At 31.7% G+C, this 288358-nt stretch overlaps 13 protein-coding genes across 20 annotated transcripts; 6 read left to right on the top strand and 7 right to left on the bottom strand.

Moving 5' to 3' along the window:
• Window positions 1-41540: 41540 nt before the first annotated feature.
• LOC124530728 (cuticle protein 19-like) lies at window positions 41541-45298 on the bottom strand. Its single transcript, XM_047104986.1, has 4 exons — window positions 45146-45298; window positions 43686-43782; window positions 41920-42159; window positions 41541-41697 (listed from the first exon to the last, which is right to left on the bottom strand). The coding sequence occupies exons 1-4, from the start codon at window positions 45272-45274 to the stop codon at window positions 41615-41617; spliced, it is 549 nt and encodes a 182-aa protein (XP_046960942.1). The 5' UTR covers window positions 45275-45298; the 3' UTR covers window positions 41541-41614.
• A 4577-nt stretch (window positions 45299-49875) lies between these two features.
• LOC124530729 (cuticle protein 19-like) lies at window positions 49876-55083 on the bottom strand. The gene is made up of 4 exons (XM_047104987.1): window positions 54947-55083; window positions 52902-53066; window positions 50224-50320; window positions 49876-50077 (listed from the first exon to the last, which is right to left on the bottom strand). The coding sequence occupies exons 1-4, from the start codon at window positions 54956-54958 to the stop codon at window positions 49935-49937; spliced, it is 417 nt and encodes a 138-aa protein (XP_046960943.1). The 5' UTR covers window positions 54959-55083; the 3' UTR covers window positions 49876-49934.
• A 4784-nt stretch (window positions 55084-59867) lies between these two features.
• LOC124530437 lies at window positions 59868-60900 on the bottom strand. Its single transcript, XM_047104607.1, has 2 exons — window positions 60785-60900; window positions 59868-60264 (listed from the first exon to the last, which is right to left on the bottom strand). The coding sequence occupies exons 1-2, from the start codon at window positions 60898-60900 to the stop codon at window positions 59868-59870; spliced, it is 513 nt and encodes a 170-aa protein (XP_046960563.1).
• Window positions 60901-62180: 1280 nt separating this feature from the next.
• Window positions 62181-65324, bottom strand: LOC124530434 (larval cuticle protein 16/17-like). The gene is made up of 4 exons (XM_047104601.1): window positions 65102-65324; window positions 63561-63672; window positions 63084-63258; window positions 62181-62352 (listed from the first exon to the last, which is right to left on the bottom strand). Exons 1-4 carry the CDS (start codon window positions 65117-65119, stop codon window positions 62181-62183), a joined length of 477 nt encoding a protein of 158 aa, XP_046960557.1. The 5' UTR covers window positions 65120-65324.
• A 3941-nt stretch (window positions 65325-69265) lies between these two features.
• On the bottom strand, window positions 69266-73815 carry LOC124530338 (cuticle protein 8-like). Its single transcript, XM_047104474.1, has 5 exons — window positions 73658-73815; window positions 72567-72695; window positions 71691-71787; window positions 71291-71403; window positions 69266-69811 (listed from the first exon to the last, which is right to left on the bottom strand). The coding sequence occupies exons 1-5, from the start codon at window positions 73661-73663 to the stop codon at window positions 69743-69745; spliced, it is 414 nt and encodes a 137-aa protein (XP_046960430.1). The 5' UTR covers window positions 73664-73815; the 3' UTR covers window positions 69266-69742.
• Window positions 73816-80928: 7113 nt separating this feature from the next.
• LOC124530335 (mechanosensory protein 2-like) lies at window positions 80929-89911 on the top strand. Of its 5 annotated transcripts, none has more exons than XM_047104471.1 (8): window positions 80930-80959; window positions 81567-81608; window positions 81938-82038; window positions 82300-82455; window positions 87393-87490; window positions 87576-87737; window positions 89159-89324; window positions 89662-89911. In XM_047104471.1, exons 1-8 carry the CDS (start codon window positions 80953-80955, stop codon window positions 89794-89796), a joined length of 867 nt encoding a protein of 288 aa, XP_046960427.1. In that variant the 5' UTR covers window positions 80930-80952; the 3' UTR covers window positions 89797-89911. The 5 variants fall into 5 exon arrangements, with proteins under 5 accessions (XP_046960428.1, XP_046960427.1, XP_046960426.1 ...); XM_047104468.1 differs by lacking the exon at window positions 80930-80959 and adding an exon at window positions 80973-81166; XM_047104469.1 differs by lacking the exon at window positions 80930-80959 and adding an exon at window positions 80988-81488.
• Window positions 89912-90062: 151 nt separating this feature from the next.
• Window positions 90063-94376, top strand: LOC124530339 (band 7 protein AGAP004871-like). The gene is made up of 4 exons (XM_047104475.1): window positions 90063-90597; window positions 91070-91164; window positions 92850-93005; window positions 93514-94376. The coding sequence occupies exons 1-4, from the start codon at window positions 90555-90557 to the stop codon at window positions 93613-93615; spliced, it is 396 nt and encodes a 131-aa protein (XP_046960431.1). The 5' UTR covers window positions 90063-90554; the 3' UTR covers window positions 93616-94376.
• On the top strand, window positions 93865-96218 carry LOC124530433 (stomatin-2-like). Its single transcript, XM_047104599.1, has 4 exons — window positions 93865-93908; window positions 94483-94668; window positions 95304-95469; window positions 95996-96218. The coding sequence occupies exons 1-4, from the start codon at window positions 93865-93867 to the stop codon at window positions 96089-96091; spliced, it is 492 nt and encodes a 163-aa protein (XP_046960555.1). The 3' UTR covers window positions 96092-96218.
• On the top strand, window positions 96006-98235 carry LOC124530336 (stomatin-like). Its single transcript, XM_047104473.1, has 5 exons — window positions 96006-96143; window positions 96758-96849; window positions 96931-97086; window positions 97158-97255; window positions 97864-98235. The coding sequence occupies exons 2-5, from the start codon at window positions 96784-96786 to the stop codon at window positions 98036-98038; spliced, it is 495 nt and encodes a 164-aa protein (XP_046960429.1). The 5' UTR covers window positions 96006-96143; window positions 96758-96783; the 3' UTR covers window positions 98039-98235.
• Window positions 98236-99787: 1552 nt separating this feature from the next.
• Window positions 99788-101171, bottom strand: LOC124530515 (cuticle protein 19-like). Its single transcript, XM_047104698.1, has 4 exons — window positions 101011-101171; window positions 100481-100711; window positions 100219-100392; window positions 99788-99990 (listed from the first exon to the last, which is right to left on the bottom strand). The coding sequence occupies exons 1-4, from the start codon at window positions 101026-101028 to the stop codon at window positions 99898-99900; spliced, it is 516 nt and encodes a 171-aa protein (XP_046960654.1). The 5' UTR covers window positions 101029-101171; the 3' UTR covers window positions 99788-99897.
• A 2091-nt stretch (window positions 101172-103262) lies between these two features.
• LOC124530228 lies at window positions 103263-107651 on the top strand. Of its 3 annotated transcripts, none has more exons than XM_047104279.1 (6): window positions 103263-103896; window positions 104013-104174; window positions 104258-104724; window positions 105244-105391; window positions 105695-105815; window positions 106641-107651. In XM_047104279.1, exons 1-6 carry the CDS (start codon window positions 103687-103689, stop codon window positions 107270-107272), a joined length of 1740 nt encoding a protein of 579 aa, XP_046960235.1. In that variant the 5' UTR covers window positions 103263-103686; the 3' UTR covers window positions 107273-107651. The 3 variants fall into 3 exon arrangements, with proteins under 3 accessions (XP_046960235.1, XP_046960237.1, XP_046960236.1); XM_047104280.1 differs by having other exon boundaries at window positions 103660-103900; XM_047104281.1 differs by lacking the exon at window positions 105695-105815 and having other exon boundaries at window positions 103273-103896; window positions 106641-106844.
• A 1292-nt stretch (window positions 107652-108943) lies between these two features.
• LOC124530230 (39S ribosomal protein L47, mitochondrial) lies at window positions 108944-110013 on the bottom strand. Its single transcript, XM_047104282.1, has one exon. The coding sequence runs from the start codon at window positions 109875-109877 to the stop codon at window positions 109104-109106; it is 774 nt and encodes a 257-aa protein (XP_046960238.1). The 5' UTR covers window positions 109878-110013; the 3' UTR covers window positions 108944-109103.
• A 747-nt stretch (window positions 110014-110760) lies between these two features.
• On the top strand, window positions 110761-234652 carry LOC124530165 (bifunctional heparan sulfate N-deacetylase/N-sulfotransferase). 2 transcript variants are annotated; one of them, XM_047104161.1, is made up of 15 exons: window positions 110761-111001; window positions 171884-172460; window positions 175945-176139; window positions 187379-187631; window positions 188038-188200; window positions 194365-194571; window positions 203115-203292; window positions 203669-203914; window positions 207656-207818; window positions 212407-212589; window positions 216509-216729; window positions 222937-223092; window positions 227753-227869; window positions 231170-231349; window positions 232641-234652. In XM_047104161.1, exons 2-15 carry the CDS (start codon window positions 172252-172254, stop codon window positions 232861-232863), a joined length of 2694 nt encoding a protein of 897 aa, XP_046960117.1. In that variant the 5' UTR covers window positions 110761-111001; window positions 171884-172251; the 3' UTR covers window positions 232864-234652. The 2 variants fall into 2 exon arrangements, with proteins under 2 accessions (XP_046960117.1, XP_046960116.1); XM_047104160.1 differs by lacking the exon at window positions 110761-111001 and adding an exon at window positions 163276-163542.
• Window positions 234653-288358: the final 53706 nt, after the last annotated feature.

Raw genomic sequence — 288358 nt, 5'->3', positions numbered from 1 at the left:
TAAAATGTAACAAACAACATATGTACCTACATAAGCATTAAGATATGAGTCTACAAAGGATAAAATTCAATAATCTCTGCTGATCGGGATATTTTCACAACAACTTCAACAATCCCTAAACTTACTAAAAATTCTCGTAAATCACTTGGTCTTAATCATTAATTAATGAAAAGCGCATATTAATATTTCGAGTTTATCGCGTACACACGCAATGGGAGGACTTTTATATGTAGTGATATATTCAGAAGCGAATGTTTGGACGGTTCATTACGCCGATAATTAATCACTTACATAATTAAGCTGATAAAACATAGAGTTACTTTTCCGAGTTTGAAACTGACGTCTATTAAGCCGCAAGCAAGTACTAAGTTAAATATATTAATATAGTAATTGCAAGAATAAATATTATTGTATTGCCGATTCGCGGTAGAAAATTTAAAATAAATCTAATCACTAATCTAGGAGTGTAACTATTCAAAAGTGTCTGTATTTGCTTTCTTTATTCAAGTATATATCTCAAGAAAAAGTATGGTAGGTATATATTTATATCTGTGCCATAATTTTAAAATAATTCTAAATATTCTTCGCGCTCTTATTGCAAACACTTAAATAAAAAAAAATAAAAAGACCGTGACTGATAAATAGGTTCGGCAGATTCATCGGCCGAGCGGCGGGTGCTTCAGAAAGTACCATTCTAGAGACATCAGCCTCAAGACATCTATACATAAACGCGACATCAGAGTCGCCGAGGCCGTGCTCTCTCTGATCAAGCGCGGACCAGGACCCGCTGGATTGTAGTAATACGAATTACACATATACTGCTATATATTTTTATTATAAAATAAAAAAATAAAAATTATCAGTGTAGGCCACGTCTCCCAAGAAGACGACAAGAATGATTTCCAGCGAAGATCTGCTGATGTTTAGTATAAAATATAAAACGCCAAAATGTAATTTAATATAAAATGTAAAAAAAGGCACGGGCATCTGCGAGCCTGTGGATATTGTAAATTAAATAAAAATAAAAATAAAGCAATACGTCAAATTCAATTTATCACAATAAAAAGAAATGAAAAGGTCATAAATGTGTCATTTATGACCTTGCTATTGATTTGCAATTATTCGTAATGATATTACGTATAAAAACAGTGGCCTATCAAGAATGTAATTAAATACATTCACACGTGTCTACACATCGAAATCACCTTTCCCTTGACTTTTAAATATAAATAATAAAATGCAGCAAACTTTGTAATTGTTAATTGAATTGCCAAGCTTATTGCAGCAGATTGTTTATAATCGCACATCTATCGAGTAATGACCAATCCAATGTTGAAACGAATCAAAACAAAACTATTATAAAGAAATATGACACATGCTTGTTCTTTTAAATTTATGGCTAGATGGGTGTTTGATTATTATTGTATACGGCTTGCGAACTTTCTTCCAATTTTGCATAGGAATACAAGAAATGAATTGCCTATAACTATTATTTAAAGTTTTAACTAAGTCGCATTAATGATAATAAACGTATACAATACGCAAAATATCATGCATTCATGTTTATGTAAATTATAATATTAGGATTAGTCTCGCAATTTCCATCAAAAAATCATAAAAATCTCAATCAAAATAAATAAAGTCGAGTATGTCCCTTTTTACAATTTTTTTTAAAGTATAAACTAAAAATAAGATGACAAGGAATGTCTAAATTAATGTATTTATACATTAATATAATAATTTGTTTGTACATAATCACACACAAACGGAAAATAAACCCTTTATAAAGCGAGAGCATCGAAATAATTAAAAAATAAATAATAATAATCTATCTCGAAGTCCTTAGTTCACAGACCAAATTTTTACTTTTTCTTCTTAATCTTTTGCTAAATTTACATAACTTTATTTACTAACTGAATTAAATACCATGACAATTAATAGAAGGTTTAAAAATCAATTTGAAAATTAAAATAAAATGAAATTAAAATTTTATTTAAAAATAGAATACCAAACCAAAAGTTATTACTGCTTATAGAATACGTGTAAACATCTACAGCTTTTATTTGATGACGTTTATTACTTGTGAATAATCATTGAACACTGCTTTCGAATAGCGCATTTAAATATTACATCCAGTTTGGATATAATACAGTTTATATTGATTACGAAACAGGAAAGGGTCGATAGCAATGTAAGCAAGCTTTCATTTTGTCAATGGAATTTGATATTGTTTACGGAACTGTCTGCTGTTTTATAAACAAGATTTAATTAAATGAAGACTGATGTGAAACAAATTTTAAATTAATTTTATGATAAATATTTCTCACTTTAATAAATATACAAGCGGAAATTAAACAAAAATCTGCACATTGTAATATTTTTAAATAATAAATAATTATATTACAATTTCTTACAAAGTTCATTCTGCCAATTGAATAGAAAGAAGGCTAGGACAATAATAGGTCATCGGTAATGATGAAAAAGTAACTGTCTCTAAATATTTATAGTATATATTTTGTACACGGTGTTATTGTTATCACTGTAATATTAATTTTAATTGCACTAGTGATATTATTACAGGGAATTTTAACAATTGTCTTATGGAAGACCGGAATATTTTAGAAAAAAATATCTTTGTTTGAATATTGCAATTATGTTCATTAGACTCACACAGAAGTGTGGTGTGGTGAATAAACTTCAACCCTTTATTTTAACAGAAAAGGAGTTTTTTAAGGAGGAGGAGGAGAATATATGTTGTTTGAACTCGTACGAGTATTTTCAAACGAATTATCGAATACGTATTTCGATAGTGTAATAACATTTTTAATTACGACGAGTACATAAAGATAGAAGGAATAATTTTATGCGTTAAATGAAAAAATAGCTATTTAGGAATATTATATTTTGTGTTAAAACAAACCTTTCAAGTTATTATTTTGCACACCCTGAAATCGTTCTAATAATTAAAATTAAAAATCTGACTCACTCAGATTTTAAATTAAAAATTTACGATTACAATACAGTACAGCACAACTTAAATTATAGTATCGGCAATATATGTAAAAGCGATCACATCCGAATTTAATGCACCTCCAAATTCTTTATCTATTTACTATGTGAAATTGATAACTAAGCAAACGTCATAAGTTGTAATGTCATATAACCATATATATTAAACTCATGATATTCAACGAATAAGAGTAATATTCTCGTAACGAAAATTCCTTTTGTCTAAAGTAAGAAAACATGTTGAATAAAACAGAAAAGAATAGTGATAATCTATTATGTAAATCGTATTACGGATAAAACACAATTAAACGGTATTTAAAAATAATTAATACCGATATAGAATTACGAATTATCTAAGTGCATGATCCGCATACAATTCATCACTGTCTATAATAATTATGTATTGTATGTATTATACAGTCGAACGATGTTTCCTCGCAGCTTGTTAACTTATAAGGTAAAAAAATTCACATAATAATTACCTTTACCAGTTTTAAGCGTCATAGGACATGACACCTATATTTCCGATATACATTTTTTATAATAATTGCATTCATTTTATAACACTTTAGTCTGAGTCAAATTGAGTGTTCACTAGAATATAACATAGATTTCAAACTGTAAGCTGTAAGAGCTGAGTCCGAGTTATCACGAATAAAGCTGAACAGATAGATTAGATTCTTAGGTATTCTATTTTTAGTCCAAGATTTTTAGATAAAAATAGCGGACCGATTTTTGGTGCTAAAATTCCTGGACTATTTAGACAGAATTAAAAAGGACGCATTCGGTAATAAATGATTATCAAACTGTAACGCAGGTGTCGAATCTCACCACTGACTCCTTCTTTTGTCTGGTATTTATAAAGATTACGAAACAGTTCAATAAAATACGTTTCCAATAAATACGTTTTGCTCGTTTTAAGCATCATTATAATTAAGTTCAGTGGCTGTCATATTCTACGTCCCAGTTCCAGATAGGATTCCTTTGACGCCCGTAAAGCCTAGTTCCAGGAAAAAACAAATCATGACACTTTAGGTCGACAACGGCTACGATTGAATTTGACAAATAATTATAGTATTAAGAAGCTACATGCATCAATGTAACGGTAAAGCGGCTTTTAACGTTTCACGCGTTTAATACGAAGAAAGTTCCATCAGCGTAACACTGCATACAATTAAGCAACCATAGACAAAAATGAAAAATAACATGAAATGTTATTTTATGAGTTTCAAGTAGAAATTTACATTAATTATAACTGAATATTTTAAAATAAGATAAGGTCGAAGATATTGCTGTCAACGGTATACATTTAAATTAAATTATTCATTGTACAGGCAACACTGAAAAAGAGAGCTGGTAATAAAATAAATAATTATATAATATTGATAATTAACCAAGGAAAAAGTTTTGATAATCGTTACTATATTAACCTTATACCTATTAATATATTCATATAATACCTATTAACCTGCTACCTGTCAATATACCATCTTAATACGATCTATTTGATTTTAATTTTGTCATTAAATATACCGCGTCCTTATATTGGAAATGATACAGGAAATATACCAAAACAAAAAATACAATATATTATACGTGTAATAAATTTGAATACAAAATAACCGAAAAATATTTTTTGCAAGTGATAAATATCATTATGTGGGAATAATTGAAGCATCCGTCCGAAGTGACTATGTTTTTTCCAAGGTCACACATGGGCCACTGAACATGGCATTCAAACGATGTGTAAACACGTCACGACCTTGTAAAGTTGTCTGCAGGATTTATCACTCTTTGATTCTTTTGTTTCGTTTAATTAACACCCGCTTGAGTTACAATGTACACTTTAGCTGCGGAATTATAAATTAAAAAAACATATCCGTAAATCAGTGCCTGTCAGATAAATATCGAATGAAAAATAAACAATAGCAATACGAGCTATAATTAAAACTTGGTTTAGAATTGTTTTTAAAATTATAACAATCGTATTAAAATTATTAATATTTGGTAGATTGATAAAGAAAATCAATACTTTTCTTGCATTCAATTACACCGATTGAAATGCAGTAGAGCTATTCTGTGAGATAAAACTTTCTCGCTTCGTATCTCACTTGTCAGGTGGTGAAAACCGACTTTTAATGGCGGGCTGGTTTGATTCGTCTATTCTATGGACGCTGTGTACAATATTTTTAAAAACAATGTTATTATTATGTTATATTATTTTCTGATTATTGACTGCTTCCGTCCGTTTAAGGACTTGAGCGTCGCTGTACGTCCCTGCTAGCCATCATGTAGACTGGCCCATGAGAATATTCCACTAGCCCACGTGACCATCCGACATTAATGGTTTACATCGAGATGGATCTGTGTCCACTATTGCACCATGATTAGCTGAATAAATAGAATGAACAAAACCTAGTAAAACCTTTAAAATATATAATTTTTAGGTTCTCCTAAGACTGTTCGAAGTCAAGACAAGAAATAATATTATTTAATTATAAAATTAGACCTCCGTCCGTACAAATGTTTTAAGGAGTATAATTTAAAGTTAGTACTTATAAAATAATTATACCATACAATTGGTTTTAAAGGCGAGCCATAAATACTTAATATGTTGATATTAAATTACTCAAGATTCGCTTTGTTTTGCAAAATTGAGCCTTTTGGTAAGGTTTCATGCAGATGGTAGCCTGTCTAGGTACCGCCCCTTTGCTATTTTATCGCTAAGCATCATTACTCAGTATTACTGTTCCGGTTACTGAGTAAGCGAGCATGCATTATTAGGCACAAGGAATATAAAATGATACACTATGACGTCATGTTAATCTTATCTGTCAATATCTGTACGTCCATGTAACTTCTTAAATTTAAGCTGATTTATTTGACTTTAGAATTTATATTATTTAAAAACTATAAATTACAAACAACGCAAACATAACTAAAACGTCCTATGAAACAAAAATAATAGTTATAATTAAAAATATTGGTCAAACTTTACTGAAATTTAATTATCTGACAAATAAACGTGCTTTGTAAACAAAACAATATTAATAATAATTATTGTTTACCTAATTCAGGGAACAGAATGTATTATTTCTATTCTATTTTAAAATAGAAATTGTACGGGCCTTTTGTGAGGTTTGTAAACCGAAGCAATTTACAATAAATCACTTTCTTTATCTTGTTATATTTCTCAATTTGAAATATTGAAAAACATTATACAGCGCGCGAGGTACACTAATCTTTTACTAAACCTACAATTCGATTTTATTCGCTATTCGTAAATTTATTTATTAGATTAAATTTTACTAACAATTATATTCACGGTTGTTTTTCTTTTTGGTCTTAAACCCATTTGCAAAACCATAATGCTTAAATTCTGTAGGTTATGAGATTCAACGCTATAAAACCTGAAGATGTTCTGAATACGTTTTGACTATTAAAGCGCATCCTTTAAAGCGATAAAAAAACTGTAGATACATAATGCAAGTAAGCAGCTGTCAGTCAAGTGAGAGATGTAAGATTTCGACGCGGAAACCGCGGGCAATAAGATACAATGGTTGCACCTTTTGTGTTTTCCTTAAATCATTTTAGTGCATTATTGATCGAGCATTTTGATAATCAATTATTCATTTATCGAATTCAAGCCTGATACTACTAATATCCTCTTAGAACGATCGATATGCAGTATATAAACCTTTCGTGGGTAAGAATATATATATGTATATGTCATTATGTTAATTTTCTAAAAAAAAACTACTATGAAAAATAATAGATCTAAAATAGTATGCTATTACATTATGTTGTTGGATTCGTGCATGTAGATTTAGACATGTAGGGTCTATGTTAAATGGTTTATAAATAAAAATATATAGTTGCATTATAAAACAAAGTTTACACTCCGCACACCCGCAAGCTTGACATGGTTTTTTTCTGAGATCAATCGTAATCTATAAACCTAATATCAATTACGCTGTCATCGTGAATCAATCCGTTAGTGAAATACGCATGTAAACCCTTTTGGTAGTTATTTATCGCATTCACAAACAAACATTTAACCAGACGCAGCAGGGGACTTTATTTTATACTATGTAGTGATTGGCTGAGATGGCCCAGTGGATAGAACGCGTGCATCTTAACCGATGATTGCGAGTTCAAAACCTGCATGTGTCTAATTTCATTGAAAATCTGCCACATGTGCATTCCAACGCGGGTTGCATTGGAACAGCGTGGTGGAATATGTTCCAAACCCTCTCCTTAATAGAAGAGGAGACCTTATCCCAGCAGGGGGAAATTTACAGGCTGTTACTTTACTTTATTGATTAAAAGTTAAGTAATATAACATTTTTAAAGAATGTAAAACGATAACGTCAGCCTAGTCAAACGAGGCGCTACAATTAAAACAATCAAAACATTAATTACACAAAAACAAAGGAAATTAAACGATGAACGTATTGTACAATTCGAAGCATATAATTTGTTTTACATATCTGATGCATAAATATAGAAAAAATATTTTGTATCAAACAAATATAATTAATAAGTTTTGAAATATTAAAGATTTTGGTAAATTCATTCAAAATTAGTTCCTCCCTCTCGTCACGTCTTTCTAATTCGTCCTTATCTGTACCAATTAAATGATCTGTATTTGTTTATATAACTAATAAATGCGCATGCGCTTATATGCAGAAGTAATGAAGAAATTGAATATTTTCATATAATATGCATTATAAATGAAACATTCATCAAATAGACGACGGCTAATGGGAACAGTAAGAAATTTTTACAATTGCTTACATTTCCGAAGGAATTAAGTTTTTATGACCCTTATGATTATTTATTTATTAGTTACATTAGCTTAATCACCCTTTAAAATATTCGACTATTGGTTAATATATGATGAGTGGCTAGCTATGCTAGTTCGTACAGAGTTCTAACTCCAAAAGAAAATAAAAATGAATGACGCTTTTTTAACATTTGAATTTCGAACCTTTTTTTTTACTTATAATATTCTTTATTGATTCATTGAAACACTACACAGAGTAGAAAAAGTCACTGAATGTTATATCTTTGACTATTTATATATAGATGTACTATAAAGTCCATCCCAACTAATACTAGGCAATACTAGGTTATAAAACTTGTCACTACACACTTCCTTGTAAGTGTAATTTAAACCGTATTAACATCAAAGAGTTATTCATAAAATGTGAATAAACGTTTGAATTGTAAAGCTATCTGGATCATGATTGCAAATTACCCGCAATCTGTCTTACTTAATATTCTGTGCCGTAACTCCATGTTTGATTTGATGCCTAGTTGAAATATAGTATGCTTAAAGTGACACGTGTAAATGTCAATGCGATTTGGAAAAACATGTGTCCGTTTTTCGTCGAAAACATGCAGGAAGTTTTCCTTCAACGCCGATCACGAGATGAATTATAAACACAAATTTAGGAGATTAAAATTAAAAAGCGTTTGAACAGATTGAAGTGTACATCCAATGTGGTTATATGAGCTCTTAAAATTTGCTTACTTTGCCGGTGAAGGAGGAGCCTGAATCGTCGGCGAAATTCATAGATGTAAAAAGAGCCAAGTGTCATATACCATAGCGGACTTTTTTGATCTTCTTTAGGCGTATAATACTGTAGTACATTACTTTAATCTATCTTGTAGAATTTAGCCAGCGTATGCAATATAAACGCAAAAAATGTATTGATTTACGACGTCACATTAGACACTTCTAAAATTATCCGAATTTTCTACTAACTGTCAATATATATATATTATTAAACAAAAACCTTCCTCTCGAATCACACTATCTATTAAAAAAAACCGCATCAAAATCCTTTGCCTAATTTTAAAGATTTAAGATTTAATTTATAGGGAAGTTCAGAAAGCGATTTTGTTTTATACTATGTAGTGATGATAATAATAACGAAGTAGGCGGACAAGAAAATGGGCCACTAACGGTAAGTGGTAACCATAACCTTTGTCCTTCAATGGCGTTTTAAAAATACCACCAAGTTTGTGATTAAAATATTATGTTTGTTATGTCGGAAGTGACACTGGCTCACTCAATCTTTAAAACCTCCGTGGTCGAGTGGTGTGTACACCGGTTTTCATGGGTACGCCACTCCGAGGTCCCGGGTTCGATTCCCGGCCGAGTCAATGTCGATTATCATTAGTTTTCTATGTTGTCTTGGGTCTGGGTGTTTGTGGTACCGTCGTTACTTCTGATTTTCCATAACACAAGTGCTTTAGCTACTTACATTGAAATCAGAGTAATGTATGTGATGTTGTCTCATATTTAAAAAAAAAACGAAACAACAATATTGAGTAAGTGCTGCTGTTTGGCGGAAGAATATTTAATAACAAAGCCTTATCATCCAGTGTTTATCTCTGAACTTTTAATACTCAACTCGTATTGCTGAAGTATAATATTTAACTGCTAAATCTATATTAATATCATACGTGTGAAAGTAACTTAGTTTGTCTGTCTGTCTGTCGCTCATTCATGACCAAAGTAATGAACCAAATTTCATGAAATTTGGTGTGAAACAAACTTGAACTTCAAAGAAGGACATAGGCTAGGTTTTTGCCTAATATACCAACCCCACAAAACGCCGCAGGCGACAACTAGTAATCTATATACTGACAGCAATAATTACGTTTTACATGTAATGTTTGACCTTTAAACCGTATGTCACCAAATTAAAGCCAATTTTGTAATGCCATAATGAGAAAAAGCGAGTACAAAACGCCTACAAGCATTAGATAACTGCGTACAATTGAGGCGACGCCAAATAAAGTAGACAAGGCTGGGGTCAGATGCATCAGGCCTTGTTCGTCTATAATTGCAACTAAACCATGCAGTCTTCATACTATTACTAAACGGATATGCTAATAATATCCTTAGTGATGTACCGACATGCCAAAAAAGGTTCTTTAAATTGAATTAGTAGCACATAAATCTTTAATCTCCCTTAATAGGCAACTGTATTGGAACATCTTATGTAATTTATATGAAAACAATTCAGTTGTCAGCCTTGACAGCCATGTGTGACAACATTACAGATAAAATAGATTATATGTCATGTCCTTAAAATATAAAGGACGTTACTGATCTTGGTACGGCATGTGGGAAAAAATCTGCATACACAAAATATCTATTATATAATATTTTTGTCTGAATTTGCTAATTATGTTGTTTATTAATTTATAACTAAAAAAAAATTACTGACACGACAATCTCATTATTCAGATTTCAAATTTAATTAATAACGACACAAGTTTGTTATTAAAAGTTTTAATTTTTATAACATTTTTAAGGTTACTTAACATAACATTATATTATAATAGTTATAATTCATATATTGTTTTAATTATTGTAATATTATTTTTTTATTGTATCGTATTTGACAACTATCGTCTTATTTTTTGTATATTTAGAGATATATCGATATTTCCCCAAAATTATTTCCCCTAAACCGTAGCATTGGTAAGGTTTTGAATCATTAAATAAAATTGATTACACTTTTAAAAATACAGGAAAAACATATTTTTATTTCGTTATCATCCTTCTTCTTAAATAAATTCAGAGACGTCTTTTATTTCTACTGTTTGCAGAAATACAACATTATCATTTTAATTGTAACACATCGAAGAATAATTTAATAATTATAGATAGACATTAAGTCAGAGGTTCTGATGGAATACACAATAAACAATATTTATTAGTTATATGTATTAAAATTGTTTACAATATATTTTCTTGTACTTACATTTTTACTAGTAGACAATGGAACATGTCCTCATAATATTGATAACATCTGTATAAACTGCATACATTTGAAGTAATGAATATAATACATTCGAATGATATTAATTTTACTAAACTCGTTACAATCGCCTTACTCAAGTACGATGTTGGATCCAACCCTTTTACTGCATAATATTTTTCACAGACTTTCTTATCAGTAACAATACAATATAGTTAAATATCTTAAAGTAATTTAGTGTTATAATAGATATAAGCGTTACTGTTTATTCTTGACCTTGAATCAAATACACTCTACTTTGAATAAATAAGAATGAATGTTTGTCTAATATGTAAGCTAAGTATGGTTTAATCAAGCACGAGATTTTTCTTCGATCTATGTTTGTCCTTCAAAACGAACATTTTACCCATTCAATAATGGTATCCCCACATGCCTAGACGGCTAGATAAAATAATTTTTCAATCTGTTACGAACAGAAATTGTACAATATTTACAAACAAAAGTTCTCATTTGTCACTTCTAGGTGTGATGAAGATAACTCCCACGCTGTTAAACTTGCTGAATGTTATCCAAACATTACCTACATTACTCGAATCATTAAAGTATTCTTTTAGCGCCCTCCCACCTCGGCACAGAGATCGTACATCATTAAGACACCATGTGTACATGACCGATTAAATATGACCTTTGAAGATGATATGTTTCCGTGTAACATAAACTTGGATTCAAGAACTAAAAGACTGACATTAATTGGTCGTTCATTGAACGTCTGTTACAAGATTTATTCGTAATGCTCTTTACTTGACCTAGCGTTGACATAGCTGTCATCGCTTAACTTACGAAAGAGGTTTCATAGGCTGTTATGATTAAATTAAATTAAATGATTACGTTACATAAATTTTGTTGTAGGTAGATCGTGGGCTAATTATATATTCACAATGTGCTTCAATTTTTTTAAAGATAAAATATGACTTTAAATTATTCTACTTCTCGATATTATTGATCAATTAAACTGAAACGTAGAATACAGGTAATAACGATGTATAAACAACAACATCCTGTAAATTCCCACTGCTGGGCTAAAGGCCTCCTCTCCCTTTGAGGAGAAGGTTTGGAACATATTCCACCACGCTGTTCCAATGCGGGTTGATGGAATACACATGTGGCAGATTTCTATGAAATTTGTCACATGCAGGTTTCCTCACGATGTTTTCCTTCACCGCTGAGCACGAGATGAATTATAAAGACAAATTAAGCACATGAAGCAGCGGTGCTTGATTGGGTTCGAACCCATAATCATCGGTTAAGATGCACGCGTTCTAACCCCTGGGCCATCTCGACTACATAATATAACGATGTATAAAAGATGACTTTAATAGCAAGACAGCTATCTTTTCTTGACAAATAACATATATGAACACATTCTTATATGTTATTACATATAATAATGTAAGTACTATAACTTAAAGAAGGATACATAAGTGTATATATTCTATATATTTAAATAAGATTAGTAAAGTAAAAGGTTATATAATATTGTTAATCATTTTTATTTTTTAACTTATAGTATTATTATTTTTAAAGAAAGAGATTCATTGTCGGATCCTACCAATTATACGTATAATGAATAGAACACCTTCAGCACGATTTCTGATCATCACGATTGTATTACTGTCTTTTAATCGAGATCAAATCTAGAATCATGATTTTAAAAATTTGAAAAAGATAAATCTTATGAGACAATAAATTCTTTTATCGTCTATTGAAAGTACAAGTAAGACTAAATACGTTTAAAGAAATGATCACGAAGAATTCTATGTCCAACTAAGAGACATCTGTCAGATTATGAGACAGCTTTGTCTTATTATAGTCACGACGCTCAAACGTGTTCAAGCCTTTACAGAAACATCGAGGAAGAGATCTCAAACATAACTTTAATTAAATATAGTTATTATATCGCCTAACACTTTACGCATTCTTCTTTCACGTGCCATTATGACGTATAAAATTAAGGTCGGGCTATAATAAAACAATTTTTTTTCCAAAGAATAACATCACTTTCACGTCAACGTGATCTTCAAACGAACAGTCATGTCGCAATTTACAAACATAGAAAAGCCACGGCCAAATGCCATCAAGATAGCTTTCAATATATGATATATCAGTACGTCTTGATATTATAAATACGAGCATCACGAATATATGTGCAACCTTCGTGTTAACAAGCGTGCGTTTCGGGGGCTCATTGTATGTTAATATATAAAAGCTAAGGGCGGGATTATTATTCATTACTGTGTAATCGATTAAAACATTCGAATTGAAATATTATTTCGATTTAATTGATTCAATAAATGCGTATGAACCTGTGTGACAACCGTGATTTATAGAACGGGTATGCAGAATCCTTTGAAATTGTCGCCTTATAGGTATCACTACATTACGTCGCATGTTGCATACCGATTATAATTATATACATTTATCTAATAGTCATTTCATACCTATTAAATAAAATCTTACATAACCTTAAACAATTAAAAAAGAACTATATTATGAGTCATATGATTGAACTCAATGTTTTTAGTTTAAAAATATATCCGAAAATATTTTTATCTTTGCCTTTTCGTAAATTCAAATCGTTTATAAAAAATACATTGGTAAAAAAGGCAAATTACTCGATACAAGATTTTATAGATGATAAAAAAGAGTACAGTTAATACCTGTTGACTTCCAAATATATCCTATATTAATTTAAATAATTGTATTTAACTAACATGACTTTGTACTTATTAAATGTTGAAAAAGAGTAAGTACTGAGTTTCTTGCCGGTTTTTTTCGGTAGAATCTACTTTGCGAGCCGATGGTAGCTTTACTTATTTGTAAAATGACGATTCAAAAATGCTCTTAAAAGATTGATTGATCCTTACTGATCCATAGTAATATTATAAATTTGAAAGTAACTCTTTCTGTTTGTCTGTCTCATTTTCACGCCCGAACTATTGGACTGATTTTAATCTAATTTGGAACACAAATAGTCTAGAGCCTGGGAAAGGACTTAGGCTATTGTAAACAAAGAGGTCTTACATCAACTTTAAAATGTAACTTAATTCGTAAATACCATATATTCATATTTTCTACGCGAGCCAAGCCACGGGCAACAGCTAGTATACACTAAAGAGAGTAAGGAGCATATCATAATACATATCAGCAATGTACAGACTACATTTTAACTTAATAAAAAAAAATATAAGTTATTTTAATTCTAAAATTTTATAAACAAAACTATTGTGAAACGATGTTTAAAACCAGTCTAGCCGCACCTTTACAGAAGCCGCTCCGGTCTCCTCCCATTTAATGCTGCGTCGTTTATTTGAGGACACGCTGTCACGGCGGTGATCCTACACCCACCGGTATCATTACTTGCATTCACAATTGACATTTAACTCAAGTAGCTATATTGATTTGGAATTATTTAACCGTAACATACTGGTACACAAGCATTATATATATTATAATACTATTAATCGCCAGCGGCTACACTCGCGTTTTAGGGTGCTGGTTATCGTGTGTTAGGTAAATAACGAAAAAAATATTAATGATTTCATGAGAAAATGTGATACTCATAACATTGGTACAAGGAACAAACACAAACTTGTTACTCCTGTTACTCGACTGCGTAGAGTCAGTAACTCCTTTGTGGGACAATGTATACGGTTTTACAACAGGATCCCAGAAAGCGTTCAAAATGCCTCTGTTGCCGAATTAAAAAAATTTATTAAGGAACGCTTGTGTGCAAAAGGGATAAAATTTATGAGTTTATGATCGATAGCACACCTTGGGAATGAAACGATCGCCTCCTGGCTATTTCATCTCATATTAAATTGTTTATTTATATAATACATAAGAGAAACAAAAAAAAAAAACCCGCTGAGTTTCTTTCGCCGGTTCTTCTCAGGTCAGGGTATTTTCTTTTCCGAACCGTTGGTAGTGTTTCAATTGACCATCAATAAGAAAGTGTAATGCTTCTATATTGAATAAAGTTATTTGAGTTTGAGTTTGAGTTTGAAAGCCTATGTCCTTTCTTGGAGTTTGCTTCATACCAAATTTCATCAAAATATTTTCAGCCTTTTGATCGTAAAAGAGCAAGAGACAGATAGAGTAACAGTTTAATAGATAATATTATCTAGGAGATGAAAAAAAAGAATTAAAAAATAATAACAATACTAGACTAAAGAATACTCACTTTACGAGTTCTTTTAGTCTATCTACTCTATATAGTATCTAATCTTTATTGAGTGCGATTCGATCTACAACAACATCATCCTACCATCATCTTTAGAGTAAATAATAAATTATTTTTATGGAGATCAATCGGATGTTTATTATGACGGATGTAAATGACGATAATTTTCGAAATATGATGTGATCAATTATATCAATAAATAAATAAATAATTAAATAAATATGAGACAACATCACATACATTACTCTGATCCCAATGTAAGTAGTTGAAGCACTTGTGTTATGGAAAATCAGAAGTAACGACGGAACCACAAACACCCAGACCCAGGACAACATAGAAAACTAATGGTAATCTACATTGACTCGGCCGGGAATCGAACCCGGGACCTCAGAGTGGCGTACCCATGAAAACCGGTGTACACAACATCGTTGAAAAATTAAATGTTAAAAATGACAAAAAAAATATTTAATCATATATAATATAATTATATTGAAGTACCATTTTATTATTATATCTTTACTAAAAAATGGTCGAAAGCTTTATATACAAATATAAAATTTAACTTCTTTTTTATCATTGTAATATTATCATCATTATAATTCTTGTATAATTTAATGCACGTTGTCATTAATAAAAAAATTATGATGATATTGATTTAATGTAAATGATTTACATATATAATAAAATATAATTTACTAATAATATTTATTTAATTGTGAAGCTAATTACAAGCTAATTACGATTATTTCATATTATAGACAAACGCAAAACTGGAAAAGAAACTTATCAAGCCATCAATCTTTTATGATAAGTATTTGTCATTAACTTAATCATAAAGGTTACACTCGCTACAATGTTGCAAATATCTTGCGAAGGATATATTTAAAACTAGTACAATATTAATATTAATAAGATTTCTTGAAGCAAATCATACATAATACGGAAAATTTATAGATGTTAATAACAATAATACATACATACATGTGATACTATAACGTACATTATTACAATAAACTCGGGTAAGTCTTAATTGCAAAACTATACAATGATTGAAAACTTTAAACATGTAAAAAGTAAAGTAACAGACTGTAAATTTCTCACTGCTGGACTAAGGCCTCTTCTCCAATTAAGGAGAGGGTTTGGAACATATTTCACCACGCTGTTCCAATTCGGGTTGGTGGAATGCACATGTGGCAGAATTTCGATGAAATTAGACCCATGCAGGTTTCCTCACAATGTTTTCCTTCACCGCTGAGATGAATTATAAACACAAATTAAGCACATATATATAGTGGTGCTTGCCTGGGTTTCAACCCGAAATCATCGGTTAAGATGCACGCGTTCTAACCACTGGGCCATTTCAACTCTATGCTTGATGCTAAGAGCATATGACATGTGGTAAAAGTAAAATGTTTTTTGTAAGTAAACTTTAATAAGTCCTTTTTGGAGACGAGTATGTCTTTTTTCAAAAATATATTTGACTATAAATAAAAATAAGAGAATCGATAAACATGCGAAATTTGTCATATCGTTCTGACTTTTCACGCCCGAGCTATGTGGTGAGTTTCGAATTTCTTCCTATTATTATTTATCACCTTTACAGGTCAAAATAACAAGCAGGATTTACCATTTCTGTCGTCTTTATTTATGGCTAATAGATTGTAATAATCATAAAACGTATTCTAGTGTGTTAAAATGGCATTCACCGAAAGGCGATTGTAAACATTTCAAAAGTAAAATACGAAGTTAATTCTTACAGAATCATACTGTCTATAAAAAATAAAGTACAGTCAGAGTAAAAAAACCTTCATCAGTTTCAAATTCATTCCATTATCAAGTCTTTAAATCTTAGTACCTTTTGAATCTAAACATCAACTCATTGCGACGCAATATGTTATTCTCAATCGGTAATGCAGATTATCGCTCATATTGCACACGAAAATAGACATTAAGGTAACGAACCCTGTCTCACCTCTACTGTACATCACAGTCTCAAGGTTGCTATAATATCTAATCATCCTAAAAATAAAAACTCTATTACTCAAATATTAACACTGTGCTAAAAAAGTTAATTTTAAATAGATATTAAGTTGTTCCAATTCTTTTTTTATTTTCTCTTATAATATTTAAATCATTACAAATTTTACAGATTAATCTCTCAATTTTCAAGTTTAGTTTTCATTTTAATCTAAAACATAATTTAAATTCATGTTCTTACCAGAATACCTGTTAAGATATCAATTAAAATATTAAGCGCCAAAAAGAGCCACATAATATTAAGCTACTTCTCAAAAGGCGCTTCGCCTATTTAGGAAAATATATGATATAATATATAATATATAATATTCATCATGCTAGTCAGTTGCTGATTGGCAGATATTATGATGTATGCCAGAATCTCTTTCGTCATGTTGGAAGTGCCAATTGTTCAGATTAAATCTAAAATAAAAAAACTTACTGACTACAAAAAAGTAGTTATGCATAAACATCTAGGCTTTTTCTTTTAAATAGAACCACGAATAACAGAATCCAGTAGTACCTAAATAAATAATTTTTAATATCATATTTAAATTTCTTAATATATTTTTATATTAAGAAATTTAAATGATGAAATGCTATGTATAATCTAAGTTTTGCAAATAAAGACTGATAAAAAGAAAGACAGAGTTATCTGAAAGTAAATGAAAATAGAAATCGGATTTCACGAAGAATTTACAGAACAATTCCTATAATACACATTGTACGTATACAACACACAGTATACGAATATGTGATACAGGCTGATCCATTCCTGTCAAAGGGGAATTGAACGGTTTATATTGGGCAGAGATTGGTTTAACATCACACGCTTCCTACAGCATGAACAATAGCTCATATCATTTACATGATCACTTACCTAAGGTAGAAGTTTGATTAGACTGAGATCAACATCAACCGCCTACGTTTATCAATATACCTATTCCTTAACCAGGTTATCTCTAACAAGGATCAGATACTTCGCATTTAGGGGAAAACTTCCAGTACTTAAAAAAACACTGAAATCTCTAATAAGATCAAGAAACCAAAATTGATTTATTTAGGTAGGACATATTGGGACCGTGAAGATTGCATACGAAAACAAACGAAAACGAAGAGACGAAGAGGTTTACTGGCTGAAAGGCTGGGCTAGGACACAAAAGGCGTCTTGGACACCAGACATACTATATAACCACAAATATCATGTGAGGAAAACGCGCAACTCGCTTATCCAGCGTGAACAAAAACAAGGACGTTTTGAGAAGCCCAAACGAGTTGTGTAACGCCGTGACCACATGCCAAATTTGAGGTAAGAACAGGAACACACGCGTGTCGGTTGTAAACAAAGCACGTAACTCGTTGTAGTCGTTGGTCACGATCTCGCTCAAGATTCTCAGCGCTAATTCGCTCATCAGATCTTGTCATCCGATTGGACTCCGCTTATCCACAAACTTGCGCTCAATATAAAGTACGAAGTTGGTAAGATCTCGAGATTGGCCCTCGTAATTCGATGACATATGCGCTCATAAGTGCAACTTATCAAACTAAAAATAGTAATTAAATAAATTACTGCTTTTTATGTTGATTAATTATAAATCTATAATATGATTAATTATAAAATTAAGTTATGCAAATGATTTGCTCAGATATTTATTATAATCTGTGATTTTGTTACTAAAAATATATCTCTTATCGTATCAGATCTTTGAAATCACAAAATATTCGTAGTTAATTACATTAATTTATGTGTTATCTAAAATTAGTAGAGTCCCGTCGCGATTGAAAATCAAAAATATCCAAAATTGAAACGTGAATAATTGAAATATATTAATTAATTCTGTCTAGATGATTGAGACCAATTAATATGTTGATAAAAGATCTGTTATCAAGGTAGGCATGTTCTAGATATTGATGCGAGTCACCTAATTACAAATATCCTATTTACATTTGAAATACGAACAAATTTAAATGACGGGTAATATGTAAAATGACTTCACCAATTACAACAACATAAAATTAAAGCCGTTTACTAACTACATACATATTTTACTTCAATGAGCATTATTTGACATTCTTCAGTTTCTCCTCTGAAAAATTTACCCATTTAGGCATAACTGATGTTTAAAATGTGATCTAAAATTTACCTAAATTATTTAATTTTGTCTTTATCTCCTATAAAGTTAATAACATTAAATGCTTAAATATATACAAATATGCACTAAAACTAGTAATTACTGTATAAATCTTGCCCGCGTGGAATGGTGGCAAGATTGCTAGCATCTCCCCGTTGAATCGCAATTCCGATCCTCTGGGCAAAAACGGAGCAGCCCTCCTGTCACCGGTGGAGGCAATGAGGCGAGATGTTATACTTTTTGCACCACTACTTCAATAGCCAAGCGTTTCGAAAGCAAATGGAACAAAAAAGTAATTTGATATAAAACACGAATATTTAGTTCTTTTTTTGGCTTCATCTTTTTTCGCAGCGGCACCTAAATGGGTCAATTTGGTTCAAAAAGAACCGTGTGAACAATGTGTTCATACAACCTTAATTATTACGTCTCGTATATGTATATGTATATTATGAATTATTTTTATTCTAAGTCATTTTTATCATCACTAATACAATCCACCTTTATTTTTCAATTACACACATCAAACAGTGTAGTGTAAACATAAAGATTTTTTTAACCACAATACATGTACACATCTATAATCTCGATCCACTTCAAACTTTTTGGTGCGGCTGATATTTTTTTTATTTAATAACTTTTTATTTGTGGAACCAAGTTAGTTAAAAGAGTATAAATAAAAGTTGCAATACATATAAAATAAAGCAAGTAACTGTAAATGGGCTCGTTAGATAGGAAATCAACTGTCATTACATTCGATCTTTGAGAAAACGGAGCTGTTGAGTTAATAACAGTTTCACAAATATCATGCCTCTTAACGCATTACACAATTATCTCCTAAGTCTTGGAATACATACACGTCATTTCAAGTATAATCTCAAACCTTTTATCGTCTTAGAAATATTATTTACCTTTATATTGATCTTTGAATTATAATAGTCACAGATCACTATCGCAAATTTTTAATATCAATTGATGAAAAACGTTCTTCCTTTAACATATAATTTACATATTGTCACACACAAAGCAACTTTAATAATCTAGCAAAGATAATTTAAGTGTTAAGTCTGTTTAATATTGACCAGTGAATACTTTTTTGATAAATGAAATAATTGATTCGATTAAAATAAGACGGAAATAATGATTGATTAACTCAGAATTGCATGTTCTAAATCTAATTAAAATAATTTATCAACACAAACTGTATATAACATAATTATTCTTAATGGTTTTTGTTAAGGATCCAAACTTTTTCGTTACATTAAAAAATATTTTTTATGGCATAGTTTAGCGGACGACGTTATGAGCCACATGATGGTAAGTGATTACCACCGCTCGTAGAAAACGGCGCTTTAAGAAACATTAACCAATTCTTACATCGTTAATGCTCCTAAGGGAACTAAGATGTTATGTCCCTTGTGCCTGTAGCTACACTGACTCACCAACCGGAACACAACAATACCGAGTACTGTTGTCTAATGGTAAAATAAATTATGAGTGGTACCTACCCTGACCGGCTTGCAGAAAGGCCTATCACCAAGTAAATCTGATTCCTAAAGATCCTCAGATATTTTAATAGTATACAAAATGAATCAAATATCATCATAGCCATAGAATTCTCGTTAATTTTAAAGTCTTTTTCAATGTTGTCTGACTTAGAGAATACGTACGTTTCGAAACAGATGCTTCTGAGGTTAATTTCGCCACGAAGAAGCAAATGGAAGCATATCGTCGGTGTTGTAAGCATCGTGACTTATTATGAGTTGGTACGTAGCCCGTATAATCGGAGGGCAATACTTTCGTGAGCCTTCATAATTTTATCGATAGTGATGAACATGCTAATTGAAGATTGGCCTATAATATTGTAATACAGCCTTTGAATATTATAATTGAAGTTTACGGTTTGAATTTATGCGTATTGGCACATACATCGTTTTAGTTTATATCGATTTCTTTAAGTAGAGTTCTAATTATTCTGGCTGTAAAAATAACGGTGTTTTTCTATTTCGTTTTCACGTCTAGACCGATTTCAATTATATTTGGTATGGCGTTAGCTTGAACCATGACGGAGTTCATGGATCAAGATCATGAACATTATATAATCGTACCAATACTCAGCGAAAGTTTAAAGCAGATTTTTTAAAAAATGTTGATAATTTGTAAAAAAATAAGTGAATTTCATATTCATAGTTTGAATAGATATTATCATAATGTAGCGTATTTTGTTGGTGATTACAAAATAATATAAGTAAAATTTTGAAAAAATATTTACATATTATTTTGTAGTTACAGTAATTAGGGCTAAGATAGATAAAAAGATAATTTGCAATACTAATATAATTCTATCCTTACTACAAAATACTTTTTAGGCCTCATAATCGCTACTGCACCTAGGCCGTGATCAAAATTTAGAGGAAAATCATGTTAATTTAATGCCAAAACAGACTAATGTAAAACCAAATTTTCTGTTACATTGTAAGCCTTAGATTTTAAGGTAAGGAATATAGATATTGAATTTTATTGTAATTTATTTTACTAAAATTCAAGGATAATTTCGTAAAGTAATCCACTAGGCTAAGCTCACTTTAAATGATAATATTTGGAGCTTATTTCGTCATGCTGTTCCAACTCTGATACATAATATGAAACATATGTCTTAAATTGTCATCTTTCACATGCAAGTTTCTTTGATAGACACAAATATATACAAATATAAAGTAGTGCTTCTTCGGTTACGATTCAAAAATATTCAAATCACTGGACCATCTTCCATAAACAATAACGCGAAAATCAGCTTAAGTAAACTGAACGTAAAAACGTTGGCATAAGGAATCTATAACATTATCGCTGCTCGTGAGGAAGCAATCTTGGCACTCACGTCGTGTGATCACGATGCAAGAAACATCGTGTCAATAATTGAATATGAGTAAACTGCATCTTCATCTGAGCATTATTTTTTGTAACGTTTAGAAACAAATTCTGTCAAATGTAGATTAAATATTATCCTAAGAAATACTTAGGATAATATTTAATCTACATTTGACAGAATTTGTTTGGTAATAATTCACAAGAACTAACCTGACATAAGAAATCAAATGTACAAAACCGAGACGTTTACTATAAATACTAATAATTGCACGTACTAGATAAATATACTAACTACCGTACCCGTACACAAAATTATTATTTTGAACGCACCCGTAAACATCAAACATGGCCGCCAGATGAAATGTCATTTCATTAAATTTCCTGGGTTTAATATCTCGATTATACGAAATATTCAAAAATAATTATTTTTAATTACTATAATTGTGGATAGGTTTCGATTGAGTCTATCGTATACCTGCTCAAATTATTAGTATAGATATTGTAGCGGAAGCTAAAACCCACTAAAAAGGTTTTGCATGTAAGGCCATATATAAGATATAGCTCATCAAATTTATTGTGTCACTTTTAAGTGTTTTTAATCGACTTTAAAAAGTAGGAAGTTACATTATACACGACGTGCAATCGACGCACTTAGGCTTTTTTGTTAACTGTATATACGAATTAACCGAAAACGACTTGGCTCTACTATTGAGGTAGGTCGCAAGGCTGTAGCAAATATACACGTATAACTTGACCTTGTTTATAAGACATTATTATTATTATTTATATTTTTGTATATTATAAATGACTTTTTTTATTTAGTGATGTATGTATTCGACTTTGATTCGATTGAAATCGATTCATTCGATTCTGATATTAATGTTATAGTTAATCTGCATTACTGTTCAAGTATTGCAGTTCCAGTCATTTCCTTATAAGTACAGTTCTAATTATTTAGTACATTACCAAATTTAAACGATTTCCGTAAATAAAAATACACTTTACAGCTTGTACTTCGTATATAATACTATACAATGTCACAAAAACATGATCTAAATAACACGTGAGGCGTACTTTAAGATATCGCATATTAGCATTGAATGGTCGCCGGATAGTTTGGTCGATACGTTGTTAAAATAAATTATTACCGTCAAAAAGTTAAACTGCTACTTTAATACCTACTGGTATAAGGTATGTAGATTTCAAATGGTATTTTTTTTTTTTCGAAACCTACAAGACGAATTATAAGCACAAGTAAAGCACAAGAAAGTTCAGAAATGCAAAGGTAAAAATTAATAGTTTTTTTTTTTAATATACTAGTGAAGTATTTTTGCTACTCAAAACATAGCCGAAACCACAAAGTTTTCATAGATTTAAAAGAAGAAAAAAAAGCCATTAACTAAAAGCAATTGATATACATCTTATTTGATACAAATTATGCCAATGATACGTTGGACAAAAAACCGATACTACGACGCTTAAAAGCGAGTAATATATTATTACACACATGAGAAGGGAAACCGGTTTCTTATATTATTGCTTGAAATTTATTTTGTTCATTTTAGAGAGATTATATTACAAGCCCAAGGGATCATATCTCAGTTCTATAGTGAGAAGTGAAGTCGATAGTGGAAGAGAAGACCTATTTCGAAGGATATACTGTATTTTTTATCTGTATTCAAAAAAAGATCCAAAGCAATTACTAGCGATTAAATTAATAGTCTAGATTCAATGCCATTTTTATTGCCCCTTTAATCTTGCATTTATTAATACATCTTGTATATTAATGGTTTAAACGATAATGTTTGAATTTATTGGGTGGCAACTGTTTAACATTAATTGGATGATGTCAGGGTCTAAAGAAGATCGGCCTTGATAAAGACTGCCATCAATCTTCATAATGTTCCTGCTATAAATTATATTTCCAATTAATATGGCTTTTATAAGAACATGTTGTTCGGAAAATACGAGATTGTTTATTAGTAACACATATCTTATTCATTTTATATAGAAGGCAACACATCTGCAACCTTCCCAGTATTACAGATCTCAAGTGAACCTCTCGTATGCAATTATTATATTAAAAAAAAAAAAATCTATTTCTAATTTATTAATGTTACCTTGGTCTAACATTGTATGCAACATATACTACATTACAGTTTCATTAACAAGCTATATTAATCTAATAAGACTACTATTAAGACCGTAGTCGTATCGTTACTTTGAATGTATAATACATTGTTCTGTTGGTAAGCTAATGAAACTCTGTAAAGTAGTAAAGTAAAGTAACAGCCTGTAAATTTTCACTGCTGGGATAAGGCCTCCTCTTCCATGAAGAAGAGGGTTTGGAACATATTCCACCACGCTGTTCCAATGCGGGTTGGTGGAATGCACATGTGGCAGAATATCGATGAAATTAGACACATGCAGGTTTCCTCACGATGTTTTCCTTCACAACCGAGCTCGAGATGAATTATAACACAAATTAAGCACATATATATATATAGTGGTGCTTGCCTGGATTTGAACCCGAAATCATCTGTTAAGATGCACGCGTTCTAACCACTGGGCTATCTCAGCTCTCTGAATGGAACTCTGACCTTAAAGTAATAATAAAACAAAAATAGATCAAAACTCCAGCAGACATTAACATTATAAGCCCACACAAATATATTATTGCTGTTACACTATAGTAAGAACGGTTTTCGAATCAAAATAATGTTAATCCTTACTGCTTGTACTCCTTCTTGTTGTATGTATTTTTCATGAATAACACGACTAAATGAATTTTAATGAAAACTAAAAATAATATAGCTTATACATCAGAAAAACACATAGGCTATAATTTACAAAGATATTGATTGAATTATACAAAAAAAAATTAATATGTTTGGTATGCTAATAAAACAAAAATATTTTTTTATAATTATTCAATTATACACATAGTAAAAAACATAAAGCTACGTAGGTCCTTAGAATTGTAAGACAAAAGAAAAGCCAATCTAAAAAAAAAAATAATTTAAAATTTCGATAACCTGTGAAATAACTGATCACAGATTACGCTGTGCTAACGAAAACAAAATAAACGTAACATAAGTGATAACAAAATAACATATGAATAATTCTTCCATTTTAATTACCGGCACAATTGCGCGTCGTACAAGTATTTAGAATCAAGGTTGCTCAACAAAAAGTCACATGAAAATGACAGCAAAAAACACAGACGATTCTATGTACAGTCGACATGAAATATGTTTGAAGAGTAAATGTAGTAATTACGGGCTCATGATTCATTCGCAGCCGTATTATTTTATATTGAGTTTTTTTAGACGACGTATCGATGAAAATGACCGCCTACTTTGATTTTTTTAAGTAACTACTCGCATTCGGAGACCATTATTTTTTATATACATTCAAAAATGATTCAAACACATAGGTACATCTAATATATATTAAAAAACCTTTAGTTTCCAACTTCTTCTATTTGACTCGTTACAGTGAGACAATAAATGTTTAAAAATATATTATACATTTTCTAATTATCAACTTTCGAAAATAGGAAATATATAAAAAAAAATAATAAAATATTATTTTTTGCAGATTACATAAGTATAGGTAAATATTTTTCATGATATGTTAAAAAGGCCGTCGATTTTAAATTTGAAGAACTAAAAGTGATTAGAGTAGGTATTTATGATTAAATAAATTATAATCGAAGACACGATTATAATATTTACAAACTTTACTTAAATACTACACAGCTGACATAACGAGATCATAAGCCATTAACATCCAAGGTTACAAAATAAAAAACAAATAAATTCACAGACTGGTTGCTTCAACGATGCAAATATTCGTCTGTTATTTCAAATTATTTCTCCGTTCCATTTACCATTAAAACAAAACCTTGAAGTGATAGCGCACATACTCATAACTTTATTAAAACTAAAACGCCTCGTCTTATTGCTGCCACTGGTGACAGGAAGTATAAATGCTGCCAAGAAGTTAGGTTGAATTAGGATTCAACAAGGAAATGCTGCTAAAATTATTGCCACCGTTCCACGCGGTCATGATTTGCATAGTTAGTATTTTTAATTTAGTATATCTATAAATATTTTATGCAAATAATAGTCTGGTACCTAAATATCGCCTGGGATGACAGGTATGTTAAATCATTTTAAACAACTTTATAACTAATCTCAAACATAATTTTGTTTATATTTTTCATACTCTCAGAAAACGTAAGAGAAGAGAAATTGTGGCAATGTGTCTCGCTTTATTCTTATAAACTATATATTAATCGTCATATGACCTTCTTTGTCTTTTTAAACTGATTTATAAAAAACAAAAAGTACACTAAATAATTAATTTTGCGCCAACATTTGCACATTCGTGGTTGAGATCCTCTTTAAACTGTAGGTTTTTTTAATTTTTTGCTATGTATTTATATACGTTTTATAATCGAGTTTAAAAAAACTCTTGTAAAAAGTTAAACTAATATAAATATTTTATGATATTATATCATTAAAATATTTTTGTCAATACATAGCTGGGCTTCGACTAAGATTTGAAAGATTTGAAATGCTTGCCGAGAGTATATACTCTTGCCCATAGGATAGACTTAGTATTCAGGTGGCTTTGTGTACATAGAATAAAAAAGATGCTTCCGCCACGCCACTGGTTTCAATTCAATCTTCATCGATAAAAAAGTGATTCCAATGAATTTTTTTATGTATGTTACGTATATATTTATACTTGTAAAATTATAAAATTTGAAATATTTTAAGTTAAATTCAACACAGATAAAATATAAATCTCATATAGAAATCTAAACGAACAATTGAATGCTGACTGTACTTTATTCATGAAGCATTATGTTTATGAGTATACGGGTCATTGTTAATCATCATTCGCTCGTCCTTATCCTATTTACCTAAAGTAGGCTGTGATTAGTAACAAAATTAATTCGAAGCAAGAAAATTTTTCACTGGACAACGGTTAATCTCTTAGGGAGCGTTAAGAGTCCCGTTTTATTTTCCCACGTTACATTTTCCTCGTCTGGTTTAATAGATACATCATACACATAAACACACATACACACACACATGCGCGCACGCTCACGCACACATACAAACACATACACACATACATTAAGGAGCGCGCGCGCACGCGCACATGTGTCAGGATTAAATGAGACACGTGCAGTTTAAGCTACGACATTTCCTTCGCCTTACGTTACGAGACAAATTATTGAAAGCAAATGAAGCATATGGAAAGTTAGTGGTGATAGTGATTCACGTGTTGAAGTCTCTGGGCCGTTGTCTTGTATAACGATATTTTGCCTCTATTATCTGATAATTCTTAATTCACTTGCAAGTTTCTACGCTTCGTCTAACGTTGTAAAATTTGACACATGAGTAGCATGATAGGGCGGACAAAGGTTAATAGTGAGAAACCACGCGAGCTAAGTTGTGTGAGAAAACAATTTAAGTGAAAATTGTTATCAAAGTAACTTAAATATCAAACTGTTTTTAGAGTTTTATTATGAAATTAAATAAGAACCTACTACACACTTTAGGAATAAACAAAAAATATAACTTATAAGAAAAATAAAAAAAATTAACATGATATGATGAATGGAATATGAAACTGATATTAACAGAAAAAATATTACCTCTTATTATTATGAATACTTATTAATTGAATATGTATAATAAGTGATACTCGTCCGAGCAAGCGACAAAGGTAGTCTGTGTATGTATATATTTTTATATAGCACACAAACTCGTGTCCCACACTCAGAGGATGAGAGTGTAACTACAGGCATAAGGGACATTATGTCTTAGCTCCCAAGGTTAGTTGCACAGTGGCAATAAAGGGCATGGTTACATTTTCTTAAAATGCCCCTGTGACGACCATGTCTTTTGAAATTCTGCCTTTTTATATCAAATACAAAAATTTAGAAAACGAACTGTTAGACCAATATCCGTAGAAACTCCATAAGCTGTTTTTACGTAATCAAAATGGTCAAAACATGTCGATATTTTTTATCCAAGTACGTAATTATTGTGCGAGATGTAAAAGAATCACGAACGAATTATTGTAAGTAAAATAACAAACACACGCAAACACAAATTCATGTAACGCTGCAATTACAATATCTTCCTACAATAAATTAAAAATATATACAAGTATATCATGTGCAACCATATACATGTACTATATAAATATCCAGTTTTAAGTATCTTTCAAAAATATTTCACAAGTATTTGACAATAATTTATTACAGTAACCTTTTCGAATCGTGTCTGAAATTACCAAGTTCTGTTTTTGTTATGGATATTTTTATAGATAAAACACATTCAATTTCCTGTCATATCCAATATAAACACAGATAATTATATGTCACTAGGATAATTGCCTAATAAGGCAATAAACATAAAACGTTACAATTTTTGTAACTTCTATATTTGCTTATCAGTATTATACGCAATATTTAAGTGCTCTTAGAACGAGCAGGACGATGTCCGCACAAAAACAGCTCTGAAGGCCAACAGTAACGAATTGTCGAGATATGTAAATGTATATGACGTACGTACTTCATCACAATCTGATAAAAGGTTTGAGATGATTAATCAGTGAGCTTGCAACGATCGTGAAATAATAAACGCGTTCGTAATATTAATGATATCATTACATGAACGAAATATACTCACGTGCGTGTTACTGATTTAATTCAAGCTCTAAATTTAAAATGTTTCATAAATTTACCTTCATTTATATATTTTAATAAAAAACACTTCTTTCACACCATAAGTAATCATGCGTTTCCACTGACCATATACCCCCCGGTATTGCGGATGTCCATGGGCGGTGGTAATCACTTCCCATCAGGTGAGCTTCTTACTCGTGTGCTCCTTACAACATAATAAAAGCGCTATAATTTTAATTGATATCAAACAACACCTCCACAACGGACAAAATATACTAACAAACTAACAATACAGTCTTTTAACAATGCATTTTCAATAAAAAATATGATTATTTTTTTTGAAAATAATCGTTACCGTCTAAATTTTATAAAGAGAAATGCCTAATGGCTTTCAATAATTAAGCGAATTATATTAATTAACCACACTATCTTGTCTATTGCAAACACCTCGGTAGTTTTGTAACTTCATGCGTGACACCGAGCTGATTGTAAACATGTATACAAACACACGAAGCATGAAAATTTTTATTGATAATTTTTCGTAACATTTAAAAATGTAATTCATAAATATTTTATAAGTAGCGAATCGGAAAATAATGAACTTTGTGTTTATTTTATTCCTTTATGAATTATTATATTTATGCTCGTATTTATACACCCAATATATTATAATAATTTCAGTAATATATTTCATGCGTAAGTCATTTTATTTTTTATACTTGAAATTCTATAATTGGAAATAAAACCAATAGAATATAATATAATGTAATAGTATCACGATGCTTCAATCGTTTAGTTTGTCTATTGTAGATTGTACACACATAAGCTGCTACACACACAAACATAAAAACGTCAGAAGCCTGAGCAATTGAAATAAGCGCTCTTAACACAATGTTTTTCCACTTCGTAGCTGATATAATAAAGTTCACTCACCCACACGATGTTTATTTCGAAATGTCATCGATTCAACTTTTTGTCTCCAATAACAAGTTACGAGATCAAGGGGATAATTTATTTTAGAGGTTGAGTTTTTTGTACGCATAATTGAAGTTCCTTGCCTAATAAATGTTCTTACAATCCTTCCTGCTCTTTGAAATATACGTCTATTTATATTAGATCATTGATTTCATTTACATAGATATTATAAAATACCAAAATCATTTTTCTAGAATATTTCCTGTCTGATGGCGTGCTAAATTATTATCAGTTTACCTGTTCTGAGTGGAGATGGTGCAGTTGATATAACCTAACCTAACAAAAGTTCTCTATATCCAACTTGTGTTTAAAATACATTAGAAATAATTGTGTATTGTGAGAAAGCCTATATGCGTCTGTTTAATTACACTGTACAAATAAAATATTCTCTACCAGACTGTGATAGTAGTTTACTGTTTAGTAAAGGAGATTGAAGGCTTCTTATGGAAGGAAAGCAAACTTCTTCATTGCAACTGGATGTTTTGTATTAACTTACATTTGTTAGTTCATAAAACCGAGCGATTAACTGAACTTAGTACTCGTATTGAGCACTTATAATAAAATTAGAGTATCTTTTTGTAATTTTAAAATAACTGTGATCCACCAATGATCCACCTCGTTTCAGCTTTTTCTCGTTTTGTTTATTACGTACTAGGTGTGCCCGCGACGCGCATCGTACGCTTTTGAATTCATCAAAAAAAATATTGTTGTAGCCTAAGCTACTCTTTATTACATCAACTCCGCTGAAAGTCCCGTCGAAATCGATCCAGGCATTCCAGAACTCAGCCGGAATAAACAGACAAAAGATACACAGAAAATTGTAAAAAAAATATTTTGGGATATATATACTGATGCATTTACTAAGAAGCATTTATTTTAATAATGCGAAAAGCACACCAATTTTATTGTATGTGTAGATTACCCAAACTCCCGCCACAGGCTACACAGCCACTGCATAGTTCCCGCCAAAACTTTAAGATAGCACAACCCAACTCAAGGACTTTTCTCAACTCTGAATGGTCGTGAAGTATGATGCTTATAATAGTAACTTAATCAGTAATATATACTCGATAATATACGTATCAATATCAAGTTCCATTTAAAATGTAAGCAATGAACTATTCCGCTATTTCCTCCAATAAATAATTTTGTTTCAATCCTATCGTGCAGAGTATATATATTTTCTTCAAATATTCCATTCCTCTGAGTTTGTTTATCTCCCAATAATTTCCTGTGCGACTAAAAAGTAAAAAGTCTAAACGTGACAGCACACTTGATATACTACATACAGGTTGTCATATGTCAGGCAAAAAAATATGTCTTTTCTTTTAGTTCAAGTTTGCTTCATAACAAATTTCATCAAATTTGGTTCAGCGATTTGGTCGTGAAAGAACGATAGACAGACAGACAAAGCTAATTCCACATTTTTAATATTAATTATGAATTCTTTTAGGGAGAGTTCAAGTAGAAATTATTCATAAAATTTTATTTTTATTATGTAAAGCTTACAATTTACTCACAAACATTTGTATAAAATCGATTCGTTATGAATATATTACATAAACGCTTTTAACGTTATTATTCTTGACACAATAGCAGAACCTTTACTACATTTCAGTAAACTATAATTACTTAATAAATAACAGTGAAGGTAGGTCTAAGCAGGATGTGATGGTAAGCTCCCAATCCGTTCGTCTGACGATCGAGCTCACGGTCGACTTCAACACGAGCCTGAATCCTTCAGTAGTGCCTCAGATTAAATAAGTCGAATTATGATATAGCTTATGCACTAATTAAACACTTTCAACTCTATAGACAAGTGATTTAAAAATAGAACAACTTCAAGTTAATTTAAAAGTGTAAAACATTCATGGTTTTTTAATAAAAAGTTTTTATATTTTCTGTCTTAAATTGTGTAAATAGATTGAAGTATGATCAAAATACGATTTTATTTTATTTTCACAAGCAATTATTACGTATTATAGGAAACAGAGTATATTACGAAAAAAAAATGGCTACAATCATTTATGAAATCAAATATAAATTTACATGCACGCTGTACTCATTTTTATTTATTTTTTTCTTAAAATTCTGTCTCATCCGGCACATATTTCATCTTCCTTGGTTTTATACGAAAAGTCTTGATGTAAATGCCAACCACAGTATTACAAATATATAGATCTGAATAAGCATTTATTTTTATTATAAAATATAGCCTCCATTAAAATGAATATAAACAAAAAATATTATTAGCCGTATACTTCCGCCTCTGAACATTTAGGAATAATATTATAAAATGATAAATGTATCAGATCGCAATCGGTCTTATTTAGATTACCATTTAATAACAGATTACTCTAGTTGTTATTAACCTCGCAATATCAAATGTAAAAAGTCTATACAAAAGCTCGTCTGCCAAGCTCGGCTCAGGGCCGGACGGCCCACGAACTACAAGAATGCTATACTTCACGACCTCAAAACAAGTATAATGACTTATCCACAGGAGGATATTTTCGAATAAAAGTGATTTATCAATAACGTGTCAATAACCTTATTATCAGGAAATAAAATTTTATTTTAAAATATAAAATACGTTACAATACACTGAACGAATTATCATGTAAATATTATTTATTAAGAGTTATTATATACAAAGAATATAATAATTTATTTATTAGATCTTCCTCTTCTTTTTATGATGTGCCGATATGTCAAATTACGAACTACTAAGCCAATTAAAATAAAACTTATACCATAGAAGCGGCCGGCTTCGTGTTGACAAGTGCATAATATTAAAGTTACTTAAGTAAATGCATTTCGTAGTTTCATCCGCTTTACTTGACAAGCGGTCATTTAATGTTCTGATATAACATAAGAGAATTACTTGGAGTTAATTATGTTAAAATATTCAAATGATGTACTACACAACAGTTACAAAAAAAACTAACCTTTAATTCGAATAGGGTAAGAAATGTATTTGACGACTTCCGCGGTCGAGTAGTGTGAACACCAGCTTTCATGGGTACGCCACACTGTGATCCCGGGTTCGATTCCCGTCCGAGGTTATTAGTCTTCTATATTATGTTGGGATAGGATATTTCATGCTGTCGAATAATAATAATAATTATTAGTTATTATTCATAATACCCCCCTTCTTTTAAAATCGTTATCAATTCCAAAATATTACACTCTGCTAAAAAAAACCATGCATATGTATTAAATCTCACAATTAAAAATTCACGATTATTTTATGACAAATCCATATACAGTATCATTTTATTGGAGAATACTCTCTAATTAAGGACAAAATTGATAATGAGTCTTTTACTGTCTTGATGTATACATAAATGACCAAATAACCGACTAAACTTAGAGTACTGTCATCCTGCTTTGCCTTAAAAATGCCACAAATATACACATTAGGTATATCGCAGTTTTTATGACTACATATTATATTTAACTTCATAAAAACAACATTGTAATGATAAATAAGTCTCATAACAAGACCTATTATGCGCTAATCTGGTTTCATTCCTTACATGCAATATTAAACAGCATAATATGCGTAATTTAACCAATTAAGGCAAAAACGTATCATGTTTTGAGCTTTATGATTTAACTAAAAGGGATAACTACGAGGTTTTGTTTACAATTGTCACGTGACGTCACTAACTTGTATTTTGTATATCTATCTGTATGTTATATATGTAAAATGTCTTTCAGACGTCACGAGACCTTACACTACGCATAGATATTATCTGACCAAGATTTATTGTTAACAGCATTTTTTAAAATAAGTATGAACACACTTTGATTAGAAATTATTTTACATAGAAGTCAATACCGATTAATCGATTAATTCTTGTTACTATCAGTTTTATTTATTGATTATTTCGCTGACATTTTATTAACGGCTCAAAAGCGAAACATAAAAATAAAACATGTCAATGAAACTGGAATGGAGCCGTAATAGTTTTAATAAAAACTGAATGTAAACTGGAAGAAACGAAACTATAATTGAATAGATTTTTGTTACTTCCAATTCGATTGAAAGTTTCTTCAAGCGGTAAAAATATAATTCGATTTAGTAGTTACATTTTAGCATCTTAAGTTTTCATTCGATAAAAATACTTAATTTAATTTATTTTTAATAATATTTGTTGACATCTGATAAGTAATGAAATAGTACATTACCTACAATAATATCGACTTAAACAATTCGCCTAATAAAACTATTCCACTAAAAACTATTCTATTAATAACAATTTTGCCTTCTTCTGCTTCTGCCTTACATTTCTTACATTTTTTATCAAACATACCTTGACTTACTGTTCTTAAGAAAATAAACTGAGCCAGATCGGAGAAGGATACTTAGTAATATTTCTTGAATATTTTTTGTCTAATTTTATGATTGCTTAAATTTTTCAATATCATAAAAAACTATGGCAGTTGAATTTTAAAAATTTCATACAAAATCCATTAAAGCTCATGCGAGGTACACGTGACGGAAGTAAAACCTATTTGCATCAATAAACCTTCCATTTAGAACAGGTGCATTCAAATTCGACCTTAAAATCTTGCACTCATTGATTCCAAAGTATCAATTCAAATTATTAAACGATATCTTCCATAAAATCTGACTTAATCTGTTTCATCTAAATATCTACATCGACATAAAAAATACTTAATAGCTAAAGTATTTAATACATAAGCACTTAATTGATTTTCATACAGGATATTAAAATTAACACGAAATGAACTATAAATGTATAAATTTCCTGCTAAACTGGTATCCAGCTCTTTTTGTGGAATCCACATTCCGAACCTTTTGTAGATTCACGTTGAACTCACATTACAGACTTATTCATGGGCTATTCAAAATTATTGAAAGATACTTAATATACTCATGTATAAATATTGTATGCAAATACAAGTGATGGAACTGATTTACTCTTGCTCACTCTAGTATCATAACAGATCTACTTATTATCTGTCGGAGACGATCATTAATCCAGTCTCTAAACGTAGCACGGTGCAGACACTTACTTTTTGCGCCGCGCGTGCGCAAAAGCCAAGTGTCTTTACCAATATGGAGATTGATGGAGAAAAGCCCGGCGGGGCAAAGGATATAGGTGTACTAAAATAAAATTATAATTAACTTTTCTTTTATTTACTCGACTACCTAAATCTGACGAAAATACAATGTTGATAGCAAACATGCGATATATCCTCGTCAGTTGACTTTTAGCATCATTGTTCGGATGGCAAAACCCGAAACCGAAAGGAATACCAAAAACACTCAGAGGAATCGAAGACCCAATTTCCGTAACAACTATAACTGCATATTTTGATTATGAAATATCAACACTCCTAGCCAAATGTCAAACCAGTTGATTTAGGGAAAAAACACTTCCTGTATTATTACGCCATTCGATAGTGTCACTAATTCTGGGAATTAATAATCAGACAAACTGAACATAAATGTTTTATTTTAATTTAAAGACATTACATATTACCGGTAGCTGGTTCGAAATTATGATCATTTCATTCCGTCATGTTCCAAATTCAATTTTATATTTATATAAAACAAATGAAGTTAGAAAACTATATCTTTTGTTTAGGTACGAAGTAATGAGCATAAAATTCCGTACGAGTCAAGTCAGGAACAGCTAATCTTACATCAAATCTGTCTTTACGAATATCTGCGCGTGCCCTTACCGTCGCGTCGGAAGCGTTACACTTAAAAGTCAAGGCCGTTACTTATACTGGACCAATGTTAACTTGTGTTATTTAAATATCATGACAGACATAGCGACGATGTTGAGACGCCTTTCGAAAAGCGATTTTTTTTTCACAGAAGGACATTGATACATCGTTAAAAGATTTGAGATTGACATTACTAAATCAAAAGCAACTCGTGTTTCAGAATGAGGCTACTCTAACATTTTGACGAGTTTTAAGAGATACTAAACTGAAACGACCGCTTATTAAAACCGTTTCGTTAAACTAATTAGAAAACGGAGTTAAAGAATGATTATAATAAAAAATATGGTAATTTTAAAATACCATATTCTTAAGCAACTTAAAGTAATTTTATCTGTTTTTAACACCGCCAATCTTTTTCCATAACTCTTTAAATTTTATATTGCTTATGAAACTGTATTTTAAAATATAAAAAAAAAGTCTATAGACAAATTGATAGCAAATAAACATCAGATTGTCCATAAAATTATGTCATTTGTTACTATCTTTAAATCTGTATCAGAATATATGTATATCTGACAAAGTTTCATGGATTGAATGATTGCAAAAACAAGCTTCTTGTTGTAGAAATGTCATGAATTTTCTTGTAAATTAATGATCTACATTTTAATTGATACCCACGATTTGGTGTGTTTGGTGTGACAGTTATGGTGATAGTTATACTAATTAATATTATACAACATCATCGAGTAATGAATTACAAAAAGTAAATGAATAAATCTGATGTATATAAAACTTCTCCAATGTAAGTATATAAATCCTGTATTTACTTTTATGGTTTAATGATCTAATGGTGTCGAAGTCCATTAATTTCAAACAGATACCTCATCTCAATTTATATAAGTCAGATAGATAATACGAGTATAATAACAATTGACAGTCAATATAAAATCAATGTAATGCAAGAACAATGTAACTGTGATCTATTTGTCAGTCAAAATAAATTGCACATGAAACACATTTAAGTTATTGGTCTAAAAGAGTTTTTAATAAAAATAGTTCCAAACATATAAAAAAGTTTAAGAATTTTTTTGAAAATTTACTTTTAAGTAACTGTATACAACAAAATAAAATGTTGCAATATTTTAGCTTCAATACTCACTCACGCTTTAATAAATATTTATGACCTTAAATTCCATAAAAGTCTATTGAAATACGATTGAAACATCTCATAATTACAAGTATTATAGGCGTTAAATTGATTATTGTTTGAATCGCCATTAGATTGTTACAAAATGCTTTCGCAAGCTATGTTTAAATAAATAAAATATAACGCAAACTCACAAGAGAGCTGTAAAGATATGTATTACAGTAGAACGTGCTAGTTAACAAAATTTAACAACTTATAAACGGTTTACTAAATCCTATAACAGAAATTGTTAGTTCAGCTGAGTTACCCTGTTGTTAAAATTTACCGGATTAGAATGTACGCTAGTGTGACCGTTCTATGTAATATTTCACGAGAAAGATGTGAGTAAGACGAACTGGCGATTGATGTCGTTGTAACGTGTCGAAAAGGTCTTTATGTTCTCATACTTTTTAATGTCACTCAACCAGTATTGCCAGCGGCCTAGCTCAACACTTAACTCCTTTACAACAATGTGATGTAATTAGTTATGACCAAATATATAATAATCGACAATGTAAATACGCTTACGACACGGATTAACAACTAAATTGTTAGCTTTTATCTACGATGTGAGTAAAGAGTACGTTATGGATAATTAATGAATTAAATTCATTTATCTGTCAATACCAGAGCAACAGATGTCTGTCTACGATACTGTTTGATGCAATATAATTTTAAAGTTTAGGCAACAATTATGTCTTGCTTAAGTTGCACTAAAACGCAGCCTTAATTCATGGTTAATGCTATACGAAAGATATTTTGCGGTTGGTTAATAACCTTTTATAATTTTACTTAAAAACATATTTTAATTGTTTATATTATTTTATAAAATTTAACTTTTTATTATTAATAATATATTAATATTATAGAATAAGAAATTTATAAAATCCAATTTAACTTTATATTTACGAATTTTTCGATGCATAAAAAAACAGAAGAATTTTTATATTTAAGCGTTACATTACCAAAATATGCTTTAAATATTTATTAAATGAATTTTATTATTATTAATATGTTCGTGATTTAGATTTTTGTTATCTATTAAGTAATAAAGATGTATCTTGATGTCGTAAGCTTTTAAATAATTGAAGTGACTTACTGTTGATTAACCAATTTCATTCACAATGGCTATTGTCAAATTGCATCTAACCAGGCTGGCTAATAATTACTGGCATTTACGCATACGAGTTGCACAAAGCCCTACTACCAAATAGACGTAAGTTTCGGAATCTCCAGCGTTTTGAGCTAGTTACATGACCTTACGATTCCCAGGTATGTCCTGACTGTCATATAACATATCACGACATCCGGTAGGTTGTAGTTATGACGCGAATGACTACTGGTCATTCTGTAAAATAAAAATTCAATTAAAAAGGCTAATTTATAAACGAAGTATATTTATCGTGGAAAAAATAGAGATGAGCATTTAACTCGTTCCGGTACGATCCTGCCAGTCACGATTTATTAAATGTCAAATTCCTGTGAGCACACGACTTCATGATCTCGATAGCAGATAGGATTGATGCGAATTCATTGCGATAAATCACAGAATACTTGATTATTATGTCGTATTATTACAATTTCATCGGTTTCTATTAATATATCAAAAATTTATTCCTTAAATAAAATTATGCTTACAACGCAAGGCCCTTCTCATCTCTTTTTGGAGAAGTTCTGGAACTGTTTCTCCATTCTGTTCCATTTTAACACATACGCGGTAGAGTTTCGAAGGAGTATTGAATTTTACGTACAAATTAAACACATGTCAATATATTAGTACTTTTTCGGTTTGAGTCCGCAATCTTAGCAATCTTTTTTTTCACATGTTCTAGCCACTGAAGCGCACCAACTATTCCCTTCTATATATATTTTTAAATAAGTGAAATTATAGAAACTATTATTCAAATTCAGCGTTCGTAATTCGGTGACCTCCATGGTCGAGTGGTGTGTACACCGGTTTTCATGGGTACGGCACTCTGAAGTCCCGGGTTCGATTCCCGGCTGAGTCGATGTAGATTATCATTAGTTGTCTATGTTGCCTCGGGTCTGGGTGTTTGTGGTACTATCGTTACTTCTGATTTTCCATAACACAAGTGCTTTATCTACTTACATTGAGTCTATATATATTTATTTATTAATTATTTAATTCAAAATATGCATGATATTATATACCGCATTCATCTTTAACGCAACGTACTAAGCGAATCAGAGTAAGAAAACCTTCGTCAGGTTTCAAATTCATTCCTTTATCAAGTCTCAAACTCTTTACCTTTTGAATCTAAACATCAAATCATTGCGACGTAATATGTCATTCTCAATCAGTAAAGCAGATTATCGCTCACACTGAGCACACGAAAATAGATCTTAAGGTGACGAATCTTTTTTTCCCGACTGTACGTCATGCAACTTCGAAGCTTACGAAATATTTTATTTAGGTACGCTTTTGAATAACGACTAAATGAAAATTCTAATATCAGCAGAATTACGGTTTTTTTTTTTCTATTTTACTTTTACGCTAAGTTAAACCGAACCTAACGAAAATAATCGATCATTTAGTTATTAATAGTAACATCATTTATTTACATAATAATTATTAATATTTAGTCCAAAATTATATACAAAAATGAATTAAATATATAATAAAGTTACTGACCGCTTTTAATAATGCCAATAATGCTAGTACCAAATCCTCGTTGAATCGCAATTCCGATCCTCTAGGCAACGAACCAGTCCTGTTATCACCAGCGGAAGCAATAAGGCGAGGTGTTATACTTTTAATGAAGTTTTTTACACCACGACTCCAAGGTGTTCCGACAGCAAATGGGACAAAAAATAATTTGATACGAATATTTGGATCATTAAAATTTCATATGGAGTCAATGTCTGTGGATAGTGATGACCACCTACCAACAGGTGGCCCCTTTTGCGCGTACGCCTACCGAAGCCATAAAAAAGGTAACTTTTTTATCTGGTGTTTAATCTGAATATTATTATTACTATAACTATGAGTAAAAAATATTTACATATTCTCTTAAATTATTACGTTACTTTATTACCACAATGGTATCTATTTCACCCCCTTAGAAGTAGACTATCCAGAAACGCTTGAATGCGTATGCACTTTTAGTCAACATCCCAAAATGTTTGTGTTATGTTTTATGTTTAACATTTACAAAATTCCTTCCTTAGTGGGTGTCTTCACAATAAAACGACACCACTCATCATGGTCCAGGTACAGGGCCCTTTCAGATATTAGCCGAAACAAACAGACAAAAATTTATAAAAAAAAAATCGATATACATATACCCAGTATAAATATGCATGCATAGTAAACAGCGCTTATTTTACAAACAGACATTTCAATTTTAATATTATAAGTAGATATCGATATGATAACAGATCGAATCTCCTACGTATAAAAAGAGAGCAAAACCTTTTAACGCAGTTTTTACTTCACTGTTAATTTAAGCGCCTACTAACCATATAAATAAAGAATATTACTACTATATTCCTCTATGTATCTTAAACCAAATTTTAATAAAAGATAAAATCATTCATTTACAGTAGTTTAAATACTATAGTCATCCCACAAAGCCAAACAAAAATTATTTTTTGAAACAAGATATTTGGCACGCCTACGCTATTTATGAAGCAAAGTTTTGAAATTAAGAATTACATATTATTTTTATGTTTTTAGTGCATTCAATATTGTAAGAAAAATATTTCGAACATTTTCTTAATGCAATCAATATGTTAATATGCATATAAATAATAAAATAAAATCTTTAAAGAACTAATTATAACGGATCATACTGAATTTATTTACTTTATTTTATTATTATAAACCACAAGTCACATCTAACATCTTATAATCTTTTGTTTTAAAGAATACAACAATGCTGGAGAGTCACATCGACCTTGTTTGGTGTACATAGGTCTAGTATATGTCCGCGTATTCGCTGGTGTGCGTTGTTTGAGGTCAGACTTCGACTAGCGGCAACAAGCACTGGTCCCTCTACCCGTAATTTGGGCGTTTTGATACACAGGGAACACTCTCATCATGCCTAAAGGAATATATACGAGAGCATAGATTATACTCTGTCCAGTTAAAATTATTCTAATAACTAAATAGTTTTGTTGCTTGACTAATTTCAGTGCGTTACAATTTTAGCCGTTTTTTTCATTTCATGTGCAAGCTGATTGTTCCTGTTATAATATGGTAGGTCGGGTCATGCATGTTTTTTAATTTGATTGATTACGCCAATAGTTTTACTAATGATCAATCCAACGTTATAAAATATATATTTTTATATTTATGATGATGATATGAAGTGATTGATTGTATTTGTGTATAATTTTATTACAATTAAATTCCTTCCAGAAATCACGATTAGTGTAAAGGTTTTTAACCACGTCAGGGAGAGTCGTGAGTACAATTTTAAAACAGCGTGACTTTTATACAAACACTCTGTAGAAGCAGTTTTCTTTGGCGGTTTTTGCGAACCAATACAACCTGGGAACCTTCGAGAAAATCCAATAAATTTCCTAAAGTCTGACAAATCACCTGTAAGTCCCTAGGTGTTGCAGATGTCCATGGACTGTGGTCACTCTCTGTCAGGTGAGCCTCCTGGTCGTTAGCCACCAACATTAACTCCTCTCGGCACATTAACGGGTCCATCATCAGATGGCCCAACTATCGGACTACGCGCTCCATTGATCAAATCAAATAAGGTACGCTTCCCCAGTTTTATGTTACACAATGCCGTCCCATTCCATTGACATATAAACATAAAATACATTGTATCAATATGAGTAACCACTTACATAGCCATTAATCCATTGAATATTTTTAATTACATTTTTTGTAAAAATAACTAATCATAAATAAAACATTTTTCATATCATTGTTTTGTATAAAAAGCAAGATATATTTATTTTTATATCACATATACATTCTTATAAGCTATAAAAGCATTATATCACAATAACATTTCAGCGTTTGTAAAAGTGGTTGGAAGGTCCATCTAGTTCGAAGCCGTCGTACTCTGGAAATTGGCCACCAACCTTGGAGTACACTGTAAAACAAAATACATTATACAAAACAATAGGAAACAATAGTGTTACGGCATGTTATCTGACACTAATTGGATATTATATCTCCTTGTCGTGTGACTAAATTTTTTATACCTGTGTTTTTATGCCTTTGAGATTGTACTTTTAGTTTTTATGAAATATATTAGAAAATTTTAAATGAAGTTTCAAAACTTCATGAATCATATGTTTTGAATAATACTCACAGAAAGGTGTTGGCGATGCATAGATTTGTTGCGGCACGTAATGACTCGGTATTTGAACAGGTACTGGCACAGGTTTTGGAACGTATTGCACAACGTTGGGTTGTACGGGGCGATGTACTTTTGGTTGAGGGTGTACACTGGGCCCTACTTTTGACACTACTGCGTTAAATCCATGAACAGGATCCGCTGTATAGTCCACAGTGCGTATAGAACCGTCGGGCTCTACTAAAGAATATTGACCTGCAATTCGGAAATTATGACTTTATAAATATTTATAACTATATGTGATACATCAAACAGAACGAAATATTATACGTATAATGAAAAGTAAAGTAACAGCGAGTAAATTTCCTTTTGTTGGGCTAAGGCCTCCTCTCCCATTTGGGAGAGGTTTTGGGTTGATGGAATGCACATCTGGCAAAATTTCGATGAAATTAGACACATGCAGGTTTCATCACGATGTTTTCCTTTACCACGCGGGATAAATTATAAACACAAATTTAACACATATACATATATAGTGATGCTTGCCTGGGTTTGAACTCGAAATCATCGGTTAAGATGCGCGCGTTCTAACCACTGGCCTATCTCAGCACTTATACGGTTACATTGTATGAATTTTACAAATTTATCTTTAATATCTGCATATATTATTTCAATTCTCTATATGCTTTATAATTGTCAGTAATAAATCTTTAAGTGCGATAAATAATCGAAAGATATATTCCGAAGCATAATTTAATACATGAGATTATAATTATCAATTAAACTTTACTCCTTTATTGTACTCGTGCAGACAATGGTACTCATTACTGTTGATTATGGAAAATGATAATGGTGTAACGAATTTTCTCAATCCCATGGTTTACAGTCATTAGTGGATGTTTCCACTAACGAAACGCTAATGATGGTATAATTTTCAAACAATACGCGTTGTTTAGAAATTGAAACATGTTAGTACATACGGAGAAAAATTTTAGCGTGTTTTGCAATTGTGATTTATGATCTTTTGTAAAAGTGTTACGTAAACATTTTAAATGTAATTAAGTTTTAATGAAAAGTAATTAGTTTGTCTCGTATATTACTTGTTTGTATCTTTTTCAAAAACTACTCAATTGACTCTTTTTTTAAAGACCCACAGAGTTAGTTTAAAATACACATATTTTTCAAATCAAACCAAATCAAAATATACTTTATTCAAGTAGACTTATACTATAATAAATTTAATATGCGAATGCGTAACCGTGGAAGAAAATTACTGTTCGCACTCATCTACTACGTGGGCTAAGAAAGCTGATTTACTCGCAGTATAATCAATGGCAGTATTATTATAGCGATGAAGTTAGCTTATTACTTCACTTTATTTTTAATGTAAGCTGGTTTGGTAGAGTGAAAACATTGAAAGTGATTGCAGTTTGTAATTCAAAATCAAATCAACTAAAAAAAGGAACATAATGATCTATCCACCTATGTTTACAATTTTACATCTCACAGGAAACAAAACACTGTCGCATGTTTTAAATTGATTAAAACGTATTGTAATACGATTAAAATATTGTTGTCTCTCTCTCTCTATAATAGTCCAAATTTGTGAATTACATTTTTAAATAATGAAACAAAGATTACTCAAATGTTTTAGCTAATTTCCTTACATGTAAATTCGAAAGTACCCTATTTGTAGGCGGTAAGTTTTAAAATAAACTTTTAGTACAATCAATCAATTTAAAATTCAAGAATAATTATATTTTAATTATAATGATCATTACCTTTAACGACCCCGCCGTCTCGCGTTTCATGCTGAGATTTGATGTCACCGGTCGAATGGTCGGCTACTCCGTAGTTGAATGCATATCGAGGGTGATCCTAAGCATTGAAATCAAGGACTTATAATAAAATATCCATTACATACTAATAACTGCTGCGACACTTGAATGTATACATACATAAATACTTAAATGTTTTTTAGAATAAACTTATTTCATATCGAAATGTTTTCCTTCAAAGCAAGAGCTAGATAAATTAATAAACACATCAAGTATTATTTATAGTTATCACAATTAAGCGATGCGTATCCGAATATAGCGTATCCGTAGCGATTTTCGTTTTCAATGAAAGTACATATCATGGAAACAAATGTTACATAAATATAATAATAAAATATATAATAAATAGAAATTAAATTGATCATTTAAACCTTAACATGTATTATTTTGTAACAATAAAAATTAACATAATTATGAAAATTTTTGAGTGTAAAATAATAATTACGAATTTGACAGCGCTAGATTATTTTAACACATTGTATTCGCATATGACTACTAATTATATTAAACTATGACTAAATACAAAAGATTTGTATATTTACGCAGCTGAGAGAAAATGCTTTGGTGCAGTTTGTTCAGCACGTTTTGAAATGCCAAGTCATAAGTAATAACAATAGCCAAACAATGTAACACTTATTTAAAACTTTAATAACAAATATTTATTTCGAAAAAATTAAAGAACCTTAAAATCACCTGTTTAAGCGCTTAAAATAATAAATATTATTGTGTTGAATAACATTAACTAATTATTAAATTCTTTGTTGTTTAAATATTCACAATAAGTATTTATCGTTTATTTTCTTCTCAGTTCAATCCAAGCTTTATTTACTTTTTTTTATTGCATACTTACTCATAATTTGACTGATTACGTCATGTACTGAGTCTACTGTATTTAATTATTATTCTTAAAATATCGGTTAAATAACCCTTTAAAGAATATTTTTGATCATTCTATTCTATTTGTATTTTTATTATGAAGATAAAAATGTCGATTCAAAATTTAATCACGTTTCCACAATGCTAGGTATGTGAGACGAACGAGTTTTTTTTTTATTACATTACATAAATTTCCAAAGTCTTTATGTATTACTGTAATTTTACTAACCTTCTAATCAATTCATTGTAATAACTTCAATTACTAGTTTGGAAAGAAATAATCAATTTAATAACTCTTTTTCTAAGACCTGAGAAAATGTGGTAAAAGAAAATTTATTCTATTGAATATCTAAGTTATATATTTTACAAATATAAATATTATTTTATAAGGGGGCCACCTTATTGATTTCAAAAAGTAATGATTTGTTTTGTCCGCCTGAAAACCAGACCTTTACAGTTTATTCAAATTTCGTATTCATTCGAAATTAACTAGCTGCATATACTCTATTAATCAAACCAAACCTTACATCATAGTATTCGTATCCCGGTTCGTAAACGGGACTGAAAACTGGATTAATTTTCGGTCTCGCCTGAGCACACGCGATCACAAACGCAAACATTACACAAAAACACCGACACATATTAGAAGCAAACATCCTAACGACCGTATCACAGTAAGTTTCTTCCCTGAATAACACAATAGAGGGTTCACAGGCCTTTATAAGTGGCCTTAGCGAAGACAGCCTTGAAGCTGGCCGAATCTGAAGATAAGTTTCCTTATGCTCCTGCGTCTAATTGAGAAAACTTTCGCACGCTACAATGACGTCGTATGTAAATTGGATTGCAACACTTTCATGGGAGCCGTGTACTCGTTCGTACAGGTGTTAGATTTTTATTGTATGAATAGGTCTATGGTCTTTTCAATTTCATTTGTATTATAAATATACCTCGAGTCATTTGAAAATAGAATGATGTATTTATGTCTTTTTATCGGTAGGGCTTTGTGCCCATCTGGGTAGAAACCTACTTATCAGATATTCTACCGTCAAACCACAATACTGGTGATGATCACTTACCATCAGAGGTCCTATATGCTCGTCTGCCAATAAATACGACAAGGTGACAGGATACTAATACTTTAATGCATCTATATAGTACAAAACCATAAAATATTTTTTGCTGAAAAATAAAATATAAAATGAATAATGTTGGATCGTTGTATTTAAAAATGTTTTAGTGCACGATATAGTATATAGTCACGACCATTGCAAATTCCAAATAGGAAATAAAAACTAAATAAAAATTGAAAGATTTTCGAATTAGAAATTGATTGGACGAAGTTGACAAAGTACGTAAAACAAAGTATTATCTTCAACTCACTATTTTAATGTTTAAAACAAATTTTTTGAATATAACTTCTGATTTAGCAAAATTTATTTAACTAAATCGAATAATAGATAATTTCATTGTAATAGAGGCCTTAATTTCACCAGAGTTAAACGCTTCTACGCTCCTAGTAATCCTATTTACGTGTGAACGAAAACAATCCGTGATTACTGAGTAATCACTCCTTGCTTAATGATACGCCTATATATAGGACATAGTAATTGCTTTAGAAAATTAGGAAATAATGTTCTGCTTTGTGTGGATTCCTGCGTTTTTGTTTATCACTGCAAAGATATATTTTACTATGTTTCCGAACGAGAATCGGTGTAAAATCGCACAACCACAATGTGGAACCATCTTTCGCCGGCGTTTTTTCCGAACCGATACGACATGGGAACCTTCAAGAAAAGAGCGTACTCTTTCCTTAAAGGCCGGAAACGCACCAGTTAGCCCATCAGGTGAGCTGCTCGTTTACCACCTACCACGTTAAAAAAAGAGAAAAAAAAATCGTCCGGAAATATAGCAAATACCGACTAAATCTATTCTCTGGGGATTGTGCAGGAATAATTATAGCGCAAGTATGTACGCTAACTAAGCAAGTGCACTTGACTATGTATTCTTTCTCTGTCATAATCCATTGGATTTGCAAATAAAATACTACCAAAATAATACCAACCACTGTGCGTACTGTGCTATCCGAGGAAATAATACATTGCGTATTCCGATTTTATTTTTATTTCGACAAAGAATTTATTTATTCTTATTCTTATTAATGAAGTCGTTTTGATGATAGAACTTATAATTTTCGTGCTTTTGGTATTCGCATAATTATTTAGTAATGGTACGGGAGCGAATTCCCCCCTCTACGATGCAGCTGACGATTTTTTTTCAGCTCAGTATAATGTCAAATATTCATGGAAAACGTTTGAGCTGGCGTACTATTACTTAATTATTTATTAATTTTTACCACTTCTGCAACCTCCCAATTCCACAACCACCGCGGATGCGCCAGCTGACGCTTGGTTCAGTTATAAGTATTTCGAGATAAATAGAAAAAGAAGGCAAACAATCGGTGTAAAATCACTGCCGAAAATGCAACGCTACCTCCCGGACTATAAACATACATAGATCGGAGTTTAAGCAGCGTAAATAACATTTTTTCGAGGTTTTTAATCGCAATCACGGATTAAAATCCTCTTTTACTTACCATATATTTATATGCTTAAGCTATGCATATTTTGTAATAATTCTAGTCTGGTTCTGGTTAATTTCTTAATTAAAAACGTTTATGTATGTGCTTCACTAATATTGGAACCCTGTGGTGCTATAATATAAAATATAATCGAAAACCCTCAGGGACGCATATGGTTTATCACAGTTAATAAAAAATAAAACGACATATGAACTATTTTTAAAAACCAACCCTACTCAATTGACATTGTTTTCAACCGACTTCAAAAAGGAGGAGGTTATCAATTCGTCTGTATTTTTTTTTTATTTGTCACCTCATAACTTTTCACTGGGTTCAAAATAAAAACTTTAACAATAGAAACACCGCTGAGAGCTGACACCGACTCCAAATATAGCAATAATTATAACTACATTATATAATCGTAAATCAACTTTTACGTAGTCTAATATTTTTCATTTCATTTTACTTAGGACGACTTTAAAATATGTTGAATACGCAATTACTTTTATTACTTTTTAGTGCATGTTGATTTGTTTTAAAATAGTGTTTTGTTTGAAGTCGGTTTTTCTTACTGTTAAAGTTTTAATTTTCGAACATCTACTTAAACAATACAATCATAGTATAAATAATTATAATGTAAACTTACCTCCAGATTCCAAAAGCGCTAATCAAAGTCAGCTTAACTAATTTGACTTATGTACGTAAATGATACGGTCAAACAATTGATAAAATAAATATCACTTTAATTGACTTTTCAAAAACTAAAATTTATTAAAAATGTATTTTGTTTTTAAAAAATTCTTATCGTCATACCTAACTTAGACCGTTTTTAAAATAGCTGATAATAAGTATTACCTACAGGTATAAGAGGCAAACGGCTGATATATTGATTAAAAAACAAAAATGATTGCAGTATAAAATCTAGATCACACTCTTACAAATTCAAAATAGTTAAGTAGACCTGGAAAATAATAATTGTAATGTCTATGTCATTTACCTTCAAGGCAATACAGTACATACTGTACCACTAAATTCATACTCTATTGTTATATTATTTTTACGTTTGTAATCAATAATTGCAAATCGTGTGAACTTTTTCATAAACAATACATACATTTGTATGATAATGAGTTACGATTATGTATTGAAGGACAAGTTTGACCTGTGATGCGATTTAACCGCCCTTTGCATACGGAAGATCGAAACTGCTTTAATAACGCGATGAGGAACAACATCTTGAAATTGGACTTAAGGTAGTTCGAAGTATTTACTAAAAGTAAGACTTCTAACCAGTGGCGTAACTAGGTAAGGAAGGGTGCATAAAATAAGAATCGGTCCCCTTCTTTCCAATCCCTCTTTAACTAATAATTACTCTTTACAATTATAGACACCAAATAAGAAATATTGTGCGCCTGGTCGTGTTTTTCTCCCTTCAGAAGCTTAAGGTTTAGTTTAGAGGGCCCCCTGAACTCCGGGGCCCTGGTGCACTGCACCACCTGCCCTACGATAGCTACCCCACTGCTTCTAACTTCACCTTCTTTACTTAACCATCAATGCCACGACTTCCTTGGATGGTGAAGATCGGATCGGATCAAAAATGTTTTATTCAGTATAACAGTTAACAAATGGAACAATTAACAGATGGACTGTTGCTATTTGTTGTGCTTTGTAATAGTCTATTAAAAGTCATAACATATATCAAAATATAATGACCCCAAAATATATGTAATACAAAACAAATATACTTTGGTAGTATAATCGTAATAATTTCTGTCATATTTATATACAGATTCACTAAAGTATTTTCTTAGTGCTCTCTATTATGTGCCTCAATGAATGTTGTATATCGTAAGGTTCTAAAACTTATCATATTATAATTGTAATAACATAAAGTAACAGCCTGTGAGCCCACTGCTGGTCTAAGGCCTCCTCTCCCTTTTAGAAAAAGGTTACAATCATATTCGCGATGCGGTTTCCAATCCAACTTGATGGATTCACTTGTGGCAGAATCTCGTTGAAATTACACATGCAGGTTTCCTCACGAAATTTTCCTTCACCATCGAGCCGAGGTCTGAGTTTGAGAGTCTGAGAGTCTGAGTTTGAACCCGCAATCATCGGTTATTTTATGCTTATGGTATTATTCGATTATTAATAATTATTGAGAAACATAACAGTCCTAATACTATTGAGTATATTTAAGTTACAATATAAAATATAAACTGTTCTCGAGTGGATCATATAAAAAATAGAAGATACTAAATATAAATACAAATATTTAGAGTTATCTATCTTAACAATTAACAATTTATAAATAGCTTTGAAATGTGAATAAAAAAGAAAAACATGTTTTAAAAGTAGTTATATATTTTAATAATCAATTAAATAATAAAGTAACAACAAATTAGATAAATATACTAATATTATTTTTAATAACAAACAAAATAATTAATTATAATCGTATCAACAATAATCAGGTACTTTGTATAACATAACTTAAATACATAAATAACAAACACTTACGAAGAACGATATAAGAGATCGTTGGATAAATGATCCCATAAAATATATAAAACCAAACGCACATTGGAGATTTTAATAGCGCATTTTTATCTTAATCGATATTTAGATACGTATCCTTTTAAAAGCCAACACGAACAACATATTTATAATGGATACAAGCTTAAAACCAAAAAAATCTACAATATGCGTACCACCCAAATCCAAGTTTTAAGTATAGTTTAGTGAATGTGATGAAGACGTGCGGCCTCGTGAGCGGATATAGGGGAAGTCTTATGGACGACCGCATTGAATCCGCTGTGTTTGTCAGCCGTGTAATCCACAGTGCGAATTGAACCGTCGGGCTCTACGACTGAGTATTGCCCTGTGGAAATTTACATGAAAAAATTAGTATGGGCAAGCCATTTGTTGATACCGATGGTTTGAACCCAGGAAATATTTTTGAAAATAAAAAATAAACAAGTTCTTTCTTTAAAAAAGACTTACGCTAAAATATAATAAAATAAATACCTTTAACGACGTCGCCGTCTCGACTTTCATGGTGAGTTTTAATATCGCCAGTGTGAAAATCGTTCACTCCATATTTGAATACATACTTCGGGTATGCCTAAAAACAAAATTACCTCTTTTATTCGAAAAAAAAAAATCAAATGTCAATAAGGTGTGGTTGTGTGGTAATGGTTCCTAATAAGAAAATAATGAACATCCAATCAATCTCCTCCGTGTCTTCTCCATCCTACGTGACATTGGCGAAATAATCTGTGCCTTGTCGGCACAATACAAGCCATTAAACCAAAAATTGAATTGAATTGAAGAATGATCGTATATCTTGAGCCAAGTATATTTTGTTGAAATGTTTGATATAAAACATTCCATTATTTATTATTCGACAAAATATATCAGTTTTAATAATTTGGTTGAAACTTAAACGAACTCAATAAAGGAGTATTATTGCAAAAACTCCTAGATTCTAGATGTATAATAATCAAAAAACTTGAATTAGTTTAATATGTAAAAACGATTCTGCAAATCTTTATTTAATAAAATACGACAACGTCAGAGTATGGAAAGAAAAAGAGAAGTTGTTTTTCGTAAGAACCATTTTTCCTTTCTTACAAATAAAATTATATTATACGATTAAAGTATCGATAACAGTAAAAAAGTGAAAACGCTTTAATCAAAGCACTTGTATAACATACTCGTTACTGCCTTCCTTCGTATGTCCAGTATTAAGTTATAAAAAGATAGCGTTTAATTTAAAAAAGAATATTAAGCGATTAGGATTTTAGCACAATTATAAACGTAATAAAAAAAACAATTGTAACATTCTGGTAAATTTCCCACTGCTGGGTCTCCTCTCCCAAGGAGAGGGTTTGGAATATATGCCACCACACTGCTCCAATGCGGATTGGTGGATATTAATGTAATGACGAGAAATCACACACAAACAATTAAAGCGTTTGTAATTATATTAGATATTTTTTTTGTAATAAATATAATATCTATGGAAAAACAAGTAAACAAAAATACATGGACTGAGGTGGTATGAAACACCACTTCAGGTAGTTACAATACAATTAAGTTTAAAATAAAGAGGTACACGCACAATCTAAGTGAAATATAACAGCTTCAAAACGGTTTACTCAAACGCTACATATAAAAAAAAACATTGAACTCAATTTTATCTTAAAACCTTACACTACATAAAGAAAGTTATGTAAAAAAATGTCACAATATATTACAACAAAACAATAAAATTAAAAATAACATATAATAGACATCTTTCACCCAAAGTAAGTACATTGGAATGGGACTGTCAACGTGATAGAACTAAACGCTAGCCCGGAAGTACAGTCTTGTTTGTTGGTTCCTGTTTACGGACTTTATTTACCTCCTATACATGCAGCGAAACGCTACTGAGCCATAATTACCTATTGTTTAAATTTACGATCTAACAATGACTGTCTCGTAAATAATCAAATAACATTCGTCACGGTAATATCTAGGCCACTGCCACACTGTATAAAACGCCGTGCGATTTATAAACTGCGGATTTAAACCGCGAGACAATGATAGTGCGATAATCATTTTCGAAAGTACAAATTTTAAATATTCCCATCAATGTTTCGTATTCATTGTGTTATTATTTAGAAGTTATTTCTGTATAATTCTATTTTATTGATAACAATAATACTGTTTTTAATACTATTACTCCCTACTGATTTAGCCACTTGTTTTATATATAACCTTTGTCTAGATGAGAACCTCCGATACGAAAGTTCTTTTAAAACAATATTTCAATGGTTGTTTTCTCTACGTTATTACATGTCTATAGCATAAATTTAGTTGAATTTACAGTTTATTGGTAACGAATCTTAAAAGGCTATTAGATGTTGGCAATTAATTATAAATCAAGACACGTATCTCTTTACGACATATCTGTACTTTTGGATCTAATCAAGTTTTGCCGTTTTAAAAAAGGCTGTGAAAACTCATTAGTTTTAGGTGGCTTAAAAATAAATAAGCAGTATTAATAGATGATGTTTTCATCGACTCATCCATGTGTAATGTTAAAAAGTCACAAGAAGAAAAGTTTTCAAAAAGGCAAATGTCATCGATACATGTACATGTACAAAATCAAATATTCTGCGTTAGTTTCGCTCGGAATTAAAATGTCCGCATATTTAAATAACTGTTAGAACTAGCGCGCACTGGTAACTTTTGTCACGGTGACTGTTTCGTCACTCTTGTCGAGTCCATGAATGTGTATGGAAGTGCGCGCACATTACGACGTGACATTTGTGTCTGCATCTGTACATATTCACGGACTTGACAAGAGTGACGAAACAGTCACCGTGACAAAAGTTACCAGTGCGCGCTAGTTCTTACGCGTCATAATGCGCTTTCTTTTTTACGTAAAATATTCGTTTAAGCAATTACTCGATATCTTATTGGACATCTTATTGCTTACTTTAAATTTAAACTAATTACATTCAGCGATATAATACGGAAACGAACTCAAAGTATATAGAAAACGTGGATCTTCACTGAATATCACAGATAAAATTCTGTAAGAAATTTATTCTATAATCTGAATGAAGTTCTACAAAATGCTTATCAGCGTAAACCCCAGTTTTCTTAACAGTAAATAAGTTCGAATTTTTTTACACATTCCGAAAGTTACTTACGTAATAATCCACATGCTCATCTTCAGGTATCTGATGATGCAGGTCATAAGCAAGTTTAGGTTGGGCGTGAATGAGGGTCGACGACGGTTGGTATTCCAAAGGTCTCAGGTATGTAAACACGCGTCCATACACACATACTATTAAAGCTGAAGCTAAAATCACACTCTGAAAAAAAAATAACATTAATGTAAACGTAAACACTATCGAAATTTTAATTCGTAGTGTACATAAGAAGAGAAAACAGTACATTAAAGTCATTTCTTACGTAATCTAGTCCATGTTCGAAAATGATTCGGTTTCTTTTGTTTACTACTTAGTTCTCGATAGCTACTTGAAAATGATGGAACTTTATCACAGTGAGTATCCTAATTTAAATTAGATATAATCAATAAAAAAAACAGCTCCTACGAGTGAAATTAATAGCAAACAACCTCACAGAAATTCCAACAATTCGCACTCGAGATAAACAGGCAAATAATACCTTAGGGCGGAATAGAAACTCACGTTTCTTTCTATATTCGGGCCTAATAATACGGTATACTGCTTTATATTTGTAAGAATAGTTTAATGTATGATAATACAATAATCAACTAAATTATTTCCTAAAAAGCACATGAGTGCAACCGTGTAAAATTTGACATTACGTATCATCATCCTCCTGCCCTTTTCCCAATTTTATTTGGGATCGGCGCAGCGTGTCTTCTCCTTCCATACTTCTCTGTCAGACGTCATCTCACAAGTAACATTCTTTCTAACCATATCGTTTTCACACAATCCATCCATCGTTTCCTTGGTCGTCCTCTACCTCTATATCCATCCACATTCATGCTCAAGGCCTTCCTCACAATATGTCCCTCATTCCTCCGCATTACATGCCCATACCATGATAGCCGCCTTCCACATAACTTCTCGGCTATCGGTGTCACTTTCAAACTTCCTCTTATGTACTCATTCATTACGTATGTCTCTAAAAATTGTATGTACATACTCATTATGTATTGTTTTGAAAGTGACATAAGAAAAGTAATGTAAACATTGAACTATCAGAATCAAAGAACCTCTGAATAATTCACATACATTGTATGAATTAATTCTTCTCTAAAAACATAATAGCCCATTATTATATAACACTACACGCTTCGTCATTATTCGTTGACAATGCGCTGCACAGTTGATGTGTTTCAAAGAAATCGAGGTGTTATTTTACGAATTATTCCCAAGAACTTTCAATAATTGTCATAATTGTTACACAATGATTATTGTTGTTTAAATCATGACGATATAAAGCTGCGTCTATATGAAAGAAATTTTGATAATTTTCATTATATCTAAAACTTTTTTTCTGTATGTATTAAAATGCTTAATTGCAAACATAAATTATTTCAATGGAAATTCAGAATTATTCTTTCAAATATAGTACTATTACAAAGGTATCAAAAGTGAAACTTATGGAATCAAGAACGTCATACAACGATGAATTATGTTTAGTTATTCGCGAAGTTAGACAAGTTATATAAGTTTGACAAAGTTCTTTGTAGATAACGCCAATATGTATATATTGTAGAGACGTATTTGAAATGAAACGATACTAAAGACTATCAAAAAAAGATGATGGAATTCGCTTTTCCTCTTATCGAATACATTCGTCTAAAGTCGCTCATGTGTACATATATTTACATCTCTTACAATTGGACAGATAATTCAATTTAAAAATACAAAACTGTTATATAATATGCATATCGGAAATACAATTAAAATAAATAATATTTTCTTTATTACGCGTATATCGATACGTATCTCATGACCACAGATTAATTTCTTAACAGAAGCTTTTTTTTATCCTTATTGAAAATTATATAATAATATATAAATAACTCAATCATATATAAATAGCTTTGATTATTATTTAATTTGTGGTTAAATAGTATTTTTAAGCAAACTATCATCATTTATTTTTAAATACACATCCACTTCTATAAATATTTTTATTCTATCATAATTAATCGTTACTGTTTCAATCGTTTAAATTTAAAAGTCAATCTTACCTTAACTGCCATTATTAATAATTTCTATTGGGACCTCTTTAGTGAATTCACAAAATTATATTGAAATAATAATAAAATCCACTCGAGTCGAAGGCTTGTTAACGTGTGTATTGAGTGAAACTTAACGTAGATTATATATGAAAGTAGATAGAGCGGGTGGTGGGTGAACCATTGAAAAATACATACTCGTTGTTTGTTTACAAAAATGTCATCACAACTTACCTACGATTATCTTCGGACTAAACAAGATCTAAGAATATTAAAAAACATATATACATACATTTATACATACAGAACACAAAATTTAATGGTATTATTTACTGTAATTACACATTGCTTATTAATTTTAATATATGCAAACATTTGTTCTGTATTTTATATAAATGATTTAACCACCGAACCTTATCACATTATTTTATTCTTATAAATAATTTTATATTTAGGGTGAATTTAAAATTATATAATAAAATATACATATATATATATATATATATATATATATATATATCAGTAACTAACGTTGCTAATTAAATATGCCTTTTTATATTATTATATATTTATTATAATATTATACTAATGACAGGTATAAATTTAATGTTATTGTAAATTTACATTACATTTAAATGTATTTTATATCTATAACCGACAAAAGTCCCTAATAAGTTCATGGTCAATTTGTGTAGTATATACGTAATTAAATTTGTAATGTATAATATTATACAGTAAATGCGTGTAAGGTTTGACGAGCGAATTGTAGGCTCTATCAGTCATTTGAATAACTATGTATATTTATCTCCTAAGTAATAAAGCTTAGATCTTTTAAATTATTTAATTAATTTTTCTACGAGACAGAGAACTTCAACAGCTTAACCGAAAAAAACTAAACCGTTTTTCTTTTTCTTTTTATGATTGTTCTGCAATAAAGTTATATATCCTTAGCTCACCTTACCCATTATTGTAATTGTAAAGAAGGGAAGAGTAACGCATAGCTTATATAAAGTAAAAGTAACAGCCTCTGTAAATCTTCCACTGCTGGAAGGCCTCCTCTTCCATTGAGGAGAAGGTTTGGAACATATTTCACCACGCTATTCCAATGCGGGTTGATGGAATGCACATGTAGCAGAATTTCGGATTAGACACATGCAAGTTTCTTCACGATGTTTTCCTTCACCGCCGAGTACGAGATGAATTATAAACACAAATTAAGCACATATATAATGGTGCTTGTCTGGGCTTGAACTCATAATCATCAGTTAAGATGTACGCGTTCTAACCACTGGGCCATCTTAGCTCATATAAAGTATCTTATGCCAAATTAAAAAAAACGACATATTTAAATTTATATATAAATACATCTAAGATAAATATCACAAATATATCAATAAAATTTATTCAAGAAGAAAATGAAGTTGTATTGCAATAATACGCTCTGGTTATATCATGATCCGCTTATAAAATACTAATAACACAAACAATGTGAACACAGAATCTTAACGCAAGAAATTGTAACGCACTTATCTATTCTGCCTGTTACACGTCGATTACTGGAGCGATCTTCATTTATTATATTGCTGCCTCTTTCTATTATCATAGTCGAAAGCAAGACAAAGCTGTTTAAATGTGTGCACATGGTTGAATAATCAATTACAGATGCAGTATTTCGTAAAAAACATGAACACCAACTTCCTTCCGGGCCGATACGGTGTACATCGTAAGAATGGAGCATTCATTAAAAGTAGGTAAAGAGGTTGCGTAATAAAAAAATAAATATGATTTTTATTTTGATCACCTTCAAACGACCAAAATAATTTTATAATAAACAATAATTGCCGATATCTTTACAAAAGTATGGCGTTCCCTTAATATTTTATTAATAGTATAAATGTGAAAGTAACTCTGTCTGACTCTTTCATGACCAAAGCACTGAAATGAATTCGATAAAATTTGTTTTGAAGCAAACTTGAATACTAAGAAAGGACAAAGGCTACTTTTTTGCCTGACACATGACAACCGTAATCACAATCATATAAATAACTTTGTTGGGTGAAAACTGACAACTCCAGAAACGCATATATGTATATACAAATATATAGTCGTCCTGAAAGTTTTTTTTTTTTTTTCGTATAACGCTTAAGTATTATGAGTTAAATTGTGATGTGCATCATTTGGTTTATAAAAAAACTATAAACCGGTTTCTATAAAATAAAAAATAAAAATAATAAAATGTTCAAAAACTGAAATTGGAGAAAGACTTCTTAAAAATGTTTTTTTGTCTCTTCGAATATTTTTTAGAAGAAGACACTACATCTTTGTATCTACATACAATGTTCCCATTGTCACATAATTAAGCTGACCAAGGAAAGTGTGGTGACATTGCGCCCACTTACGTAAAAATGTTCGCATATTAGTGTCATATTGTTATAGGATTTTCTGTTTACAACGACGTGTGTAATACATGAAAGGCGAACAGAAAAAATATTCCCAACCAATATTTATTACCAATATTTATTTATTATTAAAGAGCAGTTTTAATAAATTCGTATCATGTGCTATTTCTGAAAGGCATTGTCGTAAAACTCCAAACACCAAGTTTTATATCCACTTGAAATTATCAAGTAATAAAACAACATAAGTACTTTTGATTCGTCATCTTACAGTTTTAAATTTAATGTTAAACTACCTCCTTTTCGGAAAGTAGATATGGCTGAGATTACTTGTCTTATACAACTTGATTATTAAATAATTTATTTTACGTTAGAACATAAATATGCGCACCATAAAATATAATAGATATATACATATAGATTCGATGTAGGTATATTTTTTTAATTAACTTATATTATGTACAAGGGACATTATCTCGGCACCAAGAATACTTAGAAAGTGACTTCTATGATACGAAATACTGGTGCAACGTTAGTTATTTTGATTTTGACCGGAATTTTTATTTCCTCAATATAGGGGATATTGAACAGAACAGATATAAGTTTTCAATTTTGCCATAGGTATTATTTTATATAATAAAATTACATTGCAAATCAATTATACAAAAAAAATGTAAAACAAGGTACTCTTTATTTTCATCATTCGATCTTGATGAAAATTTACACTCATTTATTTATTTATTTTATGTATTTAATTCATACATAAAATAATATCTAAAAAACGATCAAGTGGATCACTTTCTCTACCGATAAACATAATCGTTTATAAATGAAATAGATCAGCTCGAGTAACTATTACCATAAGTAAACAATTGGAATAGCAAAATACAAATCGAATCTTACTTAACTTCTGACTAATATGCTACGCAAAGCACGCCTTGGAACACTTAGTGTCGGCTCATATGCTGCATTTTCTCATGCATAGGGCTGCCAATTTTCTATAACACTTGGTTATTAATAAAATAATACAAAAATAATGCGATTATTCAGCTTATTTAGTATTATTTATACTGTAATAAATTCACGTCTAAACGAGCACCAACTCATCGATTTTTCCGCAAAATTATTCTGCATTAATAATTAATTAATCTTATTGTATTTCTGGGTTTCCCTTTCCCATTCTTAAACTGAGTGGGTGATTATAATTACAAACAATGTTTTAGACAAGAGACCAAACATTTTGTGTTCCGTGGTTAGCAGCATATTATTATATTGTTACTTTATAAGGAATTGTTTTACACTATTGTAATAGGCTATTTGACAATGCGAAAAATAAATTGTGAATTATTGTAATCAGTGTACATTATGAGTTTAAAAATGGTTATTTACTAACGAAAGTTGAAAATAAGACTTAATTTATTCAAAAATCCATTTTTAAAAATGCACTTTTACAAAAAAACCGTTTGTCACGTGACACAAAACGCTCCTGATTGGCCGGGCTTATGCTGAAGTCACTTTCTTGTAAACTTTGCTTTTCTAGTATATGTACCACAGATTAAAATACAGGAAAGTGACGTCACCGACCCCATTGCAGCGCCACATTGTCCAAGTAGCGTTTTTGCGCGCTATTTAAATATGGACTTTTTAATATGATATTTTTCGGCAAATATGTACTGGAAATAAAAAAACACAACTTTTACTGGGTTCCTTAACTTCTACTAAATAATATAAAATGGATTTTAAAAACCAGTGAAATAGCCTATTGCGAAAATATCCAATATTGGGCGTTTAATATAATCTATTAAACAGCTCGTTGCAATGATAATGAATTATAAATATAATAAAAGAGGCTGTAACACAGATAAAATCATAATCTATCATTTCGAATTTATTTAGCTTAACAATCGTTAAATTAAGTTTGTGCAAATACTTTACAACAACTTTTAATTTTATCAAACATTCAAAATTCAAATTCAAAAGCTTCATTGGTATTTAGCTACTGATTACTCAGTATTAAAACGAAATAATATTTAATAAATAATACTTTAAAAAATAATTTTATAATATATATGTATTTAAGGTGGATTAAAAATAAATGGAAATGGATGAATGGAAAACTTATGAGATAATAGTTATATTTGAAGGCGGCACCCCTACCAACATCTCTCTTGGTGACTAAAATACCGGAATGTATTTAGTTGCTTATTTTGGAATGTCTTCCGTATTCTAAGAAAAAAATTAATTAATATTGTTTTATTTATTAATGAAGTAAATCGGGTTTTTCGGCGAAAGCTCAATCACAAATTGAAAAAAAAAATGTTCTGAAATTATTTAATCGAATAATTTTTTCGACTAAACATTTGCTATAAAAATATGTTTTAAAGTAAAAATATTTAGATATCAATCACCATACATAAGTTACATTAAAGATTTAAACACTACATGAAATAATTAAAAAAAAAATCGTGTAATCTTTTAAGTATACTTTATTAAAATTTTTAACCAACAATTAAAAAATACTAATTAGACAGCACAATTTAAAAACGACTATAAGATGCATAGGGCTTATATTTAGATACATTTCTTATTTTGCGTCTGTTTTTGTCGATGTATACGCGAACTTTTTCTTTATTAAACTTGTCAGATGGCCTTAGAACATTCTCTAAGAAAATCTCATATTCATCATTTGGTTTTTGGTGGTTATTCTTTTTCGTTTTAATATTGCTATTTAAAACGTCATATGGTACAGGATTGTAAGTACTATTTTTATAATAATTCTTAGCCAACATTGAATTGGCTTTACTCAAAAAATCTTCCGGTGTTAATAAATCAGTTGAGGTTTCAAGATTGTCAATGTTCGATATTACTCGATCTTGTTGCTTTTCAGATTGTTTAACATTTCCTTCTAAGACTTTAATAGTTTTTAGTTCCACGCTAGAAATAATTAGTTATTAAAATCAAATCTTCTTACAGACACTTGGGGCTTGTTACTTTACAATATGAAATGATCGCTAACGCTACTACTGTGTACTCATTTCCACCAATTTACATACGTATGTAAATAAAACAATTAAATTATCATTTACCCCGTATGAAAACCGACAAATTCAAAATACACGCTTTTCCTTATCTTACATTCAAGTCCTACTATCGAGTTATAATAGTTATTTATCTTTTATTAATTGTTCTAAACGAGAATTAAATATATACTTAGAGCAAGTTAACAATCATGGTAATATGTGTAATATATGTGGCTTGTGATTTAAAAAAAGTGCATGCATCTCGTGTGGGACACGTAACACATGATCAAAGAGAAACCCATTTTCCGTATTCGTTGCGTCAGTGACGTTTAATGTATTTTGACACAAATTCGATCTTAGAACGAATTTGTTTCCAAAAACGTTACTCTTATTGCACTTAAGAAAGCTTACTTCAACAATAAATTATTACATACCTGTAACTAGAATCGTCAGCAAAATATTTAACGTGTACTGGGTTGCCATCTTTGTCCTTGTAACTATACGTTCCTAATACGGACCCATTAGGAAACTGTTTTTCATTTTTATACATTTGTGGGATAATTTCCTTAAGAGGGACACCTATATTGTGGGATAGTTATCATTAATAAAATTTGAAAAAGTATGTATAATGACAGGCTCATTTGTCTAGTGGATATTTATAGAGCCGGCATCCAAAAAGAGGTCAAACTGCGAGTCGAACTATTAAAATGCTGTTGGGTATTTCCGTCGTATAAATTATCAGCAGCAGCCCGTATTCTGGAAACTGATATTGGTTACATTCCCATATCGAACGCACGTAAAGCCTTTCCGTGAAATATTTTCGATCATGCCGAACTCGTTGTCGCATCGGATTACGACAATGCACTGTGTTTGCGTATACATTTGTGCTCTATAATTTTTTTCCGCGGAAAACTCAAATCGCTTAAATCAACATAATAGTAAAATTTAAAAAACCTTCTGTCCGTGTAAAGAATAATGATTGGCATAGAACAGCTTGCAATCACGTCCTTATGAGTTAAGCAATCTTATATTGTCTAAAGCAAATTCTATACAACTATTCTACTGCAAAAAAATCATATAAAACAACATACCGATTGAAATATCTGTGTAAATAAATAAGCATAGCAATATATTTAAGAAAATGATCATAGTTTTGTTTTAAATGGCGGTCTCAATATAGGCTATTTAGTAATTGCCACCCAAGCTTGTTTCGTAAAGGGAATACAAACTTCCTACGTAACAATTAATTGTATCTTCAATATTCTCATATCAATGTTTGTCATGACATAACGTCAACAATGCCAGAAAAATACTTCCTGTTGTTTTTTCTTTTACCTTATTTAGAACAAGCATGAGTCAATGATCATACAGCCCAGGTCTCTATTTTTAATCTGTATGTATTTAGCATATCTAAAAGCCATATTAATAAAATAATTTATTATACAGCTTCGATATAAAAATATTGTAACTACATTTGCAAAGATACTTCACCTAAACGAAAATTGGAATTCTGATTATTGATCTCTTTTATTTATTTATATATACCCAAAAACAGATAGTAGGATGTTTAATCCCAATCCTGGTCCAACAACTAAAAATCACTTGCACTATTGTAATTCAATTAGTATTATGTGCCGATATAAGTAATCAAATAGATTAATACATTTTTAAGTATTTTTTTTTAACCAAAGAGACTAAAATGACATAGAAATATATTTTATCAATATTTAACGTTTGAATGTGCCTGTGCCATAATTCTAAGCACTGTACAACATAACCGTTTAATAAAAATAAAAATCAATGTTCTTAATTATTATTTTTAATTTTTAGTTAATCAAGAATAGTAAAACGTGGTGGTTCGAGAACATTCGATGGTGCTTTCAAAGATTTCGTCTTATTTTTTTTAACTTTCCTCGGCCTGCTCCACGAGACCGATGATTCCGTTGTTATATCGGCTGCTATTTGTACATATTTTTCAGTGACGGGTCCATCGTTTGATACTCTGTGAAATAAATAGCAATAAACTTAAAAAATGCTCCACTGTAACAGCAGGGTATGTGCTCCTTTTGACAATACAGCTTGGAATTTTTAGATCACATTGCTGCATTGCAGGTTTTGGAAACACATGTGAGTATTTTATCTGTAGCATGAAGAGTTACTCTCGATTTTCATTCACCGTCGAGAACTAGATCGCCACCTCTGCTAATATAATAATAGGATAATGACGTTGCTATGAAATATATAATATTTATTATTTCGTCATGCTATAGCGGTGATATAAATTTGCAATTTAATGACACCAAAATATATTCCCAAATACTCACACCCATACGAATACATAGCGTATGGCCTATATTATCACTGTTTATTGTGACGTATATTATCAGTTGTCCTTATACCAATAAAAAAAACAGTATAGCAACCTCATTGGCGGGTGTCAGACAATATTTATCCGCAAACATACGCATGGTTAAATTTCAAATATTATGAAATACATAATATACAAATTAATACAATTTTTAATATTTATCAGATTCGTATAGATATTTATTAGTTGGTAAAAGGTTACATGTCCTTCTTAAGTATATTAAAACTTGAATCTACATATTAAATATTTTTGTATCGTTAAAAAAAATAAAAATAAAATACAAGAGTTAGCCAAAAAGGTTGTTATCATCTTCTCCGTTACTACTGGGTAGTACGACAGCTGTATTAATTATTAAAAAAAAATACCTGTATCCATTCTCGTCAGCTACGTAATCAAATCGTCGTGATCTGCCGCGTGGGTCAATGTACCCGTAGCTCCCCACGACGGTACCATTGGGATATCTTTCCTCAGTCCTAAACTGAATGTTTCCAGTCTCTGGATCCAATACATCATAACCGAATGAGTACGTCCCTGGTACACCTGATTTAGACAAATATTTCAACGATTACTCATAAATACAAAGAAAAACAAGCAGTCACGACTAGCAACCACAAGTACTAGCATTAACCGGGCAATATATCCCCGGATATATATGTATATTTTATATATATATCGACAAATACAAATGAAGTCTGGTTTATACACGGCACAGACACAAGAGCAACGATTTATACAAGAGAGAAATACTAAGAAATTCCTAACATTGAACTGACACATGACAAGCAATACCCTAAAACGTAGTAAGAAATAATCAAACAAAAGTCATCGAAGAAGTTACTCACCGTCGACGTCTGAGTAGTAATAGCTAGGATTCTGCGCTGCTGAACTCAATCTCGGCTTCCTCGGGGCGGCTCCAAGTTCATTCGTACACGATATCGCTATTAACACCATAACCTGAAATATATACAAAGTTATTCATTATTTTTGTGATTCCATTAAATTACATTCCAAAGATATTAGTCTTATTGAAACTGTATTAATAACGTATAAAAATATTTCGCACATTTATGAAATCAATTTTATATTCCTAAAATAAAATGATTTTCTAGTTCGCAATTTTCGTTATCAGTGATATAATTGAAATTATCTTAACAAAATTATGTGAGTAGTAGCTCCTATTACCTACTAAAATAATAAAAATATTAATTATCCTTTACATAACAAAAGCTCCAACATTCCTGAAAATTAAGTTTCTATGTCCCTTGTGTTACACAATCTCGCTCACTTCAAACCGAAACACATCTGACTTACTCATCGAAATTGCGCATAGCCTTATGAGGATTCCATAAGTCCGTTAAACCATAAATATTTAAAAAAAAAACACATTTTAATAAATTATTTTTGAGATAAAATATCTCATTTTACCGAAATGCAATAATTACTTGTTTTTTAGTTTTAATTATCCGCGTTCTAAGAACGATTAATCTCATGTCAAAATTGTACTAATTATATTTATTTATTACATATCATTAATATTACGCATATGTTAACTATATCTCTCTAGTCGATTTGCTTAGTAGTGTACGCGATTATAATTCTTATTAGGAGTGTGTTGAGTATCAAACCAGCTTGTATAATTATGTTAATCTGTTGAAGCGCTGTATTAAAGTATAAATGCTCTTGTTTTTTGTTTGTACCTTGTAATTAAAATACAAATGAAACTCTAAGTATAAATCTATTAACTAAATTTAAGGCAAGTTTCTTATAGCTAAAACGGTTTTTCCACATAACTTAGTAGGGTTATGTTCAACACATATACAATGTAAAATATTCTTTCAAATTAGATACCAATCAAAATATCAATATAAATATATTATGATGTAAATAAAAAATATATATTTAATATAAATTTACTTGACTTTTATTCTATCAGACTATTAGAGAGATACATCACAGCTTACGATAAACTTTCCTATTCTCCTGTTGAAAAATATGAGCAAATTGCATAAACGATAATTCATGAAGATTATTTTACGATGCTCGTAATAATATTATAATCTCGATTTGCGTTCCATTCATAAAAAAGAACAGAACTGTATTATTTATTTCTTAATCAATAGCGAAACTCTTATAACAATTAAAATTATCAAATGTGTTTTTTTATTTTCTTTAAATCTATATGAGTATTTAGAAATAGTAAAAGTTACTCGCAAAATATTAAAACAGTGATTTCTTAAAAGCAAATCTCATGAAAACATAGCGAATATTAATTAAAAATTTCTGCAAAAATTGATTCTATAATCGAATTAAAAAAAAATTAATACATTTTTCTTATTTAAAAAAAAAATTAAAAAGATAATATAACATTGAAATATATTCTGACCTTTAAAATGAAATCCATTTTCGTTCCACACTATAATATCTCAAATTTCTCTCATAGAGGAAGTGTATGTGTAACCTCACGATACGATGCCTTAAACATGTTTAAACTTTTGTCAGCTCCTTTTAGTGGTTTTTAGCCGGCAAAAACAAGCCAGTTGTCTTTGTGGGTGAAGGCGATTCCGTCCATATCCGCTTACACTGATGTCATTCCATTAGGCACAGGATAAGGAACAACATATATGAGGTGATAAGCTCTTTAAGGTCGTTAACGGTAGCTTTGACGATAACACGATTACTCAGTTCGAATTTGCGAATTCTACGATTTATGGTCAGTCGAGTCTTTGTTAACGGAGTTTTAATTGCTTCTCTACATGTAACCTTAATGAATCGAACTCCGTTATTTTTATAAATATATGAGCGATATTTGTCTCTGCTCTAAACTAGGTTGTAGGTTCATTTTATTCGATCTCTTAAACTTTAATTAAAAAATATTCAACGATCGATCCAACGGCAATATAATCTGAGCAATCTATCTTTATTCGGAAAATTAAAATATTTCCTTAAAAATATTTAGCAAATGTAATTTATCAATGTCGTTTACAAGAGTATGTTTGTTAGTATAAATTTTTGCATGGACCATTAAGGCCAGCCTTGTTATGATAATTATTTTAGATAAATTACAAAAAGAACATAAACTAGAAGTCTAAATAAACGAATAAATAAATCTAAATAAGTAGATAAAAAGAGGATTTTAAAATAGTTTTTATGTAAAATAAATTTATTTTATTAAAGGAACTTTGAAAAAGAATGATATATTACGGTTATTTAAACTTTCTCCTCCATTACTCATATTTCTGTCATCATGTTCAAAAAGAGCAAATTGAAAAATAGCCAAGTTCATATTATTTCACGAAAAAGGCTTCGAGATTAAAACAACGATGTACATCAAACGACTGTTATGGATTCCAGACGCCTTTGTGAGAGCCGACAGTGTTTTCGCGACGCCCACATTTTGCCACGAGCTTTTTACGTTATCTTGATAGATTGTACTTCCGAAAATGTTATAGGATATATTTGTTATACTGATATGGCTTTATGAATTAATTTTGTAAATAATCAATGATTTTATTAAAAAAAAAGGTCTTTTCAACAATGTATTTGTTTATTAAATTTGTGTTAAAAACTTGCTTTAGTTTTTTTGTAATTGTTTTTTTATTCTTGTTAAATATTAGAATAGTAATAAATATCTTATTAGAACGAGAAAGGTATATATTTTATATAGCACTGTACATTGTTATACATAATATGTCATGTGATCCTAGTGTTTCTTTAATGTTTTTGAGGACATTTTAACTTTTGAACCCTTCAATATTTTTTTTAGAACCCTTCAATATTTTTTTTTAACCCTTCAATATTTTATTTTATATATTTTTAAGTAATTGTTATACAAACAACAAAAAGATATACATAATGTATATTATTTGTTGCCATAATTGAAATGAAACTTTTTTAGACACAATGTTATGCATCTTATCAGTAAACGACTGTCATTTTTGAAGAGATGCAAGCTCCTTAATTCTAGCTCATGAGAAAACTCATGAGTATGACATACGTTTTCATACTATCCGAGGCATGGTGGTCTGTACAAATATAATAAAATTTCCAAGCTTCAAATTGAACAAAAAAACTTTGACAAAAAACGCAATCACATTTGATGTAATTCGTTGAATTTTAAACAAGATAAAATAACCGCAGCCTTATCACGTCGATAAAAAACCAGACCAGACCAGAACACACTTAACACTGAATTACACTTTGAGGACTATGTATACATATATATATGTAACAAATATGTGCCAAACTTCGTGAGTTTTGTGAAATCATAGAAGCTTATTACTTCCAAAAAATGACGTCATTAAAACACAACAATGTTTTGTAATAATGACTCAATTGGCAAGTACAATAATTCAAGGGCTCTTATGAAATGCATTCAAAATACCCAAATGACTCAATATATACTTCACAACCTATATAAATGCTTCTTATGCATTTATTCAAATATCTTGTTAGTAATAAATCCCAAATGAACTGATACGATTTATGAAATATCAAAATACTCTGAAAAACAGAAAATACATCTTAAAAATATACATCACTTACATTTTTAAAATAGAAAGTACAAACAAATCATGGTATTTTCTTTTCCATTTGTAATTTATAGTAAAGGAAGATCCTTTAATTGTATTGTCCTAAATACTACTAAACTAATATACACAAAACTTACAGAAGATGCAGCGTTTATCGTAGAATTTTAGTATGACAGACATGACAAGCAATCGCCTTCCAACGCTTTTGGTGGTATATTAAAAAATGATATGTAAATAAGTATGATATTTGCGTATCTGTACCAATACCAGCGGGCAAGAATACCCCTATTAGAGGGGTAAACGATTTTCGGGCAACATAACCTTAATCTTAAAAATAAGATCTAAGCGGTACCTACCATTAAAAATTCGGGTGCATGAAACACAATACCTAAAAAACCCGTTCACTATACAGGCCATAAAGTTGTGGAATGCCCTACCGATAGAAATAAAAAAGCTCATTAAATTTTAGTTTTTAAAAAAGCCATTACAAACTATTACCTGAGTAATTATTTAGACGACGCTAATTAATTTCCTTTATATAACATTTTACTATCTTAAATGTATATTATTGCATAATAGATACATATGTACTTACATGTAGTAGTAAGTATTAGTGCTTAAATATTTATATGTAAGTTTTTGATAGCACCGCTTACGCCGATGGTTTAAAAAATATTTTGTAATAATCTAAGTTGTGTACGACACAGCTGCACCATGTAGCATCGGCAAAATTCGTAAATTATAATATAGGCTGTAGTTCAGAGAGTAAGAATAATAACGATAGCGGGCGAAGCACCAGTTTGCCATACATAATACATGCATTTAAATATTATAAGGTAATGTTTAAGTATTTATTATTTTGTATATTATTTAATATATCCAGAAGTATGTAAACATTTTGATATACATTTCTTAAAGAACGTAAACGGTTTTATAAGCCATAACTTTAGAGATTAAAGCAAATATTATTTTATAGTCGTAATATAATTTAAAGATACGATCACAGTACATTCCTCCTATGGCAATATGCAATAAAACAGCACCAACACATAAGAAGGCGCTTGTTCCCATGTCGACGTAAATCGTTTCCATATTTGTGTCATTTACGACGAGTAAAAATGTAAAATGACCAAATATATTTTCTCTTAATAAGAATTTGATAAAATACCTTCCAATATAAATGGTCTATAGCAATAAAACTGCTATGTTGGTCTAGCGGTCGACTTCAAGAACTTGATTTGTGTTGGTTCATTAATCTATTTGGATATTCCGTCTAGAAATTCTCTGTAATCGCTTGATGTTTCCGTGTAGTTGGGGAAGTTATTTTAATGTATCGAAAAGCACATATTACCGTTCGTCAGTACCGTCGTTCTAGAATAAGTGAATAGACGAAGGTGCCAAGTAATATTCAAAATGTACTTCAAAACAATTATGTAACTAACCAAATGAACTACATATGTGTTTTAACCTTTGCATCATCTAAATATTGTGAAAACCATTTAAGATTCCACCACAAGAAAACGGTAAGTATACTTCATAAAATGAATACTTAGAAGTATATTATTATTTCACGAACTAAAGTAGTAATTGAAACCAATTTTAATATATTTAATAAAACATTTAAGATATAATGTGATGTGCATATGTAGATGGAATTACCAAATATATTAAATAGAGATTATATTAAAAAATCAGCTCGCTGTGCACAAACACCGTCTTCAGTGCGCGCAATTTTTTCCATACTCTCTTTTCCCGAGCTTTTGCGAAGTATGTCATTCGAAATGACAGATACACAATTACACAGATAATAATAATGTATTCAAAATATAAATCTAAAATTTATTAATATGTTTTTATAGATCTGTGTACACTAAATATCATATTAGATTTTTTTAAATTAAATTCAAACTTTTTCTTTGTTGTAGATTAATCCAATTTATTACAAGTAATTTTAATGAGACATCTAAATTAAATTGATTAGTCTAAATATTATAATCATATGAATAAAATAACATGTATATTATATATTTTATTCTTTTATTAAAATAAAATTAATTTATATAGTTGTACTTCAGATGCTATGAATAGGAAGGCACTTACATCGAATTAATCAATACAATAAAGTCGAATAACTTAAAATATAATAAGTAAATCAAAATACTTTTGGATGTCGCTCGAAATACTTAAATGTACATTCTTATGTGGTCTTGTGAATAACATTCAAAAGTTAAAACATCTATAAACTAGCCGTTACACAATTTTCTATTGTAACGATCTTAAAACAAAAGCTTTCATTTTTCATTTTCTTTCCTTTGAGATAGACAAAGGCCTGCAACCATACAGCCTAGACAGAAAAAAAAATATTTCAACGTTTTAAATGTTATCCATACTGATGAAACCACAAACAATCCTTTTCGCTTTATATCTAGGTATAACTATTTAAACTACAACTTTGCGAGGGTTGGAAGACTAAGGAGTACCGTTGTTTTTATTTATCAGTGGTGTCCATAAGAAGACAGGACAAGTGTAGGTGCATGTGCGTAATGAGCAACAGGAGCCGCTACCTGTGAAGATAAGAAATATAACAAATTAAAACATTGATAATTGATAAATAATAGACAATTGCAATGTTGTTTCCAAAACGACGTTTTCTAAACTGTCTTAACAAAAGTTAAGAAAACATGTTGTCGATAGACCGAAGGTTGGAATTACAAAAGTATTGTAAAATCTTTTGTTGTCAATAATGTTCTAATTTCCCCTCCAAATGTTTTAATCACTTTCTAAATTGTATTATAGTATGAAATCTATTTTGAAAAAAAAATCAATCAACTTTAATGATATAATATCAATAAAATGCAAATAACTATTATATTTTTAATTTTAGCGATATTATCAAGCTGAAATGGAATAGTTTTTTTTTTTTTTATTTGAATAATTTCAATTATTTTTTTAAATTAATATGGAATTGGATTTCGAAATATTACTTGTTATTATTTGCTTAAAGTTTTATTATATAAGTGTTACATAAAAATATTTACATTAATAACAAAATCTTAATGTAAGAGTTAAAATGTGCCAATTAGACAATAACCGAGTGGGCGGGTAATCAACTAATTTCCAGTTTATGCTCAATAGTCCCGTAGCGGAAATCGAAAATATTGTTAGCTAAGTTCACATTATCAGGCTATCGCGTTTCCATATATGACAAATACCGTTAGATTTGCGAAAGGACCGGTAACAGCGACGATATTTACATTGTGCAATATTTATTCCAAGACGCGAGATAAACCAAAGCTAGTTCTGAGCTTTGGTTTATTTTTCTTACATATTCTAGTCTCATATGTTGATATTCCCATATATGTTTCATGTTCTAGGCTCAGTAAATAGGACGTCAGTTTTGAATTTTGAATTACAGGCACAAAATGTTTTTTTTTTTTTTGGAACGATGTTCTTTAACGCGACGTACAATAGAGTCAACTGGCATAAAACGTTACGTAAGCAAATAGCGTTATGTCCAGGCGACCTTTTGTTTTCTTTCTATCTTTCTATCTATCTATTATATTGTTAACTAGCTGTACTCGTGACTTTGTGTGTCTATATTTAAGATAAAAATATATTATTATTCAGTTCACAAAGTTTAGTATTTAACTAGCCTACGTTACTGCATATAAAGGCAACCATTTGAAATTTCTGTTAAAATCAATCCAACCGTATCAGAGATTAGCCACAGCAAACAGACGGACATACAAAAATTGTAATTTTTTTTTTACATATATGTATGTACCGCGTACAAACTGACATTCCAATTTTACTGTATGTACATAATTATATGTTAATAATTCTTATGCTCATATAATTACAGTTATCTATATTTATTTATTTTTTTCACAAAAGATGACATATTTGTCGTTTTCTATTCAATTTTATATCTATTGTTGATATTACATTAACAACCTGTGAATTTCCCATTGCTGCCTTCAACCTGCAAACATCGGCTAAGGTGCACGCGTTCCCTATTATTAATATATATTGTTGGAACTAACCGGGTGTACTGCATGACCCGACTTGTGTACAACTGCATTGAAGCCGGTGTGGTCATCCGCTGAATAGTTGACTGTACGTGTTGTACCATCGGGCTCAACTAAGGAGTAGCTACCTGTAAGAAAGATACACGTGATTAATTAAAAAATAGCAGTGCTCTAGTAAATATATGTGAAATCAGGTCCATAAAATACATTGCAAAGATACTGTTGATTCAAATTAATAGAAAAAAACAACGTTAATGAAGCTAGTAGCTTTATAAATTTATAAAAGAATATATTCAAAACATCGAAAAATACTTTATAAGTAATTTTAAACGAGGTTACATTACATTTGATCTTAAGAATAAGTACTATATGTATGTATAAGTATGTATATATGATTTAAAATGAATCTTATTACCTTTTACAACATCGCCATCTCTTTCTTCTTGCTGTGATTTAACGTCACCAGTGTGGGGATCCTTGACTCCGTAATTGAAAGCGTACTTTGGATAGGCCTATAAGATCACATCATTGAGACTAAGGTAAATTGTTTGGAATAAAAAACCTTATGAAACTTCAATATTGGCTCCATGCATTTTTTTGGTATATTTGCAATATAATTAAACTTTATACTGCCATAAATACAAATACGATTATTTGGTCAATTTATTTTCTTCATGTATATATTTATTTTATTCCATGAACCCCTATTTGCTTTTGTATAATAAATAGTACTTTATTTGTAGTAATCAATATAGCCTAGAAACTTATCCGGTACATAATTATTATTCAATGTAATTTCTGTCATTGTTATTTTTTCGGAGACCACTTGTACGTTTTAGAAGTAAGACAAAATATAAATATATCATGGTGTTGACCTGACCGAATTAAACAATACAGGATGTAAAGCTTTCAATGCGTATGTGCAAATACTGGTGCAGCTGTTATTTCCTTACTCTCATAATCTGGTGGATTATACCTGATAATAAAATCTTAGCTTTTTTGCATTTACTTCTGTGGCATAAGAATATTTAGACTACCAGCTTCCTATCAAGCCTGTACTCGAAATTTCTTAAAAAAACTACTAACTCTTTAATAACTCTATACTCTGAGTGTAACAAGTTTGCAATTGTACTAAAGAGGAGATAAACTAAATACGTACTCATCCATTGTTATTTTTGTTGCAAACACTAAACAGCCGTGTAGAATTATTAAGGCTAAGCCATTACACATTTAGTATTTGTATTGCAATTACGCGATGTATTACAAAAATTTAATAAAGCCGTTAACTCACTACAGGCTCAGCGATAGCGACAGGTGCATGGACGATTGGGGCATGAAAGACTGGCGCATGCGCATACAGTCCACCGTACTCAATTGGCACCGCCAATGCGACGCTAACACAGGATAACAGCGCTAATATCTGTAAAATGCAAAATAAGTAATGTTCTCAGTTGCTTCCAAATAAATGTCCATGTTCCAAATAATTGACGACCTCCGTGGAAGAGTAGTGTGTACACCAGTTTTCATGGGTACGCCACTCCGAGGTCCCATGTTCGATTCCCGGCCAAGTTGATGTAGAAAATTCATTGGTTTTCTATGTTGTCTTGGGTCTGGGTGTTTGTGGTACCGTCGTTACTTCTAATTTTTCATAACACAAGTACTTGAGCTACTTACTTTGGAATCAGAGTAATGTTTGCGATGTTGTCTATTATTTAAAAAAAAAATGTTTCTACAATAACTCAACTCTGATCATTCCTACGATTTTCAAAAAAAGCTTGTTTGCAGTTGTACCCCACTTGGTATGTAGCTATGTATGTAGACAAAAAATACTTTTACTTGTTTTAATTGATGGTATTCACAGTTTTGCAAAGTAAGTATCTCAAGTATCATAGGTTACATGAATGTCATAAAAATGGTATATGGCGAACAGTATCGATTTTGACTGAATAATTTAATAAATGAGGTAAAAAGCTTTGGTTATGAAACAGTATCTAACTAAACGTGGATATGACCCTACTGATATAATGTACATATAAAAAATAATATGTGTAATTTATTATAGTTCATCAAAAAGTTTTCAATGGACCGATTCAATTCATTCGTATTTGTACAGACGGGGTAAGAAAAAGTTCGTCACCTTAAGATCTGTTTTCGTGTGCTTATCTGAAAACTGACGAAGGTTTTCTTACTCTGACTGTTCAAAAAATAGTAACTTTAAATTTATTTATATTGAAAAACACTTCACTGATTTACACAAACTTAAATCATAAAATTTATGTTTAATTATTTACATTTTTATTAGCACACTATAAAGTATTAGGACCTGCTTTTTGAGATTTTTTTTGTGGTTCTAAATACTAATATATTGTTTGAACAACTTACCCACATATTGTTACTTGTAATACAACACACTACACACGATAGTTCGTCCTGCTTGACAGAGCAATGAATGTCCTACGCTTATAAGCTAAGGGCCCCTCCATAACCCCCTAACACAGGTACTACTCCCGCGCTAGAATATTCGTAAAGTATAGTAGAATTTTTATTACAAAAAATGCTGTATTTTATTGCACGGAGCAAAATAATTTTAAGCTCGATTAGAATTTTATGCTAGTGTATATTTTTACTGTTGAAAACATTTGAGATATTCCGATACTGTAGTTTTTATTTGATAAAAATATTTAATAATCTAAAAAATATGTTAATAAATAAATTTTCTGTATACATGAAATTCCTTTGTTTTCTATTAATGTTTATAACAAACAATTTTTATTGAACAAATAACTTGCTCCAGGAATATTTTATTAAGATATATTTTATTGGTAAATGGTATAATCAATTATTTAGAAAATCAATTATTTCTCTTCAATTTCACCAGCAAAAAGCTTCATTCTATTTTATCCTTATATACATACCACCATATACTCATACCTTATGTGGTTTGTTCTGAGTTTAAAGTTAAAATCTGTTTGTGAATACGATCGAGTCGATTTTCTTTAACATTTATATCATATAAGCAGGGTAGTATATTTTATAATGTAGAAAGATCTGTTCACTGACTAAAATGGAGCCATATACGATTAACTGCACGTAAAACATAAAAAAAGGTAACAATAGTATCTTACTTGTATTTTTTTCTACTTTCCTACTAACCATCCCATGCATTAAATCTTGTAAACACGAGCATGACTCAATACTAATAAAAGCCAATAATTTATGAATGAATGTGGGATTCCGCCTTCATCGTGAAATTGAGCTTTAACTCCAGTGCATACGCAAAATAATTACCCAATTGGACGAATTTCACCCATCAGCAATATACAATACAATTACATTGTCACGTTAATTAATAAACATATTATATTTTAAATATATATTATGATTTAATTGTACAAGCTTTCATAAATTCTGAAAAAAATTGTGGTTTTAATTTTCTATAGAAAACTGTAATATACGAGTGTTATTATATAAACACTAAAAGCAATAAAACAAAATAAGCTATACAACATTCCTGTGTGATGAAATTGGTTCAACGTTAGTGCATTTGAGCGTGGTGCAACCTAAATTTAAAGCCAGATCAAAGTCTTAGGCTTACTCCACATGCTTTATCACCGACATCAAAACGGATGTATAAATAAAATCAAATAACTGTATTTATAAGATACATCAATAATAATAATTTTACCTAAAGCGCAGCAAATAATGTATTTTCACTTTTTTATTAACATTTCAAACAAACAAAGTTTTAGACGGAGAGTTCAAAATATTTGATACAAGATATATTTTTTATAAATTTATTTCTAAATAATCCAACACACCGACGCAATAAAAACCTCACGAATCACGAAACTATTTTTGTTATATAATCTCATTTGTTTTTAGGACTACCATCACAGCATATTTACAAATAATACAGTCCACATTTATAGATAAACTACTGCATATCATACTAAAAATAAAATAAATAAACGTATTATTCATTTTTGTTTTGAAGATCACTTTCGTAAAAAATACTTGAAAGCTTTAGCTCACCGCTCCTAACCTATCCTCTGCCTACCACCTGTCGCCTGTTAGAAGTGTCACAATGGTTTATTTTAATAAAAATATTTAAAAACATATAGTCAAGTAACCATGTATCTCAACGAAAATAAATACTGCAAGTAAAATACTCATGTTGAAATAAAGCTTACGCGAAGGTCTTACAGTATAAGCTGCATAAACGTATGAATGTTTATTTATTTACTCAAAATAAACATATACATTAAGCACATTCAACAGTCACTATTTTTAATGTTGTCTTAAATTTTCGCGATTATTACACATTTAAATAAAACTAGTTATAACGGATTTTAATCGCGTATATTAATTATTTTGGACGAGACGGTTAGACAGTCTACCCGTGACCACGAACGCTGTAAAGTGCTCGAAACGTCGGGATGTCCAAAATTAAAATCCGTAATAATTTTAAAACTATATACATAAGTCTTAATAAACATTTTAGTCGTTTTCATCCGCGACTTAATGTTCTCTGCGCGGTGTCAATTTTCAACCATTCATAAAGCGAAACAGCTGTCTTATAAATTGCTTTCACTAAACGACGTAGGTTCCCTTGTGAAAAATTTAAATATAATATACGTGATATGTTTCCCATAACGTGTATAATCATTGAAATAATACAACATATATTACACATATGGTGTGTTTAAAATAATGATTAATAATATTAATGGGTCGATGAGCTACAGCTGAAGATTGAAAGGATCCAAGCCAATTAAGGCACCTCCATAAAATTATATATTGGCAAAAATAATTGTCAAAGCAAGGGTTAGCGTCAAATGTTAAGTCTCTATCATACAATTAATGCATATTATGCAGTCTGTCATTTGCGATATTTTTATAAAATACTAGCAATACCCGCCCGCTTCGCTGGGCAATAGTCGCAGAAAATAAATTTTTAATTTTTCATTTTGCAAGTAATTACTGATCATCAACAATGTACAAATAATAAAGAAACAAATCAAGAAACATGCGAGATCTAATCAAATACTTAAAAAATATTTCATTTAATATTCATCATCTCGATCTCGAAGTTTTGATTGGTTGTATTGAATAATTGTTTAATCGTTCGTTCCCTTAGTTTAAATATTAACAATTAATTTTTGAAACAGCCTACGACGCTTCAGAATATGGTTAGTTTGATTATCTCTAATCGTTATACGATATGCATAGAAATCCATACAACTAACTCTCTTCGATGTCACAGAGCCTGTCGTGAATTAGTTTGATATAGTCCAAGACGATATCCATCTTCTGCTCGCAGAAACAGAATCGGATAATCGTAATAATCGTCATACGATCGATGTATTTCAACAACACCTTTTGTATGGGAGTATAGAAAAGTGTCGTTTTTCGACTTTTTCAGGAAATTTTAAATTATTTTTTTTGGAATTTTTCTCTCCGTAAGAACCATCCTTGTACTTCAAGGAATATTTAAAAAAAAGAATTAGCGAAATCGGTCCAACCGTTCTCGAGTTTTGCGCTTAGCAACACATTTAGCGACTCATTTTTATATTATAGATTACGTACAGGATATTCGTGATTCGAAACATTCTTGGGATCGAATGATGAAATATTACGTCATTTTGTAAAAGGTTCTATATATAATTAGGCGCACCTGTGTTAGGGACAGGACGTAATATGTTATATAACTAACGATTTAGTTCTTTCGGACATATTTCTGATCAGTTATATAATCAAAAGTGCAACATATTATATTTCAAAACTTCAATCTTGCTGCACTTTGAAATTTCGCAATAAGATATTATTCAAACATTGACATAACCTAAATATCTTATATAAATACACTGTCGAAAGTTACGAAAATCAAGCAATTGTTTTTTTAATCATTGATATTATTATTTATGTTCCTGCACCTCTATCAGATCTTAACTAGACTGAGGTCGAGTTTAGGTGTCCTGAACGAATCCCAGACTCCTTGTTGTCACTAAAACCACCTAGTATAGTCATCGTGATTTTTGACGTCAAAGGTAATTTGCATATTTTTTAAGCCTCATTTGCAAGTTAAATTGAACCTTGAGAAATTCTCATAGTATTGATAACAAACCCAATTATTTCTAGGCTCCTCTATGGTAGAGATGTCAATATGCCAACTTATTGGAATTTGATATATCCTAATTAGCAGATTTTATCCAACCTGATTTCATTGAAACCTACAGACGTATCTACCTAAACATACAGACATTTTTTAATTTTTTTTATGGAATAGGTTTGCATACGAGCATATGGACCACCTGATGGTAAGTGGTCACCATCGCCCATAGACAATGACGCTGTAAAAATATATTAACTATTCCTTACATCGTCAATGCGCCACCAACCTTGGGAACTAAGATGCTATGTCCCTTATGCCTGTATTTACACTGGCTCACTCACCCTTCAAACCGGAACACAACAATACTGTGTACTGTTGTTTAGCGGTAGAATATGTGATGAGTGGGTGGTACCTACCCAGGCGGACTTCCAAAAAGCCCTACAATTTATAAAACAATGTACATATAGCATATATTTTACGAAAATTACTTTTACTTTTTAATTTTTATCATGATAGGTAAAATTTACGAAATTTTTACCTATCATGATAAAAATCTCATTCAGATTTTAATAAAAGTTTTTGCTTGAATCTACAACATTACGAGATCATTAAGCTAATAAAAATAAAGTCATTATAAAGTCTCAATTAGTATCTCTGTTGACATGACCAAGCCCCTGAGATTATTTTTGCAATACAACTTTCTCTATTTAGGTTTACTAAGATTTGACCCAGTTACCGATACCATATGATATACTTTATCGAAAACCTTTTTATACTCTTGGTTCGGTAACAAAAAACCTATACCACTATTAATGTAGGACTTGTAAGAAATCTGCACTATGCCACTCGAGTTCCAAGTCTATGACAAGTATTTTCTAATCGAATACTTTATCACGGTTATCGAACAAAGTATTTTTAGTCCATGAGAACTGATCGTTATTTTTATCATGTTAAAAACTAATTGCTTTATAAAAATATTAGACGCATTACGAACGCTATATCGGTAATGTAACCTTAATAAATTATGTTAAAGATATTTTATAATTAAATAAATTTGACCTCGTTGATCACCCATATGTTACATACATATATAATTAGCAATTTTGTTTTTATTTTAAAAATAAATTAGGATTTCGAATCTATATCGTTCTTTTTTTATGGAATAGGTTGGCGGTTGGAGGTAACCGTCACCCATAGACAATGACGCTGTAATTACATCGTCAATGCACTAGCAATCTTGGGAACTAAGTTGCTATGTCCCTTATGTCTGTAGTTACACTGGCTCACTCACCCTTGAAACCAGAACACAACAATACCGCAGTTGTTTAGGGGGGTTAGCACAAAGCCCTATCACCAAAAATAATCATCGTTCTGATCTGGGAATTATGATGCATGAAAAGTAATTTGTAATCATCTTCAACTCACGGGCAAATTTCATGTGACTTACTCTCTTTATAGAATCCTATTATCAAATATACTCTTAAGACTATAATAATACCATGAACTTTCCATTTCTGAGCAAAAGCTTTACTTCTTGTTAATGAGAAAGGACAGTTCAGCCGCGTATGGTCTGTACATATAGATTTAACAGAATTTCGTCTAAGACACGCAAATTTCCTCTAGAAGTTTTTGCTTAGAAACGGGTGTGAAATTTTAAACTCAAATTATGCTAGTGAAAGTTCAGTTGTATGCTCAGATTCGTATCTCGTTCATCGATAAAGATCCAGATTTTCTATCCACTGAGCTATCTTAGATCTAATAAATTAATAGACATAAAACAAGGTTTACCAAAACTGGTTGTAATAACAACGCCTACTTTCAATTTTGTGAACTGTTCATATGTTTAACCACCTGGTAAAAAATTTAATGATTCTCATATTAAAAAATCAGTCCGTACAATACTCAAAATTTGCCGTTGTTTCCTAGTCAGGAAGAGTCCTTCTTTGTAAGAACATCGTTCTAATATTCTAAAGATGCTCAGAAGAACCTATTTCAATAAAGATCTTGGTTTTATTATGATTTTATTTATTACGAATGAAATGTTTTCACTTTAGCATTTCATAGAATGATTCGTGATATAAATCAAAAGTACTTAGTCATACAGTTACTGTTGATTTGTTGTTTGATTCAGCCTCTGATCTTTTGGGTCAAATGATAGTCCAAACGTAAAGATCAACAAGTTTATATGTAAATACATAAATACAACTTGCTCAGACTGGTTTCTGTACTTAATGTTCTTGGATTGTACTACCTAGTAATTATATGTGTCAGTTGTCTATCAACACGAATGTTATTCCTTATATACTGAATTATTATTGAATTAAATAAAACAAATAGTTGAGGGCGATACGTGTTTACCATACGGCTTAGTAGACGCCGGCAACGTCCAGTACCAGTTGCGGGTGGAAACCAGTGTGAGCCAAGATTAGCAGATTGGACAAAAACCTGTGGTCCCCAATAGTAGGCTTGGAAACAGTGTTGGCAATACCACTTGATTCGTTGGATGGCAAGAAATGTTGGAGAACGCAAGTAGGCTGATGAAGATGCTTAGCGGACATGTTTCGTGGAAAGCCAAAAAATGATGACGTAGTTTGAAAAAAAACACACTTAAAAATTTATGGAAAATTCACTCATAAACATCACATTACTGCAGATTTGTTTACGTTTCTGTAGATATGATGATTGATATTAATAAATATTTAGATATAAATTGCATTAAAATTAACAAATTATATAAATCTGCCAAAATAAACGAGCTAGAATAAACACAAGCAGGTGGCCCGTACTATTACACAAATTAAATGATTGTAACACGTTTTATTGATGCAAGTTATAATAATGCAGCGGTCCAAATAAAGAACACATTAATCGCTTAAATTATCTTATATTTGGCCGACAAGAGCGCATGCACGTTCTTATAAACAAAGGCTCATCGCAATTCGGCCATCTGTTTCGGTTTTCGCGTGATGTGATGAGCGAAACGTACGGTAGCGGGAAATATCGTAATCATACTTTTATACATCATAAGATAATTATAAAATTAAAATTCATACCGAATTTTAAACTTTGTACAAACTAATAATCTGAGTGGTTCCATGTTTAATTATTCGATCACTAAAATTACTTTCATTCGATTAAAGATCCCGAGATCCTGTATTTAATTAAACGCTGGTTAGATTAGATTTTTCTGTCAAGAAATTTTCAACATCAGAAGAACTCTATTAGATCGTAAATCGAAGCTACAATTACTATTTCTGCAATAATATCGTTCGAAGTCTAATTATCTTAAAATAATTGTATTTGAATAATAAGGTATAATTTACAATTTCCATTACAAGACCTAATCAAGAAAAGAAAAGCTGCAATTAATTGTCAGGCCACATAATCGAGCGTTGCGCCAACCATATCTGTTAAATATGATTAACTTTTAAAACACTCTAATATTAATAGTGAAGTTATTATCTAAACATCCTCATATACAATGTATTATGGTAAATGTTCCCAAAGTGCTGTAGCCAACAATACCCTGCACCGCGAGCCACTGTGCGCCCGTTCGTCCATCGACATGGGAAGTGCGTTATTTATTTATTTTTACCGTCAACCTGACTATCCACGTTCAACGTAGTACCAATATAGACACCGGTTAGATCACACTGCAAACACTTAGATTGATTGATTCAGAAATCGTTCAATGCGCGTCAATTTGCGCCTCTAATTCCTCATGGATTTCGGTTGTCATGACAAGGATTCAGGCGAAGTGGAGTGCTACTTCGAAATACGTAAATATCTGTAATCGAAACTTATCCAAAGACATGTTATTATATTAGATTTCGAAACATTCGCATTGTATTTGATATTTTTAGTTGGTATCGTGTTGTTTTTGGGTCGCGTAAACATGCGCTCATCGGACAGTAAGTTAGTCCGAATGTCAGCGCAGTCAGTGTTTGTTGGCCGAATTAAACGTGTTATTAGAAAATTGGTATCATTTAACGAATCTTGTTCATAATGTGTTGATAGCTTAAATTATATATAATCTTGAATAATTCACGATGCATACGGAACTAAGGTCTGTAAGCACTAGACGTGATAACGTACCCAGCCGTAAGTAGAAAATGATAAGCTTAAAAATTAAAATGTTAGCTTGTAATTTAAATTAATTTGTAAATTTGAATATTTTAGATTGTGATACGGGTACGACTTGCGCTATCACGATACAAATGCGTAAGTATTTTAATATCGAAAGGAAATTTCGTGGTTAATCAAACACGAGTAATTGTAATATCGCTTCGTAATCGGTTAAAAGTAATAAGCAAGTTTATGTAAATATCGTTTAAATGCTGCCAAAATAAACCACTTATATGCGATTAACAGCCATTGTAAATATTGCACCTTAGCATTTTATTAAATATATTGAATTATTTAAATCACTATATTTTTTATTAATTAATTAACAGTGTTTTATTCAATATTTTATATATCGAATGCATATTAAAATATTCTTTCCTTATTTTTAATTAAAAAAAATAATAATGTTAAAATTTTCTTTTCAGCAAATCCGCATGCTGTTGGATGCGTTGAAAAATTTGCGACATTCTTTTCATTTCTACTTGTCATTATTACATTTCCGTTTTCGTTATTCGAATGTTTTAAGGTAAATGTCATTTTAATTTATTTTTTCTAGAACAAAATGAAATTATTTTTAAAATGCAACTATAACATAAGAAATATACTTCTCTTTATATTGGTCTCGTGAAATATCAAACATTTGTGTTATTTCCATACACATTGGTGTAACTACGAACTAATTGTCCAATCCTAGTATATGAAACCTTTTTGGAGAACATTCAGAAAATTATACAGATTAACAGTTAATAGATTAAATAATTATTAATAAAACCTTCATACTTCTCAGGTCGTCCAAGAGTTTGAACGAGCAGTGATTTTCCGCCTCGGCCGATTACGTAAAGGTGGCGTGAGAGGGCCTGGACTTTTCTTCATATTACCCTGTGTCGATACTTACAGAAAAGTTGATTTAAGGACAGTGTCATTCGATGTACCACCTCAAGAGGTATGAACCAATTTCAAATCAATTAGTAGTACTCAATGTTTTATTAACTTTTCCTCAGAATTAACGAACAAGGTCTTTTATATACTTACTTTTATTTATTATATTATTTTTTATAAACTAGTCGTACACAGCTCGGTCGCATCTTAGGTTCGATTGTTTGACACATGATGTCAGGCAAAAAAGTTACCCAATGTCCTTCCTTGAACTTCAAGTTTGCTTGATACAAATTTTCATAACATTCAGGTTCAGTGGTTTGGTAGAGAAAGAGCGACAGACAGACAGATAGTGAGAGGTAGAGGCGCGATGGCATAGCGGTTAGAACGCGTGCATCTTAACCGACGATTGCGGGTTCCAACCCAGGCAAGCACCTATGAATATTCATGAGTTTATTTGTGTTTATAATTCTTTTCGTGCTCGGTGGTGAAGACGAACATCGCGAGGAAACCTGCATCTGGCAAATTTCATAGAAATTCTAGCACATGTGTATTCCACCAATACGCGTTGAAACATCGTGGTGGAATATGCTCCAAACCTTCTCCTCAAAGGGAGAGGAGGCCTTTGCCCAGAAGGGGAGAATTTACAGGACGGTGTTGTTGTTGTATATAGAGGTAGACGGGTAAACGAGTCACTTCTTAATACCCTTCCTTATGGTCTCCTTATGGTCCCTTATGGGCCTATGGTCTATACCAATAATTGCTTATCATAAGTAATCCTTGAGAATTTATTTTTATACTGGCTCACTCATCCTAAAAAAAAAACAATTAATTACTTTTACGGCATAGTGTTATAAGTTACTTTGCAAATATTCTTAAATTGTTTTTATTTCGAACACTCGAAAAACAAACTGATTACATCAAACCTATATATTGCTGTATAAACCAGTCTAATTACGAGCAGAACGTACAACTTACGAGCTGATCTCATGGCTAAAAGCGTGTTGACTGTGCGTGGAGTTTTAAGATTTCTTGCAGTTCTTTTCTTGTTGCAGATTTAAAGACCATTTTCCATCAAATTACGTATGTGCTAGTCACCGATTATGATATTTTCATTTGACATTATCGGTGTCTTCTCAAACGATTTTTATTATATATATCACTATGCCCATGATTACCATATTGTAACGGTATTGGCTCCTTAGTTTTAGTGAAAATATACAACCCATCATCTGTCTCAATAAACGAACTATCTAACGCAAAAATGTTTAATAAAATCGAAGTGCTAGTACGAAACGAATGCGTCTGATAGTTATATCAGACGCGATGTTTGTTTAAACACTTCGGTCGCTAAAATAAGCTGCCCTGCGCGGTTTTACTTATGTTAAATATTACGGTTCAACCTCCGTTGGAATTACCTAATCTTCTCTTTAATAATATAGGATGTCCTAACAAAAAAAGCGTTTAAAATTCTCTGGAAGAACCCTCAAAAAACGCATTGAAATATTCTTGATGTATAATAAGTATCTAATTGACATGAATTTAACTACTTCATTCTTTTAAAGATATTTATAATGACGCTAATCCATAACAAAACTACAATATACTAATATTAAAAGTACACGCATACCCGTAAGTTTTCCCTTATTTTCAACCAACTAAAACAAAATAAATCTAATATTTGTAATTAATACGTACAATATGCAATTTGAAACATTTAGGAAGTTCAACAACCTTTAATCCGGGTGACAATAATCGACATCGAAATATTTTTACAAAAAAGAAATCTTTGAATAATTTAAATATTCGTGTTCCTAATAAGCCAATCTCAATTCTCAATACTAAATATACGGCGACGGAGCTTAAGTATAGCTACGATGCATATAACAAAGAACACATGGCTACAAACAAAGACGATTCGGAGTTGGCATTGGTATTGAAAACAGTTAACCCGAATGCCTGCCATTCAGCTGGTTTGCGTCTAATTGATGTTCCTATAAACCATCAATCAAAGTTTTACGATGCACAAACAATTGTGTCTTGTACTGGTTGTCTAAACCGTTCTACCTCATAACCGTTTCATTATTGAGCCAGCTGTTTTACGCGGTATCGCCCACGTTATGTTTCAGCTCACCTATTTAATTATTACGATGAATGATAACATTAATCAAAATTAATTTGTTTTTTTTTTAATATACAAATAGGTTTTTTAATGTGCATTGATTTTTTCAATTAATTATGGATTAAATGTAAACGTGACTTATATTTGAATTACAAAATGAAAATGTGATTAACATATTTTATCTATAGTTATATTAAGTACTGTGCTAAAATTATTATTTTTTATTAAAACTTTTAGCCCAGTATCTGGTATAATTATATTTTAATATTAAATATACATTGGAGTCGAAATGGCCCAGTGGTTAGAACGCGTGCATCTTAACCCATGATTGCGGGTTCATACCCAGGCGAGCACCGCTGATTCATGTGCTTAATTTGTCTTTATAATTCATCTCGTGCTCAGCGGTGAAGGAAAACATCGTGAGGAAATCTGCATGTGACAAATCTCATAGAAATTCTGCCACATGTGTATTCCACCAACCCGCATTGTAACAGTGTGGTGGAATATATTCCAAACCTTCTCCTCAAAGGGAGAGGAGGCCTTTAGCCCAGCAGTGGGAATTTACAGGCTGTTATTGTTGTTGTTGTATACTAATACGATATAATACGATCCCAAATGCTAATCTGCCTCATGTATATGGTACCACTCACTCCACTGCTTCACTGTAGAACATAAATCACTATGTTGATACGATCCAGGCGATAAAACACATACAAATTGGTCACATGTGGTCACCACCGTCAAATATTATGTACTAAATACATAGCTAATATGTCACCAACTTAAAATCAGTTCTATCTAATCTTTAATTACTCTTAGCCGTCAAACTAGAATATAATAAGACCAGGAAGTAAAACCAGAACAAGTATCATCATGTCATCTGTAACTGATGAGAATTGTATACCGAGGTGGGTTTCCATAAAGCCTTTATACCTAAAGTAAGGACAAAGTACCACCAAATATCCTACTATTGGATAACGGACCCTTAAGAAGAAGGTTTGGAGATTATATTCTACATGAAGATTTAATAAATACTAGCGATCCGTCCCGGCTACGCATGGGTGCAATGCTGACACTAAATATACTACAGAATTTCTTACATCGTTCACAGTTTATCATTCGTTAGCAACATTTCTGTGCTACATGTCCTTGTATTACAGACAAAAACTTTTCTCTAATAAAAAAATCGCATCAAACAACAACAACAACAACAATAACAACAGCCTGTAAATTCCCACTGCTGGGCTAAAGGCCTCCTCTCCGTTTGAGGAGAAGGTTTGGAACATTTTCCACCACGCTGTTCCAATGCGGGTTGGTGGAATACAAATGTGGCAGAATTTCTATGAAATTTGTCACATGCAGGTTCCCTCACGATGTTTTCCTTCACCGCTGAGTACGAGAAAGACAAATTAAGCACATGAATCAGCGGTGCTTACTTGGGTTTGAACCCGCAATCATCGGTTAAGATGCACGCGTTCTAACCACTGGGCCATCTCGACTCTCGCATCAAAACTCGTTGTGTAATTTTAAAGATCTAAGCATACATAGGGATAGACAGCGGTGAGCGAGTTTGTTTTATACTACGTAGTAATGTTTACCTTTCCACATGTCAGTGGTCCCAGTCCTCCTATCCACTGAGCTATTGTATCTTCATAAAGTCAAATTTCAAGCTATTTCTTAAAATTATAAAATGTTTGGTTTATTCTAAATTTATTTAAGCTAATTTAAGCTAAAAGTGATATTATAGTCTACACAATAAATGCTTATCGTAACGTTTACTATATTTAGATCTATGTCTAAATAAAAACATTACGATCCGACTAAATTCAACATGTTCTTGATAAAAACAGTCGATACATACATTTATTTTCTTGTATTTATTTTTGCTGCAATTTAAATAGTTTATTTATTTACTTTTTCGACTTACGTTTACTTGTACCTTATTTTTAATCACATAAAGCCTACACATATTATATACATTCCGAACATTTGAATTATAATAACTATAATTAAAATAAATATTTGGGTTATTAACACTTCTCTTTGTTTATTATATTTATATGTTTCTGTTCTCTGACTAATCGTTGTGTTGAACTATTATATTTATATGTTAGGTTTTGTACAGTACTGCGATCGTTGATGATCAAGTTTAATCATACGAATGACTGAATTAAATTTTCTAAATTTGGACGAATTTAGCCTTTATTTTTGTTTGAGCTTTATCTTTGCTTATTTCTATTAGATAATATATGGTATATATCACCAATAAATTAGACAATATTTCATTCTCATTGCTAATGTCGTTGGCAAAGTTCATGAATACTTCATGAACTTTGCCAACGGACTAAGAATGGAGCCTTGGGCTATGCCATTAGTTACGTTAACACCATTACTCAAAGTTGACCTTTTTTATACTTTAACTTACCTATCTCTCAAGAGGTAAAAAAGTAAGGCCATTACAGTATCTATTCCTTTATACTTTTAGTTGCAATTTTATCAAACAATATTTTATACTATTAAGTATAAAAATTAAAACTTTGCTTTTATCTATAAATATGATTGTATGGATTATTTTAAACATAAGAACCTAAGCTCAGATAGTTGAAATAAGACACCTGTGGTACTTTTTTTGAGACTGAATGCAGAATGCTACGTTGAAAATATATGTAAAACTTGTTAATTTTATATGACTCTATTACATTGCCAACTTTGTAGTTAGCTTCTAGCTTCTTGTTAAGCATCGTTAAAGGCCTATATATTGAGACTAATGAATCAAATTTTGAATACTGAGGGATTATATATATGTATATGTATATATAATACACCCAAGTTTTTTTACAAGAATGATCATTAACTGTATTAATAAAAACAAATACTTTCAGGTCCTCACAAGAGATTCAGTTACTGTAGCGGTAGATGCAGTTGTTTACTATAGAATAAAGGAACCATTAAACGCAGTAGTTCGTGTTGCAGATTATAGGTTGGTAATGTTTCTTTGACAGAACCTGGGTCTTATGATTATTTCATAGCAGTACCTGATTTAATTATGTCCATTGATTCCTTAGTGCTTCTACTCGTCTCCTCGCTGCGACAACACTGCGCAATGTACTGGGTATGCGTGACTTAGCCCAGCTGTTATCAGATCGTGAAGCCATAAGTCATATGATGCAAGCCAACTTGGACGTAGCGACTGATCCCTGGGGAGTTGAAGTGGAAAGAGTTGAGATGTAATGTATACAATCACTCTAAGGTTTTTGAGGCATATTTATTTTTTAACAAACTACTATCTATACTTATCGATATACCATTCTTCAACGGAAAATAAAGGCTTTTCCAAGATTACGGATATGTACAGCCTGTTATTTTATATCTATAGAGTAAGACGTCTAGGCGTATGCTGTAATAATTTTAATCTGCAGTTAATTTTACATTCGTGACGACTTCCGTGATCGAGTGTTGTGTACACCGGTTTTCATGGGTACGCCACTCCGAGGTCCCGGGTTCGATTCCCGGCCGAGTCGATGTAGTGTTTTTGGTACCGTCGTTATTTCTGATTTTCCATAACACAAGTGTTTTAGCTACTTACATTGGGCAATAAATACAATCTTTATAAATAATTGAGCTGGTAGATATTAAAACGCTCAGGTAAGTGTATACTCTTGGTCTTTGTATTACATATAAAAAGATGATAAAAACAGAGATGGAACCGAAATATTGTTATTCAATGGTATAATAATGCTTGCTAGTTTTGAGTAAATTTAATCAAGCCGTTCCAAGAAAATTCACGCTGTAAAATCAAAAATCTATTTATTCATTCTTTGCTTACAGCAAAGATGTTCGACTCCCAGTACAACTGTACTGGGAGTCGAACCGAAATATTGTTATGCAATGGTATAATAATGCTTGCTAGTTTTGAGTAAATTTAATCAAGCCGTTCCAAGAAAATTCACGCTGTAAAATCAAAAATCTATTTATTCATTCTTTGCTTACAGCAAAGATGTTCGACTCCCAGTACAACTGTACTGGGAGTCGAACCGAAATATTGTTATGCAATGGTATAATAATGCTTGCTAGTTTTGAGTAAATTTAATCAAGCCGTTCCAAGAAAATTCACGCTGTAAAATCAAAAATCTATTTATTCATTCTTTGCTTACAGCAAAGATGTTCGACTCCCAGTACAACTGTACTGGGAGTCGAACCGAAATATTGTTATGCAATGGTATAATAATGCTTGCTAGTTTTGAGTAAATTTAATCAAGCCGTTCCAAGAAAATTCACGCTGTAAAATCAAAAATCTATTTATTCATTCTTTGCTTACAGCAAAGATGTTCGACTCCCAGTACAACTGTACTGGGAGTCGAACCGAAATATTGTTATGCAATGGTATAATAATGCTTGCTAGTTTTGAGTAAATTTAATCAAGCCGTTCCAAGAAAATTCACGCTGTAAAATCAAAAATCTATTTATTCATTCTTTGCTTACAGCAAAGATGTTCGACTCCCAGTACAACTGTACTGGGAGTCGAACCGAAATATTGTTATGCAATGGTATAATAATGCTTGCTAGTTTTGAGTAAATTTAATCAAGCCGTTCCAAGAAAATTCACGCTGTAAAATCAAAAATCTATTTATTCATTCTTTGCTTACAGCAAAGATGTTCGACTCCCAGTACAGTTGCAAAGAGCAATGGCAGCTGAAGCAGAAGCTGACAGAGAAGCCAGAGCTAAAATAATTGCGGCTGAGGGCGAAATTAAAGCCTCCAAGGCTCTAAGAGAAGCATCCCTAGTTATGATAGACAACCCTACTGCTCTTCAAGTAAGCAACAACATTTGAAGTAGCTATAATAATGAATACGTGTCAGGCATATTATCATCCCAGAAATGAGTTCATATTTACATTTCATTTTTTAAAATAAATAATTTACTTCTACTCTTTGAAAAAAAAATGTACACTTTTTTTCTTCACTTTTTACTTTTTTTTATTGAGATGTTGTTTTGTTTTTATTTAGGAAAAGAGGTCATAATCCATTCGATTTATTCGTTACCGATATATGAGGTACATATCTGCGTAATTGTAAATAGTTGAAAATTGTAATTTTTAGATCTTCGGATCTGTTCGTCCAATTATTAAAGTATATCATAATTTGTTGCAGTTAAGATACCTACAATCTCTCAACACAATATCGGCTGAGAAGAGCTCAACAATTATCTTTCCGTTCCCGATGGATTTCCTCAAGTGTTTCTTAAGCGGCTCAGGGCCCAGCGTACCCCCTCCTTTACCAGTATAAAGATATAATTTATATCGCTATCGCGTTCACCATTATTTATTTAAAAAATATCTACTTCATTTCAAAGACGCAAGTACTATAAACTTAGTTGTTATTAAATTAGACTTAATTTAATTATCTTTTATTTATTAACCAACACATAAATAGTTTCACAATACTTTATCAGTATGAAGTATTCATTTGTATTACAACTGAATTATATTTAACAATCGATTCAAACTTCCGGTAACAATGATAACGTTATGGAGGAAAATGTACATGATATAAACGAATAAAATAATTTAGAAATACATTTTAAATTTGATATAAAATATTTTAAAAATAATAATTACAATTGAATTCATAACAAAAATGCAATTAGTCCGATCAAAAGTAATAGATAATTATGTACTGTTATTTGTCATGTAAGTAAAAAAATATATACAAATTCAAATCATGAACGAAGCTTGATGAATATACAAAAAAATAAGCAATACGTAAGTTAGTTATATGGAAGATGATTCCCAAAAGCATGTAATAGCTGGCCACAACGTTAGCTTTTTCTCTGCCTCACTTTATCATCTATATTTCAGCTTTGACATAATTCCTTATCTTCTATCAAAGCATATGTCTAATGTCATTAATTTCTTGAATCAGTTTTTAATCATTTTGTAATTGTAATATTAACAATAGCTTATTATTTGTCAAATCACAAATAAATTATATAAAATTAAAACCTATATTCTTCATGTATATTATTTTTTAAGACATATATCATAATGGAAGATGGATTGAAAATTGAAACAACGGAATCCTACAACGGTAAATAAAATTATTTTCAACTAGCAGTCGCCCGTGGCTTCGCTTGCGTTTTAGGGGTATCATGTGTCAGGCAAAAAAGTAGCCTATGTCCATCCTTGGAGAGAGAAAGAACGACAGATAAACAGACATTTATAATATTAGTTTAAATATCAACAGCTGTGAGATTTGTTTTATTCTATATATAATAATGTTTCGTAAATAAGAAGCCCAATTTCAACGTAATTTTAGGGGCTACAACGATTATATAAGTAAAATATATCATAACGCATCAATTAGTATCATTATACTGGAATCTGAGCATCTTAAGTCCGTATATGTTGGCACATGTTGTTGTATATGTTTACATATAACCACATGTCTAAATCAGACATCATCATCATCAATCATTTCGGAGACGAAAACAGTTATGCGCCATAGCCGGTAAGCTACTATCAGTCTGATTCTTTTTCAATTTTTTTTTTTTTTTTTACAGAAATCAAACAGGAATCTTTGAAAGAGAAAATAATACGTTTTATCACAATATTAATAATAATTCTGTTCCCATTCTCTTTACTACTTTGCTTTCGGGTAAGATATCACAAACTTTATTTTTTGCTTATAATTCAACCAATAGCAATAATGATTATAATACCTCCCTAGTAAACTAGTAAAAGTAAAAGTCTGTAAATTTCCCACTGCTGGGATAAGGCCTCCTCTTTCATTAAGTAGAGAGTTTGGAACATATTCCAATGCGGATTGGTGGAATGCACACGTGGCAGAATTTCGATGAAATTAGACACATGCAGGTTTCCTCACGATGTTTTCCTTCACCACCGAGCACGAGATGAATTATTATAAATACAAATTAAGTTTTTTTGTTTAATTTCTATTTTATGTCGGTCTTCAGGTGTTATGCATAAAAAATAGTCTATGTCTTCTTTTATAGTTTAAGATTGCTTAGTACCAAATTTCATTCGTTTCAATTCAGCGAAAGCGTTGATTGTGTGTTAACCGTGAAAGTACAACAGACAAACAAACAGAATTTAAAAATAATTAATATAATAGGTTTACTTTCATTGAGTCTTGCATTACAGCCTGTATAAGTTTAAAATTTACAAGAAAGTAAAAATGAACTAGTAACCATTGCATTTGCTGGTTAATATAATATATTCAATTCAATTCTTAGTTTAAGAGCTTTTAGTTGTGCCGACAGGGCACAGATTACTTCGCCAATGTCACGTAGCATGGAGAAGACGAATGAGATTAATCGGTACGGTTGAGATAATTAACACAATTGAATTTAAAAGCCAAGAATAGTAGTAGTAATTTCCTTTTTAATCCTTAACCTGGAACAACACGATATAATATGTTATTTCATTTGTTCTGGCCTTCTTTGCATTGCAAGGTTCCGGAAACTCATTCTCTCTCTTAGAATAATCTTCCGTATTTTTTGTTACTCAAAGTCAAATAAATGGTACTGTCGTTTCCCTCTCCATATCATGATCATGAGTCATCCTCTTCTAACCTTCGATGGACGAGAATCGCACTCCGTTTCTTATCCATTTTGTTTGCTTATTTTAATTATAATTAGAATAATACTTGACTTTTATGGCTGTACTTGTATTGGTATAGAGTACATCGATCTTACAGACCAATACGTGGGTATAGGAAGGTTAAATATTAAACAAAATATTGAAAACCGTACTGCAATACAACAAAATGGCTTTTGAACAATTAATACATTATTACGTCTCAAATGAATACACAAAATGAAATTAAAAGTTTGTATGTATATGTTATTTGTACGTAATTTTATACACGCATTTGAATAAAAAAAATGTTATTGTAGTCTAAGTTACTCCTTATTATATTAGTTATCTGCCAGTTAATGTTAAAGTCCCGTCTAAATCGGTCCAGCCGTTTCTGAAATTAGCCGGAACAAACAGACAAAAATTGTAAAAAAATGTTATTTTGACATTTAGTAAAAAAGGTCACCTTTAATATTACAAACAGACACTCCAATATTATTATATGTATAGATGTACCTTGTATTATTACATCAATTAAATTTATAAGTCTTGCTTAACTAGGTATTTATTAATTATAACAAAGTTCTACAGCGTAGACTCTTCTCATACAAAATCAAAGACAATAAGGACAGATAATTTTACCAATTTGTAACTATTTACATATATTAAATCGTAATCATTGCAACTGCGACATAAATTGTTACTAAACTTGAATTGTATACATTGGGATGAAATTTCTAATAGGTTGTGAAACAGTATAAAAGAGCAGTAATATTGCGCTTCGGACGAGTAAGAAGTGTCTCTCCCGCCGGACCCGGCATCATTTGGATAATTCCGTGTACTGATGCAGTTGTAATAATTGATCTTCGAACTCAATCATTTAATGTGCTGCCCCAAGAGGTATTTATAGCATAACGTATTCATTTTAGTATCTCTTAAATGTATAATAGGTAGGCGAACTGGCAAACGGTCTGTCGATAAGTGATCATCACAATTAGACATCGGTACTGTTAAAAAAAATCACCATTTCTTATATTCTAGTGGCACGAACCTTGGATACTATTAAGCTATATCTCTTGTGCCTGTAATGACACTGGCACACTCAACTTTAAAAAGTTTTTTTTTTTTAATTTGAATATAGAACACCATATAACCAATATAAAACAAGCCAGTCCTTATCCCATTTTTGGACGAAAGTATGTTTTCTTCTTGAAGAGAAGATTTTTAACGGTCACGAAGCTAAAAAAAGTTTGACTTGGAAGATAACACGTGTGGCATAATTAATTCCAGCATTAATCCATTCTCCTTACCCCAAGCACCGGCCGCAAATAAAACCCATGCGTGTTTCTTACTATTGAGTCATCTCGACATTATCGTACGTGCTATAATAAAATATTTAAAATTTCAGATTCTTACAAAAGATTTGGTAACCGTAACAGTAGATGCTGTTGTTTATTTTCACGTTTTGAAACCGTTGAACTGCTTGTTAAACGTGCAGTCTCACAAGTAAATGTAACATTAATTTATTTGCTATAAGAAATTACGATATTAAAAATTAAACTATTTATCTATAACTGTCCCGCCACAGGTTTATTATCAAATGACGACCGTAAAAAAGATAAAATAAAAATTAAAAGCATTCTGCTCTAAACTAGTTGTTAGATATATTTGTATGGGCTATATTATTAAATACAAATTTAAAGAATTTCAATCTTGATTGCTTGGTTTTCATTTGTTTTTTTCTTTCACCGAGCACGATATGCCTTCAAACAGAGATCCTCCTCCGCCTCTGAACGTGATAAGGTCAAAACTGCTGGACGGATTTTTATACCGTTTTCGCCCATACTTTTTGGGTAAATCGACTGATGTTTGACGATAATGTTGATTTGGGACGATTATTTTGGGAAAAATCATGCTGACTGATATTATATTTATGCATAAAGAAATATGCTACTTGATTGTAGGCAGAGTAGGTATACAGAGTCCAAGCCCATCTGGGTTGGTAAAAACTATTTATCGTATATTGTACCGTCAAATATAACAATATGGAGTATCATTATATTCCAAACCAAAAATCTTAGTTCCCAATGGTGGCGCATTGGTGATATGAAAAATGATTACTATTACTTGCGTTATCCATCTGTGTAGGCATAGACTGGTTGTCATGCACCAGTCGTTGGCCCATTAGCCACGTGGCTATATCGCAGAAAAAGTAAACGTTATTCTATCGACGCCAAGCCTAGTAAAGTAATTATTGAATTATAAATAACACACCCAACAGGCACCTTAGTAGTGCTTGCTCGGATTTGATTAAGTTACTATTTCATAGGATTAGTAAACAGTAAATATTACAGATCATTGTGGTTTTTTAATGCAGTTTAATATCCAATTATAATTACAGACATGCAACTGAATTATTGGCCGTGACAATTTTAAGAAATATTTTGGGTCAATATACGTTGACAGATCTGTTGACAAACCGTGAATCAATCAGTCAAGCGGTTCGTAAAGAAATAGATAATGGAACAGTAGAGTGGGGCGTCGAAGTGGAACGAGTAGAAATGTAATAATTTCACAGCCTTAATAGTTTTACTTAACCTTGATTTCATACTGTAATCAAAATTAAATATTAGTATTAACTAATGTTTAACTAATGTCGAAATTTGATATTTATACAAATCTGGCCAAACGGCTAGATTTATAAAAAGCAACTTTACCCATGTCACTTCCTAATTTTTTTAAAAAAGTCGCCTGTTTCCTTCCCCCGCCATCCTAATTATTTTTGAACCAAATTTCACCTTAATTAGATAACAAACAACAAAGTATACGTTTGATGAAAACATTATCAAAAATGCAAGTCATCCATGATATTTAAAAAGAAATTATTGATGAAGCGCATCAATAGCTCTCCAACAAAAAGAAGAGATAATCGATTGATAAATAGAAGGAAAAAAGATACTGATCCTTTTCGCCTTATTAGTTTCATCCCGACAATTAATTAATTTAAAAGTATTAGAACCACTTATACAATATCACTTATATGATCATATCTTATCATATTTAAATTCGAAATTACTTATGTATTACATTTACATAGTATTTCCCAAATAATCTCTAAAAAAGTGTAGGAATGAAAAATATTCTATTTTAAATATCCATATAATTTGTATGTTTATATGTACCGAATCGTCGATACAGAAAAGATGTAATCTTACCATACGAATTGCAAAAAGCATTGGCTGCGGAAGCCGAGGGCACGCGTATCGCTAAAGCAAAAATCATAGAAGCTGAAGGTGAAATAAAAGCAGCAGAAAACCTTAGAGATGCCTCGAAGATTATTATGCAAAAGCCTCAAACTATACTTGTATGGAAATTTTATTACATGTAGCTTGTGGTAGATAATAACCCTATTTTGTCATCTAGGTTGATTTCTACTAATTAGATGAAATGAGACACCATCACAACTTTATATATTTATAGTGGGAATAAGCTTTTATATTTTGTATCACGGATATATGACAATGCATGAGATGTATAAAATCGTGTTTAACATATTTTATTTCTAAATGATTCTTTGGTTAAGTCCAAAAATAAAATACAATGAAGTGTACAAAAATATATTTAAATAAATTTGACTTAAAATTAGAGTAAGTTTTAGATTTATACGTAACATCTACTGGCTGGCGATAAAATAAAGACAATTCATCAGATATATCACACCACTGTGATTGGTTGAATATTGTAGCCTATCGCCTATTGTGTTTTGGTTGGTGTGCTATTCCTTATTTCATGTTCCTTATTCCTTATTTTTTTTGATTATGTAATGGGCTTCATAGGTGTTAAGTTTATGTAAATTATGTTTACGATCTAATAGTATTGATACTTTTCAGTTAAGATATTTGCAATCGCTCAACTATATCGCCTCACAGCAGAAAACGACAATACTTTTTCCTTTTCCTATCGACATTCCTGATCATCAAAAGTAAATAAAATATTAAAAAATATTTGTTGGATTTTTGGCACGAACATAAAAGATCGGTAACTTAAATCCTCTTTAATAGTAGTTTTAATAAATTATAAATATGACGTCATATTCTAAGACAGTTTGCTGTCGTTGTCAATTTAATTGTATCTAAGAACATCAGCTCTAAGTGAACAAATATTATTGTATTACATAAAAGTACATAATATAGTTCAACTCAAAATATAAAATTGAAAAAAGACATGAAAAAGAAAGACAAAGCTAGAAAAACCGATCATTTTAATCAATCGCCGTCCCCATCACACAGCGTCTCTCCTAACTTCGACGATCATATAGTTTCAAACGATGGTGTACCAAAACGGATCCCACGAATGCAAGAAGCCCAAGGTCATTAGTTTATAACTGAACTTTAAATCATAATTCTTTCCGTCTTTGCGACACACACGACACACAAAGGACTTTATTTAATAATAGGATGATATTAGGTATATAATATTCATCAAACGTGTAAGATATATACAACGTATATTTTATGTAAAACAAAAATCTAAGCAATATTTTTATTTTTACAGAACGGACATCATACTATAAATTAATTTCACATTTAAAATTTAAGTAATTTTATATAATATTCATTGCATTTATTTTACAAATAATTACGTGTTTTCAGAAGATGACAAGCTCATTGAAAAAGTTATGATTCTAATATCAATTATTTTGGTAATACTGTTTTTCCCTCTATCTCTCTTCTGTATTTTTGTGGTTGGTTTATTACTAATTTATAATTGAGTAAACTTTATTGAAGTTAATAAAACGTTACTAACAAATTAAATCGTTTTCCAGGTTGTCCGTCAATTTGAAAGAGCAATAATTTTGCGCAATGGCAAAGTACATAAAAATCGCTCATATGGTCCAGGCCTTATCTTCTATTTACCTTGTGTTGATACTGTCAAATTCATAGATTTGCGAACATTTGTTTATGCTGTTCCACCGCAAGAAGTGATTTGTTTCTTCTTATATTAATTTTTCTGAAATTTTATTCTGTAATTAAATTTCTTTTTTACTTCCAGGCCCTTACTAAGGATTCCCTAACTGTATCCGTGGACGCCGTTGTATTTTACAAAATAATAGATCCCGTTCTAGCTGTTTTAAGTGTAACCGATTACAAGTAAATCAGTTTTTACAATGTTTTGGTTATATAGACTTCCATGTAGAATTACACTGGGAATGCAACCTTTTTTAAAGTTTTAATGCATTACTTAGTGTTTTAAGTGTTAAGCCGTGTTTAAAGTATGTACTAATATATCGCACTCTCAAAAGTAAAGGAAAAAATCGTGACGTAACCTAAAAACGTTGAACATGTATATCGCCTAATTAACACAAATACAGCAAAGAAATTACGCTGGGTATAATATACCAAGAAGGTTTTATTTTACAAAAATGGTATATTAACAGATTCATTATTTTGTTTTATTATACAATATAAAATTATAGACACCATCAGTTATATTATAAACCGATAGTGTAACATGACGAAAACATGTGATCGGAGCATTTAAACTGGAAAAATACGTTAGTTTTGTTTTAGATCAGGTTAAATAAGTATATTACTATTATTTTATGTTGAAACTGGCACGTTATATTGTTAATTTAATGAACAAAATATTTTGTTACTTTTGAATGTCATTATCTCGTCAGACTCTTTTTCATACAGTTGATGAAATACTCTTTTGCACATTTGGCCTAAATAATTCTAAAAAGGTAATTCAAATTTAGACTGTCAACCCACTACCTAGCTGCAACTACACTTCGTAATGCACTTGGAACAAGAAAGTTATCTGAAGTGTTGGCAAACAGACCAGCCGTGAGTCACCAAGTGTTTGAACTCATGAAAAATATGATCAGAGACTGGGGAATCCAGGTCGTCAGAGTTGAAATGTACTTTGTATAATAACTTACAGTTTAGACACATTATAATTCATAAGTACCAGTAGTAATTGCTTAAATACTTAAGTAAATTGCCTTTCCCTTCATAACTAAAATAACAAACGTAGCCTTAGAATAAAAATTTAATAAAACAAGCATACTTACATAACACACTTAAAATAGAATATTCGTGGCCCTAAAAATAATATATGTTTGTTTTAAATTTTTATATATAGTTTATATAGTTCTAAAATGTATGTTTCACATTTTCGTATTTCATAAAGAACAGGTCTTACTTGCACAATCCATAATTATTATATTTTGTGCAAATTCGCCTGGGTAGTAGGTATCACTTAACAAGCAAATACAGGCCTAAGGGATATAAAATCTTAGTTGTTAAGAATGGCGGCACATCAGCTATTTAAATAATGGTTGATATTTCTTACGGCAACATCCCTTAACACCAGGTCGCATATTCAACGTCCACCTACCTTAAAAAAATCATAATGTAGCAAGTAACTAATGCTTTTCAAAGAAAGTTTAATAATTCAGTAAAGACATTCGTCTGCCCATTCAATTGCAAAAAGCGATGGCGGTAGAAGCTGAATCGACGAGATTGGCAAATGCTAAAATAATTGTTGCAAAGGCCGAAATCGAATCGACGAAGAACCTTGAACTAGCTACGGGTATTCTAATGGACAATCCGATATGCATGCAGGTTTGTGTAACAAAAAAGTAAACTATTATTACAAACAACGACGGTTATTGATGTATTGTCTTAGAAGAGAGGCAGGGAATATATTGATAAATAAAAAAACAACGATAGATTCGATCAAACATGAAAAGGTTACGTTTTATTACTCTTCACGTATGGTCCATTATAAAGGTTTGAGAATGTTTAGTTTCCCAAAGAACTACACTCAGACACATTAAATTTAATCAGACTAATTTTCACCTGCGGCTTTGCTCGATTCTTAAGAAAATATGTGGATAATATGTATTCGTTAATAATGCTGATCAACTGATTTGATCATGATGATTGATGATGATATAAACAAGCATAATGTTAGTACATTTATACATAATTGTATACATTAAATTTGATATTAGTAAAAACAAGGTTGAATACACCAAATGATAGTGGTAAAAATGTGATCATTATTTTCAATATTAGAAAAGTCTGCACTTAGGAAACCAAAAAATAATGAACCAACTCTACCAATCAACGTATTGGAGCATCTTGGTGGAATAACTTACAGGACCTTTTCTCAAGTGGGCATAAGACCTTTGCCCAATAATGGCATGTAATAATGACAAATATAACGAAATTATTTTTAGAAACAATGTATTATTTTATTTTACTAAAATCAGTTTTTATATCATGTCTTGCTAATGCACGACGATTAAATATAACTAAAAGTTGTTCGTAATGTTAGTTATCATAAAAACTAAATTATAATTATAATTTAAAATAATAATTGTTGATAATTAAAATAGGAAATTTAATAGGCGTGTATTATAGTTTCGTATTTAAATAATAACCAGAATCCTTCCGTTTCGTTTGAAAATCTTGACTTGTAAATTAGAATAATTGGAAGTTTCCTGCGTTTTCTTCATTTTCATTGTAATTTCAGCTCAGATATTTGCAGTCACTGAACACTATTGCCGGCGAGAAAACACACACGATTGTTTTTCCTTTCTCCGTGGACACTTTTAAGAAGATATTTAATAAATGACGTACATGCTTTATGAAATTAAATAAAAATAAATTCAGTATATTTATATAATATTGTTTTTATTTAGCCAACATTTACAGCAAAATAAATATTAAAACAAAATCTAGTGCTACTCTAACGAATTGTAATTATTATACAGTTTAAATGACTAATATTCTCCTGAGTCGTCTTCGTTTTGATGCTGTTGAGTATAATGAGCTGGTGCGTTCGGTTGACCACCGGGCTTCTTATGTACAACGGCCTACAAAGAAACATGAATATACATAAACATAACCAAAAAGATTTTTTCAATCACGAGAAAACATGAAGGTCATAACTAAAAGTTTAAAGTATTTCATATTCATATAGTCTTTTTATAATGAAATAGACACATTAACCAGAAGCAGCTTAATAAATTTATATATATAATAAATTTATGTATACACGGTATATTCTCCTTAATTTATGTATCTCTGTAATTCAAATATACCTGGAAACCATTCTTAGGGTCGGCAGTATATCGTACGAGACGAATAGAACCATCAGGCTCAACCAGAGAGTATTCGCCATGTACGACATCTCCGTCGCGATATTCCTTGTGGTCTTGTTGATTTCCACTGTGAGGATCTTGAACTCCGTAAGCGAAGTGATAATCGGGTTTAGCCTGTTACATAATAATCAATTAAAACACATGCACATAATGTTTATTTTTTTATATGATTCTAAATATTAATGTATGAAAAGATACTTACTTTATAGTCAACTGTTTTCAAACGGTCATATTTAGCCGTTTCGGGATTAATTTTTCCAGCTTTGTGGTCATATCCGTAATCCGCATGTTGTTGGGCAGGAACACCGTGTGCTGGGGCGACTTGAACCTCGGTTATCTTTCCACTGACTGGACCGCTAAAACGATTATATGAGAAACCCCCTGGAGCATGACTCGAAGAAGCAACTGTTGATACTAATACCAACGTGAACGTCTGAAAAAAAAAATGATTCAAATTAAAAAAAAATTGCAATTTATTTTTATTCTGTTTAGCAAATAAGAGATTATGTATAGAGTTCATTGATGCTGACATTAACACCAAGAGAAAACACTGATATTCATGGTCATTTGGCTCGAGGTATTTCTCAAAAAATGGCAATGAAAATTTAAAATTAATATTTTTTTGCCTATTATATTTAAAATAGATGCATTCAATTAATTCAAACATTACTAAAATAAATATTATATCTACTGAGTTATATAGATTCCAATAATGAATATTTCATGTATTACCTTAAATATGAATGACATTTTGTTTGTGAATTACCGCTGTTAGGATTGTCTGCACCGTTGCCTGCGGGACTGGTGCCTTCTCAACCGATATTGTGGTTTTATACCCAGAGCGTTATTTAAGAAAGTAAGGGTAATCACGAACTTATTTTGTCGGTTGCGGCAAACTATGAATCAATATTTTTCAATATTTAGCTGAAGGTAGGCCGTTTGATTACAATAAACACCTTATTGCGTATAGAAGCATTTTGAATAGGCTTATTTTCGTCATTCCTTCGACCACATGAAATTTAATACAGATTTACTTACAGATTTTATTTTTATGTTTAATGTTTACATTATAATTTTTTAAAGGACAGAGTATGTAATAATCCTTCGTAATGAACGATCTATAAATATGTACATACATATTACACGTGAACCTTGTGAAACCTAAGTTCTTAAATTTTAAGGTTGATTTAACAAGTTACACTTTAGTACATTATTTTTATGAAGAAAAACTTCTGTATTAATTTTTCTCTATTAGCTATATTGCCATTTTTTTTTCTTACGATTTTATATAATTATGTATGTATCAATTGCAAACTGGTATGTGGGTTAACTGATGTTGAATGTCATCAATGCTCTGAGACATTAATCGCTGCACGAAGTATATACAAAAAATAACTCTCCTTTCAGGGACCTCTTTGTGAGGATAATGATTAGGATAGAATCCCGCATTTTACCCTGTCAAACATGCTGTGTGTGCTGTGGTCCACTATAGAGTTACTCGAATTCTCTTAGTACTTTATTAAGCCAATATTACAAAATGTTATTTTTAGTTAATTTTGTGAGAATTTTAAAGAACGACCTTTAGTATGAATTCGTTCATGTTCGAATACGAATTTCCACCAACGTCTTTTCTGGTCATTTTATTTCGGAAAGCCTAGAAAATGGGCATGTTTTTGAAATAATCTGCACACCAAGTTCGATTATGAATGTTTTTGTGCTTAAGGCAGTTTTGAAAAATCAAAAAAATATTGAAATAATTTCGTTTTTAGCCTCGCATTTTTAAATTTGAACAAATAATGATTATTAAAATATTGAAAAATATCCAGTGTTTAATAGATTTTATAAAACGGAAGAAAAACATGATTTTAATTGATACTTTTTTTAAAATAAATTTTTGAAGTTGCGCTTTTGACAAATTTTGAAAAAAGCTAAAAAACGTGATAAGTGATAACTCAATAATGGTTATAGTTTACACCACACATATGGGGGTTAAAATTATTGCAAATAGTCACCTCTATCACCTCCTAACGAGAATACGTCGAATTACCAATAACCCTGTATATAACACCCACCCAGGCTCAGCACAGTAGGAAATATGTATTAAGAAAGTCCATTTGTAGATATATTTTTTTAATTGGATTTTATTTCTACACGAGTAACAAATTTCAAATAAAATTATAAATTTATTATTAATCATTATCGTTTCTCACTACAAATATATGAAAGTAATATTTAATAAATTAACAATGAATACAAACTGCAAGAAAAGTGGAGGGAGGCCCAATTTTATACCAACGCCTAGCATCGATATCTTGTGTATGTTATTATACACTGTAATAATACTGGCTCAGTCATCCTTCAAACCAGAACATAAAAATACAGCTGGCCTTTTTTCTTTTTTTTTATGGAAAGTTCCACCGCCCATGGACACCAACAATAACAGAAAAGTAGCAGATGCGTTATCGGCCTTTATAAAATGATAAGACTTTTTCCCTGAAGGTGCTCAAATCGTATTGGTTCCTAAAAACCCTTTGCAAAAGCTGGTCCCACAGAGTGGTTGTGCGATTTATACAATGGCTTAATATTATCACACTGTTGTTTTTAACTAAATATCCAGGCGCTGGTTGGCGATAACTTTTATTCATATACAGTGCTAGATACTTAATTGAAAAATGATTTAATTGGTCAAATATGAATTAAGTGTTACTACATTGCAGCAATCTACTGGATTAAATTACTGGACTAAAGTAAATAAATCAAATTTCCTTTTATTTTTATAAGTTTTTTTTATTCTTTTTTTATATCTAGGAGTTTAGTAATCTGACTATGTCACTCACATACAAGCAAAATGCAATATCAAAATCACACCCAGTTCTAGTTAACTTCAAACTGGACCGACACATTCCGCGTGTATTCCTACAATCGATAACAAGTATCATTCATGTAGTTATATAATAGGCATTTATGAGTATTTGTTACACATAAGTGTAGAATTTTTGAATTTTTTTGATTATTCCAGTTGATATATCTATCCGTTGCACTACAAGACAAAACGTACGTTTTCACTATTTATGTACTCTATGGTCTTGGTCAGGGAATAAGGATAATCTTTAACGGTTTGACGTTAAACATGATGTCATTTTTTATCTTGCAATTTCCGAATTGGAATTATTAAAAACACATTTGTTTTATCCAAAGTTATTTTATTTAAATAAACTGTACTATTTACTAAGCACTTTTAATAAGAAAGTTACTGTATCTATTTTACCCTGAGTAGTTATTGCTATACTTTGTTTTGTATGTTTATTAAAATTCTGTGTATACAAAAACACTAATAAGTAGTTCAATATGAATTTTTTTTGTATTACTTGAGTGGTTTTGGAAATAAAGCTTATAGTTATCGTAAACATGGCTTCCAAAGAGGATAAGAATAAAGTTCCTGGTTGTTCTCCCGTTAAAAAGAGAAAAGAAGATATAGCCAGTAAACATAAAAATAACTTCGTAAGAGCGTGTAAGCTTGAATCGACAAAAGCCTATCTAAATTATACGGAACGCTTGCAAATGTTGTTTTTGCCGAATTGTTCAACAGATTTGGATTGCAAACATTATTCAAAAAAAGTAAGTATGCAGATGAGACAAACACGAATAACATTAAAAAGAAATTAAATAATAATATTTTATCAATAATAACATAGTACATATTGTTTATTGTGCTAAAAAGAATATTATAATAGAAATTGCAGATACAACAAATTACACCCAGAGTCATCAATTCAATTCAAATGGAAATGTCTGGGAATATGTGGTATGAGGCTCTGGAAATAAGTTATCTATGCATAACACCAAAACAATATCTAACTGCAAATGTTCTTAGAGATATTGTAGAAATCATGCTGGTAAATATTTCTATTTGTATTCTAATACAGACTTATTTTAAAGAGATCTTGTTAATAACATAAAAATTGTCTCATACTTCCAGAATGCGCATGAAGACGTTTCTTCAAAGTACTCCATTACTCACCTCATAAGCAAATGTGAACAAGTGCTAGCATTGCATTTTCGAATGCATCCTCCTTGTGCCTCGCATGATGATATATTGTCCCTTTACAATAGTTTTCTAATGGATCCAATGACCTCAGCGTCTATTAAAAATAACAAGAAACACTCTACAAGGAATGACTTTGGCTGTGATAAAGGAATTATACAATATTGTTTAAATAGATTAGAGTATGAAATAAGTTCAGAAAGCAAAGATGGCCCTCTAGTTAACAAAGATAATATCATTCCGGATAATTTAAAAGAAAGTCTCCAGGGATTGCATTATGAAAAAGAACAACTGGAGATATATGAACTATTAGAAAGAACCGAAAGAATAGATAGATTGATGGCAGTTCTTCGTAGTACGATAGAATTGATACAATTTAATCTTTTTATCATAAAATCGAGGTACGTAATATTTTAATTGTGGTTTTTTAATCATAGAATGATGTACTCTCTAAGAGTAACATTTTGTATTACATATATTATATATTCAAGTTTTAAAGTCAATTTTATCACATGCACGAGAGATATAACAATAATAGTTTGTAGTATTAGGAAAAGCTTATATTTATGATAATGCTAATACATCTAGATGGTAGTAAAGATATTCTATTAACTGGACTAAGAATTGCATTGAAGCTGGGGTGGGTTACTAATTACATAAATTCTGAGATATTTTTTATTGCTATAAAAAATTATAATTTTGTTACACTTTGGTGTTTTTGGTTTGTAAATCAATAGGACAATATTAGGAATACCTCAGGTTTATCATAAAAAAAAGTATGAGCCAATTCACCATAAATCCCATACAAACTTGGCATTCAAAATAAATTTATTATTTTTTAGAGTAGGAGCTATTTAATGTAACTCCACATAATTTTATTATTGTTGCATTATATTTAATTTATTTCTTTACATTTTCAGACAATCAAGACAAAATATTCTGATGCATAAGTTGTTTCTGCCCACTTCTCTATGTAAAAAAGATTCAAAAGTATCAAAGCAAATAATTAAAATATTTGCCTATTTTGTGCATCTTAACTATCCTGCAGAACATATTAAAATAATGAGTGTAAGTGTTAATACTTAATATACATATAGCACTATTGGTTTATTTACTTATTTTTTTATTACAAATAATGAAATACAGACTTGATTGGGCTCTTATGTAAATTCAAATATCTGTGTTTAAAGAATTTACTTTGGGGTCTTTTTTTATTTTTAAAAATTGTTTCTCTTATACTTAATTTAAAAAAAAATTAACTTTTTTTGTACTTTATAATTCTTTGTTTCAAATTAAATTTATTTTTAATTACAATAAATTGATTATATTATAGATGTGCAATGTATTATGTTTATAATCTAATTTTTTTAGATTTGGTTAAATATGGCAATTGAAGCTCATTTTTACAATGACTTTAATAGCAATAAAGACTTCTCAACTCTCGGATTATACGGAAATTACTTTGCATCAGAATTGTACACTGTAATATCAGGTATAATTACTATTTTTCATTATATATTTTATTTTAATTTAATGTATGGTTGAGTTTCTTTGGCAATTATACTTAGAAGTGATTGGTGAGATACATTTTACAATATTATTGAAATTTTTAGTAAATTGTAAAAAAAAATAATGTTGCCATGAATTATTCAAATGTGATAATTAACAATAAGAAAAAAATAGCACATACAAGCTTTATAAACATAAGACCTGTTCTTGTTTTTTTCAAAATTTAAAAATATATCAACTCAAAAAATTTACTAAAAGCTACAAAATTAATAAATAACTGCTGAAAGTCAAAATTATAAAGAGATTTTAACTTTTTCTTAGATTTTAAATCAGCCTACAATCTGATTTAACAGAGCATTCTTTAACCAATGAATTGTCCTATCTAGGCTACTTAAAATCTATAAATTTATATTTTTATATTAATTTGCCAGTATGACATACAATAACAACTCTCTAAATATTTATATTGCCTCTTAATGTTGCGAAAAATTGTGATTGAATTTATTTACATAGCTAAGTATATTAACACTTTTCAATATATTTTAAAAATCAGATACATATTTTTCTTATACAGTAATTACGTTGCTTGCTAAATACTTGCTGAAACTATAATTTAACCTGTTTGATACTTCATTCCATTTCGATCTTGTCAAACTCTTCCACTCCATACAACTGGACTATACATACATACAATATGTGACTATTACTACCCATTAAAAACAATGGATACCATAAAGCTAATAATGAAATGCGCTATTTTCGAGGTTAAAAGAATTTACTTTGAATTAAAACTTCTTTTTTTTTTCAGAACTTCCACACGAGTCTTTTATCAAGATTCTGGCAAAAATACATCCACCCTATATGAAGCGCGCAGTAGGTCTTTTGTATTGTAATAAAAGTCTCAACTATGTTGAAAGTAATATAATATATGTATTAATAACGTTTTTAGAAACGTCAAAATGGAAAGATTTTCCTAAAAGTGAATCTGAAAGTTTACTAAAAAGGTTGAATATAATGGAAGGCTCCCCAAAAAATATTATGAGTCATTTATCTAAAATTTGTAAAAATATAAGTGTCATATCTAACAACAATATAAGTTACCCTAAATTTGACTATCCTGATAAAGGTCAAATTAACCAAGACATTATTATAAGTGCCTTGTATATAAGTCTCAATGCTTACCTAGAGTCATATAATGTTCAAAAAGTTAATGCAACTTTAGAAAAAATGAATAATTCTGAAATTGTTATGGAGACTGAACAGATAATACCCAATTATTCCGTTACAAAAGATTTAATAAATGTCTATAAAAATATTTATCAGTTGTTACCAAAAGTTGTTTTAATTTTAAACGATTTAAAAAAAGACAATATGTTACCAGATCAATTAAAAGTTTTTGAAAGACTTTTTACATTTGATTTGATCAAAGAGCCTAAATAGTTTAAGCCTGTAAGGGACACATTATTTAAACTTCTCGCATATGGTGTAGAAATATAGATCCTATAAGGATTTTATCAATACTTGCTAAGTGAAACTGAAGAAGAATACAAGAAAAAGTGTCGAACTTGAAAATTGTAGCAGGTACTTACAATATACAAAATATTCCCAAAGATATGTGGTATCTTGTTATTTATCTTAGTTATATTTTAGTCATGTTACGGACAACGTTAGTCAATAGCTTATTTTTATTATTATATTTGTACTTACTATAATCAGGTACAGAGAAGGATGTTAATTAGCAATATAATGATATGAAAATTATTATTTTAATGCTTATATTTTTTTACATTTTCAATTAAATTTATACGATTGATGTTAATGTCTGTTTTTTTTATGATCCTTATAAGATACATTAAATCTAATAAGTCACTACATAGTATAAAAAAAAGTTCCTGTCTTCGCTGTCTGTATGGTTCCTATGTCAGCGAATTCTAAAAACAACGCAACGGATTTTCTTATTTACATAGAGTTATTCGAGGGGAACTTTTCTACGTATGTATATCACGTACTACGTATGTATACTTACGTATTATTAGTAGTGAAACATTGATAATATGTTTCTAATGTGATGTCGTAAATGTCTGTCTTGTACTGTCTACAAAATCAGCGATAGTACCTATATGTCTATCTCTTAGAGATAATAAACAAAAACCATTTTTACTTTTTACGAGCTTTTTACGAAGTATTTAAGAAGATTTAAGCATTACAGCATTAATCCATTTAAATAATTTTTTTCCCAATCCAGTACCTAAGTACCTTAAATACATTATGCAATTAATATACATCAATATTTCCAAAGATATTATAAATTTAAAATGCATGCATTCGTCAAATTATGTCTGTATTTAGTGTGAGGTGCACTCGTGCAAAGCCGGATTAGGTCGATAGTTTATTATTTATTCATACTCACTCGATTTAGTACCATAATTAGTGTGTCTGAGTACCTATGTATAAAGTGTCACTCTCACTCATGAAGAATTAAATGGCCCCGTACAGGACTGCATCGTGATGGATCGGTAGTGTGAATGTATATATGTGTCTGTATTATAACCACACACTCTGGTTGTAATTTCTTGAGGGACATATTTGAAGGAACGCTCATAAGAGTAACATGAAATTTACTTATTTCTCCTAATTTATACGCGCCATAGGTATTGTGAGCTAATGATGAATGAATGAAAAATGATTTACTTTGCAGACTTGCAGAGGAAATTAGGCCGAAATCCACACAGAATCGTCTTCTCGTCATTTAGTTTTGCACTGCATTTAATGGGACAAGTGATAAATCGTCTAATTTACCACCCTTAAGATTAGTAATTTACTTATGTGAGTTAATATTACTTAATCTGTTGAATACTTAATTGAAAAACCTGCAGTCACTGTAAATGACTTACAATGAATATCAATAGATTTTTTGTAACATCGTATTCAATGATTGTATTTAATTTATGGCAATAAGTGCTAGTTAGAACTAGAATGACTACCAATACCAATACTAAAAAACACTATCATATAGGGTCACTATATATATTTATTTTTTTTAGTTTTAATTAGGGTGCGTAGGGGTAAATTGGTACTGTAAATGTTGAAAACAAGACACAATACAAGAAATACTCAGGACCAGGTTATTTTATTGCCATGACATAGTTTAAAATTACATTTTAAATTCTGAATATCTGTTGTCTGTTTTATTCTATGTTTATATTCTGAGTTTTAATAGACTTTACATAAACAAACAGAATATTTTATTCTAAGGAAGATATAAATCAACTTAATATTTTGGCATAAAATGGCCTCTTGCTTTTTTAGATCGTTTTGCTTTTTCTATGTCCACATTTGGATACTCAGCTTTTAATTTTTCCATATCCATATCTGGGAAACGTTTTAGTAATTGTTGTACATGATTAAAATCTCTATTTCGTGCTTTTCTCTCTATATTATATAATTTTTCCTTATATAATCTATAGAATTTCTTCACTGCTAAACTGTTTATATACCCATGTTCAAAATATGATCGAACCCAACGTGTATTCATAAACTTTGGTAAATAGTATTCTTGCTTTTGATATTTTTCATTCAAGCCCAATAGGTTTACTACTTCGTCTACCTCACGTTCCCCAGTTTCTCCAGTTTCTAATTTATAATAGGCTATGTTTCGCTCTCGTATAACTGTTTCTATGTTATCCATTGATTCTTGTACTTTATCAATCCTCTCTGGGTTAGGAAAAAGTTTAACATTTTCATTACACTCATGTTCCATGGTGTAGAGCATATTACGTTCTTTTAACAAGACATACCATAGTTTATGCAAATCTCCATTGGATTTTATTCTCAGTTCGTCTAACTTCCAAGATCTTCCCACTCGAATATTTGATTCATTCCAATTCTTCTTCTCGTCAAAAAATTCCATTAAATCGTATTGTTTACATGTCGTGTGTATGCTTCTCGGAACCTGTGGCAATCCGCAAAGACTGAATACTTTATTTGATCTGTATGTTACAGAGGTAACATTTCGCAAAACACTTCTAAACAAAGTGAAATTCATTTCTTACAAAATTCAAAGTCACAAATTAAAGAAAATATGTTTCCCCATTTAGTTTCTATTTTCAGTAGTGAGGTTATGTTCTTATTACTTTGCGTTTGCTTCAAACTTCAATTTCAATTGTATCTATGGTGGCATAGGTACTGAAATAATCAAAATATAGAATGAAATTGTCTACGCTTTCGACACAGATGTCAGGTAACATTGACCAATAATGATTTAAAATAAAATAATTATTTATTTTAATCATAATATGTTGATTAATTTTTAATTTCTTAATAATGCAACATTAAAATTTGATATGATCGTTGTGCAAAAAAGTAACAAAAATAATAATCAAAGCATTATCCACGCTAAATTAAATTTATTCTTATAACTAAAATTTGCAGTTTTAATTTCATTAATATATAAATGTATAATTTCACGGTCTTGTTAATTAAAAATATAATACAAGTAGACGAGTCGTTTGTTCCCACCGAGCATGAACTATTCTCCAAACAATTTTAAAATGTCCTATCCTATATTAACGTTTTAGGAGTTTTCACAGTAGCTATGTAGTCTTTTAATTTTATAAAGTTTTATATATATTTATGCTGGTTATTATATATTATGTTTTGTATAAATCATTGATTATTGTGTGAAATTATGTGTGGAATTGTGTGTGTTAGATACATTATTGTAAGATAATTACAAGTAAGATATTTACTGTAATTTTAATTAAAAGATAATCCGTCTAAAATCATAGTAATTGTCTAATTATAATTTTGAATGACTATAGTATAATTACTATTCTTTAATTTTTTGTATTCGAAATTAATTTAACATCGATATTTAAAATAAAAATTTAATGTAGGTAACATTTTCGAATTTTGTATATCAACTGTGGTGAGTGATCAGTCAGAGAGGTAAACGAAAGGAAATGATAGTAAAAGATACGACAGTGATTGTGTGTTATAGTGGTTTGTTTTGATAACATAACACTACGCTAAATGTTAAGAAGTTTTAACCTATGACTGATGTGTATGACTATACTGTGCGTGAAAAGTTGTTTTAAGTTTTGGATTCTCGTTTGCCTAGTGTAACTTTAAATTTCGAAAATATTTGACGTCCACTGGATTCATCAAAAGGTACCAGAAATTTTAGACATTCAAATATAACATAGTTCGTAATTAGTTGATATAATTTTAGCAAACATTTTACACATAACCTCATCAATATCTTTGTTGTGTTTAAAGTTTGTGATAACTTTCATTAATCTATGTATAGTTTATTTTGTTTATATTTACAACCTCATATGTTATATCATTTATACTACTACTAAAATTATATTGCAGTAACATTCAAAAATGCTATATGAAATGTAACCAAGTAATACAAAAAACCTAATGATGCTATAATGGTGCTCTTATGATTCTGTTGGTGTAGTATACCTTGTTGATATACTTATATAAAATATCACATAATATTAATAGAAACAAGAATTAAACCAGAAAATTGAATTAACATCCTTGTTTCTATCAGTTGTTTATTTGAGGCTGGGAAAATTAATAAATTTGTAAAGAATTATTAATATGATTACTGAATCAGTTTTATTTAAAGAATTTACCAATTTTAGTAAGGTATTTTTTTGGAGTTTTAGTATCAAAACAATAGAAATAAATAATTGTTGAAAATAGTAATTATTTATATTTAAGAGTTTAAATTTAACTACAATACCTATAAGAATGTAATAAGAAAGCATACAAACTGCAGTACAAAAGTTACTTTGAGCAACTTATACTATTTTAAACATTATTGTTGATAAATATCATAATATACTGAAAATTTAAAGGTTTAAACGTGGACAAAAATCTACTTGATTCTACCCAATCAAATAAACAAAGTATTGAATGATGTCATGATTATAAATGTATATCTTTGTTTGTTACTCAATGAACTCAGAGGGATTAAATTGAAATCTGATATAAATTGAATTTGTTATGGAGCTACTATGTAAATAGATTTTTTAAATATTTTTAATTAAAGGAAATTCATCATTTTCTCCTAGTGTAGGTAAGTAAGAGGGTATTTTAAAATTACAGAGATATATTTTTGATAACAGTAATATGTATATTGAGTATAAATATATATACTACAGTGACTCAATGGTGCCATATGCTATATGAATCAATACAATACAAATCAATACAAATCTGGTAAAAAAAATTTTTTTCATAGTGTTATACTTACCGTGAGTAGCTAATTGTTTTATTTTTTTTTCTTTTTATTATATCTAATACCGATAAGGCCAAATAGTAACCTTATAATTTTCTTTTTTATAATCACTAAATATGTACGTCTAATATTTGTAACATAATCTTTCCAAAACAATAATATAATTCAAAATCAATTTTTTTGAGTTCATATATAATTAAAAATCTATTTTAGTAAATCAACAAGCCACCTGTAATCATATGTTAAGGTTACTAGGTAAATTCAATTGATTATTGTGTTCAACTCCTGATTAGTAGCAATGTGTGCGCACTCAGACAAGTGTAAGATACATTTTAAATAAAACTATTAGGTTTTGTGTTATAATAGTCACTTTATTACGTCTTAATGCATCTCTGTCATTTGAACTGTGTCTTATGGATGTAATCTTTGTATTACAACTTTGCCATTATCACATATTGTTAATACTATAAATATTAAACTATTTGTTATTACACTATTATTATTGACATGTTCATTGGTTAGTATGATTGTAATAACACTGTTCCATGTAATAAATATATTACGTTATCCAGATATTACAAATATTTTAGATATTATTTAATATTCTAAGTTATTGGGTACAAGCAGGATTTTTTCCATGCTCACTTTTTTATGTTGTCCTAATTTTTAGCTTTAAGATTCCGAGGCTTGAGATAATTAATGTCTTGCACTGCAAAGAAAAATAACTACATTAGATTCTGCCATTAACTGTAAATATTCTGCAATTCTACAAAAATAATAACAGTTCTGAATTTGACTGTTAAGTAGAATATTTTTTATGTAAATTTAGGGAACAAAATTAAAATTAATTACTCAAAATTAGGGTACTTAAAGATTAACACCACTGCAACAAAAAAGGGCTAAGTAGGTTAGATCAGATTTATTTTAATTTATTTTTTCTATATGTATAGCAAAACTGGAGTGTCTGTTTGTAATATCAAAATAACTACTTTTAACTGAATGCAATATATATAGTACATTTACCAAAATAACAATTGTCTATTTGTTTCTTCCGGCTAATCTCTTGATTGGCTGTACCGATTTTGACGGGACTTTCACTGAGAGATAGCTGATGTAAGAAGAAGTAACTTAGGTTACAATCAAATTTTTTGTTTGCTTGTCTAATCCAATCTAATCTACGTATATAATGGTGCATTCACAGTTTGTTTTCGCTACGGTGGCGTTATTACGTATGTATCAAAATTGGTTTAATTAGTTACAATAGTTTCAAATTTGAGGATTTGAAAAGATCCGACATAATTGAAATATATTCGGACACAAACATCTCACAGTGCGATCTAAGGGACGCTGATCGATGTGTATAAATATTTCAATTACAGACATTACTCACACATACACAAATACGACTTGAACACAGTGTATAATGTATTGTAAATGAACCTTGACTTTAGCTTTGCGACAAGGTAGTTAATATATTCACCATGACATAATTCAGAGAAAAAACTTATTGAATATGTAGGTAGAATAAAGCAGCAACTCGGGAAAAAAAATTATAGTATAATGGGGATCCCCACTCGTCCCTTGAAGACCTTTGCATCCTAAGGGGTATTTTCAGAATATATGTATATGCCTATTTTATAGGGTCGTGTATCAGCCTAGCCAGCATACCAGAATAGTAATAAGAAACTATAGTATTTATATATATTTTTAATTTGATTAATTATAATTATTTTCCTCAGGATTTCATTTTAATACGAATAGTTATGTCGTTTTTTTGGTGCATATTTTTAATATTCGTTAAATTTTTACAATCACTTTCTTATCGTCAAAATCGTTTGAATGGAAACATTTTGAAGCTTCACTTAACATCTCCTCTGTATGTGTAATGCGACCTGAATAACTTTTTTTTCTTCGATTTTCTACCCTTCCGTTTGGTCGGACGCCCATACAAGCTGGCACAGTAGCATATATTTGTTATCACAGATACGTTAGGCACCTAAGCTAACAATATCTATTCACGCAACATAATACTTCCATGAAAATGATTTTTTCTTCACTCGCTTCGATCGCGTAAATCCCCATTTAGCATCATGGGCTTCCTACTTACTACTTTTACAAGTTTGTGAGTGATAAAATGTCGTCGATGTAAATAACAAGTGATTTATTACCTGCCATGTCACTTAGTAGTTCGTAGAGATTCAGAGTCTTATCTATAGTCGCCGATATATTCGTTGTATTTACTTGGTGGTAGGGCTTTGTGCAAGCCCGTCTGGGTAGGTACCACCCACTCATTAGTTATTCTTCCGCCAAATAACAGTACTCAGTATTGTTGTGTTCCGGTTTTAAGGGTGAGTGAGCACAAGAGACATAACATTTTAGTTCCCAAGGTTGGTGGCACATTGACGATGTAAGAGTAGTTAATATTTTTTACAGCGTCATTGTCTATGGGTGATGGTGACCACTTACCATCAGGTGGTCCATATACTCGTCCGCCAACCTATACCATAAAAAAAAATTAGGATTTTCAGATAGGTACGAATTCACTCTCATTACCCAAAGTATATCTATCGGAAACGTAACATTGTTGTTATTACTTGTTTATTTTTTCGTCATTTGCATGATCGTAAAATATATTATTTTCATTACATAGTATAGAACAAAGTCTCTTACCGCTGTCTGTCCCTATGTATGCGCAACGGATTCTAATGCCGTTTTTTTTTAATAGATAGAGTGACATGGACATTATAGTAAAGAAACACTCATAATTTTAGATATTTCTAATGTGGTGTTGTAAATAAACAAATTCTGTAGAATATTTAGGACCAATCAATGTTGCATCCGTACGAAGCCGGGGCGGCTTGATAGTATAGGTATAAACAATAATCGACAGCGAGTTCTAAATACAAGCTATTTTGCAATCAAATCAACCGAACTAACGAAACTAGACTTGTCATTTATCATTTTCTTGTGTAAAAAAATCACTACATTTTATGAAATTAACATTTGAAGTATATTTAAAATTTGTCTCGATTGATCGACAAAAATACTATAGCCTAGTGGTGCGATTTTAGATAGATCCAGTACCAAACCTGTTTTGTTTAAATCTGGTAAACCTAAAATAGATCACGACAGTTACATAAGGTACTAAGTCGATTCATAAAGTCATAACTTGAAACAAGACAGTGCAGTGTTCAATAAGCGATGAAGATTTACATTCTTAACAACATCTACGTCCGGTAGAAATGTGTCTGTATTTTATGTTATTTTCTGTATGGTTTTATTAACTATTAAATTCTTATGAATATATTAATGAAGCATATTTAATGTAAAACTGCAATACATTATTTATGTCATGATAGCTATAAAATATTTGAAGCTATAACAGATCACTGTAAAGCGTGTATGGTTATGGTATCCGAGAGAAGAATTGTTAATGTTATCAACGTATGGCCAAACATAATTGCCGCACGGTATCTGTCGTATTATCTCATGCTTATCAGCGATGCAGCGTTAACTGTGTAGCATACTAATTAGTGTACGTACGGTCAGAGAAAATTTGAATATATATTTTTTGTGAAAATTTTAATAATTGAATATGAGATATAGGTACATAAAATATATATTTCATTACACTGTATAAAATTAGCAAATGATTAAAGCTCTTTATTTTTTAATGTATATCTACCGACTTGCTGTGCTGTCCTTGCCTGTGTTGTATGCTGTTTGTAAAGTATTTTTTTTGTCGAATGGTTGACAATCTAGTTATTTTTCAATATTGTTATTATTGTTAGGATGTAGTTGAAAATTCAAGTTTGGATTTGACTCTATGTCGGCTACTTTTATTTTGACTCACAATATGTGCCAATTGTCTTCCTTGGTGTTATCGGTTTTTATATACTAGAAAGACTAATCGGGATTCTTCAGCATGCTGTCTGATGGTACTATGGATCGCAAATTTTAGGTTGCAGTCCAGAATATCCTAAGTAGTTGCTATTTGTTCTCCCATCATCAGAACCGCAACGCGTCTAAGCTTTCTTTGGTTTAAAGTAAGATAATCTACAGATTATCTTGTAATGTGAGAATGGTGTCATTATACTGCATGGATCTGTCGTGCTATGATTAAGTGGCGTACATGGCGGCAGTTCGACCGATACGATACGACGCCGAACCGCGATGACATAATATTCTATGCTTAAAACTGCGTGTGGGTTGTATATATATATGAATAGCATAACTATTCTTATACCATGTAATAATCTTGTGTATATTATTTATAGTGCGATCAAGCTTTTTACTACTTATTACTTTTTACTTATTAGTTTGTATTTTCTACAAAATTGGCATGCAACAGGATAAAATATTTTGACTACTTCATAATAAACTTTATGTGTATATTTCATATTCTGAAATTGAAATAAAGGATTGATACTATACAACTGTCATGTAAAAAGTTTAACTATAAAATATTAAGAATTGTAAATTCTATAGTAGGTACTCTGAGTGAGAAAGACTTGAACCAAAACCGTTTACTTAAGCGTATTCTGCAAATCTTGAGTGGCATTTTTCAAAGGGTCGAAGATCAAAGCCATTGAAGCGAATAAATAAAAGGATATACCTATTTCTTTGTATTTGTTAAAGACTATTTATCCATTTTCCTATTCGTATTTCAATATTACGAATTTCATTTGCCCGGATAACATTTGAATTATATTTTTGATTAAAAGAGTATTTAATTATTTTCTACTTTATGGAGCTCTAGTGGAATTTTAGAAATTCTAAAATAAGTTATTTTAAACAGTTTACGCACTCGTATGATCAGTACTATAATTTACGTATATTTCATTTTTGATATTTGATAGTCATTCTCACATAATCTCTTTTTTCGGCCATTTTCAATTTGAATTTGAATTTGATGATTATATTTTGGTATTTTGTAAATTTTTGAATTCAGCTGTGTTGTCTGAGGGTTTGGTATTTTGTCAATCAATAATATAAAAAGAATAGTCGATATTTGAGACTTTATTACAGGAGAAATAATGATAAATAAATGATTTTGTTCTTGACGTTACATTATTGATATTAATCTAAATATATTGAGGATATTCCTTAAGGAAAAGTGGAAAAATGAGTGTCACAGGAATGGGTATTGAAATTTTTAAATTAGAGTAGCTGTGATTAATTTAAAGTAGAATAGTAATGTTTTATGAATGTTAAATACAACAACAAAACAACAACAACAACAGCCTGTAAATTCCCACTGCTGGGAACATATTTCACCACGCTGTACCAATGCGGGTTGGTGGAATACACATGTGGCAGAATTTCTATGAAATTTGTCACATGCAGGTTTCCTCGCGATGTTTTCCTTCACCGCTGAGCACGAGATGAATTATAAAGACAAATTAAGCACATGAATCAGCGGTGCTTGACTGGGTTTGAACCCACAATCATCGGTTAAGATGCACGCGTTCTAACCACTGGGCCATCTCGACTCTAATGTTACATGTGTAACATTACTACATGTACATGTGTAGTGCATAATATAGTAAATCTCATTGGAATAATGTATAATATTGCTTGTTTATCAACTTGATGGTAGGACTTCGTGGGACTCTTATCAGATACTCTATTTCCAAACAGCAACGCTTAGTATTTTTTTAGTGTTTCAGTTAGAAGTGTGAGAAAGCCAGTGTAACTACAAGAACACGGGAGATAACATCCTAGTTTGGTGGGGCAATGGTAATATGAGGAAATATTATTAATATTTCTTACAGTAGTAAATTTCTATGGATAGTGTTAGTACCATCTGGATTTACATAACTTATGAAGGAATAAAAGGGCAGTACGGATTTTTCGTTATTGGTGGTTTTACTATACTATTCTATTTCCACTGCACCTAAATTTTGCCATGTTACCTAAATTGTTGTTGATAAGTACGCATGCCCGATGTCATTGTTGTTTTAATTGTTCATGGCGCGCTTTATTCTGGAGAGGTCACACGTTATCTAAAACAGCTGTCGGGCGCACACGGTCTACAATGGACTCGTTTGTATCCGCGCCGTGTAATATTGTTCGTAATTTAAATCGGCTATGTAGGCAAGAGTGCTGCTGGCTTTATTTTCCAGCTATCCGAGGTGTATTGTTGCGTTGATTAGATCAGAGGGTCTTTGTTCTGGAGAGAATAGGTGGGTTCATAGCTGCGGTCTGTCGTATGCATGCCATCTTGTTTAAATGATAGATCATACAGTATCTCATGCACTATTTTATCAAATTTATTCTCAAATATTGTCTTTGATAAAGTTTCGATTGATCATCAAGTAAGCCATTTATTATGTTTCGTGAAAATGCTTCTATAAGAAAACTAACACGTTAATGGTTTATAATAAAGAAGACCGTTTCTTGGAAGTTTGTGCCAATATTTTTATGGTCGAGCTGCTTGTTCGCGAAATTGGCTAAATGTTTTGTGCTATTGAAAAGATTCGAGATGACGAGGGGAATGTTAAGAAAATTATTAATCACTTCCACTCGAACAACCCTGAGCCCTGTTATTCCTAACCTTTTTGTAATATTGCTATTAACGTCATTGTTGTTTTGTGATGACTAGGTTATGGATTTAAAGATTACTAGCATTTTGTTTCTTACAATGTGTTTTTCGTAAACCGTAATGTTATGAAAAAAATATTTATTCAGATTGGTATGAGCAGGCAACAAAATGTGTCAATGTAATATAATACTAAGCATGAGACCAGATTTATTTAGGGCAGCAAAGATTGATTGCAAAGCAAAAACGAAATTCTAAAAAAAAAAAAAACACGGCATAATGTAATACTTTGTTTCAGCGTAATGAAGTGGTACCTTCCGATAGCGTATATTGCTTTTATCGAGTTCAAATGCGTGATTTATTACGGAGATATAAGCGATGTAGGCTATGTACACATGTCGCGGGGCGTGTCGATCAATCACCGGCGCGGATGGACGCGCGACAGGCCATTAGGCGGAGCTTCGTTGGGTCTCAGGTGCCAGATGCTCTGAACCACGAATACCGATCGCCAAACCTATCCTTATCATTCAATCAAATGATCATCGTATGATCTTTAATTTGATGTCAAACAAAAGCTACATTGTAAATATGGCATTGAATTGACTCGTTGTCTAACCGTGGTTTAAGAAATGCATTGCATAGGATTTAGCTTTTAAAATTTAGTGAAAATTTCAAGATTTATCGGAGTAGTCTATGTTACTTTAATTACGACATGTATTTCGATGCTCGCAATCAGGTGGAGCTCCTAAGTAACTGCTGTTTTGATAATACATATCACACATTAAAGTTCTAATGTAATTATTTTAAAGAATCTTATGCTTTAGATGTTATGTATAGATTTCAAAATGAATTTGACGCATAGAAAGAATCGTTATGCGAAGGTGGCCGAAGGGCTGCAACACGTGAATTTTATCGAAAATTGCAGATTTTACCAGGCCAATACCACTTGAGTTTTCATGTGCTTAATTTGCGTCTATAATTTCTTAAATACGGTGATATAGGAAAGTATTATTAGATAGAAATAATAACATAAGTATGTGTTGCATGAAAATCCGTCACGTGTTTGGCACAAATTCGCATATGAGAAGCGTGGTGCAATGAGCTCCATAACTTTCTTCCTTGAAAGAAGCGGGGATCTCAGCCCAACAGTGGAACATTTGGAGACAATTACTCTGATAGAGATACTCTGCTTAAAAACTGATGTAGATTGTTAGAATGAGTTTCTCGGGTTAAAACAATAGACATGCATTGGGAAACCGGGTAGCTGCTAAAACATAGCGGTGCACACATTCAGTATTAACAGTGAATTTATTTTGGATCAGGCAGTCCATGGCGTCACGTGGTATCCGTTCATTAATAGACCGTCCATTAATTACATTGACATGCTTCATGGTAATGGACAAGCATCGGCTACTCGCATTTTAGTGACCCGTCGGCGTATTGTAAAATGAATAAACTTACTTCCTAATGTCATTTGTATGCACTGAAGCTTATAAATATGGAGCCTATTCCAATCGCAAGATAACTAAAGGAAAAGAAACAATCTTGACATAGAATTGATATAAGTATCTTGAACGTACGAAGTGAAATTAACGTTGATAAAGTAATAAATTATTACTATTGAAGTCACGCTTTACTGATTAATTATTTGTAAACCGAAAACTGTTTTTAGCAATGAGCGATTCGCGTGGAATATGGAATATTAAAAGCTCAGGTTGGTTCCGCTTTACTTCTACTTAATATTGATACCAAAAGACATGACTCATCTTGACATTAGTAGTATATTTCTTAATGGAACAACAACAACAACAGCCTGTAAATTCCCATTGCTGGGCTAAAGGCCTCCTCTCCCTTTGTGGAGAAGGTTTGGAACATATTTTACCACGCTGTTCCAATGCGGGTTGGTGGAATACACATGTGGCAGAATTTCTATGAAATTTGTCACATGCTAGTTTCCTCACGATGTTTTCCTTCACCGCTGAGCACGAGATGAATTATAAACACAAATTAAGCACATGAATCAGCGGTGCTTGCCTGTGTTTGAACCCGCAATCATCGGTTAAGATGCACGCGTTCTAACCACTTGGCCATCTCGACTCCAATGGAAAACACAAACCAATCGATGATAACATCTTTTTTTTAATCATTAAGAAAGCTGTACTTTCACATGGGCCATCATATGCTCGTGCTGTTTTAAACATTCCTTATCACGAATGCGCCCCCAGCCTAGGGGGTTAATATGTTATGTCCCTTGTACTTCTAGTAACACTCACCTTTCAAACTGGAGTACAACAATGCTCAGGTTGCTGTTTAGCGGTACAATATTATAGCCCTAAAGCCCTAAAACCAAGTAAGACAAATTAAAAATGTTGTCATTGTTGTAATACTTCTTTCACAGTATGTAATTGAAATGAATATTTTTGAAGATATGATTGATTTAAAATGCAGAGTCAAAGCGGTTTGTATTGTCGGCTGAAGAACTGTGAACGTTGTAAGAAATTCTTTAGTAGATTAAGTATCAGAATCGCATACGTAAAGCCGGTAAGTAAGCCGGGGAGAGTCGCTAGTATAGTATAAATAAAACCTAAAATTATAATGTTTGCTACTGCGCCAGAAATAGTTACAATATTTCTTATTATTTTAAAATTAAAAAAATTAATATTTACTTCAATACGTTGTAAGAAAATAAAATTTAACCAATTTCAATGTATTGGGCGTTTAAATTATTGGCTATTACACCGAAAATGGGTCAAATAATTTTGTTTCTTGATTAGTGGAATGGCGCTATAAATACAAAGCTTCGTTTTAATGGAAAGTATAATAAAACCTGATACTACCTCATCGATCCTCGTCCATCGTACGATGAAGCCATTCACCTTTCACATGTAGGCCATTAGTAGAAAGATAGGCTCGATATTGCAAAATGCCTCGACGTTTAACGTTCAAGATAAGCTGCGAACTGTTAAATATATGCCTTTCGTGTTTAAGACTTTTTTCTAAACCCCTGAACGATGTTATATAAGACTTTATTCGTTGATCAATGTTATTTTTCTTTCAGGTATGATGGAGGGTTCCTTTGCAAAATTTAAGAGTTTATGATGGGCGTTGGTGAGGTCTTTCTGAAATAATTATTATAAAGAAATATTTGTTGTATAACTTACGGTGTAATTAGTATTCAGCTGTTATTTAAATAGAAGTAAAAAAAAAACATTAGAACAATAAAGAAGTAAGTAATAAAGTAACTGTCTGTCTGTTACGCTTTCGTGATCAAGCCACTGAACCGAAATTGATGATATTAAGTATTAAGCAAAGTTGACGGACAAAGGATACTTCTTATTCCTAAACAACTGACAACTATTACTTGAACAGACAACTATTACTTTATAAAGTAAATAAATCTGGCCTAGATCAGATCACTATCTCAATGATAATACCGCCTGTTGTATATACTTATCTTTATTACGTAAATTCTTACTTATAGTATAAAAGTTTAATTGGTAACATTTTGTATACAAGAGTTATGAAATTATAGTAAAATACTAAGTTATATTTATTCTAACATTTTAGCTACAAGACTTTTTTTTTAATTTATAAGGTGAAAAAATTGTGAAGGAAATGAATTAATATCTTCTAATTTCATTTGACACAATTTATTTTGTTTTAAATAGAATTGTATGTTTGTTTAGAAAAGCGTATGTAATCCTGATGTATCTACTTTGAATATTAATATTTTTTGGTTTAATGACAGGTCTCAAAAAAGTACAATATTCATTTATTTAACAAGAAAAAATAAATAATATAAAAATATGAACACCACAAATGACGGTCTTATTATTACCTAGCGATTTATTAGGTTGGGGAAAAAGTCTTTTCGCATATAGTATGTATTAACTTGTAATAAAATCTCTTTGGCTATACCATTTGTATCTGGCTGGTTTTGGTATCATTAAAAAGTTTTAATTTTAAAGAAGGCACTTCCAAATTCAAATTAGGAATTTGTGTGATTTTCATTTGTTTTTGTTGTTGTTAAAATGAGTGAATCTAAAGAAGAAATTCGATACATTTGAAAATTTTACTATAAAAAAGGTAAAAATGCAACTCAAGCCGCGAAAAAAATTTCTGATGTTTATGGACCTAATGCAGTATTTGTGAGAGTAGCGCAAGTTTGGTTTAAGCGTTTTCAAGCCGGAAATTTTTATATCAAAGATGCATCTCGCTCTGGTCGCCCTGTTACGGACAAAATTGATGCCATTTTTGAAAAAGTGGAGCAAGATCGGCCTATTAGTAGTAACGATGTAGCTGAAGAACTGGCAATTGACCACAAAACGGTTTTGACTCATTTGAATAAAGCTGGGTACACAAAAAAGCTCGATATATGGGTGCCTCATGAACTCACTGAAAGAAACCTAATGAACCGTGTACTCATTTGTGATTCTTTATTACGACGTAATGAAACCGAACCATTTTTGAAGAAGCTGATAACTGGTGATGAAAAGTGGATCACATACGTCAAGAACGTGCGAAAAAGATCGTGGTCAAAGGCCGGTCAAGCTTCACAGACTGTGGCAAAACCCGGATTAACTCGCAACAAGGTAATGCTGTGTGTATGGTGGGATTGGAAGGGCATCATTCATTATGAGCTGTTACCGCCCGGCAGGACAATCGATTCAGAGCTGTATTGCGAACAATTGATGAGATTGAAGCAAGAAATTGAGAGAAAGCGGCCAGAATTGATCAACAGAAGGGGTGTGGTTTTTCACCATGACAACGCTAGACCTCACACATCTTTAGCCACTCAACAAAAATTACGAGAGTTTGGCTGGGAGGTATTAATGCATCCGCCGTATAGTCCTGACCTTGCACATTCAGATTTTCATCTGTTTCGGTCTCTGCAGAATTCCTTAGGCAGTGTCAGGTTAACATCACGAGAGGACTGCCAAAACCACTTGTCACAGTTTTTCGATCAGAAGCCCCAAAATTTTTACAGCAATGGGATCATGTCACTGCCAACAAGATGGCAAAAAGTTATGGAACAAAATGGCACCTACATACTTTAGTCAAATGTAAATAAACTATAAAAAAAAAAACTTTTTGAATTTTCATATAAAATACGAAGAAACTTTTTCCCCAACCTATTATTCCAGACGATTTTACTTGGCGGTAGGGCTTAGTGGATGTCTATCAGGGTAGGCACCATCCACTTATTACACATTCTACGGCCAAACAACAAAACTTGCTATTGTTGTCTTCCGTTTTGGAGAGTCAGTCAGTCAGTGGACCTACAGACACAAGGTACAACATACTAGTTCTCGAGTTTAGTAGAATATTGGCGATGTAAGGAATGGGTAATATTTCTTACGATGCTAGCATATATTGGCGGCGTTGACCACCTAGCATCAGGGGACCCATTTGTCCGTTCGTCATTTTATAAAAAAAACAACCTTCTAATTTGAAAATTAATTACATATACATCAAGTTCTACGTAGCGATACGTGAACTCCATACATGCTATAATAATTCATAGACTAATTAGAGGAAGTCTGAATTTGAAAAACCCACCGACAAAAATAGTAAAGTATAAGAACAATGGTACATAAAGACTCATTACAAAAAAAAAATCGTTATTTCGAAAAGCAAGGTATTCGAACATTTTTCGTAACATATTCTGTCACAGCGATTGATCATTCAAAGTATATTTTAAAACCATTGAAACTTTATTACACGCATATTACATAAAAGTACATCCGGATGTATAGGACATTGAAGTGTACTGGGGTTCACGAACAACATTTCGATATTAAACTTTTATAATGTGTAGCGTAAAGAGGGGATCGGATGAAGTGGGAGGACGGTGTTATGTACGGCATTGTTCGGAGCGTCGGGAACTCGGAAGACCTTTGTTCTAGCAGGGCACGCCACGCCGGGAGTTACTTTATCTTATTACACATGTCACTTGTGGTGTACCGTTACGTCCACACGTGACTAACGTAACACAATACCCAACATTTACCTTGAGTGCTTAAGGTGGCGTGTGAAACACTTAAACGACGTCAGCGAGTGTGTCTAAGATTACTATTGCTATTAAATATTTTCTAAATCTATACTAATATTATAAATGTGAAAGTAAATCTGTCTGTCCGTCGGTCGCTCTTTCACGACCAAACGACTGAACCTAATTTGATGAAATTTGGTACGAAGCAAACTTGAATTCCGAGAAAGGCTACTTTTATGCCTGACATATGACACACACACACAATAAACCAACACATAACCATACACACAACCAACATCCTAAAACACGAGCGAAGCCACAGGTGACCACTAGTCTTTTATAAATATAAGATATTGATCACCGGAATTTGATTTCTCGGAAATGGTGTTAACTTGTTTGGAAATATGTAATATTTTTAACAAATTCAAAGGACACTGATATAGTATTAAAAAAAAATAGGATCCGAAATATTTCATTTCATGAAAGTCGTCCCACGATCGTTCCGTTCTTTGTGCACTTTTCACTATAGCTAGCAGTTTCGGTTTTGGCCATTCGCGTCTTCTTGGAAAAATTCACCTGTAGGAGAATACCATATGCAAGATCGGTTTTGAGATCGTTTCGCATAAATTAATTTAAACGTGATTGAATACAATAGAGTTACTGGTCGGTTAACTGCTATCGTTCCGCCCTCAGAGTTAATGTCTCGTGTTATAATAGCTCAGGACACTAACGCAGATGACTGGACTATTGTTTCTCTAAATGTCACAATGAGCGATAAGTACCATAAAGTCAACTATATTGCTATTCAAGCTTCATTTGCCGTATAGGCTTAAAGATATATTACATACATTACTACGATATATAACAACGTTTCATAGTAATATAGTAATGTATTGTATTGTTTTGGATAATCGTAGACCTTTAAGTATATATACTTATTGCAAAAAACAGTTTTGGTTTACTAGGTTAGTAAATAATCTAGTTTTATAAGAAGGAAATATGATGGCTCTTACTTTAATTCTGTAAAATGAAAAATGACAAAAAGGACTTTATTTATTTTATATAGCATAACTAAATATAGTTATAGTATAAGAACTCGGCTTCCACACAGAAACCATACAGGTTTAAGTGGAATGTCTATTTGTATTCTAATCGTAACAAAAAACGTTTTTAGTCAATAAATTAAAAAAAAAAAAAATCTTAAATATAGGATATTTTTCTTTTAATTGCTGCAGATGGTCGAACAAAATTATTCCTTTTTACAGTTTATATATTGATTTTTCATTTACTTCAATAAACAAACGTCAGTCTTTAACACATACAACAACAACAACAACAACAACAACAACAGCCTGTAAATTCCCACTGCTGGGCTAAAGGCCTCCTCTCCCTTTGAGGAGAAGGTTTGGAACATATTCCAGCGTGGTGGTGTTCTCCAAATCAAATTCCAATGCGGGTTGGTGGAATACACATGTGGCAGAATTTCTTTGAAATTTGTCACATGCAGGTTTCCTCACGATGTTTTCCTTCACCGCTGAGCACGAGATGAATTATAAAGACAAATTAAGCACATGAATCAGCGGTGCTTGCCTGGGTTCGAACCCGCAATCATCGGTTAAAATAATTATTTTTGTTAAGGTAATGACGTGTTTGCGATAATGTATGTTGAATCGTAATTTTCTATTGTAAGTTGTTTTTTGCATTCATTTTGTATGGAGGTTTTTGCGATATGTTATGAAGGCGCAAAACGCAAAATTTTAAAGAAATGTACACAGAGTGATTTTGACTTATAATATTTTTAAACAATAAAGAATTTCAGTGATGGCCACTCATATTTATGTGTTATATAATACTAGCAAACCTTATCGCTCGTTTGTTAAACCAAGAAACCCAGTTTAAATCGCTCTGACGCACACACCACGGTTTTGAGAGATGACCGTTACGTTACAAATCCAATGATAAACCAGGGGAAATTCTACTAAGCTATAAAAGTCGAAAAAATTGGGAATTTCCCAATTTTTTCGACTTTTTTCTAGAATAATAGTTCTCATCTGACGGTTACGGTAACGGCTACGATATATTAATGATTTTATACCGCATTAAATGCCGAAACGCATCTAAATCGTTGTTTAAGTAAAATAGGATTTCGTTTCGATTCGATTGCGTTTAAATGTCATTCTGTTAGTAGAATTGGCGCCAGGATCTTAGCAAGTAGAACTGCTTCGTCACGAGCTACGAGATTTTGTTTTAATCGAGATAACACGCGTCATTACCTACGTAGGAATTGCCGAACTTTAACATTCGATTGACATATAATGGGAAAAAAATATACATATTTAATTTGTTACAAGCTTTTATTTAATGTATGTAGGTACCTAAGGTTGAAATTTTCCAACTCGTTTTAGAAGCAGGTTTTAATAGATTGAGCTGATTTTTTTGTATACACGTTCAATTTGGATGACAATGCATGGTTAACTGTGTGACGTCATTCTAAATCTAACATGCCGTCAATACCCAATATGGTGGATATACCTATATCTTTTAAATTAATTCCTGCAAAATGGGTATTGAATGAAAGGACTTACTGCGAATAAGTCATAAAGTGACATCACTGTACAACAATATAGCAAAGTAAGTTTTAAGAGCTAACATATTATAGATATGGGCACCAAATAAAATGACTTACTGTAAATGTGATTAAGAGTTTATACCAAGAAGTAAAAAATCACAAACAAAAATCATTTTCCAAATTTGTTTATGAATGAACGAGTTCTAAACTAGGTAAACTAGGTAAGAAATAAATATAAAAAAATAAAAATTCAATCGGTTGAAAATCACCACTTTAGGTACGAAGTCACAATCACAATACATAAATATGATATGGTATAGTCTCAATACGTATTTTTTATGTATTGAAATTACACCCATTTTAACTTTTCCTGAAAACCTTTTGTCTGTGTGTTCCAGGACAATATGCTATTTTCTTCCTCATGCCAACATATATTAAAATACTTGCTGAATTTTGGTTGTTTCACCGTGACACGAGCACGACTGACAGGCGGCCACTGTTTTCAAATGTTGTTTTTGGTCTAAAAACCAGTTATATTATTGAAATAATGCGAATGTTTTAGTAGCAAATAGCACTGATACTATAGTATCCGTCGGGTTATTGACATAAGTTAAATTTGAAATAGTTACTTAAGCATGCAAAAACTTTGTAACCAATTTTAATAACATTTTTAGCAATCAATTAAAATTAAGTCTAATTTCCCGTAATAATAAATACTAAAGTTGAAATCACGATCCTGCCTGATTTCGCTCACGAGTCACGACGTCCATTCACAGGAGAATGGGCAAATTCGTAGGATATATAGTGCTCAAGTGTGTGCATAAACACAACGTCACTTGCTATTCCCTAATTCACATTACGACGGGTCGGCAATCAGACTCGATCGAAGAGCTCTCAGTCGTAGAGCCAACTGTTCACGGCTTCCAACTTCGGTCTACTGAAAATGTCGTGATAAAAACGCAATAACTTAATTAATCAGACCTGGCGTTTAAACACAGGACCGAGGATCTGTACTTACAAACTACTGCTTTATAGGGCTGTATAATGAACACATAACGACCTAAAGAGTAAAGATAAATCTCATAATATAACCTCGTTACTAACTTGATATCTTCCTTGTTATAACATGTATGTCTTCACTTGATTTATGACAAAGTTTTTTTTTGTTCAAACACCATTTTCGGAAGTTTGATCCCTTAGGGGCAGAACTGTATCAAAGTTTTATTTGAGTTGCATCGTGTTTTAGTATCAAAAGTAATTCAGACTTTGTCATCTTTATTGTTGTTTTATAAATATCATGATGGAATAATCTTTACCTTTAGAACTTTTCTTGAATATTCTTAAAATGAGGTGCTGATTTTAATAATGCTTAATTTGTGTTTATAATTCATTTCGTGCTCGGCTGTGAAGGAAATCAACGCGAGGAAACCTGCATGTGTCTAATTTCATCGAAATTCTGTCACATGTGCATTCCACCAACGCGCATTGGAACAGCGTGGTGGCATAATTTCCAAACCCTATCTTTAATGGAAGAGGAAGCCTTAGCCCAGCAATGGGTAATTAACAGGCTGTTTCTTTTTTTCAATAAAATCCTTTTGTAAAAGTAATCTATTCGGTAGTAAATTATAAAAATATTTAAGAAATTATATGGAATTGTATATTATTGTTATTGTATATGGCTATAGTGTAACTATGATATCATTAGCATTTATGGTGTTTTGAAGAAACACGATGCGGGCGATACACCCTCTTAAGAACTGATTCAGACAAGGTCATGCCGTAAAACGAACTGTTTATTTTTACTTAGCAGAAATAATATAATACTTAGGAATAAAGACAGCTGAAAAAAAGTTCAAAGTATGCTTATCGCTTCGATAGATTATCCTATTGTACTTTACTGAAAATAAAATAAAAATGAGAGACAAATGAGACTGAAATTATTTTAAAATATTTAACCTTATAAATATTTTTAACCACAAGCTATTGTATATAACGAAAAAGCAAAACACTCGGCAACATTGTCCAAAGCGCTATACGCAAGAGTTTACCGCAAAAGGCGTTATCCACATATGGCGACAGCTATTAAATTACCTTTCGTTAAGACTGAGTTGTGGCAATTGGCTTTGTAGCGCTTACGCGTCGCGAACGAGTTACCATATGTGTAAAACTAGAAATACAATTCCAACCTTTCTATTGTTTGCGCTGATAACATCCGCGCCTTTATTTTCTTTCAGTGACAATGCTGTGCGTTGTATTCGCAGATACTATACAAAATGATGGAATCATTTTTTATAATCTAAACTAACTTAACATAACATAAACCTGGATAACATTGTATAACAATTGATTCGCGTTTAACTATTTGCAATTTTTTGATGTCCATTAATATTTTTTTCTAACAAATAACACTCCTCAAATTTCATAGTACACCATTGTGAATCGAAATATACTGTAATCAAGTAAACTTTAACCGGAACTATGCAATCGTTATTTTACATAACTGTAGTATAAGTAAAGCTATGATAGGTCCGGAATTTTGAATCTGTCGAGAAAAAGTAAAGTAACAGCCTGTAAATTACGTAAGTTTGGAAATTATGCCACCACGCTGTTCCAGTGCGCGTTGGTGGAATGCATATGTGACATAATTTCGATTAAATTAGACACATGCAGGTTTCCTCATGATGTTTTCCTTCACCGCTGAGCACGAGATGAGATGATATATATAGTGATGCTTGCCTGGTTTTGATCCCGAAATCATCGGTTAAGATGCACGCGTTCTAACCACTGGGTCATCTCGGCTCAATCGAGAAAAACCGACTAGAAACTCAGTAGTCACTCTTTTTTAACATTTGCAATAGGTACTAAGTTCCTGTCCGTTATGTTTTATCATATTCATTGTAAAGATCAAATTATGTCACAAGCTTTTATCGGATATTACCAAAAAACTATAATTCTCACCTCAATAAATTGACTGAATTCTCAAACACGTGACACTTAAAGTGTAATTTAATAAGCCGAATGAAGAGCTAATCTATACAAATATTGTGTAGGCGAAAGTAACTTTGTCGGTCGGATACGCATATCAAGAAAGAACGATGGGGATAGGCAGTTTTTAATGCCTAAACCAATGATCCCCCGAAACAAAAGAGTTTGCGTTAGATTGTTGTTGAGGAATGTCGTGTTTGTCACGCGCGTGGAATTTTCTTGATATAACGTTACCAAAGACGCGCAAGTCGTATTAAAAAAAATCGCACAAACAAAGAATCTGTAGTAGTAGCTAGTAGAAGTTCATATTAATCTAATTATTATACATATATATACGTAAAATTAATAAACTAACTGGTGAAAATGGTGTAAGATATCTATCTATATTAATAAATGAGTCCTTAGTTTTAATGTTGCCATACTGAAAAAAAAACTATTATATTATTAGTAATTCCAACGCGCTCGACGAAATTCGGCAACTTTTTTTGTTGTAGCATCGCCAAATAATGGAATTCTCTACCAGGCAAGGACGACTTGTGCAGTTCATTCTCTGACTTTACTGGCCGTATCGTCAAGTGAAGTAAAATCATATGCCTACGCGGTAAATACGTGTAAAAAAAACTTATGAAGATGCGATTGTGGAAGGTTTAAATTTCTATTTTTTTACTGTATTTAAATAAATATAATAAGGCGTGTATCAACCTACCTCATTTTGCTTTGCAGCTTCGTTCTATACTAATTGTATCCTCCCAAGAATTAGTATTTAAGATATCCTTTCCATCGTTTATAAAGATTTAGAGTAAATTCCGGTTCTTAACCGATGTCCGAATTTTGCTGACATGGGCCATATAAATGTTCTTGAATTAAAAAAGAATGATATTCATTATATAGGTATAACATCAACATGTTCTTAAGTCTAGATACGCTTGGAGCTTAGCTTAGGCTTGATTGACAGACAGGTAATGTCTTACATTTACGCTCAGGCTTCGGAGTAAATTAATCATGCAGTATTAATGTAAGGTTAGGCTTTGGTAGACATTAATATTTTATATACCGTCGCTTCTAAAGTAATTACTAATCAAGAATGGGACATATTTTTTATGTATGTATATGCGATTAAAAATAAATTATATTTATAGAAATATAGATTATAGATGTTGTATTTATTGTTATTCGTGCTTTCATTTTATTCGCATGAATCCACACAAGAAAGGACACACTTTCGCGCATTCATCTCTTAACCTATTAGTACCTACGTCTTTAGTCTATATAGCGCCACGTCTGATGCAATTCCATAACTATCCATTCCATAACTATTTAAAAATAAAGGCTATTTACAGATTCAGTTAAAACTAACCAACTCTGCGCATGTGTGTGCGCCAACACAGGTTACTATTAAAAGTAGATCAGACGCAAGTGCCCCAGCATTACATGTTTTACGAGATGCGGGCGTTAAATGGTTGCCCATTTTTTTGACAAAAACCACGATAACTCTATGATTACCACGACACTATATTACCACGACCAGGTTGGAACTCAGGAGCTCAGGGTCTACAGCCTTATGAGCAGTCGGTAGGAATTTAATATATTTCATAAATTTGTCTTTCCTGTTAATATTTTAGTATTTGCTTTGTCTGTTATAAATGGTTCATAAAATCAAGTCCTTTACTTTACCGTGAATTAATGTTAGTTTTCCATTTTATATTCAATTAGGAATAGCAACCGGCAAATTTATCTGCTTTATTTGCAATATATAGAACGGTATAGAGTTCTTTCATTATAATATGAATAGTAATATTAGTAACGGTGGTGAATTTTTAAAGGTGAATAGATTGAAGTTTTTTTGCATTTAATGTTTTCTAAAGTTTTTTTACCACTTTGTTAACTTCCGCATATTGACTGCTAATCGCTATTCGGGTTTTGTATATTTTATAGTGTACTAAGCTTGTACCCCAACTCTATATGGATAATGAGACAATTTTTCTATCACAAAATTTAATATGACCCTTTTCAACTAACTCTTCGAAATTCAAGTATCCAAAAAAATCTATAGACATTAAAGTATTATTTTTATCATTATTATAAAATAAAACTATATTCTTTACCCGTTAAAAGTCTACGAGTAAACGATTTTCTAGGTTAAACATTTTCATATAATATACACGTCTACATCGTAGTTTAACGTAGTTTGCACATTTGTTGAAAATTATAATTACTTCCTCTGTGCCGTCATTTAAACCGCATCAAAATTGGATTGTACATGACTGTTCATACACGCGGACATAATCAAGTTCATCTCAATAACTAAATACCTAACGGATGTTAACTAATGCAACTACTATGATTTTGTACTGTAAGGACCATTTCCGCGGCCATTTTAGTGATCAGGTTTTCAATATAAGCCAATATTTCGCCAAATAGCTTATTATTTGTGATTTTATTGGCTATATTAATACAAAGTATATACATATAAATATAAAGTAAATATAAAGTTTCTTGGTGGTAGGGCTTTGTGCAAGCCCGTCTGGGTAGGTACCACCCACTCATCAGTTATTATACCGCCAAATCTCGTCCACCAACCAATACCATAAAAAAGTAGTAAACATGTTGCGCAAACAGTCAGGAGTTAAAATAATTTCTATTATTATTAATTTCTCAACCGTCCTTTAAATATATTAAGTATATTTAAAACGTATTGTATTAGTTGAAATGTAACCTAAAAGTGGCCAGCCAAAAATAAATTGAAAAAGTTCGCGAAAGCGGCTTTTGATAGTGGTGACCCTTAATTCTATTAATTTAGGCTTAGTTCCGTCTGTAAACTGCCTGAAAAAGGCTCGGTGTCCTTTTACAGACGTTTGCTTGTTCAACATTTGTAATGGTGGTTGATTCCTAATCATCGTAGGGATGTTTGAGGCGGATACGTAATTGATTATCTTGCTACCTTTCTAATTCTTGTCAGTGTCGGTCATTTCAAGGGTTTTAGTGGAAATTAATTACACATAACATCTGTATATCAGAGTGGTTTATCCGGTTGATTTCTCTAGATATTTTAGCTTTGTTTCTATTTTCACTCTCCTATTTTAGGTTGACGAGATAAGGCCCCCTATGGTAAGAGGTCACTCAAAATATGTGCCTGCAAAACAACAATATTGATGATAAATCAACATTTATCTTCAGTATTGTTGTCTTGCAATCAGTTTGGCGCCAAAATATGTGATGACCACATCGTTGCAGTTGTGTTTCGTGTCATTGTTGCTAAAATGGTTGATGATAATGGTCTGCTCTTTATTTCGTAGCATGAATCGGTTAGTCTGATACATATGTGCATATATATACATCATATGATTATGTACTAATTTTAACACCTTGTTTTATTTTATTCAGCTATCTTCGACACGACGAGTTAATTATTTTCTTTTAGTAACCGCCGTCTAAATGGTTTTATTCAGCCAAATGATTGATGATTCGCGGGGTATCGCTGGATGCAGGCCGCTACTCACCAGTCAAGGTGAAAATCATTGGGAGAGGCCTATGTTCAGCAGTGGACGTCCTACGGCTGAGATGATGATGATGATGATGATGAAATGATTGGAATTATTAATAGCTATCTACTTTTTACAAGATATATTCAAATAATACTCATATGCATAAATAATGTGAGAAGAAAATGGCGCGCTAGTTTTCTATTTCCGCAAACCATAGCTTACACCGACCCAACAAACAAAAATCCGATTTGGATTGAAGCCAAATTTCGTGCATAGTTTATTTAAAGATTTAAATATGATCCAAAGGGCTAAAAACTGTACGATAGTTTCTTGTGATTAATAAAAATAAAACACATTGAGGTAATATGATTCTAACGTATTTAAAATGAATAGGTATATTTCAAAATATAAATATGTTCTTATGTATAAACTGTGGCTATATGAGACTTTCATACTTATTGAATGTAAGTGTGGTCGTGAATAGCTTAACTAAACGCCCGAGGAAAAATTAATCTAGTGTCTCGTGCCAACAAATATTGTTGTTTGGTTGCCGGCTCCGGGGGCTATAAGTAATCTCGGCACGTTATGCACTCGCTCGGGTGGTTTATTGGAAAAGTGGATACCGCGTTGGAACTAAAGCCGTTTAATGCTCCACAAATGTTTGCCACTTTTTCGAAACTATATAACCTAATATATAAAAAACACTGTGACGTTAAATATAGAGAATTAGATCATTAATATGGCGTTGATTTAATGTGTCTAATTTATAAATTGCAATTGTTTTTCGCGTTTTCGTTTATCGATGCGCGGTATATATTAATCAGTGTTGCGCAAAAGCTCTTTCACTTCCATATCTAATCAGCTAAAAATCTTACATACAGTTGAATACAGATCTTTTATTGTTGATATCTTTGTTTCTCTGCTTCTTTTTAATCATCTTTTAAACTAATACATTATGTTTTATATTAAAAATATGGTCCGAAACTTACATTTATAAATTTCGTACACCTACATACTTTTGTTTGTTATATTTGCTACACTGATACATTTCTTCATAGTCTTTAAGCTGACTACGTAAACATAATATCTCATAAAATATATAACGTATCTATTCTAAATAGTCTTTTCCTGTGCAAAACTATAAGTATTGTAAATAGTAGACTTGACTGAAATGCAATTTCATTTTATACAATACTTACTATATCAAATATAATTGACAATTATATATATATATATTTTTTTTAAATTTAGAAATTTTTCAAATGGCATTCGTTAAAATTTCCAAACGTTCTTCGTCATATTTTATATCTCATTGCAAAATCGCGGGTGTGTCTTACTCGTTCAAGTGACGCTCTCGTTAATTCTGGTTCAATTAATTAATTAAATAAATTCGTAGTCTTCGTAGCACTGCCTGTCGCTCGTTGGTTTCTCCTTTATAAATTAATATCTTAAGACGTGTTCAGAATTTATACGCTTTAACATTTCCTTAACGATGTCTCTTAATTTTTTAGGGCATTATGAAATTTTAAATGTTAATTATGAACACAAAAGGCGGTTTAGCGACGGTTGCGGTATTATTTCTTGGTGCGAGATGAAATGTTTTTTGACCTATATGTTATGTTTAATGAGAGATGTTTAATTATATATTTTTTATGTATATATATTCGAGTTTAGACTTTTAAGGATAATCGTTATTCAGAGAAAATTGATTTTTTATGTACAGGAACGTACAGGAACTAAAAATAATAAGTTAATAAATATTATTTTGTTAAGACTTTCTATCTACGGAACACCTTTTAACCGATTTCAAAAAAAAGGAGGTTATCATTTCGACATGTATGTGTGGAACATTGTCAGAATTGAATAATATTTGACTTAATTTATTATGTAATAAAAAATACTAATATAGAAAGACTAATATTTTTCTATGAGTAAATATAAATGTATGGAAAACTAAAGTTATAAAATATTGAAATATATAATAGGAATGTATTAAAAATATATATAATATAATTGAATGTAGGTATAGACTAGAGCTAAACTTATGAAGAACTAATCGTAGACAATACCTGTTCTTGACAGTAGTTCTAATGTCGAATACCACGTAATTGTCTACCGCAGGCTTTGTCCCCTTTATAGGCCCGTTTAGTTTTAATTAAGCCGGCTTTGAATGTTCATTCCCGATTGCGGAGGAAGTCGGCGAATTCATGGATTAATATTTTTGTAGGTCTGCGAAATGAGATCGCGACAGACCTAGTTTAATGTTCGCATCGACTAATTAAAGAAAATAACTTTATTCATACTTCAAGGGAACTTGGAATTAGTCTTTTGAAATAGAACGGTTTTTTTGACGATTCACGTAATTACGTAATTATGAAAATAATCTACTACCTCGCTTTTATATAGATGTTATATAAAAACGAAAAATATAGTGCTTCTGTGTTAATTTATTATTTAATTAGGCTTCTTTCTTTAATCTTGGTCTTTGTTAAGTGTGTCCTACTATACAACTATGAATACGGGAATATTTTTCATTAAATGTATTTGTTTTAAAAAATATAGTTTAATTATATATAGCTCTTAAACCTTTGAAAGAAGATTAATTAACATACTTTTTTATATAAAAAAATAATCATAGAAAATTTTATAATGTAGGTAAGCATATCAAAACTCAAATGAATGTTGAATTGTTGATATTGTAAATGTCAAAATAAGTCTCATTTCCGAAAATCAAAACCAAAGACTAATTTTGATTTAATTTACAGTATTTCCGACGACCGCAATGAGCATTTTGTGCATTTCAGTGATTTTATTTACTTACTGAAACTGGGTCTCGGTTCGATTATGAGGTTGTCTCTGTGGCGCACTCGAGGGTACATCTTCATTGGTATTCTATTCTTATTTAATTTTCCTCATTTAAATTTTATATGATTATTTGAGAGTATTCTAATCTATTGGCATTATATTTAATAATTAGGAAATATAATTCAGCAGATTTGAATAAAAAAAAAAACCAAGGTTTCGTACATCAGACGAAAAGCAAAATTACATATATGATCACTCTTTTGTCGTAGTCTATTTTATCCGGATGGACGAAAACTTTTGTTTTATTTATAGAGTTCGGTGAATTATTGTTTTATAGTGTTACTAATCTGATGCTGAATTTTGACTTGTTTTGGTGTCTAATTTTTTTTGTTGGAAGACTAATGGGCACTATCGGCTGGCGTCGCCACACGTACCTACCTTTCTCACTCATCCTTTAATTCTGAATACAAAGATACGAAGTATTACTGCTTAGCCGTTGAATATTAGATGGAAAGGTGTTAACTATCCGTAAGAGCTTATACGAAGCCCCAACACCAAAAATCTAGGTATAATTTGAGAATTATACAAGGTTATTATATAAAACTTGACCGGTTTCATATAAGTAGACATCTTCTTTGAAAGTTATATTGTACAAATACACACATTGCCATGCTAGTGACGTCATCTTTCTGTCACTTTTAGTTATTACGAAATTCAATAAATGCATTATAATTGCATTGAATCATTAAATTGACAGCGTAGCGATTGGCTACAAAATGTAGCTTGCCGTGATATCGGTTACGTTAAGACCACTTTTTGTGCTATTTACTTTCGCGCAATAAAGTTTTTAAATAAATAAATGGTACAGCGAAACTATTTCCACGCGGACATCCACGCTCAAAGCAGAGCTGTGTTGCAAGCCGGAGACCTACAGTAATACGAAAACTTTTCGTATCTGAAACAAAATGTCCGGATATTTTTACATGTTTTCGTATATTATTATCTGTACTTACGGAGCTTGTCAGCTACCTATATTTTATTCATTTTATGACGCTAAACTTTTTTAGCTTTATTTATTTATTTGTGCTAATCACAGAATCTACGAGTCCGATTTAAGAATATTAAGAAAGGATATCGTTTATATATTGTAATTTCAGTAGTTTGGAATGGCAAAATAAAATTACGTTTTACAATAATGCTCCACTCTCTCTACATTTCTTAACAATTCCCGCAATAAATTTATTGTTTTCCAATGACAGCTCAATCATATTTAAAATAAGAAATAGTGTTATATGCTATGCCATATAAAATAATATTAAATACAGCTGTAGAAATGATTGATCAATTACAATAATAATAATTTTATGTAATAAAGTGAATTCATAATCATAAGATCATATAATTATTGATACAGAAGACATAACACTTACACTCAAATAATATACCTATGAACACGCAGTCAAATTTCAAGTTTATTTTGGGGGATATATTAATGAGAAGATACTTATGAATTTTATCCGTAAGAATTTGAGACGAGCAGCTTGTAGACTATATAATTACACTACGACTTAAGATAAATATTAACGCTTAAGGCCGGTGAAAGAGCATGGGGTAAGCTAATCAAATTTAATATAATACAAATAACACATATAAATTTATTTTTTAATAATTTAACAACATTACCTAAAAATGATCGAACCGCTAAAGATTAGACAATTTAAAATTAATTTTCAAAAACATCGCGGTAAGCGATTGAAACATTTAACTTGTATACCTAAAGGAACCGAGATGTAATTAAAATAAATATTTGGCACGAAATCCGGGTCGCGGCGGTTAAGTTGAGACATTCTCGCCCTTTGAATTAGTCCTTGTTTATGTTTGCTCATTAAACAAATATAAATGAGAATTCCGACTCAATCCAAGAAGTCTTCAAAATTACCTGCTTGATAATCACAATGCATTGATTGTTATGTTATTAAATTGTATTTGAACACATTATAGTACTTGTGTTTGAATAATGTTGATGATGTATGTAATCTATACACATTATAATAAAAAGGTCATAGCAATATTCTGCATTTCTACGAATAAGATGTGTGTATAGGTACATAGTCAATGTATAAATAAAAGGAATGTTATATCATGCTAAATATGTTTTGAAAGCACTTTTGCTTCGTTTTGCAAGATTAATTTAAAATGAAACTTACGACCAGTTCAGAATGTATATTCTTCCGAGAGGAATCGGCAACTACTACAGTTAAACTTTTCTAAAACTACATAAGTAACTAAATACAATTTAATTATTATTTAACCCTGTCGGATATCAACGAATGCTTTATTATAATGTAACATCGTACACTAGAGTTGAGTATTACAACCTCGATTTGTATTCACACGATGTTCGCATAATTAACTAGCAGTCACTGACGCTATTTGATTACACATTAGCGATCTAACTTGATGCCAAGTCACGAGCCCCGAACGCTTTCCTATAATACCCTGATTATGGATGACAATCTCACCTGATAAATGTTATATTCAGATAATTAAAGTTTCACCCAAGCATAATCACTACCGAGTATACACAATGAGGCGAGTCGGTTCAATGAATAAGACACGTGGATCTTGATTGAAGATTTGTGTGCAAACCCTGGCCAGTGAGTTTTCATGCTTAAATTGCGTTTATAACTCGTCTCATGCGACAGTTAATAAAGGAATCGGGAAGAATTAAGATTCTTAAATTAAATGTAAGCATTTCTATGATGAAATTCGATCACATGCTTATCAAATCCGTTTTGGAACAGAGTTCTAGAATAATACCCAAAACTTTCTTATCAAGATTTTTTTGTCTTTAGGAAAACGAAACTTTAAATTAATATGTAACCTTTTTAATTGTGCACTGTTTATAGTTTGTAAATGTTATGTACACTTGCCATTGACGTACATATCTGATGTTTTAATATAGTCACTTTAACTGTAAATGTTCAATATGTATGTTGTAAATGTGCTTGTTGTAAATCAATAAATAAAGAACACGCAAATCTTACCTGGAGATCTTAGAAAGTATATCTAAGTTTTTAAATGCTTGATTTTATATGATTGCTATGATGCTTCTTATATTGTGTTTATAATTTTTATTCTTCGCTAAAGGAAGATACTGCTCTTCAACTTTATAAGTAACAATACATGCAGTACCTACGACCTTGTCATATATTCAACCATCAATCAGCAATACTTTTGTGTTCCAGTTTCAAAGTGAGCCGGTATAACGAAATATCTTAGTTCCGAATGGTTAAATTTTCTTACGGCGCCATCTCCATGGGCCGCTGTCAGTGATCACTTAACGTCACGTGGATCTTTTTCCCGTCCGCCAACGTATGTTATAAACAAAAAGAAATTTCTTGCCGGCTCTTCATCGTAGAATCCATACGATCAAATAAATTTCCATATTTGTTTCAACTAACTACATATATACATCCCCTCATAAATTACTAAATATCTAAACAATATTTTATGTGTTTGCATGTAGGCAGTACGTCGACGCTTTCGTTCGTATATGTTTACAGGAGAGGAAATGTATTTCCCGGACATAAGACTGACATATCTTTGTGGCGAAGTTGACATTCTGTAAACATAAATGAAAGTCATTCAGTTGTAAAAGCAGTTCATATTTTTCCATATTAATGTCAACACTTTCACTTTTTGCGCCATAAAGCTTTGAGTTTGATTCATATTAAAAATTAACTATGCCCTGCGGTTTCGCCCGTGTTAAATTTTGAATTATAAATGGATTTTAAATACACAAAAGGAATTCATAACAAAGTGCATCTCATTAACTTTATTATATAGTTAACAATAAAGTTTGCTCGAATTCTGAACGTACGATAAAACGTTAAGTAGTTCTTGCCATTAGAGAATTCAAACAAAATAGAAGTATAGGTACTATAGTATGTAGTAGCTACTATACCTGTAACAATTGTGTTTACGTCATTTTAAAATAAATTAACATTTATACTTATTGATTGAATGTTATTTAGCTACTCGCTAGTTATCAGGATTCTTTAATTTTTGTGATAATTCATTTATGATTTCTTGTTTATTACCTAATACAAAAGAGCAATGTATGTTAAATAAATAATAATCTCACAAAGTTTTATTTTGGCTTCTTCATACATACAATGAGCTTAATAGTAAATAGAAGTTAAAAATATTTCCATAGTTTTGTTTCTGTTTAATTCTATTGAAATGAAGTGTAGATTTGCAAGAAGATGTATAATATAATCGTCTTATAAGAGCGTAACTGCAGTTAGACGAGCCAACTCGAGTTCCTCTTAAGAGCCTGAATTGTCTAAAGGAGGAAGCGCTTTAAAGACGCTGAGTTATCTAACATTACAGCATGTGGAGGTTTTATAACTCAAGACAAAGATTTTCTATTAATTTCATTTATCTTGTTAATGATTAGACTATTTTGTCGTTATTACTTTGAATATTTTACGTTTAACTTGTATATTACACCGAAACAATCTTCCTTTTGCTATGACATACAAATAAATGGTATACTTGGATTACTATTTTAAGTAGTTATATGGGATTTCTTGCATCGTTGGATGAGAGCAGCGGAGAGATTCTTAATCTCTTCGCGTCAGAACTTCTTAATGAAAGCAACATAAATGCTCGAAGTGTTTCAACTTTTATTATATAGATTTTCTTCTTCTTTTAATCTTTTTAGCTTAATGGATTTATAGTTTAATTTGATATGAAATGTTTAATTGTATTAAGATTCAATCACTTTGAGGTAATTACTTTGTTTTGTTTTTGTCAAAGATACATTCAAACTTAATCATAGTCAAATACGTTTCATTGTAGTATGCAAAGGACTAGGTATATATTGTTTACAACCTATTATTGATTATTTGATTGGAATAAATAGTTTGCAATATCAAAATAATAGGATAATCGATAGGGTGAAACTCATACACGAATTCGGCTGTAGGAAATATTAAAAAAAAAATAAACAGAAAAATATTTGTATAATTTAAATAGCTTAATGTCATTGACCTAATGACATGCGGGCCACCCTGACCTGGATGTGTTTGAAGAGTGAGTTGTTCGTTATGTGTCCAGACGACGGAGACAATTGTAACTCTAGTTGTACGCAGTACCCTAGTTAATGTGAATTGTTTTGAAATGCGCAACTAACTGTTTTCGAGAATCTTCTACGAGCTTTTAATTAGCTCCACCTCTTAGTACAATGTAGATATGTGCCAATTGTTGCAACTAATTTTAAATAAAATATAACCGATTGAAATATCGGACAATGTTTTGATACTGGTGGCAATACAAAGTTAACAAAGTTTCATTCGTTAATTACGTGTATAAAAATCGTTAAAACCTTTGATTTTTTATTATCATTAATTGTATCACAAACCCCGATTACACAACTGGATAAATACTGTGTTTTTAAAAGTAAACTGTTCAAGGAATGTTCAGAAACAGTATTTATATTCGCATTTACGATTATCTGAGCACTAATGTTTGGTTAATTAACTTGGATTTATACGAGAAATTGTGTAAGTCGTGTAATACTTTAAGTGTTGTGTACGTATTTAATTTTGATTTAAATTCTGATGACGCCAACTCTTTGTTTGTATTTATATATAACGGATGGAAAATATTTAGTATTGCAGTATAAGTTGGTACCTACCGAGACGTTAAGACTGCAAAAATAATTATATACTACACGTGTTACCTGTACCACGTGTTAATTTATTAAATTCAGACAATTTTAGTCAGTTCACTGTACGTAAAACCTTTACGTACAGTGAACTGAATAAAATTTGTTAACTAGGGACCCGCTCCGAATTACAACAACAAACAACAAAAACAACAGCTTGTAAATTCCCACTGCTGGGCTAAAGGCCTCCTCTCCATTAGAGGAGAAGGTTTGGAACATATTCCACCACGCTGTTCCTATGCGGGTTGGTGGAATACACATGTGGCAGAATTTCTATGAAATTTGTCACATGCAGGTTTACTCACGATGTTTTCCTTCACCGCTGAGCACGAGATGAATTATAAAGACAAATTAAGCACATGAATCAGCGGTGCTTGCCTGGGTTTGAACCCGCAATCATCGGTTCAGATGCACGCGTTCTAACCACTGGGCCATCTCGACTTATTAGCACGGTTGCAATGCTAATACTAAATAAACTACAGTTTTTTCATAATTTTATTTATTTGCGACATCACATTAGAAACTTCTAAAATAAGTGTTCCTTTGCTATATCGTTCATGTATTATGTGAGAAAACAGCATCCAAATCCATTGCGTATTTTAAAGATCTAAGCATACATAGAGACATACAGAAAAAAAGTGCTGTTAATATTGCCTCATGAATGAATGTTTTGAATTGTATATCAATTATTTGTTTTGATAAAATTTTCGATAATAATAATCAGTGAGTACAGTGACTTCTAGACGAGCGGCTGGCGACGTTTGGCAGTGCACGGGTACTTGAGACACTGGCTGCCGTCCAAAGCTCTTTATCTTAATACACTCACCCGTCCCCTTTCTTCGCTGCACCCGTAACTTTCCTTTCCATTCCACAGTTGTTTCATTTATACGATGCATCGTATGAGCAAATTAGATGCGGCTAATGTGGACTTAAATTATAATTCCACCAAAAAGTTACTAGATTATGTCTTAATAAATTAGACAATAAACAAAGTAACTTTGGTGGTAGGGCTTTGTGCAAGCCTGTATGGGTATGTACCACCCACTCATCAGTTATTCTACCGCCAAATAACAGTACTCAGTATTGTTGTGTTCTGGTTTGGATGTATGAGTGAGCCAGTGTAACTACAGGCACAAGGGACATAACATCTTAGTTCCCAAGGTTGGTGGCACATTGACGATGTAAGGAATAGTTAATATTTCTTACAGGGTCATTGTCTATGGGTGATAGTGACCACTTACCATAAGGTGGCCTATAAGCTCTTCTGCCAATCTATACTATACAAAAAAGTAATATAAAATCCAAAGTAAATATTGAAATTTGTACGTACGTAACCAGAATGCGGGTTCAATCGCAAGATTAACGTCATTTGTTTGGGATTCTTTTGTATGGTGTGCCTTGGAAACAAGTATGTTAGTCAATTTTATTCAAACAAATTGATAGATAGTATTTTTGATAGTGTAGTTGAGCTGAGATGGCCCAATGGTTAGAACGCGTGCATCTTAATCGATGATTGCGAGTTCAAACCCAGCCAAGTACCAATATATATAAGTGCTTAATTTGTGTATATGTTACAGCCAAAGTAATAAATCTGGATAATATGTATAATGGCTAGCCATTATGCATAATATCTACTGAAATTGGTTAAAGTGATAATGGACACAAAATTAATCACATTAACTAGCTAATATATATAATATCTTCGATGACTTGGATAATGTAATAAAACACGTAGGTATGCATTTAAAATTATAAAATTATATTTCAATTTGCTTTAACTAATCATAAAGATTATTTAAAAAATTAAAATAACATAAGATAGTAATTTCACGTCAATTAACATTGTTATAAAGTTATTTAACTTTAATTTATAAAGTAAATTTAAAGCTCACTGGCTATAAAACAAAAAAATAAAAACACAGTGATCAACACCCAATAAAGACAAAAATAATAAAGTTTTTAAAACGAACTGACATTAATGAACCAGGTCATAATTATTATTTATTCTTATTTGTAAGACTCTTGTGACATTTTGAGTTACACATGAGGTTTGACTTTTTACATTAACACCTATTTGAAACGCATTCTCTAGTACAGTTGCATTGCTGAAATCTTTGGCCGCCAAGATGTGACTCTTTTTATGCACATTCCCTGACGGCAACTTCATGTTGAGGAACGGTATCTACTGTAAAAAATGTTTCTTTGCAGACAGTGAACTGATTCCTTGCGTAAAGTTGAAGATGAAGAGAGGGAGGGAAGGATAACAAGTCGGCTAGACCGTATTTATTACTTTGACTAACTTTGACACGTTATTATGAATAATGTCCAGACAAAGTGATTAATTTATTACTTTGTCCAGTGAATTTGGCCATTATATATATGAGCACGGCGGTGAAGGAAAACATCGTGAGGAAACCTGCATGTGTCTAATTTCATCGAAATTCTGCCACATGTGCATTCCACCAACCCGCATTGGAACAGCGTGGTGGAATATGTTCCAAATTCTCTGCTTAATGGAAGAAGAGGCCTTATCCCAGCAGTGGGAAATTTACAGGCTGTTACTTTACTTACTTACTTTGATAGTGACGTAAATATTGGTACTGTACTCTGGTTTACTGATCTTTCAAACTGAAACATATAACAGCGATAGTGGGTAATTGTTGTTTGTTGTTAAAATGCGATAAGTAAAGTATATTTAGGTACTTTATAAATAACATATTATAATTATAATATGATTTATTTCTCCATTTCCCATAAATTTATTTTACTACATAAATATGAAATGTAAGTAAATGAATTCGTAAAAAATAACTGCTTTGCTAAATTCGAGAACGATGTTTTATTATAAAACGGACTAGCGACTCGCTTCACCAGGGTGCAATGTATTAATAAAGAAAAAAAAAACCCGCTTAGAAAGAAAATGTTTCATAGGTATGTATATTTACTTTATAACGTTTGTTTCTAAGTCAGTTTATACAATTCTTTTACACTATATCGTTCGTATGAATATATGAAAGTATATTACCGATATCAAACTATGTGAAACGAAAACAATCGTTCGCTAACGTGGTCGGATTACGGAGCGTAAAAATAAAATGTTGACATTGGCAGTAAAATTATCCAAAATTAAATTTAAAGCCGTGAACATAAACAGAAAACTAAAATATTTATATTCTATCCTTTTTTATTATTTACTTACAATTTTTTAACACGGTTCTAGTAAGGTTGGATAATGGAAACTGTGATAGTTTCCATAATCAATAGTTCAGCTAATTTTTACAAAATACTAGCACGTTTCCCTCTTTTAATCAGTGAAAATTGCATTAAAATCCGCTGAGTGGTTTAGAAGTAGTTACCGGAGATATAGACATAAAAGCAAATTGACGTGTATTTTTTGCACCATTTATATATATTTATACGTATGACACGCGTAAACGAGTTGGAAATAGATCGTCAATATAGTAAACACACATACGGGCCACGCCGTAATTTATTCGAAAGAGAGAAATTGGGTAACACACATATCTCGGCGAGACTGGATCGTATTATAGCAGGAATGGAATCACGTTTCATTTCACGACGGATATAGGGTCCCGCGTTACAGGTCTATTCGACTGCGTCATGATGGTTCGTCGACGGCAACGATTTCCGCCTTGCACGCTTCTGTCGGTTTATTTTATGTTCTCACTCAAAGTAAAAGCTGTTTCGTTAAGGACGAAACAACCCTTAGGATTTTCTAGTTTGTATGTATATATCCTCATTTGTAATTTATATTCGTATGCAATGTGGGCTATCTTTTTTGTCTTTGTTTTGAGTTAAATTTTATAATAAATTTTATAATTATGTTTTTTCTTTGTATAAACATTTTGATTGTCATGAAATAATAATTACTTAAAATTTCTGTAAAAGTATTTATGCTCATAACATCAAAATGTTTTTTCTTTATCAGTGAAAATGAGTAAAACTGTAATAACAAATTTTACACGCGAGCAACTCTTTATTTCTATGTAATAGACTTATATATTTATATATAAACATCTAAATAGTTTTTAACGGTTTTCAGGTATACATAAATTATACTTGTTTTAACTATGAAACTAATGATATATCCGTTTTACAGACGTTTCTAAACGTCAAATATTGACATAAAGAACGGGTACAAGCAACTTCGATAAATCATACTGCGTAAAGTCGTAGTAACTTAACATCGGTAAACACTACGTTTGACACGATAATACTAAGTGTAAGGACCCTTACAATCCGACACGGGATTTCGAAGTTTACATACGGATTATTCTTCCTTTTTCCATTAGGAACTCTACTTTCAAAATATCTGCCTTGAATACTATAAAATAGTACCAAAAATACGCAATTGTTTTATTGTTTGTTCTGTATTTGAATAAGACAAATATCTTAGAATATTCAGCAACTCGCAATCATGAACTGATTTACTATATTGTAATTCAGGGTGCATCGTCTAAAGGTCGACCCGGTTACCCGACGTGCAGGATCTTATCCTTACAAATGTTAGGATTAAATGAGAAAAACCAACAATTATACTTTAAAGTTATCTTTTGTGTTTTCCCTTATCTCTACAACATTGAATAATACAAAAGTTTCCTTAATTAAAATAAGTTTTTGTTTTCAGAAAAAATTACCTTTGTAACATTTTTTTAAGAATGAAGACAATATACATAAGCATAATATTTGTGTGTTTTTTTTCTGTATTTTATTTTTAATAGAGTTATTGGTGGGTATAAATTATTACACCACCAACTCTCAGCACAATTTACAAATAAGATTCTTAACTTATGTATTCTGTAGGCACAATAAAGAGTATAAATAATACATATGTATATATATTTGTAAAAGAATACTATAAGCCATATAATTTTACGTAAAGAGTTTGAATATAAAACATTCTACATAATGACGAGATGACGAACTGATCCATCCGGTACTTAAATATTGGAAATTGTTCTAAGATAACAATGCAAATAAAAAATGTCTTATAAAATGGATCCGAGCTAATAGAGCTGGAACAAATAATGGAAGTAACGAAGAATATCTCATAAAAATATTTACTTAAAAGCATCTCAGAATTCCCAGGCTGAGTAAGATTTGTCATTCCTTTGGGCAACGGTAAGCTCACAAACGTAGTTTATTTAGTCAGTATACAATTGTACATGATTCTTAGCGAGACAGCGGGATCAGACGATCGTTTGTCTTACAAAACTGCCCGGTTTTAGGATATTATTTCGTACCTTATATTTATTAATCAAGACTTGTAATCCATTTTGTGGAATGTCCACTAAGGTAGATACATAAATGATAAGAATTTGGTACTTAAATTCACCCATTATGTTGTTTTAAATACTTTTATTTTATGGCTAAATTGTTTCAATTAATGTTTATTTTATCGAGAAATCGTGGGTATCAAAATCAAATGAGTATAAAATAAAATTTTATTCAATTAACTAGTAATTCCAATTTTATGGTAGACCCGAATCCTAAACTAGCGTTAGCTGATTATAGGTATTTATTTATAGTTGACCCAAACTTTATGACATTGGTATTTATATATGTATATGATTATATATTCTGGGTTCTTTCATAAATAATACGATATTTTATTATAACCACGATCGATCCAAGTTCTATCAGCTTCATCTCAGCGGTCTATCAACTTGTATTTTATTTTTTTAATATTTTACTGTGTATCGTTTATATAAAACTATATGATCGCACAGATTTTTCCGATAGGTCTTTTATTTCATGCAGAAAAATGTCTATTTCCTAAAGCCAAAATTTTATTTTTAGCACTAAATTGGCGATCGGTTATTCTCATATTGAACTGGACTGTATTGGTTTAAAAAAGAGCGAAGGTGGAGAGAGAATATTCAAAAATCCTTGTTTATTTCGAGTCTGTCCAATATGTCGATTCCGGGCTTAATTAAAACGTCTCTGAAATCGGTCAATTTTAAATGAACGTCATGCCGGATTTCAAACAAGTGTCAAATGCAAACAGTAATTAAACAAAAAAGGTATTTCATTTCGTACAAACTCATATGAAATATATTACATTTGTTTGTCGCAATATGTAGCAACATGTGAACATTATGTTTTAAACATTGCCTACTTATCTATACGTGATCTATAAAATATACACCAATACAAAGAAATAAGCATTAGCTAGCTAGCTAGCTTTGTTTGTTTAACGCAAGTTTAATCGAGTCAATTTTTTGGGAAAGGTTAAAGTTTAAATATATATCACGCTATGACCCAAGGAGTCGGAGTAGAAAATTTTCAGGCGCGTTGTTTTTTTTTATATTAAAAAAAAAACTTTGAATAATTAAAATAAACTATTTTAATGAGACAGTAAACAAAAAAGGTTTTAAGACAATATTATAAAATGATGTCGCCCACGCAGCGTCTGTCGCACCGCGGGTGAACGCAGTTTTCTCTAACGGGCAGTGAATCGTCAAGCCATTGATAGTGGTGGAAATATACCGATAATTGTTAAAGATGTCGAAAAAAACACGCTGACTTGGATCTTTACTGTACACCAATAGTATTATGATATTAGTGTTTGATGTAGAAGCCGGGACAGGTAACTAGTGAAATAAAATAATTTTATAAATTATGTTTACATGTTGAAACTAATCGCATTTTTAATTCTAAACTAAAATTATTATAATTTGATATAAGTAAACCTAGAAGTGATTTACTTTTTGTATTATTTTAAATTAACATTAAAACAAAACGCAGTAATTTACTTAATCGTTTTATAATTAAAATTTCCAATTAAATCAATATCAGGGTGTTATTTCTACTTCAAACGTACAATACGATTATGAGGTCTTATGGTACATGGACGATTCGGATTACGGATTACGTAAACAGCACATGATAATCCGTTTGCAAACGTGACAGCCGAATGGGCAGCTCAATTTCAACCCCGTAATTAAGGAGTCACCTGCGTGAACAACTCACTTCGCGTAATTGAAGCTTTCAACTTGGGTCGAGTTATGTCGATCCACTAGGGAGACTGCGGTTTGCGAGTCAAATTTCATGCAGATAATTTAAGACCTCTATTACGGTGCGAATTATGAACTAAGCTACGATTTAATTGAAACCGTAAATAAACTTGGCCTTTGTGCGTGCCTACGCAGTAGTAGGTCAGTTTTGAGTGGCTTTAAAAAGTATTTGTGTATGATGAATAGTTGTTATATAAATAAAAGGCTTTTTATTTGTTTGAGTGGATTTTTATTGAGAATTATCAAGCTGTTTATAAGTACTAGTTGTTTAAAAAAAATATTCGGTCAGCATGTGTCACAAACTACACGTACAAAAACCGGTCTCGTAGAAAGATTTTTAAATGTTTATGAAGTAAATAAATGATTAAAGATCATGCTAAATATATAGGTTTATTGTAATTATTATCAGGTTAAAGATTAGTCATTGATCGACTGAGAGATGCAACTCTGAGCTCGTATAGTTGCATAGTAAATGGCTGGCGCGCCGCGGCGAAGTAGCGCCGGCGCCCCAACCTACTTGGATTAAAGCCAATCCTCAGTGTTTGTTTATAACATTAATTCGTATAATGTCGCTGAAACTCTCCCGGTTTGAATGTTTGGATTTTTATAACGTCTGAATAGAGCTGAGAACACGTTCCGTTTTTATTTCTTTCGCAAATTACTGAACTTATGGACCAACTGTCTTATTCATAGAGAAATATCAAAGAAAATATGTTACATCAATTGGTATTTTCTATAACAAATAAGTTATCAATCGCTGATTTCTTCCAATATCATTAGTAAATTTGATAATGAATTTCAAGCAAACAGTTCAGCTTTATAATCCAATATAGACATAATTCTGATATCATGTAACATTTCAATTTAACATTATTTATATATCACTGTTAGATCAGAAATTCCAAACACACATATATTCTTGTTTACAATCATTGCGGCTGTGTTTTATGTGACGTGATCTAAAATAGTTCCATTAATGGAAAATCACGTTCATTGTTCATTTGCAATTTAGATTTTATTTATAGTTAAAACAATTACCATAAAATGTGTCTTATGTCTGCCTCCATAAATATGTTAATACATGCACTGCATGATGAATTCTTTGCTTTGAAGAGAGAGAGAGTCTTCATTAAAATTATATGACATTAAAGTCAGTATATTTTCAATATAATGTTATACAAATTTTGATTCGCTAAGTTTAAGCTTATATCGGTGTAAGTTAATTAAATAAAATACATTACACGGTTTATTATGTGTACCAAATTTTACTATTTTAGAATTCATTTAGCAGTTCGAGTTCCGCTCATTTTATAATATATACAAACGACCACCATATCGTATGGTATCATTTCAATTATGTGTTATTTTATATGTTATATATTTTTATAATACTTTTCAGAATATCGTTTGGTGGTCTACTGTTGTGGGTATTAAGCGATAGTGGTTTATTTTTTTGATTTACTTAATAATTCTCTTTTTTCTAATTATTATAATTCAATGGTTCAAGATTATTTAATACTCCTCAGAATTAACGACATTATTAGAAGTATAGTATAAAATTATACTCAAAATTTCTATAAACGGACACGGTTTGGATCATTGCATATGCATTCCCTTGTCCCCGTAACGGTATATTTGTATAATATGTATGTGTATGATTATATTGTGGATATAACCAGAGTGCGCAGATTCAAATTTGTTATGTAATCGACGGTGATGAAAAATATTGTGAGAAAATCTGTATAATATGATGTTGGATGAAATCCTGCCACTCATTCGACTATATATGTGTGAAATAAATGCCAAACCTTTCCTTTACGTATAAATAAGGTCTATATACCAGGCTCCAGAAGATTTGGTACTTTATTTTTTGATTTTCATGTCGTATATAAATGGTAATCTGTTGGTAATTAACGGTCGAATCTGCACAAACTATTAGGTATCAGTAAACAACAATTATTATATAAAACAACCGATCTCTACTTATGTTTGAAAATAACACAAACGCGACAGTAACTCTCTATCTGGTACGCGACTCATCACCCCAAAGCCACTGAAATGATCGTAATGAAATTTGACGTCTTCCACGACCGAGGCTGATCTTGCCTGCGACCTGGGTAAGGGCATATAAATGACTAATTTTAAGAGGAAACATTTACCGCGGACAAAGCTTTGAGATTTCAGCATATCATTTATTGAAATGGATATACTTCGCTTTCCAATAGTTTTATATATTCTCTCAGAGCTACGGTGATTAATTATGAAATTACTATATTTGGCATTACTTGTTCACGAAAGTCTTAACATAGGACTAGGAAACATCTGGTTTTGATGAACTGAATAGTTCGCATTCAGGTTGACGGCACTTGAAATCGTGCCAGCTTATTTTAAGTGGCGACGCCTGTTCAAGATTTGTCTAATGCTCCCAGTCATAAATATGTTTTATCGTTCTTATTCAAATCAGCAAACTGTTAATTGTACCGTTTATAGCAAGCTTTTATTTAATTTCAATTGTTAAATGTGTGCGTCAAATTTTGGTAGTGAATTTTATATCAGCCTCGTTTGACTAAATTAACTGAAATTTTGCACTAACATATGTAAACATAGTTCTGGTGATATAACAAAGGTATATTAAATTTAATTCATTGTAACACGTGGATTAACTGAAAGCTTGTTTTAGGCGGTTTATATACATAATACAAATTATGTGTTTTTTTTTTTATTTATTTATGGTAGGTATAGGTTGGCGAACGAGCATATGGGCCACCTGATGGTAAGTGGTCACCATCAGCCATAGACAATGACGCATTAAGAAATATTAACTATTCCTTACATCGTCAATGCGCCTCCAACCTTGGTAACTAAGGTGTTATGTCCCTTGTGCCTGTAGTTACACTGGCTCACTCACCCTTCAGACCGGAACACAACAATACTGAGTACTGTTATTTGGCGGTCGAATAACTGATGAGAGGTTGGTAGACGGCTTGCACAAAGCCCTGCCACGAAGTGTTTGTTCAGATTCTTGACCCATTTGACTGTATTAATAAGGATATTATTAGATAACAATTTATTAAAAGTGAAATTAATAGAGACATCCATGTATCTATTTATTTTCGATTTCACTTGGCGATGTGCGCTCTCTCGTCCGCGTCGCTGCGTCGACGTGCATGGATGACTGTAATGTTTATTAACGCAATAGTTTTTTTTTAACGTTATTTTGTAGTATGCTAGATTATTATACAGTTAAACTGTTTATAAATATTAACATGAAGCGAATAGATTTCCGTGTTTTGTTTTTCTTTTCAGTTTGTTCATCGATAAATAATAAAATAGAATAACTTGGCGTTTTAATATTCATAAAAAAATTATAAATATCCCGTTTTTATTCCAAGCTCGAGTCATAAAAACTAACCGTCGACGGCTTCCTCATTGTGGGGATAGCTATGATAATGAGCAAAAGTGGGTTATAGTTTGTTCCCAATATCGTCCATAACAGCGCTGGCTCGCCGGTGACTCCCGCCGGAAATAAAGTTTGATTTAGTTTAGACACGACAATCCGTTTGTAGTAACAATAACGAATCCAATTATAGATACTCCTGTTCGCTCCGTATCTGCCGGCGCAGCTAAACTTGTCGAATACTCGCAATAACGAATGGCACATACTAAAATGCTACTTTATGTTCTCTATATTTGCTTGACTTTATTGAGAATATCAGGAGGTGAGCTTAGTCAAATAAGTCTCAAGTTACATCTCTCCTTGATAATAATATTCGACTTCATTCGAAGTTAGCTTGTCAGTATAAAAGTCCTCAATATGTTCATGATAAGAATCAATTGTATTCTGCAAATAAATGATTTACATCTTTTTGATTGCCACTTTTATATGTGTGTGTTCGCTTTTATTAGTACGTGTAAATTTACGATATAATCATAATAACAAATTATAGATACCCTATTAATTTCATCTTTCGAAGCCATTAACGAAAAACCACATACGAATGAAGCTAATAGCCATAATTATCACCAGCTAATTAACTCACATAGAAAGGCAAATTTAGACTATTCATATCGTTGACCTAGTTATAATAAGACTTATGTAGGTATTATTTTTTAATTAGATCATTTTTAAAAAGTACAAAAGAATGAGACGTAATTTCTACCAAAGTTTAAATGTCAAGCTATCGCTTATATAACAGCTTGTCGTAGGGGGAGCGAGTAAATTTTGGAAGGAAATAATTTTAAATTGAAAAACATTAAAGGCAAAATATTACAATGGTAACACAATATAAAACTTCCAGATTCTCGAGGCAGTTTCAACTCATTTAATTCAAAATGTTACAAAAGAAGATAGCGGACATCTGTAGGAACATTTAACTCTTTTCTATTCATGTCGCCTCGAGCTAAGTGATAAAATCTGACAAAATATCCCCCATTTTCCCATTTTAATACATCTGCCAGCAAGTCTTAAAGTACAGCGGCCCTGCCTCGAGCCAGTCGTCAGCTGTTCACTCTCTCGGTTCTGCGATCCATGCGCATTTATGAAAAAACTTTTGTCTACATCCTTCGCATTGTCTTGTCGACTGTCGAATTTATTCTGCCTTTTAACTTCGTCCTACTATTCCTAGAACACTCGCAGAATGTCCTCATATTAATGTCATTAAATCTTCGACTAACATTCAATTCTATAATCGTTTTTCAACCGACATAGAGACAGTTACGGCCTGAAATGCGGTTAGACTATGTATAACTAGTAGTCGCCCGCGGCTATTTTTTTTTATTTTTTTTTATGGTATAGGTTGGCGGACGAGCATATGGGCCACCTGATGGTAAGTGGTCACCATCGCCCATAGACATTAACGCTGTAAGAATTATTAACTATTCCTTACATCGTCAATGTGCCACCAACCTTGGGAACTAAGATGTTATGTCCCTTGTGCCTGTAGTTACACTGGCTCACTCACCCTTCAGACCGGAACACAACAATACTGAGTACTGTTGTTTGGCGGTAGAATAACTGATGAGTGGGTGGTACCTACCCAGACGGGCTTGCACAAAGCCCTACCACCAAGTAAATGCTATGCTAGGTGTTAAGGAATAAAATTATATTCGATCTTATTTCATAAAAATCTTTATCAAAATTGGTTCAGTGATTTGACCGCCAAAGAGCAACAGATTGACAGACAGACTTTACTTTTAGTATATATGATTAAAGTTAGGATCACATTAAGGTCAGTGTCGAGCAATTAGAAAAGGTGCCCAAATTACGGTCATGTTTAATCACTATATAAAATGAATGCAAGAAAATCGTTTCGCATTCACATTTAAATTTTTCATTAAAGCCTAATTGTTTATTACGCGTTTTCCACACACGCGACGTCAATACGGAGCTGTTTCAAAAGTTAAAATTCAATTTTCTCGCTGTCATGTCGTGTGTAACACGTAAAGTAATTAACAATGTGATGTTTCTTGGACAGGCTTAACGAACAGTCAGCTTAATGTTATTAATATAGATAATGTTTTGATAAAAGCCATGATTTTATACTGTGAATTCATAATATATACGTTGTACTTAAATAAAAGTAAAATCGTTAGGTTTTTTATGTAACAATTTGTTTTAATATAACCCTACATATTTGTTTGAGGCTATCACTTTTTTTTAAGGTTTGTTAATAAATGATCATTATAAATATTTAAACGACATTCAAAATCATTCGAAAAAATGCATGTTATATAGGAGTACATGATGCTAACACAGTTTCGGCCTTAATTTGGTCGACGTCAAACTGACGCGATGAATGAACTGATAGAAAATTCGTTCAATTACTATTTGCAACTTCAAGACCTAAGATTGAATTTCAATGCTCAATAGACATCCTGCAAGTTTCGGTAATAAATGAAATACACAATTTTATACAAGTTCAAGAATTTAACTAAAAGGTGCTACACTTTTAATTGTAATAAAAAATACTTGATGTACTAAAGTTGTGGCATACTTTGATTATAAAACGCCTAGAATTATTATTTTGATTAATGATCTTATTCTCAATCACTATAATTGCTGGCGCAGTTAATTACGTCAATGTTAAATCGGTCAAGAGTGGGGCAACATCGTGTTTGTTAAAAGAGAAAAACAATCTATCATATACATAAAATAAATATATATGTTTTTTTTCTTGAGCGTTAATCACGTGAAATTTTCTAAACGTTTCGAAATGAGTCATATGTCTATAGATATAAGTTATAGGCTGATATTTTTTTATTCCTTTGCTACGACTTGGTTTATTGCTTACTGAAGCCAGCGGGTTACAGGTAGTTTAAGAATTTATTAAAAGAACCGTGATATTTTTTAGGAGTAATCCCGATCGTCTTATCATTTGTCGCCTATTGTATTTTATTTAAAAAAAAAATATTTTAATGCAAACGTATCTCCAAGACGTGTTTTAGAGCTTAAAGAATTGTTACATTTATAGATAAAGTGTTAAACTTTTCTATACATGGATGATTCAAAAACGCTTTGTGAAGTTTACGTAAGTAAAATACATTGATTGATTTGATTTATAACTTCGCTTCCTAACAGCTGAGTATTAAAAAGATTCAGATAGTAACTGATAATTTGGTACCTTTTGTCAATTCCTAATCGTGATTCAAGGTCAATGTTCGATGTGATCAATTAATCGTTATAAGTCACCGTGATGAATATCGATATTTTTGTTAAATATGAGGAATGATGTGAAGAACACTGGTAGGATTGTTAACTTAAGCTAGTGTCATACAAACGTCCACCATAAGCTATACCCCTTTTGTGGAAGTTAAAAAGGTGGCCTAAAAATAGGCAATAACATTGTTTAAATAAATGTTTCGAAACCCTAGATTATACAATAACCTGGGTTACATTTGAACTCATAATTTTAGTAATAAGTTAATTTCATAGTTTCAATTAATCCTTTCGGTATGAATATAAAGTTTTGCAGTTGATACACATGCCGTTCACATTATTGCACGCTCTATGGACCGCAGATTGAAAACAAAGCTTTTTAAACTGTTTATGGTTGAATTAAGTTTTAGGTCACTGTTATATTTTTTTGTATAAATTTTATTTTGTGAAGCGTAGAACTAATTTGTGTGCATTAAAACTTTATATAGAAATGAAAAAATAAATTGATATTAAAAAATAAAAACAATTTGAAACAATTTGAATTCGGTTGAGTTGAATCGAATTAAAAATCAGTTAAAAGATTTTACTCATACATGTTTATTTCAAAACTGGATATTGTCATACAGCTCCATAAAAATGAAAGACAATCATTTTAATTTCAAGGCAGATAGCCAGTCACATAACAGAACTTAATATTAGTGATGACGTAGGGTTCCGTTCTCACAGTTGGGATATGTAGATGCTCCGGTCACTAAAACTGTTATGACGGGAATGATGCACTGTCGAACGTTCTTATGGCAATAGTAGTTCGTGTTATGATTTTCTGCTTACCTTACACTTTCATACCACCGTCATGATATGAAACGGTGAAGACGACAGACTAAAACACATACAGACATATGTAATGGCTGTTAATCCATATTCGTATTTCTACCAAAAGTTATGAAATAAAATCTTTTATATGCTGTGACTTTTATCGAAATACTAGAATAGAAACAACGCAATTGGTTCCGTAAGAATACTGAGCGACCCGTCCTCTAGATCAGAATAATTTACGCCTTTCGACAAAATATAAATTGAAACAAATAAATCTAGGACCAATTCGAATATCCGTCCGAGCGGAAATTAGAAGAGCGGATTCTCGGTCAACATCAATCGTAAGTTGAAACTGCACCATAATGTACTGCTCACAGATGATCCTGAACAACAATAATTTCAAAATTGACTCAAGCTAAAAGCTACGTTCAGAAATTTTAATGCAAACAAGCTGCAAGGGAATATTACAACAGTTATAAAAGTTAATAAGTAACTGTTCCCCTGTTTTTGCTTCTTCGCAACCGAATGCCTTGTTTTATTTTTATGAAAAAAGTTTGTATCGTTGTACTTTACTTGCATAAAATTAAATTAAATACAAATATGTGACGTTATTTTAAAACAAACAAATCCTCCTATTATTAAAACGTCGTTCGATAGTGTCGTTAATGAGAATCGAAATCTGGGAATTAATATCTTAAGGAATATTTAAATAAAGATAAAGAATTTGAATTTAAAGGTGTGTACCATTTTCATCATCATCATCAACAGCCTATTTTTGTCCACTGCTGGACATAGGCCTCTCCCAGTGCACGCCACTGTGGTCTTTCTCCGGCTACTCGCATCCAGCTCCTGCCTGCCTTGCGTATATCGTCACTCCACCGTGCCTGAGGACGTCCTACACTACGTTTGCCGAGATGCGGTCTCCACTCTAGAACACGTTTTCCCCAACGGTTGTCGGTTCTGCGACAAATATGGCCAGCCCACTGCCACTTCAGCTTGCTAATCCGGTGGGCTATGTCGATGACTTTAGTTCTTTGACGGATCACCTCATTTCTGATGCGAACCCTCAAAGAAACGCCGAGCATAGTCCTTTCCATAGCACGCTGAGCGACTTTAAGCTGGTGGACCAGTCTTGTCGTGAGTGTCCACGTTTCGGCTCCGTATGTCATGACGGGTAGGACGCACTGATTGAAGACTTTCGTCTTAAGGCACTGTGGGATCGACGATGTTAAGATTCGACGTAACTTCCCAAACGCTGCCCAACCCAGCTGAATTCTTCTATTCACCTCGTCCTCAAGGTTGTTTCGCAGTATCGCAGAGTCTGCCCGAGGTAGACATATGTTTGAACAACTTCGAGGACGGTACCGTGTATCGCAGTCGGTTTCGGTAGAACATGTTCATTGAACATGACCTTGGTTTTGTCCAAGTTCATCAGTAGAAGCATAAAAGAATCAGCCAGCTCGTTCAGCATTTGTTGTAGGTCCTGCAGCGTTTCTGCCACGATGACGATGTCGTCTGCGAATCTCAAGTGAGAGATGTATTCGCCATTGATGTTAATGCCACGACCTTTCCAGTTCAGCGTCTTGAACATATCCTCCATTGCATTAGTGAACAATTTGGAGGAAATAACGTCCCATAGCATTTTCATACTGTTATCATTTTTTTACAGTTTGAGAATTTGAGTTATTCTGCCAACTATATACAAATAGGAATTGCGTAAATTTCGCGCAAATCTCTCATTGAATTCCGACCAAAACCGATTGTAGTAATAATAAATAATTATTGTATATAGAATTTATACCACCCCGTTTCGGGTAGGCACCTCCACTTATCAGAGAGTCCGTCGTCGCATATCATCAATATTAGTTATATACACACGGAGTGTTCCGGTGTGTAGGATGAATTTCAAAGAGTTACGTATATACCCGAGATAAATAACATCATGGATCTCATACCTAACGATATATTGACGATGGCATAAACGATTTATAATTGTTATTTACGATTAGTCTTTTGGCGTAAGTAAACACTTCTTGCCTTGTTTATTTTCTTTCTTTTGAAAAACGATTACAATGAAACTTCAAATACAATATTTTAGTATTATAATTTATAATTTAATAGCACGGGTGCAATATTGATACTAAATATGCTACAGACTTTGTTTTTTACGACATCACATTAGAAACTTCTAAAATTATCAGTGTTTCTTTACTACATTGCTCATATATTATTTACAAAAACCTTCCTCTCGAATCACTCAATATTTTAATAGAAACCACATTAAAATCCGTTGCGTAATTTTAAAGTTTGATACAATGTCATGGTGGCTTCCATTTAAAAAAAAAATAATGTGCAAATATCTAATTGGTGATCGTTACCTGCCTTCGAATGTTTTAGTTAAACAAAGTTTTTCAACTCGGAAGTTTTTGATTTATATTCGCGCGAATCTTCGAGTTGGTGGCGTAACCTGCGGTTCTATTTAATATCACCCTTGAGATAGCCTTGAAATGAATAACGATTTGTGAGCGTTAAATTTTATTTAGCATTTTTTTGTGATTTATATCGTATTCTTAATCTATGAAAATAATTTTACTAATGTATATTTTTGAAATGATAATTTGTGTTTGCCGTTTGTTTGTATGTGTGTGTGTTTATTTGCTATGTTTGGGTTTTATTGGAACATTTTGATGTACAATTGGATTAAATAATATATTATAGAAACAGTTTTGGTTTGAAAAAAATATATAATGTTTGATATTTGAGTAATACGCTAATGAGGTCTATGAATATATTTTAGTTGCAGCAAATCGTATGAGCCGCTTACAGTTACGCTTACGTTCTCGGTCGGCTTACGACCGCCGGACACTTGCCTTATCTATTTACACAGAAATGTTCGCAATCCGGCCACCCGGAGCATGCTCAATGTTGTTTTTGTTTCAAGGGACTTAATCTTCAACATGGGTGATGAAGAAATTCCTAGCAAGATAATACTGCTATCGGAATAAGTTTTACGAAGCTTGTATTAATTATTTATTGACCTAGTTTTACAAATGAAGAGTTCATAAATGTACTTGCATAACTTCCGTTCTGAAAATTTTGTTTCTTAGCGATGCAGATCTTTCGACTTTCATTAAATTATATAACGATATTAAATATTTTTAGATTAGTATTTTTGTAATTGATTATCGATACGTCGTAACTAAATGAAATTACTTGTAATGAAAATTCATTTTTCCTTTCCGCCACTAATCCAATAAATCATTAGCATAACGTATCAACAATAATCATATGAGATACCATTGTTGTGTACGTATTCAGTTTTTAACTAAACAATGCATGTGGTGCGAAAAATAGCTTATTCAATACTTGATTTATGTTAAGCCTTGTCGGGAGTGATTTGAATAGAGCCCCTCTAGCTCTACCGAACCTGAAAGCTTTTCATAAATGAAGTAGCTTCACCTCCGCGAAAAGTGACTAAAAGGCTGTTGTTATTTAAGAAACTAGACACGAAGTGTCGAAGATGGAGCGTACTGATGTATGACAATATGTTCTTAAGACTTGATGGAAGTTGTTGAGAGAAAGCTCGCGCTTGAATAAGCTTTTAAAGCGATTTCAGCATACTTCTCATATTCAATGTAGTACAAAACAAATCGGAAGTAAAAATAATAAAGCGAAACGTTCACGGTTTCAATGAATTTTTACTGAAATCCGTGATGTAGAATTATCTACGGGCTTAATTTATTTATGTTGCTAGTCCAGTTCCTGTGTGATCATCTGAATCAATCATAATTTAAAACAATAAAAAATAACGTACACAGATTTATAAAACCTACGAAAATGTTTGTATGATATGTAAATATACGAGAACGCTCGTTTCATATTACAATATTTTTTTGCCTCAAGTAAAATTCTGCTACATAAGTAATTATGTCCTGTCTGTTGCTCTTTCAAGGTCAATCCGATGAACCGAAGCGAAGCTATGGGCAGTAACTAGTATCTACGTATTATACGATATAGTTAAGTTTTATAGAGAGAAGGAATGCAGGCACGAAAAATGTACATACTACCAATGACATTTACCGACATGTCAAATATATCAATAATTTATGTTAGCGTTTCTTTGTTTTTTAATTTTAATGACGAGGTGACACGATGAACATCTAGCTTATTTTAATTTTTCCTATCTTTCGAAACTACAAATCTCATATTGTCAATATAGAAACTTAGTACTTATAAATAGTTATTTAAAAAATGTAAATAAACTTAATTCTTATGAATATTAATTGTTATCTGTAAATTGTAGGAATCAGTGACGCCTTCAATGTCTTAAGTATATATGTATATTTGTTCGTTGGTTTATTTTGAACTAAGGACGAAAATTCAATGTTTTTATTTTTTTAGATCTCTCTCTTGTTCTGAATTTCCAGCTTTTTCAAATTGCGATCATCACTATTGTGTGGTAATGGCGCAATCTTAGAGTGTTAGTCCAGAATCTCATTGGTAGTCGCTGTTTGTGCCCTCTTCATCAGTTTCCCCGCCGCGTCGTCACTCTCGTCGGTGTAATATACGAAGTTCTTCGCGTTACGTGGTATTGCAACAACTTAATGGGATATGTTTTTAGTTTAAACATATTACATCTATATTAATATTAGAAATGTGATAGTAATTCTGTCTGACTGTCGCTCTTTCACGACCAAACCCATGGACCGAATTCGATGAAATTTTTTATGAAGCAAACTTGAACTCCAAAAAAAGGATATGGGGTACTTTTTTGCCTAACACGTGACAACCAACTCCTTAAAACATGAGCGACGCCACGGGGAGCTACTAGTACGTATATAAGTATTTGTGAAAAGTAACGGTAGCTTGAATTGTATCAGTTTTCCCTTGCCAATCCGAGGCACAAATATCTCGTGTCTATGAAAAATCTGCTCTCGTTTGAATTATGAGATTTATTTTTTTAATTACTTATAGTGACCTTGACCCGTCTGTCTACTATTACTCTGTATTTTTGGGGATTAAAAAATATTACTACTTGGAATGTATATTTGACGGATGCGTTTTTGCAAAACCGTAAATGCACTGGGGAAATACCCTAAAATTATGAAATTGCAATTACTCCACGGCCGCGTTTATCCCGCACTACAAGTTAACCCTGAAACTTAACTATTGTAAAATTAGTAGTTCGGGATGGCCAAAATAATATTATAGTTTTACAAATGATGCTTCAATGTCTCTATCTTTTTCTGGAATGCCCCACGCTAAAGTCCAATTGTTTTATAATGACAGCTCAATAATATTTTAAAATAAGAAATAGTGTTACATGCCAGTATGAAATGCTATGCCATATAAAATAATATTATTACAGTTTTACAAATTATTGATCAGTTAATTACAATAATAATTGTATATAATAAAGTAAATTCAATAGCTCCTGCTATATTAATAATATGCAATAATAATGTGATATAAATTATGATATAGAATCAAATGTCATATAACCGTATTGAAGGCTAAGGTTACTCTCGTAACACTATATTAAAAGTAAGAACTCTTTGTTTAAAAGTATCAGATGTGTTATCCACAAATAAATCACAACAATTTACTTTCAGTTTGTTTGCTTCAATGCGATAGAAATGGATAGTAATGAATGTTGCGTGCTCGATGCCTTGTACCTGGTTGAGCGATTGCGTGATTTCACCCTCGTTCTCATATGCGATTCACTGTTCATACGATAGGTAAAAAATGAGAATTTTCACTAAGTTCTTACACTTGCTATTTCATTGTTATAAAATAATAGTTCAATAGCCTATGATTTAAAGATATTTTTTCTGTCGATCAGTTAGTGTCTTTCATTGCATTTTTTTTGCGGTAAATTGAAATGTATCGATGCATTGAATTTGTATTACTTCATGTCTAGCGACGATCAGAATATTGATGCGAAATGTTTCATAAATCTATGAGCCTTTAGATTGCAAATATGACCTCAATCTAAAACTAATTTTGCTTTCTTAATTATCTTGCTACACACATAAATAATATTCGTTTTTAATAAAAATTGATCAATTTGATTTAATAAGGATTTACTTACTAATTAAAATAAAATAAATAAAAAAGCATTTTTTGTAACTCGAGTATTATAATATTGGCAACATTTCTTATGAAATACGTAAATAGTTCGTCAATACTATTTTAATAAGAAGAATTATGTGAAGCTTCTCAATATCTCTCAAAAAGACCCTTAACGTTATTTATCCTGAGCTTATTGGATGGTTTAAAAAATGGGACGATACATACGATTTATCAAGAAAATGTGAGTGTTCCTTAACATTAATAAAATGGAACGAATCCCCAGCAAGACAAAGGAGTCAGCATCAATATTTATTGGCGTGCTTAGCATTAATCGAGATCGTGCGCTGTATCGAAACGCCGAGCGTTGTTCGTGAATGAATGGACTGTCGCGGTTGGAACGCGCCTAATTTTTCCGTGGGAAATAATTTTTCGCCATACGTAGAGTTCCGTAGCGCCTGAAAGCTTATGCCTACGGACTTAGCTTCTGTATCGTCTTGCCGCCGATGCGATGCGAGGCGTCGCTGTTTTCAGTATGCCCCGAGACGCCCGGAAGGTCTGACGCGTCGCGCTCCGCGAACTCATCCGACACATGCGTACGAAATGTGTGACAATAAGTGTTGCTTCCTCTTTAATATTTAATTTTTTTTTAAATAATACCATAAGAGATATTATAATTAATATAGCGTTATACAATTTTTGTGACTAAATTGCTCGACCTTCGTGAATAAATGCTGACTGATACGGTACGCTCCACATATATAGGGTAAGATTATTTTTCTCATTTATTATTACCATTCAATCTTCGTAACATTAAATACTTAAATTGATTTTGGATTAGAGCATAAACAATATAAATTTTATACTTGTGTAAACAACATGTATTGTACTAACAAACAAATATTTTAATGATATTTACTGATTCATATGTCAAAAAACTAGAAAAAAACTAAACATTTTCTATAAGTCTTTGCGAGTATTATAACTGTGGAATATCCGAACATAAATATAAAAACTTTGCTTCTGATCCACATGGTATGTAATATTAACATTATTACAATTTTTTAGTTGAGTATATCACAGTTACGATTTTTTTGGGACAGTCATTAAAATACACTTAATTATTTTTACTGTTGCGTTCAAATTTGATGTCTAATACAATAATAATTAAGTACTCATATTACGAAAATAAGTGTGTAGTTTAACAAGTATTTCATATCAGTTCCTATACGAAGTTATATAGATATTAGTAAAATTAACAAATATGTTTATTAACGTGTTAATGACCACACAAACTATTTTTAAATGTATTTCTATCGAACGGCAAATACATGTTTTGAGACCGTATTGTTCTCACATAAAAACAGTTTTAGTATATCTCATCTCATCCATTCTATTCCCAAAGGGAATTTTAAAGCGAGTATCCAATATTTCTACGCCTACTTTCAACATTACTACTTCTACGCGGCAAAAAGATCCGAGCAGTTTTCTGCCTACGAAGAACATAAATCTTCGTAGGGGCGAGACAAAATAAATTCTCGGGCCATAGAATAGCTTCTTCTAAATCTATCTATAAACATATAAAAAGGTAACTGTCTGTGAAGAAAGATAGATAAAGTCGAAAACGTGTTACGAAATCGTCATTTTTGCGCGTTTTAAAATTTTAATGTAATAAAAGTAATATAGTTAAAAATGTTTCGTTATACCAATCAATGGCCCAGATGGTTTTTTGATAACAATTTAGATCACAAGTCAAAGGTTAAAGGTGAGCTATCCACGAGATAAAGTGCGTTCGGTTGTAAAATAATTAATTTTAATAATTATAAACTCAATCATGTACATAATAAATTGTCGTTGTATAGAGATCAAAAGAAAAGTAGAAAAGTTACGAAAAGTCTTCTACTAAAATGAACAGGATTAGTAAAGCGTTTGTTTATATTGATTTTTTATAATACGGCAATATTTTATATGGTATATCTATTAACAATAATTATATATGCGTACATAATATGTTAAGCTTACGTCCATGCCGACACACTCTCAATCTCAACATATGTATACGATTAATTAAAGAGTATCCATATGATGAACTAAAAAAGTTATGGAAGTTATGAAACAATATGATTTACACAGAAGAGTTCCAGGGACGAGAAAAATAGAAAATAATAATAGACTCTTGCGAATTATAAGGAAATTGAATTTTGAAATCCGAAAAAGCATCGCTGAGTTTTCACGCGCTAAAGTGTTTATACCATCCCGCGATGGTTAATGAAGAAAAACATTGTGAGGAAACTTGCATGCCTAGGATGAAATCCGCCAAGTGGCACTGGAGCAGCCCGATTTAGTTAGCTCTAAATATTTTTCTACATACTTCACATGATTCTGCTTAAGTATTTAATTATAACATTATAATAAGCGATACTCACATAACAAATGGCATTTAACGTATGACGCTGACATACGCTAAATTTTTCAGTTAAACGCTTGTATTTTATCATAAAATTGACGCGGACAAATTCCTTTAACATTTATTATTTTTATACGTACAAAGACATTTTTAAGAATTCGAAAATAACTCTATATAGTATCGAATCAAATTGAACGTATTAGGGTATGTACATTTATTTTGTTATCAGAATACTCCATTGAAGTACATGGAATACTTTTAACGCTTTTTCTTGACATAACACTCGAAAATGGTGGCTCATACATATAATAGAACGCTTTTACTCCATGCCGTTTGCTTTTCGCTCAGTGTATGATGAATGCGCAACACTCTACGAGGTTAAGATGTCTAATGGTTTCTCCCCGAACAGAGTGCACCGATGTTGCTATTGAAGAAGACCCGTGTACTGGGTCAGGTTAGGCAAACGATTAAACTATATGCAATATTACTGGTATTTTTTACGATTGTTCATGTAATAACAACACTATAAAATACGAAATGTTCCGAATGACTGAGGCACAGATGAAACTGTTGCGGATTGATTTTTGAAAAGGAACCTTTCTTCATAACGTTAACCTATAAATGTTTTTACTATATGTTGCGATTATTGATGGCTGCGTTAACATACTCATTATTTTCCTTATATTAACACTTCCAGTGATATTTATAAAGTGACATTACAAATAGATTTCATTAACTGAATTTTATAAAGTTGTTATCACTAACAAGGAATTATGTGATGTATTTTATACGATATAAGGTTTAGAATTGAAATTACTTAGCTTGAATGTTTGTGTACTGCCCAATCTATTCAACATAAATCGACAAAAAATCCTTAAGGAAGTCAAGCGTCGTGCTCTTGGCATTTAAGATGAGAAATGGGCAGCATTGCGGTTGCGACAGCGGCACTAAGATTGTGGCCGCATTATGCTTATGCACTGAAATACTGAATATTCATTGTAGCAACGCGCACTATAAGCTAGAGCTCTTTAATCAACTCTCCTTTTGCCGGCGTACAATCTCCGCCGCTAATGGCAAGTACGACAGCTGCAATACTGTTTCAAAACAATTATTGCAAACTAGTTTTATTCGCGACATCGCTGAGATTATTCAAATGATGTTTGCCCTTGCTACGAATTCAACGTAGTTAGCAGTAAATGAATTTGTAATAGAGATGTATTTTAACGAAAAATTTTCTTCGATAAATTGTTGTAGATAGCCGGAAACAACGCTGACGGTATTGAGAGCCAATGAACGCTTCGTATCTAAGAGTCAAATTACTCGAAAAATTGCTTTAGGGAACTTTGTGGTAGGTTTATTGAAAAAAGGTCGACTTGATTGATATTGAACTTTACACGTTGAAAATGTAACAGTTTCGGTTTTTCCATTTCGAGCAAAAAAAGATTGACTCCATTTGTTCCTGTCCGCTGCGCAATAAACTCGCCGGGGATGTTTTTAACTAAGGATTTATCTTTTGGGGAGTTAGTAATCGTCGTAATTCCGTTTAACGAAATTAGTATCTTGAATGTTTTAAGCGATGAATTATTGGTGACGATAATTGATGAGTTTTTTTAGCCTGTATTAAATAAGTACCTACTATTTTTTGTATATAAATTAAATTTTGTATTTTAATTTATTATTCTTGAATTACAAATAATTATTTAGTTATACTTAGGTAATGCAAACGCCTTGCTGGGTATTGTATAAGATGGTTTCCAATCTTTTGCATGTTAAAAAAACTAAACCATGACTTTGCAAAAGTTCGAAAGAAATACGAAACCCAAACATGCTTCACTCGTATTTTAGGGGTTATCATGTTCTAGGCATAATATATTAAGCCTTTATCCTTCTTTGGAGTTCAAACCTTTTTTTTTTCAAATTTCAACAAAATCAGATCAGTGGTTTTAATTTGGAAGAGCAACAGATAGACGGACAAACCGTTATTTTCGCATTTATATATACGTAATATTAGAATTCCATTTGTGTAAGCTAAGACGATTCATTTGTTTGTTTTAATTGTTATATGACTTTATAAAACTATAACAATCGGGTCTCAAAGACAGAGATAATGAGATCTCTCTTGTTGTAATTATAATTGTAATAAGTCAGTAATACATCATATTAAAATCAAATCAAAACATTTATACAAGGAGACTCATAAAAATGCCTTTGAATTGCCACGTTACAGTATTGAATTAAATGTAAAAGTACTACCGAAAAATAGATTCTACATATATATACTGACGACTATCATAACTATTTTCTTTCCTTATCTTTAGTACAACGTATCATTTTAAATACGAAAAAAATAAGTAACAATTCGAAGCAAAATATTTTTGACGTTTACGAGCTTTAATTTTTATATATTTGGATAAGCGTTCCTCCGCGCATTGTGGTTTGGATAAAACGTCGCACGCACAACTGGAACCGTCACGAGAGAGCTCACCGTGATAGATGATATTCAAGAACAATTAATCTTGGACCAAAATATGCGGGCGATTTGCAAGGTTGGTCGAATCTAATGCTCGGTCGGATTATATCATGACCACTCGAGACTTCGTCATTAACGAGGATATGTAACTCGATACGTAATTAAATTTGTCTGAAATGTTGATGAAACGCGGCTTCGTTATGAGAATGTCCACGAATTCTATGTTGAAAATCCTTATTACTCGCCCAAATATGTAAATACGTACGAAGAACAAAAACAAATGACTGTTTAAAAAACAAAATGTGTTTATATGTGTGTGTAAAAATAATTGATTGATACGTATTGAAACGGATACTTTAATGTAATGCAAAAGCGAAGTCGTTCTAGGTAGCAATAACTTGACAGTATAAGCTCATATATCATACCGAGGGGTTTCATAAAGGAGACGGCGAAGCGGTGGTCGGACACTAAAGGCGTTATGCAACGCCGTTGTCCTTGGATAACGTCTTGCATAAATTTACAGTAATCGTGTAAATTCAACGCTGCTAACATAATTTAAGGTAACCGAGCATTTTGCTTTTATAAATACAAAGAAATTCTTGCTTTGAAACAGAAATTCTCTCGGTAAGTCAGTGCTTCCGAAAATTATTTCTGTACAAAGACAGACGACCTTAGAAAGAATGTTTGATGCAAACGGTGACATTTGAAATCGTGCATGACCAATTTTTTTTTATATATGATCTCTTTTATTTATTTTTTATAATATTCATTGAATTGTGATTCTTAATGTAATTCTTTACTTGATATGAATAACAAGTTTTTAGGATTAAAGTCAATAGTGACAAATGGAATCGTTAATGATTTGACGTGAAACCTTAGCAACGAGTTTAACGGCGCAAATGTTCCACTAATTGGAGATACCTGTTTGATGCAAGTTCTATGAATCGGACTATTGTTGCCTGTAGAAGTTTAATTTGAAATCCCTTCGTCGATTCACTTTGATTGATGCAATTTGTAACCCATTCCTATTGATGTTATCCTTTGTGTTCATCCTATTCGATTTTAATGAATTATATGAATTCCATAATAATATTATTAAATAATAATGTTAATCATTAACGAAATGTGTTTAAACAATGTTTATTAATCTGTTTCATGTAATCCTTTCTATTGTATTAATAATAAAGAGGTAAAATTTGATTCTTTATACCTATGATTTTTTGGAACTATGATGCAATTCTAAAAAAAATCCCTCGTAGAAGCTATGTTATATAAGGTATTAATTATATTTGTATCATATAATTTTCTTTATTAATAAACGGCACCTTTACGCAGCTTGAGCTTATTACTACTACTTACTCAGTATTTAATGTATAAATATTTATTATCAGATAATTTCATGATTTATTTTTCTGTTCATATGCATTTTAAAACTCGATACCTTTTATTTTGATTCTTCCAAAACGTATGCTTAGCTATTTAAAGAAACGAGATAAATGATTCTGGAAATAAATTATGAACTAAGTTGCTCCGTTTCCAACCTGAGCTCGGATCCTCGGCACGTTCTGCGAATACAAGAAAAATACGCAATACGTCTTCCTCGTTTTAATTATTTATTAATGCAAACGTATACTTCTGTATTCAAAGGTGGAAATGTTACGTTATTTGTATGGGCAAACAATATGTCCTCAGTCTGTCCCGCGAGTTGACAGATGGCACTAAGAAACAATTAATCTCTCTCGACCAAAAACCCTGGCGAATTGTGACCTCAATGAAAACCTTTGTTTTATTAATTTCTTCTTCCGACCTTCTCAAGTCTGCATTCGCTTGAAAAATGACAGTTCTATCTATTGTTTCTGAATCATTTTTCATGACATGAATTAAAAACAGTTTAAAAACTTAGTACCTACTGTCATTCTAATCATTAATACACTGAAATGGAATCTGAAGACATGAGATATATTAAAAAAAAGTGATATAGCTGCTTGAGGTGAATTACGCTAGAAACATCCTACTCTTGAAACGTGATCTCTGTACCAATGTCCGTGTAATACCACGACGAAATGTAAAAGGCGAAGAAGTTGTTTAATAACATTCGACGGACAGACTCGTGTTATCAAATACGTCCTATTCTGATTCATAATAGTGTAATATTTTACGAGATGTGCGATCCCCACATTATGGGAGTTTCGTGTTAACGGTTGCCGTATTATGCGGATTTCCGAACCTTTCGACGAAGACGAGGTGTGGCGAACGAGCAAAGTTATAATAAGTTGGGACGGCTCGCATGCGAGAGTATTGTCTTTTGATATATAATTACGTTCTTGTTATGTATAATGTATTAAGGATCTTACAGTTTCAGTTATAATATAATTTTGCCTATGAAGATTAAGATTTTCCTTTTCATAATTAAGATTTATTAGAGAATGTTATGTTGAATACTTATTATTATGTTTTTGTTTAATTTCAAGTAATAACTACTTATAATTAATATTATAGCCATTTGTTATTTTCTATTTGATATCAACCGATGTCTTTGACAGCCGCAACGTACCTATCTTTTGTGCTATAGAATTTTCATCTACTTCCTCGGAGGTCTTTTTTCGAATTCTTATCGCTACGCCAGCTTTATAACCGACACCAGCAGAAGGCTCGTCTTTTTTCAGTTTAATTAAGAACTTTAATTGCTCTTCTCGTGCTAACTCTGCGCAGTAAATCTAAGAAAATGAATTTATGATTTGTTATCTATTTCATATAATTGATATTTTATAACGAATTTGTCGGTCTTTATACATTTCAATATTTCTACATTCAAACCAACGAAGATTCAATATTTGAATAGTTTTGATCTGAATGTAAAGTAAGTTATTTGAATTAACCTTTTGTGAGCACGCTCCGAATACAAGCGGGTCATCTACTAGTTAATATTCAAAAGGTCATATGATGATGGATTCGCGTTTTACTCAACCACCGACTCGAAACGAGCTCTTAAAACTGCTCTTTTAGTAACCAAATCTAATACGGGATGTCCATTCATAGAAAGTAATAGTTTTGAATTTCATGTTTCACTCGCCTGATATGACATTAACACAAACATTGTTATTAAACATTTTGAAATTATGTGTATATATTTGTCTTTGTATCTGTATGTTAACTCAGTACAAATTTAACACAATATTGTCGCAATTACTTTAAACAATGCAAGTAGGTACATTACGTCATATTTATATAAATCTTAAGAATGGAAAGCATAGAATTCATTTGCGAAATCCCCCCCGTATTTGTTGATTAAAATTGCATATGTAAGGCCTGACATAAATTGTAATCAATTATGTTAATGTGTCGTAGAGATACGAAATCCGAGAGATATAAAACAAATTACGTTGCAATCGGATCAATCATGAATAATTTAACATTTTAATAGATATTATGCAGAATTCTGAGGCCCACACGTTCAATTTCACGGCTGAACAACTTTGTTTCAGTGCAAAGACGTGTTTCAATGTAAGCCTTCACTCAAGTAATGCGAAGGTCGGATTTATTGGAACTGAAGACCGCCTGGAGTTCCCGATGCGTCAACTCTGTTGATCTCAAATAAACTTAGAATATATATTTTTTTATAATTTGAAAACTAAGGTGTAATGTGGGTCCTTTCACATCGGTAGCAAAGAAACGTAAATTCCAAAAATCAAATCATAATAAATGCGAATAGAAGTCTAAATTTGAAACTAATGTTATTTAAATGAATAATAATAATTGTAAAATAATTATTCAAGAATAATTATAAACCCGAAATATATTTACGCTATAAAATAGGTAATAACCCTTTGGGTCATACCAATTTAAAAACAGAATTATTTGACTATACTTATAAATTATAACCTACCTATCATGCTCCTGACCTAACCTCCGTCCTGAGTTAAAAGTTTCTGCGTGGGAAGAATCTGATCAGGCTGATCATTAAAATCCGAAAGATAGACAATTTTGACAAATCATATTTTTTCTGTTATACGACTATAAATCAATAGATTTAATGCCTTAGGACAAATTTGCCTATTGCCTTTGCATTACACTTTCTCACTCACCATTTAAAATGAAAGAAAGCGAAACAGTTCGTAACAATATATATTTCTTCTACCGATAGAATAACTGATAAGCTCAAGGTATCCACAGGCCTGCACTCAGCTCAATGAAAATATTTGAATGCTAATTTAAATTTGTTTGTTACAGATAAATCCGATGAGATCGGCAAGGAGGGTCGTCAGGGTTTGCATACGGATGCCGTGAGCTCTGTCAACGAGAGCGCACGCCGTCGCCGTGATGAGCACAACCCGCCAAAATGCGTCGGCGGCCATTTTAAATAGGCAACTGACCCGTTTGTCGTCACGAGATGGCCGGCGTCCGTACATACAGCCTTCCAGCGCAGCAACGCATTTGCACCCCTCTGCGTCACTATGAAATGTGGAAACACGGCAAGTGGCGACAAAAATCACCACCAAGGACAAACGCGGCCATTAGAGTACCAAGATAGAGATTGTATAGTGAACATTTGTAGAGGCCTAAGTGTTACTGTGTTGTGTAAATATAGTGGTGTGTAAATGCTAGATATGGCAGGCGAAAGTCGGGGAGCGCGTACGCCGCTACTCGAATGCGGCGACTATGCGCATACGCATAAAACGGCAACGCCACGCTGCTGTATATGGTTGGCTAGCCATGTCAATGTGAGGAAATGTGTGGCCGGCATTATGCTGCTCTCCGTCCTGACCATATTCTTCTATACGTATTATGTTACTATGCCGCTTACAAGGTAACTTGAAATATTTATATGTTTTTTATAGTATTGTAATGATGTAATCTCATCCTATTTGACCTAGTTTTCGCTACAAATAAATGTATATAATTGTGTTTTCAATTATTTTTTAGCTTTCATATAGAACACAATAATTTTAACAAAGATAAATCCTGGATTACATACAAATCACACCCAACGGGCACCGCTGTAGTTCATATGATTCAGCACGTTCAAACATCGGCTATACATTAATTATTCTGTGCAGTGCTTTGTTACGATCTAATTCCGCTGAACATCGAACATTACGTCGATGTAAATCAGAGAGGCTGTGATTTAAAAGTCAGACTCAAATTATTATCTTTATTTTCGCTGTAGTATTTGTCGTTTATAATTTACATCAAACATTCGTTATTAAATTTAAAATTAAAATGTCGTAAAACATACTCGAACATAATTAATTACTTTGGCTGAAATATGACGTATATCGGCACAAAATCCAATTTACTTGCTAACTATCGGCAGCAAACACATCACTGTTGGGAAAATTAATATTATGAAATTATCGTGCCCGGTCACCTCACGCTGTATTGGGATTAGCGAGCTATTGTTTCTATTGTGTTACAATATGACATTAGTTTAAACCGCATTTACAGGGATTTAATGCATTCGATATTTCGATGTACTCGGTCAGCGTACATTTCAGTATGCATTAGGGCCGTCATAACTAATCTTGCTTATTTCATTCATATTTGGCGCTTCATTAGATAAAGCGGGCCAACCGCGATGATTGAAAATCGCTCCGTAATTTAATACACGTACATACTAAATAAATACTTTTTTGTACAGTTATGTGATATTATTTAGGGTTTGTTTTGGTAAATAAATCCTAAATAAAGTTTTCTTTGATCGAATGTCAAATCAATTTTATAAGTCCATTAGCATTATCCTTCACGATCTTCCTCTCTTTGTTTAATTTATTCCAATATATCGTCCCAAAATTTCGGTAGTTTAATTAACTATAAGGAACTAACTCAACACTCGATGTCGTCCTAACTAACTAAGGGAAGCTAAACTTGCATGAAGTTTAATTAAATCGGCTTTTTGATTTAGGGTTTCGTTTATTAACACATTATTATCTTAGTAATTATACAACGACCGAAATGTTTTAAATTAAGAAATAACGTGCACAGTGGTCATTTACCTACCTATGGGGTGACTGGGATATTATTTTGGATGAAAATTCGAAAACGTCCCTTTGGTTGTGTTGTGTATAAAGTTACTGAATAGTGTCGTTTTGACAGTTGTGGACTTTCCTTCGTTGTATTGTTGAACTGCGTGACAGCCGGCAAAGCTTTTCAATCCCATTACTATATATTTAAATATATTATTTGCTTTCAGTGAAACATGGGTCAGCGGCTATTGTTCATTTGTTATGGAATAATACTATAAAACCTCTTATGACATGTTGTAATTTTTAGGTATATGGTTGTATAAAATTATAATGTGATGGTCGTTTGTTTCAAATATCGAAAAAGATTTATTGCGCATAAAATTAGCCGTTAACGCAGGAAATTGCTTCGCAAAAGAATTAAAAGCGTTTAACTTTGTGCCGAGCGTCCTTGTCGCCCTTTGTTTGGCAGCTTTTCACTTCTAAATTAGAGCGAGGAGGCGAATATTTCAGAGTAATTTATTACGTGATTTTATGTAATTAGGGTCGATGTCGTGTACCTAGGACGATAATATTTTATTTTATCGGCTTAAATTTACACCGCTACGATGAGCGGCATGGGCGGCAAGTTTTCCCCAACTCCCGTGAATTATAGCGAAACTTCTGTTCTGCCTAATTAATGGAAGCAGCTTCGCTTGCGTTTATAAATCTGATGATTTTAAGGGCCATTGTTTTAATATCGTTTATTGGTATTATACTTAGCCGGACTTACTGTGGTTTACCTTATTTGAACAGAACATAAGTGCAAGTTTCTTCTTTTCTAAAGGGGCTATACACATAATTTTTAAGAAGCTCTCAGCGAAAAGAAACGGCAAGTAACTCGCATAGGTGCTCTTTTAAACTAAACCAGTTTCACAATGTAGGTAGTGTCCACAATTATAAGTCTTGATCAAGCATCTTCATTCAAAAGGATTATTTTAACTGTTTAAAGGTATATTTGTTAATTCGTATACTTTTTTAGTTATAGTTTACACAAATATATTTATATAAAACTTTATTTCAATTATTATTAAAAAAAATTAGTGAAGTATTTGGGTACACAAGATATTATAAGAAAAGCCGGCTATTCTTTTGAAAACTAAATTTGTATTACTCTAACATTTTCTGTTGTTCGAAAAGCAACAATATATTAAAAAACAATATGTGTTCGTAATAGCCCCAAATTTGCGAGAAATAAATGCATAATACTAGATCGAAACAAACTGAACTACAGACCAATTTTAAAGTTTAGTTTTTGACTTATTGTGTTTCATCTACAATTTTCTGGTTTTGGCGTTATTATAAGGATGTATAAAGGTAAAAAAGTCAATACAGCGAATTTGTATAAGCTAAATAACCGAGTGCTTTGATTGCAGTAGCCGTAGCCCCTATCAGATAGCAAATAAGCACAGCCTTTGCGTCAGTTATTCTTTTCAGTTCCTCGTTAAAGTTTTACTCCGGTCGGATGGGGCGGGGCTTTCATTAAAGCGAAGAGGCAAGAGGCATCTCGGCCTCGGCACGGATCCGTGCCTACGTATAAATATTACCAACAAATTCAGCCATTTATTTATTCTCACGCTTTTGAGATATACCCTAATGGCTCTTTGATGTGGCGACTCAAAATGCAGTCTTAACTTTGGTAGCTTTCGATTGATTTTCATAAAAGTCAGGTAACGAAGCCTTCACTTTATGAAAAAGTTTTAATTAATTGAATAAATTAACATATTTTTTTTATTTTAAATAATTATCTGGTAAAATATTCTTTAAAAATCGTACAGTGACATTTTACGCAATGTTTTTCTATCTCTATAACCTAATCTGTCTTTTATATTGACGCCAGACGGTCTGCTTCGTTTCTTGACTGTAATAAATTTAACCGTGGAGTTTAGTTCGGACGAGGACCTAATGTTTGTTCGAATTAACGACCAACGTTTGCCTTTCAGTATTAATGTGACTTGCCAAACATTCGGTTAAACTTCCATCAACACTCTCCAGTTGATAGAATGAAAAATGTAACAATACGAGTGGTGTTCATTTATTTTTATTACATATGTATTGTAATATATATACATTTATTTATTGCATTGAAAATAAGCTTAGATTATAATATAAAACTTTTGATCTTTACTAAAATCATCGTCATTTTAAAATACATATATATCTCGATTTCAAATGTTTTATTCAAATAGTTTTTTATTATTTATAAATCGTTAATCGTTACTGGTGATATGGCATTAAACCGAAAAGTAATTCAGTAGGATATATTTATCGTAACATATTTTTCACTTGCAGCCTCGTTTGGCGCGATCGAGTATGGCCGCGTCCGCTGTCGCAGTGCTCGCTGCTTGCGTCGCAACAGCAGACCGCACGGGACCACCGCTCGGACGCGCGACTACGCATCGACGCTAAAGTGCTTGTCATAGCCGAGTCGTTATACTCGCGACTGGGGCGCGACATCGCCGAGCTGCTTGTCGCCAACCGAATACGGTAAGTGATTGGAAACTATTTACTGTAAGTTTGCCGCTTATTCTGTAAGTCAATGTAACTGCCCCGTTGGTCAGTTGGTTCTGTTTGGTTCCGATTATGAAGTCCCAGGTTTGAATTTTGTTTCTGGTTATTGTACAGTTATTTGGGTTTTCCGCCAAGTACTTCACTGCAATAGGTCGGAATTATTATGAATAGTTTTATCGCCTCAGATAGCATGTAAAGATGTTGGTTTTGGACACGGTATCTTCATCTAGCAGATAAGCAACGAGGTATAAGAGTGAAGGTACAGAGAGCGTACCAGTGCTTGTGCATATGTGTGTGCAATAAATGGCCGTTTCCGAAATTAATAACGAGCACATTGTCATGATCGTATTCGTAGAACCTTTTGGTTAATAGTAGTTGCACAGTAGAGCTAAATAGCAACACTCCCTTGGTTACATCTACACAGAAAGGGCTCTTTGGCGTCTGTTCAGGTGTAATCAAACGGCATCTACAGACTAATATTATTTGAGATTTGAAATAGTTATTAATTGTTTTTATTTTCCATACAAAAAGTGATTCATTTAACTTCATACCAAATTTCATGAATTTCGGTTCAGTGGTTTGGTCGTGAAAGAGCAACAGACAGACAGACATACAGAGTTACTTTCTCATTTATAATGTTAATAAAGATTTGCAATAAGGGTAGGTTACCTAACACCTGCTATTCAATTCCTTCACAGACTCATATTGACATTATTTTAATAACTGTCCAGATAAATTAAAATATACCTTTGACTTCCATATACATTCCAAAGACTATTGTAACACTCACAATAGATTCCATAACAATAAGAGTAGAAAGATCCATAATTTTGCCATCGACCTGGTCTACTTTGCTCTGGATTACTTACAACATCGCTATTGTAATTTTTTCCAATATGCAGTCGCATTATTGCCATAAGTTTTATTTTTATTAAGATCCCGTTTTTAGTTTCATTGTCTGTACTACTAGAAACTATATCGATAATAATTTTACACATAGTTATGCTTTCCTAAAATATGTATAACTATTGCTAATATTTACTAAAGGTATAATCATGTTTTTTATTTTTGTTCGGTGGAGCTTGATATTTCGACATTATCTACGAATGTCTTGTTCACGAGACGAATGTATCGTGAACAAGACATTCGTAGATTAAAAACATGGTAAATATCCCGAAATTAATACCTTTAGTAAAAAAAATAACCATGTTAATTTAAAAACTTATAATATTTGTCTTTTTCATGATCATGGGGTCACGGATTAACGAACTGCGCAACAATTTTATTGTAAATTTGCTAGAAGACAATAAAAACAAGCAACACTGTCTATTAAAAAAAAAAACACAACATATATGTGTGTATATTTATACTTTTATTATTAAAACGTAAACGTACACGGTTATGACCCGTTGTGTCTCCTACTTTAAATCAATAGTTCGATTTTCGATAAAACGTAATAGTGGGATTATCCTGAGGCATAAGCCAGATGTGTCCTTGAGTAAAGTTCTTTTGTAGATTATATTATACGATGACTTATCTATACATAGATATAACTAATAAGTATGTATAAGTACATACATATTATATTCGTTGAATTAATAAAATTGAATCAAGTATGCAGTTTCACTACTTTAAGTAGTGTAACGTAACTTTTGAATGTCCATTCGAAAATAACAAAAATGTAAAACGGTGTCCGTGTGTATTTATTTATACACTGGCTACAACCATACTGCCATTCAAAATCAAAATCAAAATCAAAATAAACTTTATTCAAGTAGGCTTTTATAAGCACTTTTGAATCGTCATTTTACAATTAAGTGAAGCTATCACCGGTTCGGAAAGAAGATTCTACCGAGAAGAACCGGCAAGAAACTCAGTAGTTACTCTTTTTTAACATTTAAAAAATACAACGTCATGTTAATTAAATACAATTATTTCAATTAATGTATCCTGCTTGGAAGTCAACAGGTATTAACTCCACGCTTTTTTATCATCTACAAAATCTTGTATCGAATAATATGCTTTTCTACCAATGTATTTTTTACAAACGATTTGAATTTACTAAACGGCAAAGTTAAAAATTTCTGCGGAATTTTATTATAGAAACGGATACCTTGCCCCAAGAAGGATTCATTGACTTTGCGGAGTCGGAAACTTGGCGTTATAAGTTTATCCTTACTTCTAGTGCATATACAATGATTATCACTGACGCACACATATCACATTATTCCTCCCATCAGCTTACTTGAACTCGCATAGGTAAAATAATAAATTTTATTCCGTGCTATTTTTTATGCAATGATGTATAAACATTCTCCAACCGATCTATTCGCCCGTGCCCTGCTAATGCGTCGTAAAACACGCCCCGCATATTTATTTACGCATTTATTCAAATGTTCTGTAATTTCTCCTAACTACCGATTTCAATTGCAAAGTGTTTAGGACAATATTTTTCTATATAAAATGTAATATCGTATAACCGTTTATATGCTGTCGATGATTTTTTTATAAACTTTGTCGATGATTTCTTTACTTGGTGGTAGGGCTTTGTGCAAGCCCATCTGTGTAGGTACCACCCACTCATCAGTTATTCTACCGCCAAATAACAGTACTCAGTATTGTTGTGTTCCGGTTTGAAGGGTGGGTGAGCCAGTGTAACTACAGGCACAAGGGACATAACATCTTAGTTTCCAAGGTTGGTAGCACACTGACGATGTAAGGAATAGTTATTAATATTTCTTACAGCGTCATTGTCTATGGGTGATGGTGACCACTTACCATCACTTGGCCCATATGCTCGTCCGCCAACCTATACCATAAAACAAAAAAATAAACAAATATTTTATACATTTAGAAATATTTCATACAGTTCGTGTAAATAAACATATTATACAGCCTATGTCTGCCCTACAAGTATATAATGATATAATATAGAAGTTTCATAACTATCGATGTGAAGTTTTATGAAACCAGTATAAACAAATAAAACATAACTCTGTCTGTATATTTCTTGATCTTTCATGGCCTCCACTAAATCGATTTTGACGTAATTTTATACGAAGTAAGCTTAAATTCCAAGGTATATAAGCTACTTTATATGCTCAACTATAGATGATCAATCCTTAAAACCCGCGGGCGACAACTAGTGTGAGATTTGTATGCATCTCATATTGATAACAAATAGTGATATTGACATAGCTCGCGCGTCATAGTCAACGCGTAATTGCATAAACGCCTTCACAATGAACGAAACACCATAAAGGTTTACCGCATAATGTCTTTACGGACAAAACATTGAAGGTTCAAACTGTTCATACATGTTTACAAAATCTAATACAATATTCCTAGAGAACGTTTAGAATCATATTATAATACTATTTAGTATACATTTTTGTTTTTATAAAAAATATTATTAATTTCTAGCGACCCGCCCCGGTTTCACACGAGTTCTATACTGAATTTTGAGGATTTTAAATTAACATGGTTATTTTTATTATTAAAGTTATTAATTTCGGGATATTTATAAAAATATGCAAACCCCCGCAAAATAGAAATAAAATAAAAATTCGCGAATTGATACGGTGAGTTTCGTCTGCAAAACACGGGATCGAGTGTCGAGTGTACATATAAATTTTTATAAATAAAAAAAAACCGCCTTCAAAAATGAACTAAAAAGAAAAAAATAATCAGTTACATCCATATCCAATTTACGATTTTTTAATCACCTCTCAAAGTCGGTGCCAAAATTGCTAATATAGGTACATAATACATACATACAAACCTAAATCTATTTATTGTATAGATTACACCATTAGACAAACCTTACTATCGATACAAATTAAATGATTTCAATATAGGAATTTATTTACTTTGTTGGCACCGACTTCAAAAGCTGATTAAAAAATCGTAAATTGGATATGGATGTAACTGATTATTTTTTTCTTTTTAGTTCATTTTTGAAGGCGGTTTTTTTTTATTTATAAAAATTTATTTACTGCTTTTCAGTGTTGTTTTGTTATTTATAATTACAATTGGTAGTGTTTGTCATGCACTTTATTATACTCAGTACATTTCGGCTTTCGACTCTAAACAAAACTCAACGTCGTTTCAATACGATGTGGATTGCAACTCAAATTAAGCGTTACCTAAGTTACAATAGCCTAATGTTAACTGCTCATCGCCAATTAGATAATACCATTTTTCCCGATGCAATACCGTTAATCATTGAGGAGTTCTCCTGGTAGTTCACCATCAGCTAGACTTTATCATAGGCATGTTTACTAACATCAATTGCTTGACGACTATCTTAAAGAAATAGAACTAAACCCGTAAAATAGTTACTTACTAATAGGTTCTGATTACCAGTTGTGCTCTTCATCATCAGTTCTACTTCATCAAATGTCACTTTTCGTGAGCATATGACCAAGGCACTTTGAATAAAACCGAAATCACTATAGGTGTGCCTATAAAATTTGAGGAGTTCCCTCGATTTCTCCAAGATCCCATCATCAGATCCTGATCTCCTGACAATGGGACCACCTGTAAAACATGCCCTTTTAAACAAAAAAAAGAATTGTCAAAATCGGCCCAGCCATCTTCGAGTAATTCGGTAACATACATAAAAAATAAAAAAAAAAAAAAAAAAAAGGCCCCGACGACTTGAGAACCTCCTCCTTTTTTTGAAGTCGGTAAAAATAAATTCGACTAGTGACAATGGTAGGGGTGAAAGTGACAATAGTAGTGGTGACCGGTGTTTACGTAGCAAACGTACAAGAAAGGAGGTAGTTCGATACGGACACCTCTAACATTATCAGCATCTACCCGCACACTTCAGTCTCGTGAACAAGACATTCGTAGACAATGTCGAAATATCGCGCTCCACCGAACAAAAATAAAAAACATGGTAAATATCCCGAAATTAATAACTTTAAGTTCTATACTGATACTAAATAAACTACAGAATTTGTTTATTTATGACATCACATTAGAATCTTCTAAAACTGTCAGCATTTCTTTATTATATTGTCCATATATGAAAACCTTCCTCTTGAATCAAAAATATCTATTAAAAGAAAATCGCATCAAAATCCTTTGGTTATTTTTAAAGATTTTTGCATACATAGGGACATACAACGGAAAACGGCTTTAATAAAAGCGGTTTTATACAATGTAATGATTTTTCATTTATGTATAATATTCCGTTATTGCTATATTTGCGGACTGAAGTGTTTGGTTTAAAGTCCAAACCAATCCATCGTGTTTATTCTTACCCTTTCATCCATAGCCGTCACTCTGTTGCAGTATAAAAATCGTTTCAATATACTAAACTCGACGTCTAAACTGCGCTTGCTTATGAAATGTTTGACGGGTTAGGAATTACTTTTCTTCTGATATTTTTTGCGGCGTCTCGAACTTCGACGACTTCCCGTCAGTTTTTTTCCCTCTACGCTGTTTTTCTTTGGCATTGAATCGCCCCATTAAATTTTCCCAGACTTTCGTTTATAATAATGTTTTCATTGAATGAAACGTTTCATGTGTCAGAATAAATATTTCGTAATAAGTTGGTTTAGGTCATCGTATGCAAATGAATGTTTCTAAGAAATATTATGTATGATATTCAACGAATTCGAAATTGAACTGAAAACATCGTTAGTATATTTTTCTTTTCCCGATATTAAGCGTAATAAAATTAGAAGGAAATATAATACTGTGACATTTTTCAGTCCTTAACATTGTTATGAAAATACGGGCAGGGAGTGGGCGCCTTGTTACATTGTTCACTTTAGATTGCACGTAAATTGAAATAGTGGAGTACTAAATTGACAATTTCCAGTCATATTTGCCTTTGGCCTCTAAAAGATTAATAAAACGGGAAGTAAACACAGTCGCTCGACGTAATTTTGCGAATTAACGTGGAGGGTCAGACTTGTCCCCCGAGTAGGCGTACGTTCAATTGCGTTAATGATAAACCTCCACCAAAGATTCACTAGTTTATATACGTTTTAAGCCTTATTAAAACGTGTTTTTATTTGTTCATATTAAGTAGGCGTTTTTTAGTCAGAAAAGGGCTAACTGATTATATGTGGTGACTATATGTTACCTTTGATATTCGCAGTGTAAGAAATATTAATCAGTCCTTCTTATATTAACAATGCGCTAACAATATTGACAAATTAGAAAATGTGCCCCCTGTGCTTATAATATTTTTTCTGATTCGATCACCCTTCAACCTGGAATACAATAATAATGATTATTTATTATTAACTATAGAAACTGTAATGTATTATTGATGCGTTTGTGGTATTTACCCAGAAGGGTTGCAAAAAGTCCTATTAGCAAGTGGCAGTTCTGATATACGTAGTTGCTTATTATTTTATTAACATAGCAATAACCATCGTAATAAGAATATTTAGATTATAATAGGAGCAGTAAGGGGAGACCCATTGAAAAAATAATTTCCTGGTAAGTATACGTTGTAGCATACAGAAAATAATGACAGTAATAAAACTCCATGTACAAAATAAAAAAAAAAAACTTTGACTATGATTTTATTCATACCAAATTTATTCAAACGATTACAGAGAAAAACTGTAACCATAATTATATTAAAATGCTTCATACTGTAAATAAAAATTAATTATAAATAGTCATATTTACACTAAATCGATACTAAATTATAAATGTGAAAGTGTCTGTTTGTCGCTCTTTCACGACCAAACCGTGAACCGAATTTGATGAAATTTGGTGTTAACCTAACTTGAACTCCATGAAAGGACATAAACTACTTTTTTGGCTAACACATGACATCCCTAAAACGCTAGCAAAGCCTTTGGTGGGTGCTAGTATTTAATATTTAGGGTTAATAAATGAGAATTTAATGAATTTCTCCAACGCTTCACGCGTGACGTAAATTTACATTTCGGGTGATATATTGAGTTTATTAATTGCTACCAAGCATGCTCATTCCGAACATCTGATGCGACCTAATTATTACACAGTTTCGCACAGGCAAGGTGTGTTATTCAGAAACGTGAACTTAAATTATAAGATGGCAGTTTCGCGTCGTAGAAGTCGTTGCGGTCATGCTTAGTTCCATTTATAATGGTATCGCGCCTCGCTCTTGCCTTACCCCTCGTCGTTATACATCGTATCTGACAAAATGACTTAATTACTCGACGAGAAATTAACGCTTACCTAATTCTGTTAAAAACTTAACCTATAAAAAGGTAGGAGCGGTTATACTTGATTTGTTCAAGTGATCTGGAAATGGAAAATTTTATGGCTCACATTTACATAATAGCCGTTTACTGATTTTACGACCTCTTCAGACTTGGAGTGAGTACCAGTGAGGCGCATTTCAATTTAATCTTTTTACCGCTTTTTTTTATTGTTACTGGCTAACATGTAACCTGTTACGTCATGCTAGAATCTATTATTTTTACTACAAATCGATCTTTTGTTCTATATTTAAAAATAAGAATAAAATTGTAATTGAATTTGAATTATTGATTACAAAATGCAATTAAACGACCAAAAAGATTGTAACTAAGGGCCTAATAACAAAGCTAGTAAGTTGTAGACTTGTCCTTAAGTTGTATAGAGGCAGGCAGTTGCTGTGGTCGTTAGTTTACTAACTCGTAGCACTTTGCTACCGCCATTAGAGCCAGTCTCCACCGCGAGCGCTCCTTATCTTGACGTCTCGTGCTCTTCTAACTTCTTGTTTATAACACTCCTCGCCCACTTGTTTTGTTGGAACAGTTTTATTGCCTTTTCTTACTCTTTAACGCAGCCTTCGATATAATTTGACTAAGAACCCTCAATGGCTTAATTTAAGTACGATAAATGAGTTTTCATATGTATATAGAACTTACTGAGTGTAAGAAAATATGTACAATAATTTATAATGGACATAATGTCTTCTGAAAATTTAAATCGAATACATTCAAAAGGAGTTTATATATATTTTTAATTCACTTAATTATTAGACTTTAGAGGAAAATGACACGAGTCGACCTCTTAACGATAAGTTCTATTATCTCAGGGATCGTGGAGCCTTAATCGCAACACCCTCCACCCTGTTATTCAACTCACTCGTTCCCTTATCACGAATTAGCCCTCGTCGCTTTCGGTTCACGGTTAAATTGGACCGTTTCGCTTGCTCTAATTTAAATTGAGCGTTGTCTCCTGTAACGGCAGGACGCTAATTAAGGTAATTAGAAACATGTTAGCGCGAGTTACGGCCGAGGTGTATTCGTTGTACTCTGAATAAACCCGGCCACGGTGTATCTAAGAAGCTGTGCCGTTTGGGGGATATGTAATACTGTAGTATGAGAGAATGTTACGTTCTTTTTAATTATATTTAAATGCACAAAACTTCGTACAAGAATGTTTCGCTAACAACTATTTCAATGACAAATATCGATGTATAATGTTAACAAAGTTGCCAATATACGGGCGAAGTTGAAACGACTGCAGCAAATATAACATACATACATATATATGTTATTATTGGAAGTTCGAGCGGGGTAGTATTTGCAAGTTAGCGTCCGTTGCTTCGGTCTGTGTGCACTCGAACTGCCAAATTGAACGAGCCTTAACTCAAGCAAAATGAACGGTTGCTTTCATATTTCGCTCCATTTCCCTACCTGGCGGTCTCCTCGTGTTTATGCTCCTCTGTATTTGAATATTTTGATCGTGACCAGAATTAATATGCATTGCTTTAACTAATTATTGTTTAGAATTTAATATCAATTACGATATTGTTTATATGGAACGAAGAAATAATGCTTTTAATGATGTCATAATATAATTATGTAACCTTTGACGACGGTCGACTCTCTTTGATAAAATAATGAGATAATTGGAACATGTCGCAACTATTCACTGTAATTCAGGGTTAAAATTTAATTGGCATTTATGATAACACCCTCCGAAAATTTAAATGGAATTAGTCCTTTTAGAATGAAGATATATACCAGATAAAACATCATAAATAAATATTATATCTATATATTATTTTGTGATTTTGAAGTTGAAGTATGAAGTTGTTATAGTATAACAACGCACACTTTAAACAGTTAAGATTTATATAACTAATTACGTGTTATGCCAATCGTTACTCATTCCTTCTTTAATATACACATTACTGTGTTTTTAACAGCTTTGAAATGTCCCATTGCTAAAAATTTGTAATGTTTAAAAGACAAAGACGTGCCCCGAGGACCTTTTAGCTCCGCTGCAGACTTCATATATTTTAAATCTATTAAAAAAAATTCTAAAAACTGCCAATGAGACTTTTACCGTCTGGTGTTGCAGATGTTCGTAGTCATATTCCATCAGGTCAGCCTCGTTCCCGTTTTCTTTAATAAATCTATACAATAATGTAAATGTTAAAGCCAAATCAAAATATACTTTATTTAAGTACGCTTTTACAAGCACCTCATTTAACATACTACATATAAGTGAAGCTACCATCGGTTCGGAATGTAGTACAGACTGATACTCAAGATTTTCTATAATAAAAAGTCGTGACAAACTCGCACCTGAACATCTTAGAAATTCTCAAATTCCTAGTTTTTATTAATATAATAAAAAAAGCATGATTGTGCTTCAAATCCCTCAGAACCTAACAAAGGAGGAAACTGTTGTCGTATAGCGAGTTATTTATACTCTGTTAAATTGCCGGGTTAGTTTATAAAGGCATATAATTAGTATGAAACATTTAAACGTCATAGTTTCAATTAAATCATAAGAATAAGCGCGATCTAACATGACTAGTCAGAAATTAGTTACGAGTGATTGCGCGAAAATATGTGTTATTACGCTCTTGTACAATGACGTAAATAGTCGATTGTTGTTCAATTTTGATCCTAGTTTGCAGGCGTGAACATTTTTTAGAGTCTAAATTGAGATCAACCCAGATTGCACTTACTTGTAAAATATATCTAAGTGTTTACAGTTCAGAGTTGTCTATGTTTCGTACGCCTTAATAATCTTTACAATTACGCAACGGATTTTGATACGGTTTTTTTTAATAGATAGTTTAATTTGAGAGGAAGGTTTTTGTATATAATACGTGGACAATAAAGGAAAGAAAGATTGACAATTTTAGGAGGTTGTAATGATGTCGTAAATAAACAATTTCTGTAGTATATATAGTATCAGTATGGCAGCCCTGCGAAGCCGGGCGGGTCGCTGGTTCTATTATAAAAGTCTATATGACGTATTACAAGAAACCATACTAAAATTGACGATGAAAACACGAACAGATATTTGGAGTTGAGGGATTTGTGCAAGATCATATGGGTTGGTTCCTCTAAACAGTAATAGTATTATCGTGTTCCAGTTTGAAGGTTAAGTGAGTCAGTGTAATAGGTACAAGGAATAGAACATCTTGGTTGCCGGAATTATTTGCAGATTCGTGATGCAACGAATGGTTAATATTTCTTAGGGCGTGAATGTTTATGGGTGGTGATGGACAATTGCCATCGAGTGGCTCATTTGCCAGTCTGCCTACCTACCTTCAATTAAGGAAACGAAAAGTTAAACTACAGAGTCCTAATAAAAAAATGTAATAAACATTTTTCAAATAAAAGTTCAATAGGAAAACGTCTGCGAATAATTGAATATCGTTTGAGATTTTTCTGTCACTAATTGCGAAGATTAAAAGAATAATAAATATTTTCTTTTATCCGTCAACAGCATTCGTTTGTTATTTTATAAGTGCCTGAATAAGTATACTTGAAAATTTTCAAAGCAACGTTTTTTTATAAATTTATATTCGTTGGTACTTGTGATCGTTTAAAGTCTAACGACTTGGCGTTTGAGATCAACTTCACATGATCTTAGTAGACAGAAGTTTTATAAAGATGATGGTTAACAGCTACGATTTGTTACGTAGCGCCGTAGTTATTTATATTCATACTTTCCAAAATGCTAATCACAAATTCGATGACAATAACATCAGACTAATACGACAAAAAAAATTGCACATTAATGTGTTATGCGACATAATTTAGATAAAATCTCATCATTCGAACGATGATCACGCAACTCCATAGTAATTTTTTTTGTCTAATTGACTGAAATACACTTTAATAAATCTAGTTACTAAGCAGCAATGAAAATATACAACTTCAAATAATACTATAGTTTACTGCTTAGACATTTTTATGTTAATTATGCGACTATTTAATACATGCATACTCTTCAACAGGTACAAAGTGGAAGTTGCAGGCAAAAGTCTGCCAGTGCTTACCACTTTGGACAAGGGGCGATACGGAGTGATTGTGTTCGAGTCGCTGTCGAAATATGCAAATATGGACAAGTGGAATCGAGAACTTCTCGACAAATACTGTCGAGAATATTCAGTAGGGGTCGTCGGGTTCGCGACGCCGGGGGAGGAGAGCCTTGTTGGCGCTCAGTTGAAAGGATTCCCACTCTTCATGCATACCAATCTAAGGCTTAAGGTAAATAGAAATTTATTGTGTAGCATATTGTCGCCCATATTATCAAGCTCCGTCTGAGCGTTATTACCTTTATAATAGAACGTTTATTTATCATAATGTCATTGTAACCTTTCAAAGGTTATAACCATTCGAGTTTTGTATTGTTGAGTGAAATATGATCTTATTAGATTTTCATTCAATGACTTCATTGTGTATTTACGTAAATACTTATCGAATTTGAATTATTAAGCGTTAATTGTTTGTATTACACGTTTAAAGATTTAATATAGAACAATATTTCGTTAACGCGATTTTGAACGGAGTTATGTAACATGATGATATTTATTTCTTCTACAGGTAGAGATTTTTATTTGATAAGATTTCGAAATTTAGAGGTGAATAGTTAATGATGTTATTGTCAAATCAGGATGCAGCTCTGAACCCAGCGTCGCCGGTGCTGCGGTTAGCCCGCGCGGGCGAGACCGCTTGGGGCTCGCTGCCTGGTGACCACTGGACTGTGTTCAGAGCTAATTCTTCCACGTACGAGCCTGTGGCTTGGGCCCTACGAGAGAATGATTATGGCACTAATGGTGAGTTATCGCAGATTACTAAACATTTTACATTTACCGAATAATAAATTTAAATATTTTACTATCGAAAATAATAATAAACTGGCTTCTTTTCACGTTTTAAACAGCGTTACTATTTTTCCCAATATAAATGACTAATAAAATTGTTTTTTCAACTCAATGATCCTAAGATTAAGTACTACGATGAAATAAATCAAGTCTAGTTGAAAATAATCGTATAGATATGATATGTAATACATACTAATTAATATGGCATATTACTAAATATGACATAGTAAAAAAGTTTAATCATCAAAGGTTATTAATTTTATTTAACTTATTAAATGAAAATTTATGATTATTTAGGTTTTTTTTTTAATTTTAAGCTAAATTTTTTAAATACAATAAATTTGAAATATGTATAATTTTATGTGAAATCATAACGTTTTTAAGCTTAATGTTATTCATAACATTTTAAAGTAATTGTTAAATATTTCATAATTTATTGCAAAGATATAGATTAGGTTTGTTATATGTACAGTTTGATAGTGTTGCAGTTCTCGGATCTGTCCCAATTATCTGGCTAGCGAATACCGATAGAATATACTTAGTCTGCCCACTCGCTCTAAAAACCCTTAATGCTTCTACTAACAGATACCTTGCATTTTTTTAAAATTATTATTAGATAATTGCTATTTGATATTCGGTTTAAATTATCACCCCTAAGTAATGAAATCATTATGTAAATAACGATTTGACGGAACTCATTTATTGTTAGATATTATATCGATAGAGTCAGCTCACGTACCGTGGACATTTTCTTACCTGTAGCCAAACACGCGTGAAATAAGTTATTATATCCGAAAAAATAAAAATGTACGGCACGGAAGGGTTACGTGCGAAGGAACCGTATTCGTAGGCTATCGAATTCGATGACATCACTGGAATACCGGCACGCTCGCCGCGCGATATGAATAGCAATTCTTGGCGCCATTAGAGCACTGAGCTAATGACCCGTGAAACCTACCTATAATACCTGACCGTTGAAGACAATAACAGAATTAGATTATCGCAATGACAATTTGTATAAATGATACATATTATTTAATATATAGTATGGAGTTATAATATAAATAGTTTAGATATATGTGTAATTTGTTTGGTTTCGAGTAGAAAATTCTCTGCTTCGATAAGAGTGAAATTGGCCGGTCGAATATGAGTGCTACGTTTTTATACGTAAGGTTTATGAATGAATCGTTTATCACGTATTTTAGTAAAAGTTCCTAGGGATTCACATTACATGTATATCTTACATTATAAGAACTTAGTTGCCAAAAAACTGCCGGACCAGTATTTGATATATGTTAAATACAGCGTGTAGAAATCTATGAATGTTGTCAGAAACAACCTCAGAGGCATGACGACACCTCATACTATAACCAAATGATGTAAAGGGCATTTGTAGGTGTTAGAAAATTAATAAAGAAAGTAGGCAATATTCTGTATATACATTTATCATGTAGCATTTGAAATATTTCTGTTGAAAATGTAAATATATTGTTTTAATTAAATTGGTTTATTTGAACATTTTTCCTGTACAAACAGACGTAACAGTTAAACTATGAGTCATATGTGACTCACGGGACGGGGAAAGGGCTAAAATAAATGGCGAATACAACTTAATTAAAATTTTATAACAGGAGCAATTAGCTTTGAACGCAAAGTCTATAATAAAGTTGTGTGAATAAAGATCGGGTGAGTTAAGAAGTTTTAGCATATACTATATACATATATATTAAATAATACAATATATTTACTTGATGGTATATACAAGCCTGTCTGGATAGGTACCGTTAGTACTGTAGTATGTTCCAAGGTTGGTGATATCAGAAACACCTTATATTTCTAACCGCCAATATCTATGGTCGGTGACGATCACTGCGTAAGTCGTCAAACTTTGATCCATCTCCATTGGTTCCAAAGGTTGGCGATGTCAGGAACGGTTCATATTTCTAACAGCACCAATGTTTGTTATCGATGGCGCCTTTACTCAATTTAATAATACCATAAATTGACATATATAAAAGACTTAATGTTAAAACCCTTTAATGTACAGCAAAAAATAATTTATTATTTTTGTTCGTTAGGTATTATCCCTCTATTATTGGTGACGTCAGCTACGCTACCATACCCATTCTCTTTCACTGGCTGTATCACACATTATTGTAAATAGTAATAAAAACCAAATAGCATCAACGAACACTTTAATGCAGCGATTAATTTAAATATAAAATTAAAACTAAAATAATAGGATCAAATTAGTAGTCACAATATTTTCCTTTCAAATTACACTTCTCTTATTTACCTATTACATCTATTGTTTTCAAAGTTCCCTTTTTACTCAGGCCTCACATAATGGCGCCTGCGGCGTTTCCCCTATCCCTTTTCTTTTAATCAATACCAGAATAATTTTATGGTTGAGTACTTTTTACAAATTAATTAAGTGTGCTTAAAATATATTATAATTTTAAAATTTATTTATACATTTCGTAAAGTTTATTTCAATTGAAATTACAAACTTTTAAATAACAATATTGATACAATAAAAGTTAACTGATTCCATTATTGAAATTAAAGTAAATATCACTGAAACCAATAGACACAATTTAATTAATTCAGATAATTAAGAATTAGTTTTTAAAAGTTCTATTTATAAAAAAATAATAATAAATTTATAAAATTTTAAAGTGTTGAATTATTGTTTACAAAATTAACGTTGCATGTATGTTGTGCTTGTTTATTATCTAAATTAATAATAAGATAAGTTTAATCTTATAATTTTTAAATAGATTACTATAGTACGACACAACTTAGATGTCGCATCGGTAAAATTCGGAGAACCGATCACATCCGAATTGAGTACTCTATCCCAAATTATCAATATTTATTTCTCATGCGAATATGATCTATGCACAAATGTAATAACTTGTAATATTATATGACTTAATATATTCGTCAATTTGACACGTCGATTTACATGCACTTGCTTTCTCTGACGCGAGAATCTATAGCGACGAATAGAGTCGAATGGCGCGATAGGGAGCTATTTCTATTGGTTGTGTAAATCAGCAGTAATCGGTTTTATTTTCATTCCATTGCATTTTCCGATGCTACATCTATTTTGTGTCATACTATACATAGTCTTGCATCTACGGTTGACCTTGTGACCCCGCGACGACATATAAAATAATCGATTCAGTTTAAGGAAGTGTCTTGAGTAAGAATTCCATACGTTACAGATAGGTTTCCCTGTGTATTTCTTTAATATATGAAAACAATACATATTACAAAACATAGTCCCTCGGCTGCGTCTGTCTGTAAGTTCGCGATAAACTCAAAAACTACTAAACGGATTTTCATGCGATTGTCACTAATAGACAGATGGTTTTATAAGGAAGGTGTAGGTATATATTTTATTGAGGTTTTGTGTAAATAAGTTGAAGTAGAACGATGAATTTTAAGTATGTCAGGAAAAAGCAACAAAAATATATGAATAAAAATATTTAAAAAAATTTATGTCAACCCGTGCGAAGCCGGGACGGGACGCTGGTAAATTATGAGCTCAAATGCATCTCGACTTCGTACGGGTAATAGAATATTCTTTATTTTCTTAAATGAATCACAACAATGCACAGCGATATCCATTTCACTATTTAAAAATTTCTTTACATACGATTCCAAGTATTCTAACGTATGTTTGTATGTACATATTCAACGTTACCTTGTATATCGTATAACAAAATCGGAGTGTCTCATTAGCAGGGATCGCCTATGTTTGCATCGGCCGGATTCACACCATAATGTGTGCCTAGGTCAATCGTTTTACAATAAGCTACGTGCTCTTTGGCGCATTCGGATTTATGTCATTATAAATTTACTATTAGAAGCGTGGCTTCGCATAATAATACACTATTATTTTAATAAAGTCTCAAGTTGTATCGTTTTTAAATATGCATTAGTCTTTGTTACTTATTTATATTATTAAGGACATAGTTTCCTTTAAGTTATAGTCGTTGCTCTGTTAATCCAGAATAATATAGTTTAGAGCTTTTCTATATCTTAATTAAGTGTATTTTACTACGCAATGATAATTGAATGATATAAAGCTGTTAATCAAAATTGAATTCTCTTCTTATTGTTTCTAAGTTCAAAATCGTATGAAAAATTCGAAACCTTTAGTAGCTCATACGAATGTACTTAGTTATAGTTCATACTTAAGTTTTTACGGTAGAGTGATTCATAAAAATAAATAGCGTGGTTAATACGATCGTCCTTGACGATTAAGACAATTACGGCTTATTGAGTAAAATATCTTCACCGAGGCCTTTGCTCCGGTGTGGGAAAGTCAATTATTTAAATTGATAGCCAGACCAATAAAAAACAATTCTTATCTCGAGGGGAACTCGGGACCTAGTCTATAAAAATGTACAAATTGACAGACCCCAACCTCCTTCCCTGTATCGTTTGATTTCATATGCCTTTTATTATCGCTTTATTAATCTACTTATGACAATGGTCTGCAATACGCTTTACGATGACACTACATTTATCTTATGAATGTTGCTCATCTCATTATATAACGATTTGTATTCTCAATAACTAATTTAAATGTAATTTAAAATATACAAGTTATATTTACTACGAAAAATGTATATGAAAATGATATATTTTGGGAATCTGTAACCGATTTGATAAGTCTTGATATATTTGTCGTTTGGCATATATGGAAGTCAATTATCTGCTATATAATACAACGTTACATAGCCTTTGACACGCGGGCACTTGAGACGAAAGCAACGACACTTCATTCATCAAAATACGATTAGTAGCTTAGCAACTGAAGATCCAGGAAACATATTGCGAACATACATATTAACGTAGTTTCGTCATAGCCGGGTAATGGAACCAACATTGCTTAAAATCATGGTTACCTATTTAGTCTATATTAATATAATAATATTATAAATGTGAAAGTAACTTGGTCTGTCTGTCTATCGTTCTTCCACGACCAAACCGCTGAACCGAATTTGATGAAATTTGATATGAAGCAAACTTGAATTCCAAGAAAAAATAGGCTTTTTACCTAATACCACCTGACAACCAAACCCCTTAAACGCGAGCGAAGCCGCAGGCGACAACTAGTAAAATATGATTACTTACTATACGTAAGATATCTCCGGAAGGCAAGAAAATCTTTCTTGATAAATATTGTTTTGCACAAAGACAAAGTACGTAACCAATCCTTAGCAAAAAATACACAAACGATTTTAATTAATAACGAAATGACTGCCGTTGGCTCTTATTTAATTTTAAGCCTATTAACAGCAACAACTAAGGTATTATTCGAGACCTCAGAAGTTTTCTCGGAACGAGTCGTGTTTCGTTACGTGGGTGTGTATTTTGGGTCGGTTCTGTGAACCGCAAACAAGATTCGGTAAAAGAAACATTTAAAATCGGTCTCAGTATTTACAATTTCTAAAAATGTAAACTGACTTCGAATATCATTAGATCTGACAGCAATTTAGTTAAATAGTATAGAAATGATTATACATAGATATTTATTATAAAATATCTCTTTCCTGCCCCCTAAAACATTCGGGTTTTTCGATGGAACTTTGAATTTTTTTTAATAGGTTGCCGGACGAGCATATGGGTCACCTGATTGATGGTAAGTGGTCACCATCACCCATAGACACTGACGCTGTGGAAAATATTAACTATTCCTTACATCGTCAATGTGCCACCAGCCTTGGGAACTAATATGTTATGTCCCTTGTGCCTGTAGTTTCACTGGCTCACTCACCCTTCAAACCGGAATACAACAATACTGAATACTGTTATTTGGCGGTAGAATAACTGAGGAGTGCGTGGTACCTACCCAGACGGGCTTGCACAAAGCCCTACCACCAAGTAATTATGAACCTAAAATGTGGCTCTTTTGAAATAGTAAATTCAATAATTATTAGAAATAAATATTTCGTGACACTAATCAATGGAAAGACTTAAATTCTACTGCTGGGCTAAGGTTGCGATATTAAGGTTTGCAGATTTACAACTCGCGGTCTTCAATTGGATAATTTGGCTTAGAAACTATTTGGCACTAATATGAATATATTTCCATACAGAAGACCGAATGCCGTTGGCGACTGTAGTTCAAGATCACGGGCGCTTGGACGGTGTCCAAAGGGTGCTCTTCGGTTCCGGTCTCCAGTTCTGGCTTCACCGTATTCTGTTCCTGGACGCTCTGAGTTACCTGAGCCACGGCCAGCTTAGTCTGAGCCTCGACAGATGGATACTCGTGGACATTGACGACATATTTGTTGGTGAACGAGGTGAGTAAACATATTTTGGATTTTCTTCACAAAATTGAATAGTTTATTTATTTTTAGATTAATTACAGTAATAAACCACCGTGAAGTAGCCTCAGATAGTTATTGTTATTATATTTTCGTGTTATTTGATTGATTGATATTATTTTCATACAAATTATGAGAACTTGCTGTACCTATATAATTTGATTTATTTAACTTATAAGATGTTCAAACAAACATTTAAATTAATTGAATATTCTTTCTTTTTTAACTTTATCTAATTTTTAATTATTATTATAGCAGATGTTTATAGCGGCTTGCTATAAATTTAAAATATACTAACCACAATTGTCGATATGACGCCACAACATTTGCAATATTCGATGTGTTGGAGCGTTGAAATTTAATAAAAAACCACAATAATAGATTCGATTGCGGTACATATACTCCGTTATAATAATTAATGAAATGTATTTGAATAATTAAATGTTAAATGAAACATAAATTCAATATGTTTTTTTTATTATTTCTTCACAATTTTATCCAGCGTATTCTAAAATTATTATTTAACTAATATTGTATATTTTTATATCCACTTATTTTTTTTTTCAATATTCGCGTTTTTCTAACTGTTTGTCCGCGATATAATCTAAGACATAATAAGTTGAAATAGAACGACAATTCTTAAACACGTCGGAAAACCGAAAAAAAAAAAAAAAACTTATGTCCACCTGCCCCCACGCCGCTAGTAAAAAAACCTATATTAAAAAATCAAAAGAGGTTGGAGATATACATAAAAAATTGTACATAAATGTTATTAATCATTTAAAATTAAACTAGAATATATTTTTTAACTAAATTGCAAACCAAGTTATTCAATTGTTAGAGTCATCCTAAATATATTCTAAATATAATGTACAGTTATCTTTAAAATCGAGATTAGTTAGATATCCAATTTAGTTTATGTAAGAGATAGTCCTTGTTTTAGTTGAATTCATGAAATAGCATCACGCAGTGGCAGTGCGTGCGTGACAAATAGACATGCAGGCATTCTTACTGTGTATTTGACCTCTGTGCAATTAATAATGTTCCCTTGTCTCGTGTTATATATACAAATCTTATATATTAATAGTGTAAGTTGATTTTTAGCACATAAAATCGGTTATGGTTTCATTTTGAAGACCATAAATGTGCAGTAAATTAAAGAGGATTTATGATAGCTATGTCTTATATTTTTACAACTAAACGAAGAATTAATTTTAGAAAGAGATAATATGTTACTGGCTGGTTAAAGAGCGGTGATATGGTTGTATGTGACAAAAAAAGGTTTTATCAAATGTAAGACGAGTCACTGGCAGTTTACAATGAAATGGAATGAATTAAAAACATGTCATAGGTTTCGAAATTCCTAAGAAATATTTTGAATAAACGCGGAGTTTCGCGGTCGACACCCTATTATATGATGCGACATTAGGCGATGGAGGGCACGTAATGGTGTAAACGGTAGATAGGTCTATTGTTATTCTATGTGGTACATCTCATATCTTCTTAAATCAATACAATTACTTTATTAATGTGATATTAACTTCGAGGTACTGAAGACATGTACAATACAGTCATAAATTTATTAGTTTAATTTATTTAAATTCTATAGTAATATCATTTTCTTGTAAATTTATTTTAATTTCTAATTATTTATTTTCTACTATTTTTTTATGATATAAGTTGGCGGACGAGTATATGGGCCACCTGATGGTAAGTGGCCATCATCACCCATAGACAATGACGCTGTAAGAAATCCTTTTATCGTCAATGCGCCACCAACCTTGGGAACTAAGTTGTTATGTCCTTTGTACCTGTAGTTACACTGGCTCACTCATCCTTCAAACCAGAACACAACAATAATGAGAACTGTTCTTTGGCGGTAGAATAACTGATGAGTGGGTGGGCCCAGACGGGCTTGCACTAAGCTCTACCACCAAGTAAAAAAAGTAGTAAAAGTAGGCAATATCCCACAATAAAGAAGAAAAACGAAGTGGACAACTCACCGTCAGGTCCATTACTTTGTATATTTTCCATAAAAGTAAAGATAATTAACTTTAACTGTTATCAAGTGTATACAAATAAATAATTAACATTCGATTAAATTATCTCTCGTTATTACGGTGAGAAAGTCTTATTAATGCTATCCAGAGTACAACGACAAAGCTATGTATTGTACAAATGTAGTCATGACATCTCATTATAAAGTTATCGACTATCGCAGTTTTATAAAGAGTTGATTTTCGGAGTTCATTAACAAATTTGTATAAAATATATTTTGCTCAATTTCATCGAGTATTTGTATGATGATACATGAAAATGCTGATAGTGTTTTAATTATTTAAATTCGACTATAAATATTGTTACAAACATTTTTTTGTACGTATAGTTTCATAATTTTAATTGGAAATAAAGAGAAACAGGTACATAATTATTAATTGTATTAATAGGAAAAACACAAACACATATACTATTCTACCATACATACATATATATGTATATGTATTACACGACGTTTTCTTTGTAAATTTTGTACGAGTATGAGTGGTGTTGATGTATTTTCTCATTGGCAAATCATCGTAATTCAACAGGTTTCTCAGGCAAATTATTGCAGTAAATAAAGTGTATTATTTCGAGCAAGGATTTTATATGAATATTTTCAAATAGACCAGACTGATGCAAAAACTGTGCTCTTAAAGAGCAATAAGCATTATTGCCAGTTAGCGCATTCTATATTCCTAATCTTAGTTTCCTAGCAACATATTAGGCCTCTAACATATAATAATACATATTTTAGATCAATCTAAATTATTTGTACTTCAATTTTTCTGATTATGCGAACTCGAATGAAACGTGAAAATTATAAGTCCCATATAATGATATATTTCAAAACGAAACATTCTTTATTCAAGAAGACTCATGATCAATCAATCAATCAGCAAAATATACAATCATTACTCTCATCCGACAATTAAAATTGTTAATTGGTGTTTGATAATTTTAATAATCTTATTTTCTAAAGGTAAAGGAAGTACCGAAAAGAGTAATAAAAAATAAAAAGTCGCGAATAAATATATTTTTACACCCTTTAATTACGATTCGCCCAATCGAAAATGGAGTGTCGAATGCTAACTGGAATTCGACGATGAATAACAATTTTAGATTTCGAATAAATAAAATGGCCATAGAATGATTGGCGTGTTATACTAGTAGTGAATATTTAGATTTTTATTTCTCAGTCCCGGTGATTAGATTTATATACACATGCAGACGATTCTCGGAAAACGTTGCCGGTACGTGCCTTTGCGGATGTACTAAGGTTCGCTACATGTGAAAATGTACGTATGATATAGTATGTGTCTGCTGGAACGTATCTGTAACGTTTGAACGCGCTAATCTCTACCCGGCCGATATGAAGGGATCTTTTTCCGCTAGAGAGTCCACATATGGAGAAAGGTTGCAGATAATATAACATAATGCTATGACCCACGATGAAACAGCGCGGAGCAGCTTGTAAGGAGATATGGATCGACCTCTACACATCTGTCGATATTCATCCATATAAATAATACTGAAAATTTAGGGCATGAAAGTATTTTATTTATTTCATACGCTGACATTTCCCTTAAAATTCAAACAAAAAACAACTTTATATTTTTAATTATCGTTGTCATGTCTATAAATTTTCCATTAGAGAAGGTTTAGAGCTTACTCTACCACGCTGCGACTTGAAGGTTAAAATAGACAAATTCTTATCTGCCGTTTCTCCGTTTTGATATGGCTCACTACGATCCGAAAATAAAAAAAAAATCTTATTTCATCCCGAAGAAATCGGTTAGCGGTAGCGGTTTACTTATAAAACTGAATTCGGTGTGAGTGCCAAACTATGCGGTTTTATGTTTCACTAAGCAACATAGACAACAATATTGATTACAGTACAGTACAGTAACAGCCTGTAAATTACCCACTGCTGGGCTAAAGCCTCCTCTTCCATTAAGGAGAGGGTTTTGAACATACTCCACCACGCTGTTCCAATGCGTCTCACGGTGTTTTCCTTCACCGCCGAGCACGAGTAGAATTATAAACAGAAATTAAGCACATATAATATATATATAGTGTTGCTTGCCTGGGTTTGAATCCGAATTAATCGATTAAGATGCACAAGTTCTAACCACTGGGCCATACCTCAGCTCTACAATAGCAATATTGATTAATAGTGGAATACTGTTATAACACCGACAAGCCTAAATTACAAAAATTCCAACCCAAAAATCTACTTATGTCACTTGACTTGACCGTTACAAAAATTCAAAGCACAACTGAAAATGGTCGAAGTCTCTTGACTTGAGTCAATCAATGAGTTATTCAATCGTATTAATATCGTATCACCTCAAGTCGATTTTTAACATTCCACGATTGATGCGAAGTGAGTATTCAAAGAATATAGGGATAGCGGTCACTTATTGCTATTAATAAAATTACAATGTTTGACAAAATTTGCTCTTCGTGGTAAAACATATTTGGAATTAAATAATAGGGTTGTCAAATTAGTTTATAAAAAAAAATCTAAGTTCATATGGAACCACAGAAGAAACAAATTATAAAGAAACGTCTTTACATTTAATACAATTAATACTGTTAGTTTAGTATTGATTAAATGCGAACGAGACGGTGAAGCCGATAATTCTGCCGCCTCACTAATTAATTGACAGAAAGCCGATCAATTGGCTTAGATTTTCAAAAGTTACACGAATTACACCCGACACCATAGCGTGGTAATTGTTTAACACTCACATGACTAATGTGTGATTTAACGTATAGTGTTTACCTGTAAATTTATATTATAAATCCAAAATATTTTTTCCGAAAAACGAATATTGTTTTTTTAATAAATATTATTTTTTAAGAGATCCGACAGACGTTGTTTTTCCTTAGCTTAGGATGCTATGGATTTGACGTGAAATGAGTAATAAAAAGAGTATATAATCAAAAATAATTTAGATTTTACTATCATATTATTGATTTACAACATTTTTTCATAAACGTTCTTCATAAGTATTCTGAAAAAATAAAATTTCGTAATTTCGATAAAAACAAGTAAAGTCGTTTTCAAGTTATGGCCTGTACAAGGGAAATAGGAATTCATATACATATATGTTTATTATATAACATTATATAAAGCACAGTCGAAGTAGTAAAGAGAAAATAATCATACTTAAGTGATAAATACTTGAAAAACATTCTGATTTTATGATCAGTTTTCGTTTTTAATCCCTCTCATTTTTAATATTGGGTCTCCTGTCATTGATGACAAATTTACATTATTCAAACAATCTTTGGCAAAATTTTAGGAATAATATTTTTCATCATTACGTAAGCTAGGTACTGGTTCCATTAATAATTCATTAGACGAATAATTACCAGACAAAATTTCATTTCATTATATAATATCATTTGACAAACAATTGATTTCATATTGGTTTACTTAAAACATTTACTACATTAACAAAGCAATTTTTGGATTGAGTTTTTCAATTTTTTCTAGTGATCGTTTATAAAAGGTTATCGTTGCAAAATTTACTCATTCGTCTGTGTAGGTAACAGGTAACTAGGTAACTATTTAGTATTGTTTTGTTCCGGTTGGAAGGTATAATCAGTGTAATCACAGGCACGAATAACCTTTTAATTTCCAAGGTCAGTGGTGCATTGGTATTATTACATGGATCGAGTAATAGCACTCTATAAGCAGTGGTAACTAAAAAAAAAACAATTATCACCTGTATTAGTTTCTCAAACTTTTTTTAATCAAATATTAGCAAACAATAACGTTATTAGGTATAAGATAGAAAGAGGATTTATATTTTTATTTTCAACAATACTGCAGCGTATGAAATGGTATTTGTACAGGATCCACGGATACCCTTTAGAGGTACGTGACTATATCAGTTTTATCTAATGTTATCAGTGTTATGAGGTTGCGTAATCGTTCCCATCGTCTTTATAACCCATATAGTATGTGAACGCTTTATAAAGTAAATTTACTACTGATTTGACTTCCTCATTGTTTATACATATTTATATTTAGATAGTATGTATTTTACTAAAGTTTTTTTTTATTTATGGTAAAGAAAACATAATTAAAGGTTTCTACATAATACATACTTATATGTATAACGTTTGGTACAAAATTACGTCACAAGTATGTCACATTATAAGTCTAAAAAATATAATAATAACAATATATTTGTAGATATAAAGAAATGCTATGAAATTCAATCACACAAATTAATCACATATAAACTAAGTTATCCTTGCTTAAATATGAACCCGCTTGTTGTAATACATGTAATCGGTCCAGTCTAGCCTAAAAATAAATTTTAAAAAAAAATCATATATCATATATATCTGACTTAAAAATACAGCTACAGACGTTATATTGACAAGTCAAACCTAAATGTATAATTTCAAATTACCTTTATGTAATACATGCCCAAAACTATTTGATATTCGAGACTTTATCAAATTACTTCGAAATTTGAATTTTATTTTAAATTTATTGAAGCTTGTGTAATAGGTTTGTTGCTACAATATCCAGAATTATCTTTGATATATTTCACGTATAAACCATTCCATGGTACCATACCATACCATTAATTTATATAACATTACCATAACATTCAATTGTTATTTTCGATTAACTCAGACTTTAGATGAAAGGTCAATAATGCGTAGTAATTATAAAATTCAAATTACCGGTTTTTCTATTTTTGTAGTGATCACTTTTTAATATAATTAGCACTTCGACTTAGTGCACGTTTAAATTCAACAAAAAAGTTATTGCTGTAGCCTAACTTACTCTTTATTGGGTCAGCTAAGTGCCAGGGAAAGTCCTGGCAAAATCGGCCCAGCTATTCCAGAGATCAGCCGGAACAAATAAAATGTTTTTTTGGTATATGTACAGTGTATATACATATGCATTTAATAATAAGCGGTTATGTTTAGGATTCAAACATAAATATTATTGCACGTATAGAAGATTATCAGATCACTGTAATTCTATAGTAAACTTTTTTCAAGTTTGTACACTCATTTCGTCCCCGCCAACTTTAAATCTGATCCGATTGTTTATATTGAGTTCAATTTGTATTAATACGTAGCGATGCAATAAAATTGTGACGCATGACGTGTCCGGGAACAGAGGAGGCCATTTATTGGATAAGCGAAAAATCATTGATATTTTACGATTTTCTCTTTATTTGATTTTAATATGGTCTGTCATTTAAATTGCATCTTCGTCGAGTTGCATTAAAAGCAGTCGCCGCTACATATGACATATTGAATTATAGCAAACAAAATATGACATGATATTTCTTTAACGAGATTATTATTCATACGCTATGACTGATATACAATTGGTAATAACAAAGATGATTTCATTTATAAAAATAAGAAGAATATCTAAATAAATATTATTATTTCATGTTAATTCCAATAATAACTTTTTCTCGGAGACTTCGTCTTCGCGTCACTCTCGTGTGTTTATCGTTTAATGTATTTTCATAACAGTTACAGATTCAAATCTACTTCCCGTCAGCTCAGCGATATTTTTAGACGTGTTAAACAAACGTTGTTTACAAGTGAGCGATCTAGATTGTGACGAAATTGCGTTCATTCGGCGAAAGATAAAAAAAGCGTTGATAACATCGATTTAGTCGATAGTGATAGATACCCTTTGATATATTCCGGAAATAACTAAATATTTTATTGAAAAGACAGATGACAGCGACTGAACCGATCAGTATGTCTAACTATATTTATTGTTGTCGATATTCCGTATGAGAATCTATCAATAACAAGCAAGCATGTACGTCACGTTTGGTAACTTTGGTACTACAAGTGAAACTACTCCTTAAAACTTCAATATACCGCTAACCATGCGATCTAAGATGTTATGTTCCTGACCTGTGATCACTCAATTGGCTCACTCAATCTTCATTGAAACACAAACTTCACCGAAACAGGCTATTGATATTTTGCCAAAGTATGATGGAGAAAGAAGTATTTCAATATATTTATTTTGAGATGTTAAAATGAAAATATGTGGTAAAAATGAAATGCTTATTTGAAATTCACTCAAAACAATCAGTTTATATTGAATAGGCGGATAGTGTTAGTACGAGAAAATCGTATTACGTGGGTCTATTAACTCGAAAATTGCTTTGTTTCCGTTTTAAAAAAACATATATGCCGAATATAGCTATATATGTAGACCCAATTGTGATAAAAAAATTATATATTTATTATTCAGATAAGTTTATAAACTACATACATAATTATTGTAAAGATATAAAAATCGAATAGGACTGAACTTAAAGATACTCGTCATTCAAAAATGTTCGTATACTGATAAATAGTACCAATTCATAAATACAAGGAACCAGGCATAAATCGTTATGAGACAACTTACAGACTTGCTAAAGTTATTTTCATATTTTGTAAAGAATGCTTTTTTCTCGATGCAGGTACGCGTCTACACGAAGAGGATGTGTCGGCGTTGTTGGCGTCTCAGGCGGCGCTACAGCGTCTCGTGCCGGGATTCCGGTTCAACCTCGGTTTCAGCGCAAAGTACTACCATCACGGTACGATCTTGGAGAATCGAGGCGACGACGCTTTACTGAAAAACAGGGAACATTTTAACTGGTGCGTTGGAAATTATTATGTTTCTCAAGTCTTCATTCTTTATAGAGAAGCGTGAATGATTGCTTTAGACCTTGATATCTACATTTTTAAACTTATATTTACATAAAATTTGAGATACAATAATAATTATATACTTTTGGCAAACTTGTGAAAATGACAAAGTATTACAGATTTTAAATGTAATTTTCAATGTTCAATAAATAAGATATTTTATATTGTAATAAATGATATGTATGTTCTTTTATGTATGTAAATATGTGTGTTATATTTATAACATTTTGTTTTGGTCGTTAAGACCAGTTTTTATTCCATTTATACAATTGTGAGCCACTGAAATACTATACTCTACTGCTATAAAATAAAATACTTTTAACAGGTTTTGCCACATGTGGAATCATCAGCAACCACATCTATACAACAACGTTTCCCAACTCGAAACTGAGATGACGATGAATAAACAGTTCGCGATCGAGCACGGCATTCCAACCAATTCGTGCTACTCAGTATCACCGCATCATTCAGGAGTGTATCCCGTACACGAACCGTTGTACGAAGCGTGGAGAAAGGTCTGGGATGTAAAAGTGACGAGTACCGAAGAATACCCCCATTTACGACCAGCTAGGTAAGTTTAAAATAATAGTCTGTTGTTATTCACATATACATGACATCATGACAAACTTAACAGATAAAAATTAGGATTGTTTTAGAAGAAATTGAGAAGATCGGGAGCTTACTCTACTTCGTTGCTCCAATGGTACACATGTGGAAGATTTTCACCCGACACTTTTCTTAGGATTTTTCCATCAACGCAGAGATCAAAATTAATGTGTATGTGCATAACGCATTACGAATTACGCACGTCATCGCATATCAACATATATGTATATGATTTAAAAAAATGAGTTTATTTGTAAAATCTTTTTGACGCACAATGATATGAATTTGCAATGAGTTTTTTACTACTACTATTAGAACCGAGATGGACCAGTGGTTATAAGGCATGTATTTTAACAGATGATTGCGGGTTCCAAATCATCACCATTCATCGTGCTCGTCTTATTGCAATAAAATTCGTCAAATATATCCACCGATTCATTTTTGAGGAGCGTGGTGGAATTACCTCCAAATCTTATCCCCAAAGGGAGATGAGGCGTTAGCCCAACAGTGGGACATTAACAGACTATGACTTGTTATTACTAACTGAAAGTTTTATGGAAATAATCCCTAGTTCCATCCGTCTGAAGTCAGTGCGGATTGCAATTCAATCAAATTGAAAATTTGTGCGCAAATATGTTATTTCAATATTACAGTCTATAACAAAGTTAGTCTTCGATTCAATACATACCATATTAAATTTAGTTTATAGCTGGTTGGTCCATACAGAACTTGTTTACGACTTCCTATATCGAGTTGCCCGGCGATACACATTGAAACTTGCTATTTAAGCGGTTATGTATTTATAATAATCTTACCGTATACAGTGAGAGTTTGTTTACTATGGTATCAATATTTTCAAATTCATTTTTAGAAATACTTATATACATTTATGCGATCTTGTTTAAGAAATCCATATCTTTTCGAATCTTAACGATCATACTTCACATTTCTTAATGCATTCCAAATTTCTCTAATTCACAACGTACTTTTATAAATATTAATCGATAAAAATTAATCTTATTTTATCTTTAGAAGTGATTTGTCATTACAATTGTATTAAAAATTGATATTGAACAACGAAATCGGAACTAATTAAAACATACCAATTCGTATTGATCCGAACGGCGATAAATTAAATTGTAAATGTCGTTTATAAATTAAAACGTTACGGCCGGACACTTACGTATTGACTGACGAATTTATACTTGTGAACGAAATTGGTACAAACTGTACGTATGTACGTACATCGAGGTGTATGAAACTAGCGTGATATTGGGAATTGTTAGTGGTCCAGTATTGTGGTTCCGAAAGTCCTGCGGACCGCAAGCGATGCGTTGCGGCGACGCATCGCTTTACAACGTGAGCGCATTTCTGTAGAGATACTCGACTATGCAATACCAATGTACGAGATTGAATATCCAATCCAAAATGGCATGTTATGTTACGGGCGGCGTTTTCGAACGAAATGGAATTCATTTCAAACGTATGTGCTTTCTGTACGACTCGAAAAATATTACATTTTTTTTTTCGATAATTTATTGAAAACCATATAGAGAGAAATCAATATATTTATACAACACAACAACAACAACAGCCTGTGAATTCCCACTGCTGGGCTAAAGGCCTCCTCTCCCTTTGAGGAGAAAGGTTTGGAACATATTCCACCACGCTGTTCCAATGCGGGTTGGTGGAATACACATGTGGCAGAATTTCTATGAAATTTGTCACATGCAGGTTTCCTCACGATGTTTTTCCTTCACCGCTGAGCACGAGATGAATTATAAAGACAAATTAAACATATGAATCAGCGGTGCTTGCCTGGGTTTGAACCCACAATCATCGGTTAAGATGCACGCCTTCTAACCACTGGGCCATCTCGATTCTAATAAATTTATAATTAAATATAATAATGGCTTTATATATAAGACTCGAGTGTTTATAGTAAACGACTTGTCCAAATGGCTTTGTACTTCCTGTGCTAATAACAAACAACCGAACTCGCTATATTAAAATTGTTAAAAACACGCTCTTTGATCGTCGTATTGCAACATAATTAACAAGTTAAACTTTTGCAACCGAAAATTCAACGCCACACAGCGCCGTTTAATAACTAAGATAAATATGTGTTGGTCCGCGTTTAGAGGGTCTTTTTGCGTCCCCACATATGCTGGAAGAGAATTCTAGTAGTGCCATAAAGTGTTGAATTTGCATTGTTTTTTTTAAATTAGCGAACACGGCCAGCACATACCTCGAAACAATTACAATTTAAATTAGAAAAATAATTCCTACACAATAATTCGTACAAATCTCTACACGATTTTTACTTTTTAAAGGAGAATGCCCAATAATAGTATCGCAAAAAATCTTCTTGTGTCTCTTTTTTATAAACTTAGTTATTATAAAGTAAAATTAAACAAATTATTTTAAATATGATGACATTATAATATCTCCGGATAACTTCAAACAAAAAAAAAAGTAGTTGTTTCGTCTACATTGTATATTTATAAAATCGATCAACTCAGTCCGATTATGATGACGTTGCGAGTTTCGATTCTTATTTTTAAAATTAATTTCCAATATACATATAATGGAACTTTTTACATTTTATCTAAAAATACTTAAAATATGCATAACACTATTATAATATATGCAATATGCATTAAAAAGACTTTTTGTTTATATAGATACAATTTATAAACAGATAATTAATAAATAAATAATCGATAACTAAATCGATAATAACTTTTTCTTCTGTCTGGCAGCACCAGTAATATGTCACTCAGTAACTGTTTTCATTGTTTGTTTTAAGCTCGTGGTAATATTTTAGTACGTGTATAACAGCATTGGTGTTAGTATAAGCTAAAGTGATTGTGAGGCTGAGACTCCTTTGCTTTAGTTATACTTTTAATCCTTGCAGAGTTTACCTTGTGACTTATAATTTAACCACAGTGATTGTGAACGACGTGAAAACCCACCTGTCACTTCATCAGAGAAACGGCAATTAAACCAAGAGATCAGCAGGCGCGTACGTTTAATGATGTAAATGCACCAGCCCAATTTTTAGATAACATTTTTGAAGAATATTGTTATATTTTTGAAGAATATAAATGATTAATATGAAATAAAATAATTTTTGTATATTGCCTAATTGTTTTATTTCTCTCTCTCTCTCTCCATCTGACTCTTTCTCTTTCATTCTTTCAACAGCTGTCACTGCTGGGCTTATTTTCAAACCATAGCGTACCTTAATATAGATTTAACAACTACTTTTATTTTATTAATAATACTTTTATATTTATTAATTCCGGAGTTTTAGCCATGTTGTTTTATTTTTATATGTTTCTGTAGCATTATCACTATAAAATAAACATGAATTAAAGTTGACACAAAAATTTTTGTGGCGATACTAAAGTCCATAGTATTTTGGGCATTCTCCTTTGTAACGGTTTCACATATATCAAAATGATTTGTTGGTTAATAATTAAATTATTAAAATATTTTTTGTAATTCGAAATTTAATCATTGTGTTATTTTGTATACAAATAATCAATGTGTATTAATTGTTGGGGTAGTTTCAGATGTTGTCATTATTTCATTACATAGTTATCTCGTATTTTATAAAGACTCTAACACTCACACACACACTCACGTACAACACACACGTTCAATTTTGACAAAAGTTTTATGACGTTCGTGTAACTTTTAGGCTACGTCGCGGTTTCCGTCACCGAGGTGTAATGGTGCTGCCACGTCAGACATGCGGGCTATTCACGCACACGTTACTCTTGGAGCGATATCCCGGCGGCAGGCAGCGTCTCGACCGCTCCATACAAGGCGGGGAGCTGTTCCAAACGGTCATCAATAACCCGGTAAGTGGGATTTACTATTGACCATTTGCATTCGTAATTGTTGTTCCAGAGTTCGCAATATGCGGGCGGAGTTGTGTGTAAGTTTCCGGAAGTGGTCTGAAGCTGGTGCTTTTGTTTATCTTAACTATGTTTACGATTTATCATTGTAACTAGTAATAAGCAAAGTTACTTGTGATGTAAAGTTTTGGTCTGTTTTTGGCACTGAAAGTATTGCATCATTTTAATTAAAAAAAAAAAAAAAAAAAAAACAATATAATTTTATTTAAATCGATGATATATGATTAAGAAATAAAATAAGAAATGAAGAATACTCCGACTTTTAGTGTTTGTTATTTTTAATATATTTTTGTGTTATATTCATCAAATTGAAAGAAAAAAATCACACAATTGAAATATATGTTTTATATTAGAATCACCTGAACGAAAACATTATTCCATTAGATCTTATAGCGCATTACGAATATATACTATCTGTTTATAGGTACGTCTAGAATCATTTAGATACGACTTTTATTTGTTACATATTTTTGCTAAAATTTAGCGTTTTTCTCGCTATTAGCTCAAAGCGGTCGGTTGCTCGATCAGGAATTGCGTATAACTGTTTAAATATCATATTTTAAGATATTAATTGGTATACGTGTTGCCTATTAGCTGCTTGCCTGTTTAGCTCGACATACAACAACAACAACAACAACAGCCTGTAAATTCCCACTGCTGGGCTAAAGGCCTCCTCTCCCTTTGAGGAGAAGGTTTTTGGAACATATTCCACCACGCTGTTCCAATGCGGGTTGGTGGAATACACATGTGCCAGAATTTCTATGTAATATGTCACATGCAGGTTTCCTCACGATGTTTTTTTTCACCACTGAGCACGAGATGAATTATAAAGACAAATTAAGCACATGAATCAGCGGTGCTTGCCTGGGTTTGAACCCGCAATCATCGGTTAAGATGCACGCGTTCTAACCACTGGGCCATCTCGACTCAGCTCGACATAATTTTTAAATATTTTGAGTAAAATAATGAAACTTATAGCCTATATCATGGCTTCATTAATATATGTGAACAACTTTTCGCAATTATCCTACCATCAATATATTAATGATTATTGAAGGGCTTTTTTACCGCTTTGATAATCATATTTGGCATAGTTATATAGTAATAAAAGGGATTATAGAAAGCTAGTTTTTTCAATAAATGTGTTATATTATATAAACAATTATTGTTTATATTAATGTTGCGAGCGTCAAATTATAGCTCTCCTCACGATGTTTTTCTTCACCAACAAGAAAATTCTGTATTACTTGCCTGAACCGATTGCCTGAACCGATTGCCTGAACCGCTTGCCTGATCCGATTGCCTGAACCGAACCTGAAACGAAGCTTTGAACCTGCAAACATCGGTTAAGATGTCTGTTCTAACCACTGGTTATCTCGTCATAGTTTGTAGTCAAACTTAAAATCCAATATCGCTATATTTGTGCCATTTCTTTGTTTGTTTTAAACTACATTTTTCGTATCCTCCGTATATTTTATTCAAATTGATAAAATAGTTATCTACAGAGATACACATAATATCAATGTCAGATTTAATTTTAATTTTCCACTCGACGACCATTGGAATATATTAAAAGTTGCGAACCTATTTCACGATCCATTATAACAAACAAAAGTGGATCTAATATAAAACGATGTAGAATTTGCGTTGAATTTATCTCGACAACTTTGTGGTATGTCGATGGTCTCGTTACTAGTTGAGAACGGGCACCGCACGCTCGTCGAGTGTTCCTAACGGTCGTCAATACCATCCCTAGTTCAATTTACCGCTGGTCTTTTACCGAATTTCGTCAAACGTTCTTTACATCCACTTGAACTTCACAATTGAGTAATTATTACGTTTGACGTTTGGCTTTTGTTTATTTAAAAAAAAAGTTTTATTTTTAATTTTTTTCGTATTTTACGGCCTCGTGTGATCTCATTTTGAATTGAAAATTATTTATCATTTTAATAGTAGCCGAAATAGAAGGAAAATGTAAATTATTAATAACTTTTACTTTTTATTATTAATAATGACGATCTTAATAATAAAATACAATGATTTTGGTAATTATAACAAATTTAAAAGAAATGCTGTTATCTTATCGTCTTTTTATAATAATAGAGGTTGGTGAATACTTTTGAGAGTCGAGATGGCCCAGTGGATAGAACGCGTGCATCTTAACCGATGATTGCGGGTTCAAACCCAGGCAAGCACCGCTGAATCATGTGCTTAATTTGTGTTTATAATTCGTGCACATCTCGTGCTCAGGGGTAAAGGAAAACATCGTGAGGAAACCTGCATGTGACGAATTTCATAGAAATTCTGCCACATGTGTATTCCACCAACCCGCATTGGGACAGCGTGGTGGAATATGTTCCAAACCTTCTTCTCAAAGGGAGAGGAGGCCTTTAGCCTAGCAGTGGGAATTTACAGGCTGTTGTTGTTGTTTGTTGTTGTTGAATACTTTTGCAGTGGCCAACAAGACATGGAAATACCAATAACGATTTTAAGGAAACTATTATTCTGCGCGATTACTTCTTTAGATTGATAAATTTTGTTTTTGTATTATGACCTTAAAACAAATCTCATTATGGTCGATAGTGCAATTAAAATAAGACATCTATAACAACAGACACATCGCTATTGATAAGATGATAACTCACACATTTACACACAATAACTTAGTATTTGAATTACGATAATCGATATTCTGTATTGTCCTTTAATTAAGAGTGTTAATTGAAAGCACAGTTCATATCAAATAATAATTTTCCTCTTTATTCTCCCTAACAAAATATACTGTTCTACAGCATTTTTTGTGTATTTTCTACCGCACAGAGATATTGCTTAAACATGCCAATTAGTCGAGCGCTGGTTGCTTTTTCATAATATTTAAGTTTAAACTCTCGACGAAGATTTACATTATTTAAAAATTGTATATCCTTAAGTATTGGGTTGATTCTACTTGATATTAATATTTGCGGACATCTAAACATATTGCCTAAAGAATGAAGAGCCTAAATGGTCCAGTGGTTACAAGGCGAGCATCTTAACCAATGATTGGGTTCAAACCCAGGCAAGCACCGCTGAATATTCATGTGCTTAATTTGTTTTTATAATTCATTTCGTGCTCAGCGGTGAGGGAAAATCGCCATCGTCATCGTTATCAAACCTTCCTTTGTCTAATTTCATAGAAAATCTGCCACATGTGTATTCCAACAACCTGAATTGGAAGAGCGTGGTGGAATATGTTTCAAACCTGCTCCTTAAGGGGAGAGAAGGCCTTCGCCCAGCTGTGGGAAATTTTCAGGCTGTTGTTGTTGTAAACATATTGTTGACAGTTGACTTTTCGGAAAAAATACTTGATACATTTTTTCAACTTAAATACAATATATTAGTCCATAATGTGTACATAATATATATCTATGTTTAATGTATAAATGCTAGTTTTAATTATGAAACACAATGCTTTATACACAATGTACATTACTAGATAATGCCCGATATTTGTCGAAATGCCTCTTAAACTTTGTTTGTAAACTATAATCCGATTCTATTTGCGCTAAAATATTATCCATATTCAAATGTATACCAATTATATAAGGGCGATTGAACGGTATAGAAATTGATGCTACGTGTAGTGGTGTACTATAAAGTGGAAAGCGTAAAAACCTTTGTAATCAAAATATACATACATACGTGGTTATATTTGGAATAGTTTCACAAATATCTATTCCGTTGAATATATTTTATATAGTATGTAAATTGTTTTTTTTTTTTTTTAATTAATGCCAAAGAGGCATGAGCTTAGTTAAAAAATATTTATAAATATATCCAGCTATAGCTACTTCTCTTGTATAGTAAATAAATATTAGACAACAACACAAACATTACTTTAAACCCAATGTTAGTAGCTTAAAGCACTTGTGTTATGGAAAACCAGAAGTAAAGACGGTACCACAAACAATTAGACCCAAGACAACATACAAAACTTTTTCTACATTTACTCGACCGGGAATCGAACCCGGGAGCGCGCTACACACTACTCGACCACGGAGGTCGTCTCTTGTACGATGTCATATAAAATCACAAACGATTTGATTAAAACATCACACATTGCAATCTAAAAAGCGTTCTATGTTAGTTAATTCGATTTACGATATTGGCTTACATTTTTTTTTTATTAAATAAAATACTGACAAAAATGGAATACCGATGAAAATATTTTTATGCAATTATAAATAACATGCATGACGACCTCCATGGTCGAGTGGTGTGTATACCGGTTTTCATTGGTACGCCACTCTGAGGTCCCGGGTTCGATTCCCGGCCGAGTCGATGTAGATTACCATTAGCTTTCTATGTTGTCTTGAGTCTGGGTGTTTGTGGTACCGTCGTTACTTCTGATTTCCATAACACAAGTGCTTCAGCTACTTACATTGGGATCAGAGTAATGTATGTGATATTGTCTCATATATTTATTTATTTATATTTATGCAGTTTTGGGCAATGAATTGCAATAGCATTGATGATTTGTCGTGTTCCACAGATAAACGTGTTCATGACGCACATGTCTAACTACGGCAACGACCGCTTGGCCCTGTACACCTTCGAATCCGTCGTGAAGTTCCTGAGATGCTGGACGAACGTACGTCTCGCGTCCGCTCCGCCTCTGGCCCTCGCTGAGAAGTACTTCCAGCTGAGGCCCGACGAACTGAATCCGTTATGGGGGGTAAGTACAAAGTCATATCAGTATAGTACGACACAACTTAGATGTAGCATCGGCAAAATTCGTAAAACCAATCACATCCGAATTAAGTACGCTCTCCCAAATTATCAATATTTATATCTAATGTGAATATGATCTTTACACAAACGCAATAACTTGATGAACTAATATATTCGTAAATTTGGCACGTCGATTTACATGCCCTTGCTTTCTCGGGTTGAACTGACGCGAGAATCTATAGCGACGAATGGCGCGATAGGGAGTGGATTCCTATTGGTCGTGTAAATCCGCAATAATCGGTTATTAAATTTGTCGATGCTACATCTAAGTTGTGTCGTACTATACATAAACATCAATAATTGTTATACAAAATTATTTAAACTCAATGTCTTAAAGAAACAATCGTTTTTTTTTTTAATTTCGAATGTTCTTTTTATGTTAGGACAATCGATTTTATAATTTTAAATCACGCGATTGATAGTGCGCTATAGTCCAGCACAAAAAATGGTCAGAACTCAGAACTCGTACGCCGTCGTAGTCAATTTTAACCCGCAATGCTAAGTAATGATATTTGATGTATTTGCAATATATTGATCTGTTTACAAATAGATCGATTATAATTGTTAGTTAACTGGGTTAGAGTGTTTATGGCACGTTTTATTTACACATATATGCGAATGAACAACAATAACATAATATATATGCATATATTATCGTCTAACGTATTCTCTATCGTTGTGTAATGATTAATACGCCATAGTTATAAATAATATTTAAAAGTATTTCCAGTTGATCTTTGGATTTTTTTTATTAAAACGAAAAATCGTAACTTTGAAGAAGACAGGTAAAGAGGCTGTGTTGAGATTTATCTGTCACTTTTGATGTCTCTATTGAAATCTATTTCAATTGTTTATTTTTAGATATATTATATATAGAATATTTTACAGGCTGTTTAATAAAAAACATTAAAAATAATTTTTAAATTTCGAATTTCAAATAATTAACTGGATAAGACTTGTACAAAACTCTTAGAGTAGGCCAATTACTCTTCAATTGTTCCACCCGTGCCGATTTGAAGTTTGTCAATATTGTCACATTCCCAAGGTTGGGGCCACACTAATGGTATAAGCATAAGTTACTGTTTCCTCAGCAAGAATTTAGTTTTGTAAATTTGCGGGAACTCTCATAATATACTTTTGCAATACGAAAAGCTAATCGTTTTTGTTTAAAGATATAAATATTTATCAAAATAAAAAATACTTAAAATATGAAGTAAAGTATAGTAACAGCCTGTTAATTTCCCACTGCTGGGATAAGGCCTCCTCTTCCATTAAGGAGAGGGTTTGGAACATATTCTTAAAATATAGTCAATCTTAAATTATAATGAGCTATGTAAATTATGAGCTTGTTTGATATTTTCGCTCATTGTACTCTACATCGTATATCGTTTTGTAATTTCGAGTATCCATACTCAAAAGTTTATATATTGAATTTTGGTACCGTATACGTATAGTTTATTGATGTACATATGTACATGATGATGTAATTATATTATAATATAATCATAGTAAAGGGCCTCAATGCCAGGTGGATACGACAATGCGGAGTACTCGATCGCTGTTAGACCACGAGGGCTTCGTGAATAGTCAAGAGGGCTTTGTGTTGGTGCGTTTGGGGATTACACTCGACAATCGACATATATTTAATGTTAACATGAACTTAATTAAATCGTCTATATAAGCAAAATTGGATGATTTCCTTAACCGATGTGTTTGTACTATGCTTTTTCACCTTAGCTATATAGGTTTGAAATATGAGAAGGTACAGAAAATTAACCACTCTAATGGTGAGGGATCTTGATATACTGTCCACGATTTTCAATGAGATTTTATTGTGATACGACGACGTTTTTTACAATGATCTATGTTTATAATTAATACCTACAGTTATGTATTTATTCAATTTCGAAGTCATAAGCGTCCGGGCTTTAGTTATGTATAATAATTTGTTTCATCGTTGATTTTTACAATATTTTTTATTTTTATAGTAATTAATTTCATATTAGACTTAATGTATGTTAAAAGCTTTATCAATTATAAAAGATCCGTATATTTCGAAAGTTTATTTATAATGCCACACTTTAACAAATTTAAAATATCTTTCCATGTTAGAATGTTTGAATACATATACAATTTATTGTATATGATATATTCCAAGCAGCAATTATTCATCGTAAATATTTAGACGATAGTCAATTTTATATATTTTCAAGGAACTTGTTATTAATTTATCAAATTTGTTTTCATTCAAATTATGTACTTGGATTTAAGCATTATTATACAGATAGTGTTACCAATTTAGACAGTTTATGATAAAGAGGATGATTAAATGGCCGTTGAAAATTTAATTAATATTCCTCTAATGAATTCTCACGAAATCTCTTAAATGGGTTGGAGTATTTTGTTCGTTCTATTTACGGACATTACGGACTGCTAATATTTTTATTGTATTTCGATATTTCTGTAACTAATTGCAACAATTAACACTGAAAATACAAACAAACAGGTGTGCATTGAATAGTTAGTAAGTTTTTATTAAACAACAACAATAATATCCTGTAAATTTCCCGCTGCTGAGCTAAGGCCTATTCTCCATTTGAGGAGAAGGTTCGGAACATATTCCACCACGCTGTTCCAATGCTGGTTGGTGGAATACACATGTGGCAGAATTTCCATAAAATTAGACACATGCAGGTTTCCTCACGATGTTTTCCTTCACTGCCGAGCACGATATGAATCATAAACACAAATTAAGCACATGAATAATTATTGGTGCTTGCCTGGGCTTGAACCCGAAATCATCACTTAAGATGCATTTTTATTAAATTGATCTTTTATTAAACACTAGGAGTAAAATAACTCCTTATGGTATTATCTTCAAGTAATAAGGAATATAGTAAATGCTTATATAAAATAGCTTATAATACTGTTGATGTTGAGGTCATTCCAGAAGATCGGTAAACTTAAAATTCTCGGTAACATATAAACTTGGAAGCAAGCATGATTATACTCCTGTGCTGAGTTTCTGAATTACGTAAAGATGTCGATCGTATCTCTGAGCTTTCTGACTGTTTATGATTGCCATCGGAAACCCCTTTTTATGTTATATATCTTTATACTTATTTTATGTATGTAGTTTTCGAGCTCAACCCTCGATCAAGAATATTTTGTTAAATTACTTAATTACTTTTTGGACAGTGGTATCTTAAAACGCGTTAATCGTTTCTATAATTAAATAAATGCAAATGATATTATTTAAAAATGCCTTTGTGTTATTGTTACCAGGTAACACAATCTAAATTTAGCAACACAATATAGCGGTGTATATTAATAGTCACGAATAGATATTCAGTGTGAAAATTGTGAAAATCCTTAAACAAATAATATTTTAAAACGTGAGTGTTGAATATTGTTCATAAAAAATATCAGGAAATATTTTTACGCGAGCCAAATGTTACGTTACATCATATCCACTGAAGCAATTTTTAAACCACCCGCTGATTCAATTTGCAGAATTGATTCCCTTGGCGATTCTTACATATTCGATCCTCAATATATGACCATGGCGTTACAAAATTATATATATTTCTTTCGCATAATACAAACGTAACCTCAGTCGCGGATTAATATTTTAAGAGAAACGGAAAATGAATTTATATAAAAAATATATAGTAATATTTAACCAGAGTACGATATTCAATTAATTAAAAAACATTGAAGGCAAAAGTCGAATTTAATATGTCATTCCAGGAAGACATTTCCAATACAATTTTCGTAATTAAAATTATTGGATTAATGTCATGACGACGATGTTTAACCTGTATAATGTTTAATACGTATTTTATTTTGTATAATTTTAACAGAATCCGTGCGATGATATTCGTCACCGTCGCATTTGGTCGAAGAGTAAATGGTGCGACACCTTACCGAAGATTTTGGTAATCGGACCCCAGAAAACAGGCAGTACCGCTCTGTACACGTTCCTGGCTATGCATCCGACTCTCGTGCCAAACTTGCCGAGCCCGACAACTTATGAGGAATTGCAGTTCTTCAATAACAATAACTATTTGAAAGGATTGGATTGGTAAGTTTTTTTTTATACTCGTAAAATGTTTTGATGTCATGTTTTATGAGGTTGTTGTGTGAGGTTGTCTTAAGTCAACCTTTATCTATTCTAACCAAATTTCATCAGCGGTTTGGCGCGAAAGAGCCACAGACAGATAGGCAGACAGAGTTACATTCACATGTATAACATTAATATAGATTTATGTTTTATTACGTGTCACAGTAGAGAGATGGAATTGACGGATTCGATAGTGCAGCACGTCACTAAAATAAACTGCATATATTTCATACCATGAATCAAATCCTCCAGTCATTTTTCGATGCAGTAGTTTTAAACTACATATAAAAATATGATCGATATTTGTTATGATTTATAGATATTGAAAAAATCTAATTGAACCAATAGCGATGCTAGTCGTATAACACATTGCGCTATTCACGTTTTAGTTCGACTGCAAACAATGCCCTGAAATCGTTCCGAATCAACTTTGTTTTTGGAAATTTTAATTGGTAATACAAACATTAATTTATATCTGAGGACTATACATAGGTTATAAAATTATGTTTATATTGTAACGCGTTGTTAATATTTAATTGCACTCGCGCTAAGTCGGGGCGGGTAGCTAGTATTCGATGACGTGATTACACAGAGAATGTCATATTTGTAAAGGAGTAACTTGAATTTACATACATTTTTCTTTCTCTAATTTGATATTGATCCGCTATTGGTAATTGTGTCGCTTATGCTTTTCTACGATTGCTCTTGTCGACGATAAACGATTGACAAATAAAAATAAAAAAACTATCAAATTGTATATCTTATCTTACACTTTTATGTTCGATCGCTAATCTCGGAAACGACTAGGCCAATTGGAAAAATGTCATTTCGATATCTAGCCCATTTATTGAGAGAGATTATAGGCGACATAACTCTATGCTACGACAATCTACTAAGTTTAACTGTTTCGGTAACTATGCACTCTTGGCACATCATTTATACATATTCATCGTATGTATAAATTAAATCTAATGCGAGTGTGAATACGAGGCGACTTTTGTTATATAATAGAAACAAGCCCCGGCGTCGCATGGATAGAATCAGAAAGAAATTCCGTTTTTTTTTTAATATATTTATAGTTAAAATGTAGTTATTAGCGAGTGTCAAATTCCTGCCTGTTGTTTTGTCGTCCGTAATAAGAAATATTTTTATGGAGATTAATGTCGACCGTCGTATCATAAAATTGTAATGGTATTTTGGTGGTTTAATATTATACTAGCTGTCGTGTTTCGCAATTCGCTCAGGACTTTGCCATTTTTCTGCATATAATAAAGACAAATAGCTAGATTTACGTGCGCGTTGACTGTAAGCGTTTGAATAAAATATAGCAGCGCTTGTACGCTCACGGCGTGGAGTACATGAACGTTATTAGAACAAGCGAAGGATTATAACAACATATTATGTATTAAATTTAGCTCAAGCATTTAAATTTATAAGGGAGACTTGAAACATCCGATTGAAGAATCCTTTTCATCTCATCACTTGTGATAGAATTGGGTACGTCACTAGTCAAGGGTCAGGATCGATCCTCTGAATTTTATAGACGCCCTTATTTCTTACCTAACTAATGCACCACCATACCTTTTAAGTAATATGTTATGTAACTTGTGCTATAAATAAATATATGGGACAACATCACATACATTACTTTGATCCCAATGTAAGTAGCTAAAGCACTTGTGTTATGGAAAATCAGAAGTAACGACGGTACCACAAACACCCAGACCTAAGACAACATAGAAAAGTAATGATTATCTACATTGACTCGGCCGGGAATCGAACCCGAGACCTCGGAGTGGCGTACCCATGAAAACCGGTGTACACACCACTCGACCATGGAGGTCGTCAGATAGGCAATCCGACTCACTGACTCTCGAAGCGAAACACAACAATACCAAGAGTTGTTTGGCGGTTTAATATCTAATGATTTAGAAATTTAACTATTCTTATACCCTAAACTATCAATCAGTAAACTAACAGTAACTGTACTATTTTGATATGCATGTAAATTTAACTCTTTTGTTGTATATCTTTTGAATATTTTAGTTAACGTTCAAAATTCACAATTTACGAACGAGTTTTCAAATAGGTTAGCAAATATTTACTCGAAAATTTTGCATAAGCGTTTTATTTTTAGAATATTTCGTTGGAAAAATATTGTTTTGAATAGTGATAAACCGGTCGGAGTGTTGTACTTTATATCGAGAACAACGGAGTAATCATGTCGTCGGTTAAAAAAGAGCGTCACTATTGTAGTATTCGATTCTGATTCAATCAGCTTAGTCGTATGTTGACATTGTGTCGCCGATTTGATGAATTCATCTCTAAAAGAGACGACAATTCGGAAACGATTACATCAAGAACAGTACAAGTACAAAGTATAAAAAAAGAAAAGATGTTTGTGACTCTTAATTTGCAGTAATAATTAGCTGCTTTACGAGCTCTCATCCGGCGGTAAACGTATATTAAATATATAATGACTTTGGTTAAAAATGGGGTCATCTAAACCATTTTTTTTATATAAGAGGTAATTCTATATATGAGCGCGATTAAAGGAATAACTCTTTAACGTTAGTATATTGTGTAAAAAAAACACTAAAGGTATGAAGAATTATAATGTTTTATTAAAAATATGTATTTTTCAGTTGACTACACAAAATATTCAATGCTAATAATGCTAATTCGATAATAATTAATTCAAATACCAATAACGATTCCTTTACGGGAAAATATGGTTTTAAATATTATAAATAAAAAATTGTGACAAAGAGAAGTAGTGATTCAAATCAAATCGTTTCTAAAAAGGAAACAATTTTGCTGTACAATGATATATTCACATTACGTTTTTGTGTTAAGCACTCAAATCCGGATCAAAATCAATATTGATTACGCACTAATCGGGACACAGCGAATGCAACTAAACGAGATCAGTTGCGAGGTCGACTGCAGTTAATAGTTAAGATTATAAATTATGGAAGGATATATGGAAAATCGAAGTTTTATTTTAATTACCATTAAAACTCAAATCAAGCACAATCTGATAACGATGGCTTACTACGTTTTTCGTCACTTATCCACACAAATAAGAGTGACTTGATTTTTATTTTCGAACGCACGATAGTCCCTTGGGATTTCCTTGCCCATTATTGTTAAACTTTTTTTTTTATTAAATCGATGTCACAAAATAGTATGTATAGTTCTTTACAAATAGTTTAATTGACGACTTTAACGGTAAACGTTCTAAGCAGCTGCGTGAAGCCCCGGAATACCAAAGAGCTCTGAACGTAGCATTTAATGTTCCAACGGAAAACTGAGTGTTATGGGAGAAGAAAAGTCGTATAAGTTTTTATAGGAGAGGTCCTTTCTAAGGGTAACTTAACGAAAATCTAATTTAAGAAAATAACAATGTGAATAAAAATGTTTTGGAATTTAACATACAACAACAACAGCCTCTAAATTTCCCACAGCTGGGCGTAGACCTCCTCTCCCATCGAGAAGAAGGTTTTAGAAAATATTCCATCACGCTGTTCCAATGTGGGTTGGTGGAATGCACGATGTTTTCTTTAGCCGCCGAGCACGGGATGAATTATAAACACGAATTAAGGACATGAACAATCAGTGGTGCTTGCCTGGGTTTGAACCCGCAATCATCGATTAAGGTGCACGCGTTTTTCGAATGTAACATATGTCATCGATTTCTTTTTTTTTTTATAATATATAACATAATTGAAATTGAAAGTCCTCACATTCATATCGCTTAGGACTTTTTGACGTGAGTAACGTTGAATACGATTCGAAAATTGTCTCCGTGAAAACAAATTTTCGCACATTTGATTCGTAACTTCCCCGCCCACGGTTACTTTCCGTCGTTTCACAACTCTTACGTTGTCATAGAGAAGTTAACTTTTGCAAAGACACGACAAATGTCAATTTGTTACGTGCTGATTTACAGGTCTATTCTTATGAAATTTTCCTCCTTGTATACGACGTACGAACTTTGCCTTCGTCAACGTTTTCAGAGGAAAAAATGTTTTTGCGATGTGTATGAAATTACGATTACAGAGAAGCATTGATTATTATAGGTAATATACTATATGTAATTAATTATTTCTTCCGACATGAGATTAACCGCAGTTATTTATTGATATTCATTAAATGTAGATTTATGATTCTATTATGTACTTATATCGCAATAGATACAAGTACATAGTATATTCATAAAATAAAATATTCATAAAATAAAATATATTTTGGGCTATTGGAATTTTAACTTATACAAATATATAGATTTTTACTTACAAAATACTCACAGGTTCAACTCTGCTATTGACAAAAAGTTACCATTAATTTACATTAACTCGGAATCTACTAGTTTCGTTTCGTCTATAAAATATAGACACAACTAAAACTTAAAAATGAAACATTAAAAAGAATGTCATAATAAAATGGTTTGAAACTTGCAAAAGCATATAACATTAATTCCTCATAAGCATAATCGAATTTACACTGCAATTGTATTACTAATTATTTAATAACCAACATTATAAGTAAATGAAACAAAAAAAAAAAAAAAATTCTTAATTCTGATAGTGTTAAAAATTGGCGTGAGGACTGAGCAAAATTCCTTAAATTATACGTAAGTTTCCATTACAATTTGCTTAAATACTCGCGTGGAGTCAGTCTGGCGAGGACAAAGTAGGCGGTTGTAATTTGTGCACGCAACCTTGTGACAGTGGTACCATTTAATGTCTGCCATCGATCCACGCCGCCACGACACTCGCCGGTTACAAAATGGCGATCATAAAACCGCTTTATTGTTGCTTCTAAAATACTTTCAAGTTTCCGAGACGAGTATTTGATGAATCCCAAATGGTCTTTTCCCTTTTTTTTTAAAGATTGTTCTTAGAGATTTGATAAAATTATTCCATTTCGAAGTAATAAATATTTTATGTTTTAAATAAAAGTCTATTTAAAGTAAGATTACGGATTACTCTAGGAGTTTAGTTCGAAATAAAACGTTATAAATTTAGCTTTTTTCAGTGTTGAGTTTATTTTAAGATCAGTGTGGTTAAATTTTTTGCACATACTCAAATTTAAGAAAAACTTCAATGATAGATACACATATACACTTTAATTTGCCGGCAATTCAATGTTAACAACGATGTAAGAATTTAAGCCCCTGTAGCTCAACAGACCGTTATGGAATTCGCAGGTTCGATCGTTATCTAATATGGGACTCATTTCATACAGACGTCAACGCTATACTAAAGAGAGTAAAAGAGGTATTAGTAATTCTGATACCACAATATTGTAAATATTATTTGAAGAAATTGATTTTTATCCTTTTAATACTAATGGAATCAGCGTTGAATCAGTCAAATCTGATGTCCGTAGTTCAAATTATTAATAGGCAGTTGAGTTTTTTAGTCGAGTGAAAAATCTCAGCAGTAGTTTGAACTTTGGAACTTGGCAGAGTTTACAGTCTCGTCCCTCGAAAAGCACGTAAAGCACGTCAAACCGTCATACGGCTGAACTCTCGTTGAGAATGAGCGCCGTGACCGATCGTTCAGGTGACTAAAGTTATCAATATCTAGTTGGGAAAAATAAATATTAGGCTATTCAATTCTGCAAAAATGTTTTAAAAATAATAATAATAAATTAAATCTGTAATAAGTTCTGATTTGGTTATTTGATATTTATTTATAAAAATAAATACGAAACATTATCTATACGAATACTATGGATGCGTTAGTAATTCTGTCTGTCTGTCCCTCCTTCACAACTATTGAACCAAATGATATTACAACAACAACAACAACAGCCTGTAAATTCCCACTGCTGGGCTAGAGGCCTCCTCTCCCTTAGAGGAGAAGGTTTGGAACATATTCCACCATCTTGTTCCATTGCGGGTTGGTGGAATACACATGTGACAGAATTTCTACGAAATTTGTCACGTGCAGGTTTCCTCACGATGTTTTCCTTCACCGCCGAGAACGATATGAATTATAAAGACAAATTAAGCACATGAATCAGCGGTGCTTGCCTGGGTTTGAACCCGCAATCATCGGTTAAGATGCACGCGTTCTAACCACTGGGCCATCTCGACTCACTCTCACTCGAAAGGTTTGTTATTTAACAAGTATTAACTTATTGTATTGTTAACACCAGGTATTTAAATTTCTTCCCTCCGAGCCAGAGCAATAACACGCAGATAACATTCGAGAAATCAGCGACTTACTTCGACGGAGACCTCGTGCCGCGTCGGGCGCACGCTCTCTTGCCGAACGCGAAGATCATCGCCATACTTATATCGCCCTCGAAAAGGTATGAATAATATTTTACATACATTTTATGTAATTCTTAGAATAAAATATATATTTAAGAGTTTATTTTCAAAGAAGTTTATATAATTCAGGACTTTAATTAAGTGTTAAAAAAATATAAATGAAAAAATCTGCACACACATTGACTACGTGCTGTGGCAATAATGCTAACAAAAAAAGAAGATCTATAAAACAAATGGCCATTAATTTTTACTGAACAGGATTCATCGAGAAATCTTGAGACAGTGTTCTTCAAGTTAATTAGTTCATATTCGACTGATTTTCAATATATATACATCTAAATATATATTTGTGTTTACTATAATGCCTTATAATAAACACAAATCTATATTCATTATAATCGTCTTGTATGACGACCTCCGTGGTCGAGTAGTGGGTACACCAGTTGTTGTGGGTACGTCATTCTGACGTCCCGGGTTCGATTCCCGGCCGAGTCGATGTCGAAACAGTTCATTAGTTTTCTAAGTATTTTGGGTCTGGTTCTTGCTGGTGTCGTCGTTACTTCTGATTTTCCATGACACAAGTGCTTCGGCTACTTGCATTTGGATCAGAGTAATGTTTGTGTTTTTGTCCAATATTTATTTATATAAAGTAAAATGAGAGTAACGTAATTGTGCTTGTTTTTATTGATGGTATGACTTAGTGCCCGCTTAGTGGAGTGTCAGTTAAATGCCTCTCCACAAGACGGGCTTATTGGTGTTTGATCAATAGTGATTATTGGTTTGTTCCGGTTTGAATGATTGGTTGTGTATTGCCGACACACAGGGGACCTAACGTGTTCGTGGTATATAGCTCTTATTGCTGATGACTTTGTAGATGAAAATGCTAACAACCGAGTGGGTTTTAGGTTTGTTGTCATTAAGCAAAGTTTAGCTACAGCGCGGTTTCGTAGATACACAATTGCAATTTTTCATCCGATTCTTGCAAATTTTCTCGCAATAGTTTCTTATGCTGATGATGGATTATGAACACAAATTAGGTATATGAAGATTCCCTCATAATTGGGATAAGTTCATCTGTTCCAAGAACTGGTGCGCTGATATTTTTCCTCACTCTAAACATTAAAGTATTTTTAATCTCAAACAGTGCATTATAATTTAACGTAATCATGTCTGTCGCTTTATATACTACTCGCGTTAGTTATATTGCGTCATTAAAAGTCCAATTAGTCTTATAAATCTCTAAAGAAAAAACCAACGTGATAACGTAACTATAACATACGGACAGACAATTGAAAATCCTCTTTAAACTTTTTTTACTTTATTTAAGTAGAAAACGAGTAAAATTAATAATAATAAAATTAACGTTCCAAACTCGTCTGGGACAACACCACCTTACCAATCTGCCAATCTGCAATACTGCAATACTTGCTATTGTTGTTTTTTGACCTTAGGAGTGTGTAAGTTGATGTAACAAGGTGCACTTTTAAGTTTCCAGGATTTATGGCGCATTTAATAAGTAAATAATGGTGAATATTTATTGTAGTGACGATGTCTGGTCATGGTAGTCATGGTGGTGGCCATTTATTAGGTGGTACATATGCTCCCAACTACCTTCTAAATTAAAAAAAAACTGCAAGTTTATTTTTATATTTTAAATAAAAGAAGTAGCGAGCCCCAAATATTTCAATTTTCTCGATTAAATATTAATCTTATATATTTTCACGATCTCAGCTTTTCTACATAATCGACCAAGTGTTGCTTTTATTTCATTATGCAAAAAAATTCATTATGCGCCTTGTGTTACATCATTAAACAATATCAAAGAACATTCGTAAAAATAAAGTCTCACGGGATTGTTATGAAAACCAGTGTTTAAATACGAGAGTCACTTAACATGATGCAGTATTTACATACATTCCAGAACGTCACATTTTGTTGAAGTATCATTAGCGTGCGTACCGGATATTACAGATGAAATAATTATTATTTATACGTTGACATTTTTACATTTTCCGTGAACATTTTTAATGTAAAGCTCACTCTTACATCGGAGTAATAAAGGAAATACCGCATTCCGAGGCTATATTACAGAAATTTTTAGATTTCCAAGAGAAATACTGCTTTCATAAAACTTGCTATCAAAAGACGTGCTTTAAATACTTAATTTTCGTTTTCCTGTGGTAATCCAGGTTCAAGTAAATAGCAACATAAATATCCGAGCCAACCAACCGCTGGTATGAAAAAACTCATTTGTAAGGAACTGTAGAAAATTAGTGTCTCACCGCAATACGCCTGGTTAATTTGGTCCTACTGTATCACTCCCTAAACAGGCAATTAATACTGCCTTGCTTATTCCTACGTACATTTCTCATGAGAGTATTCATTGCGGTTATATTATGACCAGTCGCTCCTGGAATAAATGATCTTTTTTCGGGATACAATTTGGACAACACGGATAATATTTTTTATTAATATTGGATCGTTTTTCTTTGAATGTTTGTTCGTTAATATTTTTTCCTTATTTAGCATTTATCGAGAGGAATTGTTGAGATTATATATTTCAGTTGGATTATTAATATTTACAAAGGTAATAAACAAGCCGTATATTAAAATAAATAAAAGCTAAGATGTCTTAGTGAATAGAATGCGTGAATTTTAACCGAAGCGTGCGGGTTAGATGCCGTTTGTGGCAAGATTTAGTGTCCCTAATATATTATTACAATAAACCTCGTGGTCGTGAAGATACATATACATTTGTATACATAAAACCTACATGTGTCGGAAATTCTGTCAACCAGCATTGGAGCAGCTTCGTAGAGCGTTCTGCTTATTCTTAATATCATTTCCCAGCTGTGAGAATTTTTTAGGCAGTTTCGTTTTTCAGTAAAAATAAAATGTGTAGCCAGCTTACACCGCAAAAATATCAGGAATGTAATAGGAAGCTCGAACGTTCATAGGAATCCGGCTGCCATCCGGTCGCTCGCTATCCGCCTCGAGTAAGACAAAGAGCATATCGTCTGTTTTGTTGAAAGGAAAAACTTTAAAATATGCATCCGGTGCACTTAATTCATGCAAAAATAAATCATTTCTTTCAAAGAAAATGTTATGGAAATCGTTTTTGAGAATAACATATTTATTTCCGCGATTGTAGATAACCATTTTTAATCAACACTTTTTTGTGTATCGATATTCAATTATTTACTTTATGTGCCTTATCACTTACTTGATAGGAAATCTCTTCATTAGATGCATTAATTACAAATACATATAATTCAATCCAAGTAATAAAGGAATATTGTCTATGGTCTATAACCGTGTATAAAAAATCTTACGCATTTAACCATCTGCGAACCAATATGTCGCAAGGAATTCTCACACACATGTATATATATACGCCAATCCAAATAATTAAGAGCGCGGTCGGTTCTTTCCTTTAGTAAAACAAGATACGTTAGCTCAGCTGTAAGATATTTATGGGCTTTCATTTTCTTCAGCAGCATTACTGTTAGCGTTAATACCTACATAATCAAACGTAGTAAAAAATTTACTTTTCCTAAGAAGCCTCGATTCGATGTAGTGTAATTTATTTTTATATTTATTCATATTGTTTTTAATTGTTGGATTAGATTATTTGGTTTCCATAAATGTATTTTTTTAATAAATGTATTTATCATTTTAATACAGTTTGCTTATGTTATTTATTTGGTACTACACAAACGCAACTCGATTTTCACATTTACAAAAGTTACTCGTTCACTAAAATCATATATTTTTAGCACTTTCGTCGTATTTAGTAGACAATTATTTATTATTTAAACAAAATATTCTAAAAATGAAAAGTTTGAATGAATGGTTAAAATACATCAATTGTAACAGACGTATGAGAGTTGAAATTTAAGTACACCATTATTCTTATTAACTTTTATAATTCATCTTATATTTGACGGTGATGAAAAATGTCGTGACATATTTTAGGCCGGAGGAAAATCTGCCAAATGTGTTATCTATCACTTCACTCACCCGCATTGGAAAATCGTGCTAGAATAAGCTCTTAGCTTAGCAAACTCTAGCTCATCAGAGGGATATTAAATTAATAACAGAATGTTACTGTAGTCGTTTTTAATGATTGACTTATATTACTTTATAATAAAAAAACTTCAGTGGATTCTATTGGGCTTCACTTATCTTATTGAAAATTTCAAGTTCCATGAACAATAAACCAATTTACGTTATTCAATGTACAACATTACTCTGAGAATTTCGTTAGCTTTGGAGTAATTTAAGGTTCGTTTATATCTGAATGGTCGTAGCTTTTGTAATCACATTCCGAGAACCTATTGTCGAATGAACTACTTCAACGGACTTATATTATAATAATTTCTTTAGAATTAATTTAAGTTTGTCGAATTCTCGAAACTTTAAATGAAGATACAATTTGATTTATTTTATTCAGTTTCCTGTATTCAAATTCTGTTATTTATATTGAATCGTCTAGTAATTAATAAATAATGAAATTTTCTTGTAATGAAAATACAGATAAAATAAATTATATTTAAAACATTTTTTTTGGTATATTAAGATGAAAGAAATTGATTTGTTTTACATTTAGGAAAATAAAAAATAAAACACAGGAAGTGCACACTGATGTACCTTTGATGTATTGAAGCAGATTAAAAAATATATATCTCTTGTTCTTAGAGCGTATTCCTGGTACCAACACATACGCTCGCACGGCGACCCCATCGCCAACAACTACACCTTCCACACCGTCATCACAGCCAACGACTCTAGTCAGAAATCACTGCGAGACTTAAGGTAAGTGCGACTGTATTTAAATTGTATCGTTAAGATTAGGTAAGAAAATTGTGTGGTTTGGAAGAAAACGCCGCTAATGTGTTTTTAAATGTTTAATATTACATTATTTATATATTTTATTGTATCCACTGTATTTACCACAATATAACACACAGAAATCGTAGGACTTGTATGTCGTTTTATCGAATAATAGCCAGTCTGAACGAGTGTTGTATTTGTTTTGAGTATACGATGCTGTCATAGACAAACATTTATGATATATACAAACTAAAACCTATATCAAATATTCAAATACATGCCACTACTATTTTTTAAGCAACAATACCATATGATACAAAACTTAAATTATATAAATTAAAAACAAAAAAAAAAACAATCAAGCGTCAATTTTTTTTAATCATGTTAGTGAAAATATTGTGAGGACACTAACCCATAATAATAATAGAATATTAGACATTACAATGCCTCATTATATGGAATTACTAATATCCTTCTATTATCCTACTATTCGACCATCCATTAAGCTTAAAACTTCTGCTAGAAGTGTGGACGACAGTAGCCCAAGGGGTCACTCTTTACATCGTTATACGACCATTACAATTAAACAGTCGATCCTAAATAGTGGTGCAGAGTGATCAACAATCGACGCCTCGATAAAGTAGATACAGATACGCGTTAATCAGAGGATTAACTTAAGTAAGAAGTTACTCGGAAATATCTTGTATAGTACGACACAACTTAGATGTAGTAACATAGTATCGGCAAAATTCGTAAAACCGATCACAACCGAATTGAGTACGCTATCCCAAATTATCAATATTTATTACTTATTTCTTTATGTAAATACGATCTTTACACAAACAAAAGTTGTTATATCATGTAACCTAATATATTCCTCAATTTTACACGTCGATTTACATGCTTTCTCGGGTTGAACTGACGCGAAAATCTATAGCGACGAATAGCGTCGAATGGCGCGATAGGGAGTGGATTTCTATTGGTCGTGTAAATCGGCAGTAATCTATTTTATTGAATTTTGCCGACGCTATATCTAACTTGTGCCGCACTATATGTTCATCTAAGTTTAATTGTAATCGAAAATTGTTAATAACAACATAGGTACATACTGATAATTTTTATCGCTATTGATTTCTGTACCTTGAAATTGCCTTATTGATTATCAATCTTCGTTGGAGGTATCACGTGAGAAAATAATTATCTACAACCAAAACGCGACACGAAATAGTATCATTTCATTATCATTCATGAATTTGTTTATTCTCTGAAACAATATCAATCTTTGAACTTTGACGAGGTTTCAAAGCAAAGGTGTTTTAACTCAATTACAAAAGATCAACCTGGAGTTAAAATTGGTGTTTGTACTTATCTAGACTTCACTGAGACTGACTTGAAAGGAACTTCTAATTTTAAGTATTTGGAAAGAAAAATAGATCGTACCAAAGCGTCAAATATAAATTATTTTTGGGATTTTAAAAAAAGTACTGGCTTTAACGTTAATATCTTTTTAATAAAAAATATGCCATCCGTGTGTGTGGTATGCTGTATAATATATTTAGCTAACTTATTGATCTTATATGTAGAGTTTTAAGATAAGACGAATTACTAAATTCGACTGTTAATATGCATATGTGCATTGTGCATTGTATGTTAACAACAACGTTACGCCCTGTAAAACTGAATCAAAAAATTCTGTATTCGGTCCTTAGAAATAGATTATATTTTATACAGTAATCTTTGTTTTCAATTTCCAACGTTACGCAGGTAAGGAGAATAGCAACTGAACTGGCAATGTAGTTATTAGAGTGGAATTAATTTAATTTCCCGGTACGGAATATCATTATAAAGTATGTTTTCCAATAAATCAAGTCTTGACATTAATTCGACGACAGCAAATTGTCAAACCCAAAACAAATTCCTTTATTAAATATAGAAGCATTAAACTTACTTATTGGTTGTCAAATTAAACATTACCACCGCGTCGGGAAAGTAAATACCTTGACCTGAGAATCGGCGAAAGTAACTCAGCCGGTCTTTTTTTGTTAAAAGTTTATAATAAAGAATGATATTGACTAGTCGATTACATATAGCATTTTTGACATTTAAACTCTGATTGTAAACTATGAACATTCCTCTTGACTTTTTTCTTTAGCATCTGTTCTCATGGAGAAATAGCGAACTGTATTGGAGACATAGAGAACAATTGGGTTTACTAACACAGGTTTAGTCTTTTCTCTCAATCTCATAATGCTATCGGGAGGTAATCCTACAAGACCGGAAAGAGTCTACTAGAGTTATATACATGGGAATACATATATATACATGGGAATACCAACGCCTTACCTGCTTCCCGAAACATATGAATGTCAACACTACCAAGTCTAATTATTTAGCTTGTAGACCAATGAGGCATTACAGGTCTACATCAACGTTATAAAATATTCCTTTCAATAACAGTACACATAAAGTATCCGATGTTTATATGAAACTTGCAATTTATACGGAAAATTAACTGAAATATTTGGAAATTAATCGTTGCTTTGTTGTAATTAAATTGCATGTTCCCCCGAGAGATTTCTATTTCGAGTTCGTAGTAGGAATAGCAGGGTAATTTTGATTGGACAATTGCCATACATCCACGATTATCGATCAGTAAAATGTGCTCGAGGAATAATGATGTACATCAGATTGACAGCCATCAATTCGCGGTACAATCGAATGGTTTTATCATCTACAAATCATGCATTTACGATTGAACGAGTTTGCCTACATAATTACCATTTGTATTTTACTTTAAATGATATAGGTTGATGGCACATATAACTATCATAAAATTAAATGTATAATTTAATTTTTCACATGTTACTTTAAAGTACTTAAAATAAATAATAATAATTTGTAATAAAATTGTCATAGGAATGGAACTTATTACTTCTAGTTCAATGTTGTTTATATAACTGTTAATTCTAAGGACAATAAAAACTTATTTTTCCTGTGTTATACCTCCTTGTATCAGAAACCACATAAAGCCGCAGGTTCCAAGCCTCATCACTCTTTTGAAATTTGAGAATACATTACCCAAATTTATAGGTTTTCTGGCGTTTTATCAAATGTATTAAGAAAAACTTTATAAATACTTTACTACTATTGTGTATTGTGTAGTATATATCAAGGTTACTACAATCCTGCTGATTAGATATCAAACATTTCTGACGTAAAAATAAAGTTTTGATTGTGTCCGAGCGTGTCTACGATGTAATATTTTTTTATTATCATAAACAGGAACCGCTGTTTGAATCCCGGAAAGTACAGCCATTACCTCGAACGATGGCTGTCGGAGTACAGCGCTCACCAAGTCCACATCCTAGACGGTTCGCTTCTACGGACCGAACCGGCGACCGCTATGAACACGTTGCAGAAGTTCTTAAAGATACCACATTTAGATTATAACAAGCTTCTTAAGTGAGTATATTATTATCAATACTTTAATGTTAAAATGTCCTATCTTCTTTTGTTATTTCTATCACACTAAACCTTTTTTTGTTATGTGTAAAGTACGCAAGCTTCCCATGTACAAATGTGTCACTATGGAACCGTGCAGCCTAAATTGCTTATGCTAGAAATAAAACGCTAAACTAAGTATAAAAATATATTTCATATATTTCATAAATGTTGAATAATATTCCATTGTCGAATTTGTATACGTTAGTATAATCTAATAATATAAACTTTATGCATATATCCTTTCACAATCAAGCCTCTTTATTTAATGAGATAACTCTAGGTAGATTTTCTAGTAGAATAACAACTATGTTAAATAAGCTTACTCGTTTCTATTTCTTCGCAAAATGATCTTCAAAATCTCGAGTGTTATTTTGAGTGTCACAGCAAAGTATTAAAATATTCAATCATCTCCTCCCACTGATTGTTTTCGATCACTTTGATCACGTGTCAATTTGCACGTGATATATCGCTATAAAAATATCTTTTAATGTGAATGGTTGATAGATATATAGATCTATTCTAGGTATAGAACTATTTGCATGGGTTAATAAAAACACCACGCGCTATTTGAGATAAATTAATTAAAAGATCATATTTCACCTCTGTTGTTCAGCTTTAAATTTGGCTTTTTACAACTTTTGTTTTTTGAACGATTAATTGATTTAAAGCTAAACGCTTGCCTACAATTTCGGTGAAATTTTCGTACTCGGTAAAATGCATTTTCGAATTATAATTAATAATTGCTCTGCAATTTTACCTGTAAGATGAGAAATGGTTTGTTAATCTACGAACTTATTAACACGATATTATGTCGGTTGCATGAAAGCGAATTACAAAATTCAACTTCTAATTCTTGACGAATATTAAAAAAATATCTAAAGAGCCGAGATGGCCCAGTGGTTAGAACGCGTTTATCTTAACCGATGATTGTTGGTTCAAACCCAGGCAAGCACCACTGAATATTCATGTGCTTAATATGTGTTTGTAATTCGCCTCGTGCTCGGCGGTGAAGAAAACATCATGGGGAAACCTGCATGTGTCTATTTCATAGAAATTCTGTCACATGTGTATTGCACCAACCCGCATTGGACAGCATGGTGGAATATGTTCCGAACCTATCCTCAAAGGGAGAGGAAGCCTTAGTCAAACGGGAAATTTACATGCCGTTTTGTTTGTTGAACTATCTTCTCTAGTGTATATTCTAGGAGTGGCGTATACGAGTGCTAAATTATCGTCTCGATTGTTTCAGATACGATGCTAAAAAAGGTTTCTTCTGCCAAGCCGTGAGCAGCGAGAAAACGAAATGCCTCGGAAAGTCCAAAGGTCGCGTATATCCACCAATGGAGGATCGATCGGCGAAATTCCTCAGACGCTACTACACGCCTCACAACACGGCCCTGTCGAAACTACTGGTGCGACTCGGCCGTCCAGTACCTCAGTGGCTTAAGGAGGAGCTAACCTCAAATGGATAGCGTTTCTTTCAACCTAAAAGGTTGCAGAGAAAAAGAAAAACAATACACGGATTGATCAAAGTTTGTGTCGTGAGTGTGCCGTGAAGAGACGCTTCAGTCCGAGTTATGAACTGTGGACGTTCGCAATACGTAAAATTGTTTATAATGTTTCAATGTGAGAGTATCCTTGTTGAGAGATATCTTTGTCTATCGAATCTTGTATTATATTCAGAGTGATATTAAATGATTTACTGTAATACAATCGTCGTTTCGATGATCGGATGTGTTTTTTTCTATGTAGATGGTAATTTTATTTTTTATTATTAGCATAAGTATTCAGTGTTCATAAAATTAAATGTTAAAAACTTTGCTTGCCCGATACCCTACGACTTAGCCATTAACAGTGCCGATTGTATTCAGATATCGGCTTAGGTGCTATTCGTTGATTGTTTTATATAAAACACATTTATAATAGCATGATATTTTAGTTCGGTGAAATTGTTATAACGAGTTTTCTCAGCGAGAAGAATTGAACGAGCTTGCAATACGAAATGAAATTGTTTTTACGTCGTAGTTATATCAGATTCATCTCATTCCACGCGAACGTCAGACACGCTTACTTTAGTATTTTTATATATACGTACCTGATGCTTTTTGTACATTATAGTTAATTTTTGTTCGTATCTATTTTATATCTAGGAGATTTATATTCAATACTGTAGTCCCTCGGTGCCATTTATACAAATAACTCGTGTTGATTTATAAGGCTTAAAATTATTTTTAATCTTTATTCGTATGGAAACATTTGTTTATGAATAAATCATTTACGATTTATTGAACACTATCTGAAGCGCTATTTAAAATTAAAATGCCGTCATAAAAACACCATAGACAATATTGAAAATTTCCAATGGCACTAAACTTCATAAAGAACAAGAAGCTAGTCCTATAATTAAGACATTTTATTTTTTTGTAAAATTTAAATCCTTTTCAGCCCCTAATCAATAACATACTGGCAACTAAGCTTGTTTTCAATTATAATGTAATATATTAAACGTATCGTTGTCCCTTTCCTTCCTTCGTTAGGAGAAAGGGATAGCACCATTTGACAGCTGTCACATAATGTGACATAACTTATCCCAATCGGGTTTTGTTTTATATTAATGCGTGTGATTGACAAGAACTGACCTCACAGTGAAATAAATAGTGTATTCGGAATATATTTTGATACGCATGAATTTATTGGCGAGGGAATGTGGTCTGGATGATTACCAGACAATTTTACAAAACTATTTGTAATAGATATTGGTACTTAAAACTTACCCTTGTAAAAAAAATAAACCGATGAAATATTAGATATTATAAATATATTATATAACTAAATGAAATAATTGGATATATATAATGTAAATTATGAATGTTTTTTATAATTACATATGTATATTGATTATAAATATATTTTTTTCTGTTTTTGTCAACAAAGCTTTATAGAATTAGATATTTATGTCTACACTTCTGAAGTCTTTGATGAATAGCGATGTTACTTAGAAAACGGCCTTAAGTTTTTTGGTTCGTTAGAAGTCGAATGAATTCTGTATGATTTTTTTTTTCATTTAAAGGTACATATAATTGTAAGAATTGTGGAATCTTGGATCTGTTTTTGAGGCTCGTTAAATTGTTTTAATGTTTTAATCGTAATCGAGTTTATTGTTTATCATCAATACTTAGGCATGTGTCCCATATATTGAAACTAATCTAAATCATCTAAACAACTATGAATTATCGGTCTGGTTCGTCTTAGTATTCAAAGTACGCCAACATTTAAACTCATGAAATATTCGCCCTATCTCTCTTTAGCTTTACATTAACCCAAATGTGAGAAAGAGATGATGCGAATGTTAAACCGATTTCGATATCACATTCATTTCATCTCTTTCCCACATATCGTGAAATGTTACGTTAAACAAGGACAAGGCGATATCTGAAATTGCATATCAACACCGATATTTAATCCAAATATCCGTTAGACGATCGATGTCACAAAATTCGTATATTGACAATGCCTATAAATAATATTTCAGTATCATTTCGAATTAAGTTTTCCGGTTACGTCAGTGCGTAATTCGAAGTAAGTTCAGGAACTCGTTAAATTTTTCCCTTTACATTGTCATCGGTTCCAAGAAAATGTAATCTCGTCTTTTAAAGAGGCCCCGGTATACTTATTTGTAATATTTTATGATATAATTTTTTTGAAGGCGGATGACTGTTCTTAATGTGTTCTGTATAAGAAATTAATACGTCACTTATTTTATTAAATGATTTAAAAAAATAACGCGTTGTTTTATTACAGAATATACTTATGTCAAATATATATGTTTAATTGTGACATTTCATTTTTTTTTGTTATTTTAGTGTGTTTGTCTTGACTACGTAAATATTGAATTAGAAGAAAATTTTGAAAGGAAAGGAAGAAACAACTCTGATCATCTAAGAAACAAATTGAAAGTATGAATGCGTATGTAAGCCAAACCACTGAAGCGAATTTGATGAAATTTTCTTTCCAACAAGCTAGAACTCCATGCAACGTTACTTTTTATTACCTAACACCTGAGTAATAACTTATAAAACGCGAGAAAAACCGCGGGCGTCAAATATCCTATAAGAAAAAAGGTAGTGCTCTCTTTTATTAGCGAATTTCGTATGTGCTCGGTTCCATAAAAGCGCAAGTTTAGTTAACTTGCTAATTTTAATATCTAATGAAAATGGTTACACTTACATTCAAATTTCATTTCAAGGCCAAGTATTAAATTTACGTGTAAATTATGCGAATTAATATCATATTTTCTCACATAATCATTATTATTTTTATTCGGGCTATTAATACATTTATTTTTATTCGAATTATAGCCGTGATTAAATACATTTTTGTTATTTTACCCGTCGTTTCGACAGACTTGCACCTGTCGTGGTCACGAGCTGGAATAAATGTATTGTTTGAAATGTAAAATATCCATCGCGAAAGCTTATTGCATTTATTTTATATTAATGCTCTGCTTACGATATTATGTTACATGTTAAAATAGCTCTGGCTGGTAAATTTTAAAAAGAAAAACCAATAGTCCAAATCTGGATACAAGAGTAGATTTATGTAATAACTAGTAGTCTCCCGCGGATTCGCTCGCGTTTTAGTGTGATGGTTGTCATTTGTCAGGCTGAAAAGTAGCCTGTGTCCTTATTTTTTCTCGCTGGTAAAACGCATTACGCGCTTCCCCCACGTAATGGAAAGTGGGGGGAACTCCCCGGAGCCCTGGACGCCGAGTGCGCCCAAGAACGCCGGGTTTACCCACTAAAAAACCAGCGGTACCCTCTCCGTCTTTCGATGGACGCCACGGGATCGCTTACGCATGCTACCGTGACGCCCTGACGGTCGGCCCACCTATGCGGGCCTCTAACACCTAGGGGCGATTCCCGGGGTACTGGGACCCCCCTAGTCCCTGCGGCGAAAGTAACCTTGTCCTTCGTTGGAGTTCAAGTTGGCTTCATAACAAATTTCATCAAATTCGCTTCAGCAGGTTGGTCGTGAAATAGCGACAGACAGACGGACAGAGTTACTTTCACTTTTATTATATTAATATAGACAGTTGTCGCCCGGTTAATATACTTCCTTTTGTTTCGTTGCTTAGCTGTGGAAGAGTAACATACTGGCAGATATACAGACTGCCTTTCTCATTTATAATATCAGTACAGCAACAGACAGGGACACGCTCTACGTGGCTACGTTAGGTATAAATTATATTGTTGATAATATACATACCGTATGTGTGTGCAATATGCTGTATACGTGTGTAACTGTGTGTGTAATTATACTACACGATAATATTAAGCCAAATATATAAGAAACACGCTGAGTATGATGGTACAATGTTTTTCGGTTTTTGCTTGATGCAGTTTCAAAACTGCGATGTTTTGCCCCTAAGGCTTTTATTAACCCTTCCCAATCTGAATACAACAATACCAAGTACTGCTGTTTGCGAGCAGAACATCTGATGAGTGGGTACCTACCCAAACGGGCTTACACAAAGCCCTACCAACGCTTAAACAATATTGTAATATTAATTAAATAATTAAAAGGTCTACCAGTAAAAGTACTCAAATAATTGCTTTTAAAATAAACGTTTCATCTACAGTACATACTTCGCATGCAACAGCGACGTTTTAAAAGGGTTGTTCTAAATTCCGCATCGTAACAATAATAAAATAAGGCAGGCTTATGCTTTACCTACTCTTAAATTCGAGGCATTCCAAAAAACCGCTTCGTTTCCTCAAAATTACACCCTAGGTAAGTAACGAGCACCGAACCGAGTGCAATTTGAGAGAAATACGACAAACCCTTGTCTTAAAATGTTTTACTGTCGTTACGTATTGTTCGATGCGATACGCTTCGGAAATATTTTTCATTCTCCACCGAGCCTTTCATTACAGTCGTCAGCGGCTCGACAAACAAAGACCGACGGTGTTCCGCAGTAAACAGTTAATTCTACTTTGAAACATTCAATTTGAATTGCTATTGAAAAGGTAAAAGTTTAATCGATTCAATCAGACTCGACTTTCGCTAAAGATTTGCATTCAATGAATGTAATTGAATCGGGACGACGATAAAGTTCGATAGAAAACGTTAGAAGTCATACGGCTTTAAATTTCCTATTTTCCTCGACGATTCGCAATCTTGCAAAACGCAGCCTTGCTTTTTTAATTTCATGCTCCATAGTTATTATTTTATAAATTCAAGTTGCAATGTTTGCTTTATTGAATAACATAAATAAACTTTATTATTTATTTAACTTGACGAATAGAATATATGTATATGTATATTATCTGTTTGGTGGAGGCTTACGCACCTCTTAAGCAAATGGTTTGGAGCTGACTTCACCACGCTTCTCCATTACGGATTGTGGCAGAATGATTAGATAAATAAACGTTCTATCCACTACTATTTCTCCAACGAGCAGAGAATGATAAATATAAACAAAAGTATTATATTCTGTACATAAAACCAAAAATCATTAATACTTGACTAAGATTTACGGACATGATTCACATGTCCCAGCCACTTGACGATCTCGACTGATTTCTCGTATCAAACGTTTCTTATCTAATTACAGTTCTTAGTTTAATCGGCACAGACAATTTTACAAAAAAAAAAAAAATTTAAACCATACGAGAAGTTGCAATTCGAATAGTGCTTTTTCGCATTTTACATCTACTAAGTCATAGCTGTAACCTTTATAAAGTACTGAGTAGAGTACTTCACGAATATCTGACACAATAGAAATCTAAAATAACAAAAAAAAGATGAAAAAATAACTCAGGAAAAGTCGTTCAAAAATTACCAGGCTCGGCATAAATACTCTTGTATCACTCCAATTTTTTATAGCCGACTCTCAGGAGCATAGCCTGGCGCTGAAGTGAACCTGCGCACATTACAGCTTTTATCTTAAAATAACGGACAGTGATGGATGACGGCTGCCGACATAATTCATTTATCTACGATCAAGGGACGCCCGATACCCGCCCGATGCGCCAGTTTCGTCAACCTGAATAACAATTAACATTGAACAGCGGTGAATTTACCAAAATATTAAGTAATTTACAGGTTCATTTACACGCTTTAATTACCTTCATTTATATAAACAAATACTTTGCGTTTTTATTGATTATAAACTAACATTTTTTAATATCTAGATCATCACATCTAAGATCTATCTGTAATTCTCTTATAAATAAACTTTTGAGAGACTATTGAATTTCGTAACCTTTTATTTTTCAAGCGTTTATTTAACTGTGGGTCAAATCAAACGGCTGAGTTAAAAACACTTCCACCAAACTAATTGGGCCGAAATTTTGCTCTCATTTCCAGATGGTGCCGATGATATTATTTTATTATTATTTGTCTTTTGTTTGTTTGCCCCGGATAATCTTCAAAGATTACGAATGTAAATTGTTCAGCGGTATTTCAGGCATAATTAAGTGATTACCTTTAAAAAAATGGAGTCGTATAATGAAAAGTATTTTACATCCATGATTATTGTTAGAGTAACAGTAAGGGTATGTATAAAATTTATAGATTAAGGATCAAATATAAAAAGAAAATTTTTTGTACAGCTATGAAAGTTTAAATTCTCGGCTTTTCTCTATTATAATAAACACATAAACTTTCATCTTGTTCATTGATAAACCACATTAAAATAGGTCGCGTCGTTTAAAGTATCTAAGCGGTTACGGGAAGTTTAATAATCATATTAGTATAAATAGACAGATAATATATATAGATAAATAAAAAGAGACAAAACAGCAGTACCTTGTCCACCATCTATTATCAACCGATGTCTGTTTATTTTTTTAATATTTAAGACGAGTTTTAATGTTCTCAATAATAGAAAAAAAACAAAAGCACGCAAATTCGATTGATTACTACGTGAAAATTGCCGATTATATATATTTTGATTTTATAACATAAATTAAAATCGAGTCCATCCTCGCGGAACTGTTAGTATTAAAAATTAAAAAAGGTTTATCAATATTATGTTATTCAAAGTTTGAAACAAAGTAATCAATTTTATAACTTCCCTCTCTAAATTCGCAACAAAAACTCATCCATCATAAAATTAAATCTGCCAACTGCGCAGTGAGCGCTGCACGTTCAAATTACAGCATTTAAATTTAACGTAAAGCGCTATTAACTCTTTCACGTGCCATAAAAATGTCTTAGACGGTGCAGTGCATTTGCATCGCCCAATTATATGGCAGGTAATATTCCTCGCATTACCTAGATACGCGAGCTGCAGAAATATTTTTCAGTGCAAGACCATTTGTGACATGATACTGGTAACGAGGTGTCGCTATTGTATGTATATTTATTTAGGTTAAAGTGCTTTGTGACTTGTACTTCTGACTTAAGCTTCGACATCTTTGCTACATGGAGCGTGTTTATTCCAAGAAAATTATTCGAATTTATATTTGGAATTTCATTGTTACACATTCCAATTTATACACTAATTGGTTTAATATACACATGGCTTTTAAAATATATCATAGATGTATAAAGTTTTTTTACACGTAATTTTATTGTTTACTGAATTTTTAAGAAAATATGATATTAACGTAACAAAATGAAAATTAAATAAATGGTAACAAAAGTTTTTGTGTGTCTTTGTTATTATTTTTCAATACAGTTTTGACGGGAGCGTAGTTATTGCATTAGAGTAAGATCTGCAATCTCTAATACTCACTCATCCGGAAACTTATTAGGAACGTGTTCTCGAATTATTAAACTTATGCCAACTATATTCTAGGTACTTATCTAACATACTTTTCATGTTACTACAATATATATTATTTTATAGAAACCATTAATATATATCTGAGTATTTATATTACTTTACGAAATATTATATTATATTATAACATTTAATATATTATATTATTAAAGTTATTAATTTCGGGATATTTACCATGTTTTTTATTTTTGTTCGGTGGAGCTCGATATTTCGACATTATCTACGAATGTCTTGTTTACGAGACGTTCGATATATATTTAATCAAATTAGTAATAATTCTTATTTTAACGGTATTATCGTTAAAAACTTAATTATACTGAATTGTATGGTAATATCAGCAGAGGATTTTCGGGAGAAATTCGGTTAAATCATCGCTTAAAAATAAATAAATAATCGAGTCAATCAATTAACATTCAAAATAAAAATTAAAATCAAAATAAACTTTATTCAAGAGGGCTTTTACAAGAACTTTTAAATCGTCATTTTACAATGAAGTGAAGCTACCACCGGTTCGGAAAGTAGATTCTACCGAGAAGAACCGGCAATTTTTTTCAATAACATAAATAAACAATATGAATTTCTCGACTTAACTATACTTTTATGCACTCTCCACCACTAGTAGAGCATCTGATAGTAGGCTATGATTTATTTCTCGTATTTCTTCTCAGAGCAAAATTTTATCACGACAAGTTTAATAATCATATTAGTATAAATATACAGAAAATATATATAGATAAATAAAAAAAGACAAAACAGCAGTACCTTTTCTACGATCTATTACGAGCCGATGTTCGTTTATTTTTTTAATATTTAAGACGAGTTTTAATATTCTCAATAATAGAAAAAAAACAAAAGCATGCAAATTGATTGATTACTTTTAAATTTTGAATAATTATTTTGCTTGAATTTCGAACACCGTGCTAAAATTTGTTCGCTTTATATAACTTTATCGTAATAAAACGTTTTATTTAATAAAAAAAATAATTGTAAAACCTTAATTTAAATGTGTAAACTCAAGATGGACCCAGTAGCCATATCCAAGGTATCCGTTTCTATAATAAAATTCCGCAGACATTTTTAACTTTGCCGTTTCGTAAATTCAAATCGTTTATAAAAAGTATATTGGTAATTGGTAAAAAAAAGGGATATTATTCGACACAAGATTTTATAGATGATAAAAAAGCGTGGAGTTAATATCTGTTGACTTCCAAGCAGGATATATTAATTGAAATAATTGTATTTAACTAACTTGACTTAGTATTTTTTAAATGTTGAAATAGAGTAACTATTGATTTTCTGGCCGGTTCTTCTCGGTAGTAGTCAAAAGTTCTTTTAAAAGCCTACTTGAATAAAGTTTATTTTGGTTTTGATTTTGATTGCTGATTTTTGAATTTGTGATTAGAATTCATCTCATATTTTACGGCGAAGGAAAAACGACCCGAATTGAGCAGCGTATATAAACCCATAGTCAGTTCTGAAATATTTACAGACTTTCAATTATTTAATAAAATGTTCTTGATCTTACATTTCTTACAAATTAAACTCTCCCGTACACATTTCATTATGAGTTTTGTTATATTATAACAAGATGAACATTATTACGGAATTATTATAATAATATAATAATCAATTGATTTGCCGTCCGTCTATGTCTCGTATTGTTGCACAGACAATAACGGAATAATATAACGTAACGCAATCAATTCAATATATATAGCTCGTATCTACTGTAAACAGATTCAATTTAGCTGTTAATATCATAACAATCCTATACTAACGGTGACTATAATAGTTAAATCAAATTAAATAATATAATAAGCACTTTTAGATCATGTTAGGACCATGCTATGAGGAAGGTTTTGAGCATGGACGTGGATGGATAGAGAGGAGACCAAAGAGACGATGGATGGATTGTATGAAAAATGATATGACTCCAAAGAATGTTACTTGTGTACGTCAGACAGAGATGTATGGAAGAACTTAGAACTTTTTACTTGGTAAAAGTACTTGGTAAGGCTTTGTGCAAGCCCGCCTAGGTAGGTACCACACACTCATCAGATATTCTACCGCCAAACAACAGTACGCAGTATTGTTGTGTTCCGGTTTGAAGGGTGAATGAGCCAGTGTAACTACAGGCACAAGGGACATATCATCTTAGTTCCCAAGGTTGGTGGTACATTGACGATGTAAGGAATAGTTAATATTTCTTACTGCGTCATTGTCTATGAGTGATGGTGACCACTTTCCATCAGGTGGCCCATATGCTCGTCCGCCAACCAATACCATTAAAAAGTAGTATACAACATATATATGTGCAAACATTCAGGAGTTAAAATAATTTCTATTATTATTAATTTCTCAACCGTCCTTTAAAAATATTAAGTATATGTAAAACGTATTATATTAGTAGAAATGTAACCTAAAAGTGCCAAGCCAAGCTCGCTAAAGCGGCTTGATAATGGCAAGATAAGAATGGTACCATAAGAAAAAAAACGTATGCTGTGCCGATTCAATATAAAGTTGCGATAAAGCAGGAGGATGATGATTATTTTAGATCATGTTACAAAAGTAAATGTCAAGTCACCGAATATAGATTATGTCAATCATAACTAGTCAACAAACAAAGCCAGTAGTTAGTTTTTCCATAAATAAAATTATATAAATATGTTATTTATCTTATTTTTATGATACAAAACCCTTATTTATTATTGATTTATAAGTTAATAATACCTACATTTTTTAAATACAGAAAATAATACTATGTTCAAAGAAAAACTGAAGAATGGGTTATAGTTTAAATGTTAAACGTAATGGCACGAAAAAAGTAAATATCCTCGTTTAAATTCAAATCAATTTTCACTTCTATGAAGTTGAGATTTTTCCAGTAAATAAGACAACACTTATAGAAAAATAAGATATTTCAACGAAGTACAGTTCAATCATTTAATAAAAGAAAATATAATAGTGTTCTGACCGATAACAACGGTTGAATGAGTGTACTAATACATCACGTTAACACATTGGGAGTTATGTTAGACGATGCGAGGACAAATATTTTTATTGTGTCAATGTGTGCGGCCGATAGCGGTCACTTACCAAAACCTTAGGCCTGACGTGAAATTAGACTGATAAGCACATTGTCTAAATCACAAATACATATAATTCTTGCCATAAGAATTTTCATATTCTCCTTTATCTACAATTTGTAATATGTATATATATTTATATAATTATTAACACTGAATCTTATACATATATACATATATGAGTAAATAAAACTGTGTGTATCTTGACCCCGTGGAATGGTTACATAATGCTATCAGCATCTCCCCATTGAATTGCAATTGCGATCCTCTGGACAAAAAACGATACAAGCCCTCCTGTAACCAATGGAGGCAATAAAACGAGGTCTTATATGTTTCCCGTTGACATGAAATTATAGGTATATTCTTCTTTCGTAAGGTGAAAGATTTTTGAAAATGGAATTCAAAAGGAGCAAAAGTGTGATGCAAATTTATGTGGTGGAGTGTAATTATATCCGTACAAAGTCCGGACAGACAACTAGTATTATATAGATTAAATTAGAAACACGAGTGGGTAACAAACAGCACAATAAACATAATCACCATTATTCGTCACGTCCTTTCAGTTTCCTGCCTAAATTGCGTACATAATCGATGATTATGCTCAATAGATCGAACACGAGCCCAGTGTGGGTCGCATCGATTGATTGTCCGGACGACTAATTAGATAGCCCTTTAATTAATTAAGTCAGTCGGCCGAAGCCCCGGCGTTGGTATACTGAATGTCGGGAAATATTTGCTTAATGATGGCTTTGATGAACTCGCTTCCGATATATATTCGACAAATTGAACTCCCGATCGAAATCAATGGGATTGAGTTGGATAGATTGTCATATACAGGGCGATTTTATTTTGGAAGGCGCTTTATAGACATATCTGTAATGGTATCATTTGGTAGTTACTAATAGGACCTAGGACAAAGTAAAATAAATTATTTATTTCAATTTTATTTAAATCAATGGAATAAACAGTAGTTTTTGTAAGATTCAAAAAATATATATCAATATATTTGATTATTTATGAGCCAACTTTATAGTCTTGGTGGGCGTGACGTGAGCCAAACGTCATATTATTATACTATACTAGTGGGCAAATGTTGGGCTCAATTTTTTTCGACGTTTTCTTACCTTAGACATATGTAAAAACAATCAAGGGTGAAATCTTAGTCTTAAATACAATAGGGTTTATTGCACTTAAGACGATAAGAAGATAAGTTTTCTTTTACAAACAACGTAAAGATTTATTTCAGAAGACTAAATTGTGGTTTTTTTTTTTTAATATTAATCGTGTTACGTAGTTCGGTACTACTAAGTTTTTTTGGAACGATATGCCAAATATTTATAATAAGTAAATGAATGGGATTAAAATTCATAATATATGTGGTATGTATGAAGTTATTTTAATTGTATGACGATACAATTAAACTAACTACACATTGTTACGAATAAAGATAATATAAAGTACTGTTTAATTATTATTGTTTTTGTTTTAATTAAAATTCTCGTAATGTAATATTTACCAGTTAGGATATAATTAATTGCTTATAACACACATAACTTAAATACAAAATAATAATGAAGGCGCGCGCGCATTCAAACTAGAGCCGCCATAGTGCCTCTATTTGAAACATCAAAATTACTTCTAACACAAATAGCAATAACCTCGAGTACTTGCTCTAACTTCTGGAGAGGGTTTTGGAGCGCACCATATAATACGACAAAGCGACTCAAACTTGGATATAGTTAGTTTGACGTTCGTCTCTCTGATTCCGCCGGGAGGTACTTCACTGTTAATCTGTTAATGAAGCCAATCTAAGAGTTATTTAACTGCTAAACACATTTAAATAGCAGACAAAACTCAAAATCAATATGTTACTGCTAGCTGTTTTTGTAGTCGAAGCCTCAGAAAAATAAAAGAATATGAGAGGTATATTCAATTGATTACTGTAGTTCTGTTTGTTCGACATGCGTCCGATTCTTTCTTCTGACTCGGTTTTCTATAACCGATGAGAGAAAATACTCTTGAAAACAAGAAAAACTCAGAGGTGCTTGCCCCGGTTTGACCCGCGACCTGTTTAACTGAGCTATGTCAGCTGAAAACTGTGAACTGTTGCTCAATGCAAATGCTGAAAATTAAACCCAAAAAAGTAAAAGGTCATTTAATTTGTAATCTCCTCTGCCGTCGGCGTCATGCTTTCGGTGCAATCATAGATTTTTGTAATAAAAACTTTTAGGTTTAGGTTTTTAGTTTCCTTCTGCTGAGTGATAATGCTGAGATGACCCAGTGGTTAGAACGCGTGCATCTTAACCGTTCAAATCCAAGCAAGCACCACTATATATACATATGTGCTTAATTTGTGTTTATAATTCATTTCGTGCTCGACGGTGAAGGAAAACATCGTGAGGAAACCTCCATGTGACTAATTTCATCGAAATTCTGACACATGTGCATTCCACTAACCCGCATTGGAACAGCGTAGTGGAATATATTCCAAATCCTCTCCTTGATGGAAGAGGAGGCCTTATCCCAGCAGTAGGAAATTTACAGGCTGTTACTTTACTCTCTATATTCGTTTCTTGATTGTTTCACTAGTTGTAACAACTTTTTCGTTTGAGCTGAGTTTGAACATTATGAAGTATTCTATAAATCTAAATCAAAACTCAAAGTATTATTTATTCAAGTAGGCTCATGAGAGTAGTTTTAAATCGCCATGAGTCTATGTAAAGCTCCCGAGAAAAACCGAAAAGAAACTCTTTCCTACCAGTTTACTTACGTAGTATGAAGTAAAGTACATTTTTTATTTCACATCATAAAATACATGCTGTTTTTTTTAAGTAATCTTGTATTGAGTGTGACTTATTCACTAATATTTTTTGATATAAGCCTTAATTTTATAGGTTTTTTTTAAATCAATGTTAATAATTCTTACTTACTTTTGCTGATAGCTGCACAAAAATATATTTTCTAAATAATTTGTACTTGGTTGTAGATGGGTCACTCTGATTAAATTTCTCTCAATGATTCGGAGCTGTACGATTGTTGAAATACCTTAGATAACTTGTAAACAATAGCTATTTTCGAACGCTTAGATATATTCTAAAATTAGAATATTATCATTGCTATTTTGTGTAGAGAAAATTTTACTTGAAGCTTGGAATAAACGTTAAGTTTGTTAAAACAATATTTTCAATCGTTTCATTTTTGCTGTTATCAATTTTCTTCATAAGAATTTGAACGTCATTTTTGGTTACACATTATTTATATGCAAATAATAAAGTAAAGTTAAAATGCTTTCAGCTCATTTTTCTGTTTTATTGACAAACAATTGTATCGAAGACATATTTAACGGTAAAATATACGACCTGCTTGGTGATACCTACCATACCGAAGTCAGGTTATCAAGTGAGTAATCGTTAATTCGAATCGATTCTTATACAATATGATTAATATATTACCATAAAATAATTAAAAGTGTAATTCTCTCTCCAATATATACTCCAATTTCTAATAAAGTGATCCATTACATATTTTCGTAAATAAAAAATATGTTTAACCAAATTATGATCAGTCATCAAATGCATCTTAGATATCTTATTCATAATTTCTTTTTTACAGGCCATCATATAAAACAAAAAAAAAATATCAACTTTGAAATTGGAACGTAAAAGCAAATTGGCGGCAATAATTTAATTCTTATTTGACAATTTGCTTGGGAATGAGCTCTGTCTAGAGATTATATTTCTGTCTTCTTGAAATTTACAAAAAGTAATTTTGGTTAAACATATTTGAAATCACAGAATTAAATTCAGATCAAAATGTATTGTTTTATATAATAGTAATGTATTGATTATTCATGTACACAATTAATTGTCAGATTCGATTCATGTACTATTTTTTACCTTCAAAATCCTTGAGACAACTCCTCATCGTAACTGTACAAAGTTACAATGACTCAGGATGAACAAATGGAATACAATCATTAATTCTTAAGTAAAATTACTATTAAATAAATAAATTAAACCAGGTCACAGAGTCAATTACGAAAAAATATAACAATTATTTATTAATAACGCTACATTAAGTAGGTAATTAATGAATTATTAACGAATTGCTGGAACGTTACCATAAATAAGAATACACTAATGAGGTGTAAGGTACGTTTGAATGGCCATCGACGTTTCTAGAAAACTTTCAATCATGTTTTTGGAGTTCATTAAAATCGCGTTACAAGTAAGAAATATTTAAAAAATGGTCAAAAATCTTCGAAGTTTAGACTTACTCTTTGCCAGCATTAGATCTGGTTTGAACCAATCCTTACAAACCTTAGTAACTAAACTTTTACTTTAAATACTATTTACTTTAGTAATTAAATTATTTCAATTATTACTTTACATAAGTATTTATATAATAGTTTGGTGTATCTTTTATCGAAAAATTATATCTGCACTTTTAAAAAAATAGGTCATTTTCCATAACAAAAGCCTTTCCATAACAAAAAGTTCATCTTATATTAGACGAACTTTTTACCTTTCATTTCATTTATTAATGTCCTAATAATATTTATATAACTTAAACAAACGTCAGTATATATATAAAAAGTGGTATATTATGTAATGTAAACCACTAAATGAGAAGTGCAAATATAAAGCGAATATTTTTCGCAAAACATCTTTTTCATGCAAAGTTACACAACCTTATGTTTGCGATGACCTCGTTACTGGTTATTAGTTGTATCGCAAACGGCGATAGCGTTGAAAAATATTTCTGCAGTTCCCGTATCTAGGTAATGCGGGGAATATTAATGCAATAACACCTCTTTGGAAACTTTTCATTGCGACGAGACATCGTGAAAAATTATAAATAATTATTTACACGTACATTCAGTGGGCTTTTATTATGCCAAATAATAACAGAATCTATTTGTTTACAAATATTTGCTTGAAGCGCTTTGAATAATATCGCAGCGCTTTAATTATTTTATATTTAAAAAGCTGCCGGGGTTGATTATTGTAGCGCGAGTTACATTATACTGCAGCAAAAGAGACGAATACAAATCCCCGGTGCAAAGTGTGGTAGGGCTTTGTGCAAGCCCGTCTGGGTAGGTACCACCCACTCACCAGTTATTCTACCGCCAAATAACAAACAGTACTCAGTATTGTTGTGTTCCGCTTTGAAGGGTGAGTGAGCCAGTGTAACTAGGCACAAGGGACATAACATCTTAGTTCCCAAGGTTGGTGGCACATTGACGATGTAAGGAATAGTTAATATTTCTTACAGCGTCATTGTCTATGGGTAATGGTGACCACTTACCATCAGGTGGCCCATATGCTCGTCCGCCAACCTATTCCATAAAAACAAAAAAAAACAGATTAGAGCATATTTTTGAGTTGATTATGAGTAATTATAAAGAATCATCAAAAAGTTATCGAGCATTTTTATGATATATGTAAGGCGATCAAATGGCGACTCGCTCACCCGTCAAACCGGAACACAACAATACTGAGTACTGTTTGTCGGTATATTTGTGGTCGCATAAAACCCTACCACCAAGTAACGTTTTTAACAAATTTGAAATCCAAAAATAAAGAATCTTCTGTTTTGAAGACAGTTGAAAGTTATAAATTGAAACATATAAATGTTCCTTCTTGTTTCCTATGATACTCGAACAAGACTTTGTTTATCGATGCACCAATAATTGCCTCTAATATGACAAAAGACTACGTCAGATACCAATGAAGCGCATACGGAACCAAAGAAATACACTCACATCACCATCGGGTATTTTAAAAATACATAAAAATACAATTGTTTTTATTTTTACCTAAGAACTTTTGTATTATTGTCGACGTCTGACGTCAATAAATAAAATTTTAACAAAAAGAAAAACCGACTTCAAACAAAATACTATTTTAAAACAAATGAATATGCACGAAAAAGTAATAAAAATAATTGCGTATTCAACATATTTTTTAGAGTCTTCCTAAGTTAAATGAAATGAAAAATATTAGACTACTTAAAAGTCGATTAACGATTATATCATGTAGTTATAGTTATTGGTATATTTGGAGCCGGTGTCAGCCACGGTGCCCTTGCCCCAACAATCAAAAGAAAGAAGCGATACGAGCCCCTTGATTGATCCAGTATATTATTGTGTAAAAGGTAATTTGTAAAAAACATATTTGTTAAAGTATTCTCGTATTGTTTTTTGATAGATATACTGTAGGGTTTTATTGGCTGACACCGACTCCAAATATAACAATAATTATAACTACATGATATAATCGTTAATCGACTTTTAAGTAGTCTAATATTTTTCATTTCATTTAACTTAGGAAGACTCTAAAAAATATGTTGAATACGCAATTATTTTTATTACTTTTTCGTGCATATTCATTTGTTTTAAAATAGTATTTTGTTTGAAGTCGGTTTTTCTTTTTGTTAAAATTTTATTTATTTTTTGATTTTAAGTGAAGCCGATGTTGACTAACAAATTTTTTTTAATATGGATAGATTAAGCGTTCCGTTTATATGAGTCAGAAACTACTTCGAGGACAATTTCAAAGGAAACATGCGAATAAAGCAAAAATAGACTTTCAAAAATGCGGATTTAATACGTCACGCGGCGTAAACTACAAGGATCCCTCGAAAGAGCTGTAATCGAACTCAGCAAAAAAACTTTGAAAAAGACCAACTATATTTCGTACATCATATGACATCACATCACATACACAAAATTTGATTAAAGATAGTAAGAAATTCTGCCCCATATCGCACCCTAACTGCGAGCCGTATAGGAGTCCATCACTACATAGTATAAAACAAAGTCGCTTTCTCTGTCCCTATATCTTTAAATCTACGCAACGGATTTTGATGCGGTTTTTTTTAAAAGATAGTGTGATTCAAGGGGAAGGTTTGTGTACATAATACATGAACAATATAGTAAAGAAACACTGATAATTTTAGAAGTTTGCGATGTGATGTCGTAAACACACAAATTCTGTAGTATCAGTATTGCACCCGTGCGAAGCCGGGGTGGGTAGCTAGTTAATTATAATATTTGACTATGATAATTACATAAACATAACCACATTACGGAAGGTGAATCAAATATCCAAATAACCTATAAATAAAAGATTCGACCGAGTATCGCTAACGTGCTCCTCAGAATTGTTCCGTTCCCTTCCGTTCCGTTACTTTGTCATGGATCCTGTGCTCAGAACCTTATCAAACTTTCACCAAATTACCCTTGAAGTATATATTTTATAATAAAAAAAGAATTATCAAAATTGGTTAATGTGATTTTCAGTTATTCACCTATTTGTCGCGCATATACATAATGCAAATTTAAGACTTATGTCGTTTTCACATGGATACCATCATCGGAAAAAAAAATAAAAAAAATGGGACCCCACGGGAAGCACTACCTTTCAAACAAAAAAAAAATTATCAAAATCGGTCCACCCAGTAAAAAGTTATGAGGTAACAAACATAAATAAAAAAAAAAAAAAAAAAAAAAAAAAAAAAAATACAGACGAATTGATAACCTCCTCCTTTTGGAAGTCGGTTGAAAACATTGATTGTTATTAAACTTGAATATTAAATGGCAATCAATGTATCATATTTTGATATTTCGAAATGAAACTCCTTTGGGTTTCGAGTTTAAATGAATGCTATGTTATTTTTCGTATTCAATAGGTCGAATCTTTTTCGAAGTTTTTTAATTCAATATCTCGTTTATAAATAATTTGTTGACGAAAATAAGTAAACAATTTTTTTTAGACATTCTTTTCATAAATTAATTGTATTGTTTATTCTGTTAATTACGTTTATTAGTATATGTGAATTGAATCATTTTTTTCCCTATTTACTTTACTTAAATAAATAAATCTCCCTAATATTTTTTGTATATTTAAAAAAAAAAAAACAATTTAGTACCTAAGGTCGGTGCCGCATTGGAGGAAATTGTAGGAATTGAAAGGAATGACTTATATATTTTTAGTTACCAATGCCTATAAGCAGTGCGACGATCTACCATCGGGGCTTTGTTAGTCAAGCAACACATGACTTAAAAAAATGTTTTGTCGTCTTACCGTCCGTGTTTGGATTATAAACATGAAATAATAGAAAGTGTACCCGTGCTTGAGGATACTGTTATGCACTAAAGTATCCCGCGCAGTTTAATAGTCTTTGATGCTTCCATGACGAATTTATTTTAAAATTAAATACAGTAATGACATAAAATAACTACTTACTAGAACTCGAAACGATTAAAATTAACAGTAATGAATGATTAAACATTCGTTTTGACAGTGAAAGAACACATGAAAATTATTTAAATAATTACAAATTTCCGTTCATTTACGAATTAAATATGTATAAACAATTCACATGCAGGTTATAAGCCTATATATATTATGTATTTTAAGTAAATTGCTATGCTATCCCATTTATAAATGTCATAATTGAAAAGTTATTCTGATATTTTTAATTCGTTGCAGAACGTAATCGGAAAATTTCAGAAAGTGATGATAGTTATTATAATAATTACAACATTTAAAATGTACACGCGTATCGTCGTAGTTCGGTTTTCAACATATCACGAGCGTCAAACAAACGAATTCTTATAGAATAGCATTGGTTTCCTGAAAATTCCACCGAATGATATAAAAGAATTATTGTTTTTCGATACTACGAAACAAATTCGATACGGTTACTGTAAATTGAAAATATAAACATTTTTTCCACAATGAAAATGTTTTTGCTTAAACTTCTTATTAATCCGTGTCCGATTTGTCGTTTTATATGTATAAAAAAAAACTTTACGATATTTGTTATAATAAATATATGCAGTAAAGTAAAGATAAAGTAACAGGCTGTAAATTTCCCATTGCTGGGATAAGGCCTCCTCTTCCATTAAGACGAGGATTTGAAACATATTCCACCACGCGGTTCCAATGTGGGTTGGTGGAAATAATGTATGCAAATGCGTTCATTTATTATTGACCAATGAGAAACAGACATTTCGAGCTTAACTGACATAGCATGGTTATTTTTATTCATTTTAATTACATAGTACTGCCATTAATTAGGAGGAATGCAAGATAATTAATTTGCTCATTAGCGCGAACGACAAAAAATTAAAGTATTCACAAGTAATCATAACTTAAATACCACTTAGAGTAAAATGAATGCAAAATAAAAGCTTACGAATCTTTACAAAATGGCGACTGACATCCGCCATATTTGATTATTATTATAAATACATATTATTAGTCAAACATGTGACTTATTATTGAGGTTTTAGAAATTTCTAAAAATAATACAGACTGCAACATTCGCCAATAATATTAATAGTCAAACTTAGCATAATTGTGTTGCGATCCAAAAAGAATCACAACCAACTTATATAAACTTAAGATTTTATTAATACCTTGCTCAAAATGTTACCCTTCCGAAAGAATAACTTTAAATTAAATAGCATTTAATAATTTAATATAATTAAGAATTGTTTAAGTTGGTCTCAAATTTTAATTAAAGTCTTTACTTATTTATTGGCTTAGTAACAATCGTTTATCTAAAATATCGAGGTGTAAGCCAGTAACAGAAATTAATTAAACCCTCTTCACCTTACTTTATCATGTCGCTTGTCAATAAATAGCCAACTTCTTAAGTGGTTTCATTTTATTTTGTACCTAACTATAAAGAAAAAATATTATCAAATATTTTTATCATCGTTGTAGTATCGTATAAAATATTATTTAATTATCAATATCTTATATTTTTAAACGTATAAAACTAAATTGATTCGTCTCAAAGTAATCACATTAAACAAAGATAATTTAGGTGCCTATGTAACCTAAAGCCTAATTAAACTATTTAGATTAATATGACTACTATATTCGTAGGAATAATATTAGCGTCAAAATTCAAAGGGAAGCTCATTTATCATGGCTTGCGGGAAGAGTTCCCAGCATACGCGGACTGAAGAGTTAGTTAATTGAGCGACACTCAACTAGATTAGTATAATATTTCATTATTTTTTGTATATATGTGTGTCTGTGTCACAATGTAAAAGTAACTTATATTCTTTAATATATACCATATATATTTTTATTACTCGTATTTGACCGTACTCAATGTACCACCATTGACGATGTAAGGAATGGTTAATATTTCTTAAATTGCCAATGCGCCAGCAACCTAGGGAGCTATATATGCCCCGTATGCTTTCATTCACACGAGCTCACTCACCCTTGCAACCGAAACACTAAAATATTAACAATTCCTTCTTGGCGGTAGAATATCTGATCTGTGTGGTAAGTGGTACCTTTTTATGGTATAGGTTAGCGGACGAGCATGTCGGTCACCTGGTGGTAAGTGGTCACCATCACCCATAAACAAAGTCATGGTAAGAAATATTAACTATTCCTTGCATCGTCAATGTGCCACTAACCTCGGGAACTAAGATATTTTGTCCCCTGTTCCTGTAGTTACACTGGCTCACTCACCCTTCAAACCAGAACACAACAATACTGAGTACTGTTATTTGGCGGTAGAATAACTGATGAGTGGATCGTACCTAACAAGAAGGGCTTGCACAAAGCTCTATCACAGAACATGTTTATTTGTTGTTTTTAATTTACATATAAAGGAATACTAGCCAGTCAATTAAATAGATAGCAAATAATCTAAAGTTGAATGATTACAATCACTTCAGTATATTCAACTATATCGTATCGTATATTATATACTAATTAATTTATTAACATAAGAATTAACAACATAAAATGCTATATGAATATGATTGATGATGACTATATACAAATATGAACTAAAACTAGTTACTGTATAAATCTTGACCGCGTGGAATGGTGGCAAGAATGCTAGCAGCATTTCCCCGTTGAATCGCAATTCCGATCCTCTGGGCAAAAAACGAACCAGCCCTCCTGTCACCAGTGGAGACAATAAGGCGAGGTGTTATACTTTTGATGAAGCTTTTTGCACCACTACTCCAAAGGCCAAGCGTTTCGACAGCAAATGATATACTAATTATATACAAATATAATTTATCTTTAAATTAAAAGTATTATGTTTTATTATTGTATATTTACATTTATGCACGACATTACTACAAAGTTGTTCTCAAAGAGGGATTGACAAACGCGCAAAAGAATAAACACAAACACTTTATTTAATAAGCACCATACATGAAGTACTTTAAAGTTTAATGGATGTTCAGTTAAACATTGATCCATCTCTTTCTACTTCACTTAATTTGCAATCGAAAGAAAGAGACGCACTGCTTAATACCATCTTAACATGTACACATAAAATTGTGAGTATTTTGTAAAGATGCTTATAAATTTTGAATGAACTCCTATCCTCTTTATACTTAATTTTCTATTAACATAGAAAACGCTTGAACTGTTGCAGCGGGAATATGTTATCTAAGCGTTGTGTTCGATATAGGAAGTCATAAACAAGACGACTATGATCGAGTCCTCTATAAATTCAGTTTAATATGTGTTGAGGGGAGAAGAGCAATATTCATTCGAAAACAAATGAATCTTCTCGTATATAATGTATCGAACTTTCATATCCATTTTACTTTTAATATAACTGGTAAGATATACCGTCAAACTTATTTCATTGCTTGTTTGTCCTCTTTGGAATGACGCAATAATAGCGTTAGAATATTTAGTAAGAGCCACTCATTGTAACTCGTAATAGTACCAAATGCAAACACGCAGAGATGGCCCAGTGGTTAGAACGCGTGCATCTTAACCGATGATTGCGGGTTCAAACCCAGGCAAGCACCGCTTATTCATGTACTTAATTTGTCTTTATAATTCATCTCGTGCTCAGCGGTAAAGGAAAACATCGTGAGGAAACCTGCATGTGACAAATTTCATAGAAATTCTGCCACATGTGTATTCTACCAACCCGCATTGGAACAGCGTGGCGGAATATGTTCAAGGTTTGGAACTCCTTAAAGGGAGAGGAGGCCTTTAGCCCAGCAGTGGGAATTTACAGCCTGTTGTTGTTGTTGCAAACATGCTTACAAGACCTTAACATGAACAAAGAATAAAAAACAACAAAATAATCTATTTCAGTATTTTTAGTATTATAAGACCTTTATTACTTTGAGAATAAGGTGTTGCAATAATTTTTGTTTACAATTTGTCTTATTGAATACATAAACAGTGTGTATTTTATTTCTCTGTAAAACGAGATACACCATTAGAAATTTTAATCTAATTCTTGAAGGACCATCGAATTCAATAAACCGAATAGACTGTAAACGTGTCGTTATTACGAAGTATACGGACGTCTTGAAGAGTATGTAAACGGCCTTCAGTCTCTTATAAGAAAATTTATTTTTACATTAATGGTGAACTTATCAAATACAATACGGGCAGTGAAATGTTAATATCGTGTGAACCTAGCCTTAGTACTATCACATATGTTAACGTCAGAGTCAGTGAAGACATTAACAACGAAAATACTATTAATTTAAAAGTATTTTTATAAAGCATAAACGTCGCCATAACTTTTATGTCATTTTCTCTCTCGGTATTTTTATAAACCCATAATAATTATTAATGTAGCATCATAAACATAAAATCCGTTTTCAAAAACATTACACTTGTGTATTCCTACCGTTAAGTAATTAAAACATGCCTGCTTTATTAAGTATTTTATAAAACGACTTTGGAATACGTTGGCAAAAAAATTGTCTTTGTACACAAAACCCGCTCTTTTTTCTGACAAAGAAAACGTAGATAATACGCGTAGTTATAGTAGTAGTTCTTTGAAAAAACTGACGATATCCCTGCAACAAAGCCTTTTTAATTTTTAACAAATGTTTTGTCATATTATTATAAAAATAACGAATTTTAATATGTTTCATGTCTAACCGAAGAATTTTTATTCAATGCCATTGAACATTGAACTCTATCTCCACAAGTAAGAATTAATAGAAAATAAAATCAAAGATAATCACACATATATATACCATACTAAATAGTTAAATGGTTATCGCTCAGTATTACCCTTTAATTTAATATCAAAATATTTATTATTACAATTTAGAATCGAATATATGTATATATGTATAACTAATAGTATATCTTGGATTGGATTTTTCAGGAGAGCAAAGACACTAATACTGTTTTAACTTTATCTTTGTATAGTTTTCCTTCCACAAAAACTTTAGGATGTGTTGACATGTAGTTACATATTTAAAAAAATAGTAGGATTTTTTAAATGATTACTCTCTAAGACGACAATGACACGAATATCACCAATTACCCACGATACTTAGAATGGTTTTATTTTTTTATTCAATCATTTGATAGTGTGTTCGCAATCTACTAAACCAGAATTAAAATGTGACCTTTCGTTCAAACCATTACAGATACGATGTAGTTAGCAGTTCATCATTTTGATATAGCATCATCCAAAAACAAAATTGACGAATTTTTATTTTGCCTAGAATAAAGAATATTACAAATTGTAAATTATTTGTATCTAATGTTCATGATGTTATCTTAATCAAGTTTCGATTAGGAGGTTGATTTGAAAGGTTAATAGCCTTGTGTGACTGTATCAAAATCATAAGAGCACCCGCAATTTCTTCATACTCTTATCCCGATGCGACGAGAACGCTTCGATCTTCCAAATGATTGATGAAAATTATCATGAAAAACCTGAAGATTAGAACGGTACTCAAAATGCAGAACCAGGATCTATGGCGGATTACTCAGATAGACTTAGCACACACAGTGATTACTACGACTAATCAATATGCATAATGTTTCGGTAAAGATTACTCAGTTATTATTTTTGGCTGAATTTCTCAAGTATCCGATTTACGTGATTTACGAGAATGTGTTGTTCCATATTTATGTTTTGTGAATAAATGAGGAGCGGAAACTCAAACCTTGCCAAATAATATCGATATTGTGCGAAATAGACATTATTTTAAAACAAACCTATACAAATTTTTGTGACGGTATTTTATGGTTACAGTGAAGTTAAGCTTCTTCAAATTATTAATTTGCGCTGATAGAGTAAGTAATGCGTAGTCTTGTGTACAAAACAAACAAATTCTTTTTTAATTTTTTTTTGTGATATCATCATGACTAAATTAAATTTAATATCACAGATACCAAAACTGACCAAATATATTATTGAATTACAAAATATTTTAACAAAATTTTGGATTTTTCTTCCTCACAGTTGACGTTTAAATCAATATTTCGCTCGTATTACGTTTCGAACTGCGACCGCCAAACTTTCATCATTTTAAAAATATTTTTCAACAATGGAAACCCGTTGTTCTCCCGTAGAACGCTCCAATTTTACTAACCCTACACAATCAGCTGTCAATCTGGTTTTTGTTTTGTTTGCCAACACTCTACTGCATGAATGGCTGTAAATTAAAATCTGGCGTAATTTTAGTGACACTTATTATTTTAATTAGATATAAATTGCCTATTTTAATTTAAAGTTCATTTCATAATAAAATTAGTAAGTTTTTATCGGTTCTTTTCGGTGAAATCTATATTCCAAATCCCTTTACATTTAATTTAATCCTGTAAAAAGCCGATTAAAAAATTGCTTGTAAAAGCTTACTCTATATATATAAAGTATTTTTTTCATATTGCTTTGTAAATATAAAGGCGAAATTTAAAAGTGCTGCCTTTGCATGGTTATGCATATAAAGTTGCAATATCTTGAGGATCTGATAGGTTTACTGTCAAGAACAGCTTTGTAGAACCCCGAAATCTGAAAGTTTCTTGCCTCGAAAAGCAGAAGACACCGGCTCCAAATATACCAATAACTATAACTACATTATATAATCGTTAATCGATTTTTAAGTAGTCTAATATTTTTCATTTCATTTAACTTAGGAAGACTCTAAAAAATATTTTGAATACGCAATTATTTTTATTACTTTTTCGTACATATTCATTTGTTTTAAAATAGTGTTTTGTTTGAAGTCGGTTTTTCTTTTTGTTAAAATTTTTATTTATTCTTAATAGGGTCGAGATCGAAAAATAAAGCACTAATGTGCACGTAGAATGCGTAAAAAGGAAACATGCTATGCTTACGAGTATAACTTCTGTATGTATATCACAAAGTGAGCTTGTCAGGTACTTTCTAGTAAAAGAATGTCTCGAGAGTCGGGACGCGTCCTCCCCAGGAAACAACACAAAGCCTTATTTATCTCCATTTATACTTATAAAAATATTGTTGACAGCTTCTGTGCGGAATATACGAGTAAAACATTAACTTCCGTCATCTAAAACATTCGAAAATGTTTAAAACATAGTAAACCATTTTAAAGTTTGTTTGGGTGAAATCAACTAAAGTAATAAAAAGATAAAAAATGTCAATTTTAATATAACATTTCCAGCTAACTAATAATGTTACTACGCTACTAATACTACGAATACTTCTATGAGAGCTGTTACGATGTATATAATTAATTTAAGTTTAAGGTAAACAATATAATGGAAGAATTTCAGGGTGGTAGGGCTATGTGTACGCTCGTTTTGAGTAGTTGAGTAAGTACTCATCATAAATCCTATGATCAATTATTGTGGGTAGTGGTATCCACTTAGTGGCCAAATTCAACCATCTATTGATATAAAATAGGATAAAGTTATAATAAATAAGAATGTATGTAAATAGAGAGGAAAACCCGTATACGAATCTAGTATAACAAAATATTACTAAAACATCTCAGTAAAATTATTTTTAAACTGAGTTGATTTTTCTATTTCACGGTTGTCGCTTAATATCAAAAGTAATATAAGTATTGTGTTTCTTATTTACTCGCTAGATGTAATTACATTATAAAATTATACAGAAACTTACACAGACTTCAAGAATAAGTTCGTATGTATAATAAACAGTACCATACATATATCATACGTTCAAATTATTTGTAAAAAATCCATTGGTTAAACAACACGAAGGCATATTAGCAGACGATAAAAGAGCGTGGAATTAACACTTGTTGACTCCCAGACATATTACATACATATCTTATAGTTCTTAACTAATATTATGTATTTTTAATATACTGTATATTTGAATGTCAAAAAAGCGTAACTTCTGAGTTTCTTGCCGGTTCTTCTCGGAGACACTACTTTCCAAACCGGTGGTATCACTAATAAATATAGTTGTTAAATAACTATTCAAAGTGCTTGTAAAAGCCTAATTCAATAAAGTATATTTTGATTTGATTTGGCTACCATTAAACGATACGTTAATTTTTTAAAGTTGTTCGAAAATAAAAATATACACGTAGGTTTCATTCATTCATTTTTCACTGTGAGATATTGAAAATTCAATATCAACGATTCAAAATCACAGTTGCATAAAGGTGAAACCTTAGATATTTGCCTTTAACAGTAAATGTATTGTTGTAAATACGAATATAGAGAATGTGTTTCGGATACATTCTCCATTGCAATGACATCGCTTTTGTGGCTTGGTAGCTATGTCGACAAGTACAAGACATTGCTTCGGTGTCTGGTCTAATATCCTACGTTTATACGTAGACACTAAGACGCACATAACTGTAGCGACTAAGATGAATTCATTTGCATGTACTTGTACTACTAGACACTGTCGTGATATTTTGTAAGAACTCACTTGGTAACAATTATCTCACATGTAAAATATTTATATGTCTTGAGTGTTATAACTATTCTAAACAATGTTGCGTATTTCAGTGTTACATTATAAAATTCCACAATCGTTTTCTGATGTGAGTTTAGAGTATATTTACGATTTTAGTGTATTATTGTCTTCGTAGATCATAGAATAATCGATAAATATTTTTAGATAATGCGTTTTGTATGATGATTATATGATTGTTTGTGTATGTGTGTTATGACATTACATATGAGTGTTATCTAAGAAATAATAACCAGTACTTACTTTTCTCCAAAACATCACGAATCTTGAGAGCTAATATGTTAAGTGTGCCTACAGTTACACAGGAATATTGCTGTTTGATGGTAAAATATCTCATGATTAGTAGTGTAGTAGTAGTACCTACCAAGACAGGCTCGAACAAAGCACTGCATCTAAAAAATATACATGTATAGAAATTTATGTGTAAGCATATTACGTCATAGCGACCTTTTTGAAATAAGGTCACGCATTTCCTCATCCTCATATACCTTTGCGATGCTCTGAGTGCTCTTGAAAGGATTCAAGGTCGCCGACACCTAATCCTTATCGTGTTCCTCTCAACAGTCTTTTGATCTCTATAATATAAATTTAAATCACAATATCACACAATACGATAAAAAATAATAATTCTTAATAAACAGTGTTCTTATTATCAAAACAGCTATATTAAAATATCAATATATATTTACGACGCTATAAAAAAGCAGACATGGTAAATGTACGGGGTTAGTGTAAAGAGGTCCACAGTGTTATTACGGAAGGAATGCCGTTGGTCGACAACCGAATGGCTCCGGTGGACTCGCTCTACCATGAAATTGCACCATTGAGTCCCACCAATAGACGTGATAATTTAACGACTTCAGAACACTCCGTAGGAAGGTAAGAATGAAACTTACCTTTTGAAATTTCCTTACTTCTTAGCTGGGTAGTTCAGTTCGCATTTTGTTCCAAAGTTGTCGTAAATAGTGCAACGTGAAAGGATTTTAAGTCGAAAATTCGAATTTTACAAATCTAATGTTGTCTTAAATTTTCGCGATGATTACACATTTAAATAAAACTATTTATAACGGATGAATCGCGTATATTAATTATTTTTAAACATCCCGACGTTTCGAGCACTTTGCAGTGTTCGTGGTCACGGGCAGACTCGAAACGTCGGGATGTTTAAAAATAATTAATATACGCGATTCATCCGTTATAAATAGTTTTATTTAAATTTACAAATCTAATTTGTGAAGGAATTTGTTACGTAGGTGTATTATAGTTTCTTATAGCAACTGTTTTATTTTAACTTTGTTTGGAACTTCATCACTGTAGTCTTACATTATTTAGACATTTTATTAGAGATTTTTTAATAAAAAATAAAAAAAAATAATATAACGTTTAAATTCTGTTCACAGTAGGTTTTATTTTAAACATAAGCAGTAGTGTAACTGCACACGAAAACATTATCGTTGCTTGATAATGAATGAAGGCTAAGTGCACAAACGCTTAGTACCACTGCATATTACTTACTAGTAATATATAATGAAGAACTACTTAGTTTTAATGTTCAAAAATGTAGGCTGATGGATTCCAGCAAGCAAAATCGTTATTATTTTGATTATAAATAATCGTTACACTTTTAGTATATCTATATAGGATATACATAGTCACTGACACATTTAGTTCATGTCCCACTGTTAGGCTACTTCTTCCTCCAAAGGATAAGGATTGGAGTTTATTCCAACACGGGTTGGACACTATATCCGATAGTAAGAATGGAAAATTGAAAAACCTTTTTTTATACAGGCATCCGTTCATCTACATATGTCTGTGAAAAGTTTTAAAAATGATTATCAATCTCTTGTCTATATATTATCTATGTATAAATATGTATAGAGAACATGCATAAGACGAACTTTTATGCGAGAAATTTCGGTATAAATTGAGCTTTGACACCTCAAACCATAAAGCAAATGAAATTTATTCGAAGGTAATGCTTCTTAAATGTTATATGACATTTATTCAAAGCAATTCTAATTCTTCTTTTTCTTAAAGTGTCTTGTTCTTTCGAAGGTCGGCGATCATTAAAGCAATCTGATGGTCTTTCCACCTATGAGTAGTTGAAGTACTTCGTATTTTTGGTTTCTCGTTATCTGGCTGAGATGATCAATTTTTCTTTTCTATAAAATACATACTTACAAATAAATACAAACTTCTGCAATTCTTTCTTTACACAAGCAATTACGGTTAGGATTTTAATTTCGGTTCTCCAGGATATCCTTATACTCTATAATCATCCTTCGATTCGAATCTTTCGAAATGACCCACATTTCGCAATATCCGAATTTTCGAAGGTTTTGACATTTCGAAGGATTCAATCATTTTACAACTCGATTCTGTGAGATCGAGTTATATCTTACAAATATTTTAGTGTATCAGTTGATTCTTTCCCTTTAGATTAAAATATTTGTTTTGAATAATATGATATTTATTTTGAGGGGAAATTAAGCTTATAAATAAAGTCGGACACCCATCCATTCGTTTGGCTGGATACGACCAGGAAAAATAACAAATAACAAATAAATAATTATATTATAAAAGTAGTGTATTTTCAATTATAATTAACATCCTAACCTCCAAAAGTTAAGGGTATTAGTGAAAATAAAGTAGAAACTGCATAATAATCTTACATAATAGTCTACATTTCTGGATTGCAAATTATTCACAAAAACTTTTTGCTAAATTCTACGATTCTTCTTACATCGTCCATATGCCACGAACATTGGAAACTAAAATTTATGTCCCTTGAGACTGTAGTTACACTGACTCGCTCACTCTTCAAACGCAACAATACTTAAAATTGCTTTATAGCGGTAGAATATCTGATGAGGAAGGTAGCCAGGCTTGAACAAAAGACTTTTAGGTGAGGAACACAAAAAGTAACTTTGTTTATTTGGATTTATACATGTAGTGAAACTATTTACAGTACTTTGTTCGTTTGATTCACTATTTAAATAAATATTTTCAATAAATAATTTCAGTCATTTTTAAATATTCTATTTTATTCAATTATAATATAATATTATATTATATTTAGTTTTTTTTTGGCTCAAAATTTCCTTATAGAGGTGAAGAGGCATTTGCCTAGTCGTGAGTAGTGATTATCTATTTCATATGTAGCAACAAGACGTTATTTCATGCAAATCAATAAGTTGAGGGACATAAATGAATTATGAAAACTATTGAATAAAAGCACTGAATCTTACCGATTTCACATGGTTACTAATTGTAAACTAAAAGGTGGATGACTTATAGTAAATAACATTTCCTTATTATTTGTAAATAATGAATCGTTCTATTTGTATTGCGCCCTGAGAATAAGAATTGCGATTCGACAGTGACAAGCTATTAGCACTATTACATACAGTCATGATTGTTACAAGAATTCGTTTTGAAATTATTTATTATAAATTTTATACAACTATAATAAATCTGGAAGTATTTAATATGAATTTATTAACATAAGAATGAATAACATTGAATGCTTATATATATATATACAAACGAAACGCTTGGCCCTTGGAGTAGTGGTGAAAAAATTTCATCAAAAGTATAACACCTCGCCTCATTGCCTCCACTGGTGACAGGAGGGCTGGTTCGTTTTTTGCCCAGAGGATCGGAATTGCAATTCAACGGGGAAATGCTGCTAGTATTCTTGCCACCACTCCACGCGGTCAAGATATATACAGTAACTAGTTTTAGTTCATATTTGATAATAAACACTTAGGATATACTCGTATCTAAGTAAACATCGTACACAAAATTGACAACACTTTAGAATGAAAACAAAAGAGCTATAGATTTTTTGTGTTGGCAATCGAAAAGAAGTACTAGCACTTCAGAAGAACATCATGAAATACCAGCCCATGAATTGATATGAGATTTAATATCGTCGAATTTCATAGGGTCGCTGAAGACCTTATATAATATGAGGTGGCTGAAGTGACATTGTGTTAAGAAATTGAATCTCATTTTATCTTAAACTGGATTTTCCTCCTTTTCTCGATACAGCATTCCAGATTGTCTTTTCTTAATACTTGTTATGCATAGTGTTCGCAGATGCTGCGAACGTGTAGGGTCCATATTGTATTATTCCATTTCGCAAAACTCCGGAGCTGTTATTGAACTAATATTGAATTTCTTACATTTATGTTATTATTAAAATACTCTACGTTTAAATGAAAGTAAAATCGTTTTACGTTTGATTACGTTCAACTGAGTATTTCTGCTTAGTTTTCGGTTTGTTTGTTAACTTCGACGATGAGATAGAAATGAGTCTCAAACGACTTCCCGGCCGTAATGAAACTTTTTCGTCTTTTGACGCGACGTGTAGGGCTCCGTACTTCAAAAACTTACAAAATGAATTCTTTCGATGTCATTTTACTTACTTTCATGTAAATTTGTCTCATTATATAATGTTAAGAAGATTTACTTGAATCAAAGTTGAAATGCTATCGCTTCCTTAAATCGCAATAATTAAACTTTAAATTCAATGGTTCTGTTAATATTTCAGCAATGTTTTATCATATGTTTTGTTTATTTTAATTACCAATATGATGCTGTAAATTTAATTGAAATAACAAATTATTTAAATTAAATGAATACGAACAATAGCCGCGACTTGGTTTGTGTGGGCTTTGAGCGTACAGATAATTCTTTTGAATACTTTGTAATAATTTAGTTATGACGGAAAATATTTTATTTTAATATTTTTTTATATAATGCTTTATATAAATAAAAAGTTAAAATGAAGACAGCAAAGGTAATTTAAAAACATTATAATATTTTGCAACCAAGCAAACCAATTATATGCATCCGCAAAATATCTATGCGAATAATTTGCCTGGACATATCACGAAAAGTTTCATCACTACTATGTCATACATTACTATGTCTTTGGCTACACTCAAGTACTCTCCAAAACTTTATTAAAAAAACACACTACATCACATGTTGCATGCACTTGTTTTCTTGCCATTTTTGAATAATAATAGTAATTGTATAATATATGTTTTGTCTAATTAAAATAGGTACGTTTGATATGTTATTAATCATTGAATGTATTTTTGCGGTCGTCGCATAAAATTATTCGTATAATTTTATTAGCTCATTTTAACACACTATTATGCAAAACATTAATGAACGTGTTAGTGCAACTAATTATGTTATTGGCTTACGTTAAATTTTGTTTGCTTGTATTGAAAACGAATATACAATACTATTCAAAACCAAATTTACCGGCAACAATAAAAAAAAATTTACTACCTACTATAATTTAATTTATATAAAACCTTTTTTCCAAATGAAACGGGTATACGATCTTTGAAAAAAGCTTAATTTTTTTTTCACATATATTTTAAAGCAATTCAAATTGTAAGAACTTACAACACAACAACAAAGACAAATAATGTTATGTAATGACTATATCTCAAAGGATATTATCACCATATAATAACAATATAATAAAACGGGTGTTTGTTACATTCCCAATGGATTTTAAACGAACATTTTCTCGTACATTCATTTCCATATTTTCTTCACCACACCTGGACCAAAGGCGAGCTGTTTTACATTTTATTGCAAAAATTGTATTCGAAAAATATTTTCAAAGATATTGAGAACTGAAAATCCTAAAATATATGAAGTGTGATTCTTGTTCAGTGTATATATATGTAAGTCGATTCTATGTATGTGCATTCGCGTTTGAATTCAAACGTAATAATGAAATTATGATATCTGATATAATTGCTGGTGGTATAGCAATTTGCAGGAACGTGTGGTTAAGCACCACCCCTAACGGTTACATTTCCACTGAAATACAATACTTTGTATCGTACAATCACCCTTAACGGCTTGCACAGTAACTACATATCGAGGCGCTAATGTATATAAAGGTGTGTATATACAGGTACAAGAGAACTGCCATCGTATCCCATATTTGGACTGTTGTATAAGACATTCTTACTAATATTATAAACACGAAAGTGTTTATTATAGCGTCATTCTTTCACGTTTTGCTAATAGGGAGCAGAGTGAAAAAGGCTACAAGTGCCTAGTATTTTTTATAGTGTACAGTCAGAATAAGAAAAGCTTCGTCAGTTTTCAAATTCATTTCTTTATCAATTCGTAAACTCTTAGTACTTTTTGAAACTAAGGCACAAAACTGACAACTGCATAGAAAATTAAAATTACACTGTATGATAACTTGGTTCAAAATAGTGTAACATCTTTGGACTACGTTTAGTTTTTTATCAACATGAAATCTTTTTAATGGCGTAATTAGTCGTAACAAATTTAAATATGATATCTTCTACTGAATTGTCAAAATATGTCTGTTAGTATCATGTATTCTCGGTCGGTAGAACAGACTATCGCTTATATTGAGCACACGAAAATAGATCTTAAGGTGACGAAACTTCTCTTACCCCGACTGTACATGGCTGTAAGGAGTTCACTCCTTCACTACATCGAATAGCTTTCCCGATTCAAATTTTTATACAACAGTATAGCTATAACTACTATTTTAGCATTATGCTTTATTTGACTATAATTCTAAGAAGTAATGTATTTTAAATTTTAATTGAATTAAATAAAATTACATTTCGTGCAATAAAAAAGACGTTAGGTTAGGTGGCGTGTGTGAAGGTTGACCTGGAAAATATTCGAACAAATGTCTTCCTTCAATTATTTCAACAAAGACGTCACATAAACTATTTTTCGAAAATATCATAAATTTTGCTTCAGTCCATTTCAGTGAATTTATTTAGTTTAATTTCTGAAGTATAATAATGATAAAGAATTTTTAAATATAAATTTAGAACCCAGTGGTTAGAACGCGTGCATCTTAACCGATGATTGCGGGTTCAAACCCAGGCAAGCACCGCTGCTTCATGTGCTTAATTTGTCTTTATAATTCATCTCGTGCTCGGCGGTGAAGGAAAACATCGTGAGGAAACCTGCATGAGACAAATTTCATAGAAATTCTGCCACATGTGTATTCCACCAACCCGCATTGGAACGTGGTGGAATATGTTCCAAACCTTCTCCTCAAAGGGAGAGGAGGCCTTTAGCCCAGCAGTGGGAATTTACAGGCTGTTGTTGTTGTTGGATATATAAAATTGATTATATTTTAAATTAGAAGATAAACAGTAACTTTTCTTTTGTTTTGTTTTTCGTTCGCAAACTTTAAAAAGTAGATGGTAGGTTGTAAGTAGGTGGTAGTTAAGAACGACTCCTACTAATTTTCAAAGTGGAAGTGGTAAAAACAATCATTTGAAATGATATCTATCTCCAAGGCAATGTTCGACTTTGTAACATTACAGCTTACAATGTGTGTTGCCATTGGTTATATGAACGTAAACAATTAGAGTCGGGCATTTAAACGATAAGCATTTAATGTACGGTTTTTTTTTTAAATCAATTCTAATAACTTTTTTTTTTTTTTAGCTTATTATTTTTTAGTCTAAGGTTTTATTGTTAATGTTATACAATAAAAACTATTGTAATTAAAAAAATAGATTAAAATAATAAACATAGTAAAAAACTTTAATGAAATTCTTTAAGAAAACGCTGAAGAATACAATTGTAGAATTAAACGGTCTAGAGAGATAAAGATATTTTATTAATCTCGGGAACTCGTTTAAAACTCATTTTCATTTTATAATGACTGTAGACAAACAAACCGAACGAAATGAGCTATTAAATGGAAAACAATCAAAATATAAACGGTTATCTTTCTGTTGCTTAAGAGAAAATTTTGAAAACTAATTTTCATTTACTTTTATTAAAAATATGTCCCGTTGCTTAAGAGGTATAGCTTAGATATTAGACATTGTGTACTTGAAAAGGGACCTATTTTTTATTAGCTTTTGTTTCATTTAAAATGATCATATAATGACATACCAAACATAACACCGTATAATTACTACTAATAGTTGCCCGCGGATTCGCTCGTGTTTTGCGGTGTTGGTTGTCATGTATTAGATAAAAAAGTAGTCTATGTCCTTTCCTGGAGTTCAAGTTTTCTTCATAACAAATTGCACCAAATTCGGTTCAGCGGTTTGCTTTGCGAGAAAAAGGGACAGACATTTATTTTTTAGACAGACAGTTACTTTCACATTTATAATATATGTAGATTTCCTGCTCGGATACAGCCAGTGCTTAGCTTAAAATTAAAATAATATGCAGAAGTAGAATGACCTTCGTAAATACTCTCTGTGTGATTGGAGACTATTTATTGCTGTATCACACAAATAGTAAATCTACCAATAATCGCATTGGAGAGCTAAAATTATTGGAGCATTTGTAGCATATTCCCTAAGTAAGGCACTAAATTTAATACCACTATTGTCGATGTCTATGAACCCTGAAGATCCGAGACGTCCACAACAAACTATTGTGTCAAATATAAAAATATGCCTATAAATCGTATAGAATAATAAGTCTACTAATGTTTATGTAAGCTACTTTAATTAAAGATTAAAATTAAACGGGTAGGAAGTGTTGCGACAGTGTTTAAATTGCATATACGAGCAATTTATTTACAAAGCACTCAATCCTCGCGTGTCTAAGAGCGCAATTTTAACTTAATCTCACCGCTGAGGATCCCAAACTTTAAGTCTTGTAAAACCAGAACAAACTTAAATATTCCGCAAAGGAAACTAGGCGATGTACAAATCTAACGTACGACGTTAAGGATCGCTTTAATATTCGAACAAAACGTAAGGAAAACCATTAAAGTTATGAATATTAATTAGTCTTAAGATGTAATACGAATTTAAAGTTATATACATAATGTTGCTATATGGATAAAGGAAGTACCTTCTATATTTCATACTTATATATCATCAATATAGTTAAATTAAATTTTTTGAAATTAAGATTAATAAATGAAAATCTGTTTAGTAGTTTTGATTAAATTAATACACCGAAACAAGAGGCAGAAATCGTAATGAAAGGATTTCTTTTAGGAGACAAAACATGACGTCCCCACTGGGCAGGCAACCTTACCTCACTTTTTTTTTCTATCTATATCTTTCTATTCTATTGATATTATTTTCAACCGACTTCCAAAAGGAGGAGGTTATCAATTCGTCTGTATTTTTTTTTTTTTTTATTTTTTTTTTTTTATGTTTGTTACCTCATAACTTTTCACTGGGTGGACCGATTTTGATATTTTTTTTTTGTTTGAAAAGTAGTGCTTCCCGTGGGGTCCCATTTTTTTTTTATTTTTTTCCGATGATGGTATCCATATGAAAACGACATAAGTCTTAAATTTGCATTATGTATATGCGCGACAAATAGGTGAATAACTGAAAATCACGTTAACCAATTTTGATAATTTTTTTTTTATTATAAAATATATACTTCAAGGGTAATTTGGTGAAAGTTTGGTAAGGTTCTGATCACAGGATCCATGACAAAATAACGGAACGGAAGGGAACGGAACAATTCTGAGGAGCACGTTAGCGATACTCGGTCGAATCTTTTATTTATAGGTTATTTGGATATTTGAGTCACCTTCCGTAATGTGGTTATGTTTATGTAATTATCATAGTCGAATATTATAATCAACTAGCTACCCACCCCGGCTTCGCACGGGTGCAATACTGATACTAAATATTTATATACGACATCACATCGCAAACTTCTGAAATTATCAGTGTTTCTTTACTATATTGTTCATGTATTATATACACAAACCTTTCCCTTGAATCACACTATCTTTTAAAAAAAACCGCATCAAAAATCAAAATCCGTTGCGTAGATTTAAAGATATAGGGACAGAGAAAGCGACTTTGTTTTATACTATGTAGTGATGGAACTCCTATACGGCTCGCAGTTAGGGTGCGATATGGGGCACAATTTCTTACTATCTTTAATCAAATTTTGTATATGTGATGTGATGTCATATGATGTACGAAATATAGTTGGTCTTTTTCAAAGTTTTTTTGCTGAGTTCGATTACAGCTCTTTCGAGGGATCCTTGTAGTTTACGCCGCGTGACGTATTAAATCCGCATTTTCGAAAGTCTATTTTTGCTTTATTCGCAAGTTTCCTTTGAAATTGTCCTCGAAGTAGTTTCTGACTCATATAAGTGGAACGCTTAATCTATCCATATTAAAAAAAAATTAGTTAGTCAACATCAGCTTCACTTAAAATCAAAAAATAAATAAAATTTTAACAAAAAGAAAAACCGACTTCAATCAAAACACTATTTTAAAACAAATGAATATGCACGAAAAAGTAATAAAAATAATTGCGTATTCAACATATTTTTTAGAGTCTTCCTAAGTTAAATGAAATGAAAAATATTAGACTACTTAAAAGTCGATTAACGATTATATCATGTAGTTATAATTATTGTTATATTTGGAGTCGGTGTCAGCCAATAAAACCCTACAGTATATCTATCAAAAAACAATACGAGAATACTTTTACAAATATGTTTTTTACAAATTACCTTTTACACAATAATATACTGGATCAATCAAGGGGCTCGTATCGCTTCTTTCTTTTGATTGTTGGGGCAAGGGCACCGTGGCTGAGTTGTTATATTTTCCTAATTCTTATTGTCATAACAGTAAAGTACATTATGCACATTCATAATTCAGCTTAATATATAATACACATCGAAAGAATTTTTTTTTCATTGTTGTATTTATTAAACTATTTAACGTTACATACGTAGCTAACATACAAAATAACATAAGTTAACAGAAAGAAAAACTGGAGCTTGATCGGCACAATAAGCCACCTTTTCGCTTACTAAACGATTTCTTCCAGACAATCTTTGGGTTACAACATTTGAAAATTAATAATAGAATGAAATGTGTATTTATTTTAATATAATATGTACTAGCCAATAGGCAATAACAATATTGTTAAGAATAATAAATAAGGTAAACTATACAAATAAATATAAATAAGAGGAACATCATTTTCATTCTTCATAATGTCGTGGGCCCAGCGTGAATAGCAAAATATGATTTAATACTTTAGTTTTTCGTATTATTGTTTCAAAATTATGTAACAAATAGCAAAAAGGATAATATTCTTAGTGAAAGAGAATTAAAACAATCGTAAAAAAATATTTATAGGTTATTTTACAAAAGTTTCTCCGTTTTTGTATAATAGGATAATTGTTAATTTCATTTCACATACGACGATTTCGTCCAAAAGTATTATTTTATGTTGGGCACAGATTGTTACACTGTGTATAATCGATACATAGTATTTAACGGTTTTATATAACATTATGCTATACGTGCTGCCCTGAATGTTCCGAGTTATCAATCAAACAAAACAAATTTATAACGAATGCTCACAAATTGCTCTAAAAGCTCCCCCTTTACAGCAATCACAATTAATTATAAATTCTCAAAATGAGTAATCGTTCTTGTGATCGGTACTCAAATGGCCGATTATCTCTCAAATCTAAATGACCTTCTAAATTAAAGCCTAATCGTTTGTTTATGTTATGAAAATTACACTTTTATACAATTTTACTAGCACAGTATTAAATAAAACAGTATTGTGTATATTCCATGTACCATTAATTACCTAATGTCGTATTTTACTGGCATACTGCAAAATTCTGCAAACAACAACTGAGAAGAATCCTTCAAACCATTCAATCATTTACCAAGTCTTACCAATCGTACAAAAATAATCAACAGGCATAAAAAATACTATAAATGATTTATAAATATCATTCTTTAATATGTCATTAAATACTGCAAAAGAAAGCGCACATTTAGTAAGGGTTAAATCATGCATTTTAGATAACTATAGCTGTATAACAACAAAGCGTTCGATGATTATTGGCCACAAACCTATCCTTCTGACGCACTAGTGGGGGAATATGTATGTTATTTTACTAAAAAATGTTTGACTGTTTTATTACAGTGCTGTTATAGGATAATCGATGAAATCATTCATCTTTGGTTATAATAATAATGAAAATGCTTTTATTTGAAAAATATAAGCATTACAGTATTTACACCAAGTCGCTTATATCTACACTAATTACTAAACAATTTTTTAAACATTCTTACTCATTTAAATAAAACATACTACGAGGACAAATGAAATAAAATGTAGTAAAAAAATAATTATAATTTATAAGCAAAATAAGCTTAAATCTATTTAGGAGCTACAAAACTAATCTTTAAAATTCTGGAATATGTAAATTTGTTTGAATATAGTATAAATGGGATCATAAAATATGTCTACATCTCGTCAACGTAGAAAGTTATTCAAAAGTTTAACAGCCCTAGCAGTGGGGCTGTTGCTAGCTTGGGGTGAATGCCACATAGGTGGGTAGCAAAACATTCTATGTTGCCGTCTTCCAACACCACGCATATATTTGTCGGGAACATATAAATATATTGCTTCGCGTACAGCAGTGCTATCCACCCTATGCACTAGAATTAAATAATAAAATTATAAAATATATGAAGACAACATACAATTACCACGTAATGTTGCGTTAGTAAGTGTTACTGCTATACACTAGAATCACACAGTGTTGGTTTTTAAACCTAATAGTATTCATTTGTTGTTTTGCTTTTCATGTGTTATAACAGCCACAAAGCAGAATTATTGTAACATGTAAAATTCTATCTTTAGTTGGTATTAATAAGCAAAATACAACTTAATGATTAATCAGGAAATCTCAGAAACTATAACACTTACAAACTCGAAATTTGGTGGGAACAGATATTAGGAAACTAAAGCGGGAATTGGAAGTTTGTGTTTTATAAATTTTGCGCAAGTAAAGCCGCAGTTTCACGTAGTAATTTATATTTATTATATTTGTACTGGATATTTTATATATTTTAGTGACTTATTTCCATCACCTGACAAAAGAAAACTGATGATATTTCTAGCTGATGTGACAAAAAGAGCAAGTACAGCGGCCTCCTTCCTCTAATACCTTACTCAAGAGTACAATACTTACCTGCAATAAACCTCGTCTCTTATCTGTATTTGCAAATCGTAAAGTGAATTCACTCGATCGTGCGGTGTAGTCGGTGAGGTTCTCGAATATATTGAGTTTAACCAGACGTTTGGACTTCTGGCATCTAAGTTTAGGACTCGAACGAAGTTGGATAAAGAACGAACAAAACTATTCTAAGAACTAATCACCTATTTCGAAATTCAAATTAATAAGCATTTGCATACATGATTTTGAATTTGGAATCGAGATTACTTTATTGAATTGTATATTTAGAAGAAATTGCACTACGTGACGTATTACTATTTACTATTAAAATGGGAAACAACCCAATTAAATAAATAAAAATTTATACTAAAATACTATTTTCAGCTCATTCTAATATATTTTGGGATTATATATGAACACCTTGTTTACATGTGACGGTCCAAATTTTAAAAAAAAGTTTTTGTACATTTTACATTCACCTCTCTTTAGAAATATGATTTTATATTCTAAGTATTTCAATCAGAATGTTTATCAAGAATAGATATGGAAAAGTCTGTGCATTTTATTATAAATGCGAATGCTTTGATTCAACTTTACTTTACCTTTAAAGAGGCTTTGACTTTATGCGGGGAAGTCTTGGTATTACAAGTTTATCTCAAAATCTTGGCAGTGGTACTTAGTGGTAGTTTTTGCTAAGCCATTCAATATATCTATTAATTAAATTTACAAAAATACAACAGGGTATCGATTTTGATTATTTTAAAGTAAAAAATCTTTGTAATTATTTTAACGTAAAACATTTTTGTGTTTTACATAAATAAGTTAACCACAATTAACATTCAAATAAGAAGACGGCCGGGAACAAAATTAGTTGGTTTCACGAATTGATTAACAAAATGAAGAATTGCAATATTTATATCGTGTTTATCGAAATCTAAACTGCAATAAATTATTATTTTTAAAATGTGATTATGTACGCGTGAATTAATTGCTCGGTAAACACTAACAATTTGAATAATTATATGGTAGGTACATCACGCATCGATGTTCCCGTGACTTGATTGCGCAGATAAAATTACGAACACATTTTTATGTTATGAATTTTTGCGTCTAGAATATTCATATTAATCTTGTCCATATTTAGGAGTAAGCGATATCACACATAGCTATTTATACATAGGTACACGTATAGAAAACCTGTTAAAATATAAACAAAAGCTTAAATAATATTTTTCAATAAAAAAAGAACGTCAAAACTGGTTGGCGTGATTTTGAGTTATTCATCAATTTACCGTGTATATAATTAATGCCGATATAGCCGAGATGGGCCAGTGGTTAGAACGCGTGCATCTTAACCGATGATTTCGGGTTCAAACCCAGGCAAGCACCACTATATATATATATGTGCTTAATTTGTGTTTACAATTCATCTCGTGCTCGACGGTGAAGGAAAACATCGTGAGGAAACGTGCATGTATCTAATTTCATTCAGAAACTCTGCCACATGTGCATTCCACCAACCCGCATTGGAACAGCGTGGTGGAATATGTTCCAAACCCTCTCCTTAATGTAAAGAGAGGCCTTAGCCCAGCAGTGGGAAAATTACGGGCTTTTACTTTATACTTAATGCAAATTTTAGATTTATATGATTTTCATATGGATTTAATTACCAGAACTGGTCTAAATTGCCAGAACACCACAAGGATACACGGAAAACACTAGCTTTCAAATATTTTAGTTTTTAGCAAAATCGTGGGTGAACCGATTTTGATAAAAAAAAAATATATTTGAAAAGTTATGAGGTAACGATTATAAAAAAATATAGACGAATTGATGTCCTCCTCCTCTTTGAAATCCGTTAACAATGAAAATTACTTTTTTTTCTTTACTTCAATCGCCTGAAAATTACTGAACGTATCGGCATTATATATTTGACGCAGTGCTTGACCAATCGACGTGCATTTATCCGTGGATGGTTATTGACGACAAATATTTTGGATTCCCTTTATCCTACTTATTTCAGGATTATTTAATGCTCAGAGAAGTGGGCGGGTAACAAGTAGTATAAACGTACAAAATGAAAAGTAAATCGCTTGATCAGTGCAACAGTCCTTTAGCTCAGCAGTTTGACTTTAGATTTTAACTTGTTCAAACTCTGTTTAGTTAGTATAAGACAAATATAAACATATGAATTTTTTTATAATATTAATACGGCTTAACGATGAATAACACCGGTATATAATTTTGGTTAAACATTTTCAAGAAGTTTCTTAATTTGTTTGACATTTATGATCAATGGTATTCTAGTGTAGAACATATATTGATGTATTTTAATTAAAATTTGCGTCCTATAATGAATGATGAATATGCGAATCAAAGAAATTGCATAATGAATAGCAAAATCTTCTCAGAAAAGTTACTTTTCTGAGGTGAGTTACTTTTTAAAAAGTTACTTTTCTGAGGTTAAACACCATTGTAGACAAAAGAAAAGGTCCAAATTCGAAGAAAGAGGTAGTAAGGATGTGATAAATACATATTAATAACCAAATAGTGCTTGTACAGATTTATATTGTATGTTATATTAATTACAGATTATACCTTCGTTCGTCCGCATATAATTGCAGCGTATATACAATTTTAAGCAGTGTTATATTAAACGGAAGAAAGAAAAATCATTGGAAAAGTATTAAGGTCGTGTTAAAGTATCGACTGTAGACGGTAAGTTAAAGACAATTCAATTATTGAGAGTTGTAGCGCAGCGTCTTTAATAGGATTTCGTCTGCCGATTGACCAAAAAAAAAACAAAGAAAGAAAAGTAAAATGTTTCACTTCAACTTAGATTAAATTCTTTGCGAGGACCCCTCGTGATACTTATGTAAATAATAAAACAAATTTCATTTCTGATGTTTTTATTTAATTATAAAAATAAATCGTATTTACTTAAAATTATTTTTTATTTGTAACATCTTTCTTCTCGCTCGTACAGTCTGTGGAAGTGATATGGTAAAAAGGGACGGAAGTGTGTAATAGGAAATTTGGGGAATCACGCACTCATTGAATTGACCGTAGTACCGTCAAATATCACATCATATACGCATACTGGAAGACTTCTTCAATTCTTTTCCCTTAAGGTTGGAGTTTCGTAAAACCCTTGGCTGATATCTACACCATATAAGGAACCTACGTGCCAAAGTGTTATAGTTTTTGAGGTTTCGTGATTAATCAGTGAGTATTATTTACCTTATACATATGTACATAACTTTATCGATTATTTTCGATTGATTGATAACGCGCTCTAGTGGCACTAAAATTATCATTTTTCCATTCAATTAGTTATATTTAAAGTTAAAATTCAGTTGCGCTACATAATACCAACAGACGAAAATAAAACGTTATAAAGAGAATAGGTTACATTTAAAACGTTCTCTTCGAGCGCCGCAGCAATTGAAGCTTTAAATTATAAGAGCAATCATGCGTAATGCGTGGAGCATCATCTAATGTGACATCTCGCGGGCGGAGTATCAGCACAAGGGAGCGTCGCTGTCGGCTCGCGAACCGTGAGCCGAACAAACGACGACGCAAGGGAACCGTTTCATTTCCTTTCGCACATATTCAAGAGGCGACGAACAATATCTCAGTAACAATGGCTACGTAATTTGGACGAGATGGCGCCTGCGGGACAATACGTCAAGTGACTCATTATTGTGGAAAACTGCTTCGGGCAGAAAAATCGTTCTCCTCACCTACTGTATCGCTGCAAGCAATGTGCTCTCTATACGTGTATAAAGGACAAAGCATCGGACTAATAGCTAGCCTATAAATAATTTGCATGCAATATTGAACCTTAATTCCGTAATTATAGGCTTCTAAATCAAATTGTAGGAGATCTAATACGAGACTGAAATTGTTTTGTTTGCTTTTTGTTTTATTCACATAAATTACAATTGCAATTGATGGAAAATTTCATACCATGATAGCTCATAATATGGAGATGTACACATGATATGCAGTTTATTTCATACTATATGTCGAAGATATGTACTATTGAAAATCAATTTATTCTTAACTACCTTACTACAATTACGATTAAAATAAACATAATGAAAATTATTTCACTTAGATTTGTTCGTAAATAGATCAGCCATTATTTAAATAGAGATTCTTCAAATTTTAAGCATTTCATTTTTACAAAAAATAATAGATATTAATGAAACTTTGTTTGTTGGAATTCTTAAAATGAGAATATTTTTAATAAAATATAATTTGTAGTCATTTTTATTCATATATGTGAGACATCAAAAGGTATAATAAATAGTAAAACTAATTTGAAGTAAACAAAATATATTTAACATAATAGTAGGAATATTTGTTTCTAAACACTGATTACAATGATTTCCATATAAAATAATCGGATTAAATTACATTAATACAAAATGAATTCAATAAAACGCTCACTGATAGAGCCGTGTTCAACAATGAACCACTTCAGATATGTTGACACCTGTCGAGCTTTCTATAAAAACTTAGCATTTGAATCAATTATATAACCGTGTTATAAGGCCGGGACTTGATAAATAATGTTATCTTCCGCATTCTTACATATATAGATATTAAAATAATTGTATCTAAGCTTATGACTGCACGACTTGCTCAGACTACATATTGAAAAATCTGTCTCATTGGTTGTCTAGATGATATGACTCATAATCCATAAGGTCACCCATTGTATAACACATTTAAAACTTCTATTTTACAATAAAGTATATTAAAAAAGAATATAGATCCACAAAACTGTTTCATCTAAACCAAACAGAGAAAATGTCAAATTATTTATCGTTTTCGATATAAAATAATAAATTGTAATCGTGATAATAAAACATCGAACTATATATAAAACAATATAGATAATGAATGACATTTATTGGTATTGGAAATATAAAGGCAGTCTATTATTAAATGAGGTAAAATTTTACCCTACGTGATGTAGTTTTGTGTTGGCCCAGCTGGGTGTGTAACGCCTACTCATCCGTAATCATATTGTGAAAATCAATTCGAAACTATGCTAGTGTATTGCAGTTACTATGTTAGATCCAATGGCTGTAAATAATGGTTTAATCTCCTTGTTGTACCAGATTCTATGGGCTTAGACGACGACTTATCGCGAGGTTGCAAATTGGCTTGTGGCAAACAAGACTAGTAGCTAATATATATTTAAAATGAAATCGAACTTACATACATATATTCTAGAATATTAATTATTATTATTAGGTACCTTTTGAAGGGATATAAAGGACTCGAAGTTGCATTGTGTTGATATTTTTCACGTGTACATTTTCTGCAGTCATACGCCGTACTCATCTTTGTTTGGAGCAATGAGAGCTCCGGTTTTGATGCGCAATTTTTGCCATGGAAGAGAAAGCTCAATAATGGGTCACTGTGTGTTTCGTATAAGAGGAAAAAAATGTATAAAAACAAAATGGACGTCTAGTTTGCATTCCTGATTTACCTCACGTAAAATATTTATTTAAATATCCCAATAATAATATGAATAATTTTATATTATGATAATACGATTATAGTAACAATAGCTTATAGATGGTCTACTGATGGACTAAGGGCTCCTATTCACATGTGGCAGAACTTTATTGAAATTAGACACGTGCTGGTTTCCTTACGATGATATATTTCTACGTCGAGCATAAGATGAAAAAAATCACAATTAAATGACGTGGAAATTCAGCGGTTCTTGTCTGGGTTTGAACCCGTAATCATCAATTAAGATACATGCATTTTACTCATTGGTATATCTCGACATCAATGTAATTAATGTAATGTAAATGAATAATAACTTAATTGCCCTAGATGATTCATATACTTAAATTTGCATAATTACAATTTATGACAAAATACAATAGGCAGTTCTGTTGTAAGAGTCGTATAAGAGATATATTATTTCGCCCAAGTTTTAAGCTCGGATTTGGGTAGAATTTGTCCTTATTTTATGAATTATCCTATAATTCAAACAGTTCTGTGTGATTCTATTAAGAAAATTAAATTAACTTAAATATCTTTAATGCAAAAAATATCTTGATCAAATTACGTTCGCCAGTTATTCCTACCATTTATATGATTGGGTAGAAACTTCATACATATGAGTAAAGATTTCTGACATACTACCAACGTACAATGGGATTGCCATTTGCAACGCACGCTAGAATTTCCTTTTTCATTCCACAAACTTTTATATTCTTTAAATGATCGACTTATTGATGTTTGTTTATTAGATTTTTTGTTTTTTTTTATGGTATAGGTTGGCGGACGAGCATATGGACCACCTGATGGTAAGTGGTCACCATCACCCATAGACAAAGACGCTGTCAGAAATATTCTATTCCTTACGTCGTCAATGTGCCACCAACCTTGGGAACTAAGATGTTGTGTCCCTTGTACCTGTACTTACACTGGCTCACTCACCCTTCAACCCAGAACACAACAATACTGAGTACCGTTATTTGGCGGTAGAATAACTGGTGAGTGGGTGGTACCTACCCAGACGAGCTTGTACAAAGCCCTACCACCAAGTATAAGTTTATGAGATTCGCTAATAACTGAACTATATTGTGCGCTACTAGGAGTCTTTTGTTAATATACTTTTATTGATGCATAATACAAAACTACAACCCTTCATTACTTATACTCACTAATATTTTACTTCCAAAATTCCGAAAACAGTTTCCCCACTTTTTGGCTAATCCATAGTAAATATCATAGATTTATTAAGCCAATTCGACCAATGATATTGCGTCAATTTGCTGTCAAGTGTCGTTTATTTGGCTTTCCTTCTGTTATGAGTGGAACAGAGCATATATAAACAATAATGATGATAATATTCTCTCTAAATACTCGTAGTATTATAAAATATTACTATCATATTTTTTCTGTGTTGACACAGTCATCAATACACAGACACTCTTATTTATGTGTGGGTATGAACAGATGAAAATGAAAATGTATATTAATTGAAAGCCATTTTATCACAACAACATTCCCGTATGCCAATAACACTGGGGCAATTTTATTTTGGAGCACACGTGGTCATTTGAATTTCAACGAGAAATATTTGCATTTTTCGATTAATCCAACAAACGCTTAGAATTTACAAAGTTAGGTCGGACGAATCTACTTCTTTTAGTAACCTTTTATAAATCATAATATGCTTTGACGACCTCCGTGGTCGAGTGGTGAGTACACCGGTTTTCATGGGTGCGCCACTCCGAGGTCCCAGGTTCGATTCCCGGCCGAGTCGATGTAGATTATAATTAGTATTCTATGTTGTTTTGGGTCTGGGTGTCTGTGGTACCGTTGTTACTTCTGATTTTCCATAACACAAGTGCTTTAGCTACTTACATTGGGATCAGAGTAATGTATGTAATGTTGTCTCATATTTATTATTATTATTTATTTGTCAAGTAGCCTTTGGAACATCATGATACAATATAATATACATTAAACTATAATCTCTTTATTAAACTTCAAAAAGGTTTTCTTCTTTTTTCAATCGTGTGTACAATCGATGAAAATATATTTTAGGAGATTAGGAGTCATTTTACAAAACTGTATTAAAAGTTAAGTTACCACCGGTTAAGAATGTAGATTCTGCTCAAAAGAACCGGCAACTCAGTAGTCACTCTTTACCAATATATGAAATACAAAGTGAATACGATTTATCATTACCGAATGTAAATGGATGACGACAATGATGATTATTTTCTTAGTGAAATGTGTTTACTCCATCGGAAGTGGGAGTTTCGTTTATTTAATATAGATTCGAATGATAAAATTCTTCCCTTAAAAAGATTCCTATTTGATTTGGTAATTAAATGTACTGACGTTTGAGCACCTTACTTTAAAAGCTTAATTATATTAAATAAACATATTTTATTTGACTATAATTACAGTAAATGATAAAAATTCATTTAAAGATATTCAATATGAAGTAACTTCAAATCATTCCTTTTTTGATTGGTATAAAAAAGACAAACGAAACAATTGTCTTATTATTGATACGTCGTAACCACCGTTTATAACAATTGGAATTGGGCCTTAAAATAAAAACAAAATACTTATCTTATTGAGGTCAGTTATAGACTAGTATTATTGCACCTTAGTCTATTTTACCCACAAGACAACAAAATCCATATCACGATGGACAATATGAACCGAGAGCTTGAAAAATCTACAATATTAATTATGGATCTTCGAAAAACTAGCTGTTTGAACGTCGACGAAGCTGTTATCGAAACTTCGGAAGTAAAATTAAAGTGAAAATAAGTTGTTAATTGGAATAGTGTTGTAGTATAAATAAATCTATATTAACCAAGAACTATTCTTAATGTACGTTATAGCTAAGCTATTAGCAAATGGCATGAAACACATAAATGTAAGGATTGTTTAGTTTCTTTCCTTTTTCGATTAAAATACTAGACAACCATAGCAATAAAGTTGTCGTCACCAATAATATATCGATATCGATAATCGATAAATTAACACACTACACAATATTTTATTCGATTGTTGTATCATAAATCATTCGCATTTTAAATAGTATTTTTTTTTCAATACAAGAACGTGCAGTTTAACAAACGAAACGACGTAATACTGTTATTATACAGCTCACGTTACGCAAACTTGATCGTACCGAGTACGATACGGACGCTATCCCTGTGAAGAGCTGAGGCTGGGTTCGGTAATTAGATAAGTTTACCGTGAACAGATGCTACTTCTTTTTATTGTTTAAAATCGTCCAATAATTATTGCCGACTGATTTTGCATTCTTGTGTAACCAAATCAGATAGAGTATCGCATTTGTCCTGTTTACAAAAACAGATTACTGATAAGGTCCAAGAAGGGCTTACTTTTTTTCACGACATTTTTCAGTAACTTTAAAAAAGGAGGTTTTATATATTTTTATTTGTGAGTTATTTCCATAAACTTTTTTGTTTATGAACCGATTACATTTTCTATTTTGTTCATATACCAATCGTGATGAATTGATGAATATAATATAAGTTTTGTATTATATACATCATTTTTTTTAAAAAAACAATACATATCCTTTTTATAAAATTAAAATGAAAAAAAAATTGCGTCTGTTGTCGTCTACATAGGGAAACTTGCAAATTTATTTAATATGCTACATTAAGTTTAAATAGAACGTCCTTTACCTGTTACGTCGCATTGAAATAAAGCCTTATTAATTATCCGAGGCTTTAAGGAGTATACCATTACACTCCTACTGTTTATTAAAATTTGTATCTGACAAAATGCATGAGATTACCAACTGCTGAATCTTGCAGAAATTCATTTATTCGTTGGAAAAGTTTTCCTTTATGTTTTTTGAAAGTGGCTATTATGCGATTCTTATCACATCAGCAGCGCTAGACCGTTCAATTTTTGAGTGAATTGAATATTCATCTACAATTTAGTAATTGATGCGATCCGCATTTTTTTTATAATTGGTAAATTCAATAGGTATGATTTGTGATAGTATAAAAAAATGTTGGTGTGATTAAATCGTAAATACTAATGTTTTTTTTTTAATTGATAGGTAAGCTATCAAATGAATCATGCGATAGTTAGACACCACAGATAATAAATATGGGAACTTTAAGAAATATTAATAAAACGTACCTACTTTTATTTTTACCGATGTTCATGGAACAAATATCAATTATAAATTTACCACGAAGCTCTCAAATTGTTGTCCGTTTTATATCAGATAAGAGTAGAAAAAAAATTAACAATTACTCGAATGACATGACTTTTAAGACACAATACCAATAGGAGACACTGCTTTAGACTTTAGAGTTTTTTAATTCCTTCAAAGTTATGCTATCTATACAATTTAATTTTTTAAATCTCACCTGTTAAAATTTTTGGACAGTTTAGATTATTTAAAATAATCCTTAATTTATATAATAAAATATTATAGTGCAAGATGTGATTAATAAGGGGTACATTTAAACATTACCGTTTACCATTTGCATTTTTGTATTTTATATGTATTTATTATATATATATTTTGTATTTTATATTATATTATCTGTTAGACTTTTTTTTAAATAATAACGAAGATGGAACATGCATCTTCATTATTATTTAAAAAAATGATGTATGCCGATATTAATCCACTAATTAAATCCTTCAAACCCAAGCACAACAATATAAAGTATTGCGGTGTTGCAGCAGAATATGCATAGAGTAGTAGCTATCCACGGGCTGACACAAAGCCTTACCATCAAAAAATGACACTATGAACCTGAACCAATCATAAAATATTTATATGAATTTGCCAAATGAGGCCACAAATTTTAGAAAAACATTCGATTACATCTTGAATGACTCAACAATAAATAATCGCTTTCGTACTTCGTATGATAATTGTATTCGTTACCTTCAGTAATTTTGTAAAAGTATATTTTAATTAATATATTCTGTCTATTAATTGTATATTGAACTATTATCTGTTGCATGGTTATGCCGCGATTTATAAGCACAATAAACAATATTAAGAGCCAATAACGAACGGTCGAAAGTGATTTAAACTATTTTAGAAAACAAAACACGTTTGCTTTTTACATTTTCATTGCGTTTTCATGTTTCTATTAAATCAGGAAAATACAAGTAAGAAATATATAAAAACAAGCTTGCCCAATTAGAATATAAAAGTACAAATCTAATACAGTATACTTCTTGTATCGGAAGTTGTTATTACGCCATAACTCGCTTGCATCTTAAAGGATATAAGCAATTCGATTCAAATTTAATGAGAGTTCGCCTCAGGCTCGAGAACTTCGAACCGACTTTGTAACGATTGCTAATATTATAACATCTAGAAACATATTAAAGAAATAAATATAACACAATTTATTTAAATATTGTAGGAAGGTTAACGATTAAATGTGATAATGGTAAGAACCGGGATGGCCCAGTGGTTAGAACACGCGCATCTTAACCGACGATTGGGGGGTCAAACCCAGGCAAGCACCACTGAGTTTTTATGTGCTTAATTTTTGTCAGTAATTCGTGCTCGGCTGTGAAGGAAAACATCGTGAGGAAACCTGCTTGTGACTAATTTCAACGAAATTCTGTCACACTTGTATCTACCAATCCACATTTCAGCAGCGTGGTGGAATACGCTCCAATCCTTCTCCTTAACGGAGACGAACCTAGCAGTGGAAAGTTTATAGGCTGTTGATGATAGATTGTGGTAATGGTATTTACACTAGCTAACTTTTACACACATCGAAACTGAAATAACATTTCATATATTTTGCCTGTTGTTACACTGGCTTACTAGCCCTTCAAATCGAAACACAGTAATAAAGTATTGATGCTTCGAGAATTGATGAGTGGGTCGTATCCACCTAGAGGCACAAAGCCCCAGCGGATCAATATCATGAAAAGTAAAAAAATACTGAACTCTTAACGATGACATGACAATATTGAGTACAACGTCGGCAAACTCCTCAAAATTGTATAAAAGCTACATTTATCAGCCCACAACAAATATTGAATATGTACATGTATATGAAAAATTTTTTACTTAAGAAGTTTTACCTAGTTCCCCCTTATATAATGAAGACATTCAAAATCATTAATACACACCCCCCCCTCAGGATCCTGACTGTTGACTTCCAAGTAGGATATACTGAGTTTCTTGTCGGTTCTTCGCGGTAGAACCTACTTTCCGAACCGGTGGTAGCTTCACTTAATTGTAAAATGATGATTCAAAAGTGCTTGTAAAAGCCTACTTGAATAAAGTTTATTTTGATTTGATTTGTTAAATGACTCCTAACCATAGCTGATGATGCATATTGAAATAAAGCAATGCTTTCACCTTTCTTTCTCATTTAATCAACTGCATTTGATTTTGAAATATCAAATGCAAGTAAAATTGATCAAATTCTAATTAATTATTAGATTTAGCTTAATAATCGATTATTATTTGAATCGGTCTAAGATTTAATTTTGTATTACTTCGAATTAAAAATTACTCCAGTGGGTATATTCTTTTAAAAATATTATCATATAAAAGCAATACTACAAGATCTTAACACAAAAGCAGTATTTACGTGGTTCGCATTTTTGTTTGTACGAAATGGGTATTATTTCATAAATTCGGGCTTATTTCTTTCGCTGTTGCGAAAAATAACTGAATATTCGGTTTCATTTCGGCTACGAGGACATTCGTAGGTACATTGCTTGCTGATTTTCTGAAATAACGTACAATAGGGATGTACCTAAATGAGCTATTTTATTATCGATTTATTAGAGCAATGTTTATTTAGTAGCTGAGCCAAAACCTATGGAAAGCGCGTTTATATCTCTTAAGGAATTTCATTTTTATTTAATTTATGAATAGATAATAGAAATATATTCTAAGATATTGTTTTATTATATAAATATTAATGTTTCCTCTAAAAATGTATTGATTTCATTGATAAGTTTATATACTATATATAACCTTATATCATGATGTCTAAATTTGATTTCCGCAAAATAATTAAAAAAAAACATGCAATAATCTAATATCTTATTTCAATCTGCTATTTAAATAACATTTAGTTACTTAACCAAAGAAACATAATTTAAGTGTGGAAATTACATTGAGATAATTTCATACTTTGTGATAAGGCTTTATACCCGTGTAAGTTGATACCTAACTAGACTCATCGTATTCTAACACCAAACAGTATTATAGTAAATACTCAGTATTTTGGTGCTTTGAAGGGTGTATAAGCCAGTGTAACTGCAGGCAAAAGGAACATATTCTCAGTTCCCAAGTTCGGTGAATAAAATACATTACATAGTATAAAACAAAGTCGCTTTCTGCTGTCTGTCCCTATTTATACTTACAACAAACAACAATAACAACAGCCTGTAAATTCCCACTGTTGGGCTAAAGGCCTCCTACGAGCGTCCTTTTTTTTTTTTTTTTTTTATCGCTGGAAAAACGCTTTACGCGCTTCCCCCACGTAATGGAAGTGGGGGGGTGTGTGGGACTCCCCAGTTTCCTGGACGCCGAGTGCACCCAGGACCACCGGGTTTACCCACTAAAAAACCAGCGGTACCCTCTCCGTCCTTCGGCGGGCGCCACGGGATCGCTTACGCATGCTACCGTGACGCCCTGACTCCTACGAGCGTCCTAGTCTAGACTCCCATTACATAAGTACCTAATCTACGGCTAAGGACATTTCCTGTCCCTACATACTTTTTCAAATATGAACATGTTTAAAAATATGGCAACTATAAAAATAAGCAGTATTTATAAATTAAGGTGTATTTTTATTTACTAACACATCGATTAAAAGTATTATAAATTCTATTATCCAAAGGTCAATTTTATTTACAAAATTTAGTAACATGAGCATAGTATGTTATAAAAGTGAATAATATGATATATTAATTTTCATATTGTATACAACAACAACAGCCTCAGATCTCCCTTTGAGGAGAAGGTTAAGAACATATTCCACCACGCTGTTCCAATGCGGGTTGGTGGAATACACATGTGGCAGAATTTCTATGAAATTTGTCACATGCGGGTTTAGTCACGATGTTTTCCTTCACCGCTGAGCACGAGATGAATTATAAGCACAAATTAAGCATATGAAACAGCGGTGCTTGCCTGGGTTTGAACCCGCAATCATCGGTTAAGATGCACGCGTTCTAACCACTGGGCCATCTCGACTCTTTATTTATACTTAGATAATTAAAATTACCCAATGGATTATGATGCGGTTTTTAACAGATAGAGTGGAAGGTATTTGTATTTACAATATAGACAATATAGTACAGAAACATTGACAATTTTAGAAGATTCTAATGTAATGTCGTAAATAATCAAATTCTGTAGCATATTAAGAATAGTTGTTAATATGGGCAAAGCCACTAACCATCAGGTGCATTTATCAGTTTACCTATGCCATTAAAAAAATATAAACGACTATCTCTTCATATTGATTATTATTACTGTGGTTCTGTTGAATCAGACTCTCAATAATTGTAATGCTTCTATATTGAATTGAGTGATTAGATTTGATTTGATTGGATATATTTGAGATCTAAGAAAGTAGAACATATGATATGGACTACTACTAATTGTAATAATCATTTTTGTCCATAGACAATGCATTGACATTGTAAGTTTTTAGTAAATCACCTCAAAAAAATTCAAGCAAAGAATGCACATAAAAAGCAGGCTCTAGAATGTTTTACCTAACACCTAAATGAATCCATAATGAAATTATTATTAAAATATTTTTTAATTTCCGTAATATAATTCCCAATTCAGTTTGAACTCGAAACACGTAGAAAACTTATAAGGAACAGACGGACGCATCAGTCGCTTCCTGAAGTTAGACGACGTGCCTTAAGACTTGCAACAATTCAGTTTGTTTACTTGGTAACCATTTGTTGTTTGGAAATGATTTTTATTGCTAGAACTTATACAGAATTTAGAATAGGCAAAATAACAATAAGAAGAGTATCAATGTGATATATTTCTTTCGTAATGTGTTGTTGTTTCATTAAAGGATGTAACGATCGACGATTTGATCAGATTTAAATGAATTAATGCTTCATTTAACAGAAGAGTAAATAAGTACAATTTTTTTCATTTGCTTAATTTGTGTTTATCTCGTACTCGGTTAAGGATTAAAATCTGCCACTTGTGTATCAACCAAACTACATTGGCGCCTTTACCACCGAGGGCAATAACACTTGCCAATGACAGGAAAGCTGGAATACTTCCCTCTAAAGAATAAGCCTTAGTCCAGCCTTGGGAAATTTGCAAGCTATCAGTTTTGTTTTAACGAACGCAAAAAAATACTTTATTTTAAGTTAATTATATACGTTTCATATGTAAAAATTCCTTATGAAATATTTGGTTTGTCAATGAACGAAGTATTTTAAATGTTAGGTATTTTTTATACAGCGTGTTAAAATATTATTAATCATATAGAGAAAACTAATCACGTAGTTGGAAAGCGAAGTAAGCTCAAACGCTGAGGAAGTTTTCAGTTATTTGTCAGCTAGTCACGAGCGTCCTAGTCTAGACTCCCATTACCTAAGTACCTAATCTACGGCTAAGGACCTTTCCTGTTCCTACATACTTTTTCAAAAATTAACATGTTTAAAAATATAGTAACTATAAAAAACAAGCAGTATTTATAAATAAGGGTGTATTTTTATTTACTAACAGATCGATTTCAACTTCAAAAGTGAATATTATGATATATTATTTTTCATATTATATAGTATTTATTAAAAAAATAAAAACAATTTTGCTTTTTTAATATTTTATAAATATTTTAGAGATAAATTTAAAG

This window comes from Vanessa cardui, chromosome 6, assembly GCF_905220365.1.
Source record: "Vanessa cardui chromosome 6, ilVanCard2.1, whole genome shotgun sequence".
NCBI lineage: Eukaryota > Metazoa > Arthropoda > Insecta > Lepidoptera > Nymphalidae > Vanessa > Vanessa cardui.
The sequence above is the reverse complement of the archived record's forward strand: the minus strand, read 5'-3'. Positions and strand labels throughout refer to the sequence as shown.

Coding starts and splice junctions, on each gene's coding strand:
- LOC124530339 (XM_047104475.1), top strand. CDS start 90,555: ATGGAAGATGGATTGAAAATTGAAACAACGGAATCCTACAACG. Junction 91,165..92,849: donor CTTTACTACTTTGCTTTCGG/GTAAGATATCAC, acceptor AATTTCTAATAG/GTTGTGAAACAGTATAAAAG. Junction 93,006..93,513: donor TTAATGTGCTGCCCCAAGAG/GTATTTATAGCA, acceptor TTAAAATTTCAG/ATTCTTACAAAAGATTTGGT.
- LOC124530338 (XM_047104474.1), bottom strand. Junction 71,404..71,690: donor AGATGGCGATGTTGTAAAAG/GTAATAAGATTC, acceptor TCTTTCTTACAG/GTAGCTACTCCTTAGTTGAG. Junction 69,812..71,290: donor CGGGTCATGCAGTACACCCG/GTTAGTTCCAAC, acceptor TTATCTTCACAG/GTAGCGGCTCCTGTTGCTCA.
- LOC124530433 (XM_047104599.1), top strand. CDS start 93,865: ATGCCTTCAAACAGAGATCCTCCTCCGCCTCTGAACGTGATAAG. Junction 93,909..94,482: donor CCGCCTCTGAACGTGATAAG/GTCAAAACTGCT, acceptor TTTTTAATGCAG/TTTAATATCCAATTATAATT. Junction 94,669..95,303: donor GAAGTGGAACGAGTAGAAAT/GTAATAATTTCA, acceptor TCGTCGATACAG/AAAAGATGTAATCTTACCAT.
- LOC124530434 (XM_047104601.1), bottom strand. Junction 63,259..63,560: donor TTACTACTCAGACGTCGACG/GTGAGTAACTTC, acceptor TGTCTAAATCAG/GTGTACCAGGGACGTACTCA. Junction 62,353..63,083: donor GCTGACGAGAATGGATACAG/GTATTTTTTTTT, acceptor TTTATTTCACAG/AGTATCAAACGATGGACCCG.
- LOC124530728 (XM_047104986.1), bottom strand. CDS start 45,274: ATGTTTGCTTCTAATATGTGTCGGTGTTTTTGTGTAATGTTTGCGTTT. Junction 42,160..43,685: donor AGACGGCGGGGTCGTTAAAG/GTAATGATCATT, acceptor TCCGAATTGCAG/GTCAATATTCTTTAGTAGAG. Junction 41,698..41,919: donor TGCATCGCCAACACCTTTCT/GTGAGTATTATT, acceptor TTTGTTTTACAG/TGTACTCCAAGGTTGGTGGC.
- LOC124530515 (XM_047104698.1), bottom strand. Junction 100,393..100,480: donor TGAAAACAGTTGACTATAAA/GTAAGTATCTTT, acceptor ATTATGTAACAG/GCTAAACCCGATTATCACTT. Junction 99,991..100,218: donor ACCCTAAGAATGGTTTCCAG/GTATATTTGAAT, acceptor GTTTCTTTGTAG/GCCGTTGTACATAAGAAGCC.
- LOC124530165 (XM_047104161.1), top strand. CDS start 172,252: ATGCTAGATATGGCAGGCGAAAGTCGGGGAGCGCGTACGCCGCTACTC. Junction 194,572..203,114: donor CATATTTGTTGGTGAACGAG/GTGAGTAAACAT, acceptor TTCTCGATGCAG/GTACGCGTCTACACGAAGAG. Junction 216,730..222,936: donor TATTTGAAAGGATTGGATTG/GTAAGTTTTTTT, acceptor TGTTAACACCAG/GTATTTAAATTTCTTCCCTC.
- LOC124530336 (XM_047104473.1), top strand. CDS start 96,784: ATGATTCTAATATCAATTATTTTGGTAATACTGTTTTTCCCTCTATCT. Junction 96,850..96,930: donor CTCTCTTCTGTATTTTTGTG/GTTGGTTTATTA, acceptor ATCGTTTTCCAG/GTTGTCCGTCAATTTGAAAG. Junction 97,256..97,863: donor TTAAGTGTAACCGATTACAA/GTAAATCAGTTT, acceptor ATTCAAATTTAG/ACTGTCAACCCACTACCTAG.
- LOC124530729 (XM_047104987.1), bottom strand. Junction 50,321..52,901: donor ATGAGCATGTGGATTATTAC/GTAAGTAACTTT, acceptor TTTTGTTTTTAG/GCATACCCGAAGTATGTATT. Junction 50,078..50,223: donor AGACGGCGACGTCGTTAAAG/GTATTTATTTTA, acceptor AAATTTCCACAG/GGCAATACTCAGTCGTAGAG.
- LOC124530230 (XM_047104282.1), bottom strand. CDS start 109,877: ATGAATTTCACTTTGTTTAGAAGTGTTTTGCGAAATGTTACCTCTGTA.
- LOC124530335 (XM_047104468.1), top strand. CDS start 81,109: ATGGATTTCGGTTGTCATGACAAGGATTCAGGCGAAGTGGAGTGCTAC. Junction 81,167..81,566: donor GGAGTGCTACTTCGAAATAC/GTAAATATCTGT, acceptor TGAATATTTTAG/ATTGTGATACGGGTACGACT. Junction 87,491..87,575: donor GTTCGTGTTGCAGATTATAG/GTTGGTAATGTT, acceptor TTGATTCCTTAG/TGCTTCTACTCGTCTCCTCG.
- LOC124530228 (XM_047104279.1), top strand. CDS start 103,687: ATGGCTTCCAAAGAGGATAAGAATAAAGTTCCTGGTTGTTCTCCCGTT. Junction 104,175..104,257: donor ATATTGTAGAAATCATGCTG/GTAAATATTTCT, acceptor TCATACTTCCAG/AATGCGCATGAAGACGTTTC. Junction 104,725..105,243: donor CTTTTTATCATAAAATCGAG/GTACGTAATATT, acceptor TTACATTTTCAG/ACAATCAAGACAAAATATTC.
- LOC124530437 (XM_047104607.1), bottom strand. CDS start 60,900: ATGTATAAAAATGAAAAACAGTTTCCTAATGGGTCCGTATTAGGAACG. Junction 60,265..60,784: donor GCTGACGATTCTAGTTACAG/GTATGTAATAAT, acceptor AATTATTTCTAG/CGTGGAACTAAAAACTATTA.